The sequence below is a fragment of the Pan troglodytes genome, chromosome 15 (genome assembly GCF_028858775.2).
Source record: "Pan troglodytes isolate AG18354 chromosome 15, NHGRI_mPanTro3-v2.0_pri, whole genome shotgun sequence".
Taxonomy (NCBI): Eukaryota; Metazoa; Chordata; class Mammalia; order Primates; family Hominidae; genus Pan; species Pan troglodytes.
This window is the reverse complement of record NC_072413.2, coordinates 6,665,465-6,953,822: the sequence shown is the minus strand read 5'-3', so window position 1 is coordinate 6,953,822 and position 288,358 is coordinate 6,665,465. Positions and strand designations below refer to the sequence as shown.

Here is a 288,358-nt window from a genome sequence, read left to right as displayed (position 1 = left end):
TGTGAAAGTACACTCCCTAATGTTAGAGTCGGGGCCTAGGTGGAAAAAGCTTTAATCATAAAGGGGTGGGAGTAGATCCTTCACAAATGGCAAAGCACCAAGCCCTTAATGCCATCCTCCTGAGAGTGAGTGAGTTCTCATGAGATCTAGTAGTTTAAAAGGCTGTGGAACCTCTTTCCTCTCTCTGTCTTGTTCCAACTTCTGCCATATGAAATATGTCATTGCCGCTTGGATTTCCGGTGTGGTTAGGAGGGGCCTGATCAATGTGGGCCTGGTCAGTGGACCTAGGTCAGTGAGGACTATTTAGTGGGATCGTGGTCAGCAGGGGTCTGTTTAGAGAGGGTCTCATTAGTGGGGTCTAGTAGTGGGGGTTTTGGTGAGTGGGGACCTATTGGCTGCCAGTTGTTTCGTGTCTGGTCAGTGCAAACCTGGGTTGTGGGGCTTGATCAGTGGAGACCTGGTCAGCTGGGGCTTAGTGCTGGCCTGGTCAGCATGGGCTGGGGCACTGGTGACCAGGTCAAGGGGTGCTATTCAGTGGAGGACTGGGCACATGGGACCTAGTCAGCAGACCCTGGTGGGCGTGTCCTCATCAGTGAGGCCCTTGTCAGTGGGGAACTGGTCAGGGCAGCCTTGTCAGTGGGACCTAATCTATAGCGTCCTGGTCAGAGAGGACTTGGTCAGTGGTGACTTTTGTAGCACTGGTCTACAGGGTGACTTGGTCAGCGGGGATCTCAGCATTTGGTGCCGGTTCAGTGGGGTCTACTCACTAGGGTCCCAGTCAGGGGCATCTGGTGACCTTAGTCCTGGTTATTAGGGGTCTGATCAGTGGCAACCTGTTCCCTGGAGGCCTGGTCAGTGGGGCCTCATCTTTGGGGCCAGGGAATGAGGTCATGATCAGTGGAACCTGATCAGTGAGGCCTTGTCAATAATGACCTAGTCCGTGAGGACTTGTCAGTAAGGACTTGGTCCGTGAGGCCTTGTCAGTAAGGTCCTGGTCAGTGGTGTCCTTGTCATTGTGTGCCTGGCAGTGGGGGCCTTGTTAGTGGGGCCTGGTCATGAGGGTCTAATCAGTGAGGGTGTCGTCAGGGAGGACCTGATGTGCAGGGTCTGGTCAGCAGGGACCTGGTCAATGTGGGCTGCTGAGCACTGCTTGGATAAGCCAGGTGCAATGTGCATTATTGAAGGCCCTGTGGACAGCTGGGATAGGGCAGTGATGCCCAAGGGCCTAGGCAAAAGTGGACAAAGCACGTGTTTGGATGGACCTGGGAGATCCTGCTCAGAGATTCTGACAGGACAAAGGTAAAGGAAGGGCCAGAGTGGCTGGAGATATGGTCACAGTCTATGGGCTGCACAGGATGGAGGAGGCCAGGGAACAGGCAGGGTGGGCAGCTGGGGTTCAGGGAGAGGCAGGTGCATGCTGGGAGGTCAGACCCTTTGAGGGCTTTGGGGGTGTCAGGTTGGGTAGACTCCAGGCACTCTCACTCACATAGGATTCCAGAACACTGCTACAAGGCTCTGAGTGTTTGTCCCTCACATAGGATTCCAGAACACTGCTGCCATTGTCTGAACGTTTGTCCCCCACATAGGATTCCAGAAGCCTGCTGCTGGGGTCTGAATGTTTGTCCCCCATCTAGGATTCCAGAACACTGCTGCGAGGGTCTGAATGTATGTCCCTCACATATGATTCTAGAACATTGATGTTAGGGTCTGTATGTTTGCCCTTAACATATGATTTCAAAACACTGCTCCTGGATTCTGAATGTTTGTCCTTCACATAGGAATACAGAACACTGCTGCTGGAGTCTGAATGTTTGTCACTCACATAGAATTCCAGAACACTGCTGCGAGGATCTGAATGTTTGACCCTCACATGGGATTCCAGAACACTGCTGAGAGGGTCTAAATGTCTGTCCCTCACATAGGTTTCCAGCACAATGTTACGAGGTTCTGAATGTTTGTCCCTAACATAGGATTCCAGAGCACTCCTGCTGTGCTCTGAATGCTTCTCCCTCACATAGGATTCCAGAACACTGCTACGAGGGTCTGAATGCTTATCCCTCATATAGGATTCCAGAACACTCCTGCTGCGGTCTGAATGTTTGTTTCTCACATAGGATTCCAGAACATTCATGCTGGGGTCTCAATGTTTCCCTTAACATAGGATTTCAGAACACTGCTCTTGGGGTCTGAATGTTTGTCGCTCACACAGGATTACAGAACACTGCTGCTGGAGTCTGAATGTTTGTCAGTCACATAGAATTCCAGAACACTGCTACGAGGGTGTGAATATTTCTCCCTCACCTAGTATTCCAGAACACTGTTGCAAGGGTCTGCACGTTGGTCCGTCATATAGGATTCCAGAACACTGCTGCTGTGGTCTGAATGTTTGTCCCATAGAATTCCGGAATACTGCTACAAGGGTCTGAATGTTTGTCCTCCACATACCATTCCAGAACACTGCTGCCGTGGTCTGAATGTATGGCTGGGAGGGTCTGAATGTTTGTCCCTCACATGGGATACCAGAACACTGCTGCGAGGGTCTAAATGTCTCTCCCTCACATAAGATTCCAAGACACTGCTATGAGGTTCTGAATGTTTGTCCCTCACATAGGATTCCAGAGCGCTCCTGCTGTGGTCTGAATATTTGTCCCTCACATAGGATTCCAGAACACTGCCACGTGGGTCTGAATGTTTGCCCTCACACAGGATTCCAGAACACTACTGCTGGGGTCTGAATGTTTGACCCTGACATAGGATTCCAGATCACTCCTGCTGTGGTCTGAAATTTTGTTCATCACATAGGACTCCAGAACACTGCTAAGAGGGTCTGAATATTTGTCCCTCACATAGTATTCCAGAACACTCCTGCTGTGGTCTGAATGTTTGTTCCTCACATAGGATTCGAGAACACTCCTGTTGTGGTCTGAAAGTTTGTTCATCACATAGGACTCCAGAACACTGGTAAGAGGGTCTGAATGTTTGTCCCTCACATAGTATTCCAGAACACTCCTGCTTTGGTCTAAATGTTTGTTCCTCATATAGGATTTGAGAACACTCCTGCTGTGGTCTGAATGTTTGTCCCTCACCTAGGATTCCAGAACATTCAGGCTGGGATGTGAATGCTTGCCCTTAACATAGGATTTCAGAACACTGCTCCTGGGGTCTGAATGTGTGTCCCTCACATAGGATTTCAGAACTCTCCTGCTGTGGTCTGAAAGTTTGTACCGCACATAGGATTCCAGAACTCTCCTGCTGTGATCGGAATGTTTGTCTGTCACATAGGATTCCAGAACACTGCTGCTGGGGTCTGAATGTTTATCCCTCACATAGGATTTCAGAACACTGCTACGAGGGTCTGAAAGTTTGTCCCTCACATAGGATTCCAGAACACTGCTGCTGGGGTCTGACGTCTGTCCCTCACATCAGATTCCAGAACACTGCTGTTGGGGTTTGAATGTCTGTCCCTCACATAGAATCCCAGAACACTGCTGCGAGTGTCTGAATGTTTGTCCCGCAGATGGGATTCCAGAACACTGTTGCGAGGGTCTAAATGTCTGTCCCTGACCTAACATTCCAGCACACTGCTACGAGGTTTTGAAATGTTTTTCCCTCACATAGGATTACAGAGCACTCCTGCTGTGGTCTGAATGTTTGTCCCTCAAATAGGATTCCAGAACACTGCTGCTGGGCTCTGAATGTTTGTCCCTAACATAGGATTCCAGAACATTCCTGCTGTGGTCTGATTGTTCCTCACATAGGATTCCAGAACACTGCTACGAGGTTCTGAATTTTTGTCCCTCACATAGGATTCCAGAACACTGCTACAAGGGTTTGAAAGTTTGTCCCTCACATAGGATTCCACAACACTACTACTGGGGTCTGAATGTTTGTCCCTCACATAGGATTCTAGAACACTCCAGCTGGCTTCTGAGTGTTTGTCCCTCACATAGGATTCCTGAAGACTGCTGCTGTCGCTATAGTCGTTGCGAGTGTCTGAATGTTTGACCTTCACCAAACACCAAATATCCTGGCCCTTTAGTCTTGGACTTTCCAGCCTCCAGATCTGTGAGCAATAATCTCTGTTGTTTATGAATTACTCAGTCTAAAGTATTTTGTTATACTAGCCTAAAGAGACTAAGAGAGCATCATGTGCCCTGTCACCTCATCACCGCATTACTGAAGCTATACTAACAACAGTCACTTTTAGTGGGTGCTTCATGCATGAGAATAAACGGAAAAAATTGCAAGGCATACTAAAATACAAAAAAAGAAAAAAATACAATTTGTGTCAACAGAGCAAGCTTCAGAAGCAGACAAAGATATGATTTTGGAATTTTTTTTAAACCTCTGGAGAATATGCTAAGGGCCTAATGAATGAAGTAGACAGCATTCAAGTGTAGATGGGTAATGTAATCAGAAAGACGGACATCGTAAGAACCTTCAACATAATGTAGTGATAAAAAATGTGGTAAATAACTGAAGAATACCTCTGATGGCTTATTAGTAGACTGGACTCAACTGAGTAAAGAATCTCTGACCTTGAGGATTTATCATCAGAAACTTTGAAAACTAAAGAAACACTGAAAATAACAGAAGATGATATCCAAGACTGTGGGACAACTACAAAAGGTGAAAGAGAGTAATGAGAATACCAGGAGGAGAAGGAATAGAAGAAAGTTCTGCAACAACCATGTCTGAGAACTTCCAGTATTAATGTCAGACACCAAACCAAAGATCCAGGAAGCTCCGAGAACACCAGGCAGAATAAATGCCAGCAACCTACACTTGGACATATAATTTTCAAACTATATGAAATAAAAGATAATGGAAAACTCTGAAAGAAACCAGAGGTGGGGCAGAAAACACCTTACCTACAGAGACACAAAGATAAGAACTGCATTCAACATTGCAGAAACTGTGAAAGCAAGAAGACAGTGAAATGAAAAATTCCAAATATTGACAGAAAAAAACCCACCAACCTAAGTTTCTGTACCCACTGAAAACACCCTTCAAAAGTGAAGGAGAATTAAGGCCTTCCTCAGAAAAATAAAAATTCAAGAAACTTGTTGCCAGGAGACCTGTCTTGCAAGAAATGTTAAATGAAATTCTTTAGAGGGAAACGAAAGATATATAACTGAAACCTGGATCAACATTTTTTAAAAAAGAGCATTAAAGAAAGAATTGTGGTACAATAAAAACCTATGTATTTATTCTTAATTGATCTGGCCAAGAAGTTCATAGACAATAACAAATACACACAGATAGATTATGTATGCTTATACACAAGTGAAATGAGTAACACTAATACAAGGAATGGAATAGAAGGATGGGAGGGAGGAATTGTGGTACAATAAAAACATGTATTTATTCATAATTGATCTGACCAATAAGTTTGTAGATAATAATAAATACACACAGATAGATTGTGTATGCTTTTACACAAGTGAAATAAGGAACAATAATACAAGGAATGGAATGGAAGGATGGGAGGGAGGAATCAGGTGTTTTCTTTGTTAAGCAGGTAGTCACCCTTGAAGTGGGATAGTGTTATCTGAAAGTGGACTTGAATTGGTTGTAAATGTATATTGAGGAATTAGATGAGTTCTTTGTTAAGCAGGTAGCCTCATTTGTGGGATAGCGGGATAGTGTTATTTGAAAGTGGACTTGGATTGGTTGTAAATGTTACTGAGGAATTAGGTGTTTTGTTTGTTAAGCAGGTAGTCTTATTCGTGGGATAGTGGGATAGTGTTATTTGAAAGTGGAGTTGAATTGGTTGTAAATGTTACTGAGGAATTAGTTGTTCTGTTTGTTAAGCAGGTAGTCTTATTTGTGGGATAGTGGGATAGTGTTATTTGAAAGTGGACTTGAATTGGTTGTAAATGTATATTGCAAATTCTGTGGCAACTAGTTAAAAAAAGTTTTAAAAATAGAAGTACATGCTAAGAAAGACAGGGAAAATGTAGTCATCTAAAATCATCAATGAAAACTGCAAAAGGCAGAAAAAGAGTGGTAGACAAAAGAATGAAGACTGAGGAGAATGAATAGAAAACAGTAACAAATGTAGTAGATATTAATCCAATGATATCAATAATCACTTTGAATGTTAATGCTATGAATGTACCAATTCAAAGATAGAGATTGTCAGAGTCTATCAAAAGACAGACACATCTTGTTTCACTGCACTTTGCTTTATTGTATTTTGTGACCATGTATTTTACATATTGAAGGTTTGTCGCAACGCTGCAATAAGCAGGTCTCACTGGCACCATTGTTCCTACAGCACGTGCTCACTTCACATCTCTGTGTCACATTTCGGTCATTTTCACAGTATTTTAAGCATTTTATTATTGAATCGTTATGGTGATCTGTAATCAGTGATCTTTAATGCTACTGTTGTCATTGTTTTGGGAACCACAAATCACACCAGGATAAGACAGCAAACAATTGACAAATGCGTTTGTTCTGACTGCCCCACCAACGGGCCATTTCTCTTTCTCTCTCTTTTTCTCAGGCTTCTTTTTATTAATATTAAAATGTGGCCAATTAATAACCCTACAATAGCCTCTATATGTTCAAGTGAAAGAAGAGTTGCATGTCTGTCACTTTAAACCAAAAGGAAGAAATAATTAAGCTTAGTGAGGAAGGCATGTTGTAAGCAAGACAGGCCAGTAGCTAGACCTCATGCAGCAAACATTAGCCGAGTTGTGAATGCAAAGGAAGTGTTCTGGAAAGAAATTTAAAGTGCTACTCCAGTGAACACATGAATGATAAAAAGCTAAACAATCTTGCTGCTGTTATGAAGAAAGTTTAATTGGTCTTGATAGAAGATAAAAAAAAAACATTCCATTAAGCCTAAGCCTAACTCTCTTTTTCCTTTTTTTTCTTTGTTTTTGAGACAGAGTTTCATTTTTCTTGCCCAAGCTGGAGTGCAATGGCGTGATCTTGGCTCATCGCAACCTCTGCCTCCCAAGTTCAAGCCATTCTCCTGCCTCAGCATCCCGAGTAGCTGGGATTACAGGCATGCACCACCACGCCTGGCTAATTTTTTGTATTTTTAGTAGAGACGGGGTTTCTCCACGTTGGTCAGACTGGTGTCGGACTCCTGACCTCAGGTGATCTGCCCGCCTTGGCCTCCCAAAGTGCTAGGATTACAGGTGTGACAGCCACCGCACCCGGCCTCTCTTCAATTCTATGAAGACTTAGAGAGGTGAGGCAGCTGCAGAAGAAAAGTCTGAAGCTAGAAGAGCTTGTTTCTTGAGGTTTAAGGAAAAAAGTCATCTCCATAACATAAAAGCGCAAGATAAAGCAGTAAGTACTGTTGGAAAAGCTGCAGAAAGCTATCTAGAAGATAATTGATTAAGATGGCTACACTAAACAGATTTGCAATAGAGACAAAACAGCCTTCTACTAGAAGGAGATGCTATCTAGGATGTTCCCAGCTAGAGAGGAGTTGATGCCTGGCTTTAAGGCTTCAAAGGACATGCTGACTCTTTTGTTAAGGGCTAATGCAGTTGGTGATGTTAACTTGAAACCAATGATGATTTACTATTCTGAAAATCCAAGGGCCCTGAAGAATTATGATAAAACACAGCTCTGCCTGTACTCTACAAATGGGAACAAAGCCTGGATGACAGACTATCGGTTTACAAATATGGTTTACTGAATATCTTAAGCCCACTGTTGACACCTACTGCTCAAGAAATAAGATTCCTTTCAAAGTATTACCGCTCACTGACAATGCCCCTGGTACTCAAGGGCTTTTACAGAGATGTATAAAGAGCTGAATATTGTTTTCATGCCTACTAACCCAACATTCATTCTGGTGCCCTTGGATCAAAGAATAATTTCAACTTTCAAGTCTTATCACTTAAAAAATATATTTCATAAAGCTATAGCTTCTGTAGAAAGTGATTTCTTTGATGGATCTCAGCAAAATAATTGAAAACCTACTGGAAAGGATTCACCATTCTAGATTCCATTGAGAACATTGATGATTTAAAAAAGAAGATCAAAATAGCAACATTAGGAGAAGTTGGGGCCGGGCTTGGTGGCTCACGCCTGTAATCCCAGCACTTTCGGAGGCCAAGGCACGTTGATCATGAGGTCAGGAATTTGAGACCAGCCTGGCCAACATAGTGAAATCCTGTCTGTACGAAAAACACAAAATATATTAGCTGGGCCTGGTCGGGGGTGACTGTAATCCCAAACACTTGGGAGGCTGAGGCGGGAGAATTGCTTGAACCCGGGAGGTGGAGGTGGCAGTGAGCTGAGATTGCATCACTGCACTCCAGCCCAGGCAAGACTTCATCTCAAAAAAAAAAAAAAAAAAGAGAGAGAGAGAAGTTGGGAAGATTATTCCAACCCTCACAGATGACACAGGGGTTCACGACTTCTGTGGAGGAAGTAACTGCAGATATGGTGGAAATAACAAGAGCATTAGAATCAGAGACAGAGCCTGCAGATCTGGCGAGACTGCAGCAGGCTCCGCAGAAAACGTGAGTGGATGAGTTGCTTCCACGGATGAGCAAAGAAAGTGGTTTCTTGAGATGAAATCTACTCGTGGTGAAGACAGTGTAAACAATGTTGAGATGACAACAGATTTAGAATAAACTTAGTTGGTAGAGCAGAAGGAGGGCTTCACAGGATTGAACCCAATGATTTACAATAATACATAAACTTAGTTGGTACAGCAGTACGAAGGTTTGACAGGATTGAATCCAATTTTGAAAGTTCTACTGTGGGTAAAAAGCTATCAAACAACATTGTATGCTACAGATAATTCTTTTGTGAAAGGAAGAATCAATTGACACAGCAAACTTCAATGTTGTCTTATTTTAAGAAATTGCCACAGCCACCCCAAAGCTCAGCAACCACCACCTTACATTAAGGCAAGACCCTCCATCAGCAAGAAGACTGAAATTTGGTCAGGTGCAGTGGCTCACACCTGTCATCCCAACACCTTGGGAGGCCAAGGTGGGTGGATTGCTTGAGCTCAGGACGTCAAGGCAACATGGCAAAACCCCATCTCTACAAAAAAAAAATACAAAAATTAGCTGGACATGGTGGCGTGCACCTGTAGTCCCAGGTAGTCAGGAGTCTGAGGTGGGGGTTTGATTGAGCATGAGGTTGAGGCTGCAATTACTCCAGCCTGAGCCACAGAGTAAAACCCTGTCACACACACAAAAAAAGATTGCAGCTTTCTGAAGGCTCAGATGACTGTTAGCATTTGTTAACAATAAAGTATTTGTAAATTAAAGTGTGCACACTTTGTAGACATATGCTATTGCACACTTTATGCAGCATAGTATAAACATACTTTTACATGCACTGGGAAACCAAAAGAAATTGTATAACTCACTTTATTGCAGTGGTCTGGAACCAAACCCACATATATCTCTGATGCATGGCCATCCTGTATTGTACACTTAAAAAAAAACTTAAGAGGGTATATTTTAGGTGAAATGGTCATCTAATTTTGTTTTTTTTTTTTGAGACAGAGTCTCACTCTGTTGCCCAGGCTGGAGTGCAGTGGCATGATCTCGGCTCACTGCAAGCTCTGCCTCCCAAGTTCACACCATTATCCTGCCTCAGTCTCCCAAGTAGCTGGGACTACAGGTGCCCGCCATCACGCCCGGCTAATTTTCTGTATTTTAGCAGAAACGAGGTTTCACTGTGTTAGCCAGGATGGTCTTGATCTCCTGACCTCGTGATCCACCTGCCTCGGCCTCCCGAAGTGCTGGGATTACAGGTGTGAGCCACCATTCCCGGTCTCATTTTTTAAAAAGGGTGAGAATGAGAAATATATGGGGAGTGATGGTCAAGTTTATGGCATTATTTGTTGTGATGAGTCCTGGGGCGAATACTTACCTCTAAACTCATTAAGATGTATACATTCGGTGTCACACGCCTGTAATCCCAGCACTTTGGGAGGCCGAAGCAGGTGGTCATCTGAGGTCAGGAGTTCGAGACCAGCCTGGCCAACATGGTGAAACCCTGTCTCTACTAAAAAAATACAAAAATTAGCTGGGCGTGGGGGCGCACGCCTGTGATCCCAGCTTCTCAGGAGGCTGAGGCAGGAGAATTGCTTGAACCAGGGAGGCGGAGGTTGCAGTGAGCTGAGATCGTGTCACTGCACTCCAGCCTGGGCAACAAGAGTAAAACCTCTGTAACACACACACACACACACACACACACACACACACACACACACACGGTATATATTAAATATGTGTAATTTTTGTATGTCAAACACACCTTAGTTTTATTTTATTTTATTTTATTTTTTTGAGACAGAGTCTCGCTCTGTCACCCAGGCTGGAGTCCAGTGGTGCAATCTCGGCTCACTGCAAGCTCCACCTCCCAGGTTCACACCATTCTCCTGCCTCAACCTCCGGAGTAGCTGGAACTTCAGGCACCCGCCACCACACCCGGCTAATTTTTTGTATTTTTAGTAGAGATGGCGTTTCACCGTGTTAGCCCGGATGGTCTCGATCTCCTTACGTGATCTGCCTGCCTCAGCTTCCCAAAGTGCTGCGATTACAGGTGTGAGCCACTGCGCCCAGACAATTTTTATTTTTTTGAGACAGAGTCTTACTCTGTCACCCAGGCTGGAGTGCAGTGGCACTATCTTGGCTCACTGCAACCTCTGCCTCCCATGTTCAAGCAATTCTCCTGCCTCAGTCTCCCTAGCAGCTGGGACTACAGATGCATGCTATCACACCTGGCTAATTTTTTGATTTTTAATAGAGATGAGGTTCACCATGTTGGCCAGGCTAGTCTCAAACTCCTGAACTCATGTGATCTGCCCACCTCATCCTCCCAAAGTGCTGAGATTACAGGTGTAAGCCACTTCACCTGGCAATTTTTAAATATATATAATTAAAAATTAATAAAAAACGGTATTTGCAAGTTTCCGTTTTGTTATATGCTTATTATTCTTTATCTTTATGTTAGGTTGCTGTGTCAATACACTTAGGAGATCATAGTTTCTAAATTGAAATACAAATAAATATGTCTGAAATTTTTTCTTTTTTCTTTTTTTTTTTTTTGAGATGGACTCTCATTCTGTCACCCAGGCTGGAGTGCAGTGGTGCAATCTCAGCTCACTGCAACCTCCACCTCCCAGATTCAAGTTATTCTCCTGCCTCAGCCTCCAGAGTAGCTGGGATTACAGGCACCCACCACGACACCCAGGTAACTTTTATATATTTTTTTCTATTTTTATTAAAGACAGGGTTTCACCATGTTGGCCAGGCTGGTCTCCAACTCCTGACCTCAGATGATCCGCCCCACTCAGCCTCCTCAATTACTGGGATTACAGGTGTTAGCCACTCTGCCTGGCCTGGAATTTTTTTCTAAAATTTACATTTCTGAGTTAAGAATGCTTAAAATATTATAAAAACAGAAGTACAATTCATTATGTGTTTCATTAATTACCTTTATTAAAAACAACACAATTATATTACAATAGGACAAAAAAATGTTTAAGCAAATGAAAACAAAACCATGACATACCCAAACTCAGGAGGAGGCAACAAAGGCAGTGCTAAAGGGAAGCTTACAGCTGCAGATGCTTAAATTAAAAAGAAGAAAGATCTCAAACCTATGCTAAAGTGAAGCTTACAGCTGCAGATCCTTAAATTAAAAAGAAGAAAGATCTCAAACCCATGCTAAAGGGAAGCTTACAGCTGCAGATGCTTAAATTAAAAAGAAGAAAGATCTCAAACCCATGCTAAAGGGAAGCTTACAGCTGCAGATGCTTAAATTAAAAAGAAGAAAGATCTCAAACCCATGCTAAAGGGAAGCTTATAGCTGCCGATACTTAAATTAAAAAGAAGAAAGATCTCAAACCCATGCTAAAGGGAAGCTTATAGCTGCAGGTGCTTAAATTAAAAAGAAGAAAGATCTCAAATCAATATCCTAACATTACACCTGAAGGGGAAAAAAATACTAGTGACAAACCAAGCAAAAGGAAGAAAATAACAGATTAGAGCAGAGATAAACAGAATAAGACCAGAAAAAAAGGGAAAAAAAACAGAGTTTGTTTTTTTAAAGATCAATAAAAATTTTAAAACTCACAGCTATATTAAGAAAAAAAGAGACATCTCAAATACCAAAATCATAAATAAAAGAGGTGACAGTACAACAGATGCCACAGAAATGAAAACGATTACAAGAGACTAATGTGAGCAACCATGTGCCACAAAACTTGGCAACCTAGAATAAATTTATAAATTCCTAGAAACACAAACCACCATACTGCATCACAGAGAAATAAAAAATCCAAAGAGACCTGCAACTAGTAAGAAGATTCAACCAGTAATCAAAAACCCCACCAAAAAGAAAATTGCAGGTCCAGATAACTTCACTGGAGAATTTTACCAAACATTTCAAGAAGAATTAATGCCAATCCTCTGCAAAATATTCCAAAAATGCTCAAAAACCAGAAGGGGACATTCCAATCCATTCTATCAGGTCAACATTTATCTGGTTCCAGAGCCAGATGAACACCTTTTTTAATAAAAACACTCAAAGAATTAGTAATATATAGAAACTCCTCAGTAAATAAAGATTATACATGAAAAGCTCACAGCTAACATCATACTCAATGGTGAAAAACTAAAATCTTTTCCTCTAGGATCAGGAATAAGATAGCAACATCTCTTCCTGCCACTTCTATTCACCACAGTACTGGAATTTCTACTCAGAATAATTAGGCAACAGAAAGTAATAAAAAGCATTCAAATTGGAAAGGAAAAAGTACAAAATTTTGTTCACAGACAACAGGATATAATGTGTAAAAATCCTGAAATTCTACAAAATACTGGTAGAATAATGAAATTCAACAAAGTTTCAGGATACAGTAACACACACAAGTCAGTTGCATTTCTATAAACTAACAATGAACAATCTGTAAATAAAATTTTAAAAAGAGGCCAGGTGCAGTGGCTCACACTTGTAATCCCAGCACTTTGGGAGGCCAAGGCGGGTGGACCACCTGAGGTCAGGAGTTCGTGACCAGCTGGGCCAACCCTATCTCTAATATAAATAGTAAAACTCTATCTCTATTAAAAATACAAAAATTTGCTTGGCATAGTGGCAGACACATGTAGTCCCAGCTACTTGGGAGGCTGAGGAAGGAGAATTACTTGAACTTGGAAGGTGGAGGTTGCAGTCAGCTGAGATTGTGCCACTGTGCTCCAGCTTAGGAAACAGAGTGAGACACAGTCTCAAAAAAAAAAAAAAAGAAAGAAAGAAAGGAAAGAAAGAGAGAGAAAGAAAAGAAAAGAAAAGAAAGAGAAAACAAAAGAAATTTTTAAAAAGAATGACATTTGGCCGGGTGCGGTGGTTCATGCCTGCAATCCCAGCAGCTTGGGAGGCCGAGGCGGGCAGATCACCTGAGGTCACAAGTTCAAGACTAGCCTGGTCAACATGGAGAAACCCTGTCTCTACGAAAAATACCAAAAAATTAGCTGGGCGTGGTGGCGCGCACCTGTGATCCCAGGTACTTAAGAGGCTGAGGTTGGAGAATCGCTTGAATAAGGAAGGTGCAGGTTGCAGTGACCTGAGATAGTGCCACTGCACTCCAGCCTGGGAGACAGAGCAAGACTCCATCTCAAAAAAAAAAAAAACAGAATTACATTTAGAACAGCATTATAAAAATTAGAAATAAGCTTAACCAAGAGGGCAAAAGATTTGGACACAGAAAACTACAAAACACTGTTGAAAGAAATTAAACACAAATAAATGAAAAGAAAAGCTGGGTTTGCAGATTAGATGATTTCATCTTGGAATGATGTCAACACTACTCGAGGTGACCTAGATTCAATACAATCCTTATAAAGATTCCAATGACATTTTTGATAAACAGAAAAACCTATCCTAAAATTCATATGGAATCTCCAGGGCCCATGAATAGGCAAATCAATCTTGAAACAGAACGAAATTAAAGGTCTCAAAACAATTACAAAACTGCAATAAGCCAAAAAAAAATGTGGTCATGGCATAAAGGCACTCTTGACACACTTATGGACCAACACAACAGAGACCTCAGAAACCAACCCTGGCATATATGGTCTGATGATCTTCCACAAGGATGCCAAGACCACTCAATGGCGAAGGACACTTTCTTCAACAAATGGTGTTGGGAAAATTGTACATCTACATGCAGAACAATGAAGTTGGACTCTTACCTTACACCACGTTAAAATTAATTCAAAATGAATTATAAACCTAAATGTAAAACTAGAACTATCAAACTCCTAGGGAAAACAAATTTGGAAAATGCTTTATGATGATGAATTTGTCAATAATTTTTAGGATATGACATTAAAAGCTCAGGCAGTAAAAGCAAAAATATATCAAACCTAAAACTTCTGTACCTCAAAGGTCACAACCAACAGGGTAAAAGGCAAACTGTAGAATAAAAGAAAATACCAGTTGAGTGTCCCTTATTTGAAATGCTTGGGATGTGTTTCAGATTTTGTAATATTTGCATTATTCTTACTGGTTGAGCATCTCGAATTCAATCCCCTGAGTCTGAGATGCTCCAATAAGCATTTCCTTTGAGTGTCATGTTGGCACTCAAAAAGTTTCAGACTTTGGAGCATTTGGGATTTCAGATTTTTGGATCAGAGACATTCAACCTATAGTTGCTCATCATGTATCTCATAAGAAGTGAACATTCAGAATACGTAAAGAACTCCTACAGAGAGACTACCAGAAGCAGAGAGGAGCAAACACATTTTCACACTAGGGCACCTCCTATCTCTCCTGGATTCCAATTAGGGCAGAGTAAGTGCTAGTTCTCTGCCAACCCAGGATAAGGCCCTGCAGCTGCAGTGAAAATAATCACAGAAGAAAACTAAGAAATAAAAAATGGAGAAAGTGAGACATCAAACTAGAATTACTAGAAACCCCCAGGAAGAAGGAAGAAAAAAACCAAGAAAACAGAAAAACAATCAAACCAGTTAATTAAACCTTGGCATGACCAGAAGATCAGAGTTTCCTATAGGAGTGGAAATTTATTGACTTGAAGAGGATTTATTGATTACTGATTTGAAGAGGAAGAAAAACCATGAATGGTCTAAAGCAAAAGCCTAGTGTCTGAAGAAGTCAGTAAGGTGAAAACAAGAGCTGGCCAGAATGTCCACAGATGGTGATAAGTTTGCAAAGCCTTTACTAGACTACTCGTGAGGGTAACTAGAGGCCAAGGAGCCAACACTGTCCCCATCCTTACAGAGAGACCCTACAGAGGATTCCCAGATATACATGAAAGGACAACATCTTATCAGGTCCTCTCTGTGCAGATGTGGTTATCATTCCAAATAATGAGCTCCAGCCCCAAGACTGTTCCATCCTCAATTGCTTTGAATGGGCAATGTAGGCTCTCCACACACGAGCTATATGTAGGTTCCTTGGGTACCCAGATGGGAGCCGTGAAACACAAACCCTCCATGGTCAGGTCCGTATCTGTTTCAAGCCTTTTTCCCAGCAATCCCCAGGCCTCAGCAGCAGTGGTCTACCTCTGCTGATTCTCATTCAGAATCTAAACTTAGAAACAATTAGAACCTAGACCCAAATTCTACCCGAAAGTAACAGAATAACATAATCTATACTCTGCAGCATGACTGTTTGCCCAACGTAATGAGGATGAACTGAGAGATAATGAATGATCATGACCCTGGCCCAAGTAACAAGAATGAACTGTGAGATAAATGAATGATCATGACCAGAAAACCCCGCTACAACACAACAACAAAATAAAGTGATTAAAAAATGGACAAAGAACATTTATCCAAAGATGCAAAGATGATATACAAATAGCCAACAGATACATGAGATATATGAGAAGATGTGTAACATCACTAGTCATTAGAGAAATGCAAATAGAAACCACAATGGGACATCACTTCAAACCCAACAGAAAGTAACAAGTGCAGGTGAAACTGAAACCCTTGAACACTGTTGGTGGAAATATGAACTGGCTCCTCAAAAAAAAATAAATAAATAAAATGACCATATGATCCAGCCATCCAACTTCTACAGAGACAGAATAACTAGTAGCAGGACCTCAAACAGATATGTGCACACCTATGTTCACAGGAGCATTACACAGCCACATGGTGGAAGAAACCAAAACGTCCATCCAGAAATAGATGGATAAACAAAAGGATATATATATAGAGAGAGAGAAAAATATATATATATATATGAAGAAATATTATTCAGCCATAGAAAGGAAGAAAATCCTGACACATCTGACACATAACATGGAACCTACTTACAAAACAACAAATATTATATAACCCTAGGTATATAAGCCAAATTTTTAGAAGCACAAAGTAGAATAGTACTTGTCAGGAGGTGGAAGGAAGGGGAAATTAATAGTTGTTGAATGGGTATAGAGTTTTCCAAGATAGAAAAAAGATCTAGACATCTGCTTCACAACACTGTAAATATTCTTAACTCTACAAAACTGTATACCTACAACTGGTTATGATGGTAAATTTTAAGGTATGTGTTTGTTACCAAAATTTGAAATAATAAATTATTTATAAAAAATGATCTTTTTTGACACAGGGTCTTACTCTGTTGCCCTGGCAGGAGTGCAATGGCATGATCACAGCTCATTACAGCCTCAGCCTCCCAGGCTCAAGCAACCCTCCCACCTCAGCCTTCCGAATAGTTGGGACTACAGGTGCACACCAAGATGTCAGGCTAAATTTTGGTTTGGTTTTTTTGTAGAGAGGGTTTTGCCATGTTGCCCAGGCTGGTCTCAAACTCCTGGGCTCAAGCAATCCACCTCCCTTGGACTCCCGCAGAGCTGAGATTACAAGCATAAGCCAACATGCCCAGCCTATAAAAAATTATTTCAAAAAACCAAAAGATTAATCAAACTAGAATATTTAGAAATATTTAACCCAAAAGATGTTAGGAAAGAATATATAGAAGATCAAAAGACAGACGAAGGCCAGGCATGGTGGCTCATGCCTATAATCTGAACAGTTTAGGAGGCCAAGGTGGGTAGATTGCTTGAGCTCAGAAGTTCAAGACCAGCCTGTGCAACATGGCAAAACCCTATCTCTACAAAAAGTGTAAAAATTAGCCAGGTGTGGTGCCATGCACCTGTAGTCCCAGCTACTCAGGGGGCTCAAGTGAGGATTGGTTGGGCCTGGGAGGCAGAGGTTGCAGTGAGCCAAGATTGCACCATTGCACTACAGTCTGGGTGACAGAGCAAGACCTTGTCTTAAAAAAAAATAAACAAACAAATAGAAAATAAGTAGAAAAATGGCAGACCTAAATCCAACCTTAGCAATGATTAGTTACAATGTAACTGGACAAATACTCTACTTAAGACAGAGACTGCCAGACCTGAGAGGAAGGCAAGACCCAACAATATGGCATCCACAGAGACACAATTTAAACACAAAGACACAAACAAAGTATGAGAAAAAATATGTTATGCAGACACTAATCATAAAAATATGCTATACAGACACTAATCATAAAAAGCTTCAACAGAGATGTTAACACTAGATGAAAGAGGCTTCAGAACAAAATATATCACCAGAAATAAACAGGGTAATTTAATAAAAATAAAAGAATCAGAGAGGATGATGTTACAATTATAAATTGTGCCTCAAAGTGCACACAAAGTACACACACACAGAGCCTCAAAGTATGTGAATCAAAAACAACAGAACAAAAGCAGGAAATTGACAATCCAAAATTATAGCTGGTGAATTAATACCACTCTCTCAGTAACTGATGGAACAACCAGATAAAAATATAGGAAAAATACGGATCTAAATGACAAAATCCTGACCCAAATGGTACTTGGCAGTACCAAGATAGACTGTATGTCGATCGATTGAGAAAAGGTTCAAGCCTGAAATAGTATACAAAGTATGTTGTCTGAACACTTGAAATTAAATTAGAAACCAACAACAAATTGATATCCAGAAAAGCCTCAAATGTCTGAAAACCAAGTAATAAACTTTGAAATACCCTGTGAGTCAAAAAGTATTCACAAGGGGAGCTGGAATGTATTTGGAACAAACTTGTTATAAAAATCTCATTTCTGGTAGACTAAAGGTGACAACTTCTTTCTTGCTCCTCTCTCTGTGAGAACCAATTCCCCTTAAACCTTGCCCAGGCTACTGACTTATTTGGCCAACAGAAGGTGACAAAGGTGGTATTTGGGGACTTCAGAAGACAGGATGAGAAAACAGAACACTTATCCAGAAGAAAGCCAGTCACCAGGCAGGAAATCCCACTCCCCTGAGACCTCATGATGGAAACCACACGGCCAGTCCATGACTAGCTACACGCATTGACATCCCCCACTGAGCCTCCAGCAACACCGACTCCCAACCACTAGTGAGCCTCCAGCAACATCCACTTCCAATCACTAGTGAGCCACACTGCAAACCACTGTGCTTTCACACAATCCAGCTTGGCTGCAACTGTGTGTGAGATGAGCTGGCCACCAAGACTCTCTAAGCCAAACAACAAGTAATAATGAGTTGTTTTAAGCTGCCAAGTTTTGGGGATGGTTTCTTCAGAATAGATAACTGGAACAGAATATGGCAGCTGGAAATGAGCTGCTGTGGTAATCAGAAGCTACAATATGTGCCACGACTGTGAGGCTGACCTGTAACTGGGCCTCAAGGAGACCATTCATGCAACCTGGAAGGGCATCAAGACTCTTGGTCAGGGCCTGAAGGGCGGTGAGAAAATGTCATTGGAAACTGGAGAAAAGGCCTGAGAGTTACATGCTGAAGGACTGTGGGAAAACTACGGCCACAACATGGAAACTGAAAGGGCACTGCACCATCTCAGGGATCTGCCTAAGGAGACATCTGGGAAGAACATGGGAAGTGCTACCAGCCTCCCCTAACTGTCACTGAATAAATATGACAGGAGAGGGACATGATCTAAAGAAGGAGGTTCAGTTTTCAAACAGAATTTAGAGAAAATATAAAGAAATAAATTCTCGTCTCAAAAGGCCAAAGTAAAAAAAAAAAAAAAAAAAAAGAAGAAGAAAAAAGGAAAAAAAAATGAAAGAGAAGCCACTGAATACCCTATTGACCATAAGAAAAAGGCAGGGAAAGTTGGTCAACGGCAACCCAGGCACTGAAGGAAAAAGAACATGGAGAATGACAAAAGCCCAGTGGGAGGAGTAAAAGGACACAAACACCATTCTCAGGGACCAGGACTGGGCGCCGTTCTCAGGGACCAGGACTGGGCACTAATCACAGAACTGTAACAGGCACCCCATGGGAATGACCAACTGTTAGACGGGGCCTGCAGGTCAGCACTTCCCTCTTGCCTCCCACCAACAGCTTCTAAAGGGAAATGTCGACTGTTTTCACACCAGTCCCCTCACTGCGGCTGAGTTTGTGGGCTCAGATGATAGGTCACAACAACCTGATTCAGTCCCCACTGTGGCTGTGTGTGCAGGGTCAGATGACAGGCCACCACAACCTGATTCAGTCCCCACTGTTGCTGTGTTGGGGGGGGCAGATGACAGGTCACCACAACCTGATTCAGTCCTCACTGCGGCTGAGTATGTGTGGGTGCAGATGACAGGCCACCACAATCTGATTCAGGATTCAGTTGGGCTACCAGCCAGTGCCATAAGGAAAACCATTCTGGGGCTCTTGAGAGGGGCAAAGCATAATTTGCATGTCGGAGAAATGTTAATAGTTAAAGACTGCTGCAGGTTCCTACTATGCTTCTCATCAAGAGGTGGAATCTAATCAACATCCCCCCTTGAATCATGGCTGGTCTCAGTGATGAGTGCGACTGGGCAGTGTGGCAGGACAGATGCTCTGGGACTTCTGAGGGGCGATCATGAGAGGCCTTACAGCTCCTGCCTGGGCCTCTGGACACACACCCTGGGAGAAGCCAGACAAACCTGACTACCTGACGCTGCCAGACTGGGAGGAAGTCCGTGCTGGCCACAAAGAGAGGGCTGGGTGCCTGCTCCATGTCCCCAGCCACTAGAGTCCTTCCAGATGAGACCAGGGACATCATGAAGCAATGAACCCACACTGCCCGGTCCAGTGTCTTGACCCAGAAAATTGTGACATGTAAAAAGAATAAATTCCTGGTTTATGCCAGTAAGGTTACTGGTACATTGTTACATCTCAGATAATTAGAACCTTGAAAAACTCATGAGAGATCACAAGTAGAACCTTGATCTGAAACATGGCATGTGGCGATTTATATTGAGTATTAGGTTAAAAATGCAAGAATGGAGCATAGTTAATATTTTATGTTAAAGCTAAAACTATAATTGCCTACTTAAAATTTTTAGTTAATTACGTTGTCACTTTTTGTTCTTAACCAAGAAATCAACTAGTTTTATTCCATAAACAGTTAGAACTGATGCACACATCCGTTTTTCCTTACTCATTTTAAACAGCTATCTGAAATAGGAAGCGTAATATAATCTTTAAAGAATCTGAAAACATGACAGAAATGTTTAAACTATAAACATATATTGTATATGTTAGCATATTGTATACATTGCATATTAACATAAGCTAGAATCATTGACATAAATTTATATAAACAAAAGGTATAAAATATGACAATGCTCTTCTTGTTTTTTGTCTTTGCATATTTCTTTATTGGCCCTTGTCAAACGTGACCCACTAACTCCTGAATGCTTTCTCTCTCCCCATGGATTCCTAAGGATGTCACCACAGTGTTGGCCAGATGCACAGGTCACAGGGGACTGAACCTCATCACCCCACAAACATAACATTCAGGTTTTGCCAAGAATGACACTGTAAATGTAACAAAGCTTCTGTGCTTGTTAGTGAATACCAACTCAGCTCCTCTCCTGTATTCAGAAATAAGGATGAGGTGAAAACAACAAGCAGGCCAGGCACGGTGGCTCACGCCTGTAATCCCAGCATTTTGGGAGGCCGAGGCAGGCAGATCACCTGAGGTCGGGAGTTCGAGACCACCCTGATCAAAACAGAGAAACCCCGTCTCTACTAAAAATACAAAATTAGCCGGGCGTGGTGGCAAATGCCTGTAATACCAGCTACTCAGGAGCTGAGGCAGGAGAATTGCTTGAACCCGGGAGGTGGAGGCTGCGGTGAGCCAAGATCAAACCACTGCGCTCTAGCCTGGGCAACAAGAGCGAAACCTGTCTCAAAAGAAAAAAAAATTAAAAATAAAAGAACAAGGAAACAAAAGTAACAAGGCTGACACCAGATGAGCCTGAATCTAAGCAAGAAAAGCCCAGAAGAAATCCCATTTTGGGTCACTGGCTGCATGGTAGTAATACCATACACATAAGGGAAGAGAGGAGGATGTGGCTTTCACTTTGAATTTTTTGAGCTTAAGGTAACTTTTGCATAGCTACAAAGAAGCATTCAACAGAGAGTTAAACCTATGATGGAAAGACTGAAGGGGTCCAAGCTGTAGAGAAACAGGACTGCAAACCACAAAGGGCTGAATCAGTCAAGGAGAACTGCAGGGCGGGATGAACAGGGACCAATGGAACATTTGGACAAGCTGTTGAGAAGAAAGGAGAATTCAGAGAAAAAGAACTGTCAGTGAGGTCATAATAGGAACTGTTACAGTGAACTAAATATGGCCTGGGAAGGACTCTGTACTTCTAGATTTGAGTCCCTGTGGACAAACTGCAACCTAACTTAATAGGTAGAAAGACTGAAAACCTAACTTAGGAGTATGTGCCTGTAACTATAGCTTAGTCCTGGCCAATCCCAACAGCCAAACGTCTGCCACTCACACACTGCTGAGTGTTCAGCTGTGTTCAAATAAGGCAAATGCTGAGCACTGTGACCAGTCCAGTTGTTTCTGGACCTCACTGCTGAGAACTGTAATGGACCCAGTTGCTTCTGGACCTCACTCCTCACTTCAGATTTCTGTACATCACGTTCCCTTTATTGTCTATAAATCTTCCACCACGTAGCTGTGCTGGAGTCTCACTGAATCTGCTGTGATTCTGGGGGCTGCCTGATTCGTGAATCATTCATTGCTCAATTAAGTTCCTTTAAATTTAATTCAGCTGAAGATTTTCCTTTAATAGATGGTGTCAGAAGTGGGATCTGTGGGAGCAGGACTGCTAGGGCCTCCGGAGCTATAGTGTGGTGAGCCGTGTTGCTAGGGCTTCTAATGACTCCCAGGAGTGCTGAGGTACAAGAAAGGCACCTGCAAGGACTGCTCTGTGATGGCAGCAGTGGCCCACGTGGAGCAGTTGCTACAGAGACACTGGCTGCAGTGGGGAGGAGTGGCTGGGGCTGTGTGTTCCTCGAAGCTGGTGGGAGCCAGGAATGGGTGGGAGACCCACCCCTTCTAAATTGGCAGGCAGGAGCCCCGCCCTCCCAGGCACAGCTGCAGCCATCCAGCCATGACTGCAAACCCGGGCATCTTTGCACTCTCAGAGGCCCAGCAAGCCCCCCTGCCCCTGCAGGCTCAGTCGTACCTGGTCCCACCACCTGGCGTCTCTCCGCTCCCAGAGCCCACTCCAACTTCAGATCCAAGTTGAGGCTGAACCCAGGCACAGTCGCAACCCGGCCCGGTTTCTACAAGCTCAGGGCAGTGCTGACATGCCAGCCCCCTGCCACCTCGGCCCCCTCCAGACTTTGGGCACTGATGAGCACAAGAGGGAGGTTGAGGTGGGGCTAAGAGTGGCTCAGCACTGGCCTGAAGGCACTCCTCAGCTTGAACAGCCTTGGCAATGTGGGCACAGCTAACCACAGTGTGTCTCTCTCAGCTGCTGAGAGCTGAACAGACGTTGGGATGACCTGCCTGCAGAAAGGAGCTACCCACTGCAGGTTTCCTCTGAGCTGTACTGTTGCTCAATAAAGCACCTCTTCACCTTGCTCACCTTCTACTTGCCCACATACCTCATTCTTCCTGGACACAGGACAAGAACTCGGGACCTGCCAAATAGCAGGGCTGAAAGAGGTGTAACATAAACAGGGCTGAAACGCACCCCTTGCTTGCCAAATGGCAGGCAAGAAGAAGAGAAGAGAGAAGGAGACATGAGCTGTGGCTCTTCAGGGAGCCCAGACCTAGGAGCTCCCCAAGCCAGGGCTGTGACGCCTTCTTTGGGGCTCTGCAGTTCCTGCATCTCCAAGTTTCCGGGCGCCACTGCATTCCCTGATAACCACAGTGGAATCTGTTTGCAGTCGGCCTGGTCCAGCTGCAGCCTCACAGGGAGCTGGCACCTGTGCCGGTGCCTGGAGCTGCCCACCCCACTGCAGCTGGCATGCTTGGCTGTGTGCAGTGGCCAGATCCCATGCTTGCTTGCTCACACACCCTTCACTGCTCTGTACCCAGCTCACCCTTGGCAGGTGTGGGGTCCACACCACTAGCATGAGCCGAGTGGACAGAACGAACCCAGTGGGCCCAAGCAAAACACAGGTAAAGACACCACCAGCCAGAGGTTTCAGGCAGAAAAGTGACGTCTCAGGATTCTGTAACACTTGTGCCCTTTGACCTCTCGGAGCAGCTGGGGATTATGGTAAATTCTCTCTCGGATTTCAGAGCTCCATGGATTTGTGTTTTGAGCTCTGAGTTTCTTTGAGCAAATTTGTGTTCCAAACTGCTTTCCAGCCATGACTGGCTGGATGTTTTAGAAGTTATGACAGAAACGGGACCGGGTCCAGGATCAGATTTGATCCAGTAGTTAACTGGCTTGAATCCAGTTCCAGTTAGAGATCTCCTACATCTGAATGGGTCAGAAGGAAAGTGGTAGTAAATGATAATATTGGAGGGTTGTAAAATTTGGCTTTTGAAAATTCACAGGGATTTTTGTGTTCTACCCCTTTGTTTCATTTTCCTCACATGCTTAGGTAGGAAAAAAAAATCATTGGCTAAGTCAATCAAGGGAACCTGGGAGTAAAGCCAATATATTAGGTAAAAATAGGATCCTTAATTTCTGGAAAACTTAGTTCCTTCTGGCTAATTCATTAGGCCTGGGAAGCAGCAAAGTCTTACAGAAATGGCAAAATCTTACTAAAGATAACTTACAGTGGAACATTCCAAATGAATAATGCCCTGAAGTGCATTTAAAAATGAGGGCTCCCAAATTAGTCTCATCTAGGGATGCCTATTAATATGCAGAAGCTTCTAAAAAGATTTAGAGATGGCACGGCCTATCTGGGAGCAAGTTTAAGTCTTACCAGTTTGACACTGGGTGCTAAGCAAAGTGGCTCATGTCTATGTTTTGTCACATGTATTTTGCTCTGGGCAGAATGAAAAATGTTAATTTGGTTACTCCAAGCAACCCCTTGGGCAGCATCTTGCAAAGCTGACTGGATTCTTCCTGTGGCTCCATGATTTCCATTGTGATGCAGCCTGGCCCCAGAGCTATAATGTGGTGAGGAGGGTGACAGAGCATAACGTTATCTTTAAAAAAAAATGGCCAGGGCAGTGGCTCACGCCTGTAATCCCAACACTTGGGGAGGCCGAGGCAGGTGGATCACCTGAGGTCAGGAGTTCAGGGCCAGCCTGACCAACAAGGAAAAACACTGTCTCTACTGAAAACACAAAATTAGTTGGGCATGGTGGGGCATGCCTCTAATCACAGCTACTCAGGAGGCTGGGGTGGGAGAATTGCTTGAACCTGGGAGGCAGGGGGTTGCAGTAAACCGAGATCGCACCATTGCACTCCAGCCTGGGCAACAAGAGGGAAAATCCACCTCAAAAAAAGAAAAGAATAATAGATTTGCCTATAAGGTTTTATGAAAAAGTGGGGGACATTTGGCTTCCTCTCTTTAAAGAAGATTTTCAGAAAATATTAAAAAATAATGGGAGAAGGAGCCAAGATGGCCGAATAGGAACAGCTCGAGTCTACAGCTCCCAGCATGAGCGACGCAGAAGACGGGTGATTTCTGCATTTCCATTTGAGGTACTGGGTTCGTCTCACTAGGGAGTGCCAGACAGTGGGCGCAGGAGAGTGGGTGAAGTGCACTGTGCACTAGCTGAAGCAGGGTGAGGCATTGCCTCACTTGGGAAGCTCAACGGTCAGGGAGTTAGTTACCTTTCCTGGTCAAGGAAAGGGGTGACAGACGGCACCTGGAAAATCGGGCCACTCCCACCCTAACACTGCACTTTTCTGATGGGCTTAGGAAATGGCACACCAGGAGATTATATCCGGCACCTGGCTCAGAGGGTCCTATGCCCACGGAGTCTCACTGATTGCTAACACAGCAGTCTGAGATCAAACTGCAAGGCGGCAGCCAGGCTGGGGGAGGGGCACTGGCTATTGCCCAGGCTCTCTTAGGTAAACAAAGCAGCCGGGAAGCTCGAACTGGGTGGAGCCCACCACAGCTCAAGGAGGCCTTCCGGCCTCTGCAGGCTCCACCTCTGGGGGCAGGGCACAGACAAACAAAAAGACAGCAGTAACCTCTGCAGACTTAAATGTCCCTGTCTGACAGCTTTGAGGAGAGCAGTGGTTCTCCCAGCACGCAGCCAGAGATCTGAGAATGGGCAGACTGCATCTCAAGTGGGTCCCTGACCCCTGACCCCCAAGCAGCCTAACTGGGAGGCACCCCCCAGTAGGGGCAGACTGACACCTCACATGACCAGGTACTCCTCTGAGACAAAACTTCCAGAGAGACGATCAGACAGCAGCATTAGCGGATCAGGAAAATCCACGGATTTGCAGACACCACTGCTAATACCCAGGCAAACGGGGTCTGGAATGGGCCTCTAGCAAACTCCAACAGACCTGAAGCTGAGGGTCCTGTCTGTTAGAAGGAAAACTAACAAATAGAAAGGACATCCACACCAAAAACCCATCTGCACATCACCATCATCAAAGACCAAAAGTAGATAAAACCACAAAGATGGGGAAAAAACAGAGCAGAAAAACTGGAAACTCTAAAAAGCAGAACACCTCTCCTCCGCCAAAGGAACGCAGTTCCTCACCAGCAATGGAACAAAGCTGGACAGAGAATGACTTTGACGAGTTGAGAGAAGAAGGCTTCAGACGATCAAACTACTCCGAGCTACAGGAGGAAATTCAAACCAAAGGCAAAGAAGTTGAAAACTTTGAAAAACTTTAGACGAATGTATAACTAGAATAACCAATATAGAGAAGTGCTTAAAGGAGCTGATGGAGCTGAAAGCCAAGGCTCGAGAACTACGTGAAGAATGCAGAAGCCTCAGGAGATGATGAGATCAACTGGAAGAAAGTGTATCAGTGATGAAAGAAGAAATGAAAGAAATGAAGCAAGAAGGGAAGTTTAGAGAAAAAAGAATAAAAAGAAATGAACAAAGCCTCCAACAAATATGGGACTATGTGAAAAGACCAAATCTGCGTCTGATTGGTGTACCTGAAAGTGACAGGAAGAATGGAACCAAGTTGGAAAACACTCTGCAGGATATTATCCAGGAGAACTTCCCCAATCCAGCAAAGCAGGCCGACATTCAGATTCAGGAAATACAGAGAACGCCACAGAGATACTCCTCGAGAACAGCAACTCCAAGACACGTAATTGTCAGATTCACCAAAGTTGAAATGAAGGAAAAAATGTTAAGGGCAGCCAGAGAGAAAGGTCAGGTTACCCACAAAGGTAAGCCCATCAGACTAACTGCTGATCTCTCAGCAGAAACTCTACAAGCCAGAAGAGAGTGGGGGCCAATATTCAACATTCTTAAAGAAAAGAATTTTCAACCCAGAATTTCATATCCAGCCAAACTAAGCTTCATAAGTGAAGGAGAAATAAAATACTTTACAGACAAGCAAATGCTGAGAGATTTTGTCACCACCAGGCCTGCCCTGAAAGAGCCCCTGAAGGAAGCACTAAACATGGAAAGGCACAATCAATACCAGCCACTGCAAAAACATGCCAAATTGTAAAGAACATCTAGACTAGGAAGAAACTGCATCAACTAACGAGCAAAATAACCAGCTAACATCATAATGACAGGATCAAATTCACACATAACAATATTAACTTTAAATGTAAATGGACTAAATGCTCCAATTAAAAGACACAGACTGGCTAATTGGATAAAGAAAGAGTCAAGACCCATCAGTGTGCTGTATTCAGGAAACCCATCTCATGTGCAGAGACACACATAGGCTCAAAACAAAAGGATGGAGGAAGATCTACCAAGCAAATGGAAGACAAACAAAGGCAGGGGTTACAATCCTAGACTCTGATAAAACAGACTGTAAACCAACAAAGATCAAAAGAGACAAAGAAGACCATTACATAATGGTAAAGGGATCAATTCAACAAGAGGAGCTAACTATCCTAAATATATATGCACCCAATACAGGAGCACCCAGATTCATAAAGCAAGTCCTGAGTGACCTACAAAGAGACTTAGACTCCCACACAATAATAATGGGAGACTTTAACACCCCACTGTCAACATTAGACAGATCAATGAGACGGAAAGTTCACAAGGATACCAAGGAATTGAACTCAGCTCTGCACCAAGCGGACCTAATAGACATCTACAGAACTCTCCACCCCAAGTCAACAGAATATACATTTTTTTCAGCACCACACCACACCTATTCCAAAATTGACCACATACTTGGAAGTAAAGCCCTCTTCAGCAAATGTAAAAGAACAGAAATTAAACTGTCTCTCAGACCACAGTGCAATCAAACTAGAACACGGCATTAAGAAACTCACTCAAAACTGCTCAACTACATGGAAACTGAACAACCTGCTCCTGAATGACTACTGGGTACATAACAAAATGAAGGCAGAAATAAAGATGTTCTTTGAAACCAACGAGAACAAAGACACAACATACCAGAATCTCTGGGACACATTCAAAGCAGTGTGTAGAGGGAAATTTATAGCCCTAAATGCCCACAAGGGAAAGCAGGAAAGATCCAAAATTGACACCCTAACATCACAATTAAAAGAACTAGAAAAGCAAGAGCAAACACATTCAAAACTAGCAGAAGGCAAGAAGTAACTAAAATCAGAGCAGAATTGAAGGAAATAGCAACAAAAAAAAACTTCAAAAAATTAATGAATCCAGGAGCTGGTTTTTTGAAAGGATCAAAATTGATACACTGCTAGCAGGACTAATAAAGAAAAAAAGAGAGAAGAATCAAGTAGACACAATAAAAAATGATAAAGGGGATATCACCACTGATCCCTCAGAAATACAAACTACCATCAGAGAATACTATAAACACCTCTACGCAAACAAACTAGAAAATCTAGAAGAAATGGATAAATTCCTCCACACATACACTCTCCCAAGACTAAAACAGGAAGAAGTTGAATCTCTGAATAGACCAATAACAGGATCTGAAATTGTGGCAATAATCAATAGCTTACCAACCAAAAAGAGTCCAGGACGAGATGAATTCACAGCCAAATTCTACCAGAGGTACAAGGAGGAACTGGTACCATTCCTTCTGAAACTATTCCAATCAATAGAAAAAGAAGGAGTCCTCCCTAACTCATTTTATGAAGCCAGCATCTTCCTGATACCAAAGGCAGGAAGAGACACAACCAAAAAAGAGAATTTTAGACCAATATCCTTGACGAACATTGTTGCAAAAATCCTCAATACAATACTGGCAAACCAAATCCAGCAGCACATAAAAAAGTTTATCCACCATGATCAAGTGGGTTTCATCCCTGGGATGCAAGGCTGGTTCAATATAAGCAAATCAATAAATGTAATCCAGCATATAAACAGAACCAAAGACAAAAACCACATGATTATCTCAATAGATGCAGAAAAGGCCTTTGACAAAATTCAACAATGCTTCATGCTAAAAACTCTCAATAAATTAGGTATTGATGGGACGTATCTCAAAATAATAAGAGATATCTATGACAAACCCACAGTCAATATCATACTGAATGGGCAAAAACTAGAAGCATGCCCTTTGAAAATGGGCACAAGACAGGGATGCCCTCTCTCACCACTCCTATTCAACATAGTGTTGGAAGTTCTGGCCAGGGCAATTAGGCAGGAGAAGGAAATAAAGGGTATTCAATTAGGAAAAGAGGAAGTCAAATTGTCCCTCTTTGCAGATGACATGATTGTATATCTAGAAAACCCCACCGTCTCAGCCCAAAATCTCCTTAAGCTGATAAGTAACCTCAGCAAAGTCTCAGGATACAAAATCAATGTACAAAAATCACAAGCATTCTTATACACCAATAACAGACAAACAGAGAGCCAAATCATGAGTGAACTCCCATTTGCAATTGCTTCAAAGAGAATAAAATACTTAGGAATCCAATTTCCAAGGGACATGAAGGACCTCTTCAAGGAGAACTACAAACCACTGCTCAATGAAATAAAAGAGGATACAAACAAATGGAAGAACATTCCATGCTCATGGATAGGAAGAATCAATATCATGAAAATAGCCATACTGCCCAAGGTAATTTATAGATTCAATGCCATCCCCATCAAGCTACCAATGACTTTCTTCACAGAATTGGAAAAAACTACTTTAAAGTTCATATGGAACCAAAGAAGAGCTTGCATCACCAAGTCAATCCTAAGCCAAAAGAACAAAGCTGGAGGCATCACCCTACTTGACTTCAAACTATACTACAAGGCTACAGTAACCAAAACAGCATGGTACTGGTACCAAAACAGAGATATAGACCAATGGAACAGCACAGAGCCCTCAGAAATAATGCCGCATACCTACAACTATCTGATCTTTCACAAACCTGACAAAAACAAGGAGTGGATTCCATATTTAATAAATGGTGCTGGGAAAACTTGCTAGCCATATGTAGAAAGCTGAAACTGGATCCCTTCCTTACACCTTATACAAAAATTAATTCAAGATGGATTAAAGACTTAAATGTTAGACCTGAAAGCATAAAAACCCTAGAAGTAAAACTAGGCATTACCATTCAGGATATAGGCATGGGCAAGGACTTCATGTCTCAAACACCAGAAGCAATGGCAACAAAAGCCAAAATTGACAAATGGGATCTAATTAAACTAAAGAGCTTCTGCACAGCAAAAGAAACTGCCATCAGAGTGAACAGGCAACCTACAAAATGGGAGAAAATTTTTGCAACCTACTCATCTGACAAAGGGCTAATATCCAGAATCTACAACGAACTTAAACAAATTTACAAGAAAAAAACAAACAACCCCATCAAAAAGTGGGCAAAGGATATGAACAGACACTTCTCAAAGGAAGACGTTTATGCAGCCAAAAGACACATGAAAAAATGCTCATCATCACTGGCCATCAGAGAAATGCAAATCAAAACCACAATGAGATACCATCTCACACCAGTTAGAATCGCAATCATTAAAAAGTCAGGAAACAACAGGTGCTGGAGAGGATGTGGAGAAATAGGAACACTTTTACACTGTTGGTGGGACTGTAAACTAGTTCAATGATTGTGGTAGTCAATGTGGCGATTCCTCAAGTATCTGGAACTAGAAATACCATTTGACCCAGCCATCCCATTAGTGGGTATATAACCAAAGGACTATAAATCATGCTGCTATAAAGACACATGCACACGTATGTTTATTGTGGCACTATTCACAATAGCAAAGACTTGGAACCAACCCAAATGTCCAACAACGATAGACTGGATTGAGAAATTGTGGCACATATACACCATGGAATACTATGCAGCCATAAAAAATGATGAGTTCATGCCCTTTGTAGGGATATGGATGAAATTGGAAATCATCATTCTCAGTAAACTATCGCAAGGACAAAAAACCAAACACTGCAAGTTCTCATTCATAGATGGGAATTGAACAATGAGAACACATGGACACAGGAAGGGGAACATCACACTCTGGGGACTGTTGTGAGGTGGGGGGAGGGGGGAGGGATAGCATTAGGAGATATACCTAATGCTAAATGACGAGTTAATGGGTGCAGCACACCAGACTGGCACATGTATGCATATGTAACTAACCGGCACATTGTGCACATAAGCCCTAAAACTTAAAGTATAATAATAATAATAATAATAATAATAATAATAATAATAATAAAGTAAAATGAAAAAATGAAAAATTTGTTTGCCTTGTAAATAAACTACCAAATAAAAAGGAAAAACAAGAGGCAGATTATTTGTGGAGATAAGTCTTCCCCCTATCAATGAGTAAACATTTTTGCCCTTTAAAAATTTTTTAAGTCATGATTTTAGGTAAATGAATGACTTACGTTGACGTGGAATTCTATTTCACAACATCAAGTGTTTAAACCTTTAATATATTTAATAGGCTTCCCAAAATCAAATTTCAACTTCAAAATTTTCTTTTCTGACCTATAACTTTGGGATACTACAGAGGCCCCTGAAGCACCCAAAAGAGAGGTAAACAGGACTATTTAACATGTTAAGTCACATGGCTAGCACTGTCAAAATAAAAAATAATGTTGAACCTTCTTTAGGTTATATTCAGTGTATGTCATCAATCCATTCTAAAATTGTATAGGATTTCTAAAATTCTTGTATTTTTTTTTTTTCTGAGATGGTCTTGCTCTGTCACCCAGGCTGGAGTACAGTGGTGCAATCTCGGCTCACTGCAACCTCCACCTCCCGGGTTCATGCCATTCTCCTGCCTCAGCCTCCTGAGTATCTGGGACTACAGGCACCCACCACCATGCCAGGCTAATTTTTGTATTTTTAGTAAAGACGGATTTCACCACGTTAGCCAGGATGGTCTCGATTTCCTGACCTCGTGATCCTTCCACCTCGGCCTTCCAAAGTGCTGGGATTACAGGCATGAGCCACCACATCCACCCTAATTATGGTTATTAAGTCATTGTAGACCACAGAAATAACCAAACTTCCTTGTCAATTGTCTTTAACTGTAACTATTTAAAGTCATTTCCACAGTTAATTGCTTAATGGTGATGCAGTTTCTAAAAACTTCACAAGCATGCAAAATTCTAAAATATGGTGTCTCTTAGAAGATTCATGAAAGAATGAAAAGGATCCTGAAAAACACTCGTGAACACAGATTTCTAATAACTTTAATATCATGGGTAAAAATTCCCCGTAAGTTCCCCGATAACCCAAGAATTGGACTGGTTAAGAATTCTCAAAAGTTAGGCTGGGTGCAGCTGCTCATGTCGGCAATCCCAGCACTTTGGGAGGCCAAGGCCAGTGGATCACTTGAGGTCAGGAGTTTGAGACCAGCCTGGCCAACGGTGAAACCCCACCTCTACTAAAAATATAAAAATTAGCCGGATGTGGTGGTATGTGCCTGTAATCCCAGCTACTCTGGAGGCTGAGGCAAGAGAATTGCTTGAACCCAGGAGGCGGAGGTTGCAGTGAGACAAGATTGTGACACTGCACTCCAACCTAGGTAACAGAGTGAGACTCTGTCTCAAAAAAAAAAAATCCCAAAGTTTAATAAAAAGACCAACTGGTTTATAAAACTGCTAACCTAAGTAAAACAAAAATTGTATACCAAGGAAATATTTTGCCACATTTGCAAGCTAAATCACCAATATTGAAATTGTTTAGATATATAATTTAAATAAACTCCATGGTCTAAGTCAAATCACCTATAACTACTCATCAGTTACCAGTGCCATGCACCTAATTTGGAGAAACAGCTGGTATTCAAGAGGATGTAAGTCTAATGTTAATTAAGCACAGACTTATGAAGAACCAGGATGGCCACCTTATCCTACTTAAGTCCTTAAAACTTTTGTTATTAAAAGTTCTGCATTCCATAACTCATCATGGAAAGAGTAAATGATCCAAATTAAATATATTGGTGTGGTGATTTCTAAACTGCTAAAATAGTTTATCACCAATGTTTGGTTTGTCAAACCTATATTCCTAGGAAAACAATCAAAACTTCAGGTACATTTGGTTACCTGATGGGCCATTTAAACATTTTATAAAGGGATTTCATTCAGTTGTCATTTTCAGTGTATGTTTTCTGATTGTATAAAAGCTCTTCCATGCGAGAGAGTTGATGTTAAAATAGTAGATTATTACCCTGAAGTGTATTTTCACCAGGTAAAGAAAGCCTTTTATGGTTCACTGAGGACAGTCAACCCCTGCAAAATCTAGAATCTGATGACTGGATCTTCTGAGAACATTAGAGAAGGACTGCCCTTGCCATCCACATGACAGCAAAACTTTAAAACCTTAAACTTTGGGTTCATAGTCTCACAACTCAGAAGGGTCCTTCCACACTTGGAACCATATACCCACTGGAACCCTTAAGGTAAAGCTAACAAGGACAGTTCCCCCCCAGAAGAAGATGGCATCCTTAATGTGAACAGCTTTTCCCGAGATCACAGATCAAGACTTCTCTACTATCATGAGACACTTATCTGAAGTATCTGTGCAGCTGCTAACACTTATAACATGTGGAGAAAACATGGGGTATTATAAAGATTTGGTTGTAGGGAATTAACAGAAAAACCCACTTAGTTAAGCAAGTAAACTCTTTATCTAATTCATTCTTTAATCTATTTGATTTTAGGTGGTTTGATTTATGGGGACCCTGAGTTAGGAGCATATACCAAATTCTTGGTGTTATCCCAATAGTCATAAGAGTCTCCCTGGTGCACTGTACTTACTCAAATGTTTTAAGAGTTTGCATGCAGGCATCTCTAAAATATCAAATGGTATCTCTTCAACTGGAATGACAAGAGATTAAAAAAACAAGTGCAACCATAAGGACACCGTAACCTATGAGTGACATGCTAAACCGGAAACCCAAAACAATGAGAGTGACATGCTAAACCAGAAACCCAAAACAATGGGAGTGATGACTAAAACTGGAACCCAAAACAATGGGAGTGACGTGCTAAACCAGAAACCCAAAACAATGGGAGTGACTTGCTAAAACTGGAACCCAAAACAATGGGAGTGACGTGCTAAAACCGGAAATGAAAACAATGGGAGTGATGTGCTTAAACCAGAACCCAAAACAATGGGAGTGACCTGCTAAACCAGAAACCCAAAACAATGGGAGTGACTTGCTAAAACTGGAACCCAAAACAATGGGAGTGACGTGCTAAAACCGGAAATGAAAACAATGGGAGTGATGTGCTTAAACCAGAACCCAAAACAATGGGAGTGACCTGCTAAACCAGAAACCCAAAACAATGGGAGTGACGTGTAAAACCAGAAACCAAAACAATGAGAGTGATGTGCTTAAACTGGAACCCAAAACAATGGGAGTGACCTGCTAAACCAGAAACCCAAAACAATGGGAGTGACATGTAAAACCAGAAACCAAAACAACGGGAGTGATGTTCTTAAACTGGAACCCAAAACAATGGGAGTGACCTGCTAAACCAGAAACCCAAAACAATGGGAGCATCCTGCTAAACCAGAAACTGAAAACAACGGGAGTGAGCTGCTAAGCCAGAAACCCAAAACAATGGGAGTGACGTGTAAAACCAGAAACCCAAAACAATGGGAGCATCCTGCTAAACCAGAAACCCAAAACAATGGGAGTGACCTGCTAAACCAGAAGCCCAAAACAATGGGAGTCACGTGATAAAACCAGAAACCCAAAACGATGGGAGTGACGTGCTAAACCAGAAACCCAAAACAATGGGAGTGACGTGCTAAAACCTGGAAACCCAAAACAATGGGAGTGAGGTGCTAAAACCAGATACACAAAACAATGGGAGTGACGTGCTAAAACCAGAACCCAAAACAATGGGAGTGACGTGCTAAAACCAGAACCCAAAACAATGGGAGTGACGTGCTAAACCAGAACCCAAAACAATGGGAGTGACGTGCTAAAACAGGAACCCAAAACAATGAGAGTGACGTGCTAAACCAGAACCCAAAACAATGGGAGTGATGTGCTAAAACAGGAACCCAAAACAATGAGAGTGACGTGCTAAACCAGAAACCCAAAACAATGGGAATGACGTGCTAAAACTGGAACCCAAAACAATGGGAGTGACGTGCTAAACCAGAAACCCAAAACAATGGGAATGACGTGCTAAAATCGGAACCCAAAACAATGGTAACTAAGAGTGATGCTAAGGCCCTACATTTTGGTCACACTCTCAACTAAGTGAGAACTTGACTGAAAAGGAGGATTTTTTTTTCTAAGACAGAGTCTTGGTCTGTCCCCCAGAGTGGAGTGCAGTGGCACGATCTCAGCTCACTTCAAGCTCCGCCTCCCGGGTTCAGGCCATTCTCATGCCTCAGCCTCCTGAGTAGCTGTGACTACAGGCACCCGCCACCACACTTGGCTAATTTTTTTGTATTTTTAGTAGAGATGAGGTTTCACCGTATTAGCAAGGATGGTCTCAATCTCCTGACCTCGCGATCTGCCCACCTCAGCCCCACAAAGTGCTGGGATTACAGGTGTGAGCCACCGCACCCAGCCAAAAGGAGGAATTTTTAAAGCAAAATTATGGGAGGCCATTGTTTTGAACTAAGCTCATGCAATAGGTCCCAACAGACCAAACCAAACCAAAATGGAGTCACTCATGCTAAATGTAACATAATCAAACTAAGACTTTAAGGAAACACATAAATCCTAGAACAAACCAGGTTTTGTTTTTCTCCTGTAAACAGGATGTTCCAGCATAAGAAGATATCTTCTACTCAAGTCCTTGTTCCACCTTTTCAAATCCCACTGGTCTATTTCCCAATGGGTTTCTAAACCAAGTAAGTACATTTGCAATGGTAATAGTGACACCAGTGACTGAAGTTTTGGCCAATCTCTCAAAATTGAGAAAATAACCAAAGGGAAGGGATTGTTAAAGTGAACTAAGTATGGCCTGAGAAGGACTCCATAATTATATATATGAGTCCTTGTGGATGAACTGCAACCTACTTTAATAGGTATACAAGAATGAAAAACTAACTTGAGAGTATACACCTGGAACAACAGCTACATCTTGGCCAATCCCAATGGCCAAACTTCAACCACTCAGGCACTGCCAAATGTTCAAACTGTGTTCAAACAAGGCAAATGCTGAGTTGTTTCTGTACCTCACTTCCGATTTCGGTATGCCATTTCCCTTTTGTCTATAAATCTTCTTCCAACACATGACTGCGCTGGAGTCTCTGTGAATCTGCTGTGATTCTGGGGACTGTCTGATTCGTGAATCGTTTATTGCTCAATTAAACTCCTTTAAAGTTTTTCTTTTAACAGAACTAACACAGAAGAATTTCCAGATCATGACCAGACGTTTTGTAATATCCAACCTTGTATTAACATGAATAGACTCTTCCTTAGATAGCTAACCTTGTTTTTAATATGAATAGACTCTCCCTTAGCTGAGAAAACCAGACAAACTCCATTTGGATCCTTCATTTACAAGACATCAAGGGCTCCTTACCCACCCCCTTTCCTCAAGTACTTTAACTTGTGCAAGCTGATTTTCAACATATCAAAGAGTGCAATTAACTGATAAAGTGCTGAGACAAGCGATGTCCGCAGTTCCCAGCAAATTACTCAGAGATAGTATCATAAAGCCCCCACATTTGTCCGGCAGATAATGCCCAGAGCCCCCTCACCTATCACTTTGTGGTGAATTTAAAGCCCCTGCACCTGGAACAGTTTGTTTTCCTGTAACCATAAGTCTTTTTAACTTTTTTGTCGTTTTTTTCTTTTGTAAAGTTGCTGCAGCTAGAATCCCCCCTCCTCTCTCTAAACCAAAGTATAAAAGAAAATCTATTCCCTTCTTCTGGGCCAAGAGAATTTTGTGCATTAGCCATCTCTCAGTCACCGGCTAATAAAGGACTCCCGAATTCATCTCAAAGTGTGGCATTTCTCTTTAACTCACTCAGGTATGACAGTTTCAACTATGGTAGAAGACTCGAGTAAGGCAAATACAGTCCCCCTAAATTTGACTATTATTTAGGTTAATGGTGAGTTTAGAGGAAATAAGTTAAGACTACACAGAGTGGGCTAAAGTGCAAATAAACACTGGAAATATTTCCCAGAAAATATGACTTTGAACAGGCTGCTGCACACCCTGCATGTACAGATAAACTAAGAAAAAGATGTGGAGAGTTATTTAAGGACCTATGGTTAACTCAGTCCTCAAGATGTTCCGGGTTTCATCCATGAATCAAGGAGGACCTCCCAAAAGCTGTTTGGGACCACACTCTTTGAGCAAGGAGCATACCTTACGATGGAAGCTGTGCTTTAGTGGCCGATGACCATTTCCACTGCACAACACACTGTGCTTTAGCGGCAGATGACCATTTCCACTGCACAACACTACAAGTGGTTACTGCCAGGCCGGTGTGAAATATGTTCCAGCACATGATCTATGTCACCAATGAAGGTGGTGGTTCAGACTTGGTGCACACAAGCTTTCCTGTCCCACAAGAACACAGCATGCTCTCTTCTCGGATTCCATTCCAATCACGTAAAAAATATGACTGCCTTTTTTGTCTCAGCATCAGAAAGATCAGAGGAAAATTTGCACTCAACTTAGACAACTCTAAGCTCTTATAACCTGCCCATATCTACAGGTCAGCTTTATCTTATTTATGTATGTTTCCTTCAACTTGAGTTTTACTTATTTTTACTTTTCCTTTTTAATTCACAGACACCCATAAACTCAGAAAATACAGTGTAAAACAAACTGAAGAACAAATAAACAACTCACCAGAGATTTATTCATTTCCTGTTGCTCTTGGAAACACCCAGAGGACACTGGAAACATAGCTGGGATAGAAGGCAAATGACGTGGATTAAGGAGAGAACTGGTGTGGTGTGGTCCCAGATTCTTCTGCCCAACACTCTAGACACATTACCTGGGAAAGCCCGCCTCCCTCCTGAAAAAGAAAAACTTCCCCATGGGAGAAGAGACCTTCATGCCTCATTAGGGGCAGCAAAGACTCAAGTTAAGATAAGATACATCTACAAGTACATTAATTGGTAGATATTAGATGCTCAATTTATTTTTGAATAAAAATATGTATTACCTACTAATTTAGTAGCAATATTATCTAAAGATATAATCTAATAATTTAATACAAAGAAACATTATAAGTTCACTAAAATAAATGTTATAGAAATATACTGGGCCGTATTAACTATTTTCCTATTAATATGTAGATTCCACAAATAACTTCATATGAGTGTTCCCATGACAGTATATCTTGCTTTTCTATACCTCAACATCATGGAAAGTGCATCTTGCAAACCAGCAATTTTGGCCTACAGTTACGTTTTTTAAAATGTACATAATATGTATTTCCTGCAGTACACCATTCTACTCATGTTTCCCAATAACACCTTTCCCTGTATCCAAGCCCTCATATTATGCTCTGACAATAAATTGGGCTTTTCCATCTGACTTGTCCAGTGAATGGACAATGGAAAATGTGATGTAAATATCCATTGGTTCTTCCCTTTTTGGACACAGTCAAATTGTGAAGAGGTCTGGAGCTAGCATGTTGGAGACACAGGGCCTAGCCAAGAGTCACCACAAACCACCAGATTGTGAAGGAAACTATCTTAAACCAACCAGACTCAGTCAAGTCACCAGGTGACTAAGGCCTTTTTGTGATCCAGGCAACACAAATATATCAACTACCCAGCTGAACCCACCACACCAAAATGCAGATCCACAGAACTTCAAACAAATAAAATGGTGGTTGTTTTTTATAAGCCAGTAAGGTTTAATTAGTTCCTTAAACAGCAAGTATTAACTGTTACACCTAAGTGAACAGAATTCATTTCTGTGTTTTTAATAAAATTAAGTAGGGGGAGAAAATCTTAAATTACAAATCAAATACAATCAATAGAACTTCGCAATCTAATGCTAAATGTGGTGATGGACTAGGTTTAATATATCTCAGACGCTGGAAAAATTGAGCTAAGGTTGAAGGAATGGGACTGTGTTTGGAGAGTATTTTAATCTTCTCAAGTATGACAGGTCACTCCTGTACCCCAGACCACACTTTCAGGCCCCTTCAAATAAGGAATATTTCCTAAGTCCTTGCCTGTTCTTCTCAGCTGAATTCACCTCAACCTTCTGAAAGTTCGTCCAAACCTTCTACTATCACCTAGTCTTTGCAAATCTTGTGCATTCTAGGGAGTAGAATTAATATTTCCTGAGCGAGGAAAACTGGGATCTTCACCTGTGACCTTTTTTCCTCCTCTGAAGCACCAGTGAGAGGTTAGACCAGAGGGCTGTTCTTTCAAGTGCGCTTCTTACTCATAGGGAACCCTCCCTTTCAAACTTTGTAACACACAGTTAAGACTGAAGTACCCTTAAGGCTGACGACCATCATCCATTACACCATCTCCCTCGCGGAATCAGTGAGTTCTTCCCTGGAAACTAGGTCTCATATAAACTTCTGTAAATGCGACCCAGGAGGACTAGGCAGGTCACACAGTGAAGGAGGGAACCAAAAACTTCACTTGCTAAAGAGACACCAGGAAACCCAACTAATACAAACGGCAAGTTTAAGACTAGAGGCGCACGCGTTTCGCACTACTCCTCTGGGAATGGGGAACGTCTCCCGAGAACTGTGTGTTAGCACCCGGACACATGGGCAAACTGAGCGACATGCGGGTTGGTAACCGGGTCCCTCAGCGGCAGGACAGGAGCTTGGCCTGCAGACTCCAGGCCCAGGGCCACCGGCCTCGCCTACCCGCTCCTGCACTTCTAGAACCCGCTTCACTGCCAGGACCCCACGCCTGTCCTCCCAGCCCCCGCCAGTGTCCGCGGCCCACACCTGCCCTTCAGGCCCTGCCCGCCCGCGATGCGCCCACGCGTCTGCTCCCACAACTAGGGAACACTGGTCTGGCCCCCCGGGATCCCCTGAGGCCCACGGGTTCCTCTTCGCCCTCGCACCGACCCGCAGGGACATAGAACCAAGCCCCAAGCCGGCCCAGCTACAGGACCGCCTCTGGGTGCCGCACTTCAGGAGGAAAATGGCGGAGTGGGCCGGGCGGCGCAAGCGCAGAGAGAAAAGCTGGTTCCCGAGGTCCTTGATGGTAACATCATTGGAAGGTGACACTACATTTCCCATGAGGCTCTGGGGTCCCCCGTTAGGAACCTACGCAGGACATTCTGTTTTGCCCAGCAGTTGAGTTCAGTTACCCAGACACCCGGACTTAATGGATCAGGACTGGTCCCAACCCAGGTGACACAGATGTGGCATTCTGGTTCTTTATTAAATCCTGGTTTCACAGCCTGGGACATTGTGAAAATAATGGAGAAATTTCAATAGAGGCCAATTGGTCTATGCTATTAATGAGTAACTTTTTTTTTTTTTTGGAGACAGAGTCTCACTCTGTCGCCCAGGCTGGAGTGCAATGGTGCAATCTCGGCTCACTGCAACTTCCGCTTCCCGGGTTCAAGCGATTCTCCTGCCTCAGCCTCCTGAGTAGCTGGGATTACAGGCGCACGCCACCACACTCGCCTAATTTTTGTATTTTTAGTAGAGACGGGTTTTCACCATGTTGGTCAGGCTGGTCTCCAACTCCTGACCTCGCGAGCCGCCCTCCTCGGCCTCCCAAAGTGCTGGGATTACAGGCGTGAGCCACTGCTCCCAGCCCTCAAGTCCATTTTTTATAGATGCATTCGAAAGCATGAAAAAAATCATGTCTCTGTTTTACTTTAAAATTTTAAAAACACAACTAATGAATATGGTAATTCTCTTCCAATCCGTTATCTTTTCTCTCACTAAACTAATTTGTGAGCCTTCAATTTACACAGTTAGAAAATATGCTGCAGTGCATATACTAGGATAAAATAACAGGGTCATGAGACAGGTGCACTCCATAATCTTTGTGATAACTTACACTTCCAGTGTCTGATAAATATTTGCCTGCAAACTCCCACATTTCATCCATCCGTCAATCAATCAAATCTACCTATCTTTATTTATTTATTGTGAGAAAGACCTGAAATTTGCCTTTCCTTCCCTGATTTCTGCCACAAACTAGGCAAGGAGTTCTGCCTAGGGGTTTCTCAGAGCTCCAGCTACCACTGAGGTTCCTAACAGGGAAACTCAGGCTTGAATACTCAGGGTTGATGTGGGAGTGCGTGTGAAACAGGGGTGGGGTGAAAGGGCAGTGACGTTTGTAGGTGGGCAGATGGGGGTGTGAAGGGCTTTCAGGTAAGAGGCACACAGGAAACTGGGAGAGGCAGCGAAAGCACCTCGCGCCTCAGATCACCAGAAGACGCTCCCACCAGTGCCATGACAGTTTGCCAATGCCATGGCACCACGGGAAGTCCCTAACCCTTGCCATAGAAACAGCTGTAAGTTGCTGCCCATTTCTAGCTATTTCTGAATAACCCGCCCCTTAATTAGCATGCCATTAAAAGTGAATTATAAAAATGACTACAAGCCACCCCTAGGCTGCTGCTCTGGGAGCACAACCCACGGAGGGCTCCCTGCCCTGCCGGAGTGGACGCAGGGCTGTAACACCGCCAATGCCTCCGTAGAGCTGCTTTCTTCCACCACAGGCTTGCTTTTGGATTTCTTCCTGAGCGACGCCAAGAACCTGCCCTTCCTCAGTGTGACTCTTGCCCAAAACTTATCCCTGGTATTCTCTTTTCGTAAGCATGCCCTGACTTGTTCTTTCATCTCCTCTGATCTTGCAATTGGTCCTCAGTGACTCTATTCTGCAGATCCAGAAAACTCAACCTTAATCTTCCCAGAGCCCTGTTGTCTCCAATATTGGAATCTCTAGCCTTGTTTTCTCAGACGCCTAGATTACAGGCCTCTCTCTTGAACACCTATTGGTATGGTATCTGGGGATCCTTTAAATGCACGGTGATTGGCAGGGGTTACATAGCGGAAATCAGTGCCTGACAATTCGCCTTCCAGGATATGGACTGTCATTCCCTCTCTTGGTGGGCCTCAGTCTCTTATCCATAAAAGTGGAGATTGTAATACTCATTTGAATTGCAGATACCTCAACCCGAACCCACCTAATATAATGTAAAAGCCAAGAATGCAACCCCTTTCCTCACCCCGTGAAGGTAAAGCCCTCAGAGCCAAGGAGAGAAGGCTCAGGGATGGTATCTGGGTGTTTCCAATGCTAACCATGTATTGTGGTTTTTAGTGTTCAAGTTTAAGCTTCCCCAGCTTTAATTCTATTGTAACAAGATTTATTTTTGTAATTCCATTTTTGGATTCTTGATTTCTTGATAAATAAATACAGTTATTTTTGTATACCAATCTTATGTAGTGTTACATTCTTAAATTTGTTCATGAGTCCTAATAATTTTTAGTAAATTTCTTACGATTTTCTAAATGCAAGATCGTGTCATCTGTACATAAAGACAACTGTACTTCTTCCTTTCCAATCTAGATGCCGTTTATTTATATACGTTGCCAAGTTGTCCCAGCTACTACTGTTATCAAGTAAAAGGGTCTCACTGCCCAAAGCACAAGAAGCCGGTACCATGACACTGAGTTTTCGAGAAAAGAAAAAGTTTAAAGTCAAACCAAAACCTATGGGGTACAGGCGGGGCGCAGTGGCTCATGCCTGTAATCCCAGCACTTTGGAAGGCTGAGGTGGGCGGATCACAGGGTCAGGAGATTGAGACCATCTTGGCTAACACGGTGAAACCCCGTCTCTACTAAAAATACAAAAAACAAAAATTAGCCAGGCGTGAAGGCGGGTGCCTGTAGTCCCAGATACTCGGGAGGCTGAGGCGGGAGAATGGCGTGAACCCGGGAGGCGGAGCTTGCAGTGAGCCGAGATCGCGTCACTGCACTCCAGACTGGGCAACAGAGCTAGACTCCGTCTCAAAAAAAAAAAAAAAAAAAAGCTATGGGATACAGTAAAAATAGTACTACAGTGCTAAGAGGTAAGTTTCTAGAAAAAAGCATCTACATCAAAAAAAGTAGAAAAGCTTCAAATAAACAACGTAATAATACATCTTAAATAATTAGAAAAGCAAGAGCAATCCAAAACCAAAATTAGTAGAAGGAAACATAGCAAATATCGGAGCAGAAATAAATGAAATTGAAATTTAAAAATATAAAATATCAATGAAATGAAAAGTTAATATTTTTTAAAAGACCAACAAAGTCAACAAACATTTAACCAGACTAAGAAAAAAGAGAGAAGACTCAAATACATAAAACCAGAGATTAAAAAGGAGACACTATAACTGATACTGCGGAAATTCAAAGACTCGTTAGAAACTATTATGACCGACTATATTCCAATAAATTGAAAAACCTGGAAGAAATGGCTGGGCACCGTGGCTCATGCCTGTAATCCCAACACTTTGGGAAGCCAAGGCAGTTGATCACCTGAGGTCAGGAGTTCAAGACCAGCCTGGCCAACATGGTGAAACCCCATCTCTACTGAAAATACAAAAATTAGCCAGGCATGGTGGCATGCACCTGTACTCCCAGCTACTCCAGAGGCTGAGGCAGGAAAATCACTTGAACCTGGGAGGCAGAGGTTGCAGTGAGCTGAGATTGTACCACGCTGCAGCCTGGGTGACAGAGCAAGACTCCATCTCCAAAAAAAAAAAAAAAAAAAACCTAGAAGAAATGGATAAATGAAATTGAAGCCATAATAAAACATCTCCTAGCAAAGAAAAGCCTGGATTCAATGGCTTCACTGGCTTCACTGATTAATTTTACCAAACACTGAAGGCAGAATTACTATCAATCCTACTCAAACTATTCCAAAAAACAGAGAAGACTGTAGTATTTCCAAACTCATCCTATGAAAAAGACCATTCATCATGTCTAAGGGGGATTTATACCGAGGATGCCAACATGGTTCAACATATGCAAATCAATGAATGTGACACATCATATCAACAGAATGAAGGCCAAAAACCTTATGATAATTTCAATTGATGCTGAAAAGCATTTAATAAAATTCAACATCCCTGTGATAAAAAGAAACCCTCAAAAAAAACTAGATATAGAAGGAACATACCACAACTCAATAAAAACCATATGCAACAGACCCACAGCCAGTATCATCCTGAACAGGGAAAAGCTGAAAGCCTTTCTTCTAAGATCTGGAACAAGACAGGAATGTCCACTTCCAACACTGTTACTCAACATAGTACTGGAAGTCCTAGCTAGAGCAATTCAGACAAGAGAAAAACAATAAAAGGGATCCAAATTGGAAAGAAGTAAAATTATTACTGTTTTCTTGTTTGCAGATGATTTGATCTTATATTTGGAAAAACCTAAGGACTGCACCAAAAAATTATTAGAACTGATCAACAAATTCAGAGTCACAGGATACAAAATCAAACTACAAAAGTCAGTAACATTTCTAAATGACAAAAATGAACAATCTAAAGAAGAAAATCAAGAACGTAATACCATTTACAATAACTACAAATAAAATAAAATATCTAGGAATAAACATAACGAAGAAGTGAAAGATCTCTACAATGAAAACTATAAAACATCGATGCAAAAAAATTAAAGAGGACACCAAAAGGAAAAAAAAAGGAAAGATAGTTCATGTTCATTGATTGGAAGAGTAAATATTGTTAAAATACCCATACTTCACAAAGCAATCTACAGATTCAATGCAATCCCTATTGAAATACTAATAACACTCTTCACTGAAATAGAAAAAAAATCCTAAAATTTATACAAAACCATAAAAGACCCAGAATACCAAAAGCCATCTTGAGCAAAAAGAACAATACTGGAAGAATCACATTACCTGACTTTAAATTATAGTACAGAGCAATTGTAAACAAAACAGCATGGTACTGGCATAAAACAGACACGTAGACCAATGGAGCAGAATAGAGAACCCAGAAATAAATCCATACATTTACAATTAACTCATTTTCAATGAAGGTGCCAAGAATATACATGAGGGAGAGGACAGTCTCTTCAACAAATTGTGCTGGGAAAACTAGATATTCATTGGCAGATTTTTTTTTTTTGAGATGGAGTCTAGCTCTGTTGCCCAGGCTGGAGTGCAGTGGCGCGATCTGGGCTCACTGCAAGCTCCACCTCCCAGGTTCACACCATTCTCCTCCTCAGCCTCCCAAGTAGCTGGGAGTACAGGCGCCCGCCACCATGCCTGACTAATTTTTTTTTTTTTGTATTTTTAGTAGAGACGGAGTTTCACCATGTTAGCCAGGATGGTCTCGATCTCCTGCCCCCATGATCTGACCACCTTGGCCTCCCAAAGTCATGGCAGAATAATTAAACTAGAACCCTCTCTTGCACTATATACAAAAATCAAATCCAAATGGGTTAAAGACTTAAATCAAAGACATGAAACTACTGAAAGAAAACATTAGGGAAACTCTCCAGGAAATTGGTCTTGGCACAGATTTCTTGAGTAATACTCCAAAAGCTCAGGCAAACAAAGCTAAAATGAACAAGTGGTATCACATCAAGGTCAAAAGTTTCTGCATAGTAAAGAAAACAATGGGCAAAGTGAAAAGACAATCCACAGAGTGGAAGAAAATATTTGCAAACTATATATCTGACAAGGGATTAATAACCAGAATATATAAGGAGCTCAAACAACTCTATAAGAAAAAAACTAACAATCCAATTATTTAAATGGGCAAAAGATCTGAACAGACATTTCTCAAAAGAAGGCACACAGGTCAGGCGCAGTGGCTCACACCTGTAATTCCAGCACTTTGGGGAGCCAAGACGGGTGGGCCACTTGAGCCCAGGAATTCAAGACCAACCTGAACAACATAGCAAATAATTTTAAAAACTACCTGGGCATGGTGATGCCTGCCTGTGGTCCCAGCTACTCAGGGGGCTGAGGTGGGAGGATTGCTTGAACCCTGGCAGTCAACACTACATTAAGCCATGATCATACCACTGCACTCCAGCCTGGGTGACAGAGTGAGACGCTGTCTCAAAAAATGAGCAAAAACAAAAAAGAAGATATATAAATGTCAAATAGGTATATGAAAAGAAGCTCAATATCATTGATCATCAGAGGAATTGAAATCAAAACTACAATAAGATATCATCTTACCCCATTAAAATGGTTTTTATGCAAAAGACAGGCAATAACAAATGCTTGCAAGAATGTGGGGAAAAGGGAACACTCTTACTCTGTTGGTGGGAATGTAAATTAGTATATTCACTATGGAGAACAATATGGAGGTCCCTCAAAAAATTAAAAATAGAACTATCATATGATCCACTGCTGAGTATATATCCAAGAGAGGGAAAATTAGTATATCAAAGGGATATCTGCATTCCCATATTTATTTCAGCATTATTCATAATAGCCAAGATTTGGAAGCAACCTAAGTGTGCAGCAACAGATGAAGGGATAAAGAAAATGTAGTACATATACACAATGGAGTACTCTTCAGCCATGACAAAGAATAAGATTCTGTCATTTGCAACAACATGGATGGAACTAGAGGACATTATGTTAAGTACAATGAGCCAGGCACAGAAAGACAGACTTTGCATGTTCTCACTCATTTGTGGGAGCTAAAAATTAAAACAACCGAACTCATCAAGATAGAGAGTAGACTGAGAGTTTCCAAAGGCTGGAAAGAGTAGCGGTGTTACGGGATCTTTGGGGTGTTACTTTTCTGGACAGAAACCTCTATGGCTGGTGGCACCTTTGCCCGAGTTTTGCCGGGCCCTGCACACTCAGCCTGGCAGGCTGTGCTCAGCTCATGCTACCACGTTGGATCCCATGCCTGCCAAGGGAGACTGCATGGAGTGGCAAGGGGTGTGTGAGTGAGCATGGGGTCTGGCCACTATGCAGTCAGATCTGCTGGCTGCTGCAGTGGGGCAGGTGGCTCCAGGTGCCAACACGGGAGCCAGCTCTCCACAAGGCTGTGGCTGGACCACGGGCACCTCAAGCAGCTTCCATAGCTGGCACACTGGGAACACAGTGGCACCCAGAATCTTGGAGATATCAGGAACCAAAGGGCCACAAAGAAGGAATCACAGCCCTGGCTTGGGGAGCTCCCAGGTCTGGGCTCCCCAAAGGGCCACAGCTCTTCTTTCCTTCTCTTTGCCCACCATGTGGTGAGCAAGCGGCATGTATCAGCCCTGTTTGTGTTACAGCTCTTTCAACCTCTTCCCTAGGATTTGTCATAATTAATTCCCATATCGTCTTATTTTTTTACATGTGTTTCAACTTCAGAAGATGTATGGATCTAAACACAACATGATGTGTTAGCTAGCTGCCATATGAGTTTCTCCCTGTTTCACCACTATGTAGCCTAAAGTTATTCCGTCATCCATGACTATCCTGGCTAAAGAGTCTGAAGATCTTTATTTGGTAGCTATGGCTTCAGCTAGTTCACTTGCTAAGTTACCTAGAGTGGTTGACAGATTTCTAATTATACGTTCATGAGAGGTTACTCCCCACCATTGCAAGAGACTTCTGCCAAACATAGGCCAAAATTCATCTCCTTGGTTTGCAGGTACGGTTTGTCTAATCCTGGAAAATAATTTCGATGAACTACTTCAGCGTTCAGAAACATTGGAGTTATAAATAGAAAAAGAAAGAGCCACATAACCTAATAGACAATTACCTCTCATATGTCAGTGGTCAACACATTCATAAGCCCATGTGTGCTTGATCCAGGGACCACACAGGGTCCCTGACGGATTCTGAAATTTAAGGCTTTGGTTTACTGGTAACAGAGACAGGTTAAAGTACATGTCTTCAGTCTTGAGTAGAGTGTAATCAGTCTGATTTCTTCTTTTTTTTTTAATGAGACAAACATCAGGTAAAGACCTTGACAAGAAGGAAGAGAAATCCCGAGATTCTATAATCATAATAATCGAATTGTAATTGCTAATTTAAGTAGTCCTTCAAAAATACATCTCATTCCTGACAGGATAAAACAAGTTTTATAAAATATATTATATCTGGGTTCACTAGGGAACACTTGGAGCCAGGAAATAATTCAGGATTCAGCCCAAATTATAGGCAAATGATAAAAACTCGGAAAAAATGATCAGGGCTGGAATCTAATAGCATATGTCACAGTTTTCTTTTGGAACATAAATTTTCTCTCTCTAGTCCATCATTTTATCACAGACAAATCATAGTAGGACAAATTTCTGTGCAAAATAAGTTTTAGTCTTATCATACCTGGCCTGACTATTTGCATAAAGTGCAGCAAGAATATTTATTGACCATATAGGCTTCTTAAAATTGGCTTTGTTGGAACTTTTTAATAAGGAATCTTAGACTTTTAAAAGCCTTGAGGCTAGCCAAGTCAAAGATTTGCATCAGACTGTGTCTGTAATACTTTTTTTTAACCTACTTTTTTTTATTATACTTTAAGTTGTGGGCTACACGTGCAGAATGCACAGGTTTGTTACATAGGTATACATGTGCTGTGGTGGTTTGCTGCACCCATCAACCCATCACCTATATTAGGTATTTGTCCTAATGCTTTCCCTCCCCCCGCCCCCACCCCCCAACACGCCCCAGTGTGTGATGTTCCCCTCCCTGTGTCCTTGTGTTCTCGTTGTTCAACTCCCACTTATGAGTGAGAACACGTGGTGTTTCATTTGCTGTTCTTGTGTTAGTTTGCTGAGAATGACAGTTTCCAGCTTCATCCATGTCCCTACAAAGGACATGAACTCATCCTTTTTTATGGCTGCATAGTATTCCATGGTGTATATGTGCCACATTTTCTTTATCCAGTCTATAATTGATGGGCATTTGGGTTGGTTCCAAGTCTTTGTTATTCTGAACAGTCCTGCAATAAACATACGTGTGCATGTGTCTTTATGGTAGAATGATTTATAATCCTTTGGGTATATACCCAGTAATGGGATTGCTGGGCCAAATGGTATTTCTAGTTCTAGATCCTTGAGGAATAGCCACACTGTCTCCCACAATGGTTGAACTAATTTACACTCCCACCAACAGTGTAAAAGCATTCCTATTTCTCCACACCCTCTCCAGTATCTGTTGTTTCCTGACTTTTTAATGATCACCATTCTAACTGGCATGAGATGGTACCTCATTGTGGTTTTGATTTGCATTTCTCTAATGACTAGTGATGATGAGCTTTTTTTCATATGTTTGTTGGTTGCATAATTGTCCTCTTTTAAGAAGTGTCTGTTCACATCCTTTGCCCACTTTTTGATGGGATTGTTCTTTCTTGTAAATTTGTTTAAGTTCTTTGTAGATTCTGGATATTAGCCCTTTGTCAGATGGATAGATTGCAAAAATTTTCTCCCATTTTGTAGGTTGCCCGCTCACTCTCATAGTTTCTTTTGCTGTCCAGAAGCTCTTTAGTTTAATTAGGTCCTATTTGTCAATTCTGGTTTTTTTGCCATTGTTTTTGGTGTTTTAGTCATGAAGTCTTTGCCCATGCCTATGTCCTGAATGGTATTGCCTAGGTTTTCCTCTAGGGTTTTATGGCTTTAGGTATTAAGTTTAAGTCTTTAATCCATCTTGAGTTAATTTTTGTATAAGGTGTAAGGAAGGGATCCAGTTTCAGCTTCCTGCCTAAGGCTAGCCAGTTTTCCCAACACCATTTATTAAATAGGGAATCCTTTCCCCAGTGCTTGTTTTTCTCAGGTTTGTCAAAGATCAGATGGTTGTAGATATGTGGTGTTATTTATGAGGGTTCTGTTCTGTTCCTTTGATCTATATATCTGTTTTGGTACCAGTACCATGCTGTTTTGGTTACCATTGCCTTGTAGTATAGTTTGAAGTCAGGTAGCATGATGCTTCCAGCTTTGTTCTTTTTGCTTAGGATTGTCTTGGCTATTCGGGCTCTTTTTTGATTCCATATGAAATTTAAAATATATTTTTCCAATTCCGTGGAGAAAGTCAATGGTAGTTTAATGGGGATAGCAGTGAATCTATAAATTACTTTGGGTAGTATGGCCATTTTCATGATATTGATTCTTCCTATCGATGAGCATGGAATGTTTTTCCATTTGTTTGTGTCCTCTCTTTTTCCTTGAGGAGTGGTTTGTAGTTCTCCTTGAAGAGGTCCTTCACATCCTTGTAAGTTGTATTCCTAGGTATTTCATTCTTGTTGTAGCAATGGTGAATGGGAGTTCACTCATAGTTTGGCTCTCTGTTTGTCTGTTATTGGTGAATAAGAAAGCTTGTGATTTTTGCACATTGATTTTGTATCCTGAAACTTTGCTGAAGTTGCTTATCAGCTTAAGGAGATTTTGGGCTGAGATGATGGGGTTTTCTAAATATATAATCATGTCATCTGCAAACAGAGACAATTTGACTTCTTCTTTTCCTAATTGAATACGCTTTATTTCTTTCTCTTGCCTGACTACCCTGGCCAGAACTTCCAACACTATGTGGAATAGGAGTAGTGAGAGAGGGCATCCTTGTCTTGTGCTGATTTTCAAAGGGAATGCTTCCAGTTTTTGCACATTCAGTATGTTATTGGCTGTGGGTTTGTCATAAATAGCACTTAATATTTTGAGATATGTTCCATCAATACCAGTTTATTGAGAGTTTTTAGCATGAAGGGCTGTTGAATTTTTTCAAAGGCCTTTTCTGCCTCTATTGAGATAATCATGTAGTTTTTGTCATTGATTCCGTTTATGTGATGGGATTACATTTATTGATTTGCATGTTGAACCAGCCTTGCATTCCAAGGATGAAGTCAACTTGGTCATGGTGGACAAGATTTTTGATGTGCTGCTGGATTCAGTTTTCCAGTATTTTATACAGGATTTCTGCATCGATGTTCATCAGGGATATTGGCCTAAAATTTTCTTTTTTTGTTGTGTCCCTGCCAGGTTTTGGTATCAAGATGATCCTGGCCACATAAAATGAAATAGGGAGGATTCTCTCTTTTTCTATTGTTTGGAATAGTTTCAGAAGGAATGGTACCAGCTGCTCTTTGTACCTCTGGTAGAATTTGGCTGTGAATCCGTCTGGTACTGGACTTTTTTTCGTTGGTAGGCTATTGATTAATGCCTCAATTTCAGAACTTGTTATTGGTCTATTCAGGAATTTGACTTCTTCCTGGTTTAGTCTTGGTAGTATTCTCTGATGATAATTTGTATTTCTGTGGGATCAGTGGTGATATCCCCCTAACCATTTTTTATTGCATCTATTTGATTCTTCTCTCTTTTCTTCTTTATTAGTTTGGCTAGTAGTCTGTTTTGTTGATCTTTTCAAAAAACCGGCTCCTGGATTCATTGATTTTTTGAAGAGTTTTTCGTGTCTCTATCTCCTTCAATTCTGCTCTGATCTTATTTATGTCTTGTCTTCTGCTAGCTTTTGAATTTGCTTGTTCTTGCTTCTCTAGTTCTTTTAATTTTGATGTTAAGGTGTCAATTTTAGATCTTTCCTGCTTTCTCTTGTGGGCATTTAGTGCTATAAATTTCCCTCTACACACTGCTTTAAAAGTGTCCCAGCGATTCTGGTACGTTGTGTCTTTGTTCTCATTGGTTTTGAAGAACTTCTTTATTTCTGCCTTCATTTCGTTATTTACCCAGTAGTCATTCAGGAGCAGGTTGCCCAGTTTCCATGTAGTTGTGAGGTTTTGAGTGAGTTTCTTAATCCTGTATACTAATTTGAATGCATTGTGGTCTGAGAGACTGTTTGTTATGATTTCCATTATTTTGCATTTCCTGAGGAGTGTTTTACTTCCAATTATGTGGTCAATTTTTGAATAAGTGCAATGTGGTGCTGAGAAGAAGGTACATTCTGTTGATTTGGGGTGGAGAGTTCTGTAGATATCTTTTAGGTCCACTTGGTCCAGAGCTGAGTTCAAGTCGTGGATATTCTTGTTAATTTTCTATCTCATCTATCTAATATTGACAGTGCAGTGTTAAAGTCTCCCACTATTACTGTGTGGGAGTCTAAGTCTCTTTGTAGGTCTTTAAGAACTTGCTTTATGAATCTGAGTGCTCCTGTATTGGGTGCATATATGTCTAAGATAGTTAGCTCTTCTTGTTGCATTGATCCCTTTACCATTATGTAATGCCCTTCTTTGTCTCTTTTTATCTTTGTTGGCTTAAGATCTCTTTTATCAGAAACTAGGATTGCAACCCCTGCTTTTTGTTGCTTTCCACTTGCTTGTTAAATGTTTCTTCATCCCTTTATTTTGAGCCTATGTGTATGAGATGGGTCTCCTTAATACAGCACATTGATGGGTCTTGACTCTTTATCCAATTTGCCAGTCTGTGTCTTTCAATTGGGGGCATTTAGCTCATTTACATTTAAGGTTAATATTGTTATGTGTGAATTTGATCCTGTCATTATGATACTAGCTGGTTATTTTGCTCATTAGTTGAGGCAGTTTTTCCATAGTGTCAATGGTCTTTATAATTTGGTATGCTTTTGCAGTGGCTGTTACCAGTTGTTCCTTTCCATGTTTAGTGCTTCCTTCAGGAGCTCTTGTAAGGCAGTCCTGGTGGTGACAATATCTCTCAGCATTTGCTTGTAAAGGATTTTATTTCTCCTTCAACTATGAAGCTTAGTTTGGCTGGATATGAAATTCTGGCTTGAAAATTCTTTTCTTTAGGAATGTTGTATATTGGCCCCCACTCTCTTCTGGCTTGTAGGCTTTCTGCCAAGAGATCCACTGTTAGTCTGGTGGGCTTCCCTTTGTGGGTAACTCAACCTTTCTCTCTGGCTGCCGTTAATATTTTCTCCTTCATTTCAACCTTGGTGAATCTGATGATTTTGTGTCTTCGGGTTGCTCTTGGTGTGCCTTGGGGTTGAGGAGAATCTTAGTGGTGTTCTCTGTATTTCCTGAAGTTGAATGTTGGCCTGTCTTGCTAGGTTGGGGAAGTTCTCCTGGATAATATCCTTAAGAGTGTTTTCCAACTTGGTTCTATACTCTCTGTCACTTTCAGGTACACCAATCAAACGTAGATTCAGTCTTTTAACATAGTCCTCTATTTATTGGAGGCTTTCTTCATTTCTTGTCACTCTTTTTTCTCTAATCTTGTCTTCTTGCTTTATTTCATTGAGTTGATCTTCAATCTCTGATATCCTTTCTCCTGCTTGATTGATTCAGCTATTGATACTTGTGTATGCTTCATGAAGTCCTTGTGCTGGGTTTTTCAGCTCCATCAGGTCATTTATATTCTTCTCTAAACTGGTTATTCTAGTTAACAATTCGTCTAACCTTTTTTTTCAGGCTCTTAGCTTCCTTGCATTGGGTTAGAACATGCTCCTTTAGCTCGGAGGAGTTTGTTATTACCCTCCTTCTGAAGCCTACTTCTGTCAATTCGTCAAACTCATTGTCTGTCCAGTATTGTTCCCTTGCTGGCGGGGAGTTGTGATCTTCTGGAGGAGAAGAAGCATTCTGGCTTTTGGAGTTTTCAGCATTTTTGCACTGGTTTCTCCCCATCCTTGTGGATTTATTTACCTTTGGTCTTTGATGTTGGTGATGTCGATACTATTCCTTTCTCTTTGTTAGTTTTCCTTCTAACAGTCAGGTCTCTCTGCTGCAGGTTTGCTCGAGTTTGCTGGAGGTCCACTCCAGACCCTGTTTGCATGGGTATCACCAGTGGAGGCTTAGTTGGAAATGCATGAACCACCTGCCTTCTGTGTTGATCTCACTGGGTGCTGCAGGCCGGAGCTGTTCCTATTCAGACATCTTGCCAGCTCTCCTGTAATACTTTAATGAGTGGGTGTAGTCCTCTCTTCTCAAGGTCCCCAAATATCTTGACGTTCCTGGGCCCGTCAGAAACTGACATTCTTTACTTCTTACCACAAGGACAGCAACTTTGTAAAGGACCCTTGTAGACAGGACATCAAGCCAGTCATTCTAAGGGGCTTTGTATTGGTGCTATAAAGTCAACCTCAATTCCTTAAAGTGGTCTGGTTGTATCTGCCATTCGAGTTAAAGCCTTGATAAAACAAACAGTGTCTCCAATTGAATCCTGTTACCAAAAACAGATTCTTATTGAAATTATGCAAATAATTATATTGCCATAATTTAAGAATGCTCATGAATGGCTTCTGAATTCTGGAGAAATCAGCTAGAGAGACAGAAAAATGGCTCAAATTTTTGTTCACAATGTAGTTTATCTAATGTATTGTAAGTTAAAAATAGCTGAAAAGAAAAAAATTCTTGACTTTGGAAAACAAAACATAAAGAGAATCAACAATGTTTCCAATGGAAGGGCCATGAATAAAATCTTTTCCTTCTTTTATAAGTTCAGTCCCATGTAACTAAATCTTGTTCTGCTTGATTTCAAATAGCAATTCTCATTCAGTTTTTTGTGTTTTGCTTGATTTCAATTGGAAATTCTCATTCAGCTTTTTAGAGTCCTGGAAGATTTTCCTAGTCCAACAGTATGATCCCCAAAGTTATCTGAAACCATATTTAAGAGAACTTGTCAGAGTCCTTTCCATTAAAAGTAATTTAGATGATAGCTGATTGTAAAGGCTTTTTTTTTTTTTGAGACATTGTCTGGCTCTATCACTCAGGATGGAGTGCAGTGGCATGATCTTGGCTCACCGCAATCTCTCCCTCGTAAACTCAAGTCATCCTCCTACCTCAGCCTCCAAAGTAGCTGGGACCATAGGCATACACCACCATGCTGGCTAATTTCTGTATTTTTGTAGAGACAGGGTTTTACCATGTTGCCCAGGATGCTTTCAAACTTCTGAGTTCAAGCAATTCACCCACCTTGGCCTGGCAAAGTGCTGGGATTTTTACACGCGTGAGCCACCATGCCCTGCACCATGCCCAGCACCGTGCCCTGCACAGCCTCCAGCAGCGTGCCCGGCCTGTAAAGGGTTTTAGAGAAGAACTTTAAACAATCACCGTGGATGACAAAATCTTAGAATATCCTTTGGTTAAAATCCAGTGGAAGTTCTCAACTGGAGAGAAAATTTAGTTATTTCTATTATATGTAGCATTTTAACATAACAGCCAGAATCATGACTGATGGCAACACATCAGATCCATCAGACTTCCACAAATTTTATATAATCTTTAGAATATTTATATTAATAATATATCTATACATATACAACTTTAGAGAATATTTAACATCATCAAAATTATGACTGATACCATATTAGATTTTTATAATTTATATAACATTTAAAATATTTATATTAATAATATACCTATAAATGTAACCAAAAGAAGATTTAGACCAGGCACAGTGGCTCATGCCTGTAATCCCAACATTTTGGGAGGCCAAGTTCGACAGATCATCAGAGGTCAGGACTTCGACACAAGCCTGGCCAACATGGAGAAATCTTGTCTCTACTAAAAATACAAAATTAGCTGGGCGTGGTGGCATGTGTCTGTAGTCCCAGCTACTTGGGAGGTTGAGGCAGGAGAATCGCTTGAACCTTGGGGCAGAGGTTGCAGTGAACCTAGATCACGCCACTGCACTCCAGCCTGGGTGACAAAGTAAGATTCTGTCTCAGAGGAAAAAAAAAAGAAGATTTAGACTTATCTTTTGGCAATGCTTCCCGTACAATGTTATCAACTAAGTTTTAGCAAAGATGTAAAAAAATTGAAAACATTTGACCAAAACAGAATGACAATTTATTGTTTTTACTTTATTATTTTTTTGAGACAGGGTCTCACCCTGTTGCCCAGGCTGGAGTGCAGTGGTGAAATCATGGCTCAATGCAGCCTCAACCTCCCAGGCTCAGGTGACCCTCCACCTTAGTCTCCCAAGTAGCCAGGTCTATGAGCACTTGCTACCACACCTAGCTAGCTTTTGTATTTTTAGTAGAGATGGGGTTTTGCCATTTTGCCCAGGCTGGACTTGAACTCCTGGGCTCAAGTGATCCACCCACCTTGGCCTCCCAAAGGGCTGGAATTACAGCCATGAGCCACTGCACACAGCCACATGTCATTTTTAAATAACAGTCCTTCATTTAATTAGCATGACAACCAAAAGACATCAAAAGCAACATAGAATGTTACATGGACATGAAAACTGAAAACCCTCAGTTTTCCCAAGTAATTAAAAAAAATAAAGGCAACACATGGATTATCTTGATAAAACCTAAAATCTTTATTACAGGCCAGTCATTTAAAGGGTAAAACTCCTGTGGCATAACTGTGTCTTCTTACGGGAAGCTAATTTAAATCACTTGGAAGTCAATTCCGATGATAAGGAGACTTGAATTTAATTAGACATAGAAAGAGTGTGTCCAGGGTCATGAGTGAGCATAATATTACAAAGGAATGTAAACAGGAAAACCAGAGCATAGAGCAGTGGGGATCCATAGCTCACAATGATAGCATGGAAGTTTCCTGGTTACATGAAGTAATTAAGACATATTTAAAAGCCAAGAGTACAAAATTAGACCTGATGAAAAACCTGAAGGAGTTATCATCGCAGCCAAGCAGGAAACTCAAGCCTTTTATTCCTTCTCAAGAAGGAACAGGAGACAATGATGTGATCTGTGAGTCATGAGTAACATGAAAGTACAGGAAAAGTTGAACTTCTGATATAAAAATCTGAAAAGTTTTATAGTAGCAGATTTCAGGATTAAAAGTCAATATTTATTACCTCTTATTATGAGCAAATAAATACCTTAAGAAAACCTTGTTGTTTTAACCAAAATTTTTAGTTTTAATGTTTTTAATATTACAGCTAATTTAAATAAACTTTATAAACAATCGATCTGATCTCAATCAGTTTTGACCTCGATGTAAGATTTACATAAACTTTTAATAACCTTGTATAATTTTTTCATCTTTCCCAACTTTTTATACACATTTAGTTTTATCTATCTTTTTTATTCCTTCCATTTAAAATAATCCTTAAAAATCTCTAAGCGAATTTACTTTTTGTGAAACAAAAACCGGTATACATTTTGCATACAGAATTGTTTCTCTTGTATCTAGTAGTCTTAATCACATATATCTACCAAGATATTAACACTTAGTAACCCTTATTTTAATAAAAAACCTAGGAAGCAAGAAATCTTGAATTGTCATAAAGCAGTATCTTACATATGAGAATAATTTTATAATTTAGAATTATGTGTTCCTAAAACATATTTTTTAAGATGGATTTTCACTCTTGTTGCCCAGGCTGGAGTGCAATGGTGTGATCTCATCTCACTGCAACCTCCGTCCCCCAGGTTCAAGCAATTCTCCTGCCTCAGCCTCCCAAGTAGCTGGGATTACAGGAACCCATCACCACACCTGGCTAATTTTTTGTATTTTTTAGTAGAGATGGGGTTTCACTATGTTGATCAGGCTGGTCTTGAGCTCCTGACCTCGGGTGAGTCGCCCACCTTGGCCTCCCAAAGTGCAGGGTTACAGGCATGAGCCACAGTGCCTGGGCTAAAACATAAGTTTTAAATTGGAAATAACCCAGATATTTAATGAATATCTATTATTTAATTTAACATAACTAAAATTTCAAAAATAGGCTGGGCATGGTGGCTCACACCTGTAATCCCAACACTTTAGTAGGCCAAGGCAGGAGTATCATGAGACCAGCCTGAGCAAAATAGTGAGATGCTGACTCTACAAAAAAAAATAAAAGTTAGCTGACCATGGTGGTGCATACCTGTAATTAACAGCTACTTGGGAGGCTGAGGTGGGAGGATCCCTTGAGCGCAGGAGATCAAGGTTGCGGTGAGCTGTGATCATGCCACTGCACTTCAGCCTGGGTGACAGACAGAGACACTGTCTCAAAAAAATTTCAAAAATACATTAAGATGTCTTGTATAGACATTTATCCATTTACATTTACTTATTTTTGACAGTTTATTTAGAGTATTTGTGAGAACTGAGGTATTAGACAAAGCTAGTCATCATTTCTAGGTTTTTCTCTTGTTAACCATGTTATAGCCTGTGAATATCAGGTGTTCACGTAAGTGAGGACTTCAAAGTTAAATACATGGGTATTTTACCAATAACTCAGAAAATTCCATTATTTTTGTTCAACAAACCGTATTAAATTGGTCTTATGTATTTAAAAAATCACATAAACAAATATTCTTTTTTTCCTGTGTTTATAGTTTTATAACCTTCATGCCAAACCCTAGCACCTTAAAATATCTAGCAAATGTAAATATAAAACACAGTCAAAAATGTATGCTGACAATTCTGAAGACATCACTATTTTTATTTTATCAATACTTTTTAAATTATTTGTATTTATAGAAGAACTCTCTTTTATCTGGGCACTGTGGTTCATGCCTGTATCCCAGCACTTTGAGAGGCTGAGGCAAGAGGATCACTTGAGCTCAGGAGTTTGAGACCAGCCTGGGCAACATAGTGAGACCCAATCTCTACTAAGAATAAGATAAAAAATTGCCAGACATGGTAGTGCATGCCTATTGTCCCAGCTACTAGAGAGGATGAGGCAGGAGGATTGCTTGAGCCTGGGAGGTTGAGATAACAGTGAGCTATGATCCCACTACTGCACTCCAGTCTGGGGAACAGAGTGAGACCTTAGAGTGAGACCTTGTCTCAAAAAGAGAGAAAAAAATAAAGAATTGTTTCATTCTTTTGTTTTTCTTCAGCCAAGTAACCTTGAATTGGTAACACCACAGACAGTAAGTCTTATCTCAACACCAGTAGACAAATCAGCAGATTCAAAGTAGGCAGGGAAAAAAAATAGATAGGCAAAAGTACTGAGAATTTTTCATTTTAGGGTTTTTAAAAATAGTAACTATTTGAGTTCTGAATTTTCTTTCATGTAATTTGGCCATCAGGTTTAAAGTGTGCGTGTAATCCCAACACTATGGGAGGCTGAGGCAGGTGGATCACTTGAGGCCAGGAGTTTGAGACCAGCCTGGCCAACGTGACAAAACCCCATCTCTACTGAAAATACAAAAATTAACTGGGTGTGGTGGTGTGCACCTGCAGTCCCAACTATTCAGGAGGCTGAGGCAGGATAATCGCTCAAACCTGGGAGGCGGAGGTTGCAGTGAGCCGCGATTGTACCAACATACTCCATCCTGGGCAACAGAGCAAGACACTGTGTCAAAAAGAAAAAGAAAAAAAGTATATATATATGTGTGTGTGTGTGTGTGTGTGTGTGTATAGGCTGGGCAGAGTGGCTCATGCCTGTAATCCCAGCAGTTTGGGAGGCCAAGGCCAGTGGATCACTTGAGATCAGGAGTTTGAGACCAGCCTGGCCAACATTGTGAAACCTCATCTCTACTAAAACCACAAAAATTAGCCGGGTATGGTGGCACACACCTGTAATCGCAGCTACTCAGGAGGCTGAGACAGGAGAATTGCTCGAACCTGGGAAGTGGAGGTTGCAGTGAGCCAAGATCACACCCCTGCACTCCAGCATGGGCAACAGAGCAAGACTCTGTCTCAAAAAAGTGTGTGTGTGTGTGTGTGTGTGTGTGTGTGTGTGTGTGTGTGTGTGTGTGTGTGGCTAGAATGGTCCATAGTATATAGCCAGCTCGAGTCCCAGAAAACCTAGCAAGCTTAAGGTTAGAGCTTCTCATTTTGGCCTTTTCAAGATTAAATCTCCTTTAGTAGGCCCTTCCCCTCTAGGGAGGTACTTGCCAGAGCGCTGCCTGAAGTTGGTTTTCTGATGCCTTGTTGTTTCTGTTCTGAATGGTTTATTTCTCATTATAAGAGCTCAGCAAAGCAGGCAGAGTTAAAAAGCAGAGACATGAAGGCTTTAAAATCATGGACTTCACTCCTACACTGAATATCATGTCCCCAGAAAGACAGAAACACCATGGGACCACAGCAAAGGCAGAAGGAGGAGTGAGAGAGGGAGGTGGACAGCACAACAAACAGGAGTTGGCTCTCATTTTTTCACGCGTGCCATTTTCTTTAGGTTTTTCTAGTTTATGGAGTCTGTTTGTTCCAGTTGAGCACACAGATAAACTAGAGATCTCACAAGGCTTTTGCTGAGAACATCAAAGCCTTTAACCTCTGTTGGGCCAAATATTTAGACCAAAAATACAGACAGACACACAAAAGCCAGAACCAGACCAGATTGAGTAGCTCAGTGGCTACAGCCTTTATTCCCTTTATTCTTTAGGATATGAACTCAAACCAGATTCAGGGTTCTAACCCAACCAGGACCCCCCTGGGGTGAAACTGAAACCCCACAGTCTAGACAAGGTTGGGGGTCATTTTTTATTTTTTATTTTTTTTTGAGATGGAGTTTCACTCTTGTTGCCCAGGCTGGAGTGCAATGATGCAATATTGCCTCACCGCAACCTCCGCCTCTCAGGTTTAAGCACTTATCCTGCCTCAGCCTCCCAAGCTGGGATTACAGGCTTGTGCCACCACGCCCAGCTCATTTTGAACTTTTAGTAGAGACGGGGTTTCTCCATGTTGGTCAGGCTGGTCTCGAACTCCCAACCTCGGGTGATCCGCACACCTAAGCCTCCCAAAGTGTTGGCATTACAGGCATGAGCCACTGCGCCCGGCCTGCTTGTTCTTTTCATTTCATCCTGATCTCCGAATACAGGAGAGTAGCTGATTTGGTGTTCACTAACAAGCACAGAAGCTTTGTTACATTTACAGTGTCATTCTTGGCAAAACCTGAAGTTTTGCCTCCCGGGTTCACGCCATTCTCCTGCCTCAGCCTCCTGAGTAGCTGGGACTATAGGCGCCCGCCACCTCACCCAGCTAATTTTTTGTATTTTTAGTAGAGACGGGGTTTCACCGTGTTAGCCAGGATGGTCTCGATCTCCTGACCTTGTGATCCGCCCACCTCGGCCTCCCAGAGTGCTGGGATTACAGGCGTGAGCCACCGCGCCCAGCCAGAAGCTCTAATTTCAATGATGATTGTGCTTTTTCTCTCTTCCTCAGCATCTGGCTCATGATAAAATTTCAGGTGTCTTGATGGTATCTAAATCAGTTGTTGATTCGGTCCTGGAGAAACACAAGCATAACCTCTATGCCAAGTTATAATTTTACCTATTTCCCAACTTTTTGTTATTGGATCTCTCCACCAAACCAGTTGTTCTGCTTCTGTCTTTGCAGCTGGTTTCTGTAGATGCTGTTCAGCTGCTGGTAACATCTGGCCTTTGGGCAAGCCCAAAAATCTGAAAGTTAATAATGCAAGATTCAATTGTGTATGGGCTATCCCATAATCCCTGTTTCTCCCCCTTTTTTGTTTTTATTATCAGTTGTTCATCTGTATGAAAACTGAGCATTTTCAATTAACTGTGTGGAATGACCCATGTATGAAGAATCAGAAATCACATTAACAGGCATATCAAAAGCAGTCAACACCTCAATTACAGCTACAAGCTCCGCCTTTTGAGCTGAAGTATAGGGTGTCTGGAAAACTTTACCTTTTGATCCAGAATAAGAAGCTTTACCATTACTAGACCCATCTGTGAAACAATGAAAACGCTTAGCAGGCTGCAGGTTGTTTACTGCAGGAATTGTAAATGCAAACCGTTCATAGTCTTGCTCAGCTAAAAGGGTAGTAAAGAAACAGTCTTTTAAATCTGTGACTATTAGAGGCCAATTTTTTGGAATTATAGTAGGAGAAGGCAATCCTGTCTGTTATATTTCCATTGGTTGTATAACTGAATTGATGGCTCTTAAGTCAGTTAACATTCTCCATTTACCTGATTTTTTCTTAATTATGAAAACTGGAGAATTCCAAGGGGAAAATGTTGGAGCTATGTGCCCATTTTCTAATTGTTCAGTAACTAATTTCTCTAAAGCATCCAGTTTCTCTTTGCTTAACAGCCATTATTCTATCCAAATTGGTTTATCTCTTAACCATTTTAAAGGCATAGGTTCTGGAGGCTTAACTATGGCCACCATCAAAAATGGTATCCTAATCTTTGGCAGGAACTTTGTCTTTCCGTTTGAAGCAGTTCTTTCAAATCTTGCAATTTTTTTTCTACTCCTATACCAGGGACATGCCCCATTTTGTGCATCATATGTTGACTTTGAGGGCTGTATAATTGTTATGGAATTAGAACTTGTGCTCCCCATTGTCATAATAAATCTCTCCCCCTTAAATTTATAGGTACAGAAGTTGCAATTGGTTGAAGAGTCCCAGGTTGTCCATCGGGCCCTTCACAATGCAAAGTATAGCTACTTTGATACACTTCTGGAGCTTTAGCAGTTTCCACTGTGTTAAATTGAGTGAGCTGAATTGGCCACATGGACGGCCAATGCTGTAGAGAAATAATTGACATGTCTACTCCTACCAAAAAAAAAAAAATAGTATCTACCAAACCTTTAAAGTTCTTTCCTTGGATAGTTATTTCACAGGTAGGATGTTTATCAGTAATTTGATTTACCCAATAAGCTGCCTTGCCTTTTTTATTTGTGCTTCCAAATCCTCCAGTTCATTTAATTTCACTTTTTCCCATTCCCACATACGGCTCACTCAGGAGCTGTGCTATGCGCACTCCTGGCTGTGCTTTCCGGGAAACAGAACTAAATATCACAATTTGAATTTCCTCATTGTAATCTGAATCAATGACTCCAGTGTGTATTTGTACCCCTTTTAAACTTAAACTAGACCTTCCTAAAAGTAATCCCATTGTCCCTGCTGGCAACGGTCCACAGACTCCTGTTGGGACCTTTTGCGGGGGTTCCCCAGGCAGAAGGCTCACAGCTTTTGTGCCGCATAAATCTACTGCGGCACTATGGGCTGTGGTGGGGGACAGATAACGTATGGGGGTGAGGGAATGGCCTGAGCTGGAAATGCCCTGGTTTAGAACAGGGCCTGGGATGGGCCCCTCGGGGAGTTTCCCAAAATCGGGTTCCCTTCTTTATCAAACTTAGAGTGACACTGATTAGCCCAAAGTTTTCCTTTTTTATATTTTGGACATATTTCAGGATCAGCAGTTTTGTTTATTTCCCCTATCTGGTGGCCTGACTCGGTGATTTTTTTTTACATTCTTTTTAGTATGACCACGTTTCCCACAGTTAAAACAAGCTCCAAGAAATAGAGTATTTCCTTTATCCACTCTCAGTCCTGCCATCGCCTGTGCCAACAAAGTAGCTTTATGTAGATTATCTCTGATATCATCACAGGCCTTGTTATAATCAACTAAATGTGCTTTCCCTCTGATAGGTCGCAGAGCAGCCTGGCAATAAGGATTAGCATTGTCAAAACCAATAACTGCAACACTATATCCTAAGCAGCCAAATCTTCAATCATCTTTTTAAGAGACTCCTCTAACCAAGCTATAAAATCCACATATGGTTCTCCTGGTCCCTGTTTTATAGCACTAAAGGAAGGGTATTGTTCTCCACATGAAGTGATTTATTCCAAGCTCTAATGCACACTCCTCTAAGCTGTTCTATGGCATCATCCTGCATGACCACTTGTGCATGTAAACCTGCCCAGCCACCAACCCCCAAAAGTTGGTCTGCAGTTATATTAATTTGAGGTTGGGCCCAGGCATTGCGAGCAGCCTGAATGGAAGCTTCATCTGCCTACTAAGTTTTAAACTGTAAGAACTGAGCAGGAGTTAGACAAGCTAGAGTAAGAGTGTCCCAGTCAGTAGGAATCATCCGACTGGAAACAGCAAAATTCTTTAACAGTCCCATTTCAAAAGGAGAACCTGGTCCATACTGATTTATAGCTTGTTTAATTTTGTTGAGTAATGTAAAAGGAAAAGGCTCAAATGTAGCTATAATGTTTCCCTGTTGATCTTGGGGGTGTATTCAAACAGGGAACTGCCAAGCCTCTAAATCCCACTTTTGTCTAGCTTGCTGTATTCCTGCCTGAATAGAACTAAGAGCAGTCACTCAAGGCGCTGCTCGAACAGTCACCAGGGCAACTACTTTTCACCCAGTGTCCTCCAGAAAAGAAAGATCTGGAGGGTCATTTTCTTCAAAATAATAACGAGGGTGTGCAGAAGGATAGGGATGAACCTCTCCCTCCTTTTCTGCTTTAGCTTTAGGTGACAAATAAACCTGGTCTGTAACCTCTACTGCTACTTTGTTATACTCTCCTTCCTCCTCATCATCAGTGTGAAAAAGTTCCAAGGTAGAATGAACCACAGCCCACACTTGTCCTATTGCTACCCTGATGCTTCCGAGCTCCCCTTCTGACTCACCACGGGGATTGCTTTAAGAGTACTCGGGTGCCCTCCAGCTAGTTCCACATTCTCCAATCATTGCTCCAGCGATCCTTTGACCTGTATTTGAGCCCCCATGAATGGGCACCACTTGCTGAGACCAGGTCGGTTGTAGAGATCCTAACCCAGAAGCACTAGAGGAATTAAAGACACACACACAGAAATATAGAGGTGTGAAGTGGGAAATCGGGGAGGTGGGGTCTTATAGCCTTCAGAGCAGAGCCCTGAACAGAGATTTACCCAGGTATTTATTAACAGCAAGCCAGTCATTAGCATTGTTTCTATAGATATTAGATTAACTAAAAGTATCCCTTATTCTTAAGGCACAGATCACTCATGTTATTGTTTGTGGCTTAAGAATGCCTTTAAGTGGTTTTCCACCCTGGACGGGCCAGGTATTCCTTGTTCTCATTCCAGTAAACCCACAACCTTCCAGCGTGGGTGTTATGGCCATCATGAACATGTCACAGTGCTGCAGAGATTTTGTTTATGGCCAGTTTGGGGGCCAGTTTATGGCCGGATTTGGGGAGGCTTGTTCCCAACAGTTCCTCAGGGTAAGGGTGCCCTAACTCCTGTGGGGACCTTCTTTGGTGGCTCCCCAGGAAGTAAGGAGATGGGAATTGTGCTGTAGAGGTCTACAGCAGCACTGCTTGCTGAGGTGGGGGACAATTGCTGTACATTTGTAAGGGCAGTGGCTGTGCTGGGTATGCCTCAGTTTGTTGAGGGGCTTGAGGCGGGTCCCTCTTCCTATTTCCTGAAAGAGGTTGTCCTTCTTTGCTAAATTTAGAATGACACGGACTTGCCCAGTGATTGCCTTTCTTACACCAGGGACGTACATTGGGACTTTTCTGTTGATTGATGGTAGTAGTTTTCGTCTTTTGAATTCCTTTCTACATTCCTTTCTTGTGTCCAATTTGCCCACAATTAAGGCAAGAGCCTGAGAAATGAAGCATATTTTTTCTTACTCTTAATCTAGCCACAGCCTGAGCTAAAAGAATAACCTTATGTAAGTTATCTCCAGTGCCATCGCAAGCCTTAATATATTTAGTTAAATGGGCCCTCTCTGTCTGGGATCTAATAGCAGTTTGACACTCTGCATTAGCATTATTGTATGCAAGAAGCTGTATTACAACATCCTGAGCTGTTTTGATCATTTACGGCTTTATACACAGCCTCTTGGAGCTGAGCAATAAAATTAATATATGGTTCTTTAGGTCCTTGTCAGACAGAACTGAAATAAGGATACATTTCCCCTGTAACATTTATCCTTTTCTATGCATGTAAGCGCATGAAGCACAGCTGAACAATGGCAACATCTTCCATTAGTGCTTGATTCTCTAATCAACCCCAGTTAGGGCCAACTCATATTAACTGATCAAAGAAAACAGGCACAGGTGGCTGCACTTGTGTGTTTTCTTTTGCCTGAGTTTGAGCTTCATCAGCCTACCAAGTTTTAAACTGCAAGTACTGAGATGGAGTGAGAACAGGATTTGTCAAAGTATCCTAATTATATGGTAGTAATCTATTATCAAGAGCCATATTTTTAAATAAAGTTTGCACAAAAAGAGAGTTCAGTCCATATTGACTAATGGCTTGCTTAAATTCTTTAGTAACTTAAAAGAGAAAGCAGCCTAATTAGCTATATTCTGTCCTACTTGCTGGATTAGAGTAATGGGAAATTGCCATGTTTCAAGGTCTCCCTTGGCTTTAGCTTTTTGAATAGAATTTTGTCTACCACCACCAATTGCTCCAGGTTTTAATGTTGTAACTACAGGAGCAGTAAGTTTTTCAGCTAATTTATTTTTTCGCCCATTTAGAGGAGAGAGAGGAGGTGGCCATTCACTTAATTCAGCAGGTGGAGCCAACGGGCTAGTAAAACTTACTTTTTAAAGTTTTTCTTTCTTTTCTTTAATCTCCTCTGGTAGCTGCTCCCCACACTCAGAATTTGAAGTTAGTTTTTTACACTCATCCTCCTCTTCCTCATCTGAATCTGCCTCATCATCTGTTTGAAATGGCTCAAGGGCTGCCTTTATTAGTGCCCACACTGACCATACAGAAACTGGAATTTCTGCTCCATCTTTATATGCCTTTTAAAAATCTCTTCCAATTTTCTCCCATTCATCCAACTTCATACTCCTTTGTTCTGGAAACCATGGGCAAAACTGCTTTACTGTACTAAAGAGTGATAACAAATTCTAAGTACTAACTTTCACTCCCCATCTTTGTATGTCCTCGGGTGTCTTTTGATGATGTGTCCTCTGCTTTCACATGCTCTAGCCTTCCTTCACCAGGGTCTTTGTCGCCCCATGTTGGGCACCAGGAATGTTGGGGTGATCAGACCCAACACTAGGTCAGGCGGGTGATGAAGTCCGGCAGAGTCAAAGGAATGAGAAAAAGACAGTTTGAGAGAGAAAGTGGAACCAGGGGACCATCACGAGTGTGGAGTCTGCAAAGTCCCCAAGCTCTGGAAGCCCATGCTATTTATTGGTGCTCAAACAAAGAAACAGGTGGTGAGGATGTGGGGTTTGAAAGGAAACGGTGTATCAAATGAATGAGAAACATATGGCCCTGCCTCAGCTTCTGTTCCAACACTCAGCTTTTCTCCCAACACATTCCCCTTAAGAACAGGAATAAAATAGGGATGCCTGTTCTCACCACTCTTGTTCAACAAGTCCTAGCCAGAGCAATCAGGCAAGAGAAAGAGATAAAAGGCATCCAAATAGGAAATGAAGTCAAATTATCTCTCTTCACTGATGATATGATTATACACCTAGAAAACCCTAAAGACTGTGCCAAAAGGCTCCTAGAACTGATAAAAACTTCAGCAAAGTTTCACGATAAAAAAATCAACATATAAAAAGAAGTAGCATTTCTGTACACCAAAAATGTTTAAACTGAGAGGTAAATCAAGAGTGCAATCCTGTTTACCACAGCAACCCCCAAAATAAAATAAAATAAAAGAAGAATATGTCTAACCAAGGAGGTAAAGGATATCTAAAAGGAGAACTATAAAACAGTGCAGAAAGAAATCATAGATGACAAAACAAATGGAAAACCATTCCATGTTCATGGATTAGAAAGATCAATATTGTTAAAATGGCTATACTGCCAAAAGCAATCTACACATTCAACACTATTCCTATGAAACAACCAATGTCGTTTTTCACAGAATTAGAAAAAAACTATTCTAAATTTCATACGGATTTTTAAAGAGCCCAGACAACTGAAGGAAACCTAAGCAAGAAGAACAAAGCTGGAGACATCACATTACTTGACCTCATACTATTCCCTAAGGCCACAGTAGACAAAATAGCATGGTAGTGATATGAAAACAGACACAAAGACCAATGAAACAGAATAGAGAACCCCAAAATAAACACATGCACCTACAGCCATCAGCTTTCCCAGGATAACACAAAGAGAGCCAAGTGGCACCTGCACATTACACTGTGGAAGAAAAACCCAAACTCAAGAAACCCCAACTTGTGTTATGGGAAGTTCACTTGGCTGTACCCTTCCCAAGAGGGAGAAATTATCTGCATTATACTAGACAGTAAATAAACTTTTCCTTTGTTCCAGAAGGAGGTACTGGTTTTCTATTCCAAGGCTGTTTTCTATACAAACATGCTTGAAATCAATCATTTGGAACAAGAAAGTCAGCGTCCATACTTGCAAAATGTGCAGAAATTAAAGAGACTCAAAAACTGTTTCTCTACCAATTTCTATGTTTTAAAAATCACACTTTCCCCATACAATATGCTTTTAATATGTGATCATATTCTGAAATTGTCTTAGCATTTACCCCCATTTCTGAGTCCAGAAGGATACAATAAATTTAATTTAATGTAGTAACACTTCAAATAGTAGTGATTGTAATAGCAGAGCTAGTTTGTAGCATAAAGAAAAAATAATAATATTATTAGGTGACACTTACAAATAATGCTAGTCACCATTTCTAAGTGTCACGGTAAGTACAGTGATTATTTTCTTTTTTTCTGACTCTTTTTTATTTTATTTTTTATTTTTTTCCCATAGGTTATTGGGGTACGGTGGTATTTGGTTCCATGGATAAGTTCTTTACTGGTTATTTGTGAGATTTGGGTGCACCTATCACCCGAACAGTGTACACTGCACCCTATTTGTAATCTTTTATCCCTCGCCCCCCTCGCTATTAAATAATAGACAAAAAATAATGGGTTTAGAATAAATGAGTTCAAATGAATTGTCAAACGTATGTGAGAAAAGTGTAATCAGTTTGTGAGAAAAAGCAAAAAACTCAACAGAAATGCTGATAAAGCATCATCCCTTCATGGCTAGAGCTGCCAGGACACTAGAACACCAAAATCAGCTAGGGAAATTTTGTAGAAGTCCCAGATGTACTAAATGTTCTGTGAATACACAGAGATATAATTATAACTGTTACCTGCATGTAGAGTAAAGATGAGAAGTCATTGGTCATGGTGGCAGCTACCTCAGGAATTACAAAGCAGACGTGGTTCCAGGACAGTATATGTCAGGGCAAAGCTGTCCTGGGAGGCTATTAGGAGTTGGTTATGGCACAGACATTGTAAGTCAGATGGTCTCATTACTTTCAATGACAAAACCAAAATTACTTTTGCATCAGACTAATACAACGGCCTGGCAAGAGCACAGAAAAAGTCCCTGTGCTGTTAAGTGGGGACCTCTGATGCAGCACAATTCCTTCATCCCCTTCTCCAAAACCCCCTCTTCCAATTCCATTGAAGAGAAAATCTGATGGAAGTCCTGTGTAAGTAGGCTCAGATATATCTACCACTATAGATAGTGGAGGTGATTCATAAATCCAAGCCTATCAAATACATCATAAATAAGTTACACGTTTAATTTTTTTTTTTGAAATTAGGGATCATGATATAAAAGTTATCAGAATCAAAACTGTCACTAATCTTTAAAAAGAAAAGAAAAAACCTGGACAAATAGATTCAGAGAAGGCCATGAAGAGAGGGTTCTCATGCTTCTAGGCCTGATAAAAACTATCACAAAATACCACAAAAACCACAACCTTGCACAAAGGCCATAGCAACCTCACACAAAATACACTTCTGTGAGGACATCTATCCAGCAACTGCCTGCCCAAACTTCAACTGACATTGACCTTGTTGTTGATCTTTATAGTCAAAGATAACTATAACAAAACAATTATATAAGCCTCTTCATTTTTCCTTTATTTATTTTTTTCTACTCCCCCATACTTCCAGGTTGATCATTTTTCTTTTAAAGACCTTGTCTTCCTTTACCATTTGAATCTACACAGTTTGCTTTGTCATGCATATTCCCATTGCAGTTCCCTCCTCCCTAAGATGTGTCTTTTTCCTTTAGAGAGCCTTTCTCTGTTTGTTATTTAGGTTTACAATGAGAAGGCATGTCAAGTATTTTTACTGTCTTCCTAGGAAAAAATCACTGACTTACAGTATTTATATTTATTTATTTACATTCCTGGGGATGAGGAATTAAAGATTTCAGAAATTTTCTTATTGAGAAGATCCATGTTTTCATGTGAGCAAAACTGAATATGTTAATTGATATGTAAATTATGCTACAGATAATATAGTCAAATGTTTACTTGTATTTAATTTGTTACACATGAATATTGCATATGTAAGATAATATACTAAGAAATTATGACATTTAATGAAATGCTTTAATCAAATTCCTGATTGAATTTTTGATGTCAATATCTTTTTCATTGTTTAGTCCATCTTTAGAGTGAACAGGCCTGTCTAGGCCAAAGTCCTCGCTTCTATCTAAATTGTCTGAGTAACAGAACTTTTTGAATTTATTATGTTGTCACAGGAAGTTTCTTATTGCTTGTTTAAAGGAGTCTCTCTCAATATGATGCAGAATCCAAAAGCACTGAAGGACATATATCCTGAGTTTCTGTTACTGAAGCCAAAGGTTGCCAATTTCTTGTAGATCCTGCTAGAGTTAAACTTCATTTAAGTAATCATTAAAAGCTGCATTTATTCCCTCACTTGAAATTTTGATTTCACACTATTAGTCCTCTAAGTCTTTGCTGAGATATGTTCCTCCTTTTCTTGTAGCTTGACTCTGATGATCTCTATATGCAACATCAATTGACATAAATTAAAGTACATTCAGGGCAAGAGAGTTTCTTTAAATATTACTTTGTTATTCAAAATAATCACAAAAGCACTCATCGTAGGAAAACTTGTGAGGACTCAAATATAGGGAAATACTTTTTCTTTCTAAGGCATAATTCTGTAAAGAAGTTCACCTTAATTTGAATATACATGGGAAAATATCCTTGTTCACTAATAGTCTATATTCACTCTGTTTTCTTCCCTCATAGACCAGCCGGTTCACTATTATTCTCCAAATGATGTGTGCCTCTCTAGAGTCCAGGCTATCTGCATATCTAATTTTTCCCACAAATTACTGTTTTGAATTGCACTGAATTCAATTCAAGGGGATGTCATTTATAAACAGTGCAAATATATACTGCACGAGGGATCTTAGAAATCATATGCATGGTTTGATCCATAAGCTCATATGAACGTGCAATGTCAACTTTTTTCATGTTTTTTTAAATCCACTTAAATTCTATTTTAAGCCACCATCTGTCTGTGCAGTTAGGGCAGTTAGCCTTCAATCATTTTAAGATCTCCCCTCTAAGTATTGTGATAGTGATAGAGAAGTCACCAGTCAGGTGTCCTAGGAAGCCGACTCCGAGTTGGAGATTTGCATGCAAGGAGGTTGAAATGATATTCCCAACACCTGTGGAAGAGTGAAAGCAATAGGATTGAGTGGAGCAGGAAGTCAGCTGGAATGCAATCACTATCATGGCCGCAGTCCACTCTACAGGGATCTTGGTGAGTTTACCTAATGACCTCGGATTGGAACAAGAAAACCAGGCCATTATATTTCTGTACCAAGCAGTTCTTGGATGTGGGATGCCTTGAGAAGGGACATGAACTTGGATGAAGGAACTTTTTTGTGCTGTGAGTATTGTTGCCAGGAGTGAGCTGTCAACCCTCCCAGGAGACGGGGAATTATGCTTTAGTCACTGAGGCGGCATCTAGTGTCAGACCACAGCCTTGTTAAACAGAGCCAGAATTTGGAGGATGGTTGGTGGGTTTTACATTTGGGGCTTGACATCTTGTCCCCACAAGCTGCTGCTGGCCTCTTCCTTGTCCATTTCTGTGTGGCCTGTTTAGGTCCCCCAGCTTCCTGCTTCTTCTTTACCATATTTGGAATGCAAAAATCTACACGTAATTTGGCCCATGGTCCCTTCTGCTTAGACATATCCTTGTAGCTATTTTTTTAAAAAGATGACTATGCCTTCTAGAATATTTCTAAGAAACTGCCTAAGTCACCACTGCTCACCAAGAGGCCTTTGTTTTTTCCTCTTCTTAACCATGGGAAAGGAATGTAGGAGTGTAGGGAGTGGATATTTTCTAACCTGGAAAAAACTCATTTTACCCTATATAATTTTTGTTAGCAAATTCCTTCTTTGCACTTACTCCACAATCTTTCCAAATTCTCCCAAATGCTCAAGCTTTTAAAAAACGAAAGACAGAAAGATAGCAGGTTATTAGGTTTTCCACCAAACCTTTTCTTTCTATTCCTTTACATCAGTGAGCTTAGAATAACTCTGCTCCTGGAACTGGGAAAGGGACTTGGGAAAAGAAAGAAAAAAAAGCTCTCAAAGTTTAACGTCACAAAACATTATAGTCACTGCTATTTTAATATTTATTTATTTATTTATTTTTGAGATGGAGTCTTGTTCTGCCACCAGGCTGGAGTGCAGTGGTGCGATCTCGGCTCACTGCAACTGCCGCGTTCTGGGTTCAAGCGATTCTCCTGCCTCAGCCTACTGAGTAGCTGGGACTACAGGCGTGTGCCACCACACCCAGCTAGTTTTTGTATTTTTAGTAGAGATGGGGTTTCACCGTGTTAGCCAGGATGATCTCGATCTCCTGACCTTGTGATCCGCCCGCCTTGGCCTCCCAAAGTGCTGGGATTACAGGCATGAGCCACCGTGCGTGGCCTTGCTTTGTAATTTTTACATCATATATCCCCTGTTAGACCAAGAGCTTGTAAAAGCCAGAAGACATACACCATTTATAGTTCAATTAGAGATGTTCACTGATAAAACTGATTCTTCCATCTGAGGGTGGTATTTGTAGTTACAGTAATGTAGATGACAATCTAAGTTATGTTCTATAAACTGTGTCACTGACATCTCAATCTACAGCTAACTTTAATTTTTTTAAAGCAGAGGAGTGGGTTGTATAGGTTTAGAAATACATCCATCAAGCTAGCTAAGTGAGATGGATTCAAACTTTGAACTCACTGTAATATTTACCAAATTATCTATTCATTAGCTAAAGGAGCCATATAAACAAGGTACTTTTTAAAATTCAAAATTATGTAAGGTTTTATTTCCTTTTTATGTTGTTATGAATTGGATTGTAGAGGTTATATGGTAAAATAAGATTACTTTTACAGTAAAACATACAACACATTGTCACAAGAGGGCAGCCTTTGAACATGAATTGCTTCTCAGGCATTCCTTGAAATTTTGAGACAGTTATTTAATTACAACTACTAAATAATAAAACACTACAGAGGATCTAAGAAGATACTTTGACTTATGCATATTGTTACTTTTTTATTACTGCTAGTGGAAGATGTAATCAATAAGGAAGGTAAGGGCTGAATTTGTTTTATGTAAAAAGACAAATTTCTTTGGGTTTTAGCTTTCAAACATCAAGATAGTGGGTCAATGTCTAAATGAGTATATCAAAGTTCTCACACTAGCACATGTAAATCCACCTCTTATCTACCCAAAACTCTAACCAAGCAAAGGCAAGTTGGAAGAATCAGACAAATGTAAGTGCCTAGGATACATAAATGTCACTGGATTTTATGTTTTTAACTTTCAACCTCCCAAGTTTCACTAAGAGACATGTTATTTGGAGAGGTTGCTAAAGTGTAGTTGTATGATGTCTCTGTGTACGGTTGGTCTGGACCTCTTCCTGTCCAGTGGTTGCCCTCAACTGATTAGAGTCACCTCTCTAAAGATCATGCTTATGTCCCTGGAGCAGTCCATAGCACTATCAATGTCTGACCTCCACCTTTTTCCAATTAATATTTCTGTACTTACTGAATTGGAAAACATACAGGTGTTTTTTGCCTGGTCACTTGTGGTATTACAACACTCCCCCCACTTCCCCACCACTGCCCCACGTGATTTTGATGCCAGCCAAAGTGTGAGAACTACTGGCAGCTGCTGGCAGACAGCAGCAAAGGCCCAAATCCTCTGTGTGATTTCAAGACCCGCATCTGGTTTTCAACCATAATTCCTTCTCCTTCTCACAGCTGAGCCCACTCCTCCCTCACCATCTGTAGGCTATGCTTTCCAGCCTGTGTCCAGGATTAGTCCTGATGTAAGGCACGTGGGGTTCAAGGATCTCTCTGTTCAGTCTTATTTCTGCACCATCTCTGACAGATATATTCCAGTTGTAATCATGGGGCTACCTCCTTTTATTTCCAGTCCCATGCTCATTTTCTCTATCACATTCTACCTTGTAATAACCTAAATCTTCTGGTGGGCAAGCTTCTTCCTCAATCAAATTTGTGTTTATGATTGTGTTGGGGATTGGCTTAGTAATCTAGGTACTGCTAGTGCCTTGAAAGCGGAGACGCATCCTTCTCTCTGGATTTCTTGAGTTTCTGGATTGTAAACCTTATTAGGGTCCACTTTTCCTAGAATTGGAGCCTCTATTTTATTCTTGCTACTTTAGTTCCCCCAGAAAGCACGATCTCTGCCTGAATTTCAAAGTGTTGACTAGTTTAAATATCCTTTTGTGAGACTTTTGTCTTGCTTCAGGGTGATTTTTTCATCTTACATGCCATTGCTAATCTTTTTATGTTGAATGTAATTGAAATAGTTTTAATCTGTGTTACCAGCAACAAGAACCCCTTTTATGAGATGAAGAGGCCAGGTCAGTCTCATAACATGTGTCCCCCTCCGTGTGTTGAATTTATGTCAGAGCCAGGTTCTTTCCTATTTGATGTCTCTCACCAAATTCCAGTGATTATGTCCTAGGAGGTGCCCAATACATTCTAGAGTTGATACAAGCTGTAATTTTAGAGAAATTAAATTAGCAATCACCAATACAATGTTGAATAGAGGTGATGAACACACACATCCCTTACTTGTCCTAATCTATGTGGTTTAAACATTTACGGTTTCACCATTAAATATAATATTGTTCATATGTTTTGTTGTGGATGCTTTCCATCACTTCGAGAAAATTTCTTTTTCTAGCTTGCTAAGAGTTTTTTTTTTTAATCTGCAATAGATATTTCTCTGAAGAAAATATCCAAATTACCAACAGGTACATGAAAAAAATGCTCAGCATCACTAATCATCAGGGAAATGCAAATCAAAACCACAAAGAGATATTGCCTCAAGCCTGTTAGAATGGTCTTATTAAAAGAAAAAGATAACGAGCGGAAACAACAGGGAGAAATTGGAACACTTGTACAGTGTTTCTGGGAAAGTAAAACTGTGCAGCCTCTATGGAAAACAGTACGGTGGTTCCTCAAAAAAATTAAGAAAGTAGAACTACCATATGATCTAGTAGTCTCACTTCAGGATATTTATCTGAAAGAATTGAGATTGGGATGATTCTCAGGCTCATTGCAGCATTATTTACACTAATCAAAATGTGGAAATAAGGTTAATGTCTATTGGCAGATGAATAGATAAAGAAAATGTGGTATATTCATAAAACGGAATATTATTCATCTTTAAAACAAGAAAGCCCAGCAATATGCAACATGGATGAACCTAGAGGACATTAATGCTAAGTAAAGTAAATCAGTCACAGAAGGACAAACTGTATGATTCCACTTGTATAAAGTATCTAAGATAGCCAAATTCATTAGAATCACAGATTACAATGGTGATAGCCCTTTAAATTGAAATCAATTTTGCATTCCTGGGTTTTGTAGTTTTGCTATCAGGATTCTGACTCATAAAACAAGTTTGGAATTTCCCCCTTCTTTATTTCTGAAATAATTTAAAAATTTTATTTTTTTAAACGTTTGAAATAATTCATCAGCAAAACTCTTTGGATCTGGAGTTTGCTTATTTTTTTATTTCTTTAGATTTATCTTTTTATGTGCAGGTATTTGACAATTAATTTAATTACTTTAATAAATGTCAATTACCTCATATGTTCCATTTAATCTTGTGAATTTTTTTATAAGTTATTTTCAAGGAATTCACCCTTTCTTCAAAGTAATGAAAATTAGCATAAAATGTTTCACAGTATTCCATTATCTTGTTAATGTCTCTTGTGTCTACAACTGTACAATCTCATTAATCCCTGATATTTATAATTTGTGTTTTCTTTCTTTCTCACAGAACTAAATTTTGGCCATGTTGAGTTTCTCCTGTGTCTGTTTTCTGTCTCACTGATTTCTAATTTCTGTTTTATTTCCTTTCTTCTACTTGTTTTGGACTTAATTTGCTCTCTTGTTTTAGATTTTCTTTTTAAGGTAGACAATTAGTTCACTTGTTTTGAACTTCTCTTTTTTAGAATAAGCATTTATACAAAAAATTTACTCTGGGTCTGCGTAACTTTATCCCATACATTTTGATATATTATATTTTTATTTGTATTCACTTCAATGTATTTAAAGGTGTTTCTTATGATTTCTTCCTTGAGCTAAAGGGCATTTTAAGATGTATTTAAATCTTCCAATAATGTAGACTTTCCTGGGTAGCTTGTTTTTACCCATTTCAACTCATTTTCATTATGGTCAGAAAGCATACTTTCTATGTTTACAGTGTTTTGAAACTTCTTGAGAGATATTTTGTGGTCTATAGCCTATTGATAAATGTTTCACGTGTAGCATAATAGAACATATATTCTATTGTCTTGGTCAATATCGATTAGGTCAAGCTGTTGTCAAAATTATTTTATCTTAACTTTCTTTAGTTATTCTGTCAGCAATACAGCATTATGTCTTCATAATTACTTGACATTTTATCATTATGAAATAGCTTTCTGTTGTAATATTGCTTGTTTGGAGGTCTACTTTTTCTTATATTAATATAGCCACATAAGATTTCTTGTGCTTGTTGTTTCCTTGGTATACTTGGAAATTATTTTACTCTCAACTTATCTATACCATAATATTTGGCATGCATCTCTTATAGGTACTTTTCTTATCCAGTTGGACAATCTGTGTTTTATTTGGAGTATTTAAATTACATTTGAAATAATTATTGATAAGGTTGGATTTAAGCATTCTATTTTTGCTTTTTTTTTTTTTTTTTTTTTTTTTTGAGACGGAGTCTGGCCCTGTCACCCAGGCTGGAGTGCAGTGGCGGGATCTCAGCTCACTGCAAGCTCCGCCTCCCGGGTTCACGCCATTTTCCTGCCTCAGCATCTGGAGTAGCTGGTACTACAGGCGCCCGCCCCAATGACCGGCTAATTTTTGTATTTTTAGTAGAGACGGGGTTTCACCGTGTTAGCCAGGATGGTCTCGATCTCCTGACCTCGTGATCCACCCACCTCGGCCTCCCAAAGTGCTGGGATTACAGGCTGAGCCACTGCACCCAGCCTATTTTGCTCTTATGTTCTATTTGTTCCATCATTTTTTGCTCCTCTGTTCTTTCTTTCATGCCTTTTTATATTAACTGAACAATATTCAGGGTTCCATTTTAATTCCTTTATTGGCATTTTAGAAGAATATCTTCATATAATGTGGTGGTTCTCTAGGGATTATAATAAACATCCTGGGCTTATCGCAGTCCACTTAGTGTTAATAGTCAGCGTTTTCATGTAACATAAAGAAAAGTTGCGGCAAAATTTTTGCATTTAGTCTCCTGTCAGAGCTATTAATTTAGAATATTTTACATACATTATCAATAGTACACTTAAGTTTTTATTCAAACCATCAGTTGTTTGTTATAAAACTAAAAGAAAAAAGCCTTAGTTTTTCATGTTTATGCACATGCCATTCCTAGAGCTTCTCCTTGCTTCCTGTAGGTCAGAATTTCCATCTGTTGTTATTTTTCTTTAGCCTAAAAAATTTCCGTTTGCATTTCTTGTATCTAGGTCTGCTAATGACAATTGTTCGAAGCTTTCTTTTATCTGAATAAATCTTTCTTTTCTCAAGAATTACTTTTTCTAGTTATAGAATTTGGAGTTGACAGTTTTCTTTTATTTTGAAGATGTAGTTTCATTGCTTTTTAAAGTGCCATTTCTGATGACAGGTCATCTGTCTATTTGTTTCCACGTATGTAAATTATTTTCTCCCTCCCTTTAGCTACTTTCAAGATTTACTCTTTTTTTGCCCAGTGGTTTGACTATGGTGTGTCTACATTTGGTTCTGTTTATTTTTATTTTGTTCTTTGAGTTTCTTAAACCTGTAAGTTGATATATGCTGACAATTAGGAAAACTTTTGGTCTTTACTTTTTCAAATAGCTTTTTCTGTCTCATTTTCTTCTCTACTCTTTCTAGGACTCCAATTATAATAGCGCTAGACTGGCCCTATTTTTATTATTTTTCTTCCTTTGTATTATCTGTATTGGGAAATTGTTCTTGATCTGTTTTTAAGTGCACTGATAGTTTTTCTGCCATCTTTAATTTACTAGTATGTGCATACAATGACACTTTTATATAAGATATTCAGTCTCTCAGTTCTAAAATTTGTCCTATTATCTCTTTATCGTTTTTACTTCTCTGTTGAGATTCTCCATATATTCCCTCTTATGACCATCTATTCCTTAAATCCTTGAATATGCTTATAATAGCTTATTTTAAATTTCTTATCTTCTAATCCCAGCATGTTGGCCATTTCACTGTCTTAATCCATTGTTTACTTTTTTTGTTATGCGTCATATTTTCCTGGTTTTATGTCTAGGCAGGTTAAATTATATGTTAGATTATGTGTATGATATTTTGTAGAGATAGGTCCTTCTATTTTCCTTTGAAGAGTGACTCTTTTCTAACATTAGTCCTTTTTCTGTAGTCAAACACCAAAATTTCACTCCTGAGCTATATGCAATGGTTGAAATCTCTGCTCTGTACTAGCAATTTAGCTGTTGTTTTCTGCTGGATTCTATGGAGCCTCTTTTTATGAATGTGAAATGTAGCAGCCATCATATATCTGAATGAAGTTGAAGTGCTGATTTTAGATTTTTACTCTGTGACATTCTCCTCTGTGACTTTCAATTGTGTGAGATTTCCTCCCATGTCATTCAAATTTCCCAGTTCTTCTTTTCTGTCAGCCTGGAACTCTGTGCTCTTATTCCTCAAGCTAGTAAAACTCACCGCTTTACTCATAGACATCTAATTTTGCACAGACTGGGAAGCGTCATCAGGTGTGAAGTTGCACTGATGCAAATTTAAATCATTGCAATTTTCTTTATTCAATGGTCAAATACTTCATCAGTGGTTGAATAGTCTACTATTTCTGCCTGTTTTCTGTTTCTCATTGCCATCAAATGTGTATTTAATTTTTTTTAGAGTTAATAGTTTTTTCCCTGCATTTGAGTTAGACCTGAGCTACTACCATATTTTGTAATTCAAACTTTTTGTCTAACAATGTTTTAAAAAAACTCTTTATTTGGAGGGAATTCTCAAATTTCTAAATACTCTACAAACATTAGGATCAGGGCTCACATTCCCAGTTTCCCTTGTAGCCAGATGTACATATAGAAAATGGCCTCAGCTAATGAAGCATACCCACATATTTGAAACTCAGAAAAGTGTTAAGAGGAACTGTAGATATCATTTTAGTTGATGCAAGGATGGAAGAAAATAACCAACTTTCACTGGTGAACTTTGTCTTCAATCATTGTTTTCCTGTGGGTAAGTGGCTAATTTTCTGGCCTAGAGGTGGAATTGGTGTGTTGGTAACAATTGATATGATGATAACCTGCTTTTGTCTTTTTAAAAATTGCTAATCCACCATTGTTTCTGGTCCTGTTTTATACTTATGCAGTGTATAATCTCTCATGCAAAATTTAGTTCTTTGTTTCTCAGCTTAAACTGGATTTTGATGAGCAGTTTTCAACTTCAAATGAAAGAAATGGCTTTGGTTGATGTTAGACAAAAATAAAAAGAGGGAATTAAAGAAATATGTTTGTCATCTTGTAATATTAAATAAATGAAACTGAAAATTCAACAATTCTGCTTCATAAAAAAATAGAAAGTTTCCACTGTTTTTCATTATTTTTGAAGCTATATGATTAAATGAAATTTCTGCCTCATGGAAGGTTTTTAGAACTATGTAATAATACCATGAAGACCATTAGGAGAGAAATGAATAAAGACTGAAAGAAGTAAACACTGTGTGGTAAGGTAGATGGCACATAGTTGTGTGCGTGGAGCCCTAATACATTTTACCATGGAATTTATACAATAAATGTTAGTTTCCTGTGAACCTGCTAATTAATATGACTTTCTCAGACATTTCCTTAACCTAAACAGTTTAGGTTTCCTGTAGATAGACTGCATGTATTCTCATCTTTAACCTTTCCATAATCTTCCCTAATTACAGATGTCATTGGTTCTTAAGAGCAAAAGAACAGCAGTAGCTTATAAAGTTATATTATTTGTTTTTTACTAATATGTGAAGTGATTTTGTCTTTCATTTCACCTCTAAAGCTAATTATGTCTTCTAAGTTAACAAAAATTCCGGATCATACCATCATTAGTTTAAAGTTTACAATGAATTCATTCTTTCCATTTATTACTAACCTGCATTATAGCAATATTTAGCTAATGAATTCTCAAAATATTTCTTGAAAGGTGAAAGAGTACCTCAAGTAAATGGTGTAATTAATTTATTTATCAGAATTTTAAATTAAATGTTCTGTTTAATCTCAAAGGGGTACCAATGAAGTTAGGGCATAAGGAGTCCGTGGTTAATAAAATGGCAAGAATTAAAAAAGATTATTACATTTTTCCTCATACTATGATGGCTATAATTTTTAAAACCGTAGAAATGTTTAATTTTTAAAGGCTACTAGTGTCTATTTAATTCAAAGATGTGAGGTCTTCAGTTCAAATTGTTGTTTGAAATTTGAACAGCTTTTTCTTGCTGTTGTTCAATACAGTTATTAAACAGTCCAGGCAGGCCTCTGGAGTTACATATATGTATGTGGCTATGTGTGTATATATACATAGAAGTAGAAATAGCATATAATCAATTTACATAAGACTTTTGCTTTTGATGAAAATTCTTCTAAAAGTGAATATAAATTAATAGCATATGGAGCCTACAAAAATTGTCTAATAGGGAAGTAGGAAAATATAATTTGTGAAGAAAAAGTTCGCTAAAACAGACTTTTTATTTTTACATGTAATAAATTTATATTGAAGGGTTTCCAGAAATACAAAATGTTATAGGGCACCTATCCTGAGACACACGAAGGAGACAAGGGATAGAGCTAGGATGGAAGTGAAAATAAAGGACAAATAGAGATAGATACTTAAGTGGAAATGAAACACTGCATGTTCTCACTCATAGGTGGGAATTGAACAATGAGAACACATGGATACAGGAAGGGGAACATCACACACCAGGGCCTGTTGTGGGGTGGGGGAGGGGGGAGGGATAGCATTAGGACATATACCTAATGCTAAATGACGAGTTAATGGGTGCAGCACACCAACATGGCACATGTATACATATGTAACTAAACTGCACGTTGTGCACATATGCCCTAAAACTTAAAGTACAAAAAAAAGTCATCAAACAGGTGGTAATTTTAAAACATGGCTTTTCCAGGCAGCAAATTTTCTGAATGTATCACAAAAGAAGATAAATCGTGTGTCTATGTAGATCATGTCAATGAAATAAACAATAAAGGTTACTTATTGGAATATTGAAAGTGGTTGATAATAATTTAATTATTTATATTTATGGTAAAAGGAATAAACTTGATTTTTAGGGGGTTCAATGACTTCCTGAAAATATCCTCTCACAGATTTTCTCAGAGTGTCTAGTTGGCAAAAGCACAGCTCCAAATTGCTATTTCTGTCAACGTCTACAGAACATTTACAGTTTGATTTCCAAAAGTTTCCATTTCTACTGACCTTACAAATTTGTAAAATGAATGCCCACCAGGACAAAATATTAAGTGATAAAATTAATTGGATCCTACAAGTGAAAATCTAGGCAAGGAAAATCTTCCTTCTTAATGAATGATTTTTATGTCTCTTCATTCTTGTCCTTCTAGGTAAAGCAACACTCTGGAGACCTTCTTTTGAGGCATTTCACCACCAGAGTAAGTGTGATGTATGAGTAATTAGTCCACCCACAGGGAGCTGGTGAAATTAAATTGGAAGTTATTTCCTAACTGGCATATCTTGGAGTAAAATTAATCTAATAACAGTTTTCATAAGAGAGCATAAGCTTAAAAGACAACATTTTTCATTCAGCTTTACCAAACAAAGTGCAAATTTAGGTGTCCAGTTGTGAAGTTTGGTTGTGTGTGGATTGTACAGTGAAGGTACCAGTGGACAACAGTTGCTCATCAAGCAAGTTTATACAAAAGCTTTTGGACAAGTCCAACTCTAGATAAAATTCTAAAGTATTTCATGCTTGTGTTCAGAGTTTCTTTTTCTCTCTCCAAGGTAACCCACATATCAAAAGACATACGGGGTTGTGGGTAGAACTTCCTAAAATTGCTCGTGAGAAGTGTGCCATGCATAAACATACTTCACTAGCTTGAATTTTCTGTTAGTCTCACAGGAAACAATTAAAATCCTGTATGTTTTTCTATCTCCACCCGCTCCTGAACATAGAAAGACCAAGTGACATCTCTGGTTAAGATGTGTACAGGTTACAAGACATGTCTAAATATATTCACCGAGAGGTTTCTTATTTTCACAGTGGCATTCACTAAATCAGTTGTCAGTGTAGCAATACTCAAGGAATAAGCAGGGTCTTTAATTTATCAAAGTTTGGAGTCCACCCCAAGTTGGATCACTGAAGCACGTAACTGTAGATAAGGTCACTCAAAAGCACAAATCCAGGTTATAAGTATTCAGTAGTAGTTTATATGCATTTAGCAATTTGAATGCTGGGAAGTGTAGCCCAGAAAATCAATCGACATTAAACTATTAAAGAGGCCTTCATGGCACCTGCACTTTGAATCTCTTCAGACTCAGGTTAAACAGGAGACATGGTAGCTCATATATACTGCAAAAACCCTTCCTCTTTTCCTTTTTATCTATGAACCTGCCCTTTTCAATGTTGTCTAGATGCCTGAAGTTATGAATACCCTTGATCTTAGTAAAAAACGGTACCACCCTTCAGCAAAATCTCACTGATCAGTGTCTATGTTGCCTCACTGAGTTAGCCTTTTGTGTTCTTGTGGCCCAGGATGACAATGTTGACACAATCCAAACCAGTAGTTGGAAAGTTAATGTTGGATGCGTCTTTGACAATTGATTGAATGACCTGAAATAAAATGTGAGGCGGTGGAGACCCAAGAATGCTATTCAGGCAGTAAGTGATCTGTGGAGATACTAAATGAAATATCTGGAAGGAATTGTAATCTTGCAACTATGCTTTTACGTGTTTTTTGACATAAACAGTTTCTATTTATGGTGGAGCTGCAGTGTCCATTTCCCATGAAGTTTCCATAGTGTTAACTAATGCAGTCATGTGTCACTTAATGACAGGGGTGTGTCTGAGAAATGCATTGCTGGACAATATTATTATTGTATGAATATCACAGAGTTTACTTACATAAACCTAGATGCTATAGCTGATTACATACCTAGGTTAGGTGGTATAGCCTATTCCTTCTAGGCTACAAACCTGTGCAGCATGTTACTGTACTGAATACTGTAGGCAATTGTAACACAACAGTTAAGTATATCTATACTTACTTATATCTATACAGTAAGTGTATCTATACATTTCTAAACATACTAGAGGTACAGTAAAAATACAGTGTTATGATTTTATTGTACCACTGTCATACATCTGCACTATCCTTGACCAAAATGTTGTTATGTGATGCATGATTGTAACAAAAGAATTAATTAAAGATAATATTGAAGTGCCTATTGAGATTTCAATGAAGAAAGGAATATTTGTAAATTCTGATTACCTTAAGTGGGAATTGACTTTCTTCCTGTTTCCATGGCTGTTCTTGTGAAAGAGCATAGCTTTCCAAAGACCTGAAATCTCTGACAAATCTTGCAATTCTCTATTGCCTGCATTATGAAGGTCACCTGGTATCAAATGAGGCAAAATGGTAGATTATAAAGACCTGTACTTTATTGTCAGTTCCTAAACATAGAAAGCATTGGTCTATCTTGAACATTTCTGCAGTTATAAACTAGCCTTGGGTCATGATTTTCTGCCTTTTTATCATAGACAAGATTTAATTTAGGAGATGTCCTTTTAATGTGTAATGTGAATAGTAAGTGCCACTTATGAAGCCCTATTTTCTTCCAGCCATTTTAATTGTCAAATCTGTCCAGTCAAGATGCATTGTTAGAGGCTTCACTGACAACACCGTCTGTGTGTGTGTGTGTGTGTGTGTGTGTGTGTGTGTGTGTGTACATACATATGATTGAGCAGGATTTAATGTAAGTCAAAACTGTCTCAAATTTCCTAGGACAATACAGCTTCCTTGGCCATTCCCTTGGAGCTCTGAGTTGAGGAGCTGGTGATGTGTATTTCTTGTGCATGTTCTCCACATTATCCCTATGCAGGCCTTCCATGGGCTTGGTTTTGGAACCGGTGATGAGGAAGATCATTAGAATTGTTGTGCTCAAAAAGATTCCCCCATTCTTCTGTATAAGCAATGGGAATTTTCCCAGACCAATATTTCTTCTTTTGAAATGGTAAATTTTGAATATTAACTGGTTAGTATAATCCCATAAAATAACAAAGTTTGAGCCCTATGAACTGTGTTTTAGGCTAAAGTTGTGTTTTATGCTAAATCATCATTTACTTCTTGTATGATTTTTTTTTTTTTTTGAGACAGAGTCTGGCACTGTCACTCAGGCTGGAGAGCAGTGGCACAATTTTGGCTTACTGCAAGCTCCGCCTCCCAGGGGCACACCATTCTCCTGCTTCAGCCTCCTGAGTAGCTGGGACTACAGGTGCCCACCACCACACCCGGCTAATTTTTTTTTATGATTAAGGGCAAAATCAAAGCTGCTCCCCTATATTACATTCATAAGTCAGAATGATTAAAGCAAGCTATTTATTTATTAGAAACACATACTCCAAATTTAGCATCTAAGACATGACAGCCTTTCAGGAGACATCAATTTACTTTTTAGAGTCTATAGCTATATTTGTATTCATGCTATTGGTGTCCATAATATTTCATTAGATATTCTGGTTAAATTGATAAATGAAAATAATGTATGTGATAAGGAGAACAACCTAGGTCTCCTGGAGGGCCCCTTACAACTCAGCTGGTGTTAGCAGAAATGCCTGGGTGTAACAGTGAGAAACAACATTTCAAAAGTATTGAGCAATTTTTCAGGCAGAGGAATATGTATGCCAATCCAGGCAGCAAGATAAGTGGAGGTCAGTTAAAACATCAGTGTGTGATTACATTTTTTTTTAGGTTTCTACTGAGAGGAAATATAATACTCAGTTATTATTTTCTCTGTATATCTCTGGTTATTTTGTCACAACTTTTTATGTAAGCTACTACCAAACATTGGGTTATACAAGATCTATGGGTCGTATTCAATATTTGCTTTTCCCCCAACTACTAACACGTTTGATTCCCTTTGTAACTTTCTCCCCTATTTCTCCTTTCAACCTGTTTTCTCCAACCACACTGAGTTAATACGCCTCCTATATACTCTCATACCCTGTTTTATCTAAAGAGATTTCCTTTTTCTACTATTATACCCATCTCATTCCCTAATTTATTTCTTCTTATTTCTCTCTCTATTTTTTATTCTTTTAGGCACAGCTCATGTCTCATGACTTTCAAAAAGTTTTTCTTCTGATATTCCCAGCTCGAATTACGTATATCCCAATCAGTTTCCTTAGTCTTACAACTCTGCATATTATTGGCTTATAATCTGTCTTAGGCTGGGAATTAGCTCCTTGTAGGCAGGGGCTAGAGTTTATTTACTCTTATGTCTGTAATGCCTGACACAGGAACTATTCTCACATACAAATTGTAGGGCCATAATTCCTGAGAACATATGTATATTGTAGTGACTCATAAAGGCTTGAAATAAATTTTTTAAATGATTCATTGGGAAGTCCATGAACTTGACATCTTGATGTAGAATAAAAGCAAGGGCAGATGAAGAAGTTATAGAGGATACTTGAAATACCAGAAGAATATAATCAGAGAGCAATAAACTAATCCTTGATTTTTAGATGTGAAGAAGTTCTGAGAAATATTTGAAGACATGGCTCTAGGGATGAGTACAAAACAGAGACCAGTAGCCAGAGTCAGAGCTTTAAAGAGTGAAGAAATTGCAATGCAGGGGGAAGGACTGTTGTATACTAAATAGAAATTGTCATTAAATGGAAGACTAAGCAAGAGGCTGATGATCTGTGGATGAGAGACCAAAATGGTGTGGAGATAGAGGTAAATGCCATAATCTACAAAGAAGATATTTTTGTGCCAGGAAGAAATAATAGGTCTAGAACATAATAAAAGATAAATGGTTAACTACATTGTAATGTGGTCTCAGAACTCACTGAAGGCATAGCCATTGATATTAACTTCCACTTTGCTTCCAGACAAAAGATTTTAAATATTTTAAAGATTGCATTTGATATTGTATGATTCATCAAGACAGAAAGTAAAGCTGTAGTTGCCCTGGGAGGGCAGGGAATGGGGAGTCACTTTTTAGTGGGTACAGGATTTCAATTTTACAAGACAAAAAGAATTATGGAGATGGGTGGTGGTGATGCTTGCACAACATTGTGAATACATTTAATAACACTGAATTGTATACTTAACAGTGGTTAAGATGCAAATTGTTGAGTGTGTTTTGCCACAATTAAAAAATGGAAAACAATAGTATTTTATGATATAGCCTATTTCATCTGGTAGCTAGCTGTATGTGTCTGCTCAGCTGTGGATAGATATTTATGCTGTTTCTGAACTGGAGGTCACTGGTATTCGCTAAGGTATAGGAAAATTGATCTTATGTGGCTAACTGAGGTGGATATAGTTGTATCAGTCAGACAGTAATGATATAATCATGATAGTTTACATTTAACATAATTTACATGTGTTATACTTTAGAAAGCACTTCATAGATATTATTACTTCATACCATTTTCCCCTTACCATATTTGTCTCTCCTTTCTCAGCTGACTTCAGAAAATGTCTCTTCCACACTACTCAATTCATCTCCTTCTTTTGTGAAAATTTTAAGTCTCAGAGTCTCCAAAAAAAATTCCAGACAAATCTCATCAGCTTTCGGTCATTGATTAATCGATGCCCTTAGAGGCTTTCCCTTTCCCTTCTCAATTTGACATAGCTTCCAAATACACTTGCCAGTAAAACAAAGTTGTTTATATGGTTTTGTATTTCTTCCTGTTGAATTATGAACATTTTTTCATATTGACATTGATTTCCATCTGGCCATGAAATACTCAAGGTGAAGAAAATGAAACAAAATTTGTAATATTTATCAAGAGCCAGGTACCGTTTTCAGTGTCCTAGAAGCATAAACTAGTGTAATGCTCACCACCTCATATGAGAGGCAAAAATGGATGAAACTATAAAACCAAGACACAGAGAGTTAAGGGAAATTTCCCAAGATCACACACCCACTGAGGATATGAACTAGATTTTGACTTCAGGCTATTTACCCCAGAACCTGTGCTTTCAACCATCATTTGTACTGCTTCCCTAAATTACACTTGAGTACACTGTGACAACAAATTTCACCTATGACACTGATTATCTGGGGAACTTTGCAACTTATTCTGAATATGACTCAGTTTTCTTTTCTGTACAGAGATAAAGTCAGTATATACTCCATAGATTCGTTATAAGGATTATATGAAATGACACATGAGAAGGCTTTAAAAGGACTTGGAAAGCAATAAGTTTTTTGTTTTCAATCATTTTTCAATAGGTTATCAGTGTTGTGAATGGTTCATGAAAAATGACTTTGGGCTCAGTGAGTAACTGAAATGTTGTTGCTTAATAGTGTGTTTAATATTAATATAATAGTAACCAATGTCGTTATTGTTGAGTAATAGTTATTTGGCTTTTCACTGCTTTTCTTTTCTAGTGTTTTAGTCAGAGACTTCTTAAGTCTCCTCAAGTGTGTACACATTTCTTAAATTTGTTGGAAAGTACCAAATTTAAGATATCTTGCATTTTTTTCTTCCTTAGTAAACACTAAATTCCATCACGCAGCAGAAAAAGGGCTCTGTTATTGTCAGTACAATGGTTTAATATTCACTTTTATTCCCTGTATCGTAGTTCTGATTTAATTGCTATTTAGAGTAAAACTTGTTCCTTATTATATGCATTCATAATTATAAAATTTGTGTTTTAATGCCTTCTACACATATACTGTGCTTTTCTTTATTTCCTTATATCTTTTACTGTTGCATGATCCTGGTATTTGAAATCTCATTAAGTGTTGTTTGGGGATTTGCTGGGAATGTCATCTACATAGTAATGTCTCAAGTTTGTAGCATCTTTAAAACATAATAGGAGATGGAATTCACAGCAGAGTAATAAGCCTCCCACTTTAGGCAATATATTTGTGATTGGTATGACTTTGTTCCCAGAGGGCAATTAGCAACACAATATTATGGCTATGTGTACAAGGAAAACTAATTTTTAAAATCTCCTTTAAAAAAACAGTTCCCAATCCTAACCAGTATCATGCACAGAATCCGTTTCCACCTCTTCACATGGAAGCAGCTCTGGGTGGACATCTAGAAAGTTGGATAACTATTTATCACACATGATCTGAAAAGTTTGCATTGCCATAGATAGGAATGAATTATCTGTTTATAAAGAAAAAAAACAATAAAAATATGAACCAAGAAAGCACAGAAGGTAGTAACCACATTTAGATGTTTATCATGGAATCGTCTTTATAATCCATCTGTTACAATTCCACAGAGCAAATTACAAGTAATTGTGAAGTTTCCCCTCATTTTATAGGTTTGGTCTTATAAGGCATGCAACACAAATTTTAATTACTTTTCTTTTTGGTATTTGGATCTTAATTTGGTCAAGTGGCCACTGGGTAGATGATGGAGCCTCTTGAGACATACAGTCTTCTAGCTTTGTTGATGTGAATATTACTGTGTATTTTTCATTCATTTATTATTTTACAAGGCATGCTTCATTAAAAATATGTCAACATCTCATTGACAAATCACAAAATTTTAAAGGCAGAAGAAAAAAACAATTTATTTAAAACATTCCTGTGTAAAAGTAGTCACCACTCTTACTATTCTTCAAATATTTTTATTATATTTAAATGCAAGCCCAGTTTTATCTCGAGTGTCTGACCTTGATGATATTGTACACTTTAAACTTAGAAAAATTGAACTCTATTGGAAATTTCCTACAGATCAGCTTTTCTAGATGCCAAACACCTTGTTTCAGCCATCGTGATGACAGCAAATTGGGTTCTCAGGGATTCTGGCCTCTGGCATCATCTCAGTTGTTTATAATTGAAGTTGGCTCTGATGAGAACTCAGCTTAGATGCATGGTTGGACTGCTGGGCTTAAGGCTGGCCTGCCAGGAGGTTGCATTGAGCTGTAACTAGGCAAAGAAAGAAGGAGTTTATTGAGGCACTACTGACAATAGCAAAGACTTGGAACCAACCCAAATGTCCAACAATGATAGACTGGATTAAGAAAATGTGGCACATATACACCATGGAATACTATGCAGCCATAAAAATGATGAGTTCATGTCATTTGTAGGGACATGGATGAAGCTGGAAACCATCATTCTCAGCAAATTATCACAAGGACAAAAAACCAAACACTGCGTGTTCTCACTCATAGGTGGGAATTAAACAATGAGAACACATGGACACAGGAAGGGGAACAGCACACACTGGGGCCTGTTGTGGGGTGAGGGGCTAGGGGAGGGAAAGCATTAGGATATATACCTAATGTAAATGACGAATTAATGGGTGCAGCACACCAACATGTCACATGTATACATATGAAACAAACCTGCACGTTGTGCACATGTACCCTAGAACTTAAAGTATAACAAAAAAAGAAGGGGTTGGGCAAAATTACCAACAATCTTCAACTATGAATTTTTATGAGTAGGGGCTTCCCACACCATCAGGCACTCCAAGTTGGAGAAACAAGGGATGTTGAATTGAAAGTTTAATTTTTTAGGCTTGATAGATTAGGGAAGTTTTGGGTACATCTTTCCCACTCTAGAGCCCTCTCCCTAACTCACGGCCAATTTGGGACATGGGCTCAATGGAAAAGAGTACTGAGATCAATTCGAAATATCCATCATGAACATAGGAGGCAGGCATTCTGGCCAAGGGGTGCGTCTTCCCACTTTGTAATCCAGAGTGCGATTTCTTCTTGCTATCTGTCCCTCCATAAATAAGCGTTGGGTGAAGGACAAGCTAGTTACAATTGAGGATGGAATGAGATTCTAGCAGAATTGCAAAATGAACTGAGAGCCACGAAACTATTCCTCTGTGAACCAGCAGAGAGATCTGTGGAAAGCAAAGGAAGAGGAGCCAAGAGGCCAGATAACATTCCTGCTTCCCCTACATTGTGAGAGTGAAATTGTCAGCAACCTATATCAGTAATTAACCAGAGGCTTTTTAGAGAGTAAGACTTCTGATAGATACCTCAAGAGCTGAAGTTGCTCTTCAGTACTGCACAGAACCTGTGGACAGATTTTCATCATTATTCTCTTCTTCAACAGACAGATATTAAATTCAAGGCATAGTTCTAAACTATGCAGTCAATTACAAAAAATAATAATGAAGGGCATTAGCTGTGCCTCATAGGACGTTAAAACTCTAGCTGCTAAATGAGACAAATAGGGTTCCCACATCAAGTGCCTGGGCTCCTGTTATAACCTGGACTCTGTTTCCATTGGCTTCTCTTGTTTCTGTTTTGGTAAACCCATCATTTGGCTTAGTCCCTATCCTTGCCATGCTCACCCACCAGTAGGTGGACCTCCTTGACCATAACTTGGCATAGATCTTTGATTGTTTCTTTTCAAATGTTTTCTTACTTTAGAGCTGCAGTCAATTGTTGTTTGGACCATAAGACTCTGAGGCTGTGTGTGGTTGAAACTGTCTTGAGACTCAAAGAGCTATTGAGGAAGGGATTTGGTAGCTGAACTCTTTTGAAGATTTTCTCTGTCTCTCACACATCTGGGGCTGAATAGCTTAACTTTTAATTTCTACATCGATGATAGTTTAATAGGCATTCATGCAAATCAGTTCTGCTGGGAGTTATTATCCTTCTCCAATAACAAGTAATGCATTCCTTAAATTTAGTGTACGTATAAATTCTACATGGTAAGTGAAGCTGTCTTTATGAATTGCTGCTATAGATTATACTAGATTGTGTAGGTTTTAGTACAATCCAGGTAATTATCAAGCCTTTGTAATATTTTCAGGAAAGTGATCCTTTCACTTCAGTTTATGGAACTTGAAAATTTTTCAGTTGCCACCCACTAATTAGATAATAAACTTAATTCTATGTATCTGAATTTATTTTTCTATTTATAAATTTATCTGGATGCTTTCTCAAAGGTTTCTCAGATTAAAAACCTATGGCTTTGTAAAATTAAAACAGAAGTAATAGGAATTGTGTTAAAAAACAGAATCAGGCCAAGCCTGGTGGCTTATGCCTGTAATGCCAACACTTAGGGAGGCCGAGGTGGGAGGATCATTTGAGGTCAGGAGTTCAAGACCAGCCTGGGCAACATGGCAAAACCCCACCTGTATTTTAAAAATGCACAAATTAGCTGGGCGTGGTGGTGAATGCGTCTAGTCCTAGCTACTCAGGAGGCTAAGGCAGGAGAATAGCTTGAACCCAGGAGGCTGAGGTTGCAGTGTGCCAAGATAGAGCCACTGCATTCCAGCCTTGGTGACAGAGTGAGATCCTGTCTTAAAAAAAAGAAAAAAAGAAAAGAAAAAGAAAAAAACCAGAATCATACAGTGAGAGAGATTGTATAGCCCTTTTAATTGTCCATTATGGATACATTTCTTTTGCTGTGTAATAGTTTATCAGCACGAAAATTTTCCTTTTCTGTGTAATAGTTTATCAGCATGAAAAAAAAAACAGTCACTGAACACTGATAATTTTCTTTCTCTCTCTCTCTCTTTTTTTTTCCTTTTTTTGGAGATGAAGTCTCACTCTGTCACCCAGGCTGGAGTGCAATGGCAACATCTCTGTTCACTGCAACCTTCACATCCTGGGTTCAGGCGATTTTCCTGCCTCAGCCTCCCAAGTAGCTCGGATTCCAGGGACATCCCGTCATGCCTGGATAAGTTTTTGTATTTTCAGTAGAGACGGGGTTTCATCATGTTGGCCAGGCTGGTCTCAAACTCCTGACCTCAAATGATCTGCCCACCGTAGCCTCCCAAATTACTGGTGATAAGTTTCATTTAATGGTGTTCTACAAAGTGAGTTTAGGCAGTGAAAGGGCACATGTCGTCTATAGTTTACCAGAAAGTAGTACCGGTCACCAGCATTGAAGCGTACTCCTAACCCTGGAAAATTTCTTCAACAGCCAGAATTAATCTCAGATTTTGAGACTGGAGCAAAGACTAATTTGGTATGTGTTCATTCAGATTAGTAAATCTCCATGGTGTTCGAACTGTATAATATCAAATCTAAAATAAGTCAAGAGAGTTGGACAATATCTCATCTCTGAGAAAAAAATGCATTATTTTCAACAGATTTAAGGCTGAATTTAAAATCCAACTGCCTATTCCAGTGTATGTTTCTCTAGAATAAGGCCAAGCCCTACAAATTCTGGATAGTGTCCTCCAAGTTGTGTTTAAGTGATAATTGATAAATCTATGGTTTAGACACATATGGAATTCCACATAACTTTAGCTCCAGCCTTTGTGAGTAAAAATTGGCAGTGATCATGGCCTTAATGGAGGCATGTGGTTAATTGGAATTTTCAGTACCAAAAGTCTTCTTCCTACTAGTTTACCAGGGTACCCTATAATAGTATCCATAACTTATTGCCCACTTGTCTGCTTTGATTTCTTTTTTAAAAAGACAATTTTAAACTTAGAGGTTTTGTACCTCAAGTCACATATGTGGCACATTTATAAAATAATCATGCCTTTGCATATTTTTCCTTTGATATCTTAGCTGTAAATCCAAGTCATTTATGTTTTTAATTGCCACAAATATTGCACTGAAATAGAGCACTAGTTGCAAAAATGCCTGGTATAACATTTCTTCTTGTTCTTGAAAGTTATTTTAGTATCCCATGTTTAAGATATTCCTAGACAACTATATGTAACTATAATTATTTCTGTTAGGTAGAAACATCTTTGTGGTCAACATTTGTGAAGAGCCTTGCAAATAATAATATGCTTGAGTAGGAATAGTATTTTGCAAATATAGCCCTAAATAGAGCTACTGATTTTACCAAGTACTAAAGACTCCAAACTCTGTCTTTGTCTTTCAAATTTGGTTTATAGGAATATCTCATTACAATGAGCAAAAAGCCTATCTGATCATTAATGAGATAATTTTGACACTTCCAAATGACACAGCTAATTTGTAGTAGGTTTTTGAAGTGCAAATTACATGTTTCTGTTTAAATAATGACAGTAAAATATAGACACTATGTATTCACACTCTATATACACAACTAACTCCAACTTGTCTCTAGAAGAAAAGTTTAATTTTTCAGGTCTCATCCACAAAACTAAGTGTTAATAAGCTGTATCTTTATTCTCACTTGGAAGTAATTTCTTCTTAACCATTGTATAACACTGCTACAGTTTGTATGGAGATAAAATAACTCAAGGTGAGAAATCCAGTTATTTAAAGAAATCATTTTACCTTCAATCACTTTTAGGATATCTATGGTTTTAGAGTAAGGATGAAAATTTATAAACATTTGTTAAATTATGCAACTGTTTTTGAAGATGTTTCAAATTACATTTTCCTTATTTTACAACTAGTTTTCATGTATTCACAAATGAGACACATGAGAATTATTAATGCAAAAGCACAGCATATCAACAAAATTTATAATGTAAATAGATTAGTTAGGAAAGAATGTAATGAGTGAATTACCAAAGCTATTTTATTGGTTCCTAGATTTACCATAGAAGAAAATATAGCACCCTTATAAAAATTTTTCGGCACTGAGTCCATTTAAGGTCTATTTTGTATGCCGTAAGTTCTAAAAAATGTTATTGCCGGTAAAAATAGGGTGCCTATCTAAAATTGTCTTTTTAAAGGTTCTCTCTTATTCTTCTTCCCTTCCTATGTGTGCCCAGAATACTTTCATCATCTTGATTGGAACACTGTCTCTCTTTCTCAGAGGGTGTACATTTGTAGAAGGGAGAAAATATTTGTTAATTTTGCTTTCTATAAGATAAGGCCTCAATGGTTGAAGGTCAGTTAACAAACTTTTTTTTTTTTTGTCTTCATACTATTATCTTGGAATTACCAACTGGCTTCTATTTAGATTTTGAATAATGAAAGAAAAGAACTAGCATTTGTTAGAACTTACTGTGTTCCAGAAACTTTATTGATGCCATTTCTTCTCATTATCACATTCATTCTTTCAATTAGTATTATTTTTTTCCATCTTAATAAGGTGGGACCAGAGGTTTTGTAATATCCACTAACCCACTGTGGATTTCATGGATTGCAAGAGGAAGAAAGCATGGTGGAACTCAGGTTTCTCTGATTCCAAATTCACATCCTTTCATGTCTCCATGAAAAATAGAAAAGATAAATTGGGCTCTATTCTAACAAGAGAAATACAATTTTCCGTCAGTTAAATGAATAATTCTTTTTTTATTTTATTTTATTTTATTTTTATCATTATACTTTAAGTTTTAGGGTACATGTGCACATTGTGCAGATTAGTTACACATGTATACATGTGCCATGCTGGTGTACTGCACCCAGATACCTAAACAAATAATTCTTAAACCTCAAAAATAAAACGTAGCAAAACCTCAATTCAAGAGTAGACATAAATGTTGTGACATAGGTAGCAGGGACATATGTCTAGTGACATAGATTTGCTATGCATATCTGACCAAAAATCTCCCTCATGATTTTCAAATCAGATGCATAACTACATTTAATGAGTTTCACGAATCATTAATATCAGGCTCTGAAAACAGGGTCATTAAAAATGATTAAGATTTTCAACAACAAAATCTTATCTAAATAGTAAGGAAATTATATTAGATGGCTCCATTCTCTGGGCGGTCTAGTTAACAATTCAACTTGTTCAAAGCTATAAAATATGGCAACTTAAAAAATTATGAAAGTTTTTCTAACTTTGTGCTTAAGGTAGTTGGCCATTCTTCGTCTTGGGAATAAGAAGGTTAGATTTTCTGTCGAAGCATTTTACTATTGCTTTTCAGTTTCCTTTTATGGAAAGTAGATAAAATTGCAATTTTTTAATTATAAATTTAAAGTCAAAATGGAGATAAGTATCTCCATTAATTAAGTAAAGATTAATTTTTTAAAAAATGGCATTTACTAAATTCTAATCAATCAATTGATTGACTATTTTTATCCCTGGCTCAATGTAACTCTCTTTTACATACTCTTGTCTTAATTCTAGTTTATGTCAACAATGTGTAATCATAGATGACCCTTTGCCATTTTGATCTCTCAGTTCTATGAACACCTTTGATCTAATGATAATGTTTTCCAACAGAAATATTTCTACTCAAACTTCTGAGATCAAATTTGTGGATTTAGTCTCACCCCAATCAATTCTTCAACTCTCAGGACACCAAATGGTGTCCTACAATTCAATTCAATCCTGAGACTATCTATCTGGAGATAGCATCAGATCCCAAAAGTTCAGGGTTCAGGCCCACAAGACTGCGCCCCCACCATTAGAGAGGAGTTGTGGGCCTCCCATACTCCTGACCAACTCTCTATAAATTAGGACTTCCATGGATTCCTTCCCCAGGTTCTATAATTTGCTAAGATGGTGCACAGAACCCAAGAAAGCACTTTGCTTACAGTTACTGTCTGATACAAATCAGGAACTGTCAAATAGAAGAGAGACATAGGGCCAGGTATGGTGAAAAGGGGCACAAAGCTGCCTTATGACCTCTAAGTATGTCACTGTATCACCCTCCCAGCACCTCAGAGGTGATGGAGGAGAGGGCTGACAGTTTCAACCATCTAGTTATGCCTTCATGTTTCTGATGTCCAGCACCCACCCTGAAGCTATACGGGTCTCCAGCCACCACTCATGTCATGTCAATAGCATAAACTCAGGTATGGCTAAGAGGGACTTATGACTAGTAAAGGATGGTCCTCTCATCTCTATCAGGAAATTTCAAGTTTTAGGAGCTCTGTACTGTGAACTGAGGAGGAAGACCAAATAGGACATACCCTAGACCAGTTGTGCTAACTACTGTGTGCCTCAAAATTGCCTACAGTTGTGTTACAATAAGAGATTGCTGAGGCCTGCTATTGGAATTTCAGATTTGGTAGATCTGGGGGGGTAACCTGAGAATGTGCAGTTCTAGTAAGTTCCCAGGTGATGCTGATGTTGCTAGCACAGGGACCACACTTCCAGACGGAGTGAGTGAAGCATCATCGTTACTTATAATAGCAACTTCTCTGTAGTCATAATTTCATTCATCCCATTCTCTGAGCTCCTCCTTTAATCATTCCCTTTCATACGCTGACATAAAATTTTTCAATCTCTCTGAGACCTCCAAACTATTATTTTATCATATTCACAATGACCCTTACCAACTTGATGTACTCTATTTCCTGTTCTCCTGCCTAAATTCCATGGCCAACCATTCCCAGGAAACTTCAACTTCCTTGTTTCTCTTTCACTTTGCTGAACCTAACCAGGAAAATAACCCTGGTTAGATCCAAATTTCCACCAAATCCCCACATATATTTGAGCAACTAGCTACATGGATCAAATTGAAAAATATCCCACTTGAAAATGAGAATCTCAGTGCTGCCTATCAATCAATCATACTACATATGCTCCAATCTATTCACTCTCTAATTTACCTAATTTTGTATCTTATTCTGTCTCTAATCCCTAACACTTCCCCAGAAATCCTCAATGTCTTTTTGGTTGTGCTTCCCTGAGAACATTGAATCATCCAAAGACAACTTCCACAGACTCCTGAAACCATTTAAACTCACTTTGCCATGTCTACACCCACATACTCTCCATTTTCACCTATTATTATCTGTGAAATAACTTGCCCCTATCTGTATATTGTCTGATGATGATTTCTATATTACATGTGAAGAAAATGAGAATAGGGTTACAGCTACTTTCTCATTATAGCATAGCTTAGAATCAAATCCATGCAGTCCACCACTGAAACTGGGGTTCCAAGTCAGTGTATTTGGAGAAGGAGAGCTAGTAGATAAATAAGGATGAAAAGATCCAGGATGAAGCTTCTGATGGAAGAAAAGGACATGTTTACTATTATGAACTCCTTGAAGTAGACCTTAAGCATTCTCATCTGGACAAATATACATTCATCCACTCCAGTGAGCTGATTAAGTTTTAGGATTTTAAGGGTCAGTGAACAATTATTCCTCACTCAGCAATTAAAGAAAGAATAAAATGAATATTATCTTGGAGAAGTTTAATTTAAAATATATTTGATTGATTTTTGGCAATTGTCTTCTATCAGATCATTACCAATCCATATGAGTTGGTAGGAAGGGAGAAAACCCAAAATTTAATCAGATGCCTGAAGTTAGGGAACATTTTATAACCAACCCAGGGGGAAAAATGCTCAAAAGGGGAAAGATGAGGACAGAAAATACACTTCAAAGATTTTAACTTTTTGACAAAATGTCAATTCTGTGCAAGAAAAACTGATTGTGTGAATATAACTGTCATTTACATCTGCCAATGTGTTCAGAAATATATAACATATAATTTTTTTAATAGTAGTTTGTTAACACAAAATTTATTCATCAAAATATCTAAAACATTCTAAAAATACTAAAAATTTTCAATTTAAATATTAAGCTAAACAGCTCTGTATGTATAAATAAGCTCAAACAAACGTGCATGCTCCCCAACAATAACACTGCTACAGATATTGACAGGTGATTTTCATTTCATTTCATTTTATAATGGCAAATCTAGTTAAAACCCAGATTCTGGGCTGGGCACAGTGGCTCACGTCTGTGATCCCAGCACATTGAGAGGCTGAGGCAGGCAAATGACAAGGTCAACAGATCGGGACCATCCTGGCCAACATGGCGAAACCCCATCTCTAATTAAAAAAATACAAAAGTTAGCTGGGCATTGTGGCACGTGCCTGTAGTCCCAGCTACTTGGGAGGCTGAGGCAGGAGAATCACTTGGACCTGGGAGGCAGAGGTTGCATGAGCCGCGACTGTGCCACTGTACTTCAGCCTGGTAACAGAGAGAGACTCCATCTCAGAACAAAACAAAACAAAACAAAAACACAAAACAAAACCCCAGATTCTGAACTGACTCTCACAATAAGGATCTCAATTGCTTCAAAGAGAATAAAATACCTAGAAATCCAACTTACAAGGGATGTGAAAGACCTCTTCAAGGAGAACTACAAACCACTGCTCAATGAAATAAGATACAAACAAATGTAAGAACCTTCCATGCTCATGGGTAGCAAGAATCAATATTGTGAAAATGGCCATACTGCCCAAGGTAATTTATAGATTCAATGCCATCCCCATCAAGCTACCAATGACTTTCTTCACAGAATTGGAAGAAAACTACTTTAAAGTTCATATGGAATGAAAAAAGAGCCTGCATTGCCAAGTCAATCCTAAGCCAAAAGAACAAAGCTGGAGGAACCACGCTGCCTGACTTCAAACTATACTACAAGGCTACAGTGACCAAAACAGCATGGTACTTGTACCAAAAGAGAGATAGAGGCCAATGGAACAGAACAGAGCCCTCAGAAATAATGCCACGTGTCTACAACTATCTGATCTTTGACAAACCTGACAAAAACAAGAACTAGGGAAAGGATTCCCTATTTAATAAATGGTTCTGGGAAAACTGGCTAGCCATATGTAGAAAGCTGAAACTGGATCCCTTCCTTACACCTTATACAAAAATTAATTCAAGATGGATTAAAGACTTACATGTTAGGCCTAAAACCATAAAAAACCCTAGAAAAAAACTAGGCAATACCATTCGGGACATAGGCATGGGCAGGGACTTCATGTCTAAAACACCAAAAGCAATGGCAACAAAAGACAAAATTGATAAATGGGATCTAATTAAACGAAAGAGCTTGTGCACAGCAAAAGAAAGCACCATCAGAGTGAACAGGCAACCTACAGAATGGGAGAAAAGTTTTGCAATCTACTCATCTGACAAAGGGCAAATATCCAGAATCTACAATAAACTCCAACAAATTTACAAGAAAAAAGCAACCCCATCAAAAAGTGGGCAAAGGATATGAACAGACACTTCTCAAAAGAAGACATTTATGCAGCCAAAAAACACATGAAAAACTGCTCACCATCACTGGCCATCAGAGAAATGCAAACCAAAACCACAATGAGATACCATCTCACACCAGTTAGAATGGCGATCATTAAAAAGTCAGGAAACAACAGGTGCTGGAGAGGATGTGGAGAAATAGGAACACTTTTACACTGTTGATGGGACTGTAAACTAGTTCAAACATTGTGGAAGTCGGTGTGGCGATTCCTCAGGGATCTAGAACTATAAATACCATTTGACCCAGCCATTCCATTACTGGGTATATACCCAAAGGATTATAAATCATGCTGCTCTAAAGACACATGCACACGTATGTTTATTGTGGCACTATTCACAGTAGCAAAGACTTGGAACCAACCCAAATGTCCAACAATGATAGACTGGACTAAGAAAATGTGGCACATATACACCATGGAATACTATGCAGCCATAAAAAATGATGAGTTCATGTCCTTTGTAGGGACATGGATGAAGCTGGAAACCATCATTCTCAGCAAACTATCACAAGGACAAAAAACCAAACAGCACATGTTCTCACTCATAGGTGGGAATTGAACAATGAGAACACATGGACACAGGAAGGGGAACATCACACACTGGGGACTGTTGTGGGGTGGGGAGAGGGGGGAGGGATAGCATTAGAAGATATACCTAATGTTAAATGACGAGTTAATGGGTGCAGCACAACAGCATGGCACATGTATATGTATGTAAGAAACCTGCACGTTCTGCACATGTACCCTAAAACTTAATGTATAATAATAATAATTTAAAAAAAGAAATGAAAACATATGTCCACACACACACAAACAAGAAAAAAATAAGGATCTCAAAGAGGTCAATATGTATATAATCTATTCTTAAATAAAATTTTTCTCCAATTGTTTATTGAAATATCACACAGGCTCTGACTTTGTTTATACCCTTAAAAAGTATGTAGATTTATGTGTAGCTTTTGTAAAGTGAAAGCTCAGAATGTCTACTCTGTTCTGGTACCACTTTAGTTTAATTGTTGGAAAATATTTAATAAAAATGAATTACTCAACAAGTGGAAAATTTGAACTTTGCATACTAAATTTTTACTTCATATTATCAACTCTTGAAAAATAAGTGTGTATATTAGAAATGACACTCATTTGACTATACCATAATATATTTCAGACTTTTTATCTTCAGCTACAGAATTTCTCCATCCTTTGAATTATGTTAGCGGGCTTTAGTTGGCCAGTATTGGTGATTCGCCTCCACTAATTCACAACTCTATTATCTTACCCCCAGGGATGCATTTCCATAGTTCTGCCTTGTTATGAGTCTCATTTTTTTCTTCTGTTTTGTTGACTGCCATTCAAATAGTTTTGGCTTTATCAGAGACTCTCACTTTATTGTTTGTCACCCCCTCTTTTTTTAGCTTCTCATAATTTACTGTATTATATCTGCCTGGGCTTTTGGTTCCTTTACAGATTTGTTTCACTTTATTTTTAGCTTATGATACTTCTAAAGTCTGTACCCTTTTAATTTTCACTTGCTTCATCATCACATTCTTGTGTTTTGTTTTCATTTCAAAATACCAGAAAGTAGGATGTCTCAGCATCTTGGTGAGTGGAATAGTTTAGTTATAATAGAAAAAAAAACCCATACTTTTTGTGAGCTATCTGTTTCTAAGTAAAAATTTTATATATAAATTCTTGAAAAAAAAATCTTAAACTTCTAAGGGATTGAATGACATTTTAAAATCATTCTATACAACAATGGGTGCAAAATTTGTATTCCTCTACTCAAGAGAAATAATGAACATTTGTTATTAGTTTACTAACATCTAAATGTTAATGTATTCAATTATATATTATTAAAACTTATATGAAGCTTAAGAGGTGGAAAAGTATAAAACAAACAAGTGTATAATTTACCTTTATTAGTATGAAACATCTTTTTCTCTCATGAAAATAAAGATTAACCAGTGGTGTGCTGGGGCGGGAGGGGGTGTGTTGGAGGGAGAAAAGCCATGATTTGCCAATTTCAGCACGAAACTGAAAATGGTTATTAATCTTTACTAGCTCCAGATATCTTTTAACATATATTGAAATCTACGATCCTTAAAAAGAAAACATATATACAGATTTTGACAAAACTTTGCAGTTCCACTCATGGATCCTTGTATAAGAATCCCTTTTATATGTGTGTTTGCAATTTAAAGAGTTCAGACTTTATGATTCACAGGTGACAATTAATGATTTAAAATCAACACTTAGGCTTTTATAATTTGGGAGTCAGGTGTTTAACTTCTGTAGTAGTAACTGCTTCTTCTCTGAGAAACTTAGGAGCTAAGACCAGGGAAATATCCCTTGGTGTGCAACACACCTCTTCTTTCTGAACATATCGTATAAGAAGTTAACTTTGTCTCTAAGTTTATATGACTTTTGAATTTGCAGTTACTAGCTATTTTCTTTTGGAACTGTAGGACTTGGAGAACTTTCCCTCTACCCTGTGAAGGTATGATAACTGAGTCTATGAAATAAATGGATAACAGGCATGTCAAAAGAAGAAAAGGTATACACATTTATTACACGCATGGGGGAATCACAGGAAAGAAAAGTGGAATCAAAAACAAAACAAAAAACAAACAAACAAAACACCAGCAAGAAAAAACCCCAGTGAGATTTGGGAGCTTATAGGGAAGGCAGGAGGAAGAATGTAGGAAACTTAGGGGGGAGCAAATGACTTTTGGGAAAGATGACCAGACCCTTAGGACAATAGATGATAGTTTGTGGCAGTCTGTCTTGGTGTGGTATGGACCCTTAGTCTTGTCTCCTGTGATATAAGGAGTCAATTTTCCCTGGCTGATGAAACTCCTAGGAAGGAGATGAATGTCTTTGTGCTGACAAGACAGTATCTTGAAGCTTCGTTTTCCAATTCAGTTCTAAATCTGCAGTATATAAAAATCTCCTCATCATGCTTTGGATGTTATGGCAGATAAATGGTATCTTTACAAAAATACATTCATTCTGGTATTGAAAGTTCCTTTTGGAGGATCTCTCTTGAGGAACGTAAAGGGAGTGCAGCGAAAGCATGTCCCGCGTTTGTTGTTTTTCAAATATTTTCAGTTCGATGTAATCAGTACACTAAAGCAATCCATTTAGGACTGGCATTTCCTGAACACCTTCAGAACTCTTTTTATCCCATGTTATTTCTATGAGATCACGTGATTTAAGAACAACTTTTACTTGCCACTTACATATATATTGAAAAGGCAAACTTTCCTTTCATAGTTTGCTAATTTTGGCAAAGTACTTTAACAAAAGTTAAATTGAGTAAGTGAAATTTTCTGTTCTATTGTTTTGAAAACAATTCTAGAAACTGTCCTTGTAAGAACAGCAAAAAGAGAAAAAGATAATTCTCAACTGCTGCTTCAACCATTCTTTGTTTAACAATGTATCTAATTAAAAGGCAAAACTCTCTATTTCAGGTTTATATATATCAATTGCTTGATTAGAAAGTAAATTATTTACCCAATATAATCTGGTGTCAAAACACTTATAATAAAATTACTTTGATTTTATTGCTTATAAGTTTGTGAATTTAAATCTCAACTTACAGTGATGAATTTATTTGCTTTGTGCTGACAAGACAGTATGTTGAAGTTTTGTTTTCCAACTCAGTTCTAAATCTTCAGTGTATCAAAATCTCCTCATTATGCTTTGGATGTTATGGTACATAAATGGTATCTTCACAAAGATGCATTCATTCTGGTACTGAAAGTGCCTACTTAAAGTTCTGCATGAACAGTTTTATTGAAAAAATATGTAGACAAGCCATTAATTATACACAGTGACTTGGAACAAATTCTTACAAGAAGCATAGCATGTCTTCCATTAAATGTATACATTTTCTAAAAAGTTACTGAAAGTCTTCCTGAGGTTAAACAATAAATCTTTTAAATTTAACCACTGTGCTCCCTCAAAGGTAATTTTTTCTTTATTACACTCACTTAGGGGATACAGTCAGATCTCAGCCTACCTTAAACAACTAGGCAGTATTTTTAGTGCACTTTTCTGTGTGTTAAAAAGCTAGTTGTCAAGAATAAGTTGCTCAGTTATCTTCCTCAATTACTTTTTATTTTGTTTTGTAATTATTATCCTATTTTGGCTTTCCTTTAGAATTGTGAAATATCTTGAATCAGAAATTGCAGAGAATATATAAATGAGTAAGAATGCACTCTTCAATCAAGCTAGATCTCGAAAGTGTTTTGTTGTAGTTTATACCTTGAATTCGAAGGCCATTCTATACAAGGCACTTGAAAAATTTTCAAGCTCTTATATTTCATAATAATACAGAATTTATTGTTGTTTTATTTGCAAGGAGATAGACCAGACAAAATATCACTTTATTTTTTACAGTGTTGACTTTGATATTCTAAACTTGTCAGTTTGTACAGATTAATGTAGACTCCGTACATGTAAAATTCACTATGATTTTTTTTCTGGTATGAGAGTCCAAACAAATAGTAACTACATACCCAAACAGGTAAAGTAAAAATATACAATAGCTTGACAAAAAAAAAAGAAGAAGAAAAAAGAAACCCCTATACATTCCTTAACATTCTTAAACCCTGAGGACCATATTGGATTCAAAAGAAACATTTCTGGTGGCAGGGAAAGGGCTAAAAAGCTAAAGTATATAATAAGTAAATTCCTCATTGCTATAAAATATATGACCAGCATGACATTTTAATACATGTTCAAGTTTTCTGAAAAAAGTTCTAGGATAATAGGATTTCAACTTTTGATTCTGCAGATATCATTCTCGTGATTGGTATGGGAGAATCATCCTCTTCATGTATTAGTGGATTCAAATGAAAAAAAAATCAGGCAGCTAGTTCCTTTCCAAGAAGCCTTAGAGATTGTTGTACATAAAAATATGAGCCATATTTCTGATTCAAATTGTAGAGAATTCTCCTTATTCCCTCTTCTGCATAAAATTATGCACTGGCACTCTGCTCTCCAGACAAGTAAAACTTCTTACCTGCTATCATTTGAGATACCCAAGACTCAGAACATATTATCTCCTAGTTGAAAGTCCCAACAAACTTCTCAGGACAAAAACAACAAAAACTTAAATACACAGAGATAGAGTATAAAACAGTGGTTACCAGGGGCTGGGGGTGAGAAGAGAAAATGGAGATACAGAATTCAAAGGATGCAAAGTTGTAGATATGTAGAATTAACACGTTGAGGGATATAATCTACAACATGAGGACTGTAGGTATTAATATTTATTGTATTTGGCATTTAACTAAAAGGGTAGTTTGTAGGTACCCTTTCCTCACACACATATCCAAAAGAAACGTAACTGAGATTTTCAAAGGGAATGCTTCCAGGTTTTGCCCATTAAGTATGATATTGGCTGTGGGTTTGTCATAAATAGCTCTTATTATTTTGAGATACGTCCCATCAATATCTAATTTATTGAGAGTTTTTAGCATGAAAGTTGTTGAATATTGTCAAAGGCCTTTTCTGCATCTATTGAGATAATCATATATTTTTTGTCGTTGGTTCTGTTTATATGATGGATTATATTTATTGATTTGTGTATGTTGAGCCAGCCTTGCATCCCAGGGATGCAGCAGATTTGATCATGGTGGATAAGCTTTTTGATTTGCTGCTGGATTCGGTTTGATAGTATTTTATTGAGGAATTCTGCACTCCACTTCACTCCACTCCACTGCATTCCATTCCATTCCACTCCATTCCATTCCATTCCACTCCATTCCATTCCATTCCATTCCATTCCATTCCACTCCCTTCCATTCTACTTCACTCCATTCCGCTCCACTCCAGTCCAATACACTCCATTCCATTCCATTCCATTTCTTTCCAATCCATTCCATTCCATTTTATTTCGTCAGGATCTCACTCCATCGCCCAGGCTGGAGTGCAGTGGCACAATCTCAGCCCACATTTCATTTGACCGTTTCCTTCCATTCCACTCCATTCCATTCCATTCAATTCCATTCCATTCCATTTCATTAAATTCAATTCCATTTCATTCTATTCCAAACCACTCTACTCCACTCTACTCCACTGCATTCCTTTCCATTCCATTCCATTCCATTCCTCTTCATTCCACTCCAATCCACTCCTCTCCAAACCACTACACTCCATTCCATTCCATTCATTTTCATTCCATTCCATTCCATTCCACTCTAATCCCTTCAATTCCTTTCCTTAGACAGGATCTCACTCTGTCACCCAGGACGGAGTGCAGTGGCACAATCTCAGCTCACATTTCATTTCACCATTATATCCCATTACATTCCATTCTATTCCATTCCATTCCATTCCACTCCACTCGTCTCAACTCCAATCCACTCCACTCCATTCCACTCCATTCCATTCCACACCTCTCCATTCCACTCCATTCCATTCCAGTCCACTCCATTCCACTCCATTCCATTCCACTCCATTCCACTCCACTCCACTCCACTCCATTCCACTCCACTCCACTCCACTGCATTCCACTGCATTCCATTCCATTCCAATCCATTCCATTCTACTCCATTACAATCAATTCCACTACATTCCGTTCCACTCCAGTCCACTCCACTCCACTCCACTCCATTCCACTACTCTACACTCCAATACACACCACTCCATTCCATTCCATTCCAATCCATTCCATTCCATTCCAATCCATTCCATTCTATTCCAATACACTCCACTCCATTCCATTCCACTCCATTCAATTCCATTTCACTCCACTCCACTCCATTCCACACCACTCCACTCCACTCCATTCCACACCACTCCACTCCACTCCATTCCATTCCACTCCACTCCAATCCACTCCACTCTACTCCATTCCACTCCACTGCACTCCACTCCAATCCATTCCAACCCAGGCCATTCCATTCTATTCCACTCTATTCCATTCCACTCCATTCCTCTCGACTCCATTGCATTCCACTCCACGCCACTCCAATCCACTCTACTCCATTCTATTGCATTCCGCTCCACTCCACTCCACTCCAATCCACTCCACTCCATTCCATTTGATTCCATTCCACTCCATTCCATTCCATTCCATTACATTCCACTCCATTCCATTACATTCCATTCCACTCCATTCCATACCATTACTTTTCACCCCATGCCACTCCATTCCACTCCACTCCATTCAACTCCACGACATTCCATTCCATTCCATTACTGTCCACTCCATTCCACACTACTCCATTCCATTCCACTACACTCAATTACACTCCGTTCCACTCGATTCCGTTCCAATCCACACCACACCACTCCACTCCATTCCATTCCATTCCATTCCACTCCCCTCCATTACACTCTATTCCACTCCATTCCATTCCATTCCACTCCATTCAATTCCATTTCACTCCACTCCACTCCATTCCACACCACTCCACTCCACTCCACTCCATTCCACACCACTCCACTCCATTCCATTCCGCTCCACTCCAATACACTCCACTCTACTCCATTCCACTCCACTGCACTCCACTCCAATCCATTCCAACCCAGGCCATTCCATTCTATTCCACCCTATTCCATTCCACTCCATTCCTCTCGACTCCATTGCATTCCACTCCACGCCACTCCAATCCACTCTACTCCATTCCATTGCATTCCGCTCCACTCCACTCCACTCCAATCCACTCCACTCCATTCCATTTGATTCCATTCCACTCCATTCCATTCCATTCCATTCCACTCCATTCCATTCCATTCCATTCCATTCCATTCCATTCCATCCCACTCCATTCCATACCATTAATTTTCACCCCATGCCACTCCATTCCACTCCACTCCATTCAACTCCACGACATTCCATTCCATTCCATTACTGTCCACTCCATTCCACACTACTCCATTCCATTCCACTACACTCAATTACACTCCATTCCACTCGATTCAGTTCCAATCCACACCACACCACTCCACTCCATTCCATTCCATTCCATTCCACTCCCCTCCATTACACTCTATTCCACTCCATTCCATTCCATTCCACTCCATTCAATTCCACTCCAATCCATTCCACTCCTTCCCACTCCAATATATTCCATTCCACTCCACTCCACTCCATTCCATTCCACTACACTCCACTCAATTCCACTCCATTACACACCACTGCATTCCATTCCACTCCATTCCATTCCATTCCATTCCACACCATTCCATTCCATTCCACTCCACTTCACTCCATTCCACTCCATTCCCCTCCATTCCATTCCACTCCCTTTCACTCCATTCCATTCCACTCCACTGCACTCCATTTCACTACAATCCATTCCACCCCATTCCATTCCATTCCTTTACGTTCCACTGCATTCCATTGCACTCCACTACATTCTATTCCACTACCCTTTTTTCCAATCCATTCCACTCCTTTCATTCCACTCCACTCCACTGCCGTCCATTCCATTCCATTCTATTCCATGTCATTGCTTTCCATTCCATTCCACTCCACTTCATTCCACGCCATTGAATTCCATGGCATTCCATTTCATTCCACTCCATTCCATTCCTTTCAATTCCATTCCAATCCACTAGACAAAATTCCATTACATTCCCTTCCATTCCGCTCCATTCCGTTCCACTCCACTTCATTCCATTCCACTCCACTCCAAATTATTCCATTCCATTCTATTCCACTCCATTCCATTCCACTCCAGTCAACTCCACTCCACTCAACTCCATTCCACTCCTCGCCACTCCAACACACACCACTCCATTCCATTCCATTTCAATCCGTTCCATTCCACTCTATTCCAATACACTCCACTCCATTCCATTCCACTCCATTCAATTCCATTTCACTCCACTCCACTCCACTCCATTCCACACCACTCCACTCCACTCCACTCCACTCCATTCCACTCCTCTCCACTCCTATCTATTTCAACCCAGGCCATTCCATGCCATTCCACTCTATTCCATTCCACTCCATTCCTCTCAACTCCTTTCCATTCCACTCCATGCCACTCCAATGCACTCTACTCCACTCCATTGCATTCCGCTCCACTCCACTCCACTCCAGTCCACTCCACTCCATTCCATTAAATTCGATTCCATTCCATTCCATTCCACTGCATTCCATTCCATTCCATTCCATTCCATACCATTAAACTTCACCCCATGCCACTCCATTCCACTCCACTCCATTCAACTCCACGACATTCCATTCCATTCCATTCCTGTCCATTCCATTCCACACTACTCCATTCCATTCCACTCCACTCAATTACACTCCATTCCACTCGATTAAGTTCCACTCCACATCACACCATTCCACTCCTGTCCACTCCATTCCATTCCATTCCATTCCATTCCACTCCATTACACTCCATTCCACTGCATTCCATTCCATTCCATTCCACTCCACTCCATTCCACTCCTTTCCACTGCATTATATTATATTCCACTCCACTCCACTCCATTCCACTCCATTCCACTCCATTGCACTCCATTCCATTCCATTCCACTCCATTCCATTCCACTCCACTCCATTCCACTCCTTTCCTCTCAATTATGTTATATTCCACTCCACTCCTCTCCACTCCACTCCATTGCTTTCCACTACTCTCCACTCAATTCCACTATTACACACCACTGCATTCCATTCCATTCCACTCCATTCCCTTCCATTCCATTTGATTCCACTCCATTCCATTCCACTCCATTCCATTCCACTCCACTCCATTCCACTCCTTTCTACTCAATTATGTTATATTCCACTCCACTCCTCTCCACTCCACTCCATTGCTTTCCACTACTCTCCACTCAATTCCACTATTACACACCACTGCATTCCATTCCATTCCATTCCATTCCACTCCATTCCCTTCCATTCCATTTGATTCCACTCCATTCCATTCCATTCCACTCCAATCCTTTCCACTTTATTGCGTTCCATACCACTCCATTACACTCCTCTCCACTCCATTCCACTCCATTACAGTCCTCTCTACTCCATTCCACTACACTCCAATCCACTCCAATCCACTCCACTCCATGACACTCCATTCCACTCCACTCCTCTCCACTCCATTCCACTCCACTCCACTCCAAACCACTCCAATCCCCTCCATTCCACTCCACTCCATTCCACTCCACTCAATTTCATTACACTCCACTCCATTCAACTCTACTCCGTTCCGTTCCATTCCATTCCATTCCATTCCATTTCAATCCATTCAAATCCATTCCATTCCATTCCATTCCTTTCTAGTCCATTCCAGCCCACTCTAATAAATTCCATTCCCCTCGACTCCTTTCCACTCTATTCCACTCCATTCTATTTAACCCCACTCCACAACACTCCACTACTCTCCACTCCACTACACTCCACTCCATTCCATTAAATTCCATTCCTTTCTAGTCCATTCCAGCCCACACTAATCCATTCCATTCCCCTCCACTCCATTCCACTCTGTTCCACTCCATTCTATTTAACCCCACTCCACAACACTCCACTACTCTCCACTCCACTCCACTCCATTCCATTCAATTCCATTCAACTCCATTTCATTTCATTCCACTCCACTCAACTCCACTCCATTCCACTCCAGGACATTACATTCCACTCAACTCTATTCCATTTCGCTCCACTCCATTAAACTCCATTCAATTCCAGTCGTCTCCACTCTACTGCATTCCACTCCACTCCATTCAATTCTACTCCATTCCACACCACTCCATTCCTTTCTATTCCTTTCCTTTCCATTCCACTGCATTCCTTTCCATTCCATTCCACTCCACTCCAATCCATTCTGCTCCAATAACTCCACTCCATTCAGCTCCACTCCATTCGACTCCACTCCATTCCACTCCTGTCCACTCCATTCCTCCCACTCCACTCCATTCCACTCAAATCTACTCCATTCCACTCCACTCCATTCCATTTTACTCCACTCCACTCCATTCAACTCCACTCTACTACTTTCCATTCCACTCCATTCCACTCCACTTCTTTCTACTGCACTCCATTCCACTCCACTAAAACCCATTCCACTCCAATCCACTCCATTCCACTCCACTCCATTACTTTCAACTCCACTCCACTCCTTTCAACCCCAATCCACTCCATTCCATTCCACTCCACTCCACTCCATTCCACTGCACTCCACTCCATACCACTACACTCCATTCCACTCTGCTTCATTCCACTCCAGTCAATTCCAATCCAATCCATTCCTTTGCGTCTACCTCCACTCCACTCCATTCCAATACACACCATTCTACTCCATGCCCCTCCACTCCATTTGATCCCAATCCATTCCATTCCATCTCACTGCATTCCATTCCATTCCAATCCACTCAACTCCACTCCACCCCATTCCACTCCATTTCACTCCTGTCAATTCCATTGCATTCCAATCAACTCCATTACATTCCAAACCACTACACTCCATTCCACTCGATGTCACTCCATTCAATTCCATTCCACTGCATTCCATTCCACTCCACTCCATTCCACTCCCTTCCATTCCATTCCATTCCATTCCACTGCATTCTATTCCACTCAACTCCATTCCAATCCATTCAACTCCATTCCATTCCAATCCATTCCACTCCACTCCACTCCATTCCCCACCACTCCACTCCAATCCACTCCACACCACTGCACTCCACTCCTTTCCATTTGATTCCAATCCATTCCAATCCACTCCATTCCAATCCATTCCATTCCACTGCAGTCCACTCCACTCAACTCCATTCCACTCCTCTCCACTCCACTACACACCACTCTATTGCATTCCATTCTAATCCATTCCATTCCACTCTATTCCAATCCAATCCACTCCATTCCATTCCACTACATTCTATTCCATTTCACTCCACTCCACTCCATTCCACAGCAGCCCACTCCACTCCACTCCTTTCCACTCCACTCCTCTCCATTCTATTCCCCTCCACTCTATTCCACTCCATTCCACTCCACTTCACTCCACTCCATTCCATTCCATCTCAGGCCATTCCATTCCACTCTATTCCATTCCACACCATGCCTCTCCAATCTACTCCAGTCCACTCCATTGCATTCCATTATACTCCAATCCACTCCAGTCCACTCCAATCCATTCCATTCCATTCCTTTCCATTCCACTCCACTCCATAACAATCCATTCCATTCCACTCCATTCCGTTCCATTACACTCCACTCCATTCCACTCCACTTCATTCAACTCCACAACATTCCATTACATTCCTGTTCATTCCATTCCACTCTAACCCATTTAATTCCACTCCACTCAATTCCACTCCATTCCACTCCATTCCATTCCATTCCACTGCTTTCCATTCCATTCCACTCCACTTCACTCCACTCCATTCCACTACATTCCATTCCACTCCAGTCCACTCCACTCCCCTCGACCATATTCCACTCATCTCCACTCCACTGCACTCCACTCTATTCCATTCCATTCCAATCCATTCCATTCCACACCATTCCAATCCACCCCACTCTATTCCATTCCACTCCATTAAATTCCATTGCACTCTACTCCACTCCTTTCAATTCCACACCACTCCACTGCACTCCACTCCATTCCACTCCACTCCATTCCACTCCACTTAACTGCTTTCCATTCCACTCCACTCCATTCCTCTCCACTCAATTTCATTCTACTCTATTCCATTCCAATCCATTCCACTCCAATCCATTACACTCCACTCCACTCCATTCCACTGACCTCCATTCCACTCCACTCCATTCCATTCCATTTCGTCCCACTGCTTTCTATTACACTCCACTACATTCTATTCCACTCCTCTACTTTCTACTCCTTTCCACTCCATTTCATTCCTCTCCATTCTAATCCACTCCACTGCCCTACACTCCATTCCATTCCATTCCCTGCCATTTCTTTCCATTCCATTCCACTCCAGTCCATTGAACTCCATTCCATTCCATTCCATGGCATTCCATTCCATTCCATGGCATTCCATTCCATTCCCTGGCATTCCATTCCATTCCTTTCACTCCACTTCAGTCTATTCTATTCCATTCTATTCCACTCCAATCCATTCCACTCCACTCCACTCGACTCCACTCCATTCCACTCCTCTCCACTCCATTACTCTCCACTCCATTACTCTCACTCCACTCCATTCCACTCCAATCTACTCCATTCCAGTCCACTCCATTCTTTTTCACTACACTCCACTCCATTAAACTCCACTCTACTTCTTTCCATTCCACTCCACTCCATTCCAGTCCACTTACTTCTCCTGCACTCCACTACACTACACTCCATTCCACTCCTCTCCACTCCATTACACTCCACTGAAATCCATTCCACTCCAATCCACTGCATTCCACTCCACTCCATTTCATTCCATTCCACTCCACTCCTTTCAACTCCACGCCAGTCAATTCCATTCCACTCCACTCCACTCCATTCCACTGCACTCCACTACATTCCACTACACTCCATTCCACTGTGCTCCACTCCACTCCAGTCAATTCGAATCCACTCCATTCCTTTCCATCCCACTCCATTCCACTCCAGTCCACTACAAACCATTCTACTCCATGCCACTCCACTCCATTCCATTCCAATCCATTCCATTCCATCCCACTGCATTCCATTCCAATCCACTCAACTCCACTCCACTCCACGCCATTCCACTGCATTCCAGTCCAATCAATTCTATTGTATTCCAATACACTCCATTACATTCCACACCACTACGCCCCATTCCACTCCATGCCACTCAATTCAATTCTATTCAACAGCGTTCCATTCCACTCCATTCCATTTCATTCCACTCCACTCCATTCCATTCTACTCCACTCCTTCCCATTCCATTCCACTCCATTCCATTCCTTTCAGTTCCATTCCATTCCAATCCACTGCATTCCATTCCACTCCACTCCATTCAACTCCACAACATTCCATTCCATTCCTGTCCATTCCATTCCACTCTAACCCATTCCATTCCACTCCACCCAATTCCACTCCATTCCACTCCACTCCATTCCACACCACTCCACACCATTCCACTCCAGTCCACTCCATTCCATTCCATTCTATTCCACTCCATTCAATTCCATTCCACTCCACTTCACTCCATTCCTTTCCACTCCATTGCACCCCATTCCATTCCATTCTTCTCCACTCCATTACACTCCTTTCCACTACTTTATATTATATTCCACTACACTCCACTCCATTGCACTCCATTCAACTCGATTGCACTCCATTCCATTCCATTCCACTCCATTCCATTCCACTGCACTCCATTCCATTCCTTTCTCCTCTATTACACTATATTCCACTCCACTCCACTCCTCTCCTCTCCATTCCATTCCACTACTCTCCACTCAATTCCACTGCTTCACACCACTGCATTCCATTCTATTCTACTCCATTCCATCCCATTCCACTACACTCCACTCCATTTCACTCCATTTCCTTCCATTCCATTTGATTCCACTCCATTCCATTCCGTTCCACTCCATTCCATTCCGTTCCACTCCATTCCTTTCCACTCTATTCCACTCGACTCCACTCCATTACACTCCTCTCCACTCTATTCCACTCCACTCCAATCCACTCCAATCCACTCCACTCCATGACACTCCATTCCACTCCAATCCACTCAACTCCTCTCCACTCCATTACACTCCTCTCCACTCCATTCCAATGTAGTCCACTCCAAACCACTCCAAACCAATCCATTCTTCTCCACTCCATTTCATTCAACTCCACATCACTCCATTCCATTCCATTCCAATCCATTCCACTCAGGTTGATTCCATTCCATTCCATTCCATTCCATTCCATTCCATTCCATTCCATCCTATTCCATTCCACTCCATTCGACTCGGGTTAATTCAATTCCATTGCATTCCATTCCATTCCATTTCAGTTGATTCAATTCTGTTCTATTCCATTCCATTCCATTCCATTTAAATTCCATTCAATTCCATTCCACTCTGGGTGATTCCATTCCATTCCATTTCAGTTGATTCAATTCCATCCTTTTCCATTTCATTCCATTCCATTCCATTTCGTTCCATTCCACTCGGGTTGATTCAATTCCATTCTATTCCTTTCCATTCCAATCCATTCCATTCCATTCCATTCCCTTTCATTCCGCTCGGGTTGATTCATTTCCATTCTATTGGGTTTCACTCCATTCCATTCTATTCATTTCCACTCGGGTTGATTCAATTCCATTCTATTGCATTTCACTCCATTCCATTCCATTCCATTCCATTCCACTCGAGTGGATTCCATTCCATTCTATTGCATTCCATTCAATTCCATTCCATTTTGAAAGAGTGGATTCCATAACATTCTAATGCTTTGCTTTCCATTCCATTCCATTCCATTCCATTCCATTCCATTCCATTCCCTTCTATTCCATTCCATTACACTCCGGTTAATTCAATTACATTCTACAGCATTTCACTCCCATTCCATTCCATTCCATTCCATTCCATTACACTCGGGTTGATTCAATTCCATTGTGTTCCATTCCATTCCATTCCATTCCATTCCATTCCATTCCGGTTAATTCCATTCCGTTCCATTCCATTCCACTAGGGTTGATTCCATTCCATTCAATTACATTCGATTGCATTCCATTCAATTCCATTTCATTCCATTCCATTCCATTCCATTTCATTCCATTCCATTCCATTCCATTCCATTTCATTCCATTCCATTCCATTCCATTCCATTTCATTCCATTCCATTCCATTCCATTTCATTCCATTTCATTCCATTCCATTCCATTCCATTCCATTCCAATTGGTACAATTTCATTCTATTCCATTGCATTCCAACCATTTCATTCCATTCCATTCCACTTGGGTTTATTCAATTCCATTCTATTCCATTCCATTCCATTCCATTCTGTTCCACTCAGGTTGATTCAATTCCATTCCATTCCATTCCATTCCAATCCATTCCTTTCCATTACATTACATTCGATTCCATTCCATTTCATTCCAGTTGTTTCAATTCCATTGCATTCCATTCCATTCCATTCCATTCCACTCGGGTTGATTCAATTCCATTCTACTCCATTCAATTCCATTCCATTCCAGTCAGGTTGACTCAATTCCATTCTATTCCATTCCATTCCATTCATTACCATTCCATTCCATTCCATCCCATTCTATTCCACTCCGGTTGCTTCAATTACTTTCCATTCCATTCCATTTCATTCCATTCCATTCTTATTGATTAAATTCCATTCCATTCCATTCCATTCGTTTCCATTACATTTCTTTCCATTGCATTCCATTCCATTCCATTCCATGCCAGTTGAATCTATTCCGTTCTATTCCATTCCATTCCATTCCATTCCATTCCATGCCATTCCATCTCATCCCATTTCATTCCATTCCAGTTGATTCAATTCCATTCTTTTCCATTCCATTCCATGCCATTCCATTCCAATCAATTCCACTCCATTCCATTCCATTCTACTCAAGTTTATTCGATTCCATTCCATTCCATTCCAATCCATTCCATTCCATTCCACTTCATTCAATTCCATTCTATTCCATTCCATTCAATTCCATTCCAGTTCATTCATTTCCATTCTACTCCATTCCGTCCCATTCCATTCCATTCCATTCGGGTGGATTCAATTACATTCTGTTCCATTCCATTCCATTCCATTCTATTCCATTCCATTCCATTCCACTCGGGTTTATTCCATTCCATTCCATTCCATTCCATTCCATTCCATTCCATACCATTGCAGTCCATTCCACTCCACTCGGGTTGATTCCTTTCCATTCCATTCCATTCCGTTCTATTCCATTCCTTTCCATTCCATTCCACTCGGGTTGATTCCTTTCCATTCCATTCCATTCTATTCCTTTCCATTCCATTCCATTACATTCCATTCCATTCCATTCCATTCAGTTCCATTCCATTCCATTCCATTCCATTGCAGTTGATTGAATTCCATTGTATTCCATTCCATTCCATTCCATTCCATTCCACTCCATTCCACTCCATTTCATTCCACTCCACTCCATTCCATTCCATTCCATTGCCCTTGGATTGATTGAATTCCATCCCATTCCATTCCATTCCATTCCATTCCATTCCTATCAACTCCGCTCGTGTTGATTCATTTCCATTCTATGCCATACCATTCCATACCATTCCATTCCATTCCATTCAGTTGGTTCAATTTCATTCTACTCCATTCCATTCCATTCGATTCCATTCCATTCCCCTCCATTTCATTCCATTCCATTCTATTCCATTCCATTCCATTCCATTGGGTTGATTCATTTCCATTCTATTTGTTTCTATTCCGTTCCATTCAGTTCCACTCCATTCCATTCCATTCCATTCCACTCGGCTTGATTCAATTTCATTCTATTCCATTGCATTCCATACCATTCCATTCCATTCCATTCCAATCCATTCCATTCCACTCCACATCACTCCATTCCATTCCATTCCAATCCATTCCTCTCAGGTTGATTCCATTCCATTCCATTTCATTCTATTCCATTCAATCCCATTCCATTCCACTCCATTCCACTCGGGTTCATTGAATTCCATTCCATTCCACTCGGGTTCATTCAATTCCATTCCATTCCATTCCATTCCATTCCATTCCTTTTCATCCCACTCCATTCCATTCCATTCCATTCCAATCAATTCCAATCCATTCGAATCCATCCTACTCGGGTTTATTCCATTCCATTCCATTCCATTCCGTTCCGTTCCATTCCATTCCACTTCATTCAATTCCATTCTATTCCATACCATTCAATTCCATTCCAGTTCATTCATTTCCATTCTACTCCCATTCCATTCCATTCCATTCCATTCAACTCGGGTTGATTCAATTACATTCTTTTCCATTCCATTCTATTCCATTCCATTGCATTCCACTCGGGTTTATTCCATTCCATTCCATTCCATACCATTGCAGTCCATTCCACTCCACTCGTGTTCATTCCTTTCCATTCCATTCCATTCCGTTCTTTTCCATTCCTTTCCTTTCCATTCCACTCGGGTTAATTCCATTTCATTCCATTCCATTCTATTCCTTTCCATTCCATTCCATTACATTCTGTTCCATTCCACTGCGGTTGCTTCAATACCATTCTATTCCATTCCATTCCATTCCATTGCATTCCATTGCATTCCATTCCGCTCAGGTTGATTCAATTCCATTCCATTCCATTACAGTCCATTCCAGTGGATTCATTTACATTCTATTCCATTCCATTCCACTCCATTCCATTCGATTCCGTTCCAATCCATTCCACTTGGGATGATTCCATTCCATTCTATTCCATTACATTACAATCCATTCCATCCCATTCCATTTCATTCTATTTCATTACATTGCATTACGTTCGATTCCATTCCATTCCACTTGGGTTGATTCTATTCTATACTATTCTATTCCATTCCATTTCATTTCATTCCATTACATTCCATTCCATACCATTCCATTTCATTCCATTTAATTCCATTGCATTCCATTCCATTCCATTCCATTTAATTCCATTCCATTTCATTTCATTCCATTCCATTCCATTCCATTGCATTCCATCCCATTCCATTTCATTCCATTCCATTCCATTTCAATCCATTTCATTCCATTCCATTGCTTTAAATTCCTTTTCATTCCATTCCATTCCATTCCTTTCCATTCCATTCCATTCCATTCCATAGCATACCATTACATTCCCCTTGGGTTGATTCCATTCCATTCTATTCCATTCCTTTCCATTCCACTTGGGTTGATTGAATTCTATTGCATTCCTTTCCATTCCATTCCATTCCATTCCATTCCATTTCATTCCATTCCATTCCATTCCACTGTGGTTGATTCAATTCCATTCCATTCCATTCCATTCCACTCCATTCAATTCCATTCCACTCCATTCCATTCTATTCCATTCGGGTTCATTCAATTCCATTCTATTCCATTCCATTCCATTCCATTCCATTCCATTCCATTCCATTCCATTCGGGTTCATTCAATTCCATTCTATTCCATTCCATTCCATTCCATTCCATTCAACTAGTTTTCATTCAATTCAATTCCATTCCATTTCATACCATTCCTTTCCAGTCGATTCAATTCCATTCCATTCCATTCCATTGCATTCCATTCCATTCCAATCCATACCACTCTGTTTAATTCAACTCCATTCCATTCCACTCCATTCCATTCCATTCCATTCAGTTCCATTCCATTCCATTCCATTCCATTCCATTCCATTCCATTTAATTCCATTCCATTTCATTTCATTCCATTCCATTCCATTCCATTGCATTCCATCCCATTCCATTTCATTCCATTCCATTCCCTTTCAATCCATTTCATTCCATTCCATTGCTTTAAATTCCTTTTCATTCCATTCCATTCCATTCCTTTCCATTCCATTCCATTCCATTCCATTCCATTCCATTCCATAGCATACCATTACATTCCCCTTGGGTTGATTCCATTCCATTCTATTCCATTCCTTTCCATTCCACTTGGGTTGATTGAATTCTATTGCATTCCTTTCCATTCCATTCCATTCCATTTCATTCCATTCCATTCCATTCCACTGTGGTTGATTCAATTCCATTCCATTCCATTCCATTCCACTCCATTCGATTCCATTCCACTCCATTCCATTCTATTCCATTCGGGTTCATTCAATTCCATTCTATTCCATTCCATTCCATTCCATTCCATTCCATTCCATTCCATTCCATTCCATTCCATTCGGGTTCATTCAATTCCATTCTATTCCATTCCATTCCATTCCATTCCATTCCATTCAACTAGTTTTCATTCAATTCAATTCCATTCCATTTCATACCATTCCTTTCCAGTCGATTCAATTCCATTCCATTCCATTCCATTGCATTCCATTCCATTCCAATCCATACCACTCTGTTTAATTCAACTCCATTCCATTCCACTCCATTCCATTCCATTCAGTTCCATTCCATTCCATTCCATTCCATTCCATTGCAGTTGATTGAATTCCATTGTATTCCATTCCATTCCATTCCATTCCATTCCATTCCACTCCATTCCACTCCATTTCATTCCACTCCACTCCATTCCATTCCATTCCATTGCCCTTGGATCGATTGAATTCCGTCCCATTCCATTCCATTCCATTCCATTCCATTCCAATCAACTCCGCTCGTGTTGATTCATTTCCATTCTATGCCATACCGTTCCATAACATTCCATTCCATTCCATTCCATTCAGTTGGTTCAATTTCATTCTACTCCATTCCATTCCATTCGATTCCATTCCATTCCCCTCCATTTCATTCCATTCCATTCTATTCTATTCCATTCCATTCCATTCCATTCCATTCTATTCCATTACATTACCTTACGTTTTATTCCATTCCATTACACTTGTGTTGATTCTATTCTATACTATTCCATTCCATTCCATTTCATTTCATTCCATTCCATTCCATTCCATACCATTCCATTTAATTCCATTTAATTCCATTGCATTCCATTCCATTCCATTCCACTCCATTTAATTCCATTCCATTTGATTTCATGCCAATCCATTCCATTCCATTCCATTCCATTCCATTCCATTCCATTGCAGTTGATTGAATTCCATTGTATTCCATTCCATTCCATTCCATTCCATTCCATTCCACTCCATTCCACTCCATTTCATTCCACTCCACTCCATTCCATTCCATTCCATTGCCCTTGGATTGATTGAATTCCATCCCATTCCATTCCATTCCATTCCATTCCAATCAACTCCGCTCGTGTTGATTCATTTCCATTCTATGCCATACCGTTCCATACCATTCCATTCCATTCCATTCCATTCCATTCAGTTGGTTCAATTTCATTCTACTCCATTCCATTCCATTCGATTCCATTCCATTCCCCTCCATTTCATTCCATTCCATTCTATTCCATTCCATTCCATTCCATTGGGTTGATTCATTTCCATTCTATTCGTTTCTATTCCGTTCCATTCAGTTCCACTCCATTCCATTCCATTCCATTCCACTCGGCTTGATTCAATTTCATTCTATTCCATTCCATTCCATACCATTCTATTCCATTCCATTCCCTTCCATTCCATTCCAATCCATTCCATTCCACTCCACATCACTCCATTCCATTCCATTCCAATCCATTCCTCTCAGGTTGATTCCATTCCATTCCATTTCATTCTATTCCATTCAATCCCATTCCATTCCACTCCATTCCACTCGGGTTCATTGAATTCCATTCCATTCCACTCGGGTTCATTCTATTCCATTCCATTCCATTCCATTTCAGTTGATTCAATTCTGTTCTATTCCATTCCATTCCATTCCATTCCATTCCTTTCCATTGCATTCCAGTTGATTCAATTCCATCCTATTCCATTTCATTCCATTCCATTCCATTTCATTCCATTCCACTCGGGTTCATTCAATTCCATTCTATGCCATTCTTTTCCATTCCATCCCATTCCCTTCCATTCCATTCCATTCCAATCAATTCCACTCCATTCGATTCCATTCTACTCGGGTTTATTCAATTCCATTCCATTCCATTCCATTCCGTTCCATTCCATTCCATCCCACTTCATTCAATTCCATTCTATTCCATACCATTGAATTCCATTCCAGTTCATTCATTTCCATTCTACTCCCATTCCATTCCATTCCATTCCATTCCATTCAACTCGGGTTGATTCAATTACATTCTGTTCCATTCCATTCTATTCCATTCCCTTGCATTCCACTCGGGTTTATTCCATTCCATTCCATTCCATACCATTGCAGTCCATTCCACTCCACTCGGGTTCATTCTTTTCCATTCCATTCCATTCCGTTCTTTTCCATTCCTTTCCTTTCCATTCCACTCGGGTTTATTCCGTTCCATTCCATTCCATTCTATTCCTTTCCATTCCATTCCATTACATTGGGTTCCATTCCACTCCAGTTGCTTCAATACCATTCTATTCCATTCCATTCCATTCCATTGCCTTCCATTGCATTCCATTCCACTCGGGTTGATTGAATTCCATTCCATTCCTTTACAGTCCATTCCAGTGGATTCAATTACATTCTATTCCATTCCATTCCAGTCCATTCCATTCCATTGCCCTTGGATTGATACAATTCCATCCCATTCCATTGCATTCCATTCCATTCCATTCCAATCCACTCCGCTCGTGTTAATTCATTTCCATTCTATGTCATTCCATACCATTCCATTCCATTCAGTTGGATAAATTTCATTCTACTCCATTCCATTCCATTCCATTCCCCTCCATGTCATTCCATTCCATTCTATTCCATTCCATTCCATCGGCTTGATTCAATTCCATTCTATTCTTTTCTATTCCGTTCCATTAAGTTCCACTGCGTTCCATTCCATTCCATTCGGCTTGATTCAATTTCATTCTATTCCATTCCATTCCATACCATTCCATTCCATTCCATTCCAATCCATTCCATTCCACTCCACATCACTCCATTCCATTCCATTCCAATCCATTCCACTCAGGTTAATTCCATTCCATTCCTTTCCATTCTATTCCATTCAATCCCATTCCATTCCACTCCATTCCACTCGGGTTCATTGAATTCCATTCCATTCCACTCGGGTTCATTCAATTCCATTCCATTCCATTCCATTCCATTCCATTCATTTTCATCCCACTCCATTCCATTCCATTCCATTCCATTCCAATCAATTCCACTCCATTCGATTCCATTCTACTCGGGTTTATTCCATTCCATTGCATTCCATTCCATTCCATTCCATTCCACTTCATTCAATTCCATTCTATTCCATACCATTCAATTCCATTCCAATTCATTCATTTCCATTCTACTCCCATTCCATTCCATTCCATTCCATTCAACTCGGGTTGATTCAATTACATTCTGTTCCATTCCATTCTATTCCATTCCACTGCATTCCACTCAGGTATATTCCATTCCCTTCCATTCCATACCATTGCAGTCCATTCCACTCCACTCGTGTTCATTCCTTTCCATTCCATTCCATTCCGTTCTTTTCCATTCCTTTCCTTTCCATTCCACTCGGGTTAATTCCATTCCATTCCATTCCATTCTATTCCTTTCCTTTCCATTCCATTACATTCGGTTCCATTCCACTCCAGTTGCTTCAATACCATTCAATTCCATTCCACTCCATTCCATTGCATTCCATTCCACTCCATTCTGCTCGGGTTGATTCAATTCCATTCCATTCCATTACAGTCCATTCCAGTTGATTCAAATACATTCTATTCCATTCCATTCCACTCAATTCCATTCGATTCCATTCCATTCCAAGTATTTCCACTTGGGATGACTCCATTCCTTTCTATTCCATTCCATTCCATTCCATTCTATTCCATTACATTACCTTACGTTTTATTCCATTCCATTACAATTGTGTTGATTCTATTCTATACTATTCCATTCCATTCCATTTCATTTCATTCCATTCCATTCCATTCCATACCATTCCATTTCATTCCATTTAATTCCATTGCATTCCATTCCATTCCATTCCACTCCATTTAATTCCATTCCATTTGATTTCATGCCAATCCATTCCATTCCATTCCATTAGATTCCATTCCATTGCATTCCATCCCATTCCATTTCATTCCATTCCGTTCCATTGCAATTCATTCCATTCCATTCCATTCCATTTCATTCCATTTCATTCCATTCCATTCCTTTAAATTCCTTTTCATTCCATTCCATTCCATTCCATTCCATTCCATTCCATTCCGTTCCATACCATACCACTACATTCCCCTCGGGTTGATTCCATTCCATTCTATTCCATTCCTTTCCATTCCACTTGCGTTGATTGAATTCTATTGCATTCCATTCCATTCCATTCCATTCCATTCCATTCCATTTCATTCCATTCCATCACATTCCATTCCATTTCATTCCATTCCATTCCATTCCATTCCATTTCATTCCATTCCATTTCATTCCATTTCATTCCATTCCATTCCATTCCATTCCATTCCATTCCATTCCATTCCATTTCATTCCATTCCATTTCATTCCATTTCATTCCATTCCATTCCATTCCATTCCATTCCACTGGGGTTGATTCAATTCCATTCAATTCCATTCCATTCCATTCCACTCCATTCCATTCCACTCCATTCCATTCCATTCCACTCTATTCCATTCCATTCCATTCGGGTTCATTCAATTCCATTCTATTCCATTCCATTCCATTCCTTTCCATTCCATTCCATTCCATTCGTGTTCATTCAATTCCATTCTATTCCATTCCATTCCATTCCATTCCATTCCATTCCACTAGTGTTGATTCAATTCAATTCTATTCCATTTCATATGATTCCTTTCCAGTCAATTCAATTCTATTCCATTCGATTCCATTGCATTCCATTCCATTCCAATCCATACCACTCTGTTTGATTCAATTCCATTCCATTCCACTCCATTCCATTCCATTCCCTTCCATTCCATTCCATTCCGTTCCATTCCAGTTGATTCAATTCCATTGTATTCCACTCCATTCCATTCCATTCCATTCCACTCCATTCCATTCCATTTCTTTCCACTCAACTCCATTCCATTCCATTCCATTGCCCTTGGATTGATTCAATTCCATCCCATTCCATTCCATTCCATTCCATTCCAATCAACTCCGCTCGTGTTGATTCATTTCCATTCTATGCCATTCCCTACCTTTCCATTCCATTCAGTTGGTTCAATTTCATTCTACTCCATTCCATTCCATTCCATTCCCCTCCATTTCATTCCATTCCATTCTATTCCATTCCATTCCATTCCATCGGGTTGATTCAATTCCATTCTATTTGTTTCTATTCCGTTCCATTCAGTTCCACTCCGTTCCATTCCATTCCATTCCATTCCACTCGGCTTGATTCAATTTCATTCTATTCCATTCCATTCCATACCATTCCATTCCATTCCATTCCCTTCCATTCCATTCCAATCCATTCCATTCTACTCCACATCACTCCATTCCATTCCATTCCAATCCATTCCACTCAGGTTGATTCCATTCCATTCCATTCCATTCCATTCTATTCCATTCAATCCCATTCCATTCCTCTCCATTCCACTCGGGTTCTTTCAATTCCATTCCATTCCACTCAGGTTCATTCTATTCCATTCCATTCCATTCCATTTCAGTTGATTCAATTCTGTTCTATTCCATTCCATTCCATTCCTTTCCATTGCATTCCAGTTGATTCAATTCCATCCTATTCCATTTCATTCCATTCCATTCCATTTCATTCCATTCCACTCGGGTTCATTCAATTCCATTCTATGCCATTCTTTTCCATTCCATCCCATTGCCTTCCATTCCATTGCATTCCAATCAATTCTACTCCATTCGATTCCATTCTACTCGGGTTTATTCAATTCCATTCCATTCCATTCCATTCCGTTCCATTCCATTCCATTCCACTTCATTCAATTCCATTCTATTCCATACCATTCAATTCCATTCCAGTTCATTCATTTCCATTCTACTCCCATTCCATTCCATTCCATTCCATTCAACTCGGGTTGATTCAATTACATTCTGTTCCGTTCCATTCTATTCCATTCAATTGCATTCCACTCGGGTTTATTCCATTCCATTCCATTCCATACCATTGCAGTCCATTCCACTCCAATCGGGTTCATTCCTTTCCATTCCATTCCATTTCATTCCATTCCATTCCATTCCATTCAATTCCATTCCATTCCATTCCATTGCATTCCATTCTTTCCATTCCATTCCATTCCATTCCAAACATTCTCCTCGGGTTGATTCCATTCCATTACATTCCATTCTATTCCATTCCTTTCCATTCCACTTCAGTTGATTGAATTCTATTGCATTAATTTCCATTCCATTCCAATCCATTCCATTCCATTCCATTCCATTCCATTCCACGGGGGTTGATTCAATTCCATTCTATTCCATTCCATTCCATTCCATTCCATTCCATTCCATTCCATTCCACTCCATTCCATTCCATTCCATTCGGGTTCATTCCATTCCATTCCATTCCATTCCATTCAACTAGTGTTGATTCAATTCCATTCCATTCCTTTCCAGTCGATTCAATTCCATTCCATTCCATTCCATTCTGGTTGATTAAATTCCATTCCATTCCACTCCATTCCATTCCATTCCGTTCTATTCCATTCCATTCCATTCCATTCCATTCCATTCCATTCCAGTTGATTCAATTCCATTGTATTCTATTCCATTTGATTCTATTCCATTCCATTCCACTCCACTCCAATCCATTCCATTCCATTTCATTCCCGTCCACTCCATTCCATTGAACTCAGATTGATTCAATTCCGTCCCATTCCATTACATTACTTTGCATTCCATTCCATTCCGCTCGTATTGATTCAATTCCATTCTATTCCATTCCATACAATACCATTCCATTCCATTCCATTCAATTGGTTCAATTTCATTCTATTCCATTCCATTCCATTTTATTTCATTCCATTTCATTCCATGCCATTCCACTCGGGTTTATTCAATTCCATTCTATTCCATTCCATTCCATTCCATTCCATTCCATTCCATTCCATTCCATTTCATTCCATTCCATTTCATTCCATCCCATTCCATTTCATTCCATTCCATTCCATTCCATTTCATTCCATTTCATTTCATTCCATTCCATTTCATTCCATTTCATTCCATTCCATTGCATTCCATCCCATTCCATTTCATTCCATTCCATTGGATTCCATTTCATTCCATTCCATTCCATTCCATTTCATTCCATTCCGTTGCATTCCATTCCATTCCATTCCATTTCATTCCATTCCATTCCATTCCACTGCGTTCCAAACATTCTCCTCGGGTTGATTCCATTCCATTCCATTCCATTCTATTCCATTCCTTTCCATTGCACTTCGGTTGATTGAATTCTATTGCATTCCTTTCCATTCCATTCCAATCCATGCCATTCCATTCCATTCCATTCCATTCCATTCCATTCCACTGCGGTTGATTCAATTCCATTCTATTCCATTCCATTGCATTCCATTCCATTCTACTCCATTCCATTCCATTCCATTCGGGTTCATTGAATTCCATTCCATTCCATTCCATTCCATTCCATTCCATTCCATTCCACTAGTGTTGATTCAATTCGATTCCATTCCATTCCACTCCATTCCTTTCCAGTCAATTCCATTCCATTCCATTCCATTCCATTCCATTCCATTCCATTCCATACCACTCTGGTTGATTCAATTCCATTCCATTCCACTCCATTCCATTCCATTCCATTCCACTCCATTCCGTTCCATTCCAGTTGCTTCAATTCCATTGTATTCTATTCCATTCCATTCCATTCCGTTCCATTCCATTCCACTCCACTCCATTCCATTCCATTCCATTTCATTCCCGTCCACTCCATTCCATTGCACTTGGATTGATTCAATTCCATCCCATTCCATTACATTCCTTTCCATTCCATTCCAAACCACTCCGCTCATATTGATTCAATTCCATTCTATTCCGTTCCATACCATACCATACCATTCCATTCCATTCAATTGGTTCAATTTCATTCTATTCCATTCCATTCCATTCCATTTCTTTCCATTTCATTCCATGCCATTCTACTCGGGTTTATTCAATTCCATTCTATTCCATTCCCTTCCATTTTTTCCATTCCATTCCATTCCATTTCGTTCCATTCCACTCAGGTAGATTCAATTCCATTCCATTCCATTCAATTCCATTCCCCTCCATTCCATTCCATTCTATTCTATTCCATTCCATTACATTCCATCGGGTTGATTCAATTCCATTCTATTCCTTTCCATTCCGTTCCATTCAGTTCCACTCCATTCCATTCCATTCCATTCGACTTGGGTTGATTCAATTTCATTCTCTTCCATTCCATTCCATTTCCTTCCATTCCATTACAATCCATTCCATTCCACTCCACATCACTCCATTCCATTCCATTCCAATCCATTCCACTCAGGTTGATTCCCTTCCATTCCATTCAATTCCATTCAATCCCATTCCATTCCACTCCATTCCACTCGGGTTGATTCAATTCCATTCCATTCCATTCCATTTCAGTTGATTCAATACCATTCTATTCCATTCCATTCCATTCCACTATGGTAGATTCCATTCCATTCCATTGCACTCTGGTTCACTCCATTTCATTCCATTCCATACCGTTCCATTCCATTCCACTCCACTCGGGTTGATTCCTTTCCATTCCATTGCATTCCGTTCTTTTTCATTCCTTTCCATTCCATTCCACTCGGGTTGATTCCATTCCATTCTATTCCTTTCCATTACATTCTGTTCCCTTCCACTCGGGTTCATTCCATTCCATTCCAATCCATTCCATTCCATTCCATTCCATTCCATTCCATTTCATTCCGTTCTATTTCATTCCATTACATTCCACTCGTGTTGATTCCATTCCATTCCATTGCATTCTATTCCATTGCATTCTATTCCATTCCTTTCCATTCCACTCGGGTTGACTGAATTCCCTGCATTCCATTCCATTCCATTCCGTTCCATTCCATTCCATTCCATTCCATTCCATTTCATTCCATTCCACTCGGGTTGATTCAATTCCATTCTATTGCATTCCAATCCATTCCATTCCATTCCATTCCACTCGGGATGATTCACTTCCATTCTATTCCATTCCATTCCATTCCATTCCACTCGGGTTGATTCCTTTCCATTCTATTGGGTTTCACTCCATTTCATTCCATTCCATTCCATTCCATTCCATTCCATTCCATTCCATTCCGTTCTATTCCATTCCATTACATTCCACTCCCGTTGATTCCGTTCCATTCTATTCCATTCTATTCCATTCCTTTCCATTCCACTTGGTTTGATTGAATTCCCTGCATTCCATTCCATTCCATTCCATACCATTCCATTCCATTCCATTTCATTCCATTCCACTCGGGTTGATTCAATTCCATTCTATTTCATTCCAATCCATTCCATTCCATTCCATTCCCCTCGGGTTGATTCACTTCCATTCCATTCTATTCCATTCGATTCCATTCCATTCCATTCCATTCCATTCCATTCCATTCATTTCCACTCGTGCTGATTCAATTCCAGTCTATTGCATTTCACTCCATTCCATTCCATTCTATTCCACTCGAGTGGATTCCATTCCATTCTATTGCATTCCATTTAATTCCATTCCATTTTGCAAGAGTGCATTCCATACCATTCTAATGCATTCCTTTCCATTCCAAACCATTCCATTCCCTTCTATTCCATTCCATTAAACTCGGGTTGATTCAATTACATTCTACTGCATTTCACTCTATTCCATTCCATTCCATTACATTCCCTTCCATTCCATTACACTCGGGTTGATTCAATTCCCTTGTGTTCCATTCCATTCCATTCCCTTTCATTCCATTCCATTCCACTCCGGTTGATTCCATTCCGTTAAATTCCATTCCACTAGGGTTGATTCCATTCCATTCAATTCCATTCAATTCCATTCCATAGCATTTGATTTCATTCCATTCCATTCCATTCCATTCAATTTCATTCCACTCTGGTTGATTCAATTCCATTCTATTCCATTTCATTCCATTCCATTCCATTCCATTCCACTCAGGTTGATTCATTCCCATTCTATTGGGTTTCTCTCCATTCCATTCCATTTCATTCCATTCCATTCCATTCCATTCCATTCCATTCCATTCCATTCCATTCCATTCATTTCCACTCGGGTTGATTCAATTCCATTCTGTTGCATTTCACTCCATTCCATTCCATTCCACTCCGATTGATTCCATTCCATTCCATACCATTCCTTTCCATTCCATTCCATTCCATTCCATTCCAATTGATTCAATTCCATTCTATTCCATTCCATTCCATTCCATTCCTCTTGGATTGATTCAATGCCATTCTTTTCAATTCCACTCAATTCCATTCCATTCCATTCCATTCCACTAGTGTTGATTCAATTCCATTCCATTCCATTCCATTCCATTCCATTCCATTCCATTCCATTCCATTCCACTCTGCTTGATTCAATTCCATTCCATTCCCTCCATTCCATTTCATTCCATTCCATGCCATTCCATTCTGTTCCGTTCCATTCCAATTGATTCAATTCCATTCTATTCCATTCCATTTCATTCAATTACGTTCCATTCCATTCCATTCCATTCCATTTCATTCCATTTCATTCCACTCCACTCCATTCCATTCCATTCCAATCCACTCGGATTGATTCAATTCCATCTCATTCCATTCCATTCCAATCCACTCCAATCGGGTTGCTTCAATTCCATTCGATTCCATTCCATACCATTCCAATCCGTTCCATTCCATTCCATTCCATTCCATTCCATTCCATTCTTTTCCATTCCATTCCTTTCTATTTGGTTCAATTTCATTCTATTCCATTCCATTGCTTTCCATTCCATTCCATTCCATTCCATTCCATTCCATTCCATTCCAAAACATTACATTCCACTCAGGTTTATTCAATTCCATTCTATTCCATTCCATTCCATTCCATTCCATTCAACTCAGGTTGATTCAATTCCATTCCATTCCAATCCATTCCATTACATTCGGTTCCATTCCATTCCTTTCCAGTTGTTTCCATTCCATTGCATTCCATTCCATTTCATTCCATTCGACTCGGGTTCATTCAAGTCCATTCTACTCCATTCAATTCCATTCCATTCCAGTCGGTTTGATTCAATTGCATTCTATTCCATTCCATTCCATTCCATTTCATTCATTCCCATTCAATTCCATACAGTCCCATTCTATTCCACTCAGGTTGATTCAATTCCTTTCCATTCCATTCCATTAAATTCTATTCCATTCTATTCCATTGCTATTGATTAAATTCCATTCTATTCCATTCCACTCTATTCCATTCCAGTTGTTTTCATTACATTCCTTTCTATTCCATTCCCTCTCTATTCCATTCCAGTTGTTTTCATTACATTCCTTTCCATTCCATTCCATTCCACTCCAGTTGATTCTTTTCCATTCTATTCCATTCCTTTCCATTCCAATCCATTCCATTCCATTTCATGCCAATTCATTCCATTCCAGTTGATTCAATTCCATTCTTTTCCATGCCCTTCCATTCCATTTCATTTCATTCCATTCCAATCAATTCCACTCCATTGCATTCCATTCTACTAGGGTTTATTCCATTCCATTCCATTCCATTCCATTCCATTCCATTCCACTTGATTCAATTCCCTTCTATTCGATTCCATTCAATTCCATTCCAGTTCATTCATTTACATTCTACTCCATTCCATTCCATTCCATTCCATTCCATTCTATTCCATTCCATTCTGGTTGATTCAATTACATTCTGTTCCATTCCATTCCATTCCACTCGGGTTTACTCCATTTCATTTCATTCCATACCATTCCATTCCGTTCCACTCCACTCGGGTTGATTCCTTTCCATTCCATTGCATTCTGTTCTTTTTCATTCCTTTCCATTGCATTCCACTCGGGTTGATTCCATTCCATTCCAGTCCATTCTATTCCTTTCCATTCCATTCCATTACATTCTGTTCCATTCCACTCGGGTTGATTCCATTCCATTCCATTCCCTTCCATTCCATTCCATTCCATTCCATTCCATTTAATTCCATTCCATTCCATTCCATTCCATTCCATTCCGTTCTATTCCATTCCATTACCTTCCCCTCGTGTTGATTCCATTCCATTCCATTCCATTCCATTCCACTCGGGTTGATTCAATTCCCTTCTATTTCATTCCAATCCATTCCATTCCATTCCATTCCACTTGGGTTGATTCACTTCCATTCTATTCCATTCCATTCCTTTCCATTCCATTCCATTCCATTCCACTCGGGTTGATTCATTTCCATTCTATCGGGTTTCACTCCATTCCATTCCATTCCATTCCATTCATTTCCACTCGTGCTGATTCAATTCCATTCTATTGCATTTCACTCCATTCCATTCCATTCTATTCCACTCGATTGGATTCCATTCCATTCTATTGCATTCCATTTAATTCCATTCCATTTTGCAAGAGTGGATTCCATGCCATTCTAATGCATTCTTTTCCATTCCAATCCATTCCATTCCATTCCATTCCACTCGGGTTGATTCAATTACATTCTACTGCATTTCACTCTATTCCATTCCATTCCATTCCATTCCATTTCATTTCATTCCATTCCATTCCATTCCATTCCATTCCATTCCACTCGGGATGATTCAATTCCATTGTGTTCCATTCCATTCCATTCCATTCCATTCCACTCCGGTTGACTCCATTCCATTAAATTCCATTCCACTAGGGTTGATTCCATTCCATTCAATTCCATTTCATTCCATTCTATACCATTCCATTTCATTCCATTCCATTCCATTCCATTCCACTCTGATTGATTCAATTCCATTCTATTCCATTTCATTCCATTCCATTCCATTCCACTCGGGTTGATTCATTCCCATTCTATTCGGTTTCTCTCCATTCCATTCCGTTCCATTCCATTCCATTCCATTCATTTCCACTCGGGTTGATTCAATTCCATTCCGTTGCATTTCACTTCATTCCATTCCATTCCATTCCATTCCACTCGAGTGGGTTCCGTTCCATTCTATTGCATTCCATTCAATTACATTCCATTTTGCATGAGTGGATTCCATACTATTCTATTGCATTCCTTTCCATTCTACTCCATTCCATTCCATTCCCTTCTCTTCCATTCCATTACACTCGGGTTGATTAAATTACATTCTACTGTATTTCACTTTCTTCCACTCCATTCCATTGCATTCCATTCCATTGCATTCCATTCCACTCCCTTACACTCGGGGTGATTCAATTCCATTGTGTTCCATTCCATTCCATTCCATTCCATTCCACTCCGGTTGATTCCATTCCATTCCATTCCATTCCATTCCATTCCATTCCATTCCATTCCATTCCATTCCAATTGATTCAATTCCATTCTATTCCATTCCATTCCATTCCATTCCATTCCATTCCATTCCATTCCTCTTGGATTGATTCAATTCCATTCTATTCAATTCCATTCAATTCCATTCCATTCCAGGCCATTCTATTCCATTCCATTCCAATAGTGTTGATTCAATTCAATTCCATTCAATTGCATTCCATTCCATTACATTCCGTTCCATTCCGTTCCATTCCATTCAATTCCATTCCATTCCATTCCACTCTGGTTGATTCAATTCCATTCCATTCCACTCCATTCCATTTCATTCCATTCCATGACATTCCATTCCATTCCGTTCCATTCCAATTGATTCAATTCCATTCGATTCCATTCCATTTCATTCAACTACGTTCCATTCCATTCCATTGCATTTCACTCCACTCCATTCCATTGCATTTCATTCCACTCCACTCCATTCCATTCCATTCCATTCCACTCGGATTGACACAATTCCATCCCATTCCATTCCATTACATTCCATTCCAATCCACTCCACTCGGGTTGATTCAATTCCATTCGATTCCATTCCATACCATTCCATTCTGTTCCTTTCCATTAAATTCCATTCCATTCCTTTCCATTTGGTTCAATTTCATTCTATCGATTCCATTCCATTCCATCCCATTTCATTGCATTCAATTCCATTCCATTTCATTCCATTCCATTCCATTTCATTACATTCCACTGGGGTTTTTTCAATTCCATTCTATTCCATTCCATTCCATTCCATTCCATTCCATTCCATTCCATTCCATTCAACTCGGGTTGATTCAATTCCATTCCATTTCATTCCAATCCATTCCATTCCATTCCAGTTGTTTCAATTCCATTGCATTCCATTCCCATCCATTCCATTCAACTCGGTTTCATTCAAGTCCATTCTACTCCATTCAATTCCATTCCAATCCTGTCGGGTTGATTCAATTGCATTCTATTCCATTCCATTCCATTCCATTCCATTCATTCCCATTTCATTATATTCCATCCCATTCCATTCCATTCCATTCCATTCTATTCATTCCCATTTCATTCTATTCCATCCCATTCTATTCCAGTCGGGTTGATTCAATTCCTTTACATTCCATTCCATTCCATTCCATTTCATTCCTATGGATTAACTGCCATTCTGTTCCATTCCATTCTATTCCATTCCATTCCATTCCAGTTGTTTCCATGACATTCCTTTCCATTCCATTCCATTCCATTCCAATTGATTCTATTCTGTTCTATTCCATTCCATTTCATCCCATTCCATTCCATTCCAGTTGATTTAATTCCATTCTTTTCCATTCCATTCCATTCCACTCCATTACATTCCATTCAAATCAATTCCACTCCATTCGATTCCATTCTACTCGGGTTTATTCAATTCCATTCCATCCCATTCCATTCCATTCCATTCCATTCCATTCCATTCCATTCCATTCCATTCCACTTGATTCAATTCCTTTCTATTCCATTCCATTCAATTCCATTCCAGTTCATTGTTTCCATTCTTCTCCATTCCATTCCATTTCATTCCATTCCATTCCATTCGGGTTCATTCAAATACATTGTGTTCCATTCCTTTCCATTCCATTCTATTCCATTCCATTCCATTCCACTCGGGTTTATTCCATTCCATTACATTCTATTCCATTCCATTCCATTCCATACCATTGCAGTACGTTCCACTCCACTCGGGTTGATTCCTTTCCATTCCATTCCATTCCATTCTATTCCATTCCTTTCCTTTCCATTGCAATCGGGTTGATTCCATTCCGTTCTATTCCTTTCCATTCCATTACATTACATTCCGTTCCATTCCACTCCAGTTGCTTCAATACCATTCTATTCCATTCCATTTCATTCCATTCCATTCTATTCTGCTCGGGTTGATTCAATTCCATTGCATTCCATTCCACTCCATTCCAGTTGATTCAATTCCTTTCTATTCCATTCCAATCCTTTCCACTTCATTCCATTCCATTCCAATCCATTCCAATTGGGATGATTCCATTCCATTCTATTCCATTCCATTCCATTCCATTCCATTCCATTCCGTTCGATTCCATTCCATTCCACTTGAGTTGATTCAATTCTGTACTATTCCATTCCATTCTGTTTCATTCAATTCCATTCCATTCCATTTCATTCCATTTCATTCCATTCCATTCCATTTCATTCCATTTCATTCCATTCCATTCCATTTCATTCCATTTCATTCCATTCCATTCCATTTCATTCCATTTCATTCCATTCCATTCCATTTCATTCCATTTCATTCCATTCCATTCCATTCCATTCCATTTCATTCCATTCCATTCCATTCCATTTCATTCCATTTCATTCCATTCCATTCCATTCCATTTCATTCCATTCCATTCCATTCCATTCCATTCCATTCCATTCCATTCCATTAGATTCCATTTCATTGCATTCCATTCCATTTCATTCCATTCTATTGCATTCCATTCTATTTCATTCCGTTCCATTTCATTCCATTCCATTCCATTCCATTCCATTCCATTCCATTGCACTCCATTCCGTTCCATTCCATTCCATTACATTCCAGTCCATTCCATTCAACTAGTGTTGATTCAGTTGAATTCTATTCCGTTCCATTCAATTCCTTTCCAATCGATTCAATTCTGTCCCATTCCATTCTGTTCCATTCCATTCCATTCCATTCCATTCCAATCCATACTACTCTGGTTGATTCAATTATATTCCATTCCACTCCATTCCATTCCATTCCTTTCCATTCCATTCAGTTCCATTCCGTTCCATTCCAGTTGATTCAATTCCATTGTATGCCATTCCATTCCATTCCAATCCATTCCATTCCATTCCATTCCACTCCACTACATTCCATTCCATTCCATTCCATTCCATTCCACTCCACTACATTCCAATGCATTTCATTCCACTCCACTCCATTCCATTCCATTTCATTCCACTCCACTCCACTCAATTCCATTCCATTGCCCTCGGATTGATTCAATTCCATCCCATCCCATCCCATTCCATTCCATTCCATTCCAATCCACTCCGCTCTTGTTGATTCAATTCCATTCTATGCCATTCCATACCATTCCCTTCCATTCCATTGCATTCCATCGGGTTGACTCGATTCCATTCTATTCGTTTAAATTCCGTTCCATCGAGTTCCATACCGTTCCATTCCATTCCATTCCACTCGGGTTGATTCAATTTCATTCTATTCCATTCCCTTCCATTCCATTCCAATCCATTCCATTCCACTCCACATCACTCCATTCCATTCCATTCCAATCCATTCCACTCAGGTTGATTCCATTCCATTCCATTCCATCGAATTCCATTCAATCCCATTCCATTCCACTCCATTCCACTCGGGTTGATTCAATTCCATCCCCTTCCATTCCGTTCCATTCCATTTCAGTTGATTCAATTCCGTTCTATTCCATTCCATTCCATTCAATTCCATTCCATTCCATTCCACTCTGGTTGATTCCATTCCATTCCATTCCATTCCATTCCTTTCCATTGCATTCCAGTTGATTCAATTCCATCCTATTCCATTTCATTCCATTCCATTCCATTTCATTCCATTACACTCGAGTTGATTCAATTCCATTCTATGCCATTCCTTTCCATTCCATTCCATTCCATTCCATTCCTCTCTGGTTGATTCAATTCCATTCTGTTCCATTCCATTCCATTCCATCGGGTTGATTCAATTCCATTCTATTCATTTCTATTCCGTTCCATTCATTTCCACTCCGTTCCATTCTGTTCCATCCCATTCGGCTTGATTCAATTTCATTGTATTCCATTCCATTCCATACCATTCCATTCCATTCCATTCCATTGCATTCCATTCCTCTCGAGTTTATTCACTTCCATTCCATTCCATTCCATTCCATTCCACTCAGGTTGATTCAATTCCATTACCTTCCATTCCATTCCTTTCCATTCCATTCCATTCCATTCATTCCCATTCCATTCCATTCCATCCCATTCCATTCCAATCGAGTTGATTCTGTTCCTTTCCATTCCATTGCATTCCATTCCCTTCCATTCTTATTGATTAAATTCCATTCCATTCCAGTTGTTTCCATTACATTCCTTTCCTATCCCTTCCATTCCCTTCTGTTCCAGTTGACTCTATTCCATTCCATTCCATTCCATTCCATTCCATTCCATTCCAGTTGATTCTATTCCGTTCTATTCCATGCTGTTGCATTGCATTCCATTCCAGTTGATTCAGTTCCAAACTTTTCCATTCCATTCCATTCCAATCCATTCCATTCCATTCCAGTCAATTCCACTGCATTCCATTCCATTCTACTCGAGTTGATTCCATTCCATTCCATTCCCTTCCATTCCATACCATTCCGTTCCATTCCACTTGATTCAATGCCATTCTGTTCCATTCCATTCCATTCCATTCCAGTTCATTCAATTCCATTCTTTTCCATTCCATTCTGGTTGATTAAATTACATTCTGTTCCATTCCATTTTATTCCATTCCATTCCAATCCTTTCCAATCGGGTTGATTCCATTCCATTCCATTCCTTTCCATTCCTTTCTACTCCATTCCTTTCTATTCCATTCCTCTCGGGTTGATTCCATTCCATTCCATTCGATTCCATTCCATTCCATTCCATTCCATTCCATTCCTTTCCATTCCATTTCATTCCATTCCATTCCATTCCATTCCACTCGGTTTGATTCAATATCATTCTATTCCATTGCATTCCATTCCATTGCATTCCGTTCCATTCCATTACGCTCGGGTTGATTCCATTCCATTCCATTCCATTCCATTCCAGTTGATTCAATACCATTCTAATCCATTCCATTCCATTCCATTCCATCCCATTCTATTCCATTCCTTTCCTTTCCACTGGTGTTGATTCAATTCCATTGTATTCCATTACATTCCATTACATTCCATTCCTCTCCTTTCCATTCCAATCCATTCCACTCGGTTTGATTCAATTGCATTCTATTCCATTCTATTCCATTCCATTCCAATTATTTCCCTTCCACTCCAATTCAATCCATTCCATTCAACTCGTGCTGATACCATTCCATTCCAATCCATTCCCTTCAATTTCACTCGGATTGATTCAATTCCATTCCATTCTATTCCATTTTATTCCATTCCATTTCATTCCATTCTATTCCATTCCATTCCATTCGGGTTGATTCAATTGCATTCCATTCGGTTCCGTTATATTCCATTCCATTGCATTACACTCTGGTTGATTCAATTCCATTGTATACAACTCCATTCCATTGCAGTTCATTGTATTCCGTTCTATTCCATTCCATTCCATTACATTCCATTACATTCCATTCCATTTCATTCCATTCCATTCCATTCCAGTTGATTCAATTCCAGTCTTTTCCATTCCATTCTATTCCATTCTTTTCCATTCCATTCCATTCCATTCCATTCCATTCCATTCCATTCGGATTAATTCAATTGCTTTCTGTTCCTTTCCATTCCATTCCATTCCGTTACAATCCATTCTACTCGGGGTTTTCCATTCCATTCCATACCATTCCATTCTATTCCACTACACTCGGGTTGATTCCATTCCATTCCATTCTGTTCTATTCCATTCCTTTCCATTCCATTCCACTCGGGTGTATTCCATTCCATTCCATTCCATTCCATTCCATTCCATTCCATTCCATTCCTTTCCATTCCATTCCATTCCATTCCATTCCATTCCATTCGGGTTGATTCAATTCTATTCCTTTCGGTTCCGTTATATTCCATTCCATTGCATTACACTTGGGTAAATTTAATTCCATTGTATACCATTCCATTCCATTCCACTTCATTGTATTCCGTTCTATTTCATTCCATTCCATTCCATTCCATTCCGTTCCATTTCATTCCATTCCATTCCATTCCAGTTCGTTCAATTCCATTCTATTCCATTCCATTCCATTCCATTCTTTTCCATTCCATTCCATTCGATTCTATTCCTTTCCATTCCATTCTACTTGGGATGATTCCATTGAAATCCATTCCCTTCCATTCCATTCCATTCCACTTGATTCAATTCCATTCTCTTCTGTTCCATTCCATTCCAGTTCATTCAATTCCATTCTATTCCATTCGATTCCATTCCATTCCATTCCGTTCCATTCCATTCCACTCCATTCCATTCCATTCCATTCCATTCCACTCCATTCCATTCCATTCCATTCCATACCATCCATTCTATTCCACTACAATCGGGTTGATTCCATTCCATTCCATTCCGTTCTATTCCATTCCTTTCCATTCCATTCCACTCGGGTTTATTCCATTCCATTCCATTCCATTCCATTCCATTCCTTTCCATTCCATTCCATTCCATTCATTTCCACTTGGGTTGATTCAATACCATTCTATTCCATTCCATTCCATACCTTTACATTACTTTCCGCTCGGGTTGATTCGGTTCCATTCCATTCCATTCCATTCCATTCCATTCCATTTGATTCAATTCCATTCTATTCCATTCCATTCCATTCCACTCCATTCCATTCCACTCCATTAAATTCCATTCCACTCCATTCCATTCCATTCCATTCCGGTTCATTCAATTCCATTCTATTCCATTCCATTCCATTCCATTCAGGTTCATTCAATTCCATTCTATTGCATTCCATTCCATTCCATTCCATTCCATTCCATTCCATTCCACTAGTGTTGATTCAATTCAATTCCATTCCATTTCATACCATTCGTTTCCAGTCGATTCAATTCCATTCCATTCCATTCCATTGCATTCCATTCCATTCCAATCCATACCACTCTGTTTGATTCAATTCCACTCCATTCCACTCCTTTCCATTCCATTCCATTCCATTCCCTTCCATTCCATTCTGTTCCATTCCAGTTGATTCAATTCCATTGTATTCCACTCCATTCCATTCCATTCCATTCCGTTCCACTCCATTCCATTCCATTTCATTCCACTCCACTCCATTCCATTCCATTCCATTGCCCTTGGTTTGCCTCAATTCCATCCCATTCCATTCCATTCAATTCCAATCTACTCCGCTCTTGTTGATTCATTTCCATTCTATGCAATTCCATACCATTCCATTCCATTCCATTCAGTTGGTTCAATTCCATTCCCCTCCATTTCATTCCATTCCATTCTATTCCATTCCATTCCATTCCATCGGGTTGGTTCAATTCCATTCTATTCGTTTTTATTAAATTCCATTCAGTTCCACTCCGTTCCATTCCATTCCATTCCACTCGGCTTGATTCAATTTCATTCTCTTCCATTCCATTCCATACCATTCCATTCCATTCCATTCCCTTCCATTCCATTCCAATCCTTTCTATTCCACTCCACATCACTCCATTCCATTCCATTCCAATCCATTCCACTCACGTTGATTCCATTCCATTCCATTCCATTCTATTCCATTCAATCCCATTCCATTCCACTCCATTCCACTGAGGTTCATTGAATTCCATTCCATTCCACTCGGGTTCATTCCATTCCATTCCATTCCATTCCATTTCGGTTGATTCCATTCTGTTCTATTCCATTCCATTCCATTCCATTCCTTTCCATTGCATTCCAGTTGATTCAATTCCATCCTATTACATTTCATTCCATTCCATTCCATTTCATTCCATTCCACTCTGGTTGATTCAATTCCATTCTATGCCATTCTTTTCCATTCCATCCCATTCCCTTCCATTCCATTCCATTCCAATCAATTCCACTCCATTCGTTTCTATTCTACTCGGGTTTATTCCATTCCATTCCATTCCATTCCATTCCATTCCATTCCGTTCCATTCCATTCCATTCCACTTCATTCAATTCCATTCTATTCCATACCATTCAATTCCATTCCAGTTCATTCATTTCCATTCTACTCCCATTCTATTCCATTCCATTCCATTCAACTCGGGTTGATTCAATTACATTCTGTTCCATTCCATTCTATTCCATTCCATTGCAGTCCATTCCACTCCACTCGGGTTCATTCCTTTCCATTCCATTCCATTCCGTTCTTTTCCATTCCTTTCCTTTCCATTCCACTCGGGTTTATTCCATTCCATTCCATTCCATTCTATTCCTTTCCATTCCATTCCATTACATTCTGTTCCATTCCACTCCAGTTGCTTTAATACCATTCCATTCCATTCCATTCCATTCCATTGCATTCCATTCCATTCCATTCCGCTCGGGTTGATTCAATTCCATTCCATTCCATTCCATTACAGTGCATTCCAGTGGATTCAATTATATTCTATTCCATTCCATTCCACTCCATTCCATTCCATTCCATTCCATTCCATTCCAATCCATTCCACTTGGGATGATTCCATTCCATTGTATTCCGTTCCATTCCATTCCATTCCATTACATTACATTACATTACGTTCGATTCGATTCCATTCCACTTGGGTTGATTCTATTCTATACTATTCCATTCAATTTCACTTCATTTCATTCCATTCCATTCCATACCATTCCATTTCATTCCATTTAATTCCATTGCATTCCATTCCATTCCATTCCACTCCATTTAATTCCATTCCATTTCATTTCATTCCATTCCATTCCATTCCATTTCATTTCATTCCATTCCATTGCATTCCATTTCATTTCATTCCATTCCATTGCATTCCATTGCATTCCATCCCATTCCATTTCATTCCAATTCATCCCATTCCATTCCATCCCATTCCATTTCCTTCCATTCCATTCCATTCCATTTCATTCCATTTCATTCCATTCCATTGCTTTAAATTCCTTTTCATTCCATTCCATTCCATTCCTTTCCATTCCATTCTATTCCATTCCATTCCATTCCATTCCATTCCATTCCATTCCATACCATACCATTACATTCCCCTCGAGTTGATTCCATTCCATTCCATTCCATTCTATTCCATTCCTTTCCATTCCACTTGGGTTTATTGAATTCTATTGCATTCCTTTCCATTCCATTCTATTCCATTTCATTCCATTCCATTCCATTTCATTCCATTCCATTCCATTCCACTGGGGTTGATTCATTTCCATTCTATTCCATTCCATTCCATTCCATTCCAATCCATTCCATTCCTTTCCACTCCATTCCATTCCTTTCCATTCAGTTTCATTCAATTCCATTCTATTCCATTCCATTCCATTCCATTCCATTCGGTTTCATTCAATTCCATTCTATTCCATTCCATTCCATTCCATTCCATTCCATTCAACTAGTGTTGATTCAATTCAATTCCATTCCATTTCATACCATTCCTTTCCAGTCAATTCAATTCAATTCCATTCCATTCCATTCCATTGCGTTCCATTCCATTCCAATCCATACCACTCGGTTTGATTCCATTCCATTCCATTCCATTCTGTTCCATTCCCTTCCATTCCATTCCATTCCGCTCCATTCCAGTTGATTCAATTCCATTGTATTCCATTCCTTTCCATTCCATTCCACTCCATTCCATTCCATTTCATTCCACTGCACTCCATTCCATTCCATTCCATTGCCCTTGGATTGATTCAATTCCATCCTATTCCATTCCATTCCCTTGCATTCCATTCCAATCCACTCCGCTCGTGTTGATTCATTTCCATTCTATGCCATTCCATAACATTCCATTCCATTCCATTCAGTTGGTTCAATTTCATTCTACTCCATTCCATTCCATTCCATTCCCCTCCATTTCATTCCATTCCATTCTATTCCATTCCATTCTCTTCCATCGGGTTGATTCAATTCCATTCTATTCATTTCTATTCCGTTCCATTCAGTTCCACTCCGTTCCATTCCATTCCATTCCACTCGGCTTGATTCAATTTCATTCTCTTCCATTCCATTCCATACCATTCCATTCCATTCCATTCCCTTCCATTCCATTCCAATCCATTCCATTCCACTCCACATCACTCCATTCCATTCCATTCCAATCCATTCCATTCAGGTTGATTCCATTCCTTTCCATTCCATTCTATTCCATTCAATCCCATTCCATTCTATTCCATTCAATCCCATTCCATTCCACTCCATTCCACTCGGGTTCATTGAATTCCATTCCATTCCACTCGGGTTCATTCAATTCCATTCCATTCCATTCCATTTCAGTTGATTCGATTCTGTTCTATTGCATTCCATTCCATTCCATTCCTTTCCATTGCATTCCAGTTGATTCAATTCCATCCTATTCCATTTCGTTCCATTCCATTCCATTTCATTCCATTCCACTCGGGTTGATTCAATTCCATTCTATGCCATTCCTTTCCATTCCATCCCATTCCATTCCATTCCATTCTGGTTGATTCAATTCCATTCTATTCGATTTCATTCCATTGCATTCCATTCCATTCCACTCGAGTTGATTCATTCCCATTCTATTGGGTTTCACTCCACTCCATTCCATTCCATTCCATTCCATTCCTTTCATTTCCACTCGGGTTGATTCAATTCCATTCTATTGCATTTCACTCCATTCCATTGCATTCCATTCCACTCGAGTGGTTTCCATTCCATTCTATTGCATTCCATTCAATTCCATTCCATTTTGCAAGAGTGGATTCCATACCATTCTATTGCATTCCTTTCCATTCTACTCCATTCCATTCCACTTTATTCCATTCCATTCCCTTCTCTTCCATTCTATTACACTCGGGTTGATTCAATTACATTCTACTGCATTTCACTCTATTCCATTCCATTCCTTTCCATTCCATTCCATTCCATTCAATTCCATTCCATTCCTTACACTCGGGTTTATTTAATTCCATTGTGTTCCATTCCATTCCATTCCATTCCACTCCCGTTGATTCCATACCATTTCATACCATTCCTTTACATTCCATTCCATTCCATTCCAATTGATTCAGTTCCATTTTATTGCATTCCATTCCATTCCATTCCATTCCTCTTGGATTGATTCAATTCTACTCTATTCGATTTCATTCCATTCCATGCCATTACATTCCATGCCATTTCATTCCATTCCATTCCACTAATGTTGATTCAATTATATTCCATTCAATTCCATTCCATTCCATTCCATTCAATTCCACACCACTCTGGTTGATTCAATTCCATTCCATTCCACTCCATTCCATTTCATTCCATTCCATGCCATTCCATTCCGTTCTGTTCCATTCCAAATGATTCAATTCCATTCTATTCCATTCCATTCCATTCCATTCCATTCCATTGCACTCCACTCCAGTCCTTTCCATTCCATTTCATTCCACTCCACTCCATTCCATTCCATTCCACTCCACTTGGATTGATTCAACTCCATCCCATTCCATTCCATTACATTCCATTCCAATCCACTCCACTTGGGTTGATTCAATTCCATTTGATTCCATTCCATACCATTCCATTCCGTTCCATTCCATTCCATTTCATTCCATTCCATTCCATTCCATTCCACACAGGTTTATTCAATTGCATTCTACTCAATTCCATTCCATTCCATTCCATTCCATTCCATTCCATTCTATTCCATTCCATTCCACTCATGTTGATTCAATTCCATTCCATTTCATTCCAATCCATTCGATTCGACTCCATTCCATTCTATTCCATTCCATTCCAGTTTTTTCAATTCCATTCCATTCCATTCCATTTCATTCCATTCCATTGGACTCGGGTTCATTCAATTCCATTCTACTCCATTCAATTCCATTCCATTCCAGTCGGGTTGATTCAATTCCATTCTATTCCATTCCACTCCATTCTATTCCATTCCATTCATTCCCATTCCATTCCATTCCATTCATTCCCATTCCATTCCATTCCATCCCTTTCTATTCCACCCGGGTTGATTCAGTTCCTTTCCATTCTATTCCATTAAATTCCATTCCATTCCATTCCATTCCTATTGATTAAATTCCATTCTATTCCATTCCATTCCATTCCATTCCATTCCAGTTTTTTCCATTACATTCCTTTCCATTCTATTCCATTCCATTCCATTCCATTCAAGTTGATTCTTTTCTCTTCTATTCCATTCCATTCCATTCCATTCCATTTCTTTCCATTCCATTTCATGCAATTCCATTCCATTCCAGTTTACTCAATTCCATTCTTTTCCATTCCATTCCATTCCATTCCATTCCATTCCAATCAATTCCACTCCATTCCATTCCATTCTACTATGGTTTATTTCCTTCCATTCCATTGCATTCCATTCCATTCCACTTGATTCAATTCCATTCTATTCCATTCCATTCAATTCCATTACAGTTCATTCATTTACATTCTACTCCATTCCATTTCATTCCATTCCATTTCATTCCATTCCATTCCATTACATTCCCCTCGTTTTGATTCCATTCCATTCCATTCCATTCTATTTCATTCCTTTCCATTCCACTCAGGTTGATTTAATGGCATGCATTCCATTTCCTGCCATTCCATTCCATTCCATTCCATTCCATTCCATTCCACTGTGGTTGATTCAATTGCATTCTATTCCTTTCAATTCCATTCCTTTCCACTCCACTCCATTCCATTGCATTCCATTCGGGTTCATTCAATTGCATTCTATTCCATTCCATTCCATCCCGTTCCATTCCATTCCATTCCATTCCACTAGTGTTGATTCCATTCCATTCCATTTCATTTCATTCCATTCCATTGCATTCTTTTCCGTTTGATTCAATTCCATTGCATTCCATTCCATTCCATTCCAATCCATTCCATTCCATTCCATTCCATACCACTCTGGCTAATTCAATTCCATTCCATTCCACTCCATTCCATTCCATTCCGTTCCATTCCAGTTGATTCAATTCCATAGCATTCCATTCCATTCCATTCCATTCCTATCCACTCCACTCCGTTCCATTCCATTTCATTCCACACCACACCATTCCATTCCATTGCATTAAACTCCACTCTATTCCATTCCATTCAATCCCACTCGGATTGATTCATTTCCATCCCATTCTATACCATTCCAATCCACTCCACTCTTCTTGATTGATTTCCATTCTATTCCATTTCATATCTTACCATTCCATTCCATTTCATTCCATTCCATTCCAATTGGGTCAATTTCATTGTATTCTATTCCATTCCATTCCATTCCATTTCATTCCATTCCATTCCATTCCATTCCTCTCGGGTTTATTCAGTTTCGTTCTATTCCATTCCATTCCATTCCCTTCCATTCCATTCCATTCCACTCAGGTTGATTCCATTCCATTCCATTCCATTCCATTCCATTCCATTCAGTCATTCCCATTCCATTCCATTCCATCCCAATCCATTCTCTCGGGTTGATTCTCTTCCTTTCCATTCCATTGCATTCCATTCCATTCCATTGTTATTGATTAAATTCCATTCTATTCCATTCCATTCCAGTTGTTTCCATTACATTCCTTTCCATTCCATTCCATTCCCTTCCGTTCCACTTGATTCTATTCCGTTCTATTCCATTTCTTTCCATTCCATTCCATTCCATTCCAGTTGATTCTATTCCGTTCTATTCCATTCCATTGCATTCCATTCCATTCCAGTTTATTCAATTCCAATCTTTTTCATTCCATTTCATTACATTGCAATCAATTCCACTCCTTTCCATTCCATTCTACTCGAGTTGATTCCATTCCATTCCATTCCATTCCATTCCATTCCACTTGAATCAATTACATTCTATTCCATTCCATTTCATTCCATTCCAATTTATTCAATTCCATTTTATTCCATTCCATTCCATTCCATTCGGGTTGATTCAATTACATTCTGTTCCATTCCATTCCATTCCTTTCCATTTCATTCCACTCGGGTTGATTCCATTCCATTCCATTCCATTCCAATCTATTCCTTTCCATTCCATTTCATTCATTTAAATTCCATTCCATTCCATTTCACTCGGTTTCATTCAATACCATTCTATTTCATTCCATTCCATTGCATTCCGTTCCATTCCATTACGCTCAGGTTGATTCAATTCCATTCCATTAAATTCCATTCCATTCCAGTTGATTCAATTCAATTACATTCCGTTCCATTGCATTTCGTTCCATTCCATTACGCTCAGGTTGATTCAATTGCATTCCATTAAATTCCATTCCATTCCAGTTGATTCAATTCAATTCCATTCCATTCCATTCCATTCCATTCCACAGGGGTTGATTCAATTCCATTCTATTCCATTACATTCCATTACATTCCATTCCACTCGTTTCCATTCCAATCCATTCCACTCAGTTTGATTCAGCTGCATACTATTCCATTACATTCCATTCCACTGGTTTCCATTCCAATCCATTCCACTCAATTTGATTCAACTGCATACTATTCCATTCCATTCCATTCCATTCCATTCCAATCCTTTCCATTTCACTTGTATTCAATCCATTCCTTTCCATTCCATTCCACTCGTGCTGATACCGTTCCATTCCATTCCATTCCATTCCCTTCAATTTCACTCGGGTTGATTCAATTCTATTCTATTCTATTCCATTTCATTCCATTCCATTCCATTTCATTCCATTCCATTCCATTCCATTCCATTCCATTCCATTCCGGTTGATTCAATTGCATTCCATTCCATTCCGTTCCATTCCATTCCATTGCATTACACTCGATTTGATTCAATTCCATTCTATACCATTCCCTTCCATTGCAGTTTATTCTACTCCGTTCTATTCCATTCCATTCCATTCCATAACATTCCATTCCATTACATTCCTTTCCATTCCATTCCAGTTGTTTCAATTACATTCTTTTCCATTCCATTCCATTCCATTCCATTCCACTACATTCCATTCCATTTCACTACATTCCATTCCATTCTACTCGGGTTCATTCCATTGCATTCCATTCCATTCCATTCCTTTCCACTTGATTCAATTCCATTTTATTCCATTCCATTCGAGTTCATTCAATTCCATTCTATTCCATTCCATTCCATTCCATTCCATTCGTGTTAATTCAGTTACATTCTGTTCCATTCCATTCTATTCCATTCCATTACAATCCATTCCACTCGGGTTTATTCCATTCCATTCCATTCCATTCCATTCGTGTTAATTCAGTTACATTCTGTTCCATTCCATTCTATTCCATTCCATTACAATCCATTCCACTCGGGTTTATTCCATTCCATTCCATTCCATTCCCTTCCATTCCAATCCATTCCATTCCATTCCATTCCATTCCACTCCACTCGGTTTGATTCCATTCCATTCCATTCCATTCTATTCCATTCTTTTCCATTCCATTCCACTGCGGTTGATTCCATTCCATTCCATTCCATTCATTCTTTTCCACTCCATTCCATTCCATTCCATTCCTTTCCATTCCATTACATTCCATTCGTTTCCACTCGGGTTGATTCAATACCATTCTATTCCGTTCCATTACATTCCATTCCACTCAGGTTGATTCAATTCCATTCCCTTCCGTTGCATTCCATTCCAGTTGACTCAATTACACTTTATTCCATTCCATTCCATTCCATTGCATTCCATTACATTGCATTCCTCTCGGGTTGATTCAATTCCAATCCATTGCATTCCATTCCATTCTAGTTGATTCATTTCCATTCTATTCAATTCCATTCCATTCCTTTCCATTCCATTCCATCCCATTCCATTCCATTCCATGCCATTCCACTGGGGTTGATTCAATTCCATTCTATTCCATTCCATTCCTTTCCGCTCTTTTCCATTCCATTCCATTCCACTCTGTTTGATTCAATTGCATTCTCTTCCATTCCATTCCATTCCAGTCCATTCAAGTTGATTCAATTCCATTCTATTCCATTTCATTCCATTCCATTGCATTCCATTGCATTCCAGTCCATTTCACTTGGGATGATTCCATTGCATTCCATTCCATTCCACAACATTACATTACGTGCGATTCCACTCCATTCCATTCCTTTCCATTCCATTCAATTCCACTTGGGTTGACTCAATTCTATACTATTCCATTCCATTCCATTCCATTCCATTCCTTTCCATTCCATTCATTTCTTTCCATTCCATTCTATTCCATTCAATTCCATTTCATTCCATTCCATTCCATTCCATTCCATTTCCTTCCATTCCATTCCATTCCATTCCATTTCCCTCGTGTTGATTCCATTCCATTCCATTGCATTCTATTCCATTCCTTTCCATTCCACTCGGGTTGATTGAATTCCATGCATTCCATTCCATTCCATTCCATTCCATTCCATTACATTCCATTTCATTCCATTCCATTCCATTCCACTGGGGTTGATTCAATTCCATTCTATTCCATTCAATTCCATTCCACTCCACTCCACTCCATTCCATTCCATTCCTTACGGGTTCATTCAATTCCATTCTATTCCATTCCATTCCATTCCACTAGTGTTGATTCAATTCCATTCCATTCCATTCCATTCTTTTCCAGTTGATTCCATTCCATTCCATTCCATTCAATTCCATTCCATACCACTCTGACTGATTCAATTCCAATCCATTCCACTCCATTCCATTCAATTCTGTTCCATTCCAGTTGATTCAATTCCATTGTATTCCATTCCATTCCATTCCATTCCATTCCATTCCATTCCATTCCATTGCATTCCATTCCACTCCACTCCATTCCATTCCATTTCATTCCATTACACACCATTCCATTCCATTTCATTCCACTCCACTCCATTCCATTCCATTCCAGTTGGATTGATTCAATTCCGTCCCATTCCATTCCATTCCATTCCACTCCACTCGTGTTGATTCAATTCCATTCTATTGCATTCCATACCATTCCAGTCCATTCCATTTCATTCCATTGAATTCCAATTGGTTCAATTTCATTCTATCCCATTGCATTCCATTCCATTTCATTCCATTCCATTGCATTCCATTCCTCTCGAGTTTATTCACTTCCATTCTATTCCATTCCATTCCATTCCATTCCATTCCACTCAGGTTGATTCCATTCCATTCCATTCCATTCCATTCCTTTCCATTCCATTCCATTCCATTCATTCCCATTCCATTCCATTCCATCCCATTCCATTCCAATCGAGTTGATTCTGTTCCTTTCCATTCCATTGCATTCCATTCCCTTCCATTCTTATTGATTAAATTCCATTCCATTCCAGTTGTTTCCATTACATTCCTTTCCTATCCCTTCCATTCCCTTCTGTTCCAGTTGACTCTATTCCATTCCATTCCATTCCATTCCATTCCAGTTGATTCTATTCCGTTCTATTCCATGCCATTGCATTCCATTCCATTCCAGTTGATTCAGTTCCAAACTTTTCCATTCCATTCCATTCCAATCCATTCCATTCCATTCCAGTCAATTCCACTGCATTCCATTCCATTCTACTCGAGTTGATTCCATTCCATTCCATTCCCTTCCATTCCATACCATTCCGTTCCATTCCACTTGATTCAATGCCATTCTGTTCCATTCCATTCCATTCCATTCCAGTTCATTCAATTCCATTCTTTTCCATTCCATTCCATTCCATTCTGGTTGATTAAATTACATTCTGTTCCATTCCATTTTATTCCATTCCATTCCAATCCTTTCCAATCGGGTTGATTCCATTCCATTCCATTCCTTTCCATTCCTTTCCGTTCCATTCCTTTCTATTCCATTCCTCTCGGGTTGATTCCATTCCATTCCATTCCATTCCATTCCATTCCATTCCTTTCCATTCCATTTCATTCCATTCCATTCCATTCCATTCCACTCGGTTTGATTCAATATCATTCTATTCCATTTCATTCCATTCCATTGCATTCCGTTCCATTCCATTACGCTCGGGTTGATTCCATTCCATTCCATTCCATTCCATTCCAGTTGATTCAATACCATTCTAATCCATTCCATTCCATTCCATCCCATTCCATTCCATTCCTTTCCTTTCCACTGGGGTTGATTCAATTCCATTGTATTCCATTACATTCCATTACATTCCATTCCTCTCCTGTCCATTCCAATCCATTCCACTCGGTTTGATTCAATTGCATTCTATTCCATTCTATTCCATTCCATTCCAATTATTTCCATTCCACTCCAATTCAATCCATTCCATTCAACTCGTGCTGATACCATTCCATTCCATTCCATTCCTTTCAATTTCACTCGGATTGATTCAATTCCATTCCTTTCTATTCCATTTTATTCCATTCCATTTCATTCCATTCTATTCCATTCCATTCCATTCGGGTTGATTCAATTGCATTCCATTCGGTTCCGTTATATTCCATTCCACTGCATTACACTCTGGTTGATTCAATTCCATTGTATACCACTCCATTCCATTGCAGTTCATTGTATTCCGTTCTATTCCATTCCATTCCATTCCATTCCATTCCATTCCAGTTGATTCAATTCCATTCTTTTCCATTCCATTCTATTCCATTCTTTTCCATTCCATTCCATTCCATTCCATTCCATTCGGATTAATTCAATTGCTTTCTGTTCCATTCCATTCCATTACATTACATTACAATCCATTCTACTCGGGATTTTCCATTCCATTCCATACCATTCCGTTCTATTCCACTACACTCGGGTTGATTCCATTCCATTCCATTCTGTTCTATTCCATTCCTTTCCATTCCATTCCACTCGGGTTTATTCCATTCCATTCCATTCCTTTCCATTCCATTCCATTCCATTCCATTCAATTCCATTCCATTCCATACCATACCATTACATTCCCCTCGGTTTGATTCCATTCCATTCCATTCTATTCCATTCCTTTCCATTCCACTTGGGTTCACTGAATTCTATTGCATTCCTTTCCATTCCATTCCATTCCATTTCATTCCATTTCATTCCATTCCATTCCATTCCATTCCATTCCATTCCATTTCATTCCATTCCATTCCATTTCATTCCATTCCATTCCATTTCATTCCATTCCATTCCATTCCATTCCATTTCATTCCATTCCATTCCATTCCATTCCATTTCATTCCATTCCATTCCATTCCATTCCATTTCATTCCATTCCATTCCATTCCACTAGGATTGATTCATTTCCATTCCATTCCATTCCATTCCATTCCATTCCATTCCAATCCATTGCATTCCATTCCACTCCATTCCATTCCATTCCATTCGGGTTCATTCAATTCCATTCTATTCCATTCCATTCCATTCCATTCCATTTGGGTTCATTCAATTCCATTCTATTCCATTCCATTCTATTCCATTCCATTCCATTCAACTAGTGTTGATTCAATTCAATTCCATTCCATTTCATACCATTCCTTTCCAGTCGATTCAATTCCATTCCATTCCATTCCATTGCATTCCATTCCATTCCAATCCATACCACTCTGTTTGATTCAATTCCATTCCATTCCATTCCATTCCGTTCCATTCCATTTCATTCCATTCCATTCCATTCCATTCCATTCCATTTCATTCCATTCCATTCCATTCCACTGGGGTTGATTCAATTCCATTCTATTCCATTCAATTCCATTCCACTCCACTCCACTCAATTCCATTCCATTCCTTTCAGGTTCATTCAATTCCATTCCATTCCTTTCCATTCCATTTCATTCCATTCCATTCCATTCCATTTCATTCCATTCCATTCCATTCCATTCCATTCCATTCCATTCCATTTCATTCCATTCCATTTCATTCCATTCCATTCCACTGGGGTTGATTCAATTCCATTCTATTCCATTCAATTCCATTCCACTCCACTCCACTCCATTCCGTTCCATTCCTTTCGGGTTCATTCAATACCATTCTATTCCATTCCATTCCATTCCATTCCACTAGTGTTGATTCAATTCCATTCCATTCCATTCCATTCTTTTCCAGTTGATTCCATTCCATTCCATTCCATTCAGTTCCATTCCATACCACTCTGACTGATTCAATTCCATTCCATTCCACTCCATTCCATTCAATTCTGTTCCATTCCAGTTGATTCAATTCCATTGTATTCCATTCCATTCCATTCCATTCCATTGCATTGCATTCCATTGCACTCCACTCCATTCCATTCCATTTCATTCCACTACACACCATTCCATTCCATTTCATTCCACTCCACTCCATTCCATTCCATTCCAGTCGGATTGATTCAATTCCGTCCCATTCCATTCCACTCCACTCGTGGTGATTCAATTCCATTCTATTGCATTCCATACCATTCCATTCCATTCCATTCCATTCCATTCCATTTCATTCCATTGAATTCCAATTGGTTCAATTTCATTCTATCCCATTCCATTCCATTCCATTTCATTCCATTTCATTGCATTCCATTCCTCTCAAGTTTATTCACTTCCATTCTATTCCATTCCATTCCATTCCATTCCACTCAGGTTGATTCAATTCCGTTCCATTCCATTCCATTCCTTTCCATTCCATTCCATTCCATTCATTCCCATTCCATTCCATTCCATCCCATTCCATTCCAATCGAGTTGATTCTGTTCCTTTCCATTCCATTGCATTCCATTCCCTTCCATTCTTATTGATTAAATTCCATTCCATTCCAGTTGTTTCCATTACATTCCTTTCCTATCCCTTCCATTCCCTTCTGTTCCAGTTGACTCTATTCCATTCCATTCCATTCCATTCCATTCCAGTTGATTCTATTCCATTGTATTCCATTCCATTGCATTCCTTTCCATTCCAGTTGATTCAGTTCCAATCTTTTCCATTCCATTCCATTCCAATCCATTCCATTCCATTCCAGTCAATTCCACTGCATTCCATTCCATTCTACTCGAGTTGATTCCATTCCATTCCATTCCCTTCCATTCCACATGATTCAATGCCATTCTGTTCCATTCCATTCCATTCCATTCCAGTTCATTCAATTCCATTCTTTTCCGTTCCATTCCATTCCATTCTGGTTGATTAAATTACATTCTGTTCCATTCCATTTTATTCCATTCCATTCCAATCCTTTCCAGTCGGGTTGATTCCATTCCATTCCATTCCTTTCCATTCCTTTCTACTCCATTCCTTTCTATTCCATTCCTCTCGGGTTGATTCCATTCCATTCCATTCCATTCCATTCCTTTCCATTCCATTTCATTCCATTCCATTCCATTCCATTCCATTCCACTCGGTTTGATTCAATATCATTCTATTCCATTTCATTCCATTCCATTGCATTCCGTTCCATTCCATTACGCTCGGGTTGATTCCATTCCATTCCATTCCATTTGATTCAATACCATTCTAATCCATTCCATTCCATTCCATTCCATCCCATTCCATTCCATTCCTTTCCTTTCCACTGGGGTTGATTCAATTCCATTGTATTCCATTACATTCCATTACATTCCATTCCTCTCCTTTCCATTCCAATCCATTCCACTCGGTTTGATTCAATTGCATTCTATTCCATTCTATTCCATTCCATTCCAATTATTTCCATTCCACTCCAATTCAATCCATTCCATTCAACTCTTGCTGATACCATTCCATTACATTCCATTCCCTTCAATTTCACTCGGATTGATTCAGTTCCATTCCATTCTATTCCATTTTATTCCATTCCATTTCATTCCATTCTATTCCATTCCATTCCATTCGGGTTGATTCAATTGCATTCCATTCGGTTCCGTTATATTCCATTCCATTGCATTACACTCTGGTTGATTCAATTCCATTGTATACCACTCCATTCCATTGCAGTTCGTTGTATTCTGTTCTATTCCATTCCATTACATTACATTACATTACATTACATTTCATTCCTTTCCATTCCATTCCAGTTGATTCAATTCCATTCTTTTCCATTCCATTCTATTCCATTCCATTCCATTCCATTCCATTCGGATTAATTCAATTGCTTTCTGTTCCATTCCATTCCATTCCATTCCATTCCAATCCATTACAATCCATTCTACTCGGGATTTTCCATTCCTTTCCATACCATTCCATTCTATTCCACTACACTCGGGTTGATTCCATTCCATTCCATTCTGTTCTATTCCATTCCTTTCCATTCCATTCCACTCGGGTTTATTCCATTCCATTCCGTTCCATTCCATTCCATTCCATTCGGGTTGATTCAATTCTATTCCTTTCGGTTCCGTTATATTCCATTCCATTGCATTACACTCGGGTAAATTTAATTCCATTGTATACCATTCCATTCCATTCCACTTCATTGTATTCCGTTCTATTTCATTCCCTTCCATTCCATTACATTCCGTTCCATTTCAATACATTCCATTCCATTCCATTCCATTCCGTTCCATTTCATTACATTCCATTCCATTCCAGTTCGTTCAATTCCATTCTTTTCCATTCCATTCCATTCCATTCTTTTCCATTCCATTCCATTCGATTCTATTCCATTCCATTCCATTCTACTTGGGATGATTCCATTGAAGTCCATTCCCTTCCACTCCATTCCATTCCACTTGATTCAATTCCATTCTCTTCCATTCCATTCCATTCCAGTTCATTCAATTCCATTCTATTCCATTCGATTCCATTCCATTCCATTCCGTTCCATTCCATCCCACTCCACTCCATTCCATTCCATTCCGATTAATTCAATTACATTCTGTTCTATTCCATTCCATTCCATTCCATTCCAATCCATTCTACTCGGGATTTTTCCATTCCATTCCATACCATCCATTCTATTCCACTACACTCGGGTTGATTCCATTCCATTCCATTCCGTTCTATTCCATTCCTTTCCATTCCATTCCACTCGGGTTTATTCCATTCCATTCCATTCCATTCCATTCCTTTCCGTTCCATTCCATTCCATTCATTTCCACTTGGGTTGATTCAATACCATTCTATTCCATTCCATTCCATACCTTTACATTACATTCCGCTCGGGTTGATTCGGTTCCATTCCATTCCATTCCATTCCATTCCATTTGATTCAATTCCATTCTATTCCATTCCATTCCATTCCATTGCATTCCATTCCATTCCATTCCGTTCGGGATGATTCCATTCCATTCCATTCCATTGCATTCCATTCTAGTTGATTCAATTCCATTCTATTCCATTCCATTCCATTCCCTTCCACTGGGGTTGATTCAATTCCATTCTATTCGATTCCATTTCATTCCATTCCATTCCATTCCACGCTTTTCCATCCCATTCCATTCCAGTAGGTTTGATTCAATTGGATTCTATTCCATTGCATTCCATTACGTTCCTTTCCATTACTCTCCAATTCAATCCATTCCATTCCATTCCATTCCACTCGTGCTGATGGCGTTCCATTCCATTCCATTCATTTCAATTTCACTCGGGTTGGTTCAATTCCATTGTATTCTATTCTATTCCATTCCATTCCATTCCATTCGGGTTGATTCAATTGCATTCCATTCCGTTCCATTCGATTCCATTCCACTCCATTCCATTCTATTACACTCACGTTGATTCGATTCCATTCTATACCATTCCATTCCATTCCATTCCATTCCATCCCATTCCATTCCACTCGAGTTGATTCTATTCCATTCCATTCCTTTCCATTCCATTCCAGTTGATTCAATTCCATTCAATTGCATTCCATTGCATTCAATTCCCTTCCATTGAATTCCATTCCATTCCATTCCATACCATTCCATTCCATTCCATGCCATTCCTTTCCTTTCCATTCGATTCCAATCCATTCCATTCCATTCCACTTGGGTTGATTCCATTCCATTCCATTCCATTCCATTCCATTCCATTTCATTCCATTCCATTCCATTGCCATGCTATGCCAGTTCATTCCATTCCATTCCACTCGGGTTGATTCAATTCCATTCTATTCCATTCCTTTCCATTCCATTCCATTCTATTCCATTCCATTCCATTCAACTCGGTTTGATTTGTTTCCATTCTATTGCATTCCATTCCATTCCATTAGATCCCCTTCCATTCTTTTCCATTCCATTCCATTACATTCCACTCGGGTTGATTCCATTCCATTCCATTCCATTCCATTCCATTCCATTCCTTTCCATACCATTCCACTCGGTTTGATTGAATTTCATTCTAATGTATTCCATTCCATTCTACTCCTTTCCATTCCGTTCCATTCCATTCCTTTCCATTCCGTTCCGTTCCATTCCATTGCATTCCATTTCACTTCACTCCATTCCTTTCCATTCCATTCCACTCGGTTTGTTTCAATTCCTTTCGATTCCATTCCATTCCATTCCATTCTATTCCATTCAATTCCATTCCATTCCATTCCATTCCATTCCACTCGGGATGATTCTATTCCATTCTATTCCATTCCATTCCATTCCTTTCCACTCGCGTTGATTCAATTCTTTCTATTCCATTCCATTCCACTCGGGTTGATTCAATTCCATTCTCTTCCCTTCCATTCCATTCCATTCCACTCGTGTTGGTTCAATTCAATTCCATTCCATTGCGTTCCATTCCATTCTATTCCATTCCACTCCATTCCATTCCATTCTATTCCATTCCATTCCATTCCATTCCTTTCCATTCTACTCGGGTTGATTCAATTCCATTCTATTCCATTCCATTCCATTCCATTTCATTCCATTCCATTCCATTCCATTCCATTCCACTCGGGTTGATTCAATTCCATTCCATTCCTTTCCAATCCATTCCATTCCATTCCATTCCACTCGGGTTAATTCTATTCCATTCTATTCAATTCGATGCCATTCCATTTCATTCCATTCCTTTTCATTGAACTCGTGTTGATTAAATTCCATTCTATTCCATTCCTTAGCATTCCATTCCATTCCCTTCCATTCCTTTGCACCTGGATTGGTTCAATTCCATTCTATTTTTTCCATTCCAATCCATTCCATTCCATTCCACTGGGGTAGATTTAATTCCCTTCTATTCAATTCCATTCCATTCCATTACATTCCATTCCATTCCATTCCATTCCATTTCACTCAGATTGATTCAATTCCGTTTTACTCCATTCCATTCAATTCCATTCGATTCCATTGCATTCCATTCCATTCCAATCCATTCCACTCGGGTACATTCAATTCCATTCCATTGCGTTTCATTCATTCCATTCCATTCCATTCCATTCGGGTTGATTCCATTCCATTCCATTCCTTTTCATTCCATTACATTACATTCCATTCCACTCGGGGTGATTAAATTCCATTCTATTCCATTCGATTCCATTCCATTCCTTTCCATTCCATTCCATTCCTCTCAAGTTGATTCCATTCCATTCCTTTGCATTTCACTAGGGTTGATTCAATTCAATTCTATTCCATTCCATTCCATTCATTTCCATCCCATTCCATTCCGTTCGGTACAGTTCCATTCCATTCCATTCCATTCTACTCCATTCTACTCCATTCCTTTCTATTCCATTCCTCTCGGGTTGATTCCATTCCATTCCATTCCATTCCTTTCCATTCCATTTCATTGCATTCCATTCCACTCAGTTTGATTCAATATCATTCTATTCCATTGAATTCCATTCCATTGCATTCCGTTGCATTCCATTACGCTCGGGTTGATTCCATTCCATTCCATTCCATTCCATACCATTCCATTCCATTCCAGTTGATTCAATACCATTCTAATCCATTCCATTCCATTCCTTTCCATTCCACTTGGGTGGACTGAATTCTATTGCACTCCTTTCCATTCCATTCCATTCCATTTCATTCCATTCCATTCCATTTCATTCCATTCCATTGCATTCCATTCCATTCCATTCCATTTCATTCCATTCCATTCCATTCCATTCCATTCCACTAGGGTTGATTCATTTCCATTCCATTCCATTCCATTCCATTCGGGTTCATTCAATTCCATTCTATTCCATTCCATTCCATTCCATTCCATTCCATTCCATTCGGGTTCATTCAATTCCATTCTATTCCATTCCAATCCATTCCATTCCATTCCATTCCATTCAACTAGTGTTGATTCAATTCAATTCCATTCCATTTCATACCATTCCTTTCCAGTCGATTCAATTCCATTCCATTCCATTCCATTGCATTCCATTCCATTCCAATCCATACCACTCTGTTTGATTCAATTCCATTCCATTCCATTCCATTCCGTTCCATTCCATTTCATTCCATTCCATTCCATTCCATTGCATTCCACTGGGGTTGATTCAATTCCATTCAATTCCATTCCATTCCATTCCACTCCATTCCATTCCACTCCATTCCATTCCATTCCACTCTATTCCATTCCATTCCATTCGGGTTCATTCAATTCCATTCTATTCCATTCCATTCCATTCGTTTCCATTCCATTCCATTCCATTCGGGTTCATTCAATTCCATTCTATTCCATTCCATTCCATTCCATTCCATTCCATTCCATTCCACTAGTGTTGATTCAATTCAATTCTATTCCATTTCATACCATTCCTTTCCAGTCAATTCAATTCTATTCCATTCGATTCCATTGCATTCCATTCCATTCCAATCCATACCACTCTGTTTGATTCAATTCCATTCCATTCCACTCCACTCCATTCCATTCCATTCCATTCCCTTCCATTCCATTCCATTCCGTTCCATTCCAGTTGATTCAATTCCATTGTATTCCACTCAACTCCATTCCATTCCTTTCCACTCCATTCCATTCCATTTCTTTCCACTCAACTCCATTCCATTCCATTCCATTGCCCTTGGATTGATTCAATTCCATCCCATTCCATTCCATTCCATTCCATTCCAATCAACTCCGCTCGTGTTTATTCATTTCCATTCTATGCCATTCCCTACCATTCCATTCCATTCAGTTGGTTCAATTTCATTCTACTACATTCCATTCCATTCCATTCCATTCCCCTCCATTCCATTCCATTCCATTCCGTTCCATTCCATTCCATTCCAATTCATTCAATTCCATTCTATTCCATACCATTCAATTCCATTCCAGTTCATTCATTTCCATTCTACTCCCATTCCATTCCATTCCATTCCATTCAACTCGGGTTGATTCAATTACATTCTGTTCCGTTCCATTCTATTCCATTCAATTGCATTCCACTCGGGTTTATTCCATTCCATTCCATTCCATACCATTGCAGTCCATTCCACTCCACTCGGGTTCATTCCTTTCCATTCCATTCCATTCCGTTCTTTTCCATTCCTTTCCTTTCCATTCCACTCGGGTTTATTCCATTTCATTCCATTCCATTATATTCCTTTCCATTCCATTCCATTGCATTCTGTTCCATTCCACTCCAGTTGCTTCAATACCATTCTATTCCATTCCATTCCGTTCTATTCCATTGCATTCCACTCCATTCCATTCCGCTCGGGTTGGTTCAATTCCATTCCATTCCATTACAGTCCATTCCAGTGGATTCAATTACATTCTATTCCATTCCATTCCACTCCATTCCATTCCATTCCATTCCAATCCATTCCGCTTGGGATGATTCCATTCCATTCTATTCCATTCCATTCCATTCCATTACGTTCGATTCCATTCCATTCCACTTGGGTTGATTCTATTCTATACTATTCCATTCCATTCCATTTCATTTCATTCCATTCCATTCCATTCCATACCATTCCATTTCATTCCATTTAATTCCATTGCATTCCATTCCATTCCATTCCACTCCATTTAATTCCATTCCATTTCATTTCATTCCATTCCATTCCATTCCATTGCATTCCATCCCATTCCATTTCATTCCATTCCATCCCATTCCATTTCATTCCATTCCATTCCATTCCATTCCATTCCATTCCATTTCATTCCATTTCATTTCATTCCATTGCTTTAAGTTCCTTTTCATTCCATTCCATTCCATTCCTTTCCATTCCATTCTATTCCATTTCATTCAATTCCATTCCATTCCATGCCATACCATTACATTCCCCTCGGGTTGATTCCATTCCATTACATTCCATTCTATTCCATTCCTTTCCATTCCAATTGGGTTGACTGAATTCTATTGCATTCCTTTCCATTCCATTCCATTCCATTCCATTCCATTCCATTCCATTCCATTTCATTCCATTCCATTCCATTCCATTCCATTTCATTCCATTCCATTCCATTCCATTCCATTCCATTCCATTCCGTTCCATTCCATTTCATTCCATTCCGTTCCATTCCATTGCATTCCACTGGGGTTGATTCAATTCCATTCTATTCCATTCAATTCCATTCCACTCCACTCCACTCAATTCCATTCCATTCCTTTCGGGTTCATTCAATTCCATTCCATTCCTTTCCATTCCATTTCATTCCATTCCATTCCATTCCATTTCATTCCATTCCATTCCATTCCATTCCATTCCATTCCATTCCATTTCATTCCATTCCATTCCACTGGGGTTGATTCAATTCCATTCTATTCCATTCAATTCCATTCCACTCCACTCCACTCCATTCCGTTCCATTCCTTTCGGGTTCATTCAATACCATTCTATTCCATTCCATTCCATTCCATTCCACTAGTGTTGATTCAATTCCATTCCATTCCATTCCATTCTTTTCCAGTTGATTCCATTCCATTCCATTCCATTCAGTTCCATTCCATACCACTCTGACTGATTCAATTCCATTCCATTCCACTCCATTCCATTCAATTCTGTTACATTCCAGTTGATTCAATTCCATTGTATTCCATTCCATTCCATTCCATTCCATTGCATTGCATTCCATTGCACTCCACTCCATTCCATTCCATTTCATTCCACTACACACCATTCCATTCCATTTCATTCCACTCCACTCCATTCCATTCCATTCCAGTCGGATTGATTCAATTCCGTCCCATTCCATTCCATTCCATTCCACTCCACTCGTGGTGATTCAATTCCATTCTATTGCATTCCATACCATTCCATTCCATTCCATTCCATTCCATTCCATTTCATTCCATTGAATTCCAATTGGTTCAATTTCATTCTATCCCATTCCATTCCATTCCATTTCATTCCATTTCATTGCATTCCATTCCTCTCAAGTTTATTCACTTCCATTCTATTCCATTCCATTCCATTCCATTCCACTCAGGTTGATTCAATTCCGTTCCATTCCATTCCATTCCTTTCCATTCCATTCCATTCCATTCCATTCATTCCCATTCCATTCCATTCCATCCCATTCCATTCCAATCGAGTTGATTCTGTTCCTTTCCATTCCATTGCATTCCATTCCCTTCCATTCTTATTGATTAAATTCCATTCCATTCCAGTTGTTTCCATTACATTCCTTTCCTATCCCTTCCATTCCCTTCTGTTCCAGTTGACTCTATTCCATTCCATTCCATTCCATTCCATTCCAGTTGATTCTATTCCATTCTATTCCATTCCATTGCATTCCTTTCCATTCCAGTTGATTCAGTTCCAATCTTTTCTATTCCATTCCATTCCAATCCATTCCATTCCATTCCAGTCAATTCCACTGCATTCCATTCCATTCTACTCGAGTTGATTCCATTCCATTCCATTCCCTTCCATTCCACATGATTCAATGCCATTCTGTTCCATTCCATTCCATTCCATTCCAGTTCATTCAATTCCATTCTTTTCCGTTCCATTCCATTCCATTCTGGTTGATTAAATTACATTCTGTTCCATTCCATTTTATTCCATTCCATTCCAATCCTTTCCAGTCGGGTTGATTCCATTCCATTCCATTCCTTTCCATTCCTTTCTACTCCATTCCTTTCTATTCCATTCCTCTCGGGTTGATTCCATTCCATTCCATTCCATTCCATTCCATTCCTTTCCATTCCATTTCATTCCATTCCATTCCATTCCATTCCATTCCACTCGGTTTGATTCAATATCATTCTATTCCATTTCATTCCATTCCATTGCATTCCGTTCCATTCCATTACGCTCGGGTTGATTCCATTCCATTCCATTCCATTTGATTCAATACCATTCTAATCCATTCCATTCCATCCCATTCCATTCCATTCCTTTCCTTTCCACTGGGGTTGATTCAATTCCATTGTATTCCATTACATTCCATTACATTCCATTCCTCTCCTTTCCATTCCAATCCATTCCACTCGGTTTGATTCAATTGCATTCTATTCCATTCTATTCCATTCCATTCCAATTATTTCCATTCCACTCCAATTCAATCCATTCCATTCAACTCTTGCTGATACCATTCCATTCCATTCCATTCCCTTCAATTTCACTCGGATTGATTCAGTTCCATTCCATTCTATTCCATTTTATTCCATTCCATTTCATTCCATTCTATTCCATTCCATTCCATTCGGGTTGATTCAATTGCATTCCATTCGGTTCCGTTATATTCCATTCCATTGCATTACACTCTGGTTGATTCAATTCCATTGTATACCACTCCATTCCATTGCAGTTCGTTGTATTCTGTTCTATTCCATTCCATTACATTACATTACATTACATTACATTTCATTCCTTTCCATTCCATTCCAGTTGATTCAATTCCATTCTTTTCCATTCCATTCTATTCCATTCCATTCCATTCCATTCCATTCGGATTAATTCAATTGCTTTCTGTTCCATTCCATTCCATTCCATTCCATTCCAATCCATTACAATCCATTCTACTCGGGATTTTCCATTCCTTTCCATACCATTCCATTCTATTCCACTACACTCGGGTTGATTCTATTCCATTCCATTCTGTTCTATTCCATTCCTTTCCATTCCATTCCACTCGGGTTTATTCCATTCCATTCCGTTCCATTCCATTCCATTCCATTCGGGTTGATTCAATTCTATTCCTTTCGGTTCCGTTATATTCCATTCCATTGCATTACACTCGGGTAAATTTAATTCCATTGTATACCATTCCATTCCATTCCACTTCATTGTATTCCGTTCTATTTCATTCCCTTCCATTCCATTACATTCCGTTCCATTTCAATACATTCCATTCCATTCCATTCCATTCCGTTCCATTTCATTACATTCCATTCCATTCCAGTTCGTTCAATTCCATTCTTTTCCATTCCATTCCATTCCATTCTTTTCCATTCCATTCCATTCGATTCTATTCCATTCCATTCCATTCTACTTGGGATGATTCCATTGAAGTCCATTCCCTTCCACTCCATTCCATTCCACTTGATTCAATTCCATTCTCTTCCATTCCATTCCATTCCAGTTCATTCAATTCCATTCTATTCCATTCGATTCCATTCCATTCCATTCCGTTCCATTCCATCCCACTCCACTCCATTCCATTCCATTCCGATTAATTCAATTACATTCTGTTCTATTCCATTCCATTCCATTCCATTCCAATCCATTCTACTCGGGATTTTTCCATTCCATTCCATACCATCCATTCTATTCCACTACACTCGGGTTGATTCCATTCCATTCCATTCCGTTCTATTCCATTCCTTTCCATTCCATTCCACTCGGGTTTATTCCATTCCATTCCATTCCATTCCATTCCTTTCCGTTCCATTCCATTCCATTCATTTCCACTTGGGTTGATTCAATACCATTCTATTCCATTCCATTCCATACCTTTACATTACATTCCGCTCGGGTTGATTCGGTTCCATTCCATTCCATTCCATTCCATTTGATTCAATTCCATTCTATTCCATTCCATTCCATTCCATTGCATTCCATTCCATTCCATTCCGTTCGGGATGATTCCATTCCATTCCATTCCATTGCATTCCATTCTAGTTGATTCAATTCCATTCTATTCCATTCCATTCCATTCCCTTCCACTGGGGTTGATTCAATTCCATTCTATTCGATTCCATTTCATTCCATTCCATTCCATTCCACGCTTTTCCATCCCATTCCATTCCAGTAGGTTTGATTCAATTGGATTCTATTCCATTGCATTCCATTACGTTCCTTTCCATTACTCTCCAATTCAATCCATTCCATTCCATTCCATTCCACTCGTGCTGATGGCGTTCCATTCCATTCCATTCATTTCAATTTCACTCGGGTTGGTTCAATTCCATTGTATTCTATTCTATTCCATTCCATTCCATTCCATTCGGGTTGATTCAATTGCATTCCATTCCGTTCCATTCGATTCCATTCCACTCCATTCCATTCTATTACACTCACGTTGATTCGATTCCATTCTATACCATTCCATTCCATTCCATTCCATTCCATCCCATTCCATTCCACTCGAGTTGATTCTATTCCATTCCATTCCTTTCCATTCCATTCCAGTTGATTCAATTCCATTCAATTGCATTCCATTGCATTCAATTCCCTTCCATTGAATTCCATTCCATTCCATTCCATACCATTCCATTCCATTCCATGCCATTCCTTTCCTTTCCATTCGATTCCAATCCATTCCATTCCATTCCACTTGGGTTGATTCCATTCCATTCCATTCCATTCCATTCCATTCCATTTCATTCCATTCCATTCCATTGCCATGCTATGCCAGTTCATTCCATTCCATTCCACTCGGGTTGATTCAATTCCATTCTATTCCATTCCTTTCCATTCCATTCCATTCTATTCCATTCCATTCCATTCAACTCGGTTTGATTTGTTTCCATTCTATTGCATTCCATTCCATTCCATTAGATCCCCTTCCATTCTTTTCCATTCCATTCCATTACATTCCACTCGGGTTGATTCCATTCCATTCCATTCCATTCCATTCCATTCCATTCCTTTCCATACCATTCCACTCGGTTTGATTGAATTTCATTCTAATGTATTCCATTCCATTCTACTCCTTTCCATTCCGTTCCATTCCATTCCTTTCCATTCCGTTCCGTTCCATTCCATTGCATTCCATTTCACTTCACTCCATTCCTTTCCATTCCATTCCACTCGGTTTGTTTCAATTCCTTTCGATTCCATTCCATTCCATTCCATTCTATTCCATTCAATTCCATTCCATTCCATTCCATTCCACTCGGGATGATTCTATTCCATTCTATTCCATTCCATTCCATTCCTTTCCACTCGCGTTGATTCAATTCTTTCTATTCCATTCCATTCCACTCGGGTTGATTCAATTCCATTCTCTTCCCTTCCATTCCATTCCATTCCACTCGTGTTGGTTCAATTCAATTCCATTCCATTGCGTTCCATTCCATTCTATTCCATTCCACTCCATTCCATTCCATTCTATTCCATTCCATTCCATTCCATTCCTTTCCATTCTACTCGGGTTGATTCAATTCCATTCTATTCCATTCCATTCCATTCCATTTCATTCCATTCCATTCCATTCCATTCCATTCCATTCCATTCCACTCGGGTTGATTCAATTCCATTCCATTCCTTTCCAATCCATTCCATTCCATTCCATTCCACTCGGGTTAATTCTATTCCATTCTATTCAATTCGATGCCATTCCATTTCATTCCATTCCTTTTCATTGAACTCGTGTTGATTAAATTCCATTCTATTCCATTCCTTAGCATTCCATTCCATTCCCTTCCATTCCTTTGCACCTGGATTGGTTCAATTCCATTCTATTTTTTCCATTCCAATCCATTCCATTCCATTCCACTGGGGTAGATTTAATTCCCTTCTATTCAATTCCATTCCATTCCATTACATTACATTCCATTCCATTCCATTCCATTTCACTCAGATTGATTCAATTCCGTTTTACTCCATTCCATTCAATTCCATTCGATTCCATTGCATTCCATTCCATTCCAATCCATTCCACTCGGGTACATTCAATTCCATTCCATTGCGTTTCATTCATTCCATTCCATTCCATTCCATTCGGGTTGATTCCATTCCATTCCATTCCTTTTCATTCCATTACATTACATTCCATTCCACTCGGGGTGATTAAATTCCATTCTATTCCATTCGATTCCATTCCATTCCTTTCCATTCCATTCCATTCCTCTCAAGTTGATTCCATTCCATTCCTTTGCATTTCACTAGGGTTGATTCAATTCAATTCTATTCCATTCCATTCCATTCATTTCCATCCCATTCCATTCCGTTCGGTACAGTTCCATTCCATTCCATTCCATTCTACTCCATTCTACTCCATTCCTTTCTATTCCATTCCTCTCGGGTTGATTCCATTCCATTCCATTCCATTCCTTTCCATTCCATTTCATTGCATTCCATTCCACTCAGTTTGATTCAATATCATTCTATTCCATTGAATTCCATTCCATTGCATTCCGTTGCATTCCATTACGCTCGGGTTGATTCCATTCCATTCCATTCCATTCCATACCATTCCATTCCATTCCAGTTGATTCAATACCATTCTAATCCATTCCATTCCATTCCTTTCCATTCCACTTGGGTGGACTGAATTCTATTGCACTCCTTTCCATTCCATTCCATTCCATTTCATTCCATTCCATTCCATTTCATTCCATTCCATTGCATTCCATTCCATTCCATTCCATTTCATTCCATTCCATTCCATTCCATTCCATTCCACTAGGGTTGATTCATTTCCATTCCATTCCATTCCATTCCATTCGGGTTCATTCAATTCCATTCTATTCCATTCCATTCCATTCCATTCCATTCCATTCGGGTTCATTCAATTCCATTCTATTCCATTCCAATCCATTCCATTCCATTCCATTCCATTCAACTAGTGTTGATTCAATTCAATTCCATTCCATTTCATACCATTCCTTTCCAGTCGATTCAATTCCATTCCATTCCATTCCATTGCATTCCATTCCATTCCAATCCATACCACTCTGTTTGATTCAATTCCATTCCATTCCATTCCATTCCGTTCCATTCCATTTCATTCCATTCCATTCCATTCCATTGCATTCCACTGGGGTTGATTCAATTCCATTCAATTCCATTCCATTCCATTCCACTCCATTCCATTCCACTCCATTCCATTCCATTCCACTCTATTCCATTCCATTCCATTCGGGTTCATTCAATTCCATTCTATTCCATTCCATTCCATTCGTTTCCATTCCATTCCATTCCATTCGGGTTCATTCAATTCCATTCTATTCCATTCCATTCCATTCCATTCCATTCCATTCCATTCCACTAGTGTTGATTCAATTCAATTCTATTCCATTTCATACCATTCCTTTCCAGTCAATTCAATTCTATTCCATTCGATTCCATTGCATTCCATTCCATTCCAATCCATACCACTCTGTTTGATTCAATTCCATTCCATTCCATTCCACTCCACTCCATTCCATTCCATTCCATTCCCTTCCATTCCATTCCATTCCGTTCCATTCCAGTTGATTCAATTCCATTGTATTCCACTCAACTCCATTCCATTCCGTTCCACTCCATTCCATTCCATTTCTTTCCACTCAACTCCATTCCATTCCATTCCATTGCCCTTGGATTGATTCAATTCCATCCCATTCCATTCCATTCCATTCCATTCCAATCAACTCCGCTCGTGTTTATTCATTTCCATTCTATGCCATTCCCTACCATTCCATTCCATTCAGTTGGTTCAATTTCATTCTACTACATTCCATTCCATTCCATTCCATTCCCCTCCATTCCATTCCATTCCATTCCGTTCCATTCCATTCCATTCCAATTCATTCAATTCCATTCTATTCCATACCATTCAATTCCATTCCAGTTCATTCATTTCCATTCTACTCCCATTCCATTCCATTCCATTCCATTCAACTCGGGTTGATTCAATTACATTCTGTTCCGTTCCATTCTATTCCATTCAATTGCATTCCACTCGGGTTTATTCCATTCCATTCCATTCCATACCATTGCAGTCCATTCCACTCCACTCGGGTTCATTCCTTTCCATTCCATTCCATTCCGTTCTTTTCCATTCCTTTCCTTTCCATTCCACTCGGGTTTATTCCATTTCATTCCATTCCATTATATTCCTTTCCATTCCATTCCATTGCATTCTGTTCCATTCCACTCCAGTTGCTTCAATACCATTCTATTCCATTCCATTCCGTTCTATTCCATTGCATTCCACTCCATTCCATTCCGCTCGGGTTGGTTCAATTCCATTCCATTCCATTACAGTCCATTCCAGTGGATTCAATTACATTCTATTCCATTCCATTCCACTCCATTCCATTCCATTCCATTCCAATCCATTCCACTTGGGATGATTCCATTCCATTCTATTCCATTCCATTCCATTCCATTACGTTCGATTCCATTCCATTCCACTTGGGTTGATTCTATTCTATACTATTCCATTCCATTCCATTTCATTTCATTCCATTCCATTCCATTCCATACCATTCCATTTCATTCCATTTAATTCCATTGCATTCCATTCCATTCCATTCCACTCCATTTAATTCCATTCCATTTCATTTCATTCCATTCCATTCCATTCCATTGCATTCCATCCCATTCCATTTCATTCCATTCCATCCCATTCCATTTCATTCCATTCCATTCCATTCCATTCCATTCCATTCCATTTCATTCCATTTCATTTCATTCCATTGCTTTAAGTTCCTTTTCATTCCATTCCATTCCATTCCTTTCCATTCCATTCTATTCCATTTCATTCAATTCCATTCCATTCCATGCCATACCATTACATTCCCCTCGGGTTGATTCCATTCCATTACATTCCATTCTATTCCATTCCTTTCCATTCCAATTGGGTTGACTGAATTCTATTGCATTCCTTTCCATTCCATTCCATTCCATTCCATTCCATTCCATTCCATTCCATTTCATTCCATTCCATTCCATTCCATTCCATTTCATTCCATTCCATTCCATTCCATTCCATTCCATTCCATTCCGTTCCATTCCATTTCATTCCATTCCGTTCCATTCCATTGCATTCCACTGGGGTTGATTCAATTCCATTCTATTCCATTCAATTCCATTCCACTCCACTCCACTCAATTCCATTCCATTCCTTTCGGGTTCATTCAATTCCATTCCATTCCTTTCCATTCCATTTCATTCCATTCCATTCCTTTCCATTCCATTTCATTCCATTCCATTCCATTCCATTTCATTCCATTCCATTCCATTCCATTCCATTCCATTCCATTCCATTTCATTCCATTCCATTCCACTGGGGTTGATTCAATTCCATTCTATTCCATTCAATTCCATTCCACTCCACTCCACTCCATTCCGTTCCATTCCTTTCGGGTTCATTCAATACCATTCTATTCCATTCCATTCCATTCCATTCCACTAGTGTTGATTCAATTCCATTCCATTCCATTCCATTCTTTTCCAGTTGATTCCATTCCATTCCATTCCATTCAGTTCCATTCCATACCACTCTGACTGATTCAATTCCATTCCATTCCACTCCATTCCATTCAATTCTGTTACATTCCAGTTGATTCAATTCCATTGCATTCCATTCCATTCCATTCCATTCCATTGCATTGCATTCCATTGCACTCCACTCCATTCCATTCCATTTCATTCCACTACACACCATTCCATTCCATTTCATTCCACTCCACTCCATTCCATTCCATTCCAGTCGGATTGATTCAATTCCGTCCCATTCCATTCCATTCCATTCCACTCCACTCGTGGTGATTCAATTCCATTCTATTGCATTCCATACCATTCCATTCCATTCCATTCCATTTCATTCCATTGAATTCCAATTGGTTCAATTTCATTCTATCCCATTCCATTCCATTCCATTTCATTCCATTTCATTGCATTCCATTCCTCTCAAGTTTATTCACTTCCATTCTATTCCATTCCATTCCATTCCATTCCACTCAGGTTGATTCAATTCCGTTCCATTCCATTCCATTCCTTTCCATTCCATTCCATTCCATTCATTCCCATTCCATTCCATTCCATCCCATTCCATTCCAATCGAGTTGATTCTGTTCCTTTCCATTCCATTGCATTCCATTCCCTTCCATTCTTATTGATTAAATTCCATTCCATTCCAGTTGTTTCCATTACATTCCTTTCCTATCCCTTCCATTCCCTTCTGTTCCAGTTGACTCTATTCCATTCCATTCCATTCCATTCCATTCCAGTTGATTCTATTCCATTCTATTCCATTCCATTGCATTCCTTTCCATTCCAGTTGATTCAGTTCCAATCTTTTCCATTCCATTCCATTCCAATCCATTCCATTCCATTCCAGTCAATTCCACTGCATTCCATTCCATTCTACTCGAGTTGATTCCATTCCATTCCATTCCCTTCCATTCCACATGATTCAATGCCATTCTGTTCCATTCCATTCCATTCCATTCCAGTTCATTCAATTCCATTCTTTTCCGTTCCATTCCATTCCATTCTGGTTGATTAAATTACATTCTGTTCCATTCCATTTTATTCCATTCCATTCCAATCCTTTCCAGTCGGGTTGATTCCATTCCATTCCATTCCTTTCCATTCCTTTCTACTCCATTCCTTTCTATTCCATTCCTCTCGGGTTGATTCCATTCCATTCCATTCCATTCCATTCCTTTCCATTCCATTTCATTCCATTCCATTCCATTCCATTCCATTCCACTCGGTTTGATTCAATATCATTCTATTCCATTTCATTCCATTCCATTGCATTCCGTTCCATTCCATTACGCTCGGGTTGATTCCATTCCATTCCATTCCATTTGATTCAATACCATTCTAATCCATTCCATTCCATTCCATTCCATCCCATTCCATTCCATTCCTTTCCTTTCCACTGGGGTTGATTCAATTCCATTGTATTCCATTACATTCCATTACATTCCATTCCTCTCCTTTCCATTCCAATCCATTCCACTCGGTTTGATTCAATTGCATTCTATTCCATTCTATTCCATTCCATTCCAATTATTTCCATTCCACTCCAATTCAATCCATTCCATTCAACTCTTGCTGATACCATTCCATTCCATTCCATTCCCTTCAATTTCACTCGGATTGATTCAGTTCCATTCCATTCTATTCCATTTTATTCCATTCCATTTCATTCCATTCTATTCCATTCCATTCCATTCGGGTTGATTCAATTGCATTCCATTCGGTTCCGTTATATTCCATTCCATTGCATTACACTCTGGTTGATTCAATTCCATTGTATACCACTCCATTCCATTGCAGTTCGTTGTATTCTGTTCTATTCCATTCCATTACATTACATTACATTACATTACATTTCATTCCTTTCCATTCCATTCCAGTTGATTCAATTCCATTCTTTTCCATTCCATTCTATTCCATTCCATTCCATTCCATTCCATTCGGATTAATTCAATTGCTTTCTGTTCCATTCCATTCCATTCCATTCCATTCCATTCCAATCCATTACAATCCATTCTACTCGGGATTTTCCATTCCTTTCCATACCATTCCATTCTATTCCACTACACTCGGGTTGATTCTATTCCATTCCATTCTGTTCTATTCCATTCCTTTCCATTCCATTCCACTCGGGTTTATTCCATTCCATTCCGTTCCATTCCATTCCATTCCATTCGGGTTGATTCAATTCTATTCCTTTCGGTTCCGTTATATTCCATTCCATTGCATTACACTCGGGTAAATTTAATTCCATTGTATACCATTCCATTCCATTCCACTTCATTGTATTCCGTTCTATTTCATTCCCTTCCATTCCATTACATTCCGTTCCATTTCAATACATTCCATTCCATTCCATTCCATTCCGTTCCATTTCATTACATTCCATTCCATTCCAGTTCGTTCAATTCCATTCTTTTCCATTCCATTCCATTCCATTCTTTTCCATTCCATTCCATTCGATTCTATTCCATTCCATTCCATTCTACTTGGGATGATTCCATTGAAGTCCATTCCCTTCCACTCCATTCCATTCCACTTGATTCAATTCCATTCTCTTCCATTCCATTCCATTCCAGTTCATTCAATTCCATTCTATTCCATTCGATTCCATTCCATTCCATTCCGTTCCATTCCATCCCACTCCACTCCATTCCATTCCATTCCGATTAATTCAATTACATTCTGTTCTATTCCATTCCATTCCATTCCATTCCAATCCATTCTACTCGGGATTTTTCCATTCCATTCCATACCATCCATTCTATTCCACTACACTCGGGTTGATTCCATTCCATTCCATTCCGTTCTATTCCATTCCTTTCCATTCCATTCCACTCGGGTTTATTCCATTCCATTCCATTCCATTCCATTCCTTTCCGTTCCATTCCATTCCATTCATTTCCACTTGGGTTGATTCAATACCATTCTATTCCATTCCATTCCATACCTTTACATTACATTCCGCTCGGGTTGATTCGGTTCCATTCCATTCCATTCCATTCCATTCCATTTGATTCAATTCCATTCTATTCCATTCCATTCCATTCCATTGCATTCCATTCCATTCCATTCCGTTCGGGATGATTCCATTCCATTCCATTCCATTGCATTCCATTCTAGTTGATTCAATTCCATTCTATTCCATTCCATTCCATTCCCTTCCACTGGGGTTGATTCAATTCCATTCTATTCGATTCCATTTCATTCCATTCCATTCCATTCCACGCTTTTCCATCCCATTCCATTCCAGTAGGTTTGATTCAATTGGATTCTATTCCATTGCATTCCATTACGTTCCTTTCCATTACTCTCCAATTCAATCCATTCCATTCCATTCCATTCCACTCGTGCTGATGGCGTTCCATTCCATTCCATTCATTTCAATTTCACTCGGGTTGGTTCAATTCCATTGTATTCTATTCTATTCCATTCCATTCCATTCCATTCGGGTTGATTCAATTGCATTCCATTCCGTTCCATTCGATTCCATTCCACTCCATTCCATTCTATTACACTCACGTTGATTCGATTCCATTCTATACCATTCCATTCCATTCCATTCCATTCCATCCCATTCCATTCCACTCGAGTTGATTCTATTCCATTCCATTCCTTTCCATTCCATTCCAGTTGATTCAATTCCATTCAATTGCATTCCATTGCATTCAATTCCCTTCCATTGAATTCCATTCCATTCCATTCCATACCATTCCATTCCATTCCATGCCATTCCTTTCCTTTCCATTCGATTCCAATCCATTCCATTCCATTCCACTTGGGTTGATTCCATTCCATTCCATTCCATTCCATTCCATTCCATTTCATTCCATTCCATTCCATTGCCATGCTATGCCAGTTCATTCCATTCCATTCCACTCGGGTTGATTCAATTCCATTCTATTCCATTCCTTTCCATTCCATTCCATTCTATTCCATTCCATTCCATTCAACTCGGTTTGATTTGTTTCCATTCTATTGCATTCCATTCCATTCCATTAGATCCCCTTCCATTCTTTTCCATTCCATTCCATTACATTCCACTCGGGTTGATTCCATTCCATTCCATTCCATTCCATTCCTTTCCATACCATTCCACTCGGTTTGATTGAATTTCATTCTAATGTATTCCATTCCATTCTACTCCTTTCCATTCCGTTCCATTCCATTCCTTTCCATTCCGTTCCGTTCCATTCCATTGCATTCCATTTCACTTCACTCCATTCCTTTCCATTCCATTCCACTCGGTTTGTTTCAATTCCTTTCGATTCCATTCCATTCCATTCCATTCTATTCCATTCAATTCCATTCCATTCCATTCCATTCCACTCGGGATGATTCTATTCCATTCTATTCCATTCCATTCCATTCCTTTCCACTCGCGTTGATTCAATTCTTTCTATTCCATTCCATTCCACTCGGGTTGATTCAATTCCATTCTCTTCCCTTCCATTCCATTCCATTCCACTCGTGTTGGTTCAATTCAATTCCATTCCATTGCGTTCCATTCCATTCTATTCCATTCCACTCCATTCCATTCCATTCTATTCCATTCCATTCCATTCCATTCCTTTCCATTCTACTCGGGTTGATTCAATTCCATTCTATTCCATTCCATTCCATTCCATTTCATTCCATTCCATTCCATTCCATTCCATTCCATTCCATTCCATTCCACTCGGGTTGATTCAATTCCATTCCATTCCTTTCCAATCCATTCCATTCCATTCCATTCCACTCGGGTTAATTCTATTCCATTCTATTCAATTCGATGCCATTCCATTTCATTCCATTCCTTTTCATTGAACTCGTGTTGATTAAATTCCATTCTATTCCATTCCTTAGCATTCCATTCCATTCCCTTCCATTCCTTTGCACCTGGATTGGTTCAATTCCATTCTATTTTTTCCATTCCAATCCATTCCATTCCATTCCACTGGGGTAGATTTAATTCCCTTCTATTCAATTCCATTCCATTCCATTACATTACATTCCATTCCATTCCATTCCATTTCACTCAGATTGATTCAATTCCGTTTTACTCCATTCCATTCAATTCCATTCGATTCCATTGCATTCCATTCCATTCCAATCCATTCCACTCGGGTACATTCAATTCCATTCCATTGCGTTTCATTCATTCCATTCCATTCCATTCCATTCGGGTTGATTCCATTCCATTCCATTCCTTTTCATTCCATTACATTACATTCCATTCCACTCGGGGTGATTAAATTCCATTCTATTCCATTCGATTCCATTCCATTCCTTTCCATTCCATTCCATTCCTCTCAAGTTGATTCCATTCCATTCCTTTGCATTTCACTAGGGTTGATTCAATTCAATTCTATTCCATTCCATTCCATTCATTTCCATCCCATTCCATTCCGTTCGGTACAGTTCCATTCCATTCCATTCCATTCTACTCCATTCTACTCCATTCCTTTCTATTCCATTCCTCTCGGGTTGATTCCATTCCATTCCATTCCATTCCTTTCCATTCCATTTCATTGCATTCCATTCCACTCAGTTTGATTCAATATCATTCTATTCCATTGAATTCCATTCCATTGCATTCCGTTGCATTCCATTACGCTCGGGTTGATTCCATTCCATTCCATTCCATTCCATACCATTCCATTCCATTCCAGTTGATTCAATACCATTCTAATCCATTCCATTCCATTCCTTTCCATTCCACTTGGGTGGACTGAATTCTATTGCACTCCTTTCCATTCCATTCCATTCCATTTCATTCCATTCCATTCCATTTCATTCCATTCCATTGCATTCCATTCCATTCCATTCCATTTCATTCCATTCCATTCCATTCCATTCCATTCCACTAGGGTTGATTCATTTCCATTCCATTCCATTCCATTCCATTCGGGTTCATTCAATTCCATTCTATTCCATTCCATTCCATTCCATTCCATTCCATTCGGGTTCATTCAATTCCATTCTATTCCATTCCAATCCATTCCATTCCATTCCATTCCATTCAACTAGTGTTGATTCAATTCAATTCCATTCCATTTCATACCATTCCTTTCCAGTCGATTCAATTCCATTCCATTCCATTCCATTGCATTCCATTCCATTCCAATCCATACCACTCTGTTTGATTCAATTCCATTCCATTCCATTCCATTCCGTTCCATTCCATTCCATTCCATTCCATTCCATTCCATTGCATTCCACTGGGGTTGATTCAATTCCATTCAATTCCATTCCATTCCATTCCACTCCATTCCATTCCACTCCATTCCATTCCATTCCACTCTATTCCATTCCATTCCATTCGGGTTCATTCAATTCCATTCTATTCCATTCCATTCCATTCGTTTCCATTCCATTCCATTCCATTCGGGTTCATTCAATTCCATTCTATTCCATTCCATTCCATTCCATTCCATTCCATTCCATTCCACTAGTGTTGATTCAATTCAATTCTATTCCATTTCATACCATTCCTTTCCAGTCAATTCAATTCTATTCCATTCGATTCCATTGCATTCCATTCCATTCCAATCCATACCACTCTGTTTGATTCAATTCCATTCCATTCCACTCCACTCCATTCCATTCCATTCCATTCCCTTCCATTCCATTCCATTCCGTTCCATTCCAGTTGATTCAATTCCATTGTATTCCACTCAACTCCATTCCATTCCGTTCCACTCCATTCCATTCCATTTCTTTCCACTCAACTCCATTCCATTCCATTCCATTGCCCTTGGATTGATTCAATTCCATCCCATTCCATTCCATTCCATTCCATTCCAATCAACTCCGCTCGTGTTTATTCATTTCCATTCTATGCCATTCCCTACCATTCCATTCCATTCAGTTGGTTCAATTTCATTCTACTACATTCCATTCCATTCCATTCCATTCCCCTCCATTCCATTCCATTCCATTCCGTTCCATTCCATTCCATTCCAATTCATTCAATTCCATTCTATTCCATACCATTCAATTCCATTCCAGTTCATTCATTTCCATTCTACTCCCATTCCATTCCATTCCATTCCATTCAACTCGGGTTGATTCAATTACATTCTGTTCCGTTCCATTCTATTCCATTCAATTGCATTCCACTCGGGTTTATTCCATTCCATTCCATTCCATACCATTGCAGTCCATTCCACTCCACTCGGGTTCATTCCTTTCCATTCCATTCCATTCCGTTCTTTTCCATTCCTTTCCTTTCCATTCCACTCGGGTTTATTCCATTTCATTCCATTCCATTATATTCCTTTCCATTCCATTCCATTGCATTCTGTTCCATTCCACTCCAGTTGCTTCAATACCATTCTATTCCATTCCATTCCGTTCTATTCCATTGCATTCCACTCCATTCCATTCCGCTCGGGTTGGTTCAATTCCATTCCATTCCATTACAGTCCATTCCAGTGGATTCAATTACATTCTATTCCATTCCATTCCACTCCATTCCATTCCATTCCATTCCAATCCATTCCACTTGGGATGATTCCATTCCATTCTATTCCATTCCATTCCATTCCATTACGTTCGATTCCATTCCATTCCACTTGGGTTGATTCTATTCTATACTATTCCATTCCATTCCATTTCATTTCATTCCATTCCATTCCATTCCATACCATTCCATTTCATTCCATTTAATTCCATTGCATTCCATTCCATTCCATTCCACTCCATTTAATTCCATTCCATTTCATTTCATTCCATTCCATTCCATTCCATTGCATTCCATCCCATTCCATTTCATTCCATTCCATCCCATTCCATTTCATTCCATTCCATTCCATTCCATTCCATTCCATTCCATTTCATTCCATTTCATTTCATTCCATTGCTTTAAGTTCCTTTTCATTCCATTCCATTCCATTCCTTTCCATTCCATTCTATTCCATTTCATTCAATTCCATTCCATTCCATGCCATACCATTACATTCCCCTCGGGTTGATTCCATTCCATTACATTCCATTCTATTCCATTCCTTTCCATTCCAATTGGGTTGACTGAATTCTATTGCATTCCTTTCCATTCCATTCCATTCCATTCCATTCCATTCCATTCCATTCCATTTCATTCCATTCCATTCCATTCCATTCCATTTCATTCCATTCCATTCCATTCCATTCCATTCCATTCCATTTCATTCCATTCCATTCCATTCCATTCCATTTCATTCCATTCCATTCCATTCCATTCCATTTCATTCCATTCCATTCCATTTCATTCCATTCCATTCCATTCCATTCCATTTCATTCCATTCCATTCCATTTCATTCCATTCCATTCCATTCCAGTAGGGTTGATTGATTTCCATTCCCTTCCATTCCATTCCATTCAATTCGGGTTCATTCAATTCCATTCTATTCCATTCCATTCCATTCCATTCGGGTTCATTCAATTCCATTCTATTCCATTCCATTCCATTCAACTAGTGTTGATTCAATTCAATTCCATTCCATTTCATACCATTCCTTTCCAGTCGATTCAATTCCATTCCATTCCATTCCATTGCATTCCATTCCATTCCAATCCATACCACTCTGTTTGATTCCATTCCATTCCATTCCATTCCATTCCGTTCCATTCCATTTCATTCCATTCCGTTCCATTCCATTGCATTCCACTGGGGTTGATTCAATTCCATTCAATTCCATTCCATTCCATTCCACTCCATTCCATTCCACTCCATTCCATTCCATTCCACTCTATTCCATTCCATTCCATTCGGGTTCATTCAATTCCATTCTATTCCATTCCATTCCATTCCTTTCCATTCCATTCCATTCCATTCAGGTTCATTCAATTCCATTCTATTCCATTCCATTCTATTCCATTCCATTCCATTCCATTCCACTAGTATTGATTCAATTCAATTCTTTTCCATTTCATACCATTCCTTTCCAGTCAATTCAATTCTATTCCATTCGATTCCATTGCATTCCATTCCATTCCAATCCATACCACTCTGTTTGATTCAATTCCATTCCATTCCACTCCATTCCATTCCATTCCATTCCATTCCATTCCGTTCCATTCCAGTTGATTCAATTCCATTGTATTCCACTCAACTCCATTCCATTCCATTCCACTCCATTCCATTCCATTTCTTTCCACTCAACTCCATTCCATTCCATTCCATTGCCCTTGGATTGATTCAATTCCATCCCATTCCATTCCATTCCATTCCATTCCAATCAACTCCGCTCGTGTTTATTCATTTCCATTCTATGCCATTCCCTACCATTCCATTCCATTCAGTCGGTTCAATTTCATTCTACTACATTCCATTCCATTCCATTCCATTCCCCTCCATTCCATTCCATTCCATTCTATTCCATTCCATTCCATTCCATCGGGTTGATTCAATTCCATTCTATTCGTTTCTATTCCGTTCCATTCAGTTCCACTCCTTTCCATTCCATTCCATTCCATTCCACTCGGCTTGATTCAATTTCATTCTATTCCATTCCATTCCATACCATTCCATTCCATTTCATTGCATTCCATTCCACTCAGTTTGATTCAATATCATTCTATTCCATTGAATTCCATTCCATTGCATTCTGTTGCATTCCATTACGCTCGGGTTGATTCCATTCCATTCCATTCCATTCCATTCCATTCCAGTTGATTCAATACCATTCTAATCCATTCCATTCCATTCCATCCCATTCCATTCCATTCCTTTCCTTTCCACTGGTGTTGATTCATTCCATTGTATTCCATTACATTCCATTACATTGCATTCCTCTCCTTTCCATTCCAATCCATTCCACTCGTTTTGATTCAATTGCATTCTTTTCCATTCTATTCCATTCCATTCCAATCCTTTCCATTCCACTCCAATTCAATCCATTCCATTCCATTCCATTCAACTCTTGCTGATTTCATTCCATTCCATTCCATTCCCTTCCATTTCACTCGGATTGATTCAATTCCATTCCATTCTATTCCATTTTATTCCATTCCATTTCATTCCATCTATTCCATTCCATTCCATTCGGGTTGATTCAATTGCATTCCATTCGGTTCCGTTATATTCCATTCCATTGCATTACACTCTGGTTGATTCAATTCCATTGTATACCACTCCATTCCATTGCAGTTCATTGTATTCCGTTCTATTCCATTCCATTCCATTCCATTACATTACATTTCATTCCATTCCATTCCATTCCAGTTGATTCAATTCCATTCTTTTCCATTCCATTCCATTCCATTCTTTTCCATTCCATTCCGTTCCATTCCATTCCGTTCCATTCCTTTCCATTCCATTCCACTCCATTCCATTCCATTCCACTCGGGTTGATTCCATTCCATTCCATTTCATTCTATTCCGTGCCATTCCATTTCATTACATTCCAGTTGATTGCATTCGTTTCCACTCCATTCCATTCCATTCCATTCTGTTCCATTCCATTTGATTCCATTCCATTCCATTCCACTCCATTCCATTCCACTGGATTTCATTCCATTCAACTCGGGTTGATTCCCTTCCATTCCATTGCATTTCATTCCATTCTACTCTGGTTGATTCCATTCCAATCCATTCCATTCCAATCCATTCCATTCCACTCGGATTAATTTCATTCCATTCCATTCCATTTCATTCCAGTTGATTCTGTTCCATTCCATTTGATTCCATTCCATTCCATTCAGTTTCTTCCATTCCTTTCCACTCGTGTTGATTCCATACCATTCCACTCTATTCCATTCCATTCCATTCTATTCCACTCCGGTTTATTCCATTCCATTCCATTCCATTCCATTCCATTCCATTCCATTCCTTTGCATTCCATTTTATTCCACTCGGGTTGTTTCCATTCCATTCCATTCCACTCGAGTTGATTCCATTCCATTCAATTCCATTCCATTTCATTCCCCTCGGGATGATTTGATTCCATTCCATTTCATTCTGTTCCATTCCATTTCATTCCATCCTATTACTTTTTATTCCATTCCAATCCATTTCATTCCATTCCATTCCATTCCAATCCATTCCGTTCCATTCCTTTCCATTCCATTTCATTCATTTGCATTCCATTTGATTCTATTCCATTCCATTCCATTCCCTTCCAGTTGATTAAATTCCGTTCCATTCCATTCCTTTAAGTTTGTTTCCATTCCATTTCTCTTATGTTGATTCCCTTCCATTGTATTCCATTCCATTCCATTCCATTTCATTCCATTCCATGTATATATATTTATAATGTATATTTTGTGTACTTTCATATATTATGTACAATATATCATATATAGTTTGTGTGCTTTACTTTCATATTTTATGTAGAATGTATAATATATATTTTTTGTACTTTGATATTGTATGAACAATATATGATACATATTTTTTGTACTTTTATATTTTATGTTCAATAGATGACATATATTTTGTGTATTTTCATATTTTATGTACAATATATGATATATATTTTGTGTACTTTCATATTTTATATGCAATATATTATATATATTTTGTGTACTTTGATATTTTATGTACAATATATAACCTATATTTTGTGTATTTTGGTATTTCGTGTACAATATATAATACATATTTTGTGTACTTTGATATTTTATGTAAATTATACAATATACATTTTGTATAATTTGATATTTTATGTACAATATATGATACAAATTTTGTGTATTTTGATATTTATGTACTATATATGACATGTATTTTGTGTACTTTGATATTTTATGTACAATATATGATATATATTTAGTGTACGTTGATATTTATGTACTGTATATATTATATATTTTGTTTACTTTGATATTTTATGAACAATATGTATATTTTGAGTACTTTGATATTTTATGTACAATATATATGTTTTGTGTACTTTGATATTGTATGTACAATATATCACATATATTTTGTGTACTTTGATATATTATGTATAATATATAATACATATTTAGTGTACTTTGATACTTTATGGCCAATATATAAGTATTTTGTGTACTTTGATATTTTATGTACCATATATAATATATATTTTGTGTACCTTGATATTTTATGCACAATATATGATATATATGATATATATTTTGTGTAGTTTGATATATTATGTACAGGATATGTCATATATTTTGTGTACTTTGATATTTTATATACAATATTTGATATATATTATGTGTATTTTGATATTTTATGTACAATATATAATACACATTTTGTGTCCTTTGATATTTAATGTACAATATATGATATATATTTTGTGTACTTTGATATTTTATGTACAATATATGATATATATTTTGTGTATTTTGATATTTTATGTACAATATATAAGATATATTTTGTGTACTTTGCTTTGATATTTTATGTACAATATATAATATATATTTTGTGAACTTTGATATTTTATGTACAATATATGATACATATTTTGTGTACTTTGATATTTTATTGACAATATACGATATTTATTTTGTTTACTTTCATATTTGATGTACAATACATAATATATATTTTGTGTACTTTGATATTTTACGTGCAATACATAATACATGTTTTGTGTACTTTGATGTTTTACGTACAATATATAATATATATTTTGTGTAGTTTCATATTTTATGGCCAATATATAATATAAATTTTGTTTACTTTGATATTTTATGTACAATATATAATATATATTTTGTGTAATTTGATATATTATGTACAATATATAATGTTAATTTCGTGTGATTTGATATTTTATGGCGAATATATAATGCATATTTTGTGTATTTTGATATTTCATGTACAATATAAGATATATATTTTGCATATTTTATATTTTTTGTACAATATATAATACATATATTGTGTACTTTGATATTTTATGTGCAAATTATGATATATATTTTGTGTTATTTTATATTTTATGTGCAATATATGATATATGTTTTGTGTACTTTGATATTTTATGTACAATATATAAGATACATTTTGTGTACTCTGATATTTTATGTGCAATATATAAGATATATTTTGGGCCCTTTGATACTTTATGTACTATATATAGGATATATTTTGTGTACTTTGATATTTTATGTACAATATAAAAGATATATTTTGTTTTCTTTGATATTTTATGTACAATCTGTAAGATATATTTTGCGAAGTTTGATGTTTTATGTACAATATACAAGACATATTTTGTATACTTTGGTATTTTTGTACAATATATAAGATATATTTTGTGTACATTGATATTTTATGTGCAATAAATAGGATATATTTTGTGTACTTTGATATTTTATGTACAATATATGCCATATATTTTGTGTAGTTTTTGATAGTATATGTACAATATGTAATATTTTTTGTAACTTGATATTTTATGTACAATATATAATATATATTTTGTGTACTTTGATATTTTATTTGAAATATAGGATATATATTTTCTGTACTTTGATATTTTATGAACAATGTATCATATATATTTTGTGAATTTTGATATTTTGTGTACAATATATAATATATATTTTGTGTACTTTGATATTTTATGTAGAGTATATAATATATGCTTTGCGTACTTTGATATTTCATGTAAAATATGTGATATATAATTTGTGTACTTTGATATTTTAAGTTCTATATGTAATATATATTTTGTGAACTTGATATTTTATATACAATATATATATTTTCTGTAATTTGATATTTTATGTACAATACGTAATATATATTTTGTGAACTTTTATATTTTATGTACAATTTATTATATTTATTTTGTGTACTTTGATATTTTATGTACAATATATAATACATATTTTGTGTACTTTTTTATTTACAAAATATAGTATATATTTTGTGTACTTTGATATTTTATGTGCAATATATCACGTATATTTTGTGTACTTTGATATTTTGTGTACAATATATAACATGTATTTTGGGTACTTTGATATTTTATGTACAATATAAAACATAAATTCTGCGTACTTTTTGATAATTTATGTACAATATATAAAATATATTTTGTGTACTTTGTTATTTTATGTAAATTATGTGATATATATTTTGTGTACTTTGATATTTTAGGTACAATATAAAATGTGTATTTCGTGCAATTTGATATTTTATGTACAATATATGATATATATTTTGTGTAGTTTCAAATATTATGTACAATATATGATACATATTGTGTGTACTTTGATATTTTATCTACAATATGTGGTATATGTTTTGTGTACTTTGATATTTTGTGTACAATATATGATATATATTTTGTGAACTTTGATATTTCATGTAAAATATAAAATATATAATTTGTGTACGTTGATATTTTATGTACAATATATAAGATATATTTTGGGTACTTTGATATCATATGTACAATATAAAACATATATTATGTGTACTTTTTGATAATCTGTGTACTATATAATATATATTTTGTGTACTTTGATATTTTATGTACAATATGTGATATATATTTTGTGTACTTTGATATTTTATATAAAATATATAATATATATTTCCTGTAGTTTTATAATTTATGTACAATATATAATATATATTTTGTGTACTTTGATGTTTTATGTACAATATATAATATATATTTTGTTTATTTTGATTTTTTATGAATAATATATAAAGTATATTTTGTGTACTTTGATATTTTATGGCCAATATGTAGTACATATTTTGTGTTCTTTGATATTTTATTTACAATATATAATATATATTTTGTGTACTTTGATATTTTATGTACAATATATGATAAACATTTTGTGTAGTTTGATATATTATGTACAATATATGATATATATTTGCTGTACTTTGATATTTTACATACAATATGTGATATATTTTGTGTATTTTCATATTGTATGTACAATATATGATATATATTATGTGTACTTTGAGGTTTAATGTTCAATATATGATATATATTTTGTGTACTTTGATATTTTATGTACAATACATGATATATAATTTGTGTACTTTCATATTTTAAGTACAATATATAATACAAACATTGTGTACTTGATATTTTATGTACTATATATATTTTGTGTTCTTTGATATTTTATGTACAATACATAATATATATTTTGTAAACTTTGATATTTTATGTACAATTTATTATATTTATTTTGTGTAATTTGATATTTTATGTACAATATATAATATATGTTTTGTGTACTTTGACATTTTAATTATAGAATATAGTATATATTTTGTGTACTTTGATATTTTATGTAGAATATATCATACATATTTTGTGTATTTTGATATTTTATGTGCAATATATTGTATATATTTTGTGTGATTTCATATTTTATGTATGATATATAATATATATTTTGTGTAGTTTGATATTTTATGTAAATTATATGATATGTATTTGGTGTAGTTTCATAATTTATGTACAATATATAATATATATTTTCTGTACGTTGATATTTTATGTACAATATATGATATATAATTTGTGTAGTTTCATATTTCATGTACAGTGTATAATATATTTTCTGGAATTTGATATGTTACGTACAATATAAAATATGTAGTTTTTGTACTTTTATATTTTATGTACAATATATGACATATATTTTGTGTACTTTGATATTTAATGTACAATATATGATATATATTTTATCTTCTTTGATATTTTATGTAGAATATATAATATATATTTTGTGTACTTTCATATTTTTTGTACAATATATGATATATAATTTGTGTTCTTTGATATTTTATGTACAATATATAATATATATATTGTGTAGGTTGATATTTTATGTGCAATATATAATACTTATTTTGTGTACTTTCGTATTTTTTGTACAATATATAATATATATTTTTTGTGCTTTGATATTTTATGTTCAATATATAATATATATTTTGTGTACTTTGATATTTTATGTACAACATATGATACATATTTTGTGTACCTTGATATTTTGTGTACAATATATGATATATATTTTGCGTAGTTTCATATTTTATGTACAATATATAACATATGTTTTGTGTACTTTGATATTTTGTGTACCATATAAACCGTATATTTTGTGTACTTTGATATTTTTTGGAGAATATATGATATACATTTTGTGTACTTAGATATTTTATGTACTATACCTAATATATATTTTCTGTACTTTTTGATAGTTCATGTACAATACATAATATATATTTTGTGAACTTTACTTTGACATTTTATGTGCAATATAGAATATATAGTTTGTGTACTTTATATGTAATGTACAGTATATAATATATACGTTGTGTACTTTGCTTTGATATTTTATGTGCAATATATAACACATATTTTGTATACTTTGATATTTTATGTATAATATATAATGCTTATATTGTGAACTTTCATATTTTATGTACAATATATAATACATATTTTGTGTACTTTGATATTTTATGGCAAATATATAATATATATTTTGCAGACTATTTTATGTACAATATAGAATATATATTTTGTGTAATTTGATACTATATATACAATATGTAATGTACTCTTTGTGTACTTTGATAGTTTGTATAAAATATGTGACATATATTTTGTGTAATTTGATACTTTATATACAATATATGGTATATATTTTGTGTATTTTGATATTTTATGTACAATAAATGACATATATTTCATGTAATTTGATATTCTATGTACAATATATGGTATATTTTGTGTCTTCTTTGATATATGTACAATATATAATATATATTTTGTGTACTTTGATATTTTATGTACAATATATGATATATATTTTGGGTAATTTGATATTTCATGTACAATATATGATATATATTTTGTGTTTGATATTTTATGTACAATAAATAATTTATATTTTGTGTACTTTGATATTTTATGTACAATTTATAATATATATTTTGTGTACTTTGATGTTTTATGTACAATAGATGATATATATTTTGTGTAGTTTCATATTTTATTTACAATATATAATATATATTTTATGTACTTTGATATTTTATGTACAAAGTATAATATATAATTTTTATACTTTGATATTTTATGTACAATATATGATATATATTTTGTGTACTTTGATATTTTATGTACAATATATGATATATATTTTGTGTACTTTGATATTTTATGTACAATATATGATATATATTTTGTGTACTTTGATATTTTATGTAAAATATATAATATATATTTTGTGTACTTTGATATTTTTTGTACAATATGTGATATATAATTTGTGTTCTTTCATATTTTATGTACAATATATTATATATATATTGTGTACGTTGATATTTTATGTGCAATATATAATACATCTTTGTGTACTTTTGTATTTTTTGTACAATATATAATATATATTTTTTGTACTTTATTTGATATTTTATGTAGAATATATAATATATATTTTGTGTAGTTTGATATTTTATGTACAATATATGGTACATATTTTGTGTACTTTGATATATTGTGTACAATATATCATATATATTTTGTGTAGTTTCATATTTTATGTACAATATATAGTATATATTTTGTATACTTTGATATTTTATGTAACTTATAAACCGTATATTTTGTGTGCTTTGATATTTTTTGGAGAATGAATGATATGCATTTTGTGTACTTAGACATTTTATGAACAATATACAACATAAATTCTCCATACTTTTTGAATAGTTTATGTAAAATATATGATATATATTTTGTGTACTATGATATTTTATGTACAATATATGACATATATTTTGTGTACTTTGATGTTTTATGTACAATAGATGATATATATTTTGTGCACTTTGATAATTTATATACTGTATATGCCATATATTTTGTGTACTTTGACAATTTATGTTCAATATATGATGTATATTTTGTGTACTTTGATATTTTATGTAGAACATATGAAATATATTTTATGTACCATGATATCTTATTTACAACATATGATATATATTTTGTGTACTTTGATATTTTATGTACAATATATGAAATATATTTTGTGGAGTTTGATATTTTATGTACAATATATGATATATATTGTGTACTTTGATATTTTATGTACAATACATAATGGATATTTTTTGTACTTGGATTTTTTATTTACTATATATTTTGTGTACATTGATATTTTATGTACAATACATAATATATATTTTTGTACTTTGATATTTTATGTACAATACATGGTATGTATTTTGTGTAGTTTGATATTTTATGTACAATATATAACATATATTTTCTGTACTTTGATATTTTATGTGCAATATATAACATATTTTGTGTAATTTGTTATTTTATGTACAATATATAACATATGTTTTGTGTAATTTGATATTTTATGTGGAATATATAACAAATATTTCGTGTAATTTTTGATATTTTATGTACAACATATAATATATATTTTGTATATTTTGATATTTTTTGTACAATATTTAATATATATTTTGTGTACTTTGATATTTTATGTACTATATAATATATATTTTGTGTACTTTGATATTTTATGTACAATATATAATATTTCTTTTGTGTACTTTGATATTTTATGTGCAATATATAACATAAATTATGTGTACGTTATTTTGGGTACAATATATAATACATATTTTCTGAACGTTCATATTTTATGTACAATACATAACATATATTTGTGTTCTTTGATATTTTATGTACAATACATAATATATATTTTGTGTACTTTGATATTTTATTTGCAATATGCAATATATATTTTGTGTAATTTGATATTTTATGTGCAATATATAATATATATTTTGCTTACTTTGATATTTTATGTACAATATATGATATATATTTTGTGTAATTTGATATTTTATGTACAATACATGATATATGTTTTGTTTTCTTTGATATTTTATGTATAATATATAATGTATACTTTGTGTACTTTGATATTTTATTTACAATATATAATATGTATTTTGTGTACTTTGATACTTTATGTACAATATATGATATATATTTTGTGTTCTTTGATATTTTATGTACAATATATAATATATATATATTTTGTAGGTTGATATTTCATGTGTAATATATGATACATATTCTATGTAATTTGGTATTTTATGTTTAATATATAATATATATTTTTTGTACTTTGATATTTTATGTACTATATTATATATATTTTGTGTACTTTGATATTTTATGTACAATATATGATACATATTTTGTGTACTTTGATATTTTGTGTCAATATATCATATATATTTTGTGTAGTTTCATATTTTATGTACCATATATAATATATATTCTGTGTACTTTGCTATTTTATGTGCAATATATAATATATACTTTGTGTAATATCCTCTTTTATGTACAATATATCGTATATATTTTGTGTCCTTTGATATTTTATGTCAAATATATAATATATAGTTTGTGTGCTTTGATATTTTATGTCCAACATATAATATATATTTTGTGTAATTTGATATTTTATGTACAATATATGATATATATTTTGTGTACTTTGATATTTTATGTACAATATATAATACATGTTATGTGTACTTTGATATTTTACATACAATATATACTATATATTTTGTGTTTGACAATTTATGTACAAAATATAATATATATTTTGTGTAGTTTGATATTTTATGTACATTATATGATATATATTTTGTATGCTTTGATATTTTATGTACAATATATGATATATATTTTGTGTATTTTGATATTTTATGTACCATATATAATATATATTTTGTGTACTTTGATATTTTATGTACAATATATGATATATATTTTTGTACTTTGATATTTTATGTACAATATATGATATATATTTTCTGTACTTTGATATTTTATATACAATATATGCCATATATTTTCTGTACATTGATATTTTATGTACAATGTATGATGTATATTTTGTGTACTATGATATTTTTTCTAGAATATATGAAATATATTTTGTGAACTTTGATATCTTATGTGCAATATATGAAATATATACTGTGTACTTTGGTATTTTTTCTACAATATATGATATATATTTTGTGTACTTTGATATTTTATGTACAATACATAATATATATTTTGTGTACTTTGAAATATTGTGTACAATACAGAATATATATTTTTTGTCCATTTATTATGTGCAATATATAATATATCTTTTGTGTACTTTGATATTTTATGTACAATACATAATATATATTTTGTTTACTTTGATATTTTATGTCCAATACATAAATATTTTGTTTACTTTTGTATTTTATGTACAATATATAACATATATCTTCTGTATTTTGATATTTTATGTGCACTATATAACATATATTTTGTGTACTTTGATATTTTATGTAGATTAAATTACATATACTTTCTGTAATTTGATATTCTATGTACAATATATGGTATATATTTTGTGTTCTTTGTTATTTTATGCACAATACATAATATATTATTTCTATACTTTGAAATTTTATGTACAATACATAATATATATTTTGTGTACTTTGGTATTTTATGGACAATATATGATATACATTTTGTGAAATTAGATATTTTATGTACAATATATAACATATATTTTCTGTACTTTTTGATATTTTAAGTGCTATTTATTATATATTATTTGTACTTTGATTTTTTATGTAAAACATATAATATATATAGTGTACTTTGAAATTTTATGTGCAATATATTAGATATATTTTGTGTACATAGATATTTTATGTAGAATATATACTGCATATTTTGTGTACTTTCATATTTTATGTACAATATAATATATTTTGTGTTCTTTGATTTTTTTGTACAATACATAATATATATTTTGTGTACTTTGATATTGTATGTGCAATATATAATATATATTTTGTGTAATTTGATATTTTATGTGGAATATTTAATATATATTTTGTGTACTTTGATATTTTATCTACAATATATGATACATATTTTGTGTATTTTGATATTTTGTGTACAATATATGATATATATTTTCTGTAGTTTCATATTTTATGTAAAATATATATATAATTTGTGTTCTTTGATATTTTATGTACAATATATAATATATATTTTGTGCACTTTGATATTTAATGTACCATATATGATATATACTTTGTGTACTTTCATATTTTATATACAATATATAATATATATTTTGTGTAATTTGATGTTTTATGTACAATATACGATATATATTTTCTATTCTTTGATATTTTATGTACAATATATAATATGTATATTGTGTAGGTTGATATTTTATGTGCAATATATAATATACATTTTCTTTAGTTTGTTATGCACAATATATAATATGTATTTTTTGTACTTTGCTTTGATATTATATGTACAATATATAACATATATTTTGTGTACTTTGATATTTTATATACAATATGTGACACATATTTTGTTTAGTTTGACTTTTTGTGTACAATATATGATATATATTTTGTGTAGTTTGATTTTTTATTTACAACATGTAATATTTTGTGTACTTGGATATTTTATGTGCAATATATAATATATATTATGTGTAATTTGCTATTTAATGTAGAATATATAATATATATTTTGATTCCTTTGATACTTTACGTCCAATATGTAATATATATTTTGCATATTTTGATATTTTATGTACAATATATAATATATATTTTGTGAACTTTGATATTTTTTGTACAATATATAATATATAATTTGTGTACCTTGATATTTTATGTACAATATATAATATATATTTTGTGTACTTTCACAATTTATGTACAATATATAAAATATATTTTGTGTAGTTTGATATTTTATATACATTTTATGATATATATTTTATGTACTCTCATATTTTATGTAGAATATATGACATATATTTAGTGTACTTTGATATTTTATATACAATATATAATATATATTTTGTGTACTTTGATATTTTATGGACAATATATGGTATATATTTTGTGTAATTTGGTATTTTATGTACAATAAGTGACATATATTTTGTGTACTTTGATATTTTATATACAATATATGCCATATATTTTGTATACTTTGATATATTATGTACAATGTATCATATATATTTTGTGTAGTTTGATATTATTTGTAGAATATATGAATTATATTTTGTGAAATTTGATACCTTATGTGCAATATATCATATATATTTTGTGTACATTGATACTTTATGTACAATATATGATATATATTTTGTGCACTTTGATATTTTATGTACAATATATGACATATATTTTGTGTATTTTGATATTTTATGGACAACACATATGCATATTTTGTGTACTTTCATATTTTATGTACCGTATATAATATATATTTTGTGCACTCTGATATTTTATGTACAATACATAATACATATTTGGTATACTTTGAAATTTTATGTACAATACGTAATATATACTTTATGTGCTTTGATATTTTACGTACAATATATAACATATATTTTGTGTATTTTGGTATTTTATGTACAATATATAACATATATTTTGTGTACTTTTTAATATTTTATGTACATTATATATCATGTATTTTGTGAAGTTTGATATTTTCTGTACAATATATTATATATATTTTGTGAAAGTTAATTTGATATATTATGTACAATATATAATATATATTTTGTGTAATTTCATGTTTTATGTACAATATATAATATATATTTTGTGTAATTTTTTTGATATTTTATGTGCAATATATTATACACATTTTGTGTACTTTGATATTTTATGTGCAATATATAGTATATATTTTGTGTAATTGATATTTTATGAACATTAAATAATATATATTTTGTGTAATTTGATATTTTATGTACAATATATGATATATATTTTGTGTTCTTTCATATTTTATGTACAATATATAACATATACTTAGTGTACTTTGATATTTTATGGACAATATATAATATATATTTTGTGTACTTTGATATTAAATGTACAATATATGATATATATTTTGAGAACTTTGATATTTTATGTACAATATGTAATATATATTTTTTGTGCATTGATATTTTATGTACAGTATATATGTATTTTGTGTACTTTGATATTTTATGTACAATATATAATATATATATTGTGTAGGTTGATATTTTATGTGCAATATATCATACATATTTTGTGTACTTTGGCATTTTATGTAAAATATATAATATATATTTTGTGTACTTTGATATTTTATGTGCAATATATCGTACATATTTTGTGTATTTTGGCATTTTATGGAAAATATATAATATATATTTTGTGTACTTTGATATTTTATGTGCAAAATAAGATATATATTTTGTGAAATTTGATATTTTATGTAAAAATTATGATATATATTATGTGTTCTTTGACATTTTATGTTCAATATATAATATATATTTTATATACTTTGATATTTTATGTACAACCTATAACATATATTTCCTGTTATTTTTGATATTTTAATTACAATATATAATATATATTTTGTGTACTTTGATATTTTATGTACAATATATAATACATATTTTGTGTACTTTACTTTGAAATTTTATGTACAATATGTAATATATATTTTGTGTACTCTGTTTTTTATGTATTCTATAATATATATTTTGTGTACTTTCATATTTTATGTGCAATATATAACATATATTTTGTGTACTTTGATATTTTATGTACAGCATATAATACATATTTGGTGTACTCTTATATTTTATGTACACTGCAAAATATGTATTTGGTGTACTTTGATATTGTTTGCACAGTACATAATATATATTTGGTGTACTTTGATATTTTATGGACAATACATAATATATATTTGGTGAACTTTGATATTTTATGTTCAGTATATAATATATATGGTGTACTTTCATATTTTATGTGCAGTATATAATATATATTTGGTGTTCTTTGATATTTTATGTACAGTATATAATATATATTTGGTTTACTTTGATATTTTATGTACCATATGTGATACATATTTGGTTAACTTTGATATTTTATTTACAGTATGAAATATATATTAGCTATAATTTGATATTTTATGTACAGTATATAATATATATTTGGTGTACTTTGATATATTATGTACCGCATATAAGATATATATGGTGTACAGAGATATTTTATGTAAAGTATATAATATGTCTTTGGTATACTGTGATATATTATGTACAGTATATAAAATATATTTGTTGTACTTTGATGTTTTATGCACAGTATATAATGTAGATTTGTTGTAGTTTGATATTATATGTATAGAATATAGTATATATTTGGGGTACTTTGATATTTTATGTACAGTATACAATATGTATTTGGTGTTCATTGATATTTTAACTGCAGTATATAACATATATTTGGTGTACATTGATATTTTCTGTACAGTATATAATGTACATTTGGTGTACTTTGATATTTTATGTGCAGTGTATAATATATTTTTGGTGTACTTTGATATTTTATGTGCATTATATAAAACATATTTGGTGTACTGTGATGTTTTAAGTAGGGTATATAATATATATTTGTTGTACTTTGATATTTTATGTACAGTATATAATATTCATTTGGTGTAACTTGATATTTTATGTACAGTATATAGTACATATTTCATGTACTTTGGTATTTTATTTATAGCACATAATATATTGGGGGTACTATGATATTTTATGTACAGTATATATTATATATGGTGTACTTTGATATTTTATGTACAGTATATAATATATAATTGGTTTCCTTTGATAATTTATGTACAGCATACAATATATATTTGGGGTACTTTGATATTTTATGTACAGTATATAACATATATTTGGAGTACTGTGATATTTTATGTACTGTGTATAATATATATATGGTATACTGTGATATTTTTATGTACAGCATGTAATATATATTTGGTGTACTTTCATATTTGATGTACAGTGTATAATATATATTTGGTGTACTTTGATGTTTTATGTACAGTATATAATATATATTTTGTGTACTTTTATATTTTATGTGCAGTATATAACATATATTTGGTATACATTGAAATTTTATGTACTGTATATAATACATTTGGTGTACTTTTATATTTTATGTACAGTATATAATATATTTTGAGTACATTGATATTTTATGTACAGTACATAATATATGTTTTGTGTAGTTTGATATTTTATTTAGAGTATATAATATATATCTGGCAAAATTTGATATTTTATGTACAGTATATAATATATATTTAATATACTTTGATATTTTATGTACAGTATGTAATATATATTTGGTGTACTTTGATATTTTATTTAGAGTATATAACATATATTTGGAGTACTTTGATATCTTATGTACAGTATATAATATATATTTGGTGTACTTAGATATTTTATGTGAAGTATATAAAATATATTTCGTGTACTGTGGTATTTTATGTACATTATATAACACATATTTGGAGTACATTGAGATTTTACATACAGTATACAATATATTTGGTTTCCTTTGATACTTTATGTACAGTATATATATGTTTGGTGTACTTTGAAATATTATGTACAGTATATAATATATTTTGTGCATTTTGATCTTTTATGTACAGTATATAAAATATGGTGTACTTTCATATTTTATGTACAGTGTATAATATAAATTTGCTGTGCTTTCATATTTTATTTACAGTGTATAATATATAATTGGTGTACTTTTATACTTTGTGTACACTATATAATATATATTTGGTGTACTTTAATATTTTATGTACAGTATAAAATGCTCATTAGGTGTACTTTGATATATTATGTGCAGTGTATAATATATATTTGGTGTATTTTGATACTTTATTTGCAGTATATAAAATATATTTGGTGTACTGTGATATTTTATCTACAGTATATATCATTGGTGTATTTTGATATTTTAAGAAAAGCATATAATACATAGTTGGTGTACATTGATATTTTAGGTAGAGTATATAATATATATTGGGTGTACTTTGATATTTTATGTACAGTATAAAACATATTTTTAGTGTACTTTGAAATTTTATGTACAGTGTATAATATATTTGGTGTACTTTCATATTTTATTTACACTATATAATATATGGTGTACTTCATTATTTTATGTAGAGTATATAATATATATTTGCTGTACTTTGATATATAATGTACAGTATATAATGTACATTTGGCATACTTTGATATTTTATGTAGATAATATAATATATATTTGTGGTACTTTGATATCTTATGTATAGTTTATAATATATATTTGGTGCACATTGATATTTTATCTACAGTGTATAATATTTAATTAGTGTATTTGAATATTTTATGTGCAGTATATAATATATATATTGTGTATTTTGATATTTTATGTGCAGTATATAGTATATATTTGTTATTCTTTGACATTTTATGTATACTATATACTATATATTTGATGTACTTTGATATTTTGTACACAGAAAATAGTATATGTTTGATGTTATTTGATATTTTATGTACAGTATGTAATATATATTCCGTGTACTTTGATATTTTATGTAGAGTGTGAAATATATAATTGTTGTACTTTGATATTTTATGTGCAATGTATAATATACATTTGGTGTATTTTGATATTTTATGTGCAATATATAACATATATTTGGTGTAGTGTGATATTTTATGTAAAGTATATAATATATATTTGGTGCACTTTGATATTTTATGTAGAGTATATAAATATAGTTGGTGTACTTTGATATTTTAGGTATAGTATATAATATTTATTTGATGTACTTTGATATTTTATGTACAGTACATAATATATATTTGGTGAACTTTGAAATATTATGTACAGTGTACAATATATTTGGTGTAGTTTCATATTTTATGTACAGTATATAATATATATGGTGTAATTTGAGAGTTTATATACAGTATATAATATATATTTGCTGTAATTTTATATTTTATATACAGTATATAATATATATCTGGTGTACGTTGATATTTTACGTACAGTAGGTAATGTATATTTGGTGTAATTTGACATTTTATGTGCAGTGTATAATATATATTTTGTATACTTTTATATTTTATGTGCAGTATATAAAATGTATTTGGTGTACTGTGATATTTTATGCACTGTATATAATATATATTTGGTGTACTTTGTTGTTTTCTTTACAGAATAAAATATTCATTTGGTGTTCTTTGATATTTTATGTACAGTATATAATATATTTTTCGTGTGCTTTGATATTTGATGTACAGCATATAATATATTTGGTGTTCTATGATATTTTATGTATAGTATATTATATATGCAGTACTTTGATATTTTATCTTCAATATATAATATTTTTGGTATACATAGATATTTTATATATACCCTATGGTATATATTTGGTGTCATTTGACATTTTATGTACAGTATGTAATATATATTTGGTGTACTGTGACATTTTATGTATAATATATAATATATAGGTGCTGTACTTTGATATTTTATGTACAGTATTAAATAAATGTTTGGTGTACTTTGATATTTTATCTGCAGTGTATAATATATTTTTGGTGTACTTTGATATTCTTTGAACAGTATAATCCATATATTTGGTGTACTTCTATATTTTATATACAGTATATAAAATATATTTGGTGTATTTGATATTTCATATACAGTATTTAATATATATTTGGGGTACTTTGATATTTTATGTACTGTATATAATACATATTTGGGGTATTTTGATATTATATGTACAGTATAGGATACACATTTGGGTACTTTGACATTGTATCTACTGAACATAATACATATTTGTGGTTTTTTGATATTTTATGAACAGTATATAATACATACTTGGGGTACTTTGAAATTTTATGTACAGTATATAATATATATTTGGGGTATTTTGATTTCTTATGTACAGTATGTAGTGTTTATTTGAGTTACTTTGTCATTTTATATACAGTATATAATATATGTTTGGGGTACTTTGATATTTTATGTACAGTATATAATACATATTTGGTATACTTTGATAATTCATATACAGTATATAATACATATTTGGTGTACTTTGATGTTTTATGTACAGCATATAATACATATTAGGTTTATTTAAAATTTTATGTACTGTATATAATTCTTATTTAGTGTACTTTGATATTTTATCTTCTGTATATACTGCATATTTGTTTCATTTTGATATTTTATTTACAGTATAAAATACATATCTGTTTCTCTTTGATAATTTATCTACAGTATATAATACATATTTGGGGTACTTTGATATTTTATCTACAGTATAAACTGCTTATTTGGGGTACCTTGATATTTTATGTACTGTAAGTAATACATACTTGCGATACTTTGATATTGTATGTACAGTATATAAAACATATTTTGGTTACTTTTATATTTTGTGTACACTATATAATAAATATTTGGGTACTTTGATATTGTATCTAATGTATATAATACATATTTGGGGACATTTGATATTTTATGTACAGCATATAATACATATTTGAGGTAATTTGATATTTTATGTACAGTATATAATACACATTTGGGTACTTTGATATTTTATCTACTGAATATAATACACATTTGGGGTACTTTGATATTTTATGTACAGTATGTAATACATACTTGGGGTACTTTGATAATTTATGTACAGTATATAATACATATTTGGGGTACTTTGATTTCTTATGTACAGTAATGTTTATTTGGGTTACTTTGTTATTTTATATACAGTATATAATATATATTTGGTGTACTTTGATATTTTATGTACTGTATATTATACATATTTGGGGTGATTTGATATATTATATACAGTATATAATATATATTTGGGGTACTTTGATATTTCATATACAGTATTTCATATATATTTGGGTACTTTTTTACTTTATGTGCAGTATATTATATGTGTTTGAGCTACTTTGATATTTTATGTACAGCATATAATATATATTCGGTATACTTTGATATTTTATGTACAGTATACAATACACATTTGGGTACTTTCATATTGTATGTAATCTATATAATACATATTTGGGGTACTTTGATATTTTAGGTACAGTGTATAATACATATTTGGGTTACTTTGATATGTTATGCACTGTATATAATACACATTTGCGTACTTTGATATTGTATTTCCTGTATATAATATATATTTGGGGTACTTTGATATTTTATGTACAGTATATAATATATATTTTGGGTAATTTGATTTCTTATGTACAGTATGTAATATTTATTTGGGTTACTTTTTTATTTTATATAGATTATATACTACATATTTGGGGTAATTTGATATTTTACGTACAGTATATTATATGTGTTTGAGCTACTTTGATATTTTATGTACAGCATATAATATATATTCGGGATACTTTGATATTTTATGTACAGTATACAATACACATTTGGGTACTTTCATATTGTATGTAATCTATATAATACATATTTGGGGTACTTTGATATTTTATGAACAGTATGTAATACATACTTGGGGTACTTTGATATTTTATGTACAGTATATAATACATATTTGGGGTACTTTGATTTCTTATGTACAGTATGTAATATTTATTTGGGTTAGTTATTTTATATACAGTATTTAATACATATTTGGGGTACTTTGATATTTTATGTACAGTATATAATACATATTTGGGGTACTTTGATATTTCATATACAGTATTTCATATATATTTGGTGTACTTTGATATTTTATGTACAGTATATAATATATATTTGGGTTATTTTGATATTTTATGAACAGTATATAATACATATTTGGGGTACTTTGATATTTCATATACAGTACTTAATATATATTTGGGGCACTTTGATATTTTATATACAGTATATAATATATATTTGGGGTACTTTGATATTTTATGTACAGTATAAATACATATTTGGTGTACTTTGATAATTCATGTACAGTATATAATACATATGTGGTGTACCTTGATATTTTGTGTACAGTATATAATACATATTCGGGGTATTTTGACATTTTATGTACAGTATATAATACACATATGGGTAGTTTGATATTTTATCTACTGTTTATAATAGACATTTGGGTACTTTTACATTGTATCTGCTTTATATAATACATATTTGGGTTACTTTGATATTTTATGTACAGTATATAATACACATTTCGGTAGTTTGATATTGTATCTACTGTATATAATATATATTTTTGTTACTTTGATATTTAATATACAGTATGTAATACATATTTGAGGTACTTTGATATTTTATGTACAATATGTAATACATATTTGGTGTACTTTGATTTTTTATGTACAGTATATAATACACATTTGGGTAATTTGATATTGTATCTACTGTATATAACACATATTTGGAGTGCTTTAATATTTTATGTACAGTATATAATACATACTTGGGGTACTTTGAAATTTTTTGTACAGTATATGATTCATATTTGGGGTACTTTGATTTCTTATGTACAGTATGTAATATTTATTTGGGTTACTTTTTTATTTTCTATACAGTATATATACACATTTGGGTTACTTTGGTATTTTAGGTACAGTATATAATACATATTTGGGGTAATTTGTTATATTATGTACAGTATATAATACATATTTGGGGTACTTTGTATTTCATATACAGTATTTCATATATATTCGGTGTATTTTGATATTTTATGTACAGTATAGTGTATATATTTGTTTTACTTTTATATTTTATGAACGGTATATAATACATATTTGGGGTACTTTGATATTTCATATACAGTATTTAATATCAATTTGGGGTACTTTGTTATTTTACGTATAGTATATTATACATATTTAGGGTACTTTGATATTTCATATCCAGTATTTCATATATATTAGGTGTACTTTGATATTTTATGTACAGTATATAATATATATTTGGGTTACTTTGATATTTTATGTACAGTATGTAATACATATTTGGGGTACTTTGATTTCTTATGTACAGAAGGTAATATTTATTTTGGTTACTTTGTGATATTATACACCGTATACAGTACATGCTTGGGGTACTTTGCTATTTTATGTACAGTATATACTACATATTTGGTGTACTTTGATATATTATGTACAGTATATAATATATATTTAGGGTACTTTGATATTTCATATACAGTATTTCATAGATATTTGGGTACTTTGTTATTTTATGTACAGTATATAATATATGTTTGTGGTACTTTGATAAATTATGTACAGTATATAATACATATTTGGTGTACTTTCATATTTTATGTATAGCATATAATATATATTAGGTTTACTTTAATATATAATGTACAGTATATAATACATATTTGGCATACTTTCATATTTTATATAGAGTATATAATACACATATGGGTACTTTGATATTGTATGTACTCTATATAGTACACATTTGCGGTACTTTGACATTTTATGTACAGTATGTAATACATACTTGGGGTAATTTGATATTTTATGTACAGTATACAATACATATTTGGGGTACTTTGATTTCTTATGTACAGTATGTGCTTTTTAAATGGGTTAGTTTGTTATTTTATATACAGCATATAATACATATTTGGGGTTCTTTGATATTTTATTTACAGTATATAATACTTATTTGGGGTATGTTGATATTTTATGTACAGTATATAATACATATTTGGTGTACTTTTATATTTCAAATACAGTATTTCATATATATTTGGTGTACTTTGATATTTTATGTACAGTATATAATATATATTTGGGTTATTTTGGTATTTTATGAACAGTATATTGTACATATTTTTGGTACTTTGATATTCCATATACAGTATTTAATATTTATTTGGGGTATTGTGATATATTATGTACAGTATATAATATATGTTTGGGGTACTTTGATATTTCATGTACATATATAATACATATTTGGGGTACTTTGATAATTCACGTACAGTATATAATACTTATTTCATGTACTTTCGTATTTTATGTACAGCATATAATACATATTAAGTTTGCTTTAATATTTTATGTGCAGTTTATAATACATATTTGGTGTACTTTGATATTTTATCTATAGTATAAAATCCATATTTATTTCACTTTGATATTTTATGTACAGTATAAAATACATATCGCTTTCCCTTTGATAATTTATCTACACTATATAATTCATATTTGGGGTACTTTGATATATTAAGTACAATATATAATACTTATTTTGGGTACTTTGATATTTCCTATACAGTATTTAATATATATTTGGTGTACTTTGATATTTTATGTACAGTATATAATATATATTTGGTGTATTTTGATATTCTATGTACAGTATACAATACATATTTGGGGTACTTTGATTTCTTATATACAGAATGTAATATTTATTTAGGATAGTTTGTTATTTTATATACAGTATATAATACATATTTGGGTTACTTTGATATTTTTTGTACAGTATATAATACATATTTGGAGTATTTTGATATATTATCTATAGTATATAATACATATTTGCGGTACTTTGATATTTCATATACAGTATTTCATATATATTTGGTGTACATTGATATTTTATTTACAGTATATAATACACATTTGGTTACTTTGATACTGTATCTACTGTATATAATACACATTTGGGTACTTTGATATTTTATGTATAATATATAATACATATTTGGGTTACTTTGATATTTTATGTACAGTACATAATACACATTTGCGTACTTTGATATTGTATATACTTTATATAATATGTATTCGGGGTACTTTGATATTTTATGTACAGTATATTATACATATTTTGGGTACTTTCATATATTATACACAGAATATAACATATATTTGGGATACTTTGATATTTCATATACAGTACTTCATATATATTTTGGGTACTTTGATATTTTATGTACAGTACATAATATATATTTGGGGTAATTTGATATTTTATGTACATTCTATAATACATATTTGGGTTATGTTGATATGTTATGAACAGTATATAATACACATGTGGTTACTTTGATATTGTATCTACTGTATATAATATATATTTGGGGTACATTGATATTTTATGTACAGTGTGTAATACGTACTTGGGGTACTTTGATATTTTATGTACAGTATATAATACATACTTGGGTTACTTTGATATGTTATGTACAGTATACAATAAACATTTGGGTACTTGATATTGTATCTACTGTATATAATATATATTTGGGGTTCTTTGATATTTTATGTACAGTATATAATACACATTTGGGTACTTTGATAATATATCTACTGTACATAATACATATTTTGGGTACTTTGATATTTTATGTACAGTACATAATGCATACTTGGAGTACTTTGATATTTTATGTACAGTATATAATACATATTTGGGTTACTTTGATATTTTATGTACAGTATATAATACATATTTGGGTACTTTGATATTGTATCTACTGTATATAATATATGTTTGGGGTACTTTAATATTTTACATACAGTATATAATACATAATTGTGGTACATTTATATTTTATGTACAGTGTATAATACACATTTGGGCACTTTGATATTGTATCTACTACATATAATACTTCTTTGGAGTACTTTGACATTTTCTGTAGAGTATATAATACATACTTGGGGTACTTTCATATTTTATGTACACTATGTAATACATATATGGGGTACTTTGATTTCTTATGTGCAGTATGTAATATTTACTTGGGTTACTTTGCTATTTTATATACAGTATATAATACATATTTGGTGTTCTTTGATATTTTACATACAGAATATAATTCATATTTGGGATACTTTAATATATTATGTACATTATATAATACATATTTGGGGACCTTTGATATTTCATATACAGTATTTCATATATATTTGGTGTACTTTGATATTTTATGTACAGTATTTAATATATATTTAGGTTGCTTTGATATTTTATGAACAGTATATAATACATATTTGGGGTACTTTGATATTTCAAAAAAAGGATTTAACATATATTTGGGGTATTTTGATATTTTATGTACAGTATATAATATATGTTTGGTGTACTTTGATATTTTATGTACAGTATATAATACATATTTGGGGTGCTTTGATATTTCATATACAGTATTTCATATATATTTGGTGTACTTTGATATTTTATGTACAGTATATAATATGTATTTGGGTTACTTTGATATTTTCATTAACAGTATATAATACATATTTGGGGTACTTTGATATTTCATATAAAGTATTTAACATATATTTGGGGAACTTTGATATTTTATGTACAGTATATAATACATATTTGGGGTACTTTGATATTTTATGTACAATATATAAAACACCTTTGGGTATATTCACATTGTATTTACTGTATATAATACACATTTGTGCACTTTGAGGTTGTATCTACTATATATAATGCATATTTCGGGTACTTTGATAGTTTATATACAGTATATAATTCATACGTGGTGTATTTTGATATTTAATGAACAGTATACAATACATATGTGGGTTACTTTGATATTTTATGTACAGTATATAATACACATTTGGGTACTTTGATATTGTATCTACTGTATATAATACATAATTGGGGTACTCTGATGTTTTATCTACAGTATATAATACATACCTGGGGTACTTTGATATTTTATGTACACTATATAATACATATTTGGGTTACTTTGATATTTTATGTACAGTACATACTACACATTTGGGTACTTTGGTATCCTTTATACTGTATATAATATATATTTGGGATATTTTGATATTTTATTCTCGGTATATAATACATATTTTGGGTACTTTGACATATTATATACAGTATATAACACATATTTGTGGTACTTTGATATTTCATATACAGTGTTTCATATATATTTGGGATAATTTGATATTTTATGTACAGTATATAATATATGTTTGGGTAAATTTGATATTTTATGTACAGTATATAATACATATTTGGGGTACTTTGATATATTATGTACAGTATATAATACACATGAGGGTACTTGGTATTGTATCTACTGTATATAATACATATTTGGGGTACTTTGATATTTTATGTACAGTATGTAATACATACTTGGGGTACTTTGATATTTTATGTAAAGTGTATAATACATATTTGGGTTACTTTGATATGTTATGTACGGTATATAATACACATTTGGGTACTTTGATATTGTATCTACTGTATATAATATATATTTGGAGTACTTTGATATTTTTTGTGCAGTATATAATACATATTTGGGGTACTTTGATTTCTTATGTGCAGTATGTAATATTTATTTTCTTCACAGAATTGGAAAAAACTACTTCAAAGTTCATATGGAACCAAAAGAGAGCCCGCATCGCCAAGTCAATCCTAAGCCAAAAGAACAAAGCTGGAGGCATCACACTACCTGACTTCAAACAATACTACAAGGCTACAGTAACCAAAACAGCATGGTACTGGTACCAAAACAGAAATATAGATCAATGGAACAGAACAGAGCCCTCAGAAATAACGCCGCTTACCTACAACTATCTGATCTTTGACAAACCTGAGAAAAACAAGCAATGGGGAAAGGATTCCCTATTTAATAAATGGTGCTGGGAAAACTGGCTAGCCATATGTAGAAAGCTGAAACTGGATCCCTTCCTTACACCTTATACAAAAATCAATTCAAGATGGATTAAAGATTTAAACGTTAGACCTAAAACCATAAAAACCCTAGAAGAAAACCTAGGCATTACCATTCAGGACATAGGCGTGGGCAAGGACTTCATGTCCAAAACACCAAAAGCAATGGCAACAAAAGCCAAAATTGACAAATGGGATCTAATTAAACTAAAGAGCTTCTGCACAGCAAAAGAAACTACCATCAGAGTGAATAGGCAACCTACAACATGGGAGAAAATTTTTGCAACCTACTCATCTGACAAAGGGCTAATATCCAGAATCTACAGTGAACTCAAACAAATTTACAAGAAAAAAACAAACAACCCCATCAAAAAGTGGGCGAAGGACATGAACAGATACTTCTCAAAAGAAGACATTTATGAGGCCAAAAAACACATGAAAAAATGCTCATCATCACTGGCCATCAGAGAAATGCAAATCAAAACCACTATGAGATATCATCTCACACCAGTTAGAATGGCAATCATTAAAAAGTCAGGAAACAACAGGTGCTGGAGAGGATGTGGAGAAATAGGAACACTTTTACACTGTTGGTGGGACTGTAAACTAGTTCAACCATTGTGGAAGTCAGTGTGGCGATTCCTCAGGGATCTAGAACTAGAAATACCATTTGACCCAGCCATCCCATTACTGGGTATATACCCAAAGGACTATAAATCATGCTGCTATAAAGACACATGCACACGTATGTTTATTGCGGCATTATTCACAATAGCAAAGACTTGGAACCAACCCAAATGTCCAACAACGATAGACTGGATTAAGAAAATGTGGCACATATACACCATGGAATACTATGCAGCCATAAAAAATGATGAGTTCATATCCTTTGTAGGGACATGGATGAAATTGGAAACCATCATTCTCAGTAAACTATTAGAAGAACAAAAAACCAAACACCGCATATTCTCACTCATAGGTGGGAATTGAACAATGAGATCCCATGGACACAGGAAGGGGAATATCATACTCTGGGGACTGTGGTGGGGAGGGGGGAGGGGGGAGGGATAGCATTGGGAGATATACCTAATGCTAGATGACGAGTTGGTGGGTGCAGCGCACCAGCATGGCACATGTATACATATGTAACTAACCTGCACAATGTGCACATGTACCCTAAAACTTAAAGTATAATAAAAATATATATATATATATTTATTTGGGTTACTTTGTTATTTCATATACAGTATGTAACACATATTTTGGGTACTTTGATATTTTATGTTCAGTATATAATGCATACTTGGAGTACTTTGATATTTTATGTACAGTATATAAAACATATTTGGGTTACTTTGATATTTTATGTACAGTACATAATATACATTTGGGTACTTTGATATCCTATATACTGTATATAATATATATTTGGGATATTTTCATATTTTATGCACGGTATATAATACATATTTTGGGTACATTGACATATTATATACAGTATATAACACATATTTACGGTACTTTGCTATTTCATATACAGTATTTCAGATATATTTGGGGTACTTTGATATTTTATGTACAGTATAAAATCTAGGTTTGTGTAAATTTGATATTTTATGTACAGTATATAGTACATGTTTGGGGTACTTTGATATATTATGTACAGTATATAATACACATGAGGGTACTTTGATATTGTATCTACTGTATATAATACATATTTGGGGTACTTTGATATTTTATGTACAGTGTATAATACATATTTGCATTACTTTGATATGTTATGTACAGTATATAATACACATTTGGGTACTTTCATATTGTATCTACTGTATATAATATATATTTGGGGTACTTTGATATTTTATGTACAGTATATAATACATATTGGGGGTACTTTGATTTCTTATGTGCAGTATGTAATATTTATTTGGGTTACTTTGTTATTTTACATACGGTATATAAAACATATTTGGGGTATTTTGATATTTTATGTTCAGTATATAATACATATTTGGGGTACTTTGATATATTAAGTTCGGTATATAATACATCTTTGGGGTACTTTGATATTTCATATAAATTATTTCATATATAATTATTTTACTTTGATATTATATATACAGTATATAATATGTATTTGGGTTACTTTGATATTTTATGAACAGTATATAATACATATTTGTGATACTTTGATATTTAATGTACAGTATATAATAAATATTGGGAGTACTTTGATATTTTATGTACAGTATATAACACATATTTTGGGTACCTTGATATATTATGTACAGTATATAATACATATTTGGGGTACTTTGATATTTCATATGGAGTATTTCATATATATTTGGTGTACTTAGATATTTTATGTACAGTATATAATATATATTTGGGTTACTTGTATATTTTTTTTAACAGAATATAAGACATATTTAGGGTCCTTTATAGTTCATATACAGTATTTAATATATATTTGGGGTACTTTGATATTTTATGTACAGTATATAATGTATGTTTGGGGTACTTTGATATTTTATGTACAGTATAAAATACATATTTGTTGTACTTTGATATTTGATCTACAGTATAAAATGCATATTTGTTTCACTTTCATAATTTATGTACAGTATAAAATACATATCTGATTCTCTTTGATAATTTATCTACAGTATATAATAAATATTTGGTGTACTTTCAAATTTTATGTATAGTATATGATGCATATTTGGGGTAATTTGATAATTTATGTACAGTATATAATCCATTTTTGTGGTACTTTGATATGTCATGTACAGTATATAATACACATTTGTGAACTTTGATATTGTATCTACTGTATATAATACATATTTGGGGTAATTTGATATTTTATGTACAGTATATAATACATACTTGGGGTACTTTGATATTTTATGTACAGTATATAATGCATATTTGTGTTACTTTATATATTATGTACTGTATATAATACACATTTGGGTACTTTTATATTGTATCTACTGCATATAATATATATTTGTGGAACTTTGATATTATATATACAGTATATGCTACATATTTGGGGTAATTTGATTTCTTATGTACAGTATGTAATATTTATTTGGGTTACTTTGTTATTTTATATAGAGTATATAACACATATTTGGGGTACTTTGACATTTTCTGTACAGTATGTAATACACATTTGGGGTACTTTGATATATTAAGCACAGTATATAATACATATTTGGGGTACTTTGATATTTCATATACTGTATTTCATATATATTTTGTGTACTTTAATATTTTATGTACAGTATATAATATATATTTGGGTTGCTTCGTTATTATGTGAACAGTATATAATACATACTTTGGGAAATTTGATATTTTATGTACAGTATATAATACATATTTGTGTTACTTTGATATGTTATGTACAGTATATAATACACAGTTGTGTACTTTGATATTGTATCTACTGTATATAATATGTATTTGGGGTACTTTGATATTTTATGTACAGTATGTAATATATATTTGGGGTTCTTTGATATTTTATGTACAGTATATAATACACATTTGGGTACTTTCATATTGTATCTACTGAATATAATACATATTTGGGGTACTTTGATACTTTATGTGCAGTATGTAATACATAGTTGGGTACTTTGATATTTTATGTACAGTATATAATACATATTTGGGTTACTTTGTTATGTTCTGTACAGTATATAATACACATTTGTTTACTTTGATATTGTATCTATTGTATATAATATATATTTGGGGTACTTAGATGTTTTATGAACAGTATATAATACATATTTGAGGTACTTTGATATTTCATATACAGTATCTAATACATATTTGCAGTACTTTGATATTTTATGTACAGTATATAATATAACTTTGGGGTACTTTGATATTTTATGTACACTATGTATTACATATTTTGTGTACTTTGATAATTCATGTACAGTATAAAATACATATTTGGTGTACTTTGGTATTTTATGTACAGCATATAATACATATTAAGTTTACTTTAATATTTTATGTACAGTATATAATATATATTTGGTGTATTTTGATATTTTATCTACAGTATAAAACGCATATTTGTTTCACTTTGATATTTTAGGTACAGTATAAAATACATATCTCTTTCTGTTTGATAATTTCTCCACAGTATATAATAAATATTTGGGGTACTTTGCTATTTTATGTACACTATATCATGAATATTTGCGGTACTTTGATATTTTATGTACATTATAAAATACATAATTGGGGTACTTTGATATTTTATGTACATTATACAATACATATTTGGGGTATTTTGGTATTTTATGTACAGTATATAATACACATTTGGGTACTTTGATATTGTATCTACTGTATATAATACATATTTGGGGTACTTTGATATTTTATGTACAGTATATAATACACATTTGGGTACTTTGATATTGTATCTACTGTATATAATACATATTTGGGTTACTTTGATATTTTACATACAGTATATAATAGAAATTTGGGGTACGTTGATTTTTTATGCACAGTATATAATACACATTTGTGTACTTTGATATTTTATATACTGTATATAATACATATTTGGGGTACTTTGCTATTTTATGTATGGTATATAATACATACTTGTTTTACTTTGATATTTTGTGTACACTATGTAATACATATTTTGGGTACTTTGATTTCTTATGTACAGTATGCAATATTTATTTGGGTTACTTTGTTATTTTATATGTGGTATATAATACATATTTGGTGTACTTTGATATTTTATGTACATTATAGAATACATACTTGGGGTTCTTTGATATTTCATATACAGTATTTCATATATATTTGGTGTAATTTGATATTTTATGTACAGTATATAACACACATTTGGCTACTTTGATATTGTATCTTCTGTATATAATACGTATTTGGGTTACTTTGATATGTTATGTACAATATATAATACACATTTCGGTACATTGACATTGTATCTACTGTATATAATATATATGTGGGGTACTTTGATATTTTATGTACAGTATATAATATATCTTTGTGGTAGTTTGATATATTATGTACAGTATATAATACACATTAGGGTAATTTGATATTGTATCTACTGTATATAATACATATTTGGGGTACTTTGATATTTTATGTACAGTTTATAATACATACTTCGGGTACTTTGATATATTATGTACAGTATATAGTACATATTTGGGTTACTTTGCTATTTTATGTAAAGTATATAATACACAATTTGGTCCTTTGATATTGTATCTACTGTATATAATATATATTTGGGGTACTTTGATGTTTTCCGTACAGAATATAATATATATTTGTGGTACTTTGATATTTTATGTACTCTATATAATACATATTTTGGTTACTTTTATTTCTTATGTACAGTATGTAATATTTATTTGGGTTACTTTGTTATTTTATATACAGTATATAATACATATTGGGTGTACTTTGATATTTTATGCACAGTATATACTACATATTTTGGGTACTTTGATATATTATGTGCATTATATAATACATATTTCTGTTCTTTGATATTTCATATACAGTATTTCATATATATTTGGTGTACTCTGATATTTTATGTAAAGTATATAATATATACTTGGGGTACTTTGATATTTTATGTACAGTATAGAATACATATTTGGGGTGCTTTGATATTTCATATAAACTATTTCATATATATTTGGTGTTCTTTGATATTTTATGTACAGTATTTAATATGTGTTTGGGTTACTTTGATATTCTATGAACAGTATATAATACATATTTGGGGTAGTTTGAGATTTCATATACAGTATTTAATATATATTTGGGGTACTTTGACATTTTATGTAGAGTATATAATACATATTTGGGGTACTTTGATATATTATGTACAGTATAGACTACATATTAGGGGTATTTAGATATTTCATATACAGTATTTCATATATATTGGTGTACTTTGATATTTCAGAACAGTATATAATACATATTTGGGTTACTTTGATTTTTTATGTACAGTAAATAATACATATTTGGGGTACTTTGATATTTTATGTACAGTATATAATACATATTTGAGGTACTTTTACATATTATGTACAGTATATAATACATATTTCGGGTACTTCGGTATTTCATATACAGTATTTCATATATATTTGTTGTACTTTGATATTTTATATACAGCATATAATATATATTTGGTTTACTTTGTTATTTTATGAATAGTATATAGTACATATTTGGGTTACTTTGATATTTCATATACAGTATTTAATATATATTTGGGGTACTTTGATATTTTACGTACAGTATATCATATATGTTTGTGGTACTTTGATATTTTATGTACAGTATGTAATACATATTTGGTGCAGTTTGATAATTCATGTACCGTTTCTTATACATATTTGGTGTACTTTGATATTTTTTGTACAGCATATAATACATACTAGGTTTACTTTAATATTTCATGTACAGTACAGAATACATATTTGGTGTACTTTGATATTTTATCTATAGTATAGAATGCATATTCCTTTCACTTTGATATTTTATGTACAGTATAAAATACATATGTTTTTCTCTTTAATAATTTCTCTACACTATATAATTCATATTTGGGGTGCATTGATATTTTATTTACAGTATGTAATACATGTTTGGGGTTCTTTGATATATTAAGTACAGTATATTATACATACTTGGGGTGCTTTGATATTTCATATACAGTATTTCATATATATTTGGTGTACTTTGATATTTCATGTACAGTATATAATATGTATTCGGGTTTCTTTGATATTTTTATGAGCAGTATATAATACATATTTGGGGTACCTTGATATTTTAGGTACAGTGTATAATACATATTTGGGTTACTTTGATATGTTATGTACTGTATATAATACACATTTGCGTACTTTGATATTGTATTTCCTGTATATAATATATATTTGGGGTACTTTGATATTTTATGTACAGTATATAATATATATTTTGGGTAATTTGATTTCTTATGTACAGTATGTAATATTTATTTGAGTTACTTTTTTATTTTATATAGAGTATATACTACATATTTGGGGTAATTTGATATTTTACGTAATGTATATAATACATATTTGGGGTACTTTGATACATTAAGTACAGTATATAATACATATTTGGGGTACTTTTATATTTCATATACAGTATTTAATATATATTTGGAGTACTTTGATATTTTATGTACAGTATATAATACATATTTGGGGTATAATGATATTTTATGTACAGTATATAATACATAATTGGGGTACTTTGATATTTTATTTACAGTATATAATATATTAGGCTTATTTTAATATTTTATGTACAGTATATAATACGTATTTGGTGTACTTTGATATTTTATCTACACTATAAAATGCATATTTATTTCACTTTCATATTTTATGTACAGTATAAAGTACATATCTGTTTCTCTTTGATAATTTATCTACAGTACATAATACATATTTGGGATACTTTGATATCTAATGTACACTATATAAAGCATATTTGTGGTACTTTGATATTTTATGTACAGTATATAATACATATTTGGGGTAATTTGATATTTTATGTACAGTACATAATACACATTTTGGTACTTTGCATTGTATCTACTGTATATAATCCATATTTGGGGTACTTTGATATTTTATGTACAGTACATAATACATACTTGGGGTACTTTGATATTTTATATACAGTATATAATACATATTTGGAGTAGGTTGATATTTTATGTTCAGTATATAATACATATTTGGGATCGTTTGATATATTAAGTACAGTATATAATACATATTTGGGGTACTTTGATATTTTATGCACAGTATATTATACATATTGGGGTACTTTATATATTATGTGCAGTATATAATACATATTTGGGGTACTTTGATATTTCATATACACTATTTCATATATATTCGGTGTACTTTGATATTTTATGTACAGTATGTAATATATATTTGGGTTACTTTGATATTTTATGAACAGTATACAATTCATATTTGTGGTACTTTGATATTTCATGTACAGTATTTGATATATATTTGGTGTACTTTGATATTTTATGTACAGTATATAATATATAATGGGGTTACATTGATATTTTATGAACAGTATATAATACATATTTGAGGTACTTTGATATGTCATATAGAGTATTTAATATATATTTGGGGTACTTTGATATTTTATGTACCGTGTATAATATATGTTTTGGGTACTTTGATATTTTAAGTACATTCTATAATACATCTTTGGTGTACTTTGATGATTCATGTACAGTATATAATACATATTTGCTCTATTTTGATATTTTATGTACAGCATATAATAAATATTAGGTTTACTTTAATATTTTATGTACAGTATATAATACATATTTGGAGTACTTTGATATTTTATCTACAGTATAAAATGCATATTTATTTCACTTTGATATTTTATGTACAGTATAAAATACATATCTGTTTCTCTTTGATAATTTATCTACAGTATATAATACATATTTGGGGTACTTTGATGTTTTAAGTACACTATTTAATGCATGTTTGGGGTACTTTGATGTCTTATGTACAGTATTTAATACATATTTGTGTTACTTTGATATGTTATGTACTGTATATAGTACACATTTGTGTATTTTGATATTGTATCTACTGTACATAATACATGATTGTGGTACTTTGATACTTTAGGTACAGTATGTAATACATACTTGGGGTACTTTGATATTTTATGTACAGTATATAATACATATTTGGGATACTTTGATATTTCATATGCAGTGTTTCATATATATTTGGTGTACTTTGATATTTTATGTACAGTATATAATATATATTTTGGTTACTTTGATATTTTATGTACAGCATATAATACATATTTGGGGTACTATGATATTTTATATACAGTATATAATACATATTTGGGGTACTTTGATATATTATGTACAGTATATAATACATATTTGGGGTACTTTGATGTTTCAGATACAGTATTTCATATATATTTGGGTTACTTTGATATTTTATGGGCAGTATATAATACATATTTGGGGTCCTTTATATTTCATATACAGTATTCAATATATACTTGGGGTACTTTGATATTTTATGTACAGTATATATGTTTGGGGTACTTTGATATTTTATGTATAGTATATAATACATATTTGGTGTACTTTGATAATTCATTTACAGTATGTAATACATATTTTGTGTACTTTGGTATTTTATGTACAGTATATAATATATATTAGGTTTTCTGTAATATTTTATGTACTGTATAAAATACGTATTTGGTGTAGTTTTATATTTTATCTACAGTATAAAATGCATATTTGTTTCACTTTGATATTTTATGTACAGTATAAAATACATATCTGTTAGTCTTTGATAACTTATCTACAATATATACTAAATATTTGGGGTACTTTGGTATTTTATGACCAGTACATAATACATATTTGGTGTACTTTGATATTTTCTGTACACTATATAATACATATTTGGGGTACTTTGATATTTTATGTAGAGTATATAATAAACATTTGGGAACTTTGATATTGTATCTACTATATATAATACATATTTGGGGTAATTTGATATTTTATGCACAGTATATAATACATACTTGGGGTACTTTGATATTTTATGTACAGTATATAATGCAGTTTTGGGTTAATTTGATATGTTATGTACTGTTTACAGCACTCGTTTGGGTACTTTGATATTGTATCCAATGTATAAAATATATATTTGGGGTACTTTGATATTATATGTACATTATATGATACATATTTCGGTTACTTTGATTTCTTATATACAGTATGAAATATTTATTTGGGTTACTTTGTTATTTTATATACAGTATATAACACATATATGGGGTAATTTGATATTTTATGTAGAGTATATAATACATATTTTGGTTACTGTGATCTATTAAGTACAGTATATAATACATATTTGGGTAGTTTGATATTTCATATAGAGTATATAATACATATTTGGAGTAGTTTGATATTTTATGTACAGTATGTAATACATATTTGGGTTACTTTGATATGTTATGTACACTATATAATTCACATTTGGGTACTTTGATATTGTATCGACTCTATATAATATATATTTGGGGTACTTTGATATTTTATGTACAGTATATAATACATCTTTGGAGTAGTTTGATATTTTATGTACAGTATATAGTACACATTTGTGTACTTTGATACTGTATCTACTGTATATAATACATATTTGGGGTACTTTGATATTTTGTGTACAGTATATAATACATACATGGGGTACTTTGATATTTTATGTACAATATATAATATATATTTGGGTTACTTTGATATTTTATGTACAGTATATAATACACATTTGGGTACTTTGGTATTGTATCTCCTGTTTATAATATATATTTGGGGTACTTTGTTATTTTACGTAGGGTATATAATACATATTTGGGGTATTTGATATTTTATGTACTGTATATAATACACATTTGGGTACTTTGATATTGTATCTACTGTAAATAATATATATTTGGGGTACTTTGATATTTTATGTATGGTATATAATACATATTTGGGGTACCTTGATTTCTTATGTACAGTATGTAATATTTATTTGCGTAACTTTGTTATTTCATATACAGTATATAACACATATTTAGGGTACTTTGGTATCTTATGTACAGTATATAATACATATTTGGGGTACTTTGATATATTAAGTACAGTATATAATAAATATTTGGGGTACTTTCATATTTTTTGTACAGTATATAATAGATGCTTGGGGTACTTTGATATTTTATGTACAGTATATAATACATATTTTGTGCACTTTGATTATTCACGTACTGTATATAATACATATTTGGTGTACTTTGATATTTTATCTACAGTATAAAATGCATATTTGTTTCACTTTGATATTTTATGTACAGTATAAAATATATATGTGTTCCTCTTTGATAATTTATCCACAGAATATAATACATATTTGCGGTACTTTGATATTTTATGTACACTATATAACGCATATTTGGGGTACTTTGATAGTTTATGTACAGTATATAATACATTTTTGGAGTACTTTGTTACTTTATGTACAGTATATAATTCATATTTGGGGTACTTTGATGTTTTATGTACAGTATATAATACATATTTGGGTACTTTGATATTGTATCTACTGTATATAATACATATTTGGGGTACATTGATATTTTATGTACAGTATATAATACATACTAGTGGTAGTTCGATATTTTATCTACAGTACATAATATATATTTGGGTTACTTTTATATGTTATGTACTGTATATAATACACATTTGGGTACTCTGATATTGTATCTACTGTATATAATATATGCTTTGGGTACTGTAATATTTTATGTACATTATATAATACATATTTGGGGTATTTTTGTTTCTTATGTACAGTATGTAATATTTATTTGGGTTAATTTGTTATTTTTTATAAAGTGTATAAAACATATTTGGTGTAGTTAGCTATTTTATGTACAGTATATAATATGTATTTACATTACTTTAATATTTTATGACCAGTATATAATACATATTTGGGGAATTTTGATATATTATGTACAGTATATAATTCATATTTGTGGTACTTTGATATTTCATATACAGTATTTCATATATATTTGGTGTACTTTGATATTTTATGTACATTATATAATATATATTTGGGTTAATTTGATATTTTATGTACAATATATAATATGTATTCGGGTTACTTTGATATTTTATGTACAGTATATAATAGATATTTGGGGTACTTTGATATATTATGTACAGTATATAATACATATTTCAGGTCCTTTGATATTTCATATAGAGTATGTCAGATATATTTGGTGTACTTTGATATTTTAGGTACAGTATATAATATATATTTGGGTTACTTTGATATTTTATGTACAGTATATAATACATATTTGGGGACTTTGAGGTTTCATATACAGTATTTAATATATATTTGGGGTACTTTGATATTTTATGTACAGTATGTATTACCTGTTTGGGGTATTTTGATATTTTATGTACACTATATAGTACATATTTGGTGTAATTTGATAATTCATGTACAGTACATAATACATATTTGGTGTACTTTGATATCTTATATAGAGCATAGAGTACGTATTAGGTTTACTTTAATATTTTATGTACAGTATATAAAACTTATTTGGTGTACTTTGATATTTTATCTATAGTATAAAATGCATATTTGTTTCACTTTGATATTTTATGTACAGTATAAAATACATATGTGTTTATTTTGATAATTTATCTATAGTATATCATATATATTTTGGATACTTTGATATTTTATGTACACTATATAATGCATATTTGGTGTACTTTGATATTTTATGTACAGTATATAATACATATTTGTGGTACTTTGATATGTTATGTGCAGTATATAATACATACTTGGGGTACCTTGATATTTTATGTACAGTCTATAATACATATTTGGGGTACTTTCATATGTTATGTACTGTATATAGTACACATTTGGGTACTTTCATATTGTATCTACTGTATATAATATATTTTTGTGGTACTTTGATATTTTATATATGGTATATAATACATATTTGGGGTACTTTGATTTCTTATGTACAGTATGTAATATTTATTTTGGTTGCTTTGTTATTTCATATACAGTATACAACACATATTTGGGGTACTTTGATATCTTATGTACAGTATATAATACAGATTTGGGGTACTTTGATATTTCATATACAGTATTTAATATATATTTGGGGTACTATTATATTTTATGTACAGTATACAATATATGTTTGGGGTACTTTGATATTTTATGTACAGTATATAATACATATTTTGGAGGATTTTATATTTCATATACAGTATTTCATATATATTTGGTGTTCTTTGATATTTTGTGTACAGTATTTAATATGTGTTTGGGATACTTTGATATTTTATGTACAGTATATAATGCATATTTGGGTTACTTTGATATGTTATGTAGTGTATTTAAGACACATTTGGGTACATTGATATTGTATCTCCTGTATATAATATATAGGCGGTACTTTGTAATTTTATGTACAGTATATAATACATATTTGGGGTACTTTGATTTCTTATGTAGAGTATGTAATATAACTTTGGGTTAATTGTTATTTTATATAGAGTACATAATTCATATTTGGGGTACTTTGATATTTTATGAACAGTATGTAATACATATTTGGGGTACTTTGATATATTAAGTACAGTATATAATACATATTTGGGGTACTTTGATATTTCATATACAGTATTACATGTATATTTGGTGTACTTTGATATTTTATGTACAGTATATAAAATATATTTGGGGTACTATGATATTTTATGTACACTATGTAATGCATATTTGGGATACTTTGATATTTTATGTACAGTATATAATACATATTTGGGGTAATTTGATATTTTATGTACAGTATATAATACACATTTGGGTACTTTGTATTGTATCTTCTGTATATAATAGATATTTGAGGTACTGTGATATTTTATGTACAGTATATAATACATACTTGGGGTACTTTTATATTTTATGTACATTATATAATGCATATTTGGGTTACATTTATATGTTATAATACATATTTCGATTAATTTTGTATATTATGTACAGTATATAATACATATTTTGGTTACTTTGATATGTCATATACAGTATTTCATATATATTTTGTGTACTTTGATATTTGAAATACAGTATATAATATATAATTGGGTTACTTTGATATTTTATGTACAGTATATAATTCATATTTTGTGGTACTTTGATATTTTATGTACAGTATATAATACATATTTGGGGTACTTTGATATATTATGTACAGTATATAATACATGTTTGGGGTCCTTTGATGTTTTGTATGCAGTATTTCATATATATTTGGTGTACTTTGATATTTTATGTACAGTATATAATATATATTTGGGTTACTTTGATATTTTATGAACAGTATATAATACATATTTGGGCTACCTGGATATTTCATACACAGTATGTAATATATAATTGGTGTACTTTGATATTTTATGTACAGCATATGATACATATTATTTTTACTTTAATATTTTATGTACAGTATATTATACAAATGTGGTGTTCTTTGATGTTTTATCTACAGTATAGAATGCATATTTGTTTTACTTTGATATTTTATGTACAGTAAGAAATATATATGTGTTTCTCTTTGATAATTTATCTACAGTATATAATACATATTTGTTGTACTTTGTTATTATATATACACTAAATAATGCATATTTGGGGTACTTTGGTATTTTATGTACAGTATATAATACATATTTGTGGTAGTTTGATATTTTATGTACAGTATATAATACATATTTGGGGTACATTGATATTTTATGTACATTATATAATATATATTTGGGGTACTTTGATATATTATATACAGTATATAATACATATTTGGGGTACTTTGATATTTCATATACAGAATTTCATATATATTTGGCGTACTTTTATATTTTATGTATAGTATATAATATGTATTTGGGTTACTTTGATATTTTATGAACTGTATATAATACATATTTGGGGTACTTTGAAATTTCATATACAGTGTTTAATATATATTTGGGATACTTTGATATTTTATGTACTGTATGTTATATAGGTTTGGGGTATTTTGATGTTTTACGTACAGTATATAATACATATTTGGTGTACTTTGACACATTATGTACAGCATATAATACATATTAGGTTTACTTTAATATTTTCTGTACAGTATATAAAACATATTTGATGTTTTTGATATTTTATCTACAGTATAAAATGCATATTTGTTTCACTTGATATTTTATGTACAGTCCAAAATACATCTCTGTTTCTCTTTGAAAATTTATCTACAGTATATAATACACATTTGGGGTACTTTGATATTATATGTACACTATATAATCCTTTCTTGGGGTACTTTGATATTTTATGTAAAGTATATAATACATATTTTGGGTACTTTGATATTGTATGTACAGTACATAATACATATTTTGGGTACTTTTATATTTTATGTACAGTATATAATACACATTTGGGAACTTTGATATTGTATCTACTGTATATAATACATATTTGGGGTACTTTGATATTTTATGTACAGTATATAATACGTACTTGTTGTACTTTGATATTTTATGTTCAGTATATAATACATATTTGGGTTACTTTGATATTTTATGTACGGTATATAATACATATTTTGTTACTTTGATATTGTATCTAATGTAAATAATACATATTTGGGGTATTTTATATTTTATGTACAGTATATAATACACATTTGGCAACTTTGATATTATATCTACTGTATATAATACATATTTTGTGTACTTTGATATTTTATGTACAGTATGTAATAGATTTCTGGGGTACATTGATATTTTATATACAGTATATATTGCATATTTGGGGTACTTTGATATTTCATATGCAGAATTTCATATATATTTGGTGTACTTAGATATTTTACGTACAGTATATAATATATAGTTGGGTTACTTTGATATTTTATGAACAGTATATAATACATATTTGGGGTAGTTTGATATTTCATATACAGTAGTTAATATATATTTGGGGTACTTTGATATTTTATGTAGAGTGTATAATACATATTTGGGGTAGTTTGATATATTATGTAGTATATGATACATATTTGGGGTGCTTTGATATTTCATATAAGCATTTTATATATATTTGGTGTACTTTGATATTTTACATACAGTATATAATATATATTTTGGTTGCTTTGATATTTTATGTACTGTATATAATACATATTTGGGGTACTTTGATTTCTTATTTACAGTATGTAACATTTATTTTGGTTATTTTGTTATTTTATGTACAGTATATAATACATATTTGGGGTACTTTGATATTTTATGTACATTATATAACACATATTTGGGGTACTTTGATATATTATGTACAGTATATAATACATATTTGGGGTTCTTTTATATTTCATAAACAGTATTTCATATACATTTCGTGTACTTTGAAATTTTATGTACAGTATATAATATATATTTGGGTTACTTTGAAATTTTATGAACAGTATATAATATATATTTGGGGTACTTTGATATTTCATATACAGTATTTAATATATATTTGGGGTACTTTGATATCTTATGTACAGTACATAATATATGTTTGGGGTACTTTGATATTTTATGTACAGTATATAATACATATTTCATGTACTTTGATATTTCATATACAGTATTTCATATATATTTGATGTATTTTCATATTTTTTGTACAGTATATACTATATATTTGGGTTAATTTGATATTTTATGTACTGTATAAAATACATATTTGGGATACGTTTGTATTTTATGTACAGTATATAATACATATTTGGGGTACTTTGATATATTATGCACAGTATATAATACATAATTGTGGTTCTTTTATATTTCATAAACAGTATTTCATATATATTTGGTGCACTTTGATATTTTATGTACAGTGTATAATATATATTTGGGTTACTTTGATATTTTATGAACAGTATATAATATATATTTCATGTACTTTGATATTTCATATACAGTATTTAATATATGTTTGGGGTACTTTGATATTTTATGAACAGTATGTAATATATGATTGGGGTACTTTGATATTTTATGTACAGTGTATAATACATATTTGGTGTACTTTGATATTTCATATACAGTGTTTCATATATAATAGATGTACTTTGATACTTTATGTACATTATATAATATATATTTGGGTTACTTTGATATTTCATATACAGTATATAATACATATTTGGGATACTTTGATATTTTTTGTACAGTATATAATATATATTAGGGGTACTTTGATATGTTATGTACAGTACATAATATATATTTTGGGTAATTTGAAATTTCATGTACTGTATTTCATATATATTTGTTGTACTTTGATATTTTATGTACAGTATATAATATATATTTGTGTTACTTTGATATGTTATGAACAGCATATAATATATATTTGGGGTGGTTTGATATTTCATATACAGTATTTAACATATATTTGGGTTACTTTGATAATTTATGTACAGTATATATGGTTAGGGTACTTTGATAGTTTATGTACAATATATAATACATATTTGGTGTACCTTGATAATTCATGTACAGTATATAATGCATATTTGTTGTACTTTGATATTTTATGTACAGCATATAATACATATTAGGTTTATTTTAATATTTTATGTACTGTATATAATGCATATTTGGTGTACTTTGATATTTTATCTACAGTATAAGATGCATATTTGTTTCAATTTGATATTTTATGTACAGTATAAAATACATATCTGTTTCTCTTTGATAATTTATCTACAGTATATAAAGCATGTATGAGGTAGTTTGATATTTTGTATACACTATGTAATGCGTATTTGGGTTCCTTGATATTTTATGTATAGTATATAATACATATTTGTGGTATTATGATATTTTAAGTAGAATATATAATATTTGGTGTACCTTGATATTTTATATACAGCATATAATACATATTAGGTTTACTTTAATATATTATGTACAGTATATAATACAAATTTTGTGTACTTTGATATTTTATCTACCGTATAAAATGCATAGTGGTTTCACTTTGGTATTTTTCGTATAGTATAAAATACATATCTGTTTCTCCTTGATAATTTATCTACAGCATATAATACATATTTTGGGTACTTTGATATTTTATGTACATTAATGCATATTTGGGGTACTTGGATATTTTATGTACAGTATATAATAAATATTTCCATTAGTTTGATATTTTATGTACAGTACATAATATATATTTGGCATACTTTGATATTTTATGTACAGTATACAATACCCACTTGGGTACTTTGATATTGTATCTACTGTATATAATACAAATTTGGGGTTCTTTGATATGTTATGTACAGTATATCATACATACTTGGGGTACTTTTATATTTTATGTACAGTATATAATACATATTTGGGTTACTTTTATATTTTATGTACAGTATATAATACACATTTGGGTACTTTGATATTGTAACTACTGTATATAATATATATTTGAGGTACTTTGATATTTTATGTACAGCATATAATACACATTTGTGTACTTTGATATTGTATCTACTGTATATAATACATATTTGGGGTACTATGATATTTTATGTACAGTTTATAATACATACCTGGGGTACTTTGATACTTTATGAACAGTATATAATATATATTTCAGTTACTTTGATATTTTATGTACAGTATATAATACACATTTGGGTACTTTGATATTGTATCTACTGAATATAATATATATTTGTGGTACTTTGATATTTTATGTACAGTTTGTAATACATATTTGGGGTATTTTGATATTTTATATACAGAATATAATACACATTTGGGTACTCTGATATTGTATCTACTGCATATAATAAATTTTGGTGTACTTTGATGTTTTATGTACAGTATATAAAACATACTTGAGGTACTTTGATATTTTATGTACAGTATATAATACATATTTGGGGTACTTTGATTTCTTATGTACAGTATGTAATATTTCCTTTTGTTATTTCGTTATTTTATATACTGTATATTATACATATTTGGGGTAATTTGATATTTTTTGTACAGTATATAATATGTATTTGCATTACTTTGATATTGTATGAACAGTATATAATACATATTTGGTGTACTTTGATATTTCACATACAGTATTTAATATATATTTGGAGTACTTTGATATTTTTTGTACAGCATATAGTACATATTAGATTTAGTTTAATATTTAGTGTACAGTATATAATACATATTTGGTGTACGTTGGTATTTTATCTACAATATAAAATGCATATATTTTTCAATTTGATATTTTAAGTACAGTATAAAATACATGTTTGTTTCTCCTTAATAATTTTTCTACAGGATATAATAAATATGTGGGGTACTTTGAAATTTTATGTACACTATATAAACCATATTTGGGGTACTTTGATATTTTACGTACAGTATATAATACATATTTGGGGTACATTGATATTTTATGTACAGTGTGTAATACACATTTGGGTACTTTGATATTGTATCTACTGTATATAATACATTTTTGGGGTACTCTTATATTTTATGTACAGTATATTATACATACTTGGGATACTTTGATATTTTCTGTACAGTATATAGTACATATGTGGGTTAGATATTTTATTTACAGTATATAATATATTAGGCTTACTTTGATATTTTATGTACAGTATATTTTATGTTTGGTATACTTTCATATTTTATGTACAGTATATAATATTCATTTGCTATGCTTTGATATTTTATGTGTGGTATATAATATATATTTGGTGAAGTTTGGTATTTTATGAACAGTATACAATATATATTTGGTGTATTTGATATTATATGTACAGTATATAACATATATTTGGTGTACTTTTATATTTTATGTGTATTATGTAGTCTGTATATGGTGTAGTTTGATATTTTACATACAGTATGTAATATATACTTTCTTTACTTTGATATTTTATGTTCAGTATATTATATATTTGGTGTACTTTGATATTTGATGTACAGTATATAAAATATATTTGGTGTATTTTGATATTTGATGTACAGTATATCATATATATTTGGTGTACTTTGATATTTTATGTACATTCTATAATATATATGTTGTATTTTGATATTTTATATACTGTATATTATATATTTGTTGTACTTTGATATTTTATGTACAGTATATATTATATAAGGTGTACTTTGATATTTTATATACAGTATATAATCTATAGTTGGTGTACTTTGATAATTTAAGTACTGTATATAATAAATATTTGATGTACTTTGATATTTTTTGTACATTATATAGTATATATTTGATGTAATTTGATATTTTGTGTACAGTATATAATTTATATTTCTTGTACTTTGATATACTATGTACAGTATATAATATACATTCGGTATATTTTGATATTTTATATACAGTATATAACATATATTTGGTGTGCTTTGATATTTTATGTAAGTATGTAATATATATTTGGTGTACTTTGATATTTTATATACTGTATATGATATATATTTAGTGTAATTTGACGTTTTATGTACAGTATATAATATATATTTGGTGAAGTTTGATATTTTTCCACAGTATATTATATATATTTCGTGTACTTTGAAATTTTATGTACAGTATATTGTATATATTTAGTGTACACTGAAATTTTATGTACAGTATGTAATATATATTTTTTGTACTTTGATATTTCATGTACAGTATATAATATATATTTGGTGTACTTTGATATTTTACATAAAGTATAAAATATATATTTGGTGTACTGTGATATTTTATGTACCATATATAATATATATTTCATGTAGTTTGATAGTTTATGTACAGTATATTATACGTATTTGGTGTACTTTGATATATAATATACAGTATATAATCTATATTTATTGTACTTTCATATTTTATGTACAGTATATAATCAATATTTGGTGTTAGTTTATATTTTCTGAACCGTTTATAATATATATTTGATGTATTTTGATGTTTTAAGAACAGAATATAGTATATATTTTTTGTACTTTGATATTTTATGTACAGTTTATAATTTATATTTGTTGTAGTTTGATTTATTATGTACAGTATATAATGTACATTTGGTGTACTTTTATATTTTATGTAAAGTATATAATATATATGCTGTATTTTGATATTTTATGTACAGTATATTATATATTTGGTGCAATTTGACATTTTATGCACAGTATATAATATATATTTAGTGGACTTTGATATTTTATATACAGGATATAATCTATATTTGGTGCAGTTTGATAGCTTATGTACTGTATATTATATATATTTGATGTATTTCGGTATTTTATGTACAGTATATATTATATAGTGCTGTACTTTGATATTTTATGTAAAGTATATAATTTATATTTGGTGTACTTTTATATATTGTGTACAGTATATAATATACATTTGGTGTCATTTGATATTTTATGTACACTATATAATATATATTTGGTGTACTTTGATATTTTATGTAAGTATGTAATATATATTAGGTGTACTTTGACATTTTATGTACAGTATATAATATATATTTAGTGTAATTTGATAATTTATGTACGGTATATAATATATATTTGGTGTGATTTGATATTTTATGTACTGTAAGTAACACATATTCTGTGTACTTTGATATTTTATGTTTAGTATATAATACATATTCAGTGTACTTTCAAATTTTATTTACAATATGTAATACATATTTGGTGTCCTTTTTATTTTATGCACAGTATATAATAGATATTTGGTGTACTTTGATATTTTGTGTACAGTATAGAATACAGCTTTTCTGTACTTAGTATTTTATGAACAGTATATAATACATTTTAGGGGTATTTTAATATTTTATGTACAGTATATAATACATATTTGGTGTACTTTGATATTTTATGAACAGTATATTATACATATTTGGTGTACTTTTATATTTTATGTACAGTATATAATTCATATTTGGTGTAGTTTGATGTTTTATGTACAGTATATATTACATACTTGGTGTACTTTGATATTGTATGTGCAGTATAAAATACATATTTTTTTCCCATTGAGGATTTATGTACAGTGTATAATACATATTTGGGGTGCTTTGATATTTTATGAACGTTATATAACACATAATTCTGGTACTTTTTTAATGTAAATTATATAATATATATTTCGTGTAGTTTAATATATTTTATACAGTTTATAATATATATTTTTGGTACTTTGATATTGTATGTATGGTATATAATACATATTTGGGGTACTTTTATAATTCATGTACATTATTTAATATATATTTTGGGTAGTTTGATATTTTATGTACAGAATAAAATATATATTTGGTGTACTTTGATATTTTATGTACAGTCTATAATACATATTTCGTGTACTGTGATATTTTGTTAACAGTATATAATACTTATTTGGTGTAGTTTGATATTTTATGAACAGTATTTAAAACATATTTGGTGTTTTTTGATATTTTATGTATGGTTTATAATACATATTTCTTTCACTTTGATATTTTATGTACAGTATATAATACATATTTGGTTCACTTTTATACTTTTGTACAGTATGTAAGAGATATTTGGGATACTTTGATATATTCTGTTCATTATATAAGACATATTAGTGGTAATTTGATATTTCCTGTACTGTATATAATAAGTATTTGGACTATTTTGATATTTTATCTACAGTATATAATCCATATTTGGGGTACTTTGATATTTTATGTACAGTATATAATACATGTTTGGGGTACTTTGATATTTCATGTACAGGATATAATATATCTTTAGTATTCTTTGATATTTTATGTACAGTATATAATATATATTTGGGATATTTTAATATTATATGTAGAGTACATAATCCATATTGGGGGCACTTTGATATTTTATGTACAGTGTATAATACATGTTTTGCATACTTTGATATTTTATGTACAGTGTATAATACATATTTTGCATAATTTGATATTTTATGTACTGTGTATAGTACATGTTTTCATAGTTTGATATTTTATGTGCAGTGTAAAATACATTTTTTGCTTAGTTTGATATTTTATGTACTGTGTATAGTACATATTTTAGGTGCTTTGATATTTTATCTACAGACTATAATACATATTTTGTGTAGTTTGATATGTTATCTACAGTATATAATACATATTTTGTGAAATATGATATTTTATCTAGAGTGTATAATACATATTTTGCATAGTTTGATATTTTATCTACAGAGTAAAATACATATTTTGCTTACTTTGGTATTATATCTACAGTCTATAATACATATTTTGCGTACTTTCATATTTTATGTACAGTGTAAAATACATATTTTGAGTACTTTGATATTTCATCTACAGTGTGTAATACATATTTTGCATACTTTGATGTTTTATGTACAGTCTATAATACATATTTTGGGTACTTTGATATTTTATATACTGTATATAATACATATTTTCATAGTTTTTGGTATTTCATATACAGTATATAATACATGTTTTGCATAGTTTTTCATATTTTATGTACAGTATATAATACATATGTTATGTACTTTGATATTTTATGTACTGTATGTGATACACATTTTGCATATATTTTGATATTTTATGTAAAGCATATAATACATATTTTGCATTCTTTCATACTTTATGTACAGTATATATTACATATTTGGTATATTTTGATATTTCATGTACAGTATATAATATATCATATATTAAATATGTAACATATATTATATATATCATATATTGTATGTAATATACATCATATATTTTATGTTACATTTCATTTATTATATGTTATATGTAATATATTATCAATAATATATATCATAAGTTATATATAATATATATCATACATTATAAAATGTATAGCATATGTTATATACTAAATGGCATATATTACATAATATATAACATATCTTACATAATATATATCATATATCATACATCATACATTATATTATATTTATCATATATTATATAATATATGTCGTATGGTTTATTTATTATATTTGGTATATATTACCTATAAGATATTATTTACATATCATATAATATATGATTTATTGACTGTATTCTGTATTATATATTTTATTTAAAATATATTATATATAATATATTTATCATATATTTCATAAATTATGTATTTATTTAGTAACATATATAAGATGTTATATATACTAGATAGTATATAATGTATATTATATACATGTCACAAAATATAGTATATATTATTGTTCATTATATAATATACATAATATTATATATTATGTATTATATAATATATATGATATATTATATATATCATATAATATATAAAATATATATTATATGATATATATAATATATCATATATATTATATAATATATATAATATATATACTATATTTTATATAATATGTATAATGTGTATAATATATTCTCTATAATATATAATACATATATTTTATATTATATTCTATATAATACATATAATATATTTTATATAATATATGTAATATATATAACATATTATATATATTTTATAAATAATATATAATATGTAATATATATTATGTCATATTTGATATATTACATATTATATATTTTATGTAATAATTATTAGTAATAATGATAGTTTTTAGACGGAGTTTTGTTCTGTTGCACTGGCTGGAGTGCAATGACGCCAGCATGGCTCAGTGCAAACTCTGCCTCACGGGTTCAAGCGATTGCCCTGCCTCAGTCTCCCGGGTAGCTAGGACTACACCACACTGGGAGTACAGCAGCTGCCAGCATACCTGGCTAAGTTTTTTTGTTTAGTAGAGACAGGTTTTCATTCTGTTGGCCAGGTAGGTCTTGATCTGCTCACCTTGTGATCCTCTTGCCTTGGTCTCCCAAAATGGTGGTATTAGAGGCCTGAAGAAAGATACATATTTTTTAAATGAAGAAAAATTTCAAAGGTACTCTGCTTGGTACAATAATCAAAGGTATAAATTGAGGAATAAAAAATGACCATGAAACATATCGATAACTGAATATGGAAAATACAGAGGATAATTTTTTAAATAACATATTTAGAAAGCACTAACTAGTAATTTGGAGAGTTTGCATTAGACAGGCCAGTATGAACATAGCTGGAATGAAGAAACACAGGTTCCCCATAAGAAAAATCAAAATAAGGGAAAATGAAAACACAAAAGTTCAGTCTGCTCTTACCTTTGAAAAACTCAGCACAGACAGTGGCTCTTAGGACCAAGGACAGGAGCTCCCTAATCCCACCACAATGGCGATAGGGCATAAATATTCCAGGGTGAAGGCACAATCCACATTGTGAGGTCAAACTACCGCCAGGCAGACAGGAGTGTTTTACATATACAGGAAGATCATTGAAGGCTCATTGTTTGTTTCAAAAACTGAATCCCGAGCCCACACATTACCTTGCTGTATTTCTTAAAATAAGTTATGAGATGGGAAATAGGGGACCCCAAATATACATATACATACATATGTGTATATGCATATACAATTATCTATAATGTAATATATATAACATATGTAATAACTATAACATATATATAATTTCTTTTACATACTTCATCCTCACATTATATATAATATATTATGCATAATATAATGTAAAATAATATAAAATTATGATATAAAATATAATACATATAACATTATATAATTATATAGAACATAATATGTAATTATACATATAATTATATACTTATATATAACATAATAATATATAATATATGATGTATAATATATAGTATATTATATAATATATGATGTTATAAGTATATTATATAATATATATCTAATATACAATGTAATATATAATGTATTACATATTACATATAATATGTAATATATTATACATATTATACATTATATTTGATGTTATATATTATATAATATATTATATACTAGATATTTTAGATCATATTTTATATTATAGCTTAATATAATATATATTAGAATATTATATATGAAATATATTAGATTCTATAAAACATATATTATCAATAGTAATAATATAATATAATATATAATATATCATGTTACCATACATATTATATATTAAGATATAGCATATATAAAATACAATATAATCATATATAATAGAATATTATATAATTATATGTAATTGATAAAATATATAATATATATCATCTATAATATATAATATATGACATATATTTCATATAATATATGTCATATATTATACATCATATATTATATATAATATGTATCAGAAATTATATATATTATATGTTATAAATAATATGTACCATATATTATAAATTATATATCATTTATTGTCAATAGTACATATCATATGTTATATATAATAAATCACATATTGTATAATATATACAATATAATATATAATCTATAACTTATATTATATAATATATAGCATATATCATATGACATATAGCATATATCATATTATATACCATATATCATATCATATACTTCATACATAATATTATATATCGTATATTACATAATATATTTCATATTTTATATTTATTATATATGGTATATGTTACCTAAAATGTATTCTTTACATATCATATAGTATACAAATATCCATATTATACAATATATTACAAATTTTATTTAATACATATTATATAAAATATATTTATCATATATTTTCTATATTATATAATTAATTTATAATATATATAATATATAATATATAATATATAATATATAATATATATAATATGTAATATATATTTTTTAAATGTCATAAAATGTAATACATATTATATTTCATTATGTAATGTACATCATATTATATATTATATAATATATATGTTACATATATTATATAACATACAATATATGTTATATATATTATATAACATACAATATATGTTATATATATTATATATAAAATATATTTTATGTGTTATATGTAATATATTATGTCACATTATATATTATATATTATATGTGATATATATTACATATAATATGTACTGTATACAATATGACATAATATATAATATATACATTATGAATTATGACATATTATATATTATATATATCATATATAACATATATAGTATAATATATATAACAAATATAATATATTATATATAACATATATAATATATTATATAATATATATTACATATTTAATTTATATTATATATATAATTGTTTTTAGACAGAGTCTTCTTCTTTTGCACAGACTAGGGTGTTATGGCACCATCTTGGCTCACTGGTAACTCTGCCTCATGGGTTCAAGCGATTGTCCTGCCTCAGCCTCCCAGGTAGCTGGGACTATACCATTCTGGGACTACTCCAGCTGCCACCATGCCTGGCTAATTTTTTTTAGTTTTAGTAGAGACAGGATTCCACTGTATTGGCCAGGATGGTCTTGATCTCCTCACGATGTGATCCTCTTGCCTTGGCCTCCCAAATTGCTGGGATTAGAGGCCTGAGCCAAGATACATATATTTTAAATGAAGAAAAATTTCAAAGTTACTCTGCTTGGTCCAATAATCCAATATATAAGTTGAGGAATAAAACATAACCATGAAACCTATTGATAACATTATATGTAAAATACAGAGGATAATATTTTAAATAACATATTTGCAAAGCACTAACTAATAATCTGAAGAGTTTGCATTTGACAGGTCAATATGAAAATACCTTGAATGCAGCAACACAGGTTCAACAAGAGAAAAATCAAAATCATGGAAAATGAAACCACAAATGTTCAATTTGCTCTAAGCTTTGTAAAACTCATCAAAGACAGTGGCACTTAGGACCGAGGGCAGGAGATCCCTAATCAAATCACCACGGTGATAGTGCATACACATTCCAGGGTGAAGGCACAATCCACATTGTCAGGTCCAACTGCTGCCAGGCAGTCAGCAGTGCTTTTACATGTACAGGAATGTCACTGAAGCCTGTGTTTTGTTTAAAAGACTAATCCCAAGCCCACATATTACTACTCTGTACTTCTTAAAATAAGTTTTGAGATGGGAAATAGGGCACCCACAAATATATATATATGTGTGTATATATATAAATATATAATTTATAAAATGTAATATATATAAATTTTATAATATATATAGCAGACATATAATTTTCTTTTACATCCTGCATCCTTATATTATATATAATATATTATGTATAATACAATATATAATGTTATGTTATTATTATATACAATATAATACAAGTAATAATATATAATTTTTACATATAACATCTTATATAATTATATATATAATTATACAATTATATATAATAATATATAATGTAATAATATAGAATATATATAATATAGAATATATGATATAATACAGAATATCATATATATAACATATTATATAATATATAATATTTACTACATAATATAATATATAATGCACTATATATTACATATAATATGTAATATATTATACATAATATATAATGTATTAGATATCATAAAATGTATACTATATTATGTATTCAATATTATATATTATAAGACATATTATAAATAATATCATAACATAATATATATTATAATATTATATATGATATGTATTAGATTATGTAATATATTAAATTATGTACAATAATATTATATATTATAAAATATATTATAAGTTATATATAATATATTATGATATATTATATATAATAAATTATGATGTAATATATACTATGTATTAAGATATTTTTCACAATATATAATATTATCATATATTATATAATATTATATATTATATATCATATATAACATATATAATGTATATCATATATCATATATAATATATATCATGATTTGTATATCATATATTATATATAATATGTATCATATATTACATATATCATACATTTTATGTAATAAATATCGTATATTATATGTTATATATCATATATTATAGTCATATATCATATATTATCAATAATATATGTCATATGTTCAATGTAATATATATCATTCATTATATAATATGTAACATAGTTTATAAAATATATATAATATATTATATAATATATAGCATATATCATATTATATACCATATATCGTATAATATACATCATATATTATGTAATATATATCATAAGTTACATAATATATGTCGTATATTATATTTATTATAGATGGTATATATTACCTATAATGTATTATTTACATATCATATAATTTATAACTTAAATATTATATAATATATTATAAGTTTTGTTTAAAGTATAATATATAAGGTATATATTATATATTTTACATAAGATATATTTAATATATGATATATAATATATAATATTTTATATATTATATAACATATATTATATACATGTCATAAAATATAATATATATTATGGATCAGTATATAATACACATATTAAATATTAATTAAAATACATAATACATATCATATATATTATATATAATATAAATAATATAAATTATATGTAATATATAATGTCATATATCATGTATTATATATTGCATATAATATGTAAAACATGTAATACATTTTATATATAATAATACATAATATTTTTATGTATATTATCAGATATTATATTATATATATTTATATTACAGATATATTCTATAATATATAATGCATATATATTTTATATATTATATATATAATTATTTTTAGACAGAGTCTTGTTCTTTTGCACAGACTGCGGTGCAATGGCACCATCTTGGCTCAGTGCAACCTCTGCCTCACGGGTTCAAGCGATTGACCTGCCTCACCCTCCCTGGTAGCTGGGACTACACCATACTGGGACTATTCCAGCTGCCACCATGCCTGGCTAATTTCTTTTAGTTTTAGTAGATACAGGGTTTCACTGTATTGGCCAGGATGGTCTTGATCTCCTCACGTTGTGATCCTCTTGCATTTGCCTCCCAAAGTGCTGGGATTGGAGGCCTGAACCAAGATACATATTTTTCAAATGAAGAAAAATTTTAAAGGTACTCTACTTGGTAGAGTAATCAAATATATAAATTGAGGAATAAAACTTAACCATGAAACATATTTATAACTGCATAGGGAAAATATAGAGGAAAAAGTTTTAAATAACATATTTGGAAAGCACTAACTAAGAATTTGAAGAGTTTGCATTTGACAGGCCAGTATGAACATACCTTGAATGCAGCAACACAGGTTCCACATGAGAAAAATCAAAATCAGGGAAAATGAAACCACAAATGTTCAACCTGCTCTGAGCTTTGAAAAACTCAGCACAGGAAGTGGCACTTAGGACCAAGGGCAGGAGATCCCTAATCCCATCACCATGGCGATAGGGCATACACATTCCAAGGTGAAGGCACAATCCACACTGTGAGGTCCAAGTGCTGCCAGGCAGTCAGGAGTGCTTTTACAAGTACAGGAATGTGATTGAAGGCTCGGTGTTTTCTTTCAAAAACTGAAGCCCAAGCCCACACATTACTATGCTGTACATGTTAAAATAAGATATGAAATGGGAAACAGGGCACCTACAAATATATATATATATGTGTGCATATATATATAAATGTGTATATATATATAATTTATATAATGGAATACATAAAACTTAATTAATATGTATAACATATATATAATTTTCTTTTACACCCTGCATCCTTATATTATATATAATATATTATGTATAATTTAATATATAATGATAAGATAATACTATATACAATATAATACATGTAATAATATATAATTATTACATATAACAAATATATAATAATATATATATTTATGCAATTATATATATAATTATATATAATATAATATATAATATATAATATATATTATATAATATTGAATATCATATGTATAACATATTATATAATATAAAATATTTACTATATAATATAATATAAAATGTATTATGTTACATATAATATGTAATATACTATACATAATATATATTAGATATTATCAAATATATAATATATCATATATTAGATATTATATATTATATAACATACTATATAAAATCATAATATAATACATATTATAATACTATACATATGATATATTACTTTATGCATAATGATATAATATAATATATAATATATTATGATATATTATATATAATATATTATGATATAATTTATATTATATATTAAGATATTTTATAAATGATATATAATATAATCATATATAATATAAGATTATATATTATATATAATATATAACGTATATAATATATTTCATATATCATATATAATACATATCATATATTATGTATTGTATATCATATATAATATGTATCATATATTACATATATCATACATTACATGGAATATATATCATATATTATATGTTATATATAATTTTTTATATGTTATATATCAAATATTAGCAATAATATTTGTCATATTTTCAATATAATATATATCACACATTATATAATATGTAGCATATGTTGTAAAATATGTATAAAATATTTTATAATATATAACATATATTACTTAATATATATCATATAAAATATTATATACCATATATAATATAATATACATCACACATTATATGATATGTTGTGTAATATATGTCATATATTTTATTTATTATAGACGGTATATATTACCTATAATATATTATTTACATATCATATAATATATTATTTAAATATTACATAATATATGTAATATATAATGTCATATAATACATATTATATATTATATGTTATTTGTAATATATAATACCTATAATATACATAATATATAATATGACATAATGTTTTTTATGTATATTATGAGATATTATATATTATATATTATATAATACAGATATAATATATTATATGATATATAATGCATATATATAATATATATTATATGTGTAATTGTTTTTAGATAGAGTCTTGTTCTGTTGCACAGACTGTGGTGCAATGGCACCATCTTGGCTCACTGCAACTTCTGCCTCATGGGTTCAAGCGATTGTCTTGCCTCAGACTCCCAGGTAGCTGGGAATACACCATACTGGGACTCCTCCATCTGCCACCATGCCTGGCTTATTTTCTTTAGTTTTAGTAGAGACAGGATTATACTGTATTGGCCAGGATGGTCTTGAATTCCTCACGTTGTGATCTTCTTGCCTTGGTCTCCCAAAGTGCTGGGATTAGAAGCCTGAGTCAAGATACATATTTTTTAAATGAAGAAAAATTTCAAAGGTACTCTGCTTGGTCCAATAATCAAATATATAAATTGAGGAATAAAACATAACCATGAAAAATATTGATAACTGCATATGAAATATACAGAGGATAATGTTTTAAATAACAAATTTGGAAAGCACTAACTAATAATTTTAAGAGTTTGCAATTGAAAGGCCAGTATGAACATACCTTGAATGCAGCAACACACATTCAACATGAGAAATATTATTATATGTTTATATATATAATATATATGAATATTTATATATTTATACAGGTATCTATATAAATAATTTTATATTTGTACATGTATCTATATAAATATTTACATATTTATACAGATAACTAAATAAATATTTATATATTTATAAAGATACGTACATATTTATATGTTTATACAGATATCTATATAATTATTTATATATTTACACAGATACACACATAAATATATATATATTTATACAGATATCTATATAAATGTTTATATGTTTATATAGATACATATATAAATATATATATTTCTACAGATAACGATAAAAATATTTATATATTTATGTAGATATCTATATAAATATTTATATATATACAGATATCTATATAAATATTTCTATATTTATAGAGATATTTATATAAATATTTATATATTTATGCAGATATGTATATAAAGATTTATATAATTATACAGATATCTATATAAATATTATTTATATATTTCTACACATATATAAATATTTATATATTTATAAAGATATCTAAATAAATATTTATATATTTACACAGATATCTATATAAATAATATTTATATATTTAGACAGATATGTATATAAATATTTATATATAATACAGATAACAATATAAATAATATCTATATATTAATACAGATATCTCTATGAATATTTGTATATTTATACAGATATCTCTGTAAATAATATTTATATATTTATTCAGATATATATATAAATAATATTTGTATATTTAGATATCTATATGAATAATCTTTTTATATTTAGACAGATATCTACATGAATATTTATATATTTATAAAGATATCTATAAAATATTTATATATTTAGACAGATATCTATATAAGCATTTAAATATTTATACAGATATCTATATAAATATTTATATATTTAGAAATACATCTATGTAAATATTTATATATTTATAGAGATATCTATAGAAATATTTATATATTTATACAGATATCTATATAAATAATATTTACATATTTATACAGATATCTGCATAAATATTTATATATTTATACAGATATCTATAAAAATATTTATATATTCATACAGGTGTCTATATAAATAATATTTTTATATTTATACAGATATCTATATAAATACTATTTTTATATTATACAGATATCTATATAAATAGTTATATACTTCTACAGATATCTATGTAAATATTTATATATTTGTACAGATATATATATAAATACTATTTTTATATTATACAGATATCTATAAAATATTTATATGTTCATACAGATATCTATATAAATATTTATATATTCATACAGATATCAATAAAAATAATGTTTATATATTTATACACATATACATAAATATTTATATATGTATACAAATAACTATATAAATATTTATATATTTATGCAGATATATATATGAATAAGTTTTATATATTTATACAGATAACTATATAAATATTTATATATTTGTACAGATATCTATATAAATAAAATTTATATATTTATACAGATATCTGTATAAAAATATTTATATATTTAGACAGATATCTATATAAATAAGATTTATATATTTAGACAGATATCTATATAAATAATATTTATATATTTAGACAGATATCTATATGAATAATCTTTTATATTTAGACAGATATCTACATAAATTTTTATACATTTATGAAGATGTCGAAAAAATATTTATATATTTAGACAGATATTTATATAAGGATTTAAATATTTATACAGATATCTATATAAATATTTATATATTTAGAAATATATTTATGTCTATTTATATATTTATACTGATATCTTTAGGAATATTTATATATTTATACAGATATCTATACAAATATATATACAGTAACACAGATACCTATGCAAATATTTATATATTTATACAGATATGTATATAATTATTTATATATTTCTATAAATATCTATATAAATGTATATATATTTATACAGATATCAATATAATTATTTATATATTTCTACAGATACCTGTATAATTATAGAAATATTTATACAGATACCTATATAAAAAATATTTACATATTTGTACAGATATCTATATAAATAATATGTATATATTTATTCAGATATCTGAAAAATATTTATATATTCATACATGTATCTATATAAAGAATATTTTTATATTTATACAGATATCTATATAAATACTACTTATATATTTAAACAGATATCTATATAAATACTTATATATTTCTTCAGATATCTATGTAAATATTTATATATTCATACAGATATCTATATAAATATTTATATATTCATACAGTTATCTATATAAATAATACTTATATATTTATACACATATATAAATATTTATATATTCATACAAATCAGTATATAAATATTTATATATTTATACAGAGATGTATATAAATAACCTTTATATATTTATACAGATAACTATATAAATATTTATATATTTATACAGACATCTATATAAATAATATTTATATATATACTGATATCTGTATAAAAACTATTTATATATTTAGACAGATACCTATATAAATAATATTTATAAATTTAGACAGGTATTTATATAAATATTTATATCTTAATACAGATATCTACATAAATATTTCTATAGTTATAGAGATATCTGTATAAATAATTATATACTTATACAGATATCTATATAAATATCTTTATACAGATATAAATATAAATATTTATATATTTATACAGATATATATATAAATAATATTTATATATTTAAACAGATATCTGTATAAATAACATTTATATGATAATAAATATCTCTGTATAAATAAAATTTGTATATTTAGACAGATATCTGTATAAATAATATTTCTATGTTCATACAGATAACTGTATAAATAACATTTATGTGTTTATACAGGTTTGTGTAAAAATATTTATGTGCTTATTCAGATATCTCTATAAATATTTATGTGTTTACACAGATATCTGTATATATATTTATATATTCATACAGATATCTGTATAAATATTTATATGTTTAAACAGATATCTGTATAAATACTTACATGTTTAAACAGATATCTTTATAAATACTTATATGTTAATACAGATATCTGTGTAAATATTTACATGTTTATACAAATATCTGTATAAATATTTATATGTTTAAACAGTTATCTGTTTAATATTTGCATGTTTATACAGATATCTGTATAAATAATATTTTCAGATTTACAGATATCTGTATAAATAAAGTTTACATGTTTATACAGATATGTGTATAAATAATATTTACATGTTTATACAGATAACTGTATAAATAATATTTACATGTTTAAATGCACATCGATTTAAATATTTACACGTTTAATCAGATATCTGTATAAATATTTACACATTCATACAGATATCTGTATAAATATTTACATATTTGTTTCTACAGATATTTGTATAAATATTGACATGTTTATACAGATATCTGTATAAATATTGACATGTTTATTTATACAGATATCTGAACACATAAATGTTTATACAGATATTTGTATAAACACATATATATTTCTACACATGTCTGTATAAACATAAATATTTATAAAGATATCTGTATTAACACATAAATACTATTTATAAAGAAATCTGTATAAACATATAAATATTATTTATTCAGATATCTGTATAAACATGTAAATATTTATAGAAATATCTGTGTAAACTCATAAATATTATTTATACAGATATCTATATGAACATGTAAATATTATTTATACAGATATCTGTATAAACATGTAAATATTATTTCTACAGAAATCTGTATAAACATGTAAATATGTATACAGATGTCTGAATAAACGTCTAAATATTTTCACAGATATCTGTTTAAACATGAAAATATATACACAGATATCTGTATAAACATGTAAATATTTATACAGATATCTGTATAAACATGTAAATATTTATACAGATATCTGTATAAACATGAAAATATTTATACAGATATATGTAAAAGCAAACCTGTAAATATTTATAGAGATATCTGTATAAACATGTAAATATTATTTATTCAGATAACTGTATGAACATGTGAATAATATTTATACAGATATCTGCATAAAAAAATATATGTTTATAGAGATATCTGTATAAACAAACATGTAAATATTTATACAGACATCCGTATAAACAAACATGTAAGTATTTATACAGATATTTCTATAAACAAGCAAATATTTATACAGATATATGTATAAGTATGTAAATATACAGATATCTGTATAAACACGTAAGTATGCAAATATCTGTACAAGCATGGAAATATTATTCATACAGATATCTGTATAAACATCATATAAATATTATTTATACAGATATCTGTATAAAGATATAAATATTATTTATACAGATCTGTATACAGATATCTGTATAAACATATAAATATTATTTATAGAGATATCGTTATAAATATAAAAATATTATTTATGGTGATATCTGGGTATACATATAAATATAATTTAGGCAGATATCTGTTTAAACATATAAATATTTATGGAGATATCTGTACATACATGTAAATATTTATTCAGATATCTGTATAAACATATAAATATTTATACAGACATGTGTATAAACATATAAATATAGAGATGTCAGTATAAACACATAAATATTTATACAGATATTTGCATAAACACATAAATATTTATACAGGGATCAGTATAAACACATAAGTATTTTCACAGATATCTGTATAAACACATAAATATTATTTATACAAATATCTGTGTAAACACAAATATTGTTTATATAAGTATCTTTATGAACATGTTAATAATATTTATACACATATATGTATAAACATAAATATTATTTATACAGATATCTGTTTAAACATAAATATTACTTATACAGATATTGGTATAAACATATAAATACTTTTTATACAGATATCTGTATAAACATACAAATATTTATACAGATATCTGTATAAACATATAAATATATATTCAGATATATGTATAAACATATAACTATTTATACAGATATCTGTATAAAGATATAAATATTTATAATGTTGTCTGTATAAAGATAAATATTTATACAGATTTCTGTGTAAACACATCAATATTTATAAAGATGTCAGTATGATAATATAAATATTTATACAGATGACTGTATGAATATGAGTATGTTTACACAAATGTCTGTTTAAACATATAAATATTTATTCAGATATCTGTGTAAATATAGAAATATTTATTCAGATATCTGCATAAACATATAAATATGTATACAGATATCTTTATAAACATATAAATATTGTTGATGCAGATATCTGTATAAACATGTAAATATTTATACAGTTATCTGTATAAATATGTAAATATATATACAGATATTTTTATACACATATAAATATTTATACAGATATCTGTATAAACATATAAATAGTATTTATACAGATAGTTGTGTAAACATATAAATATTATTTATACAGATATCTGTAAAAACATATAAATATTATTTATGCTGATATCTGCATAAGCATATAAATATTATCTATACAGATATCTGTTTAAACATTTAAATATTATTTATACAGATATCTGTATATACATATAAATATTATTTATTCAGATATTTGTATAGACATTTAAGTATTATTTACACAGATATCGGTAGAGACGTATAAATATTATTTATACAGATATCTGTATAGACATATATATATTATTTATACAGAGATCTTTATAGACATATAAATATCATTTATACAGATATCAATATAGACATATAAATATTATTTTTACAGATATCTGTATAAATATATAAATATTTTTACAGATATCTGTATAAATATATAAATATTTATACAGATATATGTACAGACATATAAATATTTGTACAGATATTTGTATCAACATATAAATATTTATACAGATATAAGTAAAAATATATACATATTATTTATACAGTTATCTGTTTAAACGTATAAATATTATTTATACAGATATCTGTATAAACATATAAATATTATTTACACAGACATCTGTATAAACATATAAATTTTGTTTAAACAGATATCTGTATAAACATATAACAACTATTTATACAGATACCTGTATAAACTTATATGTATTATTTATAAAGATATCTCTATAAACACATAAATATTATTTACATAGATATCCGTATAAACATTTATACAGATATCTGTAAATATATAAATATAATTTATACAGATATCTGCAAAAACATATAACTATATATACAGATATCTGTATCAATATATAAATATATATTCAGATGTCTGCATAAGCATATAAATATGATTTGTACATATATCTCTATAAATATATAAATATTATTTATACAGTTATCTGAATAAACATATAAATATCTATAGAGGTATCTGTATAAACATATAAATATCTACACAGATATTTGTATAAACATATAAATATATATACAGATATCTCTATAAACATATAAATATTTATACAAACATCTGAATAAACATATAAATACTATTTATGCAGATATCTGCATAAACATATACATATTATTTATACAGATATCTGTATAAACATATACATATTATTTATACAGATATCTGTTTAAACATATAAACATATATGCAGACTTCTGTATAAACATATAAATATTATTTATACAGATATCAGTATTAGTATATAAATATTTATTATACAGATATCTGAATAAACTTTTAAATAATATTTTTAGAGATATCTGTATATACATATAATTATTATTTATGCTGATATCTGCATAAACATATAAATATTAGTTTTACAGATATCTTTATAAAGATATAAATATTTATGCAGTTATCTGTATAAACATGTAAATATATATAAAGACATCAGTATAAACATATAAATATTTATACAGATATCTATATAAATGTATAAATATTTTCAAGGTATCTGTATAAACATATAAATATATATACAGATATCTGTATAAACATATATATATACAGATATCTGTATTAACATATAAATATTATTAATACAGATATGTCTATCAACATATAAATAATATTTATGCAGCTATCTATATAAATATATAAATATCTATAGAGATATCTGTATAAGTATATAAATATTTATATATATCTGTATAAACATATAAATATGTATACAGATATATGTATGAACATATAAATATTAATTATACAGACATCTGTATTACCATATAAATATTATTGGTACAGATATCTGTCTAAATATACAAATAATTAGGCAGATATCTGTATAAACATATAAATATATATAGATATCTGTAAAAACACATTTATACATATAACTCTATGAACATATAAATATTATTTATACAGATATCTGCATAAACATATAAATATTATTTATACAGATATCTGCATAAACATATAAATATTATTTATACAGATATCTGTATAAACATATAAATATTATTTATGCAGATATCTGTAAAAGCATTTAAATGTTTATACAGATATCTGTATAAATATATCATTATTTAAACAGATATCTGTATAAATATATAAATATTATTTATACAGATATATGTATAAACATATAAAAATTGTAGATACAGATATCTGTATAAATATATATATTATTTATACAGATATCTGTATAAACATAGAAATATTATCTATACAGATATCTGTATAAACGTATAAATATTATTTGTAGATTTATCTGTGATATCGCATAAACATGATTTTACAGATATGTGTATAAACATATAAATATTATTTATACAGATATCTGTATAAATATATAAATATAATTTAATTTATACAGATATCTGTATAAACATATAAATATATATACAGATATCTGTATAAATATACAAATATTTATACAGATATCTGTATACACATATAAATATTATTTATAAAGATACCTGTATGAACATAAAAATATTATTTATACCGATATCTGTATAAACATATAAATATTATTTATACAGATATCTGTATAAACATATAAATATTATTAATACAGATATCTGTGTAAACATATAAATATTATTTGTACAGATATCTGTATAAACTTATAAATAATACTTTTACAGATATCTCTATATACATATAAATATTATTTATACAGATATCTGTACAAACATATAAATATTATTTATAGAGATATCTGTATAAACATATAAATATTTATACAGTTATCTGTGTAAGCATATGAATATTATTTATACAGATATCTGTGTAAACATATAAATATTTATACAGATATCTGCATAAACATACATATATATACTGATACCTTTATAAACATATAAATATTATTTATACAAATATCTATATAGATATATAAATATTTATACAGTTATCAGAATAAACATGTAAATATTATTTTTACCGCTATCTGCATAAACAAATACATATTATTTATACAGATATCTGTATAAACATATAAATATTTATACAGATATATGTATTAACATATAAATATATATTCAGATATCTTTATAAACATATAAATATATATAGAGCGATATCTGTATACACATGTAGATATTTATACAGATATCTGTGTAAATATATAAATAATATTTACACAGATATCTGTATAAACATATAGATATTATTTATACAGATATCTGTATAAAAATATAAATATTATTTATACACATATCTGTATAAAAATATTAATATTATTTATGCAGATATCTGTATGAACATATAAATATTATTTATGCAGATATCTGTATAAACATATAAATATTATTTATGCAGGTATCTTTATAAACCTATAAATATTACTTATACAGATATCTGTGTATATATATAGATATTATTTATACAGATATCTTTACAAACATATAAATATTTATGCAGATATCTGTATGAACATATAAAAATTATTTATACAGATATCTTTATTAATGTATAAATATTATTGATACAGATATCTGTCTAAACATATAAATATTTATACAGATATCTGTATAAACATATAAATATATACACAGATATTTGTAAAAACATAAATATTTATATAGATATCTCTATAAACATATAAATATTATTTCTGCAGATATCTGTATAAACATATAAATATTATTTATACAGATATCTGTATAAACATAAAATTATTCATGCAGATATCTGTATAAACATATAAATGTTTATGAAGATATCTGTATTAATATATCATTATTTAAACTGATATCTGTGTAAACATATAAATATTATTTATACAGATATCTGTATAAACATATAAATATTATTTATACAGATATATCTATAAACATACAAATAAACACATATCTGTATAAACATAAATATTTATACAGATATCTGTATAAACATATAAATATATGTAAGGATATCTCTATAAATATTTAAATATTGATACAGATATCTGTAAAATCATATAAATATTATTTATACAGATATATGTAAAAATATATAAATATTTATACAGATATCCGTATCAACATATAAATAATTATAATGATGTCTGTATAAACATATTCATATTCATACAGATATATGTATAAACATATAAATATTATTTATACAGTTACATTTATAAACATATAAATATTATTTATACAGATATCTGTATACACATATTAATGTCTATATAGATATCTGTATAAACATTTAAATATTTATACTGATATCTTTATAAACATTCTTATATTTCTACTCATATGTGTATAAACATATAAATTTTATTTACACAGATATCTGTATAGACATATAAATATTTATACAGTCATCTGTATAAACATATAAATAATATGTATACAGAGGTATGTACAAATATATAAATATCATTTATGCAGATATATGTAGAAACTTATAAATATTATTTATATAGGTATCTGTATAAACATATCAATATTTTAATCTGTATGAACATATAAATATTTATGCAGATAACTGTGTAAACATATAATTATTTATACAGATATCTGTACAAACATTTAAATATTACTTATACAGATATCTCTATAAACGTATAAATAATATATGTACAGATATCTGTATAAACACAAAAATATTATTTATACAGATATCATCTGTATAAACATATAAATATTATTTATACAGATATCTGTATAAACATATAAGTATTATTTGTACAGATATCAGTATAAACATATAAATATACAGATATCTGAATAAACATATAAGTATTTATAAAGATATCTGTAAGTACATATAAATATATTTACAGATATCTGTATAAATATTTAAATATTTATGCAGATATCTATATAAACATATAAATATTATTTATACAGATATGAGTATTATCATATAAATATTTCTACAGGTATACATATAAACATATAAATATTATTACAGATATCTGTATAAACATATAAAGATTATTTATACAGGTATCTTTATAAACATATAAAGATTATTTATACAGGTGTCTTTATAAACATATAAATATTATTTATGCAGTTATCTGTATAAACATATAAATATTATTTATAGAGATATCTGTATAAACATATAAATATTTATACAGATATCTGTATAAACATATAAATAATATTTATACAGATATCTCTATAAACATATTGATATTATTTATACACATATATCTCCATAAATATATTAATATTATTAATACAGATATCTGTATAAACATATAAATATTATTTATACAGATATCTCTATAAACATGTAAATATACACATATCTGCATCAACATATAAATATTTATACAGATATCTGTATAAACATATAAATATTTATACAGATATCTGTATAAACATATAAATATTTATACAGATATCTGTATAAACATATAAATATTTATACAGATATCTGTATAAACATATAAATATATATACAGATATCTGTAAAAATATTTATTTATACAGATATCTGTGGAAACATATAAATATTTTTTATACAGATATGTGTATAAATATATATATCATTATACAGATATCTGTATAAACATATAAATAATTCTACAGATATCTGTTTAAACATATACATATTTATGAAGATATCTGTATAAATATATAAATATTATTTATACATGTATCTTTATAAACATATAAATTTTATTTATACAGATAGCTGTATAAGCATAAAAATATTATTTATACAGATATCAGCATACACATATGAATATTTATACCGATATCTGTATAAACATATAAATATTTATAGTTATCCCTATAAATATTTTAATATTTATACGCATATCTGTGTAAACATATAAATTTTATTTACACAGATATCTGTATAGACATATAAATATTTATACAGTCATCTGTATAAACATATAAAAAATAAGTATACAGATATATGTATAAACATATAAATATTATCTATGCAGATATCTGTATAAACATATAAATATTATTTACACAGATATCTGTATAAACCTATAAATATTACTTACACAGATATCTGTATAAACATATAAATATTTTTACAGATATCTGTATAAACATATAAATATTATTTATACAGATATCTCTACAAACATATTGATATTATGTATACACATATATCTCCATAAATATATTAATATTATTTATACAGATATCTGTATAAACATAGAAATATTATTTATACAGATATCTCTATAAACATGTAAATATACACATATCTGTATGAACATATAAATATTATTGACACAGATATCTGTATGAACGTATAAATATTTTTATACAGATATCTCTATAAACATATAAACATTATTTAAACAGATATCTGTATAAACATATAAATATTATTTATACAGATATCTCTATGAACATATAAATATTATTTATACAGGTATCTGTATAAACTTATAAATATATATACAGATATCTGTACAATCATGTAAATATTTATACAGATATATGTATAAACATATAGATTATTTAAAGAGGTATCTGTATAAACATATAAATATTATTTATACAAATATCTGTGTAAAAATATTAATATTATTTCTACTGATATCAGTATGAACATATAAGTTTTGTTTATACAGATAACTCCATAAACATATAAATAATATTTATACAGGTATCCGTAGAAACATGTACATATTATTTATACAAATATCTGTATAAACATATAAATCTTCTTTTTACAGATATCTGTATTAACATACAAATATTATTTATACACATATCAGTATAAACATACAAATATTATTTATGCAGATATCTGTATAAATATATAAGTATTATTTATGCAGATATCTGTAGAAACATATAAATATTATTTTTGCAGATATCTGCATAGACATAAAAATATTATTTATAAAGATATCTGTATTAGCATATAAATATTATTTATACTGATATCTGTATAAACATAAAAATATTTACAGAGATATCTGTATAAACATGTAATTATTTAATGCATATCTGTATAAACATATAAATAGCATTTATACAGATAACTTTATAAACATATAAATATTATATAAACAGATATCTGTATCAACATAGAAATATTATTTATACAGATATCTGTATAAACATATAAATATAATTTATACAGATATCTGTGTAAACGTAAATATAATTTATACATATATGTGTTTAAACATATAAATATCATTTATACAGATATCTGTATAAATTTATAATGATTATTTATACAGATATCTGTTTAAACATATAAATAATATTTATACAGATATCTGTATAAACATATGAATATTATTTATACAGATATCTATATAAACATAAAAATTATACTTATACATATATCTGTATAAACATATAAATATTATTTATACAGAGATCTCTATAAACATACAAATATTATTTATACAGATATATAATTAAAGATAAATATAATTTATACAGATATCTGCATAAACGTATAAATATTATTTATACAGATATCTGTATAAACATATAAATATTTATACATATATCTGTAAAAACATGGAAATATTATTTACACAGGTATGTGTATAAACATATGAATATTATTTATACAGATATCTGTATAAACTTATAAATATTATTTATACAGATATCTGTATAAACTTATAAATATAATTTATACAGATATATTTATAATCATATAAATATTATTTATACAGATATCTGCATAAACATATAAATATTATTTCAAAAGATATTGGTATAAACATATAAATATCTACACAGATATCTGTATAAACATATAAATATTTACACAGATATCTGTCTGAACTTATAAATATTATTTATACAAATATCTGTATAGACATTTAAATATATATAAAGTTACCTGTATGAACATATAAATATTATTTATACAGATATTAGTGTAAACACATTAGTATTATTTATACAGATATCTGCATAAACATATAAATATTATGTAAACAGATATCTGTATAAATGTATAAATATTATTTATACAGATATCTGTATAAATATTATTTGTACAGATATCTGTATAAATATTATTTATACAGATATCTGTATAAATATAGAAATATTTTTAAAGATATGTGTATAAACTTCTAAATATTTATACACATCAGTATAAACATACAAATATATATAGAGATACCTGTATAAACTTATAAATATTTATAAAGATATCTGTATAAACATGGAAATATTTATAATGTTATCTGTATTAACATAGAAATATTATTTATACAGTTACCTGTATAAACATACAAATATTATTTATACAAATATCTTAATATACACATAAATATCATCTATACAGATATCTGTATAAACATATAAATATTATATGTTCAGATATCTGTATAAACATATAAATATTATTTCTAAAGATATCTATATAAACGTGTAAATATTAGTTATGCAGATATCTTTATAAACATATCAGTATTAGTTATACAGATATGTGTATAAACATATAAATATTATTTACACAGATATCTGTGTAAACATATAAATAATTTTTTACAGATATCTCCAAAAACATACAAATATTATTTATACAGGTATCTATATAAACATATAAATATTTATACAGATATCTGTATAAACATATAAATGATATTTATAGAGATATTGGTATAAGCATATAAATATTTATACAGATATATCTATCAACATATAAATATTATTTATACAGATATCTGTATAAACATATAAATATTATTTATACAGCTATCTCTATAAACGTATAAATATTATTCATACACATATCAGTATAAACATACAAATATTTATACAGATATCTGTATAAAAAGATAAATAATTATACAGATATCTGTATAAACATATAAATATTATTTATGCAGGTATCTCTATAAACAAATAAATATTATTTACACAGATATCTTTATAAACATACAAGTCTTATTTATACAGATATATGTAAAGACATATAAATATTATTTATACATATATCTGTATAAACATATAAATATTATTTATACAGATATATGTAAAGACATGTAAATATTATTTATCCAGATACCTGTATAAACATATAAATATTATTTACGCAGATATCTGTATACACATAAAAATATTTATACAGATAACTGTATTAACATATAAATATTTACACAGATATCTGTATAAACATATAAATATTCATACAGATGTCTATAAACAGATATATATTTATAAAGATATCTGAATAAACAAATAAATATTTATACAGATATCTGTATAAACCTATAAATATTTATACAGGCTTTTTTGTAAACATGTAAATATTTATAATGATATTTGTATAAACAGATAAATATTAATACAGATATCTGTATAAACATATAAATATTTGTACTGATATCTACATAAACATATAAATATATATACAGATATCTGTATAAACATATAAATATATATACAGATATCGGTATAAATGTATAAATACTTATACAGATATCTGTATAAAAGTATAAATATTTATACCGATATCTGTATAAAAGTATAAATATTTATACAGATACCTGAATAAGAATACAAATATTATTTATCCAGATATCTGTATAAACATAGAAATATTATTTATACAGATATCTGTATAAACATAGAAATATTATTTATACAGATATCAGTATAAATATAGAAATATTTTTACAGATATCTGTATATACATATAAATATTAATACAGATATCTGTATAAATATATAATTATTAATACAGATATCTGTATAAACATATAAATTTCATTTATAAAGGTATCTGTATAAACATAAATATTATTTATACAGGTATCTGTATAAACATATAAATATTATTTATACATATATCTGTAAAGACATATAAATATTATTTATGTAGATACCTGTAAAAACATATAAATATTATTTATACAGATATCGGTATACACATATAAATATATATACAGATATCTGTATTAACATATAAATATTTAGACAGATATCTGTATACACATAAAAATATTTATACAAATGTCTGTATAAACAGATAAATATTTATACAGATATCTGAATAAACATATAAATATTTCTACAGATATCTGTATAAACATAAATATTAATACAGACATCTGTATAAACATACAAATATTTTTACTGATATCTGTATAAAGAGATAAATATTATTTATACAGATATCTGTTTAGACATATAAATGTTTATAGAGTTAACTTTATAAACATATATATTATTTATACAGGTATCATTATAAACATATAAATATTATTTATACAGATATCTGTATAAATATATGAATGTTATTTGTACAGATATCTGTATAAATATATGAATATTATTTGTACAGACATCTGTATAAACGTATAAATATTCTTTATGCAGATATCTGTATAAACATATAAATATTATTTATATAGATATCGGTATAAACCTATAAATATCTACACAACTATCTCTATAAACATATAAATATTATTTGCAGATATCTGTATAAACATATAACAATTATCTACACAGATATCTGCATAAACATATAAATATTTATACAGATATTGCTACTAACATATGAATATTTACACTGATATCTGTATAAAAATATATATATTACTTTTGCAGATAACTGTATGGACATATAAATATTTATAGAGTTATCTGTATAACCGTATAAATATTACTTATAGATATCTGTATAAACATAAAAATATTATTTATAGTGATATCTGTACAAATATATAAATGTTATTTATTCAGTTATCTCTATAAACTTATAAATATTATTCATACAGATATGTGTATAAACATATAAATATTTATACAGATATCTGTATAAACAGATAAATATACGGATATCTGAATAGACATATGAATATTTATGCAGATATCTGTATAAGCAGTACAGTAAATATATATTATACACTGTATATAAACTATCAAAAAGTACAAGGAATACAATTTATTTACTGTACATATAATAATATATACAAAGTGCGCCAAAGATGTATTATATACTGTATATAAAATATCAAAAATAAAGTAAATATATAGTTTTTTCTGTATTTAAAATATCAAAAAGTACACCAAATATGTATTACATACCATATATAAAATATCAAAAAGTAGACTAAATATATTTTATATACTGTACATATAATATTATCTACAAGTACACCAAATGCATATTATATACTGTAAATGGAATATCAAAAAGTATAGTAAATATATTTTATATGCTGTTCATAATATATCAAAATATACACCAAATTCATATTATACATTCTAAATAAAATATCAAAATATACAGTAAATATATTGTATATAATTTACATATAATATTATTGCAAGTACACCAAATACATATTATATACTGTAAATGAAATATCAAAATGTTCTGCGAATATATATAACATACTCTACATAAAATATCAAAGAGTACCCCAAATATATATTATATACTGTACATAGAGTATCAAATATAAACCAAATATATATTATACACTGTAAATAAAATATCAAAACTAAAATAAATATATATTTTATACTCTACATAAAATATCAAAAAGTACACGAAATGTATCTTATATACTGCAAATAAAACATCAAAAACTGCAGTAAATACATTTTACACAGTGTACATAAAATATCAAAAAGTACACCATTTATATATAATATACTCTAAATGAAATATTAAAAAGACAGTAAATATATTTTATATTATGTACACATAATATTATCAAAAGTTACACGAAATATATATTATATAGTGTAAATGAACTATCAAAAAGTACTATCAATATATATTACATAATGTACATAAAATATCAAAAAGTACACCAAATATCTATTATAGACTGTAAATAAAATATAAAAAATTACAGTAAATATATTTAATATACTGAACATAAAACACCAAAAAGTTCACAAAACATATATTATATACTATACATAAAATATCAAAAATAAACTAAATATATTTTATATACTGTAGATATATTATCTAAATCTAAAAAATACATATATACTGTAAATAAAATATCAAACAGTACTGTAAATATATCTAACATACTGTATATAAAATATCAAAAATTTCACCAAATATATATTATATACTGTACATAAAATATCAAATGTACACCAAATACATATTTTATACTGTACAAAAAAAATCATGAGTATACATCCAATATATACTCTATACTGTAAATAAAATATCAAAAAGTACAGTAAATATATATTACATAATGTAGATAAACTATCAAAATGTACACCAAATATCTATTATACACTGTACATAAAATATCAAAAAGTACACGAAATATATATTGTATACTCTATGTAATATATCAGGAAGAGTAAACCGAATACATATTATATGCTGCATATAAAATAACAAAAAGTACTCCAAATATATAATAAACTGTAAAGAAAATATCAAAACTACATTAAAAATATATTTTGAAGTGCACATAAAATATCAAAAATTACATAAAATATATATCATATCCTCTACATAAAATAAATATTCTGTTCTGTAAATAAAATATCAAAACCTACAGTAAGTATATTTTATACACTGTACATAAAATATCAAAAAGTACACCATATATATTATACACTCTAAATAAAATATTAAAATGACAGGAAATATATTTTATATAATGTACATATAATATCATCTAAAAGTACACCAAATACATATTATATACTTTAACTGAACTATTAAAAAGTACAGTAAATATATATTACATACTGTACATAAAATATCAAATAGTACACCAAATATATATTATAAACTGTAAATAAAATATAAAAATTGCAGTAAATATATTTTATATACTGAACATAAAATATCAAAAAGTATGGTAAATACATTTTATATTCTGTTCTTATAATATTATCTAAAAGTACAAATATATGTATTATATACTATAAATAAAATATCAAAAGTTACAGTAAATATATATTACATACTGTAGATAAAATAAAAAAAATTTCACCAAATACATATAGTATACTGCACATAAAATATCAAAAAGTACACCAAATACATGGTATATACTGTACATAAAATATCTTGGGAAGTACACCAAATATATATTATATATGGTAAATAAAATATCAAAAAGTACAGGAAAAATATATGTTGCATACTGCACATAAACTATCAAAAAGTACACCAAATACATATTTTATTCTAAACATAAAATATGAAAAAGTTCACCAAATATATATTATGTACTCCACATAAAATATCATGAAAAGTACTCCGCATCCATGTTATATACTGCATAAAAATGTTACAAAGGTCATCAAATATATATTATTTAGTGTAAATAAAATAACAAAAAGTACAGTAAATATATTTTATATATTGTACATATAATATTTTCTAAAAGTTCATCAAATATACATTACATACTGTAAATAAAATATCTAAATATATATTAAATATATATTACATACTGTACATAAAATATGAAAAAGTACACCAAATATACATTATATAAAGTAAATAATATTTCAAAAACTACAGTAAATATAGTTTATATACTGTACATTAAATGTCAAAAAGTACATCAAAAATATATTATATACTGCAAATGAATTATCAAAAAGTACAGTAAATATATTTTATATACTGTGCGATTAATATTATCTAAAAGTACACAAACTACAAAGTATATACTGTAAATGAAATGTCAAAAAGTACAGTAAATATCTATTAAATACTGTATAGAAAATATCAAATGTACAGTAAATATATATTACATACTGTACATAAAATATCAAAAAGTACACCAAATATATGTTATATATAGTAAATAAATTATCAAAAACTTCTATAATTATATTTAATATACTGTACATAAAATATCAAAAATTACACCAAATGTATATTATATACTCTAAATAAAATATCAAAAAGTACAGTAAATATTTATTACACACTCCATGTAAAATATCAAAAACTACACCAAATATATTTATCTAATTTACATAAAATATCAAATGGACACCAAATATATATTATATACTCTACATAAAACACCAAAAAGTACGATAAATATATTTCATATATTGTACGTATAATATTATCTAAAAGTACAGCAAAAACATATTATATACTGTAAATAAAATATCAAATGTACAGTAAATATATATTACATACTGTACAGAAAATATCAAAAAGTACACCAAATATGTATTATATATAATGTAAATGAACTATCAAAAACTATAGTAATTATATTAAATATACTGTACATAAAATATCAGAAATTACACCAAATATAAATTATATACTGTGAATAAAATATGAAAAATACAGTAAATATATATTACACACTTTATGTGAAATATCAAAAACTTCACCAAAAACATATTATATAATTTACATAAAATATCAAAAGTACACCAAAGACATGTTATATACTGTACATAAAATATCAAAAAGTACAGTAAATATATTTCATATATTGTACATATAATATTATCTAAAAGCGCACGTAATGCATATTATGTACTGTAAATAAAATATCAAAATGTACAGTAAATATATATTACATACTGTACATAAAATATCAAAAAGTACACCAAATATTTGTTATATATACCGTAATTTAACTATCAAAAACTACAACAATTATAGTTTATATGCTGTACATAAAATATAAAAAAGTACACCAGCCATACATTATATAGAGTAAATAAAATATCAAAAATTGCCATAAATATCTTTTACATACTGTACACATAATATTGTCTAAAATACACCAAATATATATTATACACTGAAATAAAATATCAAAAGGTAGATTAAATATATCTTACATAATGTATATAAAATAAAATAATGTACATCAAATATATATTATATGATGTATATAAAATATCAAAAAGTACAGTAAATATACTTTATATACTGTACATAATATATGAAAAACTACACCAAATGTATATTATATACTGTAAATAAAATATCAAAATGTACAGTAAATATATATTACACACTGTATGTTAAATATCAAAAACTACACCAGTTATGTATTATATAATTTACATAAACTGTCAAAACTACACCAAATATATAGTATATACTGTACATAAAATAGCAAAAAGTACAGTAAATATATTTCATATATTGTATATATAATATTATCTAAAAGTACACCAAATACATATTATACACTGTAAATAAATTATCAAAATGTGCAGTAAATATATATTGCATACTGTATATAAAATATCAAAAAGTACACCAAATATGTATTATATATACTGCAAATAAACTATCAAAGACAACAGTAATTATATTTTTTATAGTGTATATAAAATATCAAAAAGTACACCAAATATATGTTACATACAGTAAATAAAATATCAAAAATTACAATAAATATCTTTTACAAACTGTACACATAATATTGTCTAAAATACACTAAATATATATTATATAGTGAAATAAAATATAAAAAGCTACAGTAAATATATATTACATTCTGTACATAAAATATAAAATGTACACCAAATATATATAATATACTGTACATAAAATATCATAAAGTACAGTAAATATATTTTATAAAATGTACATAAAATATCAAAAATTACACCGAATGTATATTATATACTGTAAATAAAATATCAAAATCTACAGTAAATATATATTACCCACAGTATGTAAAATATCAAAAACTACAAAAAATATATATGATATAATTTATATAAAATATCAAATGTACACCAAATACATATTATATACTGCACATAAAATATCAAAAGGTACAGTAAATATATTTTATATATTGTGCATATAATATTATCTAAAAGTACACCAAATACATATTATATTCAGTAAATAAAATATTAAAATTACAGTAAATATATACTACATACTGTACATAAAATATCAAAAACTACACCAAATATGTATTATATATACTCTACATAAACTATCAAAACTACAGTAATTATATTTTATTTACTGTACATAAAATATCAAAATATACACCCAATATATATTATACACATTAAATAAAATATGAAAAATTACAGTATATATATTTTACATACTATACACATATTATTGTCTAAAATGCACCAAATATATATTATAGACTGAAATGAAATATCAAAACTTACAGTAAATATATATTACATAGAATACATATAATATAAAAAAGTACACCAAATATATAGTAAATACTGTACATAAAATAAATATTACAGAAAATATATTTTATATACTGTATATAAAATATCAAAAATTACACCAAATGCATATTTTATACTGTAAATGAAATAATAAACAGTAGAGTAAATATTTATTACACACTGTATGTAAATTATCAAAAACTACACCAATTGTTTATGATATAATTTACATAAAATATCAAAAGTACACGAAATACATATTATATACTATACATAAAATATCAAAAATACAGTAAATATATTTCATATATTGTACATCAAGTATTATATAAAACTACACCAAATACATATTATATACTGTAAATAAAATATCAAAAATACAGTACATATATATTACATACTGTACATAAAATATCAAATAGTACACCAATTATGAATTATATATAACATAAATAAACCATCAAAAACTACAGTAGTTACATTTTATATACTGTACATAAAACATCAAAAGGTACACCCAATATATATTATGTACAGTAAATAAAATATCAAAAATTAAAGTAAATATATTTTACATACTGTACACATAATATTGTCTAAAATACACCAAAATATGTTCTACACTGAAATAAAATATCAAAAGGTACAGTAAATATATATTTCATAATGTACATAAAATATAGAAAAGTACACCAAATATTTATCATATACTGTACATAAAATATCAAAAAGTACACTAAATATATTTTGTATATTGTTCGTATAATATTATCTACAAGTACACCAAATACATATTATATTCTGTAAATAAAATATCAAAAAGTACGGAGAATATATATTGCATATTGTACATAAAATATAAAAAAGTACACCATATATATTATACACTGTACATAAAATATCAAAAAGTACAGTAAATATATTTTATATACTGTAGAAAAAATATCAAAAATTTCAGTACATATATATTACAAACTGTACATAAAATATCAAAAAGTACACCAAATATGTATTATATATACCATAAATAAACTACCAAATCTACAGTAATTATATTTTATATACTCTACATTAAATATAAAAAAATTACACCTAATGTATACTATATATTGTAAATAAAATATCAAATATTACAGTAAATATATAGTACACAGTGTATGTAAAATATCAAAAACTACACCAATTATATTTTATATAATTTACATAAAATATCAAATGTACACCCAATATATATTATATACTGTACATGAAATGTCAAAAAGTACAGTAAATATATTTCATATATTGTACATATAATATTATCTAAAAGTACAGCAAATACATACTATATAATGTAAATAAAATATCAAAATACAGTAAATATATATTACATACTTCACAAAAAATATCAAAAAGTACACAAATTATGTACTTTATATACCGTAAATAAACTATCAAAAACTACAATAATTATATTTTATATACATTACATAAAATATCAAAAAGTACACCAAATATATATTACATACAGTAAATAAAATATCAAAAATTACAATAATATCTTTTACATACTGTACATATAATATTGTCTAAAATACAATTTACCTAAAATATCAAAAGTACATGAAATGTATATTATATACTGTACATAAAATATCGAAAAGTACAGTAAATATATTTCATATATTGTACATATATTATCTAAAAGTACACCAAATACATATTATATAATGTAAATAAAATATCAAAAGGTACAGTAAATATATATTACATACTGTACATAAAATATCAAAAAGTACACCAAATATGTATTACATATACTGCAAATGAACTATCAAAAACTACAGTAATAATATTTTATATACTGTAAATAAAATATTAAAAAGTACACCAAATATATATTACATACAGTAAATGGAATATCAAAAATTATAGTAAATATCTTTTACATACTGTACATATAGTATTGTCTAAAATACACCAAATATATATTATACACTGAAATAAAATATAAAAAGTAGAGTTAATATATATTTCATATAGTACATAAAATATCAAAAAGTACAGTAAATATATATTACACACTGTAGGTAAAATATCAAAAAATGCACCAAATATATCTTATATAATTTATATAAAATATGAAAAGTACTGCAAATATATATTATATACTGTATATAAAATATCAAAAAGTACAGTAAATATATTTCATATATTTTACATTTAATATTATCTAAAATACACCAAATACATATTATATACTGTAAATAAAATATCGAAAATTTCAGTAAATATATATTACATAGTGTACATAAAATATCAAAAAGTACACCAAATATGTAGTATATATACTGTAAATAAACTATTAAAAACTACAGTAATTATATTTTATATACTGTGCATATAATATCAAAAAGTACACCCAATATATATTATATACCATAAATAAAATATCAAAAATTGCAGGAAATATATTTTACATACTCTACACACAACACTCTCTAAAATACACCAAAATATATTATACACTGAAATAAAATATCAAAAGGTACAATAAATATGTATATTTCATACTGTACAGAAAATATAGAAAAGTACACCATATACATCATATACTGTACATAAAATATAAAAGAGTACAGTAAATATATATTATATACTGTACATAAAATATCAAAAATTACACCTAATGTATATTATATTCTATAAATAAAATATAAAAATTTACAGTAAATATATATTACAGACTGCATGTAAAATATCAAAAACTACAAAAAATACATGTTATACAAATTACATAAAATATCAAAAGTACACCAAATACATATTATATACTGTAAATAAAATATCAAAAGTACAGTGAATATATATTACATAATGTACATAAAATATAAAAAAGTACACCATATATATAATATACTGTACAGAAAATATCAAACAGTAGAGCAAATATATTTTATATACTGTACATAAAATATAAAAAATTACAGCAAATGTTTATTATATACTGTAAATAACATATGAAAACTACAGTTAACCTATGTTAAACACAGTATGTAACATATCAAATACTGCACAAATTATATATTATATAATTTACACATAAATCAAAAGTACACCAAATATATATTATATACTGTACATAAAATATCACAAACTACAGTAAATATATTTCATATATTGTACATATAATATCATCTAAAATAACACCAAATACATACTATAGACTGTAAATAAAATATCAAAAATACAGTAAATATATATTAAATACTGTACATAAAATATCTGAAAGTTCACCAAATATGTATTATATATACTGCAAATAAACTATCAAAAACTACAGTAATTATATTTTATATACTGTACATAAAATAACAAAAAGTACACCAAATATATATTATCTACAGTAAATTGAATATCAAAAATTGAATATCAAAAAAGATACTAAATATCTTTTACATACTATACATATAATATTGTCTAAAATACAACAAATATATATTATACCTGGAAATAAAATATTAAAAGGTAGAGTTAATATATATTACTATAGTACATAAAATATCAAAAAGTACAGTAAATATGTATTACACACTCTATGTAAAATATCAAAAACTACACCAAATATATATTATATAATTTACATAAAATATCAAAAGTACACCAAATATATATTATGTACTGTATATAAAATATCAAAAAGTACGGTAAATATATTTCATATATTGTACATATAATATTAACTAAAATACACCAAATACATTTTATATTGTGTAAGTAAAATATCAAGTTCACTAAATATATATTACATACTGTATATAAAATATCAAAAAGTACACCAAATATGTGTTATATATACTGTAAATAAAGTATCAAAAACTACAGTAATTATATTTAATATACTGTATATAAATTATCAAAAATTACACCAAATGTATGTGATATACTGTAAATAAAATATCAAAAAGACAGTAAATATATATGAAAAACCCCATGTAAAATATCAAAAACTACACCGAATATATATTATATAATTTACATAAAATATCTAAAGGACACCAAATATATCTTATATACTGTACATAAAATATCAAAAAGTACAGTAAATATATTTCATATATTGTACATATAATATTAACTAAAAGTACACCAAATACATTTTATATACTGTAAATAAAATATCAAAAATACAGTAAATATATATTACATAATGTACATAAAATATCAAAAGTACACCAAATGTGTGTAATATATACTGTAAATAAACTATCAAAAACTACAGTAATTATATTTAATATACTGTACATAAAATATCAAAAATTACACCAAATGTATATTATCTACTCTAAATAAAATATCAAAGAGGACAGTGAATATATATGACACACCCCATGTAAAATATCAAAAGCTATACCAAATATATATTATATAATTTACATAAAATATCAAAAGGACACCAAATATATCTTATATACTGTACATAAAATATCAAAAAGTACAGTAAATATAGTTCATATATTCTACATATAATATTAACTAAAAGTACACCAAATACATTTTACATACAGTAAATGAAATATCAAAAGTACAGTAAATATATATTACTTACTGTACATAAAATATCAAAAAGTACACCAAATATGTGTTATATATACTGTAAATAAACTATCAAAAACTACAGTAATTATATTTAGTATACTGTACATAAAATATCAAAAATTACACCAAATGCATATTATATAGTGTAAATAAATATCAAAAAGGACAGTAAATATATATGACACACCCTATGTAAAATATCAAAAATTCCACCAATTACATATTATACAATTTACATAAAATATCAAAAGGACAGCAAATATATCTTATATACTCTACATAAAATATCAAAACGGACAGTAAATATGTTTCATATATTCTACATATAATATTAACTAAAAGTACACCAAATACATTTTATATACTGTAAATAAAATATGAAAAATACAGTAAATATATATTACATACTGTACATAAAATATCAAAAGTACACCAAATATGTGTTATATATACTGTAAATAAACTATGAAAAACTACAGTAATTATATTTAATATACTGTACATAAAATATCAAAAATTACACCAAATGTATATTATATACTGTAAATAAAATATCAAAAAGTACAGTAAATATATATGACACACCCCATGTAAAATATCACAAACTACAACAAATATATATTATATAAATTACATAAAATATCAAAAGAACAGCAAATATATCTTATATATTGTACATAAAATATCAAAAAGTACAGTAAATATATTTCATATATTCTACATGTAATATTAACAAAAAGTACACCAAATACATTTTATATACTCTAAATAAAATATCAAAAATACAGTAAATATATATTACATACTGTACATAAAATACCAAAGTACACCAAATATGTGTTATATATACTGTAAATAAACTATCAAAAACTACAGTAATTATTTTTAATATACTGTACATAAAATATCAAAAATTACACCAAATGCATATTATATAGTATAAATAAAATATCAAAAAGACAGTAAATATATATGACACACACCATGTAAAATATCAAAAACTCCACCAAATATATATTATATAATTTACATAAAATATCAAAAGGAAACCAAATATATCTTATATACTGTACTTAAAATATCAAAAAGTACAGTAAATATGTTTCATATATTGTACATATAATATTAACTAAAAGTACACCAAATACATTTTATATACTGTAAATAAAATATCAAATACTACAGTAAATATATAATACATACTGTACATAAAATATCAAAAAGTTCACCAAATATGTGTGATATATATAGTGTAAATAAACCATCGAAAACTACAGTAATTATATTTAATATACTGTACATAGTATATCAAAAATTACACCAAATGTATATTATATACTGTAAATAAAATATCAAAAAGGAAAGTAAATATATATGACACACCCCATGTAAAATATCAAAAACTACAGCAAATATATATTATATAATTTATATAAAATATCAAAAATTACTCCACATGTATATTATATACTGTAAATAAAACATCAAAAACGACAGTAAATATATATGACACACCCCATGTAAAATATCAAAACTACACCAAATATATATTATATAATTTACATAAAATATCAAAAGGACACCAAATATATCTTATATACTGTACATAAAATTTCAAAAAGTAGAGTAAATGTATTTCATATATTGTACATATAATATTAACTAAAATTACACCAAATACATTTTATCTACTGTAAAATAAATATCAAAAATACAGTAAATATATATTACATACTGTATATAAAATATCAAAAGTACACCAAATATGTGTTATACATACTGTAAATAAACTATCAAAAACTACAGTAATTATATTTAATATACTGTAAATAGAATATCAAAAATTACACCAAATGTATATTATATACTGTAAATAAATTATCAAAAAGTATAGTAAATATATATGACACACCCCATGTAAAATATGAAAAACTACACCAAATATATATTATATAATTTATATAAATATCAAAAGGACAGCAAATATATCTTATATACTGTACATAAAATATCAAAAAGTACAGTAAATATATTTCATATATTCTACATATAATATTAACAAAAAGTACACCAAATACATTTTATATACTGTACATAAAATACCAAAAATACAGTAAATATATATTACATACTGTACATAAAATACCAAAGTACACCAAATATGTGTTATATATACTGTAAATAAACTATCAAAAACTACAGTAATTATGTTTAATATACTGTACATAAAATATAAAAAATTACACCAAATGCATATTATATAGTGTAAATAAAATATCAAAAAGGACAGTAAATATATATGACACACCCTATGTAAAAAATAAAAAACTCCACCAAATATATATTATATAATTTACATAACATATCAAAAGGACAGCAAATATATCTTATATACTGCACATAAAATATCAAAAAGGACAGTAAATATATATGACACACCCTATGTAAAATATCAAAAACTACAACAAATATATATTATATAATTTACATTAAATATCAAAGGACACCAAATATATCTTATATACTGTACATAAAATATCAAAAAGTACAGTAAATATATTTCATATATTGTACATATAATATAAACTAAAAGTACACAAAATACATTTTATATACTGTAAATAAAATATCAAAAAGTATAGTAAATTTATATTACATACTGTACATAAAATATCAAAAGTACACCAAATATGTGTTATATATACTGTAAATAAACTATCAAAAACTACAGTAATTATGTTTAATATACTGTACATATAAAATCAAAAATTACACCAAATGCATATTATATAGTGTAAATAAAATATCAAATAGGACAGTAAATATATATGACACACCCTATGTAAAATATCAAAAACTCCACCAAATATATATTATATAATTTACATAAAATATCAAAAGGACAGCAAATATATCTTATATACTGTACATAAAATATCAAAAAGGACAGTAAATATATATGACACACCCCATGTAAAATATCAAAAACTACACCAAATATATGTTATATAATTTACATAAAATATCTAAAGGACACCAAATATATATTATATACTGTACATAAAATATCAAAAAGTACAGTAAATATATTTCATATATTGTACATATAATATTAACTAAAAGTACACCAAATACATTTTATATACTGTAAATAAAATATCAAAAATACAGTAAATATATATTACATACTGTACATAAAATATCAAAAAGTTCCCCAAATATGTGTGATATATATAGTGTAAATAAACCATCAGAAACTACAGTAATTATATTTAATATACTGTACATAAAATATCAAAAATTACACCAAATGTATATTATATACTGTAAATAAAATATGAAAAAGTACAGTAAATATATATGACACACACCATGTAAAGTATCAAAAACTACACCAAATATATGTTATAAAATTTACATAAAATAACAAAAGGACACCAAATGTATCTAATATACTGTACATAAAATATCAAAAAGTACAGTAAATATATTTCATATATTGTATATATAATATTAACTAAAAGTACACAAAATACATTTTATATACTGTAAATAAAATATCAAAAAGTACAGTAAATATATATTACTTGCTGTACATAAAATATGAAAAAGTACACCAAATATGTGTTATATATACCGTAAATAAACTATCAAAAACTACAGTAATTATATTTAATATACTGTACATAAAATATCAAAAATTACACCAAATGCATATTATATAGTGTAAATAAAATATCAAAAAGGACAGTAAATATATTTGACACACCCTATGTAAAATATCAAAAACTCCACCAAATATATATTATATAATTTACATAAAATATCAAAAGCACAGCAAATATATCTTATATACTGTACATAAAATATCAAAAAGGACAGTAAATATATATGACACACCACATGTAAAATATCAAAAACTACACCAAATATATGTTATATAAATTACATAAAATATCAAAAGGACACCAAATATATCTTATATACTGTACATAAAATACCAAAAGTACAGTAAATATATTTCATATATTGTACATATAATATTAACTAAAATTACACCAAATACATTTTATATACGGTAAATAAAATATCAAAAATACAGTAAATATATATTACATACTGTACATAAAATATCAAAAAGTACACCAAATATGTGTTATATATACCGTAAATAAACTATCAAAACCTACAGTAATTATATTTAATATACTGTATATAAAATATCAAAAATTACTCCACATGTATATTATATACTCTACATAAAACATCAAAAACGACAGTAAATATATATGACACACCCCATGTAAAATATCAAAACTACACCAAATATATATTATATAATTAACATAAAATATCAAAAGGACACCAAGTATATCTTATATACTGTACATAAAATATCAAAAAGTACAGTAAATATAGTTCATATATTGTACATATAATATTCACTAAAAGTACACCAAATACATTTTATATACTGTAAATAAAATATCAAAAAATACAGTAAATATATATTACATACTGTACATAAAATATCAAATAGTTCACCAAATATGTGTGATATATATAGTGTAAATAAACCATCAAAAACTACAGTAATTATATTTAATATACTGTACATAAAATATCAAAAATTACACCAAATGTATATTATATACTGCAAATAAATTATCAAAAAGTATAGTAAATATATATGACACACCCCATGTAAAATATCAAAAACTACACCAAATATATATTATATAATTTATATAAAATATCAAAAGGACAGCAAATATATCTTATGAACTGTACATAAAATATCAAAAAGGACAGTAAATATATTTCATATATTCTACATATAATATTAACAAAAAGTACACCAAATACATTTTCTATACTGTACATAAAATATGAAAAATACAGTAAGTATATATTACATACTGTACATAAAATACCAAAGTACACCAAATATGTGTTATATATACTGTAAATAAACTATCAAAAACTACAGTAATTATGTTTAATATACTGTACATGAAATATCAAAAATTACACCAAATGCATATTATATAGTGTAAATAAAATATCAAATAGGACAGTAAATATATATGACACACCCTATGTAAAATATCAAAAACTCCACCAAATATATATTATATAATTTACATAAAATATCAAAAGGACAGCAAATATATCTTATATACTGTACATAAAATATCAAAAAGGACAGTAAATATATATGACACACCCCATGTAAAATATCAAAAAGTACACCAAATATATGTTATATAATTTACATAAAATATCAAAAGGACACCAAATACATCTTATATACTGTACATAAAATATCAAAAATACAGTAAATATATTTCATATATTGCACATATAATATTAACTAAAAGTACACCAAATACATTTTATATACTGTAAATAAAATATCAAAAACACAGTAAATATATATTACATACTGTACATAAAATATCAAAAATTATGCCAACTATGTGTTATATATACTGTAAATAAACTATCAAAATCTACAGTAATTATGTTTAATATACTGTACATAAAATATCAAAAATTACACCAAATGTATATTATATACTGTAAATAAAATATCAAAAAGGACAGTAAATATATATGACACACCCCATGTAAAATATCAAAAACTACAACAAATATATATTATATAATTTACATTAAATATCAAAGGACACCAAATATATCTTATATACTGTACATAAAATATCAAAAAGTACAGTAAATATATTTCATATATTGTACATATAATATAAACTAAAAGTACACAAAATACATTTTATATACTGTAAATAAAATATCAAAAAGTACAGTAAATATATATTACATACTGTACATAAAATATCAAAAGTACACCAAATATGTGTTATATATACTGTAAATAAACCATCAAAAACTACAGTAATTATATTTATTATACTGTACATAAAATATCAATAATTACACCAAATCCATACTATATACTGTAAATAAAATATCAAAAATGACAGTAAATATATATGACACACCCCATTTAAAATATCAAAACTCCACCAAATATATATTATGTAATTTACATAAAATATCAAAAGGACACCAAATATATCTTATATACTGTACATAAAATATCAAAAAGTACAGTAAATATATTTCATATATTGTACATATAATATTAACTAAAAGTACACCAAATACATTTTATATACTGTAAATAAAATATCAAAAACTACAGCAAATATATATTACATACTGTACATTAAATATCAAAAAGATCACCAAATATGTGTGATATATATAGTGTAAATAAACCATCAAAAACTACAGTAATTATATTTAATATACTGTACATAAAATATCAAAAATTACACCAAATGTATATAATATACTGTAAATAAAATATCAAAAAGGACAGTAAATATATATGACACACCCCATGTAAAATATCAAAAACTCCACCAAATATATATTATATAATTTACATAAAATATCAAAAGGACACCAAATATATCTTATATACTGTACATAAAATATCAAAAATACACTAAATATATTTCATATATTGTACACATAATATTAACTAAAAGTACACCAAATACATTTTATATACTGTAAATAAAATATCAAAAAGTACAGTAAATATATATTACATACTGTACATAAAATATAAACAGTACACCAAATATGTCTTATATATACTGTAAATAAACTATCAAAAACTACAGTAATTATATTTAATATACTGTACATAAAATATCAAAAATTACACCAAATGTATATTATATACTGTAAATAAAATATCAAAAGGTACAGTAAATATATATTACACAGCCTATGTAAAATATTAAAAAGTACACCAAATATATATTATATAATTTACATAAAATAACAAAAGGACAGCAAATATATCTTATATACTGTACAGAAAATATCAAAAAGTACAGTAAATATGTTTCATATATTGTACATATAATATTAAGTAAAAGTACACCAAATACATTTTTTATACAGTAAATAAAATATCAAAAAGTAGAGTAAATATATTTTACATACTGTACATAAAATATCAAAAGTCCACCAAATATGTGTTATATATACTGTAAATAAACTATCAAAAACTACAGTAATTATATTTATTATACTGTACATAAAATATCAAAAATTACACCAAATGCATATTATATACTGTAAATAAAATATCAAAAAGACAGTAAATATATATGACAAACCCCATGTAAAATATCAAAAACTCCACCAAATTCATATTATATAAATTACATAAATTATCAAAAGGACACCAAATATATCTTATATACTGTACATAAAATATCAAAAAGTATAGTAAATATATTTCATATATTGTACATATAATATTAACTAAAAGTACACCAAATACATTTTATATACTGTAAATAAAATATCAAAAATACAGTAAATATATATTACATACTGTACATAAAATATCAAAAAGTACACCAAATATGTGTTATATATACTGGAAATAAACTATCAAAAACTACAGTAATTATATTTAATATACTGTACATGAAATATCAAAAATTACACCAAAGTTATAATATACTGTAAATAAAATATCAAAAAGGACAGTAAATATATATGCCACACCCTATGTAAAATATCAAAAACTCCACAAAATATATATTATATAATTTACATAAAATATCAAAAGGACGCCAAATATATCTTATATACTGTACATAAAATATCAAAAAGTACAGTAAATATATTTCATATATTGTACATATAATATTAACTAAAAGTACACCAAATACATTTTATATAGTGTAAATAAAATATCAAAAATACAGTTAATACATATTACATACTGTACATAAAATAACAAAAGTACACCAAATATGTGTTATATATACTGTAAATAAACTATCAAAAACTACACTAATTATATTTAATATACTGTAAATAGAATATCAAAAATTACACCAAATGTATATTATATACTGTAAATAAAATATCAAAAATGACGGTAAACATATATTACAAAACCCATGTAAAATATCAAAAACTACACCAAATATATATTATATAATTTACAAAAAATATCAAAAGGACACCAAATATATCTTATATACTGTACATAAAATATCAAAAAGTACAGTAAATATATTTCATATATTGTACATATAATAGTGACTAAAAGTACAAAAAATACATTTTATATACTGTAAATAAAATATAAAAAATTACAGTAAATATATATTATATACTGTATATAAAATATCAAGAAGTACACCAAATATGGGTTATATATACTGTAAATAAACTATCAAAAACTACAGTAATTATATTTAATATACTGTACATAAAATATCAAAAATTACACCAAATGCATATTATATACTGTTAATAAAATATCAAAAAGGACAGTAAGTATATATGAGACACCCCATGTAAAATATCAAAAACTTCACCACATATATATTATATAATTTACATAAAATATCAAAGGGACACCAAATATATCTTATATACTGTACATAAAATATCAAAAAGTACAGTAAATATATATTACATACTGTACATAAAATATCAAAAAGTACACCAAATATGTGTTATATATACTGTAAATATACTATGAAAAACTACAGTAATTATATTTAATATACTGTACATAAAATATCAAAAATTACACCGAATGCATATTATATACTGTAAATAAAATATCAAAAAGTACAGTAAATATATATTACACACCCTATGTAAAATATTAAAAACTACACAAAATATATATTATATAATTTACATAAAATATCAAAATGACAGCAAATATATCTTATATAATGTACAGAATATATGAAAAAGTACAGTAAATATGTTTCATATATTGTACATATATTATTAACTAAAAGTACAACAAATACATTTTATATACAGTAAATAAAATATCAAAAAGTACAGTAAATATATTTTACATACTGTACATAAAATATCAAAAGTCCACCAAATATGTGTTATATATACTGTAAATAAACTATCAAAAACTACAGTAATTATATTTATTATACTGTACATAAAATGTCAAAAATTACACCAAATGCATATTATATACTGTAAATGAAATATCAAAAAGGACAGTAAATATATATGACACACCCCATGTAAAATATCAAAAACTCCACCAAATATATATTATATAATTTACATAAAACATCAAAAGGACACCAAATATGTCTTATATAATGTACATAAAATATCAAAAAGAACAGTAAATATATTTCACATATTGTACATATAATATTAACTAAAAGTACACCAAATACATTTTATATACTGTAAATAAAATATCAAAAATACAGTAAATATATATTACATACTGTACATAAAATATCAAAAAGTACACCAAATATGTGTTATATATACTGGAAATAAACTATCAAAAACTACATTAATTATATTTAATATACTGTACATAAAATATCAAAAATTACACCAAATGCATATTATATAGTGTAAATAAAATATCAAAAAGGACAGTACATATATATGACACACCCTATGTAAAATATCAAAAACTCCACCAAATATATACTATATAATTTACATAAAATATCAAAAGGACAGCAAATATATCTTATATACTGTACATAAAATATCCAAAAGGACAGTAAATATATATGACACACCCCATGTAAAATATCAAAAACTACACCAAATATATATTATATAATTTACATAAAATATCAAAAGGACACCAAATATATCTTATATACTGTACATAAAATATTAAAAAGACAGCAAATATATTTCATATATTGTACAAATAATATTAACTAAATACACCAAATACATTTTATAAACTGTAAATAAAATATCAAAAAGTACAGTAAATATATATTACATACTGTACATAAAATATCAAAAAGTACACCAAATATGTGTTATATATACTGTAAATAAACTATCAAAAACTACTGTAATTATATTTAATATACTGTACATAAAATATCAAAAATTACACCAAATGTATATTATATACTGTAAATAAAGTATCAAAAAGGACAGTAAATATACATGACACACCCCATGTAAAATATCAAAAACTACACCAAATACATATTCTATAATTTGCATAAAATATCAAAAGGACACTAAATATATCTTATATACTGTACATAAAATATCAAAATGTACAGTAAATATATTTTATGTATTGTACATATAATATTAACTAAAAGTACACCAAATACGTTTTATATACTGTAAATAAAATATCAAAAATACAGTAAATATATATTCCATACTGTACATAAAATATTAAAAGTACACCAAATATGTGTTATATATACTGTAAATAAACTATCAAAAACTACAGTAATTATATTTAATATACTGTAAATAGAATATCAAAAATTACACCAAATGTATATTATATACTGTAAATAAAGTATCAAAAAGGACAGTAAATATATATGACACACCCCATTTAAAATATCAAAAAGTACGCAAAATATATATTATATAATTTACATAAAATATCAAAAGGACACCAAATATATCTTATATACTGTTTAAAAAATATCAAAAATTATAGTAAATATATTTCATATATTGTACATATAAAATTAACTAAAAGTACACCAAATACATTCTATATACTCTAAATAAAATATCAAAAACTACAGTATATATATTACATACTGTACATAAAATATCAAAAAGTTCACCAAATATGTGTGATATATATAGTGTAAATAAACTATCAAAAACTACAGTAATTATATTTAATATACTGTACATAAAATATCAAAAATTACACCAAATGTATATTATATACCGTAAATAAAATATCAAAAAGGACAGTAAATATATATGACACACACCATGTAAAATATCAAAAACTACACAAAATATATATTATATAATTTACATAAAATATCAAAAGGACACCAAATATATCTTATATACTGTACATAAAATAAAAAGTACAGTAAATATATTTCATATATTGTACATATAATATTAACTAAAAGTACACCTAATACATTTTATATACAGTAAAGAAAATATCAAAAATTCAGTAAATATATATTACATACTGTACATAAAATATCAAATGTACACCAAATATGTGTTATATATACTGTAAATAAACTATCAAAAAAATCAGTAATTATATTTAATATACTGTAAATAGAATATCAAAAATTACACCCAATGTATATTATATACTGTAAATATAATATCAAAAAGGACGGTAAATATATATGACACACCCCATGTAAAATATCAAAAACTACACCAAATATATATTATATAATTTACATAAAATATCAAAACGACACCAAATATATCTTATATACTGTACATAAAACATCAAAATGTACAGTAAATATATTTCATATATTGTACAAATAATATTAACTAAAGTACACCAAATACATTTTATATACAGTAAATAAAATATCAAAAAGTACAGTAAATATATATTACATACTGTACAAAAAATATCAAAAAGTACACCAAATATGTGTTATATATACGGTAACCTATCAAAATTACAGTAATTGTATTTAATACACTGTACATAAAATATCAAAAATTACACCAAATGTATATTATATACTGTAAATGAAATATCAAAAAGGACGGGAAATATATATGACACACCCCATGTTAAATATCAAAAACTACACCAAATATATATTATATAATTTACATAAAATATCAAAAGGACACCAAATATATCTTATATACTGTACATAAAATATCAAAAAGTACAGTAAATATATTTCATATATTGTACATATAATATTAACTAAAAGTACACCAAATACATTTTATATACTGTAAATAAAATATCAAAAATACAGTAAATATATATTACATACTGTACATAAAATACCAAAGCACACCAAATATGTGTTATATATACTGTAAATAAACTATCAAAAACTACAGTAATTATATTTAACATACTGTAAAGAGAATAGCAAAAATTACACCAAATGTATATTATATATTGTAAATAAAGTATCAAAAAGGACGGTAAAAATATATGACACACCCCATGTAAAATATCAAAAACTACACCAAATATATATTATATAAATTACATAAAATATCAAAAGGACACAAAATATATCTTATATACTGTACATAAAATATCAAAAAGTACAGTAAATATACTTCATATATTGTACATATAATATTAACTAAAAGTACACCAAATACATTTTATCTACTGTAAATAAAATATCAAAAACACAGTAAATATATATTACATATTGTACATAAAATATCAAAAGTACACCAAATATGTGTTATATATACTGTAAATAAACTATCAAAAACAACAGTAATTATATTTAATATACTGTAAATAGAATATCAAAAATTACACCCAATGTATATTATATACTGTAAATATAATATCAAATAGGACGGTAAATATATATGACACACCACATGTAATATATCAAAAACTACACCAAATATATATTATATAATATACATAAAATATCAAAAGGACACCAAATATATCTTATATACTGTACATAAAATATCAAAAAGTACAGTAAATATATTTCATATATTGTACAAATAATATTAACTAAAGTACACCAAATACATTTTATATACAGTAAATAAAATATCAAAAAGTACAGTAAATATATATTACATACTGTACATAAAATATCAAAAAGTACACCAAATATGTGTTATATATACTGTAAACTATGAAAATTACAGTAATTGTATTTAATACACTGTACATAAAATATCAAAAATTACACCAAATGTATATTATATACTGTAAATGAAATATCAAAAAGGACAGTAAATATATATGACACACCCCATGTAAAATATCAAAAACTACACCAAATATAGATTATATAATTTACATAAAATATCAAAAGGACACCAAATATGTCTTATATACTGTACATAAAATATCAAAAAGTACAGTAAATATATTTCATATATTGTACATATAATATTAACTAAAAGTACACCAAATACATTTTATATACTGTAAATAAAATATCAAAAATACAGTAAATATATATTACATACTGTACATAAAATATCAAAAAGTACACCAAATATGTGTTATATATACTGTAAATAAACTATCAAAAACTACAGTAAAGATATTTAATATACTGTGAATAAAATATCAAAAATTACAGCAAATGTATATTATATACTGTAAATAAAACATCAAAAAAGACAGTAAATATATATGACACACCCCATGTAAAATATCAAAAACTACAACAAATATATATTATATAATTTACATAAAATATCAAAAGGACACCAAATATATCTTATATACTGTACATAAAATATCAAAAAGTACAGTAAATATATTTCATATATTGTACATATAATATTAACTAAAAGTAGACCAAATACATTTTATATACTGTAAATAAAATATCAAAAATACAGTAAATATATATTACATACAGTACATAAAATATCAAAGTACACCAAATATGTGTTATATATACTGTAAATAAACTATCAAAAACAACAGTAATTATATTTAATATACTGTAAATAGTATATCAAAAATTACACCCAATGTATATTATATACTGTAAATATAATATCAAAAAGGACGGTAAATATATATGACACACCCCATGTAAAATATCAAAAACTACACCAAATATATATTATATAATTTACATAAAATATCAAAAGCACACCAAATATATCTTATATACTGTACATAAAATATCAAAAAGTACAGTAAATATATTTCATATATTGTACATATAATATTAACTAAAATTACACCAAATACATTTTATATACTGTAAATAAAATATCAAAAATACAGTAAATATATATTACATACTGTACATAAAATATCAAAAAGTACACCAAATATGTGTTATATATACTGTAAATAAACTATCAAAAACTACAGTAATTATATTTAATATACTGTACATAAAATATCAAAAATTACTCCATATGTATATTATATACTGTACATAAAACATCAAAAACGACAGTAAATATATATGACACACCCCATGTAAAATATCAAAACTACACCAAATATATATTATATAATTTACATAAAATATCAAAAGGACACCAAATATATCTTATATACTGTACATAAAATATCAAAAAGTACAGTAAATGTATTTCATATATTGTACATATAATACTAACTAAAAGTACACCAAATACATTTTATCTACTGTAAATTAAATATCAAAAATACAGTAAATATATATTACATACTGTACATAAAATATCAAAAGTCCACCAAATATGTGTTATACATACTGTAAATAAACTATCAAAAACTACAGTAATTATATTTAATATATTGTAAATTGAATATCAAAAATTACACCAAATGTATATTATACACTGTAAATAAAATATCAAAAAGGACAGTAAATATATATGACACACCCCATGTAAAATATCAAAAACTCCACCAAATATATATTATATAATTTACATAAAATATCAAAAGGACACCAAATATATCTTATATACTGTACATAAAATATCAAAATTACAGTAAATATATTTCATATGTTGTACATATAATATTAACTAAATGTACACCAAATACATTTTATATACTGTAAAAAAAATATCAAAAATACAGTAAATATATATTACATACTGTACGTCAAATATCAAAATGTACACCAAATATGTGTTATATATACTGTAAAGAAACTATCAAAAACTACAGTAATTATATTTAATATACTGTAAATAGTATATCAAAAATTACACCCAATGTATATTATATACTGTAAATATAATATCAAAAAGGACGGTAAATATATATGACACACCCCATGTAAAATATCAAAAACTACACCAAATACATATTATATAATTTACATAAAATATCAAAAGGCCACCAAATATATCTTATATACTGTACATAAAATATCAAAAAGTACAGTAAATATATTTCATATATTGTACATATAATATTAACTAAAAGTACACCAAATACATTTTATATACTGTAAATAAAATGTCAAAAATACAATAAATATATATTACATACTGTACATAAAATATCAAAAAGTACACCAAATATGTGTTATATATACCGTAAATAAACTATCAAAAACTACAGTAATTATATTTAATATACTGTACATAAAATATCAAAAATTACTCCACATGTATATTATATACTGTAAATAAAACATCAAAAACGACAGTAAATATATATGACACACCCCATGTAAAATATCAAAACTACACCAAATATATATTATATAATTTACATAAAATATCAAAAGGACACCAAATATATCTTATATACTGTACATAAAATATCAAAAAGTACAGTAAATGTATTTCATATATTGTACATATAATATTAACTAAAATTACACCAAATACATTTTATCTACTGTAAATTAAATATCAAAAATACAGTAAATATATATTACATACTGTATATAAAATATCAAAAGTACACCAAATATGTGTTATACATACTGTAAATAAACTATAAAAAACTACAGTAATTATATTTAATATACTGTAAATAGAATATCAAAAATTACACCAAATGTATATTATACACTGTAAATAAAATATCAAAAAGGACAGTAAATATATATGACACACCCCATGTAAAATATCAAAAACTACACAAAATATATATTATATAATTTACATAAAATATCAAAAGGACACCAAATATATCTTATATACTGTACATAAAATATCAAAAATACACTAAATATATTTCATATATTGTACATATAATATTAACTAAAAGTACACCAAATACATTTTATATACTGTAAATAAAATCAAAAAGTACAGTAAATATATATTACACACTGTAGTTAAAATATCGAAAAGTACACCAAATATGTGTTATATATACTGTAAATAAACTGTCAAAAACTACAGTAATTATATTTAATATACTGTACATAAAATATCAAAAATTACACAGCATGTATATTATATACTGTAAATAAAACATCAAAAAGGACAGTAAATATATATGACACACCCCATGTAAAATATCAAAAACTACACCAAATATATATTATATAATTTACATAAAATATCAAAAGGACACCAAATATATCTTATATACTGTACATAAAATATCAAAAAGTACAGTAAATATATTTCATATATTGTACATATAATATTAACTAAAAGTACACCAAATACATTTTATATACTGTAAAAAAAATCAAAAAGTACACTAGATATATATTACACACTGTACTTAAAATATCAAAAAGTACACCAAATATGTATTATATATACTGTAAATAAACTATCAAAAACTACAGTAATTATATTTAATATACTGTACATAAAATATCAAAAATTACACCAAATGTATATTATATACTGTAAATAAAATATCAAAAAGGATAGTACATGTATATTACACACACTATGTAAAATATGAAAAACTACACCAATTGTATATTATATAATTTACATAATATATCAAAAGTACACCAAATATATATTATATACTGTACATAAAATAACAAAAAGTACAGCAAATATATTTCATGTATTGTACATATAATATTAACTAAAAGTACACCAAATTCATTTTATCTACTGTAAATTAAATATCAAAAATACAGTAAATATATATTACATACTGTACATAAATAATAAATGTACACCAAATATGTGTTATATATAATGTAAACTATCAAAACTACAGTAATTATATTTAATATACTGTACATAAAATATCAAAAATTACACCACATGTATATTATATACTGTAAATAAAACATCAAAAAGGACGGTAAATATATATGACACACCCCATGTAAAATATCAAAAACTACACCAAATATATATTATATAATTTACATAAAATATCAAAAGGACACCAAATATATCTTATATACTGAACATAAAATATCAAAAAGTACATTAAATATATTTCATATATTGTACATATAATATTAACTAAAAGTACACCAAATACATTTTATATACTCTAAATAAAATATCAGAAATACAGTAAATATATATTACATACTGTACATAAAATATCAAAAGTACACCAAATATGTGTTATATATACTGTAAATAAACTATCAAAAACTACAGTAATTATATTTAACATACTGTAAACAGAATATCAAAAATTACACCAAATGTATATTTTATACTGTAAATAAAATATCAAAAAGGACGGTAAAAATATATGACACACCCCATGTAAAATATCAAAAACTACACCAAATATATATTATATAATTTACATAAAATATCAAAAGGACACCAAATATATCTTATATACTGTACATAAAATATCAAAAAGTACAGTAAATATATTTCATATATTGTACATATAATATTAACTAAAAGTACACCAAATACATTTTATCTACTGTAAATTAAATATCAAAAATACAGTAAATATATATTACATACTGTACATAAAATATCAAAAGTACACCAAATATGTGTTATATATACTGTAAATAAACTATCAAAAACTACAGTAATTATATTTAACATACTGTAAACAGAATATCAAAAATTACACCAAATGTATATTATATACTGTAAATAAAATATCAAAAAGGACGGTAAAATATATGACACACCCCATGTAAAATATCAAAAACTACACCAAATATATATTATATAATTTACATAAAATATCAAAAGGACACCAAATATATCTTATATACTGTACATAAAATATCAAAAAGTACAGTAAATATATTTCATATATTGTACAAATAATATTAACTAAAGTACACCAAATACATTTTATATACAGTAAATAAAATATCGAAAAGTATAGTAAATATATATTACATACTGTACATAAAATATCAAAAAGTACACCAAATATGTGTTATATATACTGTAAACTATCAAAATTACAGTAATTGTATTTAATACACTGTACATAAAGTATCAAAAATTACACCAAATGTATATTATATTCTGTAAATGAAATATCAAAAAGGACAGTAAATATATATAACACACCCCATGTAAAATATCAAAAACTAAACCAAATATATATTATATAATTTACATAAAATATCAAAAGGACACCAAATATATCTTATATACTGTACATAAAATATCAAAAAGTACAGTAAATATATTTCATATATTGTACATATATTATTAACTAAAAGTACACCAAATACATTTTATATACTGTAAATTAATATCAACACTACAGTAAATATATATTACATACTGTACATAAAATATCAAAAGTACACCAAATGTGTTATATATACTGTAAATAAACTATCAAAAACTACAGTAATTATATTTAACATACTGTAAACAGAATATCAATAATTACACCAAATGTATATTATATACTGTAAATAAAATATCAAAAAGGACGGTAAAAATATATGACACACCCCATGTAAAATATCAAAAACTACACGAAATATATATTATATAATTTACATAAAATATCAAAAGGACACCAAATACATCTTATATACTGTACATAAAATATCAAAAAGTACAGTAAATATATTGCATATATTGTACATATAATATTAACTAAAAGTACACCAAATACATTTTATATACTGTAAATTAAATATCAAAAATACAGTAAATATATATTACATACTGTACATAAAATATCAAAAGTACACCAAATATGTGTTATATATACTATAAATAAACTATCAAAAACAACAGTAATTCTATTTAATATACTGTACATGAAATATCAAAAATTACACCACATGTATATTATATACTGTAAATAAAACATCAAATAGGACGGTAAATATATATGACACACCCCATGTAAAATATCAAAAACTACACCAAATATATAGTATATAATTTACATAAAATATCAAAAGGACACCAAATATATCTTATATACTGTACATAAAATATCAAAAAGTACAGTAAATGTATTTCATATATTGTACATATAATATTAACTAAAAGTACACCAAATACATTTTATCTACTGTAAATTAAATATCAAAAATACAGTAAATATATATTACATACTGTACATAAAATATCAAAAGTACACGAAATATGTTTTATATATACTATAAATAAACTATCAAAAACAACAGTAATTCTATTTAATATACTGTACATGAAATATCAAAAATTACACCCAATGTATATTATATACTGTAAATATAATATCAAAAAGGACGGTAAATATATATGACACACCCCATGTAAAATATCAAAAACTACACCAAATATATATTATATAATTTACATAAAATATCAAAAGGACAACAAATATATCTTATATACTGTACATAAAATATCAAAAAGTTCAGTAAATATATTTCATATATTGTACAAATAATATTAACTAAAGTACACCAAATACATTTTATATACAGTAAATAAAATATCAAAAAGTACAGTGAATATATATTACATACTGTACATAAAATATCAAAAAGTACACCAAATATGTGTTATATATACTGTAAACTATGAAAATTACAGTAATTGTATTTAATACACTGTACATAAAATATCAAAAATTACACCAAAAATATATTATATACTGTAAATGAAATATCAAAAAGGACAGTAAATATATATGACACACCCCATGTAAAATATCAAAAACTACACCAAATATATATTATATAATTTACATAAAATGTCAAAAGGACAAAAAATATATCTTATATACTGTACATAAAATATCAAAAAGTACAGTAAATATATTTCATATATTGTACATATAATATTAACTAAAAGTACACCAAATACATTTTATATACTGTAAATAAAATATCAAAAATACAGTAAATATATATTACATACTGTACATAAAATATGAAAAGTACACCAAATATGTGTTATATATAATGTAAACTACCAAAACTACAGTAATTATATTTAATATACTGTACATAAAATATCAAAAATTACACCACATGTATATTATATACTGTAAATAAAACATCAAAAAGGACGGTAAATATATATGACACACCCCATGTAAAATATCAAAAACTACACCAAATATATATTATATAATTTACATAAAATATCAAAAGGACACCAAATATATCTTATATACTGTACATAAAATATCAAAAAGTACAGTAAATGTATTTCATATATTGTACATATAATATTAACTAAAAGTACACCAAATACATTTTATCTACTGTAAATAAAATATCAAAAATACAGTAAATATATATTACATACTGTACATAAAATATCAAAGTACACCAAATATGTGTTATATATACTGTAAATAAACTATCAAAAACAACAGTAATTATATTTAATATACTGTAAATAGAATATCAAAAATTACACCCAGTGTATATTATAAACTATAAATATAATATCAAAAAGGACGGTAAATATATATGACACACCCCATGTAAAATATCAAAAACTACACCAAATATATATTACATAATTTACATAAAATATCAAAAGGACACCAAATATATCTTATATACTGTACATAAAATATCAAAAAGTTCAGTAAATATATTTCATATGTTGTACAAATAATATTAACTAAAGTACACCAAATACATTTTCTATACAGTAAATAAAATATCAAAATGTACAGTAAATATATATTACATACTGTACATAAAATATCAAAACGTACACCAAATATGTGTTATATATACTGTAAACTATCAAAACTACAGTAATTATATTTAATACACAGTACATAAAATATCAAAAACCACACCAAATATATATTATATAATTTACATAAAATATCAAAAGGACACCAAATATATCTTATATACTGAACATAAAATATCTAAAAGTACATTAAATATATTTCATATATTGTACATATAATATTAACTAAAAGTACACCAAATACATTTTATATACTGTAATTAAAATATCAGAAATACAGTAAATATATAGTACATACTGTACATAAAATATCAAAAGTACACCAAATATGTGTTATATATACTGTAAATAAACTATCAAAAACTACAGTAATTATATTTAACATACTGTAAACAGAATATCAAAAATTACACCAAATGTATATTATATACTGTAAATAAAATATCAAAAAGGACGGTAAAAATATATGACACACCCCATGTAAAATATCAAAAACTACACCAAATATATATTATATAATTTACATAAAATATCAAAAGGACACCAAATATATCTTATATACTGTACATAAAATATCAAAAAGTACAGTAAATATATTTCATATATTGTACAAATAATATTAACTAAAGTACACCAAATACATTTTATATACAGTAAATAAAATATCGAAAAGTATAGTAAATATATATTACATACTGTACATAAAATATCAAAAAGTACACCAAATATGTGTTATATATACTGTAAACTATCAAAATTACAGTAATTGTATTTAATACACTGTACATAAAGTATCAAAAATTACACCAAATGTATATTATATACTGTAAATGAAATATCAAAAAGGACAGTAAATATATATAACACACCCCATGTAAAATATAAAAAACTACACCAAATATATATTATATAATTTACATAAAATATCAAAAGGACACCAAATATATCTTATATACTGTACATAAAATATCAAAAAGTACAGTAAATATATTTCATATATTGTACATATATTATTAACTAAAAGTACACCAAATACATTTTATATACTGTAAATTAATATCAACACTACAGTAAATATATATTACATACTGTACATAAAATATCAAAAGTACACCAAATATGTGTTATATATACTGTAAATAAACTATCAAAAACTACAGTAATTATATTTAACATACTGTAAACAGAATATCAAAAATTACACCAAATGTATATTATATACTGTAAATAAAATATCAAAAAGGACGGTAAAAATATATGACACACCCCATGTAAAATATCAAAAACTACACGAAATATATATTATATAATTTACATAAAATATCAAAAGGACACCAAATACATCTTATATACTGTACATAAAATATCAAAAAGTACAGTAAATATATTGCATATATTGTACATATATTATTAACTGAAAGTACACCAAATACATTTTATATACTGTAAATTAAATATAAAAATACAGTAAATATATATTACATACTGTACATAAAATATCAAAAGTACACCAAATATGTGTTATATATACTATAAATAAACTATCAAAAACAACAGTAATTCTATTTAATATACTGTACATGAAATATCAAAAATTACACCACATGTATATTATATACTGTAAATAAAACATCAAATAGGACGGTAAATATATATGACACACCCCATGTAATATATCAAAAACTACACCAAATATATATTATATAATTTACATAAAATATCAAAAGGACACCAAATATATCTTATATACTGTACATAAAATATCAAAAAGTACAGTAAATGTATTTCATATATTGTACATATAATATTAACTAAAAGTACACCAAATACATTTTATCTACTGTAAATTAAATACCAAAAATACAGTAAATATATATTACATACTGTACATAAAATATCAAAAGTACACCAAATATGTGTTATATATACTATAAATAAACTATCAAAAACAACAGTAATTATATTTAATATACTGTAAATAGAGTATCAAAAATTACACCCAATGTATATTATATACTGTAAATATAATATCAAAAAGGACGGTAAATATATATGACACACCCCATGTAAAATATCAAAAACTACACCAAATATATATTATATAATTTACATAAAATATCAAAAGGACAACAAATATATCTTATATACTGTACATAAAATATCAAAAAGTTCAGTAAATATATTTCATATATTGTACAAATAATATTAACTAAAGTACACCAAATACATTTTATATACAGTAAATAAAATATCAAAAAGTACAGTGAATATATATTACATACTGTACATAAAATATCAAAAAGTACACCAAATATGTGTTATATATACTGTAAACTATGAAAATTACAGTAATTGTATTTAATACACTGTACATAAAATATCAAAAATTACACCAAAAATATATTATATACTGTAAATGAAATATCAAAAAGGACAGTAAATATATATGACACACCCCATGTAAAATATCAAAAACTACACCAAATATATATTATATAATTTACATAAAATATCAAAAGGACAAAAAATATATCTTATATACTGTACATAAAATATCAAAAAGTACAGTAAATATATTTCATATATTGTACATATAATATTAACTAAAAGTACACCAAATACATTTTATATACTGTAAATAAAATATCAAAAATACAGTAAATATATATTACATACTGTACATAAAATATCAAAAGTACACCAAATATGTGTTATATATAATGTAAACTACCAAAACTACAGTAATTATATTTAATATACTGTACATAAAATATAAAAAATTACTCCACATGTATATTATATACTGTAAATAAAACATCAAAAAGGACAGTAAATATATATGACACAATCCATGTAAAATATCAAAAACTACACCAAATATGTATTATATAATTTACATAAAATATCAAATGGGCACCAAATATATCTTATATACTGTACATAAAATATCAAAAAGTACAGTAAATATATTTCATATATTGTACATATAATATTAACTAAAAGTAGACCAAATACATTTTATATACTGTAAATAAAATATCAAAAATACAGTAAATATATATTACATACTGTACATAAAATATCAAAAGTACACCAAATATGTGTTATATATACTGTAAATAAACTATCAAAAACAACAGTAATTATATTTAATATACTGTAAATAGAATATCAAAAATTACACCCAATGTATATTATATACTGTAAATATAGTATCAAAAAGGACGGTAAATATATATGACACACCCCATGTAAAATATCAAAAACTACACCAAATATATATTATATAATTTACATAAAATATCAAAAGGACACCAAATATATCTTATATACTGTACATAAAATATCAAAAAGTACAGTAAATATATTTCCTATATTGTACAAATAATATTAACTAAAGTACACCAAATACATTTTATATACAGTAAATAAAATATCAAAAAGTACAGTAAATATATATTACATACTGTACATAAAATATCTAAAAGTACACCAAATATGTGTTATATATACTGTAAACTCTCAAAACTACAGTAATTATATTTAATACACTGTACATAAAATATCAAAAATTACACCAAATGTATATTATATACTGTAAATAAAATATCAAAAAGGACAGTAAATATATGTGACACACCCCATGTAAAATATAAAAAACTACACCAAATATATATTATATAATTTACATAAAATATCAAAAGGACACCAAATATATCTTATATACTGTACATAAAATATCAAAAAGTACAGTAAATATATTTCATATATTGTACATATAATATTAACTAAAAGTACACCAAATACATTTTATCTACTGTAAATAAAATATCAAAAATACAGTAAATATATATTACATACTGTACATAAAATATCAAAAGTACACCAAATATGTGTTATATATACTGTAAATAAACTATCAAAAACTACAGTAATTATATTTAACATGCTGTAAACAGAATATCAAAAATTACACCAAATGTATATTATATACTGTAAATAAAATATCAAAAAGGACGGTAAAAATATATGACACACCCCATGTAAAATATCAAAAACTACACCAAATATATATTATATAATTTACATAAAATATCAAAAGGACACCAAATATATCTTATATACTGTACATAAAATATCAAAAAGTACAGTAAATATATTTCATATATTGTACATATAATATTAACTAAAAGTACACCAAATACATTTTATATACTGTAAATAAAATATCAAAAACACAGTAAATATATATTACATACTGTACATAAAATATCAAAAAGTACACCAAATATGTGTTATATATACTGTAAATAAACTATCAAAAACTACAGTAATTATATTTAATATACTGTAAATAGAATATCAAAAATTACACCCAATGTATATTATATACTGTAAATATAATATCAAAAAGGACGGTAAATATATATGACACACCCCATGTAAAATATCAAAAACTACACCAAATATATATTATATAATTTACATAAAATATCAAAAGGACACCAAATATATCTTATATACTCTACATAAAATATCAAAAAGTTCAGTAAATATATTTCCTATGTTGTACAAATAATATTAACTAAAGTACACCAAATACATTTTATATACAGTAAATAAAATATCAAAAAGTACAGTAAATATATATTACATACTGTACATAAAATATCAAAAAGTACACCAAATATGTGTTATGTATACTGTAAACTATCAAAACTACAGTAATTATATTTAATACACAGTACATAAAATATCAAAAATTACACCAAATGTATATTATATACTGTAAATGAAATATCAAAAAGGACAGTAAATATATATGACACAATCCATGTAAAATATCAAAAACTACACCAAATATGTATTATTTAATTTACATAAAATATCAAATGGGCACCAAATATATCTTATATACTGTACATAAAATATCAAAAAGTACAGTAAATATATTTCATATATTGTACATATAATATTAACTAAAAGTACACCAAATACATTTTATATACTGTAAATAAAATATCAAAAATACAGTAAATATATATTACATACTGTACATAAAATATCAAAAGTACACCAAATATGTGTTATATATACTGTAAATAAACTATCAAAAACAACAGTAATTATATTTAATATACTGTAAATAGAATATCAAAAATTACACCCAATGTATATTATATACTGTAAATATAGTATCAAAAAGGACGGTAAATATATATGACACACCCCATGTAAAATATCAAAAACTACACCAAATATATATTATATAATTTACATAAAATATCAAAAGGACACCAAATATATCTTATATACTGTACATAAAATATCAAAAAGTACAGTAAATATATTTCATATATTGTA

General features: G+C 32.4%; 1 long non-coding RNA gene across 1 annotated transcript; it reads right to left on the bottom strand.

Annotated features, from left to right (window-relative positions):
- Positions 1-88,265: 88,265 nt before the first annotated feature.
- Positions 88,266-228,899, bottom strand: LOC134808399 (uncharacterized). The gene is made up of 3 exons (XR_010151292.1): positions 228,786-228,899; positions 89,669-89,706; positions 88,266-88,599 (listed from the first exon to the last, which is right to left on the bottom strand). It is a non-coding gene; the product is annotated as an uncharacterized LOC134808399 (long non-coding RNA).
- Between the last annotated feature and the right edge of the window lie 59,459 nt (positions 228,900-288,358).